The sequence below is a fragment of the Prionailurus bengalensis genome, chromosome B4, assembly GCF_016509475.1.
Source record: "Prionailurus bengalensis isolate Pbe53 chromosome B4, Fcat_Pben_1.1_paternal_pri, whole genome shotgun sequence".
Classification (NCBI taxonomy): Eukaryota; Metazoa; Chordata; class Mammalia; order Carnivora; family Felidae; genus Prionailurus; species Prionailurus bengalensis.
The window spans coordinates 90,851,699-91,140,056 of record NC_057358.1 but is presented as its reverse complement, the minus strand read 5'-3'; the positions used below and the strand labels follow the sequence as shown (position 1 = coordinate 91,140,056).

General features: G+C 42.3%; 1 protein-coding gene and 3 pseudogenes across 2 annotated transcripts; 3 read left to right on the top strand and 1 right to left on the bottom strand.

Moving 5' to 3' along the window:
- The first annotated feature begins 48,501 nt into the window (after positions 1-48,501).
- Positions 48,502-52,245, top strand: LOC122473658 (annotated as a pseudogene).
- Positions 52,246-52,489: 244 nt separating this feature from the next.
- Positions 52,490-53,046, top strand: LOC122472946 (annotated as a pseudogene).
- Positions 53,047-97,036: 43,990 nt separating this feature from the next.
- On the bottom strand, positions 97,037-238,093 carry HMGA2 (high mobility group AT-hook 2). 2 transcript variants are annotated; one of them, XM_043562961.1, is made up of 5 exons: positions 236,934-238,093; positions 234,204-234,290; positions 223,989-224,039; positions 109,028-109,060; positions 97,037-97,190 (listed from the first exon to the last, which is right to left on the bottom strand). In XM_043562961.1, exons 1-5 carry the CDS (start codon positions 237,042-237,044, stop codon positions 97,143-97,145), a joined length of 330 nt encoding a protein of 109 aa, XP_043418896.1. In that variant the 5' UTR covers positions 237,045-238,093; the 3' UTR covers positions 97,037-97,142. The 2 variants fall into 2 exon arrangements, with proteins under 2 accessions (XP_043418896.1, XP_043418897.1); XM_043562962.1 differs by lacking the exon at positions 223,989-224,039 and having other exon boundaries at positions 236,934-237,194.
- A 30,250-nt stretch (positions 238,094-268,343) lies between these two features.
- On the top strand, positions 268,344-270,996 carry LOC122473657 (annotated as a pseudogene).
- Positions 270,997-288,358: the final 17,362 nt, after the last annotated feature.

The following is a 288,358-nucleotide window of genomic DNA, read 5'->3' as shown; positions in this document are numbered from 1 at the left end:
GTAATTTGCTAGCTATTTGGGCAATTATTTGTTTCACATTAGGCTTCGATGCTGGACTATGAGATCCTGGGAGCAAGACTGTGTCTGGCTCACCACCGTATCCCCAGAGCCCGCCCTGTGATAGATGCTCCATGCTTATTTGTAGAATGAATGAACCAGCAGGTGAAGGTTGCTGCTCACTGCTGCTGCTGGAGGAGGGGAGGCAGTTGCTACCATTTATCGGAGACCAATAAACTATTAGCTCCAAACAAAACAGCAGCAATAATGATCGTAGTTATTCAGAACAGTTATGGGGCGCCTGGGTGGCGCAGTCGGTTAAGCGTCCGACTTCAGCCAGGTCACGATCTCGCGGTCCGGGAGTTTGAGACCCGCGTCAGGCTCTGGGCTGATGGCTCAGAGCCTGGAGCCTGTTTCCGATTCTGTGTCTCCCTCTCTCTCTGCCCCTCCCCCGTTCATGCTCTGTCTCTCTCTGTCCCAAAAATAAATAAACGTTGAAAAAAAAAATTAAAAAAAAGAACAGTTAAAAGTCAGTTTCAGCATATTCACGGGAAATCTGATTTCAAACAAAGATAACGAGGAGGAGGGTGTGTGGTGATCGCTGTATTTCTCTGCAGTATGCAGTAATGCTTCTTCCCAATTGCGTTAGGCAATCTTCGTAATTTTCCAAGTTTCTCACCCATTGTCTTGGTGTCCTTTCCCTTCAGTCCTGGTAATATGTGCACGTTTAGTGAATTTGCATGCTGGGAAAGTAGACTCCTACTTTGAAATGCTTTCACTTCACTTTTTTCCTTCAAGCACGTATTGGGTCTTGATTACGGAAGTCACAAGTTGCCAGCAGGTGACATCGGGTAAAATGCTTCACCTCTGTGCCTCAGGTCGCTTAAATGTAGCAGAGGGCTCTTGGGATTAAATGAGATGATACTTGTAGGAAAGCGTTGAGCACAGTGCCTGGCATACAGTGAGTTTTTGATTGATGTTAGCGATTATCACTAACAATGTTAGTGACTGTCATTATTTTTCTATGTCAGGAACCGTGTGACACAGGTCGTCCGAGCTTAAAAAGAGGTGATTTTCTCTCTCGTGAGTTCATGGCTTGTGAATAACTGGCACAGACATGCTTGAGAGTGTATTTCCCTTTCTACAACCGGCCAAGTTGACAAAATGGCCGTCAATGAGAGTTTCTCCCTGCACTCACTGGGCGTGATGGCCCACAGCTCTTCAAGTGTTCTGGCAAAGCTGAAGAATGTTAACGGTGCCCCACTTCCGGGGGCATTCCCACACCCTGCACCCTCCAGACCACCCCCCCCCCTCAGTCCCCCGCCACGCAATGGGCTAGTGTCACGTGGAGTCCACAGAGTCCTCTACTCCATACCCCCGGGGCATTTGAAGGGCAGGGCATGGTGGTAGTGTGTTGGCCATCGGCTGTCGTGCTTGGATTATATTGAGCCTGGGTGCTGCTGGATACGTGGTTGAAGGTTCAGAGAAAATTGTTCACAATCCGTGAAGCATGTGAATTATATTCCTGTGACATTTAAAAAATTCTTGGCAGAGGGAGAAGTGTTGAGTGAAAGGTAATAATCCACTGTTACCTTCCCCTTTATTTGACTGCTGTAATAGCTGTTGGAAAGGCCTTTGAGAAATCTGTTGAAGGAGACTCGTCATTGTGCTTCCCATTCGTTAGATAAGCCTCCTTATTCTTCGTACCGTTTCCCACTGGTGGTGTGCAATTAAAAATACCTTTTACATCGACATGCGATTGATGTTCAGTCCCCAAGAGATTCACTTCTTAACACGATGGGTTCTAAGTGGAATTGAGGACAAGCTTTGGCCATTACTTTTATAGGTGAAAATGTTTCACAAGTGACTGCTGTTTCTTTAAAAATGCTATCTCAGCCTTGTGGGAAACTGGCGTTTGTTTTTGGCAAAGTTTGGATGATAATATAGAAGTCTCCAGTCCTATTTCCTGGAGATTTTCGCCCGGATGTAAGAGAAAAGAAAATTCCAAAACTGCGTAACTTAGCACCATGAGTGCATTTGCGTATGATTTCTAATTTTTCTGAAACAATGTTTACAATACAGTTTGGCAGTTGTTCTTTTGTTTTCTTTTAAGATTTTATTTTTAAGTTATCTCTATACCTAATGTGGGGCTAGAACTCACAATCCTGAGATCAAGAGCCACATACTCCACCTACTGAGCCAACCAGGCACCCTAATTTTTCTTCCTTGTTGATTTCTCTCTCATTCGTAGCTTCACACTGACTGTATTTGTGAATATAGTTAATACGGACAATTTACTCTGTACTGAGTATTGCTCTAAGCACTTTACATGGATTAGCTTTATATATGCCTCACAACAATCTTGGGATAGAGTAGCAGTATTGTGCTCCTCTAGAGGGAAGGACACAGAAGCAGAAAAGAACTAAAAGAAGTCAGCTAAGGTAAGCTAGTAAGTAGGGGAGCTGGGATTTGAACCCAAGCAGTCTGGCCAGGGTGATGCTCCATTGCCATTTAAGTCTTAGTCTGTGCAAAGTGAACCACGGGGAGGGCCTATATAGCTCAAACCCAATGACCGTGGAAGTTATGGAAGAAACTTGCAACCAGTAGCCTCTGGGTCTCGATGCTGGAGAACAATGTGCACGTGGGCCCTTCACTGGAGGACGTTCACTACTTTCCTTCTTAAAGTATGGAACCCCTAAGGATCAATTCAATCTTTATGACCAAAAGGTTGTTTACAGAATAAAACAATAAGAAAACTTTCTTTTCAGTGATGATCCCATTGAAGAAAATTATCCCTTGGTTGTATTTAAAACATATAGTCTCTTTTTGGGCTTACAGATATGGACCCTATAAATAACACCAGACAGTTGCATGCTTCTTTCTCCTTTGTTCTGCTTGGCATTATTTTAAAATATGATGTGTCTGAAACTTTGTTTTCAATATGAAATACTGCCTCTAAGAGGACACATAAGAATAAAGGCGATTTCTGTGATGAGTCCACTCAGGCTGAGCCTGGAATTAGCCAGTTCTATCCATTCGTCTTTCCCTGTTTGTTTGCCTTCTCATGTTTGTTTTAATGAATTCAATTTCGTATACTCCTCTTTGGTCCAGTGGGATCAAGTGTGAGACATAGACTGAGTTTATTGACTTCAACATCTGTTTTCAGAAATCTCAGCACTTCTCACCTTAAGTTGGAAGCTGCTGAGTTCTACCCCAAGAACGAGGTACACTTTGAGCAGTTAGGGTGAAGAGTTTACCAGGCCCTCTTAAACGTTCATACCTTTTATGCCTTCCTGAACAGAGCTCTGGGGATGGAGCAATGTGGTCTCGGCTATTAAAGATAGTGGCCAGGAACACCTGGTCACAATAAATATAGGCTCCTTCTTTCAGCCTTCTCTGTGGTCCTAAAATGAATCTACAAATTTTAAAATTTGTCATTTCCAGGATTATGATAATCCTAGGTAATGAGACATTTTCACAAGTCCCACATTGTAAATCTGATGCTTGCCTATTTAAAAGGCCATATCCAAAGGAGATGGAATTTTGTTAATTGTAGTTTCCTGGATTCGGCTCGTACCAACACCAGATAGACTTAAAAATCAAGAATATTCACAAGATATCTAATTATAAAATCATTAAAGCAAACGAATTCATTGAGCGCTATTTTAAGAAATTGTCCGCCACACCGAAAGTCGTTGAGCAAATTCCTGTAGTGTAGAAATAAATTTGGGCAAAGCCTAAATATTTGCGGGCTTCAGTGAGTCTAAAATCTTTTTTCAAATAATAACATTTATTGGTATGTTTCTAATTATAAAAGTTATTCATGCTCCTTTTAGAAAACTTGAAGGGAAAAAAGAAGAAACAAAACCATCTTCCATCTCACTCATGCCTGAAATCTTGACATCCAAGAAAAAAACAATTGTATCTTCCACTGAGGATCCTTTTTCAAAGCAACTATATTTTGATTTTAATATGCACTTGAATTGAAAATACAAACAAGAAGATATCTGGTAACAGCGCCAATTACAATGGCTCTGTACCCTGTTTTCTAATGGTAAGGCACCCCAATTTAAGATACACTTTTCCTCACTCTGTTTCTTAGTTACTTCATTCAATGATGAAAGTAACAATTATGGGGAATTTGGAGGGCATAAAAAAAAAATCACTCTCAATTAGCCCTACTTCTTCTCTAGATACGCACTGATATTGATATATTTTCACTCAGTCCTAAAGCTTTTCTTTCTCAGCTCAGCAGGTGCTTTCTTAGGGATGGATTGGCTATAGGTTTGCTTAGAAAGGCAGGCAAATTTGACAATGTCAGGCCACGAACCAGGGTCAAGAACTGTGTAAGGGAGGAGTTTCCGATAACTGTGCTCTCCGGGTAGAAATTTGTGGGTCGGGTGTCTAGGAAGGGAAATGAAAATGATCTGTTCCATAAAAGCAAATTCAAATGTATTGGGTGCCGAATGATCTGTCAATCCACAGCTCAGATTTGCTAACAGCGATTCTTTGATAGGGAAAAGTGGAGCCAGGTCCTTATTCCAACGTGTGCTCCACCACGATGTGGTTATTTCCCGATCAACTTGGGAGAATAACCAACCCAGCAAATAGAATTGAGCACGTAGTAGGTCCTGGATAAATGCTTATTGAGCACAACTGAAGAGATAAAACTTACCGTCTGGAATGCAACCTCACTTAAGAATACCAAATTGTTTTTGTGAACGACCTATACCTGAACTTAGTAAAAGGATGTATCTTGTAAGTGAATGTGGACATAACTTAATATGCACTGAGTGGAAGGCGATAACAGTTGAAAAAGAGGACATATGAAGACCGGGAAGAATTATTCATTCAACAAACCATTATTCTTATCTCAGTAAATATCTGTAAATATATATCTCTAAGGGCATAGGTACAAATAAAATTTTCTACAAAAATGTCATGGGCTGTGGTGCTGATGGTCCTATTTTTGGAAAAAAATAAGAGGAGTGGAAAATGTGAAAAATAGACAATGTCAGAGACCAAGAAATATGCACAAGAAATAGAAAAACAGCGGCGCCTGGGTGGTTCAGTGGGTTAAGCATCTGACTTCGGCTCAGGTCACGATCTCGTGGTTTGTGGATTTAAGCCCTGTGTCAGGCTCTGTGCTGACAGCTCAGAGCCTGGAGCCTGCTTAAGATTCTTTGTCTTCCTTCTCTCTCTGCCCCTCCCTTGCTTGTGCTCTGTCTCTCTCTGTCCCTCAAGAGTAAATAAATGTTAAAAACAAAAAAGAAATCGAAAACCATAATGAGAAAAATGTTACATTTGTACATTAGCAGGAATCTTATTTTTGCTTTCACGAATTTACAGTTGCATTGATTTGACTCAACCAATTTCATTAGCATCTCATTTTGGCTTAGGACTTTAAACGATATGCAAATAACCTATCTAAAATAAGGGCCAGTAACCCACATGTTTGGAGAATTTTTTTTTTTATTCCTTGGAAAATTCCTTTAGTGTTTGGAAAGTGTCAGTTGTGGATAGTGTCTACTCAGCAGAGAAAATAGAATCAGTGAACGTTCCTCTCCTGTCACAGATGCTCATCACAATCTCTGAGGTTCCGAGACTCAGAGGGTCCGTATTTCTGGAAGGGTGGCCCATACACCACCTCTGGCAGAATCACCTAGGGGATGATTAACATGCGGATTCCTGGGTCCCAATCCCGATCTCGTGGAAGAGAATATTTACGTATGGGGCCCCAGAAATCCAGGTGACATTTATGTACACCAGAGTTTGGAAACCTGGTGTAGGGTAAATGGTTGGAGGTTTTTGTTTCAAGATGTAGGTCAGTCCAGAAGAGAAGGGACGAACTTCGTCGGTTCTCTCACCAATAGGGGTCACTCACTCTTTAGTCTTACACTTGGTTCTAACTGGCTAAGAGACAGATAACAAAATCCACATGGGTAGGGTGAACTGGTATTTGACAGAGGAGCAAACTAGAGGTCTCTTCTCCAATGGAGAAATCAATTTTTTGGGCATCACAGTAATGATAAATGCCATCTTTTGATTACTTCTTTCTGGTTCAGCACTTTTCACGTGCAGCTGTAAGGGCTCCCATTCCATCGGTCCCAGTAACTTCGTGAGATTGACACATCTTTGTTTTGTTGATGAGGTCTCTGAGGCTCAGAGGTTACATTTCCTGGACCGGGCCTTCTTTCTAGTAAGTTATGGAGATTTCTGATTCAGAAACTGGGGCTTAGCCTCCCAAACCACAGTATTTCCACAACTTTCATGAGCCTCAGCTTTGAGGGCAACTCCCACAGAAAGCTTTAATGGAAGCAGTTTCCCCCTCTTTTATGCCTTCCTTGGATCCAGCTTGAGCAGTTGGGGTCACACATGCCATGTTGGGACCCATAGCCCTGTCAAAAGCTACAAGCAGAGAGAACTCAACACAATTATCATTCCCTATTGCTTTCCAGATTCGGAGGTTTGCTATTCTTGCTCAAATCATGACATGGAGTGAGATCTAAATGCCCACCGTGGGTGAAGATACATTGCTAAGTTAAAAATTTGTAGGGGCGCCTGGGTGGTTCAGTCAGTTAAGCGTCCGACTTCGGCTCCAGTCATGATCTTGATGCTCGTGGGTTTGGGCCCCACGTCGGGCTCTGTGCTGACAGTTCAGAGCTTAGAGTCGGCTTCGGATTCTGTGTCTCCCTCTCTCTCTGCCCCACCTCTGCTCATGCTCTGTCTCTGGCTCTCTCCGAATAAATAAACAAATATATATATATTTTTTAATTGTTTTTTTCAACGTTTATTTATTTTTGGGACAGAGAGAGACAGAGCATGAACGGGGGAGGGGCAGAGAGAGAGGGAGACACAGAATCGGAAACAGGCTCCAGGCTCTGAGCCATCAGCCCAGAGCCTGACGCGGGGCTCGAACTCACGGACCGTGAGATCGTGACCTGGCTGAAGTCGGACGCTTAACCGACTGCGCCACCCAGGCGCCCCAATAAATATTTTTTAAAAAAGAAAAAAACTTTGTTAAGAGTGCTAAGAATTTTCTGCTTCTTGATCTGGGCACTTGTTCAATGATTAAATCCAACCGGTGAAAATTCAGCAAACTGCACACTCATGAACTACGCCCTTTCCTATTTGTACATTACACATCGTTAACAAAAAATAAAGCTGTAGTCTTACTTTGAATTATGTAACTTACCTGCTGAAACTCACCTCCTCTCTGCCATCTTCCCTTGGTCCCTACTCCCCCTTTCACTTCCAAGTCAACACGCAGTTTCTGGTGAGAAAATGGTAAGGCAATTGCTCCGACAACTGCATGTAGAATTATTTGTCAGCCCAAAGATTCAGAGTAGGAGTTAACCCTGGTGGAGGAAATGGTCTGTTTCCTTGTTGAATCCTTTTCATCTCTCGGTTGCAGTAATCTTAAAAGTTTAGCACATTTCCCTATTATGTTAACACATTGTGTACTGATCAGGCAGACCCAAAGCATCTTGAATGTGCTTTAAAATTTTTGCTTAAGTAACCTCGCAAGACTCCCACATTCTTCACTTCTGCCTGTATTGAGAATCAGCAGTTACTTTTAAGTTTTAATAAGTTTCATATGTCTTGTAGTGAAACTGTGTTTGGTTAATTCCAGCCTTTAATTAGTAGCCTCTGGATTGGTGTATACCAGACACGGGGATGTTATTAGCGTGAACTGAAAGCTATGTGTGTTACTCTATAACAGATCAAAACAAACCTTGTGTGCTCTGACAGCATTAAACCCCACTGAGGCCTGACCAGGATATGGTTTTCAGTTGTAAAAGAAAATTGTAATTCACAAGTCCTTGCCAGATGTCGTACCCCAATACCTTAGCTTCATTACATCTACCCAGAGTAGGTGGTCATAGGAGGTTCAGCCAAAGGGACTTGGTTTTTTAATCACTTAAAAGTTAGATTTAGTCAAAATAGTTAAATAGGCATATTGGTGCATCTTGGGGTTTTTATTTTTGAGCTTTTTAGTTTTAAAAAAACATTGGGATGTAAATAATACTTTCCAATTTAGGGGGCAGCTCCTAAACCCTCACATGTAACAGAAGTCCTGGCTCTTGACAACGTTCAATCAAGAAGAAAACTTTCCTGTGTGAAATGTAAATGAAGCAAAACAAGACAAACAAACAAGCAAAAAACCGCTATTTTAAGATAAAATAACTGGAAATGAGCACACCCGGACGAAAACACAGATTTAGGAGCTGGTGTCTGTTTTAAGGAGGAAACAAATGAGTTCTAAGATATTCCTTATCACAAAGCCTTCCAGCACTGTAGATGTCACCAAGGGCAAAACCACAAAAAAAAACTTTCAAGTAGGTTGACCGAGAGAAAAAGAAAAAAAGAGCCAGTGTATTTTTGAAAACTAGTTTGATTGGCAGTGGCCTCTGAAGTGTCGAAAGGTATTAGATAAAGTTCCAACGCTAATGCAAGGGTGTATTTTCAAGTGACTCACGTGGTGATGCCAGGACAGAGATTTTTCTCATGTCACAGTCCAACACAGGACTCTGAACTCCTGGACTTCTGGGCAATTTGCACACTCTTTTCCTAACCATTGTGTTATAGGACTTTAGCAAAATACACATTTTGTAACTTACATTTCTCATATCCTTTTTTAAACTGTTAGATTTGTGAGTGTTTTCTTTGGGTAGATAATTGGTCTTATTCTAACTTGTTTCAATATAACTTCAATATAATTTCACAGTAATATCTAATGCAGATGGTAGGGTATAGCAGTAGCTTTCACCTTACAAGCAAATCATATTTTATCTGGCTGTAACTATAAAAAATTATTCTTGAGGGAATGTTGCAGCAAGATTTTTTTTCCAAATGAGATTTTACTGTAGTAAAGGTCACTGCTAAGTTCCAATGGTTTAAAAAGTAAATTATTTTATATATATATGTATATATATATACACACACACATATATACATACATATATGTATATACACACACACACATATATATACACACACACATATACATATATATGTATATATGTATATATATATACACACACATATATACATATATATGTATATATATATATATATAATTTTTTTTTCCTATAAAGGAATAACTATAGAAAGTAACTCCAAGGTATTCTGGTTATATACATAATTTGACACTAAGTTCCCTGTTGACTAATTTGAAAGATACCATTATGTTTCTTTGCTTTTAGAAGCCCCTGATTGCCTATCATTGACGAAGGAGCAACATTTTAAAACGCGGTAGAAGGAAGCTCTTTTAAAGAAATCCCCCTCTCTCTTTTCACACATCTTGAACTTGTGAGGGATCAAATAATCACATTTTTGAGAAAGAGTGTTTTCTTTCATCAACACCAGGAGCAAAAGATTTTTTTTTTTTTTTAAGCTGGCTTTTAGGATCTCCAGTGCTAATTTGTGTGTGCGAACTAAGCAATAAAACCACACAGGCAAACCTGAACTAGGCTCTGAGGTTGGAGAATAAATTTGAACCTTCTTTGGAATTTTTCCTTTTTGGCTTGTTTTCCTCTCCAGATACAAACCACAGAAGCGGAATCTGTTGCTCTTCATGCTGTGTATAAATTGTTGTTGGCACCGGCTTTTTGAATGATATTATCCTCTAAGCATCCTTCGGAGGGCTAAAGTTTTACTCTTTTCTCTCCATTTTCAATGTAAAAATTTCAAGAACCAACAAGAGCCAAAGGTATTTTAAATCATCATCTTTTCAGAATTTTCATTAACAATTCATTTTGGAAAAATTTTCCCTTTTTTCATGTTAAAACAGGTAGATAGTGAGTTAGTTCTCTCTCTCTCTTTCTCTCTTTTGCCTACAGTGAAAAGGACTTAAAATCATTGTCTATGATTAAAAATTTTTTTAATTGTTTATTTTTTTAAATGTTTATTTATTTTTGAGAGAGAGAGCGTGTGAGAGAGCGTGCACGGACACACACACATTAGTGGGGAAGGGGCAGAGAGAGAGGGAGACAGAGAATCCAAAGCAGGCTCCATGTGCAAAGTGCTATGTGGGGCTTGAACCCACGAACTGTGAGATCATGACCTGATCCAAAGTCGGCCGCTCAACCAACTGAGCCACCCAGGGGCCCCTTTATTGTTTATTTTTTGATAGAGAGAGAGAGAGAGAGAGAAAATGCAAACAGGGGAGGGGCAGAGAGAGAGGGAGACGTAGAATCCAAAGCAGGCTCCAGGCTCTGAGCTGTCAGCGCAGAATCCAACGTGGGGCTTGAACTCACAAACCGGGAGATCATGACCTGAGCTGAAGTCAGATGTTCAACCGCCTGAGTCATCCAGGCACCTCTTATTGTCTATAATTGTAGTAGGTCTCCATCTTTGAAAGGTTATTAATTAAACAATCTAAGAAAAAGTAAAATATTTTATAATTAGTAAAATCTTATTTCATAAGGATTAAAAAATACCTGATTCTCGACCTTTATTATTAGGATTGTTAGAAGTTTTTTTTTTTTTTAATTTTTTTTTCAACGTTTTTATTTATTTTTGGGACAGAGAGAGACAGAGCATGAACGGGGGAGGGGCAGAGAGAGAGGGAGACACAGAATCGGAAACAGGCTCCAGGCTCTGAGGCATCAGCCCAGAGCCTGACACGGGGCTCGAACTCACAGACCGCGAGATCGTGACCTGGCTGAAGTCGGACGCTTAACCGACTGCGCCACCCAGGCGCCCCTGTTAGAAGTTTTAATTGCCACTAAGTTTTTGTAAAAAAATAAAAATTGATGTGTTGTATTTTGAATTATCATTTTATTCATACATAAAGATATAGGAATGCCTCCTAATTTATTGAGTGTGTGTGTATATATGTGTAGAACAAAGTTTCTATTACTTCACTTTCTACCTATTTGGAATAAAAATGGCAATAATAATTATAGCAGAGGGTTTAAAGTGGAAAGACCTGTTTTCAGTCTTCATTCTGCCTCATGACTTTAGGTAAGTTCTTTAATTTCTTTGAGCCTCATGTACTCAGCTCTAAAAAGGAGGAATTAATAATACCAACCTCAAAGATTATTGTTAGAGAATATTACCATAGATAAGTATCTCTATAAGTTGCTCTCCTAAGACAATGGTGGTAAAGCAAATTGCCTAAAACGATGAAGAGATAGTGGTTAAGAGACAAATCTTTGGAATTAGTTTCAGAGTTCAAAACCTAGCTCTGTGTGTTATTATTAGCTTTGACAAACTTTGACCAATGTCTTTATCTTTCTGATTCAGATTCCTCACCTATAAAAAAGGGGATAACAAACTTACCTCAAGGGGTCACCAACAGGATTAAACGAGGTAATATATACCTTGAGTGCTTAGCATAGTCCCCTGTACTTAGTAATCACTCAATTGCAGAGTAATGTAATATGATTACGTTTTTGTCTCTGCCAATGGTAATCACTGTCGGTTCTTCTTGGGTAATCATAATCATGACTTCTTTTAATGATGGCATGTCAAGCATTTATATCTGAAAGCCTCTACACAAATGAAGTAACTCAGTTGAGTGGATATACATAACCTTCGCCAATACAGAATTTTAAAAGCGTACTTCGTATTACTAGCAAATGCTCGGTCTTTCAAAAATATTTTCATAGGACAGTTATCAATCAAGGCCTATCTACATAAGCTTCCAATTATTATGTCACCGTGAAACTTCAAACAAAGATACCTGTAACTGTTCTTTGTTCAAGGACTTGAGCTTAAGATGCTTTGGCCACAACATAATTATCTTTCTACAGTGTTTTCCCTTGCTATTGATGTCAAAACCCAATGCTTGCTGTAGGGACTTCTCTTAGGACTCCAGAAATTCAGCAGGAGTCCAGCTGTCCGTCAACTTCAGAGACCAGCTAAAAATGTTGTTCGCTGAAAAACACTGTGAAAGAACATTTTGACAGTCATGCTAATTTTCCGCACACACGCGCACGCACGCGGCACACCCACACACAATCTCCATGTTCTGGGGAATAGATCGAACTGGAAAACAGTCCCCGAATCATTCCCCGAATCTAATCGCCCTGGTCTGTTTTCTTTTGTCGCCACAAGAAGTAACAGTAGCTGAGAATAGACTTCACTGCAACCAATTGTGTGCATTAAGTGTCAACAGTGAGATCGCCCAAGGGTAAACAACAGAAGGAAGAGGTCTTGGAGACGCGGCTCATGCTATGCCTCGGAATTTTCACTATAGGATACAGTTGGAGAGAGCTCTTGCATGAGCCTGACAAAGACGAGGACAGCACCACCCAAGGCCCATTGCAGCTTCTCCGGGATGCTCACTGGTGGAGCTCGAGGTCTTTTTTCACGTGCTTGAGAAGTCAGATTTGGACCCTACCTTTGTGCGACAAAAGAAGGGGAGCTGGGAGAGCAGTTAGGGGTGCCTCAGAGACGGCGGGTGCGGGGGGGGGGGGGGAGCAGACGCTGGCGGCAGATTTCATCAGCGGAAGCGGTCTGGTGCCTGACTCAGCTCGCCGTGCAAAGCCCCCTGCCGACGCCGCCCCACCTCTCAACCTTCCCAGGAGGTGTTCTTTTGATCGGGAGACCCCCAGAGACTCCCAAATCATGCCATTTTGCCTTTGCACATGCTTCTCCTTTGGCCTGGAAAAGTCCTCATCCTCCTCTTGGGGGACCTGCTGTTTCAGAATTGCTCGAACATCACTTCCTCCATAAAGCAAGCCTGCCTCCGTTCGCCCCCCGCCCCCCGCCCCCCTGCACCGCACGTGGGCCGCTCTCTGCTCGCCGTTCCTCGTACATCGTACATCGCAGCTAAGTCAACCCGCCCTCACCTTGCTGGACTGCAGTCACCGCTTTATGTCTCTCTCCCATTGTACCCCTGAGTCAGGCTCCTGTTGGATTCCTTTCTGCTCAGCGCACAGCGCAGCACCTGGCAGGAGGGCGTCCCCCTCCTCCGTTTAACCTGAAATAAGGGAATGTAAACGTGACTGAAGCAACCTTTGTTTGCATTTCAGTTCGGTGATTGCTTTTACAAGGGAGCTTAAATGCGACGACCTCTTAGGAAGTTTTTCATCCTGAATATTGATTGGGAGGCGAATACATTAATTTTCAGGTGTGAAGAACTGATTATAGTGGTATCACTGGGTGCTTTTTGGAAGAAAAAAAAGTTTTTCAGGCTTCACCAAGTTAAAGAAATGGGGGATTCAGCCAAATTTAGAATAACATACGTAAAATTCCAGGTTTCATCAGAACCTAGCATATTGCGTTTTGTTGCCTTGCCTACATTTTAAATTCCTTAGGGGAGGAGGGAATGTGTTGATTCTGTTTCCCAACAAGTAAGCACAATGCTTGCTAGGTAGTTAATGCTCAGTAAATGCCTAGTTGACACGACCCACACGCGCAGTCCACATCTTGAAAACCAGTGGAAAGCCCGGTACGGTGTTTGGTTAAGACACATGTAAAAAAGACATCAGCTTTTCACGGAATGCCCTAAGATACATGGTTAATTCATGAATACTAGAATAGGTGGTGTAATCCGTGCATGACATGGGGTCCTCCCAAATCCCTGGTCGCCCAGGGACGACAACGAAAGAAACGCAGCCTCAAGGGCGTTTTTCCAATGTGGAGCTTACTTACATTTATGTGTATTGTGTATTTTAGAAATTCTGTATCCGCTACTGTACCCAAAAGCTGGCGTGATGTGAATGTGCCTCTAGTTGCACGAAAGATTCCAGCCGTGAGAACTTCCCCGGACAACCTGTTTTCTCTATTTGCGTGAGGGAGAGAGAGCAAATACGAGAATTTCTCCCGTGCGGTACTGACTTCCTTTGAGGCCCCAGAGAAGCCATTTGAACACTCTTCCTTAGTTCCTCCAGCTGTAAAATGGAACTAATAGTGACTAATAATGTATTTCACAAGGTTTAACTGTGCGCATGAAGTAGTCAGTGTCTCGTGGTGATACACCCTGAGTATGAAATATTTCTAGGATGTGAAATTCTGGCGACCCTGTATTTTTCCTGCCTGAACGTTAATGTTTTCCATCGCCTTGGTTTTGCAAATCCCCAAAGTTCATTTAAATACCCAAATCCGGGGCGCCTGGGTGGCTTGGTCGGTTAAGCGTCGGACTTTGGCTCAGGTCATGATCTCGCGGTCCATGAGTTCGAGCCCCGCATCGGGCTTTGTGCTGACAGCTCAGAGCCTGGAGCCTGTTTCATATTCTGTGTCTCCCTCTCTCTCTGCCCCTCCCCTGTTCATGCTCTGTCTCTCTCTGTCTCAAAAATAAATAAAGGTTAAAAAAATTTTTTTTAAATACCCAAATCCAGTAACTTGCAAGAGAGAGGGTTTAGTTCTATATTAAGAACTCCATTTCGGGGCAGAGGCCTTTCTAGAGAACAATGGCACTTACCATTGAGGTAAACAATGTGAATTCCTCGCCCAGCTGTATTGCAAGCGTGGGCAGGTCCCTAAATGTATTGGCTCCTCTGCTTTCTTTCAGGTCCTAAAGCAAAGCATCTGGGCCCCCCCTTACAGGATTGCCAGAGGAAAGGGGTGACACACGGGCGAGGTATTTTCAGCTCTGTGGTACAGGTGCCAGAGAGCGCTATGTCACAGATGCAAACGCTGAGTCTCCAGAGAAGCAAACAGGCTTGCCTTACATCATGTGACAAGTGTCGGCAGGAATAATACTCCATGCATGCCCTGGATCGCAACCGGGCATTTTGGCCTTATCGCTCTCGGAGGAATCAAGCGCCTACAGAGGGAGGGTTTTCTCTCCGAGAAACCATCCTTCCCACTTTGACGGGAGTCGACTTTCTTTCACCTGTTAAGCTAGTTTTAGCCTCCTGCTAAAAACGAAGCACATTTCTTTTGCCGGTCGTCTCTCTTCCGCCGCAGGAGAGGAGAGGAGGCGAGGCTGCTAGAGCTGGAGGCTGAGGAAAAGAGCCTCGTTAGAACATCCCGTTGAAGACTTACTGGCTGCAGACAACACTGTTACGTGGCTGGTAGAAATCAAATAAAGTCTGGAGAGGAGGCCAGAAAGTCAAAGAAATGCTGTTAAGTCTCTAGTCCTGTAACGACGCAGAATAAGTAAAGGGAAAATATAGGGTGTAAATTGAGTTGTAATTCCAACTAAGTCAATGCAGTCAGTTGTGATGGCCAAACAACAGAGGCATAAGGGCTTAAGGACCCCAAATGCTACAGACTCTGGCTGCGACCCAAACACCCTTGCAGCTGAAATAAAAGAGTCCTGTATTCTTGCAGAGACAAAGCTTTAAAGACAAAGCAGCAGACCCTCTTGACTAAAAGGGTTTGCAATGGATATATTGCTAGGAATCTTACACCCGCTCGGCAGAGACTGGGCAGGCTGGGGAAGCAAACAGGTTTTGTAGAACGGCGGGTTTTGTGTAATGCCTACCGTGTTCTTGGCACCCAGTGGCCTCATTGTTATTCCTGTGCGTATTGGTTTGTAGAACAACAGTATACGGACACAGGACTTCCTGGGTGGGGAAGAAAGGGACCTAGCATGATTTCTTCAAGGCGTCTCTGCGAGTTCTGTTTCTTTGGGTCTGGGCTGAAAAGCGAAGGAGAGAGAGACGAAAAAGAACAGCTGGCATTTCCGATTGCCTTTAATCCCCCAGGCCCCGTGCCAAGTATACGTACCGTATCTCATTTAACTAACACGCTAAATCCATGAGGTTTGTAACCTACGTCTGGTAAGTAAAGAGGACCAGGGCCGGTCTAGGTGAGTGATGGTGTAGTCATTAGAAGCTGGGGCTCTGGAGCCAGACCAGCTGGATTTGAACCCCAGGTCCTCCACTTCCGAGCTGCGTGACTTTGGACAAGTGAGCTCACCGCTGTCTCGTTTACAAAGTGGTGTGAGAATAGTGCCCCCCACGACTGTGATGATTCGCCAAGTTAATAGACACAAGGCTTTAAGAAGAGTACCTGGCATGTGATAAGTACTCGACCAATGTGACTCGTTCTTATTACTGCCCAAGCTCATAAGCCCCCCCCATTAACCGGGGTCGTGGCAGAGCCACGCCCAGAACTCAGGGCTTTCTGAAGCTTGAGGTGACTTTTCTCCTAACCCTATCACTCCACCGCCTACGTAAGAAGAGAGGATGTGGCCAGAGAAGGCAGAAGCAATGTCCTGAAGCAGTTTCTAGCTGCTTCTACACCCCGCCCCCAGCCACTCTCACCACCACGGACTGTATTTTATTTTATTTTTATTATTTCCGATTGCTGCCACTGACGGCCAACAATAAGAGGAGTACGGCAGCTCGTGTTTACTTTTGTGGTGTCTCACTGATGTCGTCTTCTAGTAGTGTGTCCGCTGTGCTGACTCCTGCCTGTCCTTGGCATGCAATGCTTCTTGCAAACAAGAGAAAAGAGAGATGGTTTTCCTGGTGTTCCTTGTGAACTCAGAACAAATAGCTTCGGGGGGGAAAAATCATCAATTCTATTCCGTGTTTAAAAGGCACGGGTGTTTAGATGTTGAAAGGGCACTGTCTGATGTGATTTCCTTGACATAACCCTTTGGACTTGGCTTCAGTTTTGACGAAACACACAGGAAAGCTCTCATCATCGGCTTGGACACTTACCGCTCCCCTCAGAGCCCTGCAAAGCTGTCTGCACAGGGAGGGGAGGACGGATTGCATTCTCTTATGCTAGCAGCTGGCGGTCTTGCTCTAGTGGCCGCACAGTCCAAGGCTTTCTCTGCAGGGTCTAGTTAGATCTCAAGTAGGATCTGGAGGTCTTGACTGTGACCCAAATGAGGTGTACAACTCATGCTACCGGTTTAGAAGAAGACAGCAGGGGTCAGGTTTTTTTTTTTTTAATTTTTTTTTTAATGTTTATTTATTTTTGAGACAGAGAGGGACAGAGTGCAAATGGGGGAGGGGCAGAGAGAGAGGGAGACACAGAATCTGAAACAGGCTCCAGGCTCTCAACGGTCAGCACAGAGCCCGACGCGGGGCTCGAACCCACGGACCGAGAGATCACGACCTGAGCCGAAGTCGGACGCTTTACCGACCGAGCCACCCAGGCGCCCCAAGGTTTTTTTTTTAATTTTAATAATGATTTTAATTTTTCAAAACTTAGAACTAGACGAAGATGTCCACATGACTGTATTCAGAGGGGGTTTGCACGTCGTAATCTGGAAAATTTGAATCAGTTTGGTCCTGCTGGCAGGCCTTTCTGATTCTCCAATAGGTGAGAAACAGCGTGGTGGCAGACCGGCTGTTAAAATGGTGCAGGACGGCAGGGACCTGTCAGCAGCCGATGGGGACATCTTCCCCGGGGTCTATGGCGTCACTGTGTTCTACTGTAGGTGGCCATCGCTTTGCCACGGACTCCATACATTAGAGTCCCAGCAAAGATCTACCCCCTCGTTGGGTGGGACACCAGGATTCAAAGATTTGAGTTATGTATTGAAGGCATTGCTGCCCCAGTGGAGCCCAGGAACTTGGCCTTTGCCAGCAGACCCAGCACTAAGAGACGCTGCAGCAGTCTCTGGGGGTATTTAGACCCCTTTGCCCACCTGCCCCCCTGGCTGCGAGTATTTACTGGAACGCACCAAGGACTGCGCACTGTTTTCACTTCAGAAGGAACGAGCCCACCTCCGGCTGTCCCGGGAAACCCTTGTTGAAGAATTGCAGCGGCTCTAGCTCAGGGTAGGCTCGCCTCTGTTCTTGGACGGATGTGTTCATCTGCAGATTGAGGATGTGCTAGCCAACACCCAGAATCCTTTAGTCTGAACTCGGCTCAACGGAGAAATATCCCTTCTGCAACACTGACACTGAATATGCCCTCGGGTAGAGCACTCACCACTTTCAGGGTTCGATACAACAGATAGTGTTCACACTGGGTCAGAAAGTCTTCAGCAAAAGATGTTAGAGATGTCAGGTTGATCTGCTCTTAATTCTGGGCGAATTGCCCCCTTGGTGTGGTGTTGGGTCCGGCTTCTCTTTCTGCTGGTCCTATTATCTCCTCCACCTTGGAGCTGGGAGTATGTGTGGAATGATAGGTTAATTTTCGTGTTTTGTAGGAACGGCGATCAAGGAGTTGTGCTTGATTGTTCGAGAGAAATCGCAACTCAGCCTTAAGGGAAACAATGGAGACACCTCTGCTTTTTTCTTATGCACACTGGCCTCACTGCCAGTCTTGCTGGGGAAGGGGTGGATATCTATGGTTGGAGGTGACTAGGAAAGCAACTTCTCCTCTCATCTCTTTTTTCCGAGAAGGGTGAAGAGTCACTTCATATGGGGGGCAAAATGCCTATCTGTCCCCTGGACAAGTTCACCAAAGCCCGTTCCCTGCTGGAGAATCGGGACTTGTCCCAGGTAAAACTGTCTGTAAAACATGTTGCTTCCTATCAGAGACCTCCATAAAGGGACACACTTGAGCTCAGGGACTTCTTACCTCCCCAGACCTTTGAAGAACTCATCTCTGAGTTAGATGTTGCTGATTCCCGTACCGAAAGGAAATGTTTTGAACTTGTTTTGCTTATCAAGGGGGTGATACATCACGCAGCCCCTTTAGCCGTGGAAACAATGCGGTTAGTCACAGTTTCGCTTCGTTCCAGGTTTTTCACGTTAACGTGGTCTGCGTAGTAAAAGCCTTGCCAGTGAAGGGAGAGCCAGATTTGTGGCACGGCCCATAACACACGTGCATTACTGAGACCACACACAGATTAAAAAGATAAAGGAATGCATTGCTTTTGAGCAATGACCCGCGTGCCAAAAATGAAGTTTCACCCACAATAGACCAGAAGAATGCAAGAGTTTGGTCTCAGGATATCCAGAGTTTCCTTTTCTGTTGTAGTCTACCTTTTAAAAGGGTGGCAGGGACAACATTTTACAATTCTTTTGATTATGCTAGTCTCACAGTTTATGGCTGAAAAGGCAGTAAAGACCACCTCCCTTCCACCGGCAACCATTGCAAGGACGCGGCAAGACAAGTCAGGGTTCAGACCTTTGGCTCTGGAACTCGACTGCCTGGCCCCCTTTCTGGATGACCCACTGTGCAACTTTGGGCCTCAGTTTCCTGTAAAACAGAAATAATCACTGTACTGTTGTGTGAATTAACTGAGGTAATACAGGTAGGGTGCTCAGCTAGACCCCAGTAAGGTTTCGCTTGTCTGCTGTGAGTACAGTAAAATCTTGCCCTAAGTCCAACGATGTGCTCCCAAAATCAAGTTGCATAAAATATGGACCAATTTACTCCAACATTGTTAATATATCTTTGGTCGATCTGTACTGTTGCAAAAAGCACAGAGGAGACAAGGTAGTACAACTGACCATTCACCAAACCAAGAAGGTTGTTGAAGAGGACCCTTCTTGAATGCATCCTCTTCCAGAAAATGAAAGTTTTCTTCTATCCTTCTATCTCTCAGTCCTTTATAGAGCTGGGGTACAGTATAGTATAATCACAATATGTCTGAATTGGTGTAATGGGGCAGGGGAAACATAGAAAGTGTTGCTTATTATTAGCTAGGTGTCTCGGACCTGTTTTTAGCCTTTTTAACTGACGGCTGTTGGTCCTGGAAGCACATTAGAATCACCCAAGGACCTTTAAGGACTTATTGATTCCTGGTCCCAGGACAGAAGCAGCAAAACGTAGTCACCAAGACTTCAGATCCTGTCTCCATCATTTTTAGCCTATAGGACTTTTAACAAGCTATTAGCTTCTCTTTTTCCTCATCTGTGAGATGGGACTGTTGTAAGGATTCAAGATAATGCATTTAAAACTCTGAGCCTATATCTCGGCATGTAGTAAGTGATCAATAAATACTATTTGTTAATAACCTATTTTCTCTAAAAAAATCCCAGGCTGCATTGTCCTCTACCTCTACTGAGCTCAATTATAGAAATTTTGCCTTCAAATATGGTCTTGGGTAAGAACTGGTGAAGGTCTCTTGTTTTACAAATGAGAAACTAAAGCACAAAAAATTGCTCAAGGCTACACAGCCCATTATTAGCGGTGTAAAACTCAAACCAAGTCTCCTCTTTGTCTGTTGCTTTTCTTCTTATTCTACAGTTCTGAATCACATGACCTCTGACGTCCCAAATTCTGGCATTGGACACCAACTCCCGATTCACATTGTCCTGGTCCCTTCTTGCCTTTACTTTATGGTGCAGAAACACCAAATTGTTACTTCCTGATACTCGTGATCGCTGTTTCTCACCTAATTCCTTTGGCTCATGTGATCATTCTTGCTCAAAATGCTCTTACTGTCTTCATTTTCTACTGACTACACTAACTCCTGCTTCTGCTCATGAATGATTATTACAGCAATTGCCATCTCACTGTAAACAATAATCCAGTAAAGAAATGGGCAGAAGACATGATAGACACTTTTCCAAAGAAGACATCCACATGGCTGATACATGAAAAGATGCTCAACATCACTCATCATCAGAGGAATACAAATCAAAACCACAATGAGGTACCAGCTCACACCTGTCAGAATGGCTAAGCTTAACAACACAGGAAACAGCAGATTTGGTAAGGATGTGAAGAAAGGGGAACCCTTTTGCACTGTTGGTGGAATGCAAAATGGTGCAGCCACTATGGAGGTTCCTCAAGAAATTGAAAATAGAACTACCCTATGAACAGCAATTGTACTACTAAGTATTTATCCAGAGGATACAAAAATGCTGATTTGAAGGGGCACATGCAGCCCAATGTTTATAGCAGCACTGTCAACAATAGCCAAATCGTGGAAAGAACCCAAATGTTCATCCGTTGATGAATGGATAAAGAAGACATGGTATACATACAAAGGAATATTATTCAGCAATCAAAAAGAATGAAATCTTGCCATTTGCAACAATGCGTATGAAACTAGAGTGTATTATGCTAAGCAAAATAAGTCCATCAGAGAAAGAAATATCATGTGATTTCACTCATATGTGGAATTAAGAAACACGACAGGTGAACATAGGGAAAGGAAAGGAAAAATAAGATAAAAACAGAGAGGGAGGCAAACCGTAGGAGACTCTTAAATACAGAGAACAAACTGAGGGTGCTAGAGGGGTGGTGGGTGGGAGGAGTGGCTAAATGGATGATGGGCATTAAGGAGGGCACTGGTTGGGATGAGCACTGGGTGTTATACGTAAGTGATGAATCACTGGGTTCTACTCCTGAAACCATTACTGCATTGTATGTTAACTAACTTGGATTTAAAATAAAAAAATAAAGGAAGACAATAAAATCTAGCACCCAATGAAATAAAATTCACAATATGTCAAATTCCAAAAGTAATTGCTAGAAATGCCAAGAAGTGTGAAAATGTGATGCATAACAAGAGAAATATTTATCAATAGAAACAGATTCAGAAATGATAGAGATAGTAGACAAGGACCTTACAAATACCATTATAAAGCTTATTCTTATGCATGAAGATATAAACAAAAACACACATATGATGAAAGAAGAATAAAAGATACAAAAGAGACCTAAATGTAACTTGTAGGGATGAAAATTTATGGGCAAAAAAAATAGAATGGTTAAGATTACCAGCATATTGTATCATGCAAAAGAAAAGATCATCATGCCTGAAGACACAGTAACAGAAACTATCCAAAATGAAGCATAGAAAAATACAAAGACTAAAAATAAAACCAGAACAAATGCACACACACAAACAGAGCCTCAGTGAACTCTGGGATTATATTAAGCCATGTAATATATGTGTGATTGGAGTTCTAGAAATGTATTTCAGGGAAATGAAAACACTGTTTGAAGAAAGCAATGCCTGAAAATTATTCAAATTTTATGAAAAATATAAACCCACAGAGCCAAGAATCTCAACAAACTACAAATAGAAGTAACATAACGAAAACCACACCAAGACACATCATAATTAAATTTTAAAACTAATGCCAAGCACAAAATTTAAATAGCAACTGGAGGAAAAAAAACATTATGTACAGAGGAAGGAAGATAATCTCAGCAGACTTCTCATCATAAACCATGCAGGTCTAAAGACAATAGAATGCTATCTTTCAAGTGCTGAAAGAAAAACCTGCAAACTTAGAATTCTATACCCAGCAAAGATACTTTTCAAAAAATGTAGGCAATGTAGGGGGGGCAAATAAAATTTTTTAAAAAAGGGTTTTTTTTGCGTAATTTTTTCCATCTCTTTTACCTATATCCATTTCCCTAAGGAAGAAATTCTATACTTCTTTATCATCCTTCATTGAGCCAAACTCAACACCTTATATAGTTTAGGCAGATAAGGTAAATGAATGAAACCTGTTTACAATTAGGTCAATAGTGAAGACAGTGGTAAACTAGACCATGAATATCTCATCCAAAAGGAACATCCTTTACTAGCTTCAACTGATTGTTTCTGGAAAGAAATTGAGTACAACTCTTCCTTTATTTTAATGTTGTCAACTAGACTCAACCCAAAACAAAAGTCCCTATATATATTTTATACCTATGGGCTATATTTGGCCTTTGGATCATCAGGATACAGCTACTGTTTTAGATATTCTTCACTTGTACTCTCATAATACTCAGTTGGTATCTCTGTTATATTTACTAAAATGTATTATATATTTTTTTGTTGATATGTATGTCTCCCCAACTAGATTAATGCTGGTTATGGGAAAGAAAGAACAATGTCTTATTTATTTTTATATTCTAAGTGATTAGTATATAGCATGGCGTGGGAAGTGCTTAACATATATTTGTTTTTTTATGTTTAAAAAAATTTTAAGTTTATTTGTTTTTTGAGAGATGGAGCATGAGCAGGGGAGGGGCAGAGAGAGAGAGGGAGTCACAGAATCCAAAGCAGGCTCCAGGCTCTGAGCTGGCAGCACAGAGCCTGATGTGGGGCTCGGACTCGTGAACTCCAAGATCATGACCTGAGCCGAAGTCAGACGCTTAACTGACTGAGCCACCCAGACATCCCTATTTTTTTTAATGTTTATCTTTATTTTTGAGACAGAGAGAAACATAGCATGAGTGGGGAGGGGCAGAGACAGAGGGAGACACAGAGTCCAAAGCAGGCTCCAGGCTCTGAGCTGTCAGCACAGAGCCCAATGTGGGGCTCAAACTTGTCAACTTCGAGATCATGACCTGAGCTGAAGTTGGATGCTCAACCGACTGAGCCACCCAGGTGCCCCAGACACCCCTATTTTTAAGAAAGACAGAGAGAGAGAGAAAGAGAGAGGGAGCAGGGGAGGGGTGGAGATAGAGGGAGACACAGAAACCAAAGCAGGCTCCAGACTCCAAACTGTCAGCACAGAATCCAACACAGGCCTCGAACTCACGAACTGCAAGATCATGACCTGAGCTGAAGTTGGACACTTAACTGACTGAGCCACCTAGGTGCCCCAACACATGCTTGTTAAATAGGAAGTCATTGTAATATATTATTTACACAAATGAGCTCATCCTATTTGCAGCTCAAACCACAGGGAAAAGGTTAAGGAGTTAAGTACTTGACTAAAATTTCAGTAAAGTGCTCTGGGAATGCATCACAGTAATTTAGTTTACTTGTTTTATTCGGTTGATAAGTCCGTGCTATCCCTATGGTGGAAATGTTTGTGAGAATCACAAGTATGAGAGTTAAAGGATATGGTATTTTGGTAGCTGCAGTCTGACTTCAATGCCTTTACTTTTTTTGGGGGTGGGGAAGAAACCACAAAGCTTGTCCTTTATCTTCTTCTAATACCTACTCATACTTTTCCTAATGTAATGTCACAGAGATGCATTTGTCACTGGGCTAGTGTCTATCTAAGCATGAATGAGAGTATAGGTGGGATCTCTCCTTTTATTCATTCCCAGGTTTTCTTTTTAGCCCACCTTCTGGACCCACCCAGCCCACCCTTTGACACACATACATTTCACCTTATTATGCACACTTTGGTCTCACTATTAAAAAACCAAGTTGACAATGGGCATCAGTTTTTGGAAGCTGCTCCAATGCTCCGAGCGGTAAAAATAAACTGTTGATGGCAGTCAGCGCATCGAGTTCTTACCATGTACCATGTAGATGAAAGCACGCCATTTAATGCTCACAGTAATCCTACATGATAGTACTTGATGTCTCTTTCACAGGTAAGAAGACTGAAGCCCAAGGTTTCACAGCTCATATATTCAGAAATTAGATTTCGTGTTCTTACTTTCTATATTTTCGTTCCTCCAAGCATCAGCACGTTAATGTCTGTTACAAAGGTCGTACTTCAGGTACCACTCTAGACCATTCTAAGTCAGAATTTGTGTTTTAGCACTATCCCGGGTGATTCATATGCCTATTAGTGTTTGCGAAACGCAGGTCTACATGATACCATTTTGTGTTGGGTACACACTTCCTGAGAGTGCCCATACTCTCTGTGGCTGGAAGCCCCAACACACGTCCCAATGTGTGCAACCGTTCCTTCAGGAGTGACTTCAGCAGCAAAACTTTTGCTAATAGAATTCCGTGCCATGCATACTCACCCCAATATCTCTCTCCTGTCTTCTCATCCATCGTGTTTCACTTTCCACTTTTGGACACAGCTCAAAGATGTGAACAAGGAGAGAGGGGAGGTTTGCAGAGAAATGTATGAAACATGGGGCTGGCTTGTGACACTGGTACCCTAAACAACGTTTGGTCCTAACTTCTGATTGACTCTGGGGGGCCACCTGAGTCATAATTTCTCCCGATGGCTGCTTCTGTCACTGTGCAGTCAATTGGGAAGACCTACAGATGGGAGGGCAGAGGAGCCTTCACAGGAAAACACCCATCAAGCAAGAGCCTTGGCAGAAGCGGAGGCATGGAAGTGGTTATGGGTACAGAGCTACATGGATGCTAATAACTTTATTAAAGCTTATTTTTACATTGATACCTTTCACAAGCAAAAGTCTAACCACTGCATACACATTTCATGGGGCCCAAGAGACTGTAGAACTGATTTATTATAGAAGTGGGCTCTCAAAATATTTCATGAGGTCAAAGTTGCTGGGTTGCCAATGAAAAATAATTTTTCTAGTTAAAGTATCTCATACACATTTGCTTTGGTATGGTACTGATGACAAAGGATGCTTTTTATGACATTCTTCTAAGGTCCATTGTGATGTTAATAAATAAATTATTTATTTCCTTCTTTTCAAGAGCTAGGGTGTCTCAAGCTTTTTGTTTGCCAGTTCTGTCTTTGGAAATCTTTTGTCTTCATCACCACCCGTCTGTGGGGGTCTGGGTTGAGCAGAATGGGCTGCTGGGGAGTGATAGGAGGAATTCTTCCCCCCCACCCCTTAGACAAGTGGTTGGGGCAGAACACTGGGACAGAGGCCAAGTTTTCTACCAACAGTGTATAGCTTGAAACTGTAGTATACTCATTCATGTTGTGGTAGCTTTGTTTTCCACACGAAACGAACAGAAACATCTCATAGAAATAAGGCTGTTTTACAGAGGTAGCATGGCATAGCAGACCAGAGCTCCGTCACTGGGCACTCATCTGTCTGGGTAGCGAAGGGACATTGTTCACAGGGTTCCTGCATTCACAGGATTAGAAAGTTATGGGAATAACTCTATCATAGAATCAAAGTGCTAAAAGGAGGTGTTGTGAGATCATTTCATATATTTTCTTTTTCAAAGAAAGGCAGATAGCCAAATTTTTAGAGATGAGAGGCAGTGAGATATAATGAAAAGAACAAGGGTGTAGGTTGAGGCAAATGTTGGAGGTAATCTCAATTCTGTTATTTATTAACATGACTTTGAGGGAATTGTTCAACTCTGATTTTTATTTTTCTCATTAAAAAATGAGGAAATAGGCACTTTTGTACTTTTGATCCTTAAGACATGGCCCCAAGTTGATTGTAAGAGAGTGAAACAATGGAATCAGTGGGGAGAGATCCGGTTTTTGTGTAAGTTCTGCTTTTTAGACACACTATTTGAATGATCGAAACTTTAGAATCTCACCGGTGTTCTTTAATTTTATTTTTCTTTGCAATTGAACTTACAGTCAACTTGTTTAAGTGAGACTCTGACTGAAGTTAAAAATTTATGCACAAATATTGAACTTCGTTTGGGTTGCTGTATCTATTGAAGTTATTTATTGGGGTAGCTACTGTTAGCTGTTGTTACAGAGACTCTCCAAAACTCAGGAGCTTGGTTTATTTCTTTGCTCACACAGAATCCAAAGGGGCTGATCTTGCCTGGGTAACTCTTTTCCAAGATGGGACTCAGGAGTTCTGGCATCTTCCCTGGCATCTTTGCCATCCACTAGGATGGCCCTTCCCAGGAGGCCCCCGCCGAATCCACTAAATTCAACTAGCTGATGAGCAGAGACAAAGGATGAGGAGAATCTCATGGGTCTTTTTAAGGGCCAGGCCTGTAGGTATGTACATTACATCTGCTCACATTCCACTCGCCATAAATTGGTACAAGATCCCATCTAGATGCAAGAAAACGGAGAGATGTGGTTTTCCTGTTTGCCCAGGAGAGAAACCACATGGTTTTGTGAACCTATCACATTATCTTTGGCTGACAGCATTGCTCTCCACACTAAATTATAGCTGTCAGGCAACTACCAGGGGTCTCTCAGAAAGTTTGCTCATCAACTGATGTACAGAAGGGTGGTTTGGGGGTATAGGAAGCAGTTTATAGCTGTCCACACATGATATATGAAAGTTAAATGTATGAAAGTTGAGGAATATCTGTTTGTCTCTCTCTCAGAATTGCACGGACTTCAGAGTTGTTACAAAGAGTCAGTGAGATAGTTATGTGACCATGCCTAGCAGAGAGTTAGTATTGACCAGTGGTTCTCAGAGTGTGGCAACGGGACGAACATCAGTGACCTCACCTTGGAACTTGTCAGAAATACAAATTCTAGGGTTTTACCCTAGACCTACCGAACCAGAAACTCTAGGGGTGGGGCCAACAATCTGTGTTTTAAAAACACGGGTAACATAACATGATGCAACACATTGGGTTGTAATGGGGGTTGAGAGCTGCCAGCATAGATCTTGATTTTCTTCTTTTCCTTCAAGGAAGGGGAATATTCTTTTCTTTTTTTTTTAAATTATTATTAAAAATTTTTAAATCTTTATTTATTAAAAAAAGTTGTTTTACATTTATTTATTTTTGAGAGACAGAGAGACAGAGTACAAGTGGGGAGGGGCAGAGAGAGAGAAGGAGACAGAATCCGAAGCAGTCTCCAGGCTCCAAGCTGTCAGCACAGAGCCCCATGCGGGGCTCGAACCCATGAACTGTGAGATCATGACCTGAGCTGAAGTCGGATGCTTAACCGACTGAGCCACCCAAGCACCCCAAGGAAGGGGAATATTCTTTTCAAATAGAATACATTCTTCCACCGTTTCCTTTAGTAAGCTTTTGCAGTGGTGAATGGGTTCCAGCTAGTCTGAAATTTCTTATATGTTGCCAAGTTTGATTCTTCTGCAGTTTAATCATATTAATTTTGGATTATCCTCATTGAAACAGTAAAACATCGGATCATCACTCTTCCCATGTTTCCCTATCAATGTCAAGACCATTCGGCCATCTGTAAGTCTTTTTTTCTTTTGGCTTACTTGGAAGTTTTTTTGATATGTCTACCAGTTTTTACACATGACTTAAAACATATCAACTGCTATTTTCCTGTGGCATTTTGTATGTGAAAAATGGAGCATTATAATCATTTCATACCTGAGAAAGTTTCCATTGACTTTTATTTCCTATTCAAAAATGGAGGTTCATTTATCCAATGCTTTTTGTCGGGTAAGCATTGTGTATTATGTGAGAATACCTCAAGAAAATAAAGATTTTTCTTACAAAATTCAGAATATTAATTGATTCCAGTGACCTACTATATCTGAAAATTATCAGCCATACCATCACAACCATTATTTTCTACAAAAACATATGAGAAATACTTGCTCTTATGATCATTCTTTACATCAGTAAATTTTAAAAAGAAGTAAATCCCAATGGGTTTAATAACTTGAAAGGTATTGGACTTGAATGTAAAATAGTGAGTCATACAATGGGCTACAATTATTTAACCAGCTCAAAGATGAGTAGCTTTTCTTCTAGACTGATAGTGAGATCTTCTTTCCTTTCTGCATCTGGTGGAGAGAAAAGGAAGAGAGAATGCTTTCAAGAGTGCATTTATAGAAGGCACTTAAAAAAGAGTAGAATAGAAATATAACCACAAAAAAGATGGCTTGGAACACTGGTTTGGGTGTAGGGCAGACACTCTGGGAAAATCCTGCCAAGACGTTTCTCTTATCCTTTCCTTCAATTTTGTCTGCATCTCCTAAGCAGAACTTTCCAAAACCTACCATCTTCTGAGAACAAGTCAGAATTTGTCCTGGGCCTGCCTTCTTGATGTGTCTGTGGGATTCAGAACATCGTGAATGTTCAGCCACCACATAATGCGGGCACTCAAGAATGGAACAGGAACCACGTTCTCCCTGGTCTGATTTGAATTTAGAAGTACTGACTTGCCCAGTGGTGTAAGTGTGGCGACTTAGAGACCCGGGGCCATGTTTCCCTGCTTCCTTACCAATCCACTTATAAGTTTACTGCCAGACTGACTTCTTTTGCTTAGTAGGTGACTGGTTATTTTCACTTATTAATGTTAAGAATGCCTTTCAGATGAATTACTCATTTACACATTCAAATTAGGGCCTTCATTTGCCAATTTTTGTCACAGCTGGCATAATGAAGGATGTCAAGTTTTTAAAACTATATTGTGACAACATTTAAACTTGTTCTGCTTTTGCCTGTGGATGTAATTAAGACAGTGTGTTTGGTATCAGTTTATTCTTAAAAAGCAAAGTAAAAGCAGATGAGGTGTATTTATAGACTCATCAGCCAATGAATGGATGAAAGAGAAAAAGAAATTAATGGGGAAACGTCAGCCAGAATGGAGGAGGGACCCACTGCGAAGTTCATTTCCAGACCAACTATTTAGAATTTATTCCAAAGACAGCTGTCTCTTGAATTACAGTAGGGGGAAAAAAAATGACGTTGTAAGACTATCGGGCCTCAAGTTACGAAGCAGGCAAAAAGAGTAACATACTTCAAATAAACCTCTGCAGTTGGGGTGGGGGCCCAGGCACAAAACTTACAGTCAGAGCCCCACCTTGAGTCATGCCCTCCTACAAAGACTGGGGCTTAGGAAAATCTGGGAAAGAAGGAAAATCTCTAGGAAACGTAGGAGCTTTGGAACTTGGTCTTGGCCACTTGAAAGCTGTTTTGATTTGGAGCCAAAGACCCCATGGGGGAGGGGTGGAGCAGAGAAAAGGGCAGAAGACAAAATTGTAGCATAAAACTCCAACCCAGGGAGTTCAGTTTTCAGGACGAAGAAGAAAAATGAATTGCAAAGCTTAAGGGATATAGATTAATTTCTCTGTTTTCTCCCGAGCCTGGGCAGTACATTTCCTTGACTGTGAAATGAACCACAAAAGTTGTCAGAGATTCTTGGGCATGTGTCTAACATTAGACACAGGTGAGGCAGAACAAATCCGCATTGTCTTGAGTACATATAAAGAGGTAGCGTAGTGGGAAGAAATATGGCTATTTCGGCATCCTATTTTTAACCATCCATATTTCAGAGATAGAAGAAATGACTCGGACCCCATCAAAGTCCTGTGGTCTGGTGATGTCGAGCTGGGGTTGAAGGAGCAAGCAGCAGGGGGAATGGCGTCACCAATTCTCTTCCCAAAAGAGTCTAAAGGAATGTTCATTAATGACTTAGAAGAAATTTCTTTGGATTTTCATGGGTAAACAACCAAGAAAAGTTCTTCTTCAGATTAAAAAATGACTTTTCTAGACAATTAAAACGTTACTAAAGAGTGACTTCATTTAGGAATCCCCTGGGGGATTCACGAAGGAATGCTTCTTTTGTTTGTTGTGGATGCTTTTCTCTAGATCCTACTGCAACTGCATTTCCCATCCAGAGTTTTGTGTCTCCATATATCCCTATGTTCCTTTTTCTCCTTCCCCCACCTCAGTGAATTTTATTGATGTATTTTATTGACATGTGTGACAGGGCTTCACATATTTTTATTAAAAGTTTTTCATGTTTATTTTTGAGAGAGAGAGAGAGAGCATGAGCAGGGGAGGGGCAGACAGAGAGGGAGACACAGAATCCAAGGCAGGCTCCAGACTCTGAGCTGTCAGGACAGAACCCAACAGGCTTGAACTCACGAACCCAAGGGCTTGAACTCACGAACTGCAAGATTATGACCTGAGTGGGTTGCTCAACCAACTGAGCCACCCAAGCGCCCCTTGGTTTCATGTTTTAAAGAGAGGGAAGAAGATGATGCTATCATTACATAGAAAAGAAAGAAGGGAAGGAGGGAGGGAGGGAAGAAAGAAGAAAAAGGATCAAGGCATAACAAGTCCAATTGTTTCAATCATGTAATTAAAGCATTTCTATTTCTGAACAATCTCTTCAGCCGTGGCACATCTGGGGAGACTGAAGAATGAATGCACAGAGCTTCAACCTTTGTTTTTGCAGAGTTAACTGTTCTGTTTTGTAGATAAAGCCTGCATGTGTATTTATAAAAATTAAAATTTCTAAAAATATAAAATTATAATTATATATTATAATAATATATAATATATAATATGTAATATATATATTATCAAATATATATGATGCTGTACATTTAATTCAAAAGACAGTTACCTGACTATCCAGATGACTTTGTAGTTTATACCAATGCTTCTCAAACTACTGGTGGCAAAGGCCCAGTTTTAAAAGTTCCAATTGGACATGGCTGATGTTTTGTAAAATGTAACAAAAACGAATCACAAGAAAAATTAAAAGATACCCCAAGTCATGCAGAAGGCAAGCCTCAAATATTTAATATTAGACTTAACAGGCAAAAATTACCTGTCGAATTGCCATAAACAGTTTCTAAATGCGTATTCTCAATTTCTGTACTTAACTCATTGCTGTGGGTGACTGTCGGTCCAGAGGCAAGCAGCACTGTTGTTCAAATACCGTTTGAGTAGTGCTAGTTTAGATGGGTCTCTGTGCTGAGGAACGAAAGGAAAAGGATGATAGATTAAGTTCAGAGCCATTAAAGCACTTTTGAAGTATAGAGAGAGAAATTCTGGTAGTTTTCATTCTTTTTTTTTTTTCAACATTTATTTATTTTTGGGACAGAGAGAGACAGAGCATGAACGGGGGAGGGGCAGAGAGAGAGGGAGACACAGAATCGGAAACAGGCTCCAGGCTCTGAGCCATCAGCCCAGAGCCTGACGCGGGGCTCCAACTCCCGGACCGCGAGATCGTGACCTGGCTGAAGTCGGACGCTTAACCGACTGCGCCACCCAGGCGCCCCTGGTAGTTTTCAAATAATGTGATTTTATTATATAATTATGTATTATTTCCTTTTGAAAGAAAATATATAATTGCCTGGGCACTGTTGATTTCTAGAAATCACTGAAGTGTTTGCTTAAGTAAAATAAACTATAAATGGAGTATCTCCGGTATCACATGGACCCAGCTTGTACTCAAACACTGGAAGAATGAATCTATGTTTCGTTCTGAAGTTGTCTTTAGAAACATAAAGCGATTTCTAAAATGTAAATAAGGGTACGGTGTTCTGAGATACATATACAGCTAACTGACATGATATACACATTCATGGACGCCATGTTATTTTTTTCAATTGATCTTTCTTTACCCAAATATAATGAATGAGTGTAGACCATCGCCTAATCCGCTGCTGACTGAAGTAGTATTACATTGGATTGAGATGGCCAGGAAGATGGTGGAGGGCTAAAAAGATTCTAAGGTGAACTGTATGTTTTCCTTTTAAACCGGGAGGCATTTACCAATTCCCACTGGTCCCAGGTTGCCAGGTCGCCCTCACAAACTTTCCACATGTAGGCTCATAGAATTTACGTCTAGAAAGGCAGTAAGTTAAAGAAGCGGAGGCTTGAGTCACAAAGACATTCTCTTGCTATAAATTTATTATTTGCGAGGAAGAATTTCCTATTTAACAAAAAATGCAGAGCAGAACTATTGCTTATCATCCCCACATGAAACAGGTGCTGAAAGAGCTTTGGTGTCGTAGAAGTCGTATTTATTGTTAGCGTATGTTTTCCTTAGCTGTGGCTATCAGAGAGAAGCTTTCGGGGAGGGTATCGCTTACAGTGCCCTATTGTTTAACGTCCAACTTTATGATTCTGTTTCAATAATAGTTTATCACCATCACATCTTTTTTTTTTTTTTTCCTTCATCGATTTAACTGTAGCGAAATATCTCACCCGAGTAAGGAGATTTTAAGAATGACTCAGTATTCCAGGGGCACCTGGGCGGCTCAGCGGGTTGAGCGACCGACTTCGGCTCAGGTCAGGATCTCACAGTTGGTGAGTTCGAGCCCTGCCTCAGGCTGTGTGCTGACAGTTTATTTGGAGCCTGGAGCCTGTTTCCGATTCTGTGCCTCCCTCTCTCTCTGCCCCTCCCCCACTCGCACTCTATCTCTCTCTCTCAAAAAAAAAAAAAAAAAAGTTAAAAAAAGAAAGAAAGAAATCATCTCCCTGTTTGTTTGAGCAGAAGTTGAGCTCAGACTTAAAAAAAAAAAAAAAAAAAAGAATTACTCAGTCTGAGAACCATGTGAATTCAATGGTTTATAAGCTTGGAATCCTAAAAAAATTGCTAAGTAAATTTTGGGTGATGGGCATGAGAAGAGTTCATATAAATATGTAACTTAAAAGTGGAACTAAGGGCGCCTGGGTGGCTCATTCGGTGAAGTGTCTCACTTGGACTCAGATGATGATCTCGCAGTCCAGGAGTTCGAGCCCCGTGTGGGGCTCTGTGCTGACAGCTCAGAGCCTGGAGCCTGCTTCAGACTCTGTCTCCCTCTCTCTTTGCCCCGAACCCCTGCTCACGCTCTGTCTCTCTCTCCTTCAAAAATAAATAAGCATAAAAATAAAATAAAATAATAAAAAATAAAAACAAAAGTGGAACTAAAATTCAGTAAGTGGCAGCAAACCTACATGAATTGACTTCGCTGTGGCTGAGAGGAAGGAGCTGGCTCTTTTAAGGTTGAATTAGAGGCAGGACAGAGTGGCAGAGCTTGGGTGGGAGTTTTTGTGGGTCCAGGTACACTAAGGTGTAGGTGTGACTTCTGATTGCACTTTGGTTGCCTCAGGCTGCTAAAACCTCTTTCTGGTTTTGGGGCTTTTTTTCCCCCTATTTAAATTGTTTGCCTCCCGTATGGGGCCCTTCCAGTGTTCCTGGGTGGCAGGAACCATCCACAAATCTGAGGCATTCTGTGTTCTGAGAGGGGATGCTTCCTGGACAAGACCATCATTCTCTCTGTCCCTCGGTTGGATCCATTTTTGACCCCAGGGCATGATTTGTCATCCTTTTGTCTGTTCTGGGTCTCTGTCTTCTGTTTCTGCTCCCGCCCCTGTACTTGTAAATATACAGCCCTAGCTGGTTGCTCTCTTAGTGTCGTTCAGGAGCCCCATTTCCACAGGATGATGTTGGCTGATTTGGTTTTAGGAACTGTCGGAAATAGCCACTAACCAAGAGAAAGAGAGTTAGGACCAGTGTCTCGAGTTAGGACCAGTATCCAATTACCCGAGTAATTGGTAAACGATACTGGTGTTGTTGGCTTTGTTTTTCTTTGCCTCCCGGAAAACGCAGATCTACAAAGTGAATCCTGTGAGCAGGTCGGCATAGCAGAGTCTAGAAGGACGGTTGTGAATTTTGTTGCTTCACCTTCTCTCTCTTCAGACCCAACATTAGCATTTTTTTAGGAGACTTGGGATCAGGTCATGTATGTACTCTGAGTCCGGTCTGTTCTACAAGTGGAAAAACAAGGGGAGAAGGGGTCCCATTATATGTGTTCATACTTTCTTATAAGGTATTAAGGAACTTCGTTTTGGACCACTTTGAAGACGATGAAAAAAAATCCATTTTTCAAGGCCAGCAGGGCTGGTTGCTTATGAGCAGGCCTACATCGGCACGTAAGACCTTGCTCTGCTTCTCCTGTGAAGCTTCCACATGAAACCTTTCCCATAATCAGAAGGTAGTTGCTGAGGAAAGAAGGGTCACTAGATGAAGGACATGATGGTTATGGCAACAATGACCCATCTGTTCATAAAGTACTTCTAGAACCTCTCCTTTGTGACAAGTCCTCCGCCTGGTGGTGGCGAGTAGAACCTCTTTGTTGCATTCTGAACTCTTGAAGCTCTTTGTTGTTGTTTTATTACATTTTATGACTATTTATAAGTCAAAATGTAAGGAACTTGTTTAAAGAACTCAATAAATCTCGATCTAACGATTCACTTCCGGGGTGTGTCTGCCTGTCTTTGTCTTCTCTCTTTCTTTCTTTCTTTTTTTATTTTATTTTTATTTTTTTTTCAACGTTTATTTATTTTTGGGACAGAGAGAGACAGAGCATGAACGGGGGAGGGGCAGAGAGAGAGAGGGAGACACAGAATCGGAAACAGGCTCCAGGCTCTGAGCCATCAGCCCAGAGCCCGACGCGGGGCTCGAACTCCCGGACCGCGAGATCGTGACCTGGCTGAAGTCGGACGCTTAACCGACTGCGCCACCCAGGCTCCCTGTCTTCTCTCTTTCACACCACCCACCCACTCCTCATCCTAAATATTTATTGAGGTCGCAGTGAGGGAGACGATATTATGGCTACCCTGTTCCTTGAATGAATTTTAAATTATTATTTGCAAGGCCTCTTCCAGTCGTGTCCAGACAACTAGAGGTGTTTCCATCCAGACTTGAAGAAGTATTTCAAGGTGGGAAATATTGGTTGTTCATTTCAGAGGGAGTAATAAGTAGCACACTGTGTTTTCTTGCTGAGGTGTGTAAAGGGTAAAATTAACGAAATCCAAAGAAGGAAATATCTTTACAGGAAGCTCTCCATGGAAACCTATCAAGCCACGAATTTGCAGAGCGCTAAGCGGCTTCTGGCAAAGCCACATCGTCGGAAAGGTTTATCAGTGAACAACGTTAGCACACGGAACGCTATAATTCTAGGGTAACTGCAGCCAGCAACTCCTAACTTTCCTGGACAACTACACAAATGTTTTCTTTTAGTGGGATCTTTAAGGTATTCTGTCTTAATTCGGAAGGTTTTCCTCATGCCTCCACATCTGAAACAATTCAATGCTGTCTTGATTTGAAGTCCCTCCTGGTTAGTGAGCAGGCTGTTGGTGATGTATCACATACAGTGGTTTCTATGATGTGGTTTGCTGATCATGGCAAGATGAATGAAGATCACAGTCACATTAAGTTGAGGACTATGGTCAGACTTAAGCCATTATCCTCGAGGTGTATGCCTGTTGATGTATCAATGTCCTCATGTTTAAGAATGGAATCTTCTCAAGGTTGTCATACACTCTGTGGATGCATGTCAAACGAAGTAAAATATTGTATTCTCTCATAACTTCATAAATAAGAATGTCTTGCGTTGAGGATGGAATAAAATGACAAGCTCCATTTGGCATCTAAATAATAAAAAGGTCATGAAGAGATTGATGATTCTTGGCAGCTGGTCAAATTTCTTTGATGTCCACTATTTTTTTTTTTTAACTAGAATACTGCATTTGTCACTCCCTGAACAAGTTGCCCACACATTTATGTACATAAATTATGGTGCCTTTATTACATCACTTCCAACCTATCTGGATAAAAGCATGGTGGAATTTTTTTTCCCTGTGTGCAATTTCCATTTTGGTGGCCTTTCTGCTTCCTAATAAATTCCAGACAAAATATATACTCGAAGCCTGTTTTTTATGTATTTCAGCTTTCTGTGTTCAGCCACACTTTGTTTGGGAGATGTCCTGCAGGAATTCACTTAGATTTATGAATATTTGGAGAGTAATCTGCAGAAATGGGGTCTGGAGATTCATATAATCCCATCGTATGTGGTATCTTTTCTTTTTTTTTAACTCTATATTTCAATTTTTGGTCATTTGGATGTGATACTTAATGTATCGGCTTAATTTACTTGTAGTTTCTCTCTCTAAAATATTATCTGAAAGATGTAAAAAAAATTCCAACCTCCTGGATTCATATGGTTTTCTGTCGCCAAAGACAGGCTAACTTTTTAACTTGCGCCATTTCACTAGCATGAGATAGAAAGATGCCCAAATGCCCTCAAGTGGTCTCAACCTACACTCGTTCCTGCTGCTCCTTTTCCTCACTTCTGTGCACTCTAGATGTAGACGTTGACTTTTTCTGTTACTTAAAACCAAAATTTATTTAAAAAAATTTTTTTTAATGTTTTTATTTATTTTTGAGACAGAGAGAGACAGAGTATGAGCAGGGGAGGGGCAGAGAGAGAGGGAGACACAGAACCCGAGGCAGGCTCCAGGCTCTGAGCTGTCAGCACAGAGCCCGATGCGGAGCTTGAACCCACGGACTGTGAGATCATGACCTGAGCTGAAGTTGGACGCTTAACCGACTGAGCCACCCAGGTGCCCCTTATTTTGGTTTTCTAATGTTTTAATATTGGCACTACTGAATAAATGTTTACGGGGGGGGGGGGGATTCAAACACCAAATTGATAAGATCGGTTTACTGATTTTTTCTTAAACAACACATAGAAAAAGAAACACCTTAAAGTCTAAACCTGCAATCTGTCAAGATAAAGAACACAAACTTGTTATATTCTTCATGTTGAAGAATTAGTAATACAACTCTATTAGGTTTACTGAGAAATCACTCTATCTTTTGCAAAGACGTACGTAAGCATATGGCTCAGTTATCCAGCTCAGTGGGTTAGGGCCCCAGGTTCATGGGAATCTACAGAAAAATATGAGAATGTGGTATTTCTGATAGTAGTGTTGACTGCCAACACCATGTACTCTTTGCTCGCCTGGAATTGGGTTGACTGGTTGCATTGCTTTATGGTGGAGACGCTTAGGAGTAGAGTCAGAGGCTAGCAGTGGATAGGGTTTAGAGATAGGATAAGGGTACAAAAAGCCCTTAAACGAACAGGCAATTATCTGGAAACTGACTATGAAGTAGGCAACAAAGTCTATTCTAATATTTAACTTTGTACTTTAAGAAAAATCACTTGACATATCATCTCATACCTGTTAGAAAGGCTAGTATCAAAAAGAGAAGGGATTGCAAGTGTTGGTAAGGATGTGGAGAACAGGCATCCCTTATGCACTGTTGGTGGGAATATAAATTGGTATGACCACCGTCGAAAACAGTATGGAGGGTCCTCAAAAAAATCAAAATAAAACTACCATAGGAGCCCGTGATTCCACTCCTGGGTATGTATCTGAAGGAAATGAAATCACTAACTCAAAAAGATACCTTCACCCCCACATTCATTGCAGCATCGTTACAGAAAACAAGATGTGGAAACGGCATAAGTGTCCATCAACGGATGAATGGGTAAACAAAATGTGGCATATGTATTCAATGGTATATTATTCAGCCATAAAATATAAGGAAATCCCGATATTTGTGACAACATGGATGGATCTTGAGGGCAGTGTGCTTAGTGAAATAAGTCAGACAGGAAAAGACAGATGCTGTGTGGTATTTTTAAAAATGTGGAATCTAAAAAATCCCCCCAAACTCATAGATACAGAAAAACAGATTGGTGGTTGCCAGAGGTGGGGGAGGGAAGGTGGGCAAAATGGCTGAGGTGGCCAAAAAATACAATCTTCCAGTTATAAGATAAATAACCCCCCGGGGATGTAATATGTAACAAGACGACTGTATTAACAATACTGTATTTTATATTTGAAAGTTGCTCAGAGAGTAGGTCTTTAAAGTTCTCATCACACACACAAATTTGTAACTCTAGTAGGGCGATGGCTATTAACTAAGCTTGTTGAAGTGACCATTTGGCGATAAATATATCAAATAATTATGTTGTACGCCTAAAACGAATACATCATATGCCAATTTTAACTCAATTAAAAGAAAGAGAAAATCACTTACCTAAAATAGCAGCAACAACAAAATAAGCCAACAACAATAACAAAAAGGAAATGTTTCCCCAATCCTCAGGATTAAGTAGGGGATGATTATTTGCATATAGGTTTTTTTTTTTTTTTTTTTTTTTACACAAACTCTTTCCCATTCTTCTTGTGGCTATTTAACTCAGTAACCTCGATTGCATTAGAAAATAGTTTCGCTTTCCAAAATATATAAAGAACTTACACAACTCAATACCGAAAAGCCCCAAATACTCCAGTTAAAAAATGGACAGAAGACGTGAACAGACATTTCTCCAAAGAAGACATGCAGATGGCCAACAAACACATGAAAAGATGCTCAACATTACTCACCACCAGGAAAATGCAAATGAAAACTATACTGAGATATCACCTTACGCTTGTCGGAAGGCTGAAATCAAAAACACAAGAAACAGCAAGTATTGGCGAAGATGTGAAAAAAAAAAGGAACCTTGTGCACTGTTGGTAGGAATGCAAACTGATAGAGTCACTGTGGAAAACAGTATGGAGGTTCCTGAAAAAATTAAAAATAGAATTACCATATGATCCCGTAATTCCACTACTGAGTATTTACCCAAAGAATATGAAAACATTAAGTTGAAAAAATATACGTACCATTCTGGTTACTGCAGATTATTTACAATAGCTCAAGTATGGAAGCAGCCCAAATGTCCATCAAGGGATGAATGGATAAAGAAGATGTGGTATGTTTATACAATGGAAGACTACTTAGCCACAAAAAAGAATGAAATCTTGCCATTTGCAACAACATGGGATGTGGTATACATACCACATCTTCTTTATCCATTCATCCATTGATGGACATTTGGGCTGCTGGAAGTCCAAGATCAAGGTGTCGTCACGGGATGGCGCTAGAGAGTATTGGGCTAAGTGAAATGAGTCAGTCAGAGAAAGATAAATGCCGTATGATTTCATTCATATGTGGAATTTAAGAAACAAAACAAATGAACAAAGAAAAAGGGAGACAAACCAAAAACTGGACACTTAACTATAGAGAACTAATGGTTACCAGAGGGGAGGTGGGTGGGGGGTGGGCGAAATAGGTGAAGGGGATTGAGAATACACTTATCTTGATGAGCACTGAGCTACGTATAGAACTGCTGAATCACTATATTGTATACCAGAAACGAATATACCACTGTATGTTGACTGTACTGGAATTAGAAAGTTTAAGACTAGCTCACCACATAAAGCTGGGGGCAAAAAAGAAAATCCAAAAAATAAAATTAAATGAAAAATCTCAAAAAAAAAGTTCACTTAAAAAGTTAAGTTTTAGGGGTGCCTGAGTGGCTCAGTTAAGTGTCTGACTCTTGATCTCAGCTCAGGTCTTGATCCCAGAGGTGGGAGTTCAAGCCCCACTTTGGGCTACAGGCTGGGTGTGGAAGCCTACTTTAAAAAAAAAAAAAAGTTAAGTTTTAGAACAAAGTTGTGGCGAACATACTTTCTGTGTCTTGCACAATTTGTGAAATGATGCTATTAAACGCTGTTAGTGCCTGTTGTGGCAACATTTTCCCTTCCTACCAAGGAAGAAACTCTGAGTTTTCTTAGTCCCAGAGAGAAAAACATAGTATCTTTGGCATGTGGGCTGGTTTGAACACTGTGGTTGGAGCCAAGCAGAATAAGGAAAGGTCAGTCACCGAAAGGAATTGTAAGATACTTTACAATGGGCTACGCAGAAGAGGTTTAGATTTTCCGCTGTTAGAATTCGGTCAATCACCGCCACGAATATTTACTGAGCGTCCACTACAAGTCAGGCGTTATTCTAGCCAACGGAAGCACGTAAGTTTCAGATGAGGAAAACCTTTTCCATAATCAGACAATAGCCATTGCGGGGGGGGGGGGGGGTCACTAGATTACAGAGATGATGGTCATGGTAACAATAGCTATTCAGTTCAAAAAGTAATCGCTGAAGATCTGTTTTGTACGAGGCTGTCTGCCGGGCACTGGGCAGTAAGTAGTTGTGCCCAGTCTTCATTGCATTTTGAACTCTTTAAATTATGTTTTGTTATTTTATTTTATTAGTGTGTGTAAGTCAATATCTAGGGAGCTTGGTCAAAGAACTCAATAGAATTTCCCCAAGAAGCACAATCTTGATCCGACTGATGATCCTCTCTCTCTCTCTGCCCCTTTCTGTCTCTTTCTCTTTCCTCTCTCTCAGGCCCCCACACTCCCCATTCTATCCCCATCTGGCAGCATACAAAACAGCTAGCCATCCCTACCCTCATGGAGCTTACCCATCAATGTGAAGAAAGAGGCAATACACCATTATAAATATGTCCGTTATCTATCATATTGGCAAGTGATGAGTCTCTGAGGGTAAGTGAGGCAGGGAAATGCAATGAACCATGAGGGAAGGGTAATTTTTTAAGTTTAAATGAAGGTGGTCAGAGAAGGTCTCATTGTGAAGAGACATTTGAGCAAAGCCCTAAAGGAGGAGGGGGAGAAAGCCATGTGGATGTTTGGCAGGGCGGGGGGGAGGTTTCATGTACAAGGAACAAGGAGGATACGCACATGGCCGGGATGAAATGGGAGAAGGGAGGTCTACAGGAGATGAGGAGGGAAGTGAGGTGAGCAGATGATGAATATCCATGCCGCAGTGAGCTTGGGCTGCCATAACACGACCGCAGAGGCTGGTGGCTGAAACAACAGAAATTTTCTCACAGAAAATTTCTCACATTATCGCAAATGGCAAGATTTCATTCTTTTTTGTGGCTAAGTAGTCTTCCATTGTATATACATACCACATCTTCTTTATCCATTCATCCATTGATGGACATTTGGGCTGCTGGAAGTCCAAGATCAAGGTGTCGTCACGGTTGGTTTCTGGTGAGACCTCTCTTCCTGGGTGTTCAGGGATGGCCTCATTATAACTTCACATAGCTTTTCCTCTGTGAATGCTTAGGGTGTTGGGAGGGGGCAGAGAGAGGCAGAAGGGAGAGAGAGAGAGAGAGAGAGAGAGAGAGAGATCTGGTTTCTGTCTCTCTTTTTTTTTTTAACTTTTAAAAAATGTTTTATTTCTTATTTTAAGAGATAGGGAGTGAGCGGGAATGGGACAGAGAGAGAGGGAGATACAGAATCTGAAGCAGTCTCCGGGCTCCAAGCTGTCAGCACAGAGCCCGATGTGGGGCTCAAACTCGGGAAAGGTGAGATCATGACATCAGCCAAAGTCAGATGCGTAACCGACTGAGCTGCCCAGGCCCCCCTGATTTCTGTCTCTTCTTCTAAGGACACTAGTCCTATTGGATCCGGGTCCCACCTTTCTGACCTCATTTAACTTTAATTATCTCCTTGAAGACCCTATCTTCTAATACAGTCTCATTGGGAGTTAGAGCTTCAAAATGAGAGTTTGGGGGCAGCATGATTCAGTCCATGACCATCTACAGTTGCAGACAGTTGTAAGTCAGACGCAGGTAAGCCATGGAGAGACATGCTCAGACTTTGTTTCTGAAAAAAATCACCTTGGTTGCTGAGAAGCTGGGAGACCAGCTAGGAGGGTCCTACAATAAAATGGGAAGAGATGGTGACAACGGTAAACCATAGACAGTAGGATGTGCTGTGCAAATGAATTTGAGGATAATCTGGATGTGACATTTGTCATGCCATTGAGCTCTTCTAGGAACCTTCCAATTTCTTTGTATATGAACCTCTCTGATATAAGACACTGCTGTGTCTTAATCTGTTGTGAAATGTGTAAGGAATTCCATATGGATGCAAATCAATATTAATAATAGTCAAAGTATCAAAACTAATTCAGAATATTTTGCCTTTTTCTTAGTAGGATGACACTTTCACTCCCTTGCAATTTGAAAAGTTATCTTGGGTGGAAAAAAGAAACCAGGTTAAAGAAAGCATCACTGGGGAAGTCTATAGGCGTAGGTTTGGGTAGAGAAATCTGCTTTCCTCCAATCTTCACTTGGCTGGCTTTTCTTGGCATACAGGCTTCACCTCAAAAGCCTTCCCGCCTAAGAGACCTTCTCCGACTGCTCCATCAAAGGTGTTTCCTGCAGGCACTTTCTATGTTATCACGCTGCTTTATTTCCCATGGCCCTTGTATGCTTTGGTATTTTCCTATTTGGGTGTTCGTTGTTCACGGTTGGTCTGCCCCTCCTAGAATCTGCACTCCAGGAGAACAAGGTCTTTGTCTTGTTCCCCAAACATTCCCAGCGTCTAGAACAGAGCCTGGCGTGTAGTGAGCACTCAATAAATATTTGTCAAGTGGATGCAAGGATAAAAAAAGAAAGCACGGAGACCCAGCTCACCAAGACTCGCAAAGTGCGTAAGGGGAAAGAAATCCCTTCTGTGTAGTGCAATGTTGAGGTTGACAGGGGACCACACAGTAGACAAAGGGCTGGGCACATTTCAGGGCTAGAGGCTTTGTATTTTTGAAGGTTTATGTGCAGATCTGGGAGTCAAGAGATTGGGGGTTCACATCTGCTCTATCTCCAACTCACTGTGTGACTACGGTACAAATCATTAACTTCCGCAAGCATTAGTTTCTCCATCTGGGTGGTGTTACGGGCTAGTTTAAACATTTAGAAACCTTCATTGGCATATATGACTCTATTTATGCTGTTTCTTTCAGGAGATTGAGTGCTTTGTGGAATCGAGCCCTGTTTTTCCCTTTGGTTTCTGAACTGCATTTCCTTGGCAGGCGAGGTGATTAATTGCCTTGAATTCCTCTTCTCCTGCTCCATTTCCCAGCTTTTCCCAGAGAGTGTCCTCATTCAGACTGCATGACTTTGATGGGAAGGACAAGGCCTTGATCATCTGAAGATATGCCTTGGGTTGTCATTCCCCACCTTTATTCCTTTCTTTGCTGACTCTAGCTAGGTGAATCCCCCAGCTTTCCACCACCCAGATATGCAGGCCTGGCCCAGCACGAGAGGGACACATATAGCTGTTAGTCATCTCCCAGTAGACAGAGTACAGAAATTAAGACTTGGGCTCAGATCCAGAAGGCCATCCATGCCTCTCTCCTTTATTCTCCCTTGCCAGCTAGACGTTCTCTGCTAGGAGGAGGCCTCGGTCCTGTAAACAGCTGTTGGGTGACTTCCTTCTTCACTTCACCGCATTCTCACCTCCAAAGAATCCAGCTTCTCTTTAGGTCTGCCTCGGGCTTCTATCCTCTGGCCCCACCTAATCGTGAAGCAAGGGAGATACTGGCATGGCAGTGAATGGCATACGCTTGGGATTCGGCCAGACGTGGGTTAAAATCTAGCAATACAGCTAACTCCGTGAGCTTGGGCAAGTTACTAAATCTCTCTGGGCCTCAATTTCTCCGGTAAAATGAAGACGAGGAGGGATGGTCAGAATGAAACGAAATGGCGTAGCGCCTGGAATGCATCCAAGTGTGGTAGTTGCTACCATCAATTCCTGGTGCCCTCATCACCAAGCCTAGGGAACTCACCTGATGACATTATGCTCACTCTTTTTCCTTAGTTTCAAGGGTTGTTGCTGAAGGTTTAAAACTTTTGGTTTGAAAAGTTAATCTCCACCTTTTTGAGACCTCTAATTTGTACAAGGAGATGATCAAATGCTCTTCGCCATGGGTATTATCTACTCATCAGCTTGGCTCTGATGACTAGGGTTTCTGGTACTCAGAAACATCTCATTTAATCCTTTAAATAATTATCCTGCAAAAAAAGAAAGTCGCTATGTCGACACAACGCTACGTCGACACAGACAAAATCAGACAGAAGTTCACAGAGTTTCCCAGAGAAGAGGAACCTAGACATAGCCCATCTAGGTGATTCCAACTGGATACGAATATGTTGATATCTTATGGACTACTTAACTCTTCTTCAGATGTTTGGTGTTAGCAATAGTTTTTTAAAAAAATAGTTGTAGGGGCGCCTGGGTGGCGCAGTCGGTTAAGCGTCCGACTTCAGCCAGGTCACCATCTCGCGGTCCGTGAGTTCAAGTCCCGCATCAGGCTCTGGGCTGATGGCTCGGAGCCTGGAGCCTGTTTCTGATTCTGTGTCTCCCTCTCTCTCTGTCCCTCCCCCGTTCATGCTCTGTCTCTCTCTGTCCCAAAAATAAATAAACGTTGAAAAAAAAATTTAAAAAAAATAAAAAAAAAAATTAAAAAATAGTTGTATTCTGAAGCCAACCTAATCTTTTCCATGCAGTGGATGGTGCACTGGCTTCCTAGATAGCCCGGACTGATGAAGTATTTGCTTAGTGCCATGGATGGAATTTGTTTTCTCTAAAAAAGGAAATATCTCAACGGGGCATTTAGTATACATGTGCCAACTTCTCAAGTGGCACAGTAGGCTTTCTTGAGGGGCATGTAATGTTTTCTGGTTTTAAGTTCTAACTTATCCTATAGGTTACAGCAATGAAGTGGAGCAGAATCTGTTGGTGTTATGAAGTCTCAGTGCTAGAAGAAAGAAAAAGAAAGAAAAGGAGAGAGAGAGAGAGAGAGAAACAACAAACAATGGAAGCATTGTAAGAAATATTTATAAGTCAAATGTTATGGAGAAAAACTCCAAACCAAAACCTATTTCAAAAAATGTTGGAGGAAATGGTATATCTTTTATGTGCTTAAGAAAACAGTTAAAAAGAACTTCACAGCATTGGGTCTATTAAGTACATTTATTCCAGTGATTTCCCAGATATTTCCAAGTTCCATTTAAAACAGAAGTCTCCTATCAAGAAATCCTTTGAAATTATTTACTCTTTTATGGTTGTAAAGTATGGAAACATAATACTTTTAATGGAAACTCTAATAAACGGCACATGCTATGAAGTGTCTACTGATGTGCTTTATAGGTTAGGGCTCTTACGTCACACGAACTTGCCAGTCAACGCTTCTGATCCCCGTAAATGCCCCAGTGATGTGGAAGAGGACAACTGGAAGGGCAAGGCCATGCAAGAATGGCCTGGATCATTCATCCTCAGCAGAAAGATACGGCAGCCCGAGTCCTTCTGACAGGAAGCAAATTTGGCCAGCAGGCGGAAACAGAATTATTTGGATTAAGGACTTTGTTGTGCTTGAGGGATGGTGACTTGGTGGTCACCATAACTTGAAAAAAGGTTTTTCTTATATTCAATATAAAGGAATGTTTTGTATAAGCCTCGTTGTGAATCCCCAGAATAAAATAGTATGTAACATTTTTAGCACGTATTTAATTGGCAACAGAAAAATGAAAACCACTTGACTTATAATGTTGAAATGGTATTCTGGTTAAAATCAACTCCCATACAAGAAAATTTAATGTGCTTCACCAAATGCATATTTTCATGCAAAATAAATGTATTTTAAAGTTATATATCCTTAATTTTATGCTGAAATGGTACTTGCAGTCCACAGATGCATTCCCCTCCCCCACCCCAGCAAATTAATTTTCAGTGAAATGTTTTCAAAGCATTTTCACTTGTATATGCTTCAAATTAACAATTTGAAGCAAATAGTAATTGATTTATTGACATCTGATGGATTCATGCTTGTGTTCCTTGGTTTGCAAATCTTGTTAAAATGTTGCTAATAATCTATGGATATACACTTTAAACAACTGTCATTAAATTTAGAATAACTGTCATTAAATAAGGAGAAGTAAATTTAATAGTGTAGTTGCCATGTATTTAAATACCAGTGGATGATTAGAAGCAGATTTATTGAGGGTTTAATCAAGGCTGGATAGATTCATGCCTTTTCAGCAACTATATTCATTTCATATTCTTTTGTTTCATTTTTCTATTTTAAAATGAATGGTTTGTAGGTATGTGAACTAGTCTCATATCAAAAGCTGAAGCATCAATTAATTAGTATCAAAATATATAGGATGCGCTATACTGCTCAAGATAATTCAAGACTGTATATTAATCCTTGGTGAACCTGGTCGAGTCTTTCCCGAAAGACCCAGAGAAGCCCAGAGAGGAATGGCCGTTAGGAAGAGAGAAGAAATTCACCTGATTTTGTTCATATTTGCCACTTGGTAAAACAGTTGTCTAACCTCTTTTAAAATGCCTTTGATTCTATGGCTAAAATATCAAAGACTGATACTTTTAACAACATGGTTCAGAAATGTCAGTTTGATACACTTGGACTATCCTGTTTTAGTTTCGTTTTATTTTGAAAGAACAAGACATATCTTCCAAACTATCTGGAGAGGTTGGTTTCTTTTCGCCAGGCTTCAGCCCACCCTATCCCGAGTTTGAAGCATTTTGTTAGATGCCTTTGATCTTCTGTTTGACTTCTGCTTCATGGAAAAATGCTCATAAACCTTCAGAGAATGGCTTTCTTTACTTTCAGCTTTATTCAAGTATTATAAACAGTGGACAGATCTATAGCAAAACGATTTTAAGAGCACTTAGGACCCACATGCTAATTTATTTGCTCACCACCAAAAAGGCTTGCTTGGTAAAAAGAAGTTTAAAAAGTTCAACTTGGCTTCGTGGAAAAAAAAAAAAAAAAACCTCCACTTTTAAGTGGCTAAAAGGATTGCGTTTCGGATTTTTTTTTTCTTTTTTGAAATATTAAGATCTCTAAAGCAACAATCTTTTTAAAGATGTTATGCACAAGGATTGGCATGACGTTTGAAATGGCTTCAAGAGTTCCTGTTACTCTTGACATGCTGGCAAACACTTCACAGATGTGCTTTCTCACTGCAGCCCCGTCAAGAGAGAATACAAAATCCGCGACTACAAACAAGTCCCCGCATGTCTTAATGCTAGGGCAAGAGTAGGCTGGAAGATGTCAGGGTGAGATGTCCTCTAATCCATCATTACTCCAGCCTAATTGTTGCTTCTCCACAAATGATGGGATCTATCAGTTGAGCTCCACGTTGTTGGATGTTGGATAACAATTGTGGTTTCAGATAAAACAAACAAACAAACAAAATTAGAAATCTTTGCCATTTGGCATTTTGCAATTCTGAAGACGTCTTTCAGTATAAAATGTGGGAAAGGTTTAGAGATCGTTTGTGCTATAGCTTTTTATTTTTTTTATTTTTTAAATTATTTTCAATTTTTTTCTAGCATTTATTCATCTTTGAGAGACAGAGTGTGAGTGGGGGAGGGGCAGAGAGAGAGAGAGAGGGAGGGAGACACAGAGTCTGAAGCCGGCTCCAGGCTCTGAGCTGTCAGCACAGAGCCGGCGCGGGCCTCGAACTCACGGACCGTGAGATCGTGACCTGAGCCGAAGTCAGACGCTTCACCGACTAAGCCACCCAGGTGCCCCTATGCTATAACTTTTTAAAAATGGAGTCTTCTAGAGCTCTATAGGAGTTGCAAACTGATGTGTCCTATGCTGAATCAGTACTGATGAGGGACTTTATTTGGACAACCGCTTAATTTCATGTTAAGATTCAGATTTCAGCTTCAGCTCTAGCAACACTGGCATTTTCTCCAGCAACACCAACTGGAAATAGTAGCAGCTGCACATTTCGTAGGGACTGTTTAATTTTTTAAAGCGTTTTCTCCACTTTTAACCATGACACTGGGCTTCTTGGCTCATTTACCCATGGTCTTCAGGTGGCATTTATGTCTGTGACTCCTGTGGCGTAATATCACTCTGAAATACTAATGATGTTACTGCTGTGTCTGTATGAGGGAGTCTGAAAAATTTAAGTTCTGTTCTCAGGAGATACCCATTATGCGAAACTGATCCTTGTTCTTTAGCAGGACATTATGTTGATGCAGAAGTTGCTTGGGAAATCTACAAACCATTCTCTCAATGGATCTGAATCAGTGGCCTTAGTCATTGATGGTGGAGCTTCAGGGTGGTAAGGAGTTCTACTCTGGGCTCAGTGGGAGAACCATCTCTCACCATGTGGGTGGCATATAATATGCAAACCCCCCAAAGAATGCCAGTTCCGGGAGGACGACTCCTTGTCAAATTCTGTGTACCTGGAAAAGTGTTTGGCATGCCCGCGAATATTCTGGAATGAACTAGATGGATTATTTATGGAACGTTCAAACTTAACTTGAACAGGAAATATTTAAAAAATGGCCATTATTATTATTACTGATCACTGAATGCCTTCTATGTGTTAGGTAGCTTACAAGCACCATTTGATTTATTTCTCACCGCAATTCCACAGGAGAGGCGTTGTTCACCTGTTACACATGGGAACACAGAATCAGATTTTTAATGTCTGGTCATATGCCTAGAAACACCAGTGGTAAAGGCAGAGGCGCGGGCAGCTGCAGGTGGCGCTCTGGCTCCTTAGAGCCAAGCCCGCTGGGCTTCCGCCTGGTACCTCGGTGAGGCCAGGGCCCCTAGATCTTGCCTCTCCTCCGGCGTGGCGTGTTGGGGACAGGTTAGGCGACAGCACCCGCTCCTCTGAGGAGACACGAAGGTGGTTCCCCAGTGCTCAAATTTCTGGACCACCTTTGCTTTCTCCTCTCCGACGTTGGGCAGTCCTGTCCCCATTCTCTTTAACCCCCCTAGAACTTCTCGCCCTAAATCTCCCCCACACGGGTGCTCCCCACCTTCATGAACCAGCTCTTCCCCCACTCCCCTCATTTTCTTCATCCTCTTCGCGCTCCTGGGATCACACTTTGAGGGCAGCCTTTGAAAAACGGAATAGTGGACCAGAGCGGGGTGGGGGTGGGGTGGGGTGGGGAGTTAAAAGTCCGGGGGGCGTGCCAGGGAGGGAGATACGATGGCTTCCTCATCTGGCAATGAGGATGCTCTCACGATACCTAGAGCTGCTATCAAGAAGGTGATCAAAGAGACTCTCCCCAAGTCTGGTGGCCAACGATGCCCGGGAGCTGGTGGGGAGCTACTGCACTGAATTCTTTCACCTCGTATCTTCTGAAGCCAATGAGATTTGCAACAAATCTGAAAAGAAGACCATCTTACCTGAGCACGTCATACAAGCACTAGAAAGTTTGGGCTCTGGCTCTTGTATCAGTCAAGTAAAAGAAGTCTTACAAGAATGCAAGACTGTAGCATTGAAAAGAAGAAAGACCAGCTCTTGTTTGGAAAACCTTGGCACTCCTGAAGAAGAGTTATTGAGACAGCAGACAAGAATTATTTGCAAAAGCCAGACAGCAACAAGCAGCATTGGCCCAGCAGGAATGGCTTCAAGTCTGCTTGACTCCAAAATATATGTTCTTTCTTGGGGTGCCAGGGTGGCTCAGTTGGGTGAGCATCTGACCCTTGATTGCAGCTCAGGTCATGGGATCGAGCCCCGGGTCAGGCTGAATATGGAGCCTGCTCAAGATTCTCTCTCTCTTTCCCTCTGCCTCTCCCCTGCTCACTTTCTCTCTCAAAACAAAACAAAATGTGTGTTATTTCTGCTGTTCTTTGTTTCCTTTTAAATAGAAGATCATATTTGGAAACATGAAGTGAAGTGATGATGGAAAGGTTCTGTCTAAAAGACACCAAAACATCTGACAAATTGCTGACATCCTCAATTTAGTCAATTGGCTTGGCTATTTATTCCACAAAATCAGCAGTTTGTGAGTTTACTGATCAGTTGTCGACCTTGTAGGGGAGCTGGGAGAATGGAGCACGCAAGAGTTAATCTGTGAAGTGGGATCAGAAAGGTTACAAGACTGCCCACATTGAATTGGTTATTCAGCCTTAGACCCTCTCCTCTCACCTGGCAAGTGGCTTTCCTGACCCCATCCTTTTTCATCCAGAGCCTAAAGGGTTGAATTTTCTCAGGGTGTCCCTTTACCTCTGATTTGTCCCACTATGGCTTAAAAAGGTGGCCAAACTCCCAAAGCTTTTGGCCTTCCTTGCTTCATGTTGACCTGTCTACTTTATCTCAGATCTCCATCTTGGTACATCTACCTCTGGCCTGGTAATCTTGCTCCAACCTTTGATTTCTCCCCTAGCCTGGAAGTTTGGTGTTATATATTTTTGACCTTGAACAGTAGCCAGATCCAGTTAATCCAACGATAGGGGTGTAGCACACAAGACTCAAGGCAACTGACTTTAGTTGGACTGATCTGAACTGGTCAATGTAGCATGAGCCTTGGAAAGTTGTTTAACTTCTGTGGCTCATGATTACATTTTCCTCTCTTCTTCATAGAGTTGTGGGAACAGCTTTAATGGTGCTTATAAAGTTGTTAATTGAAAACGCTCATGGGGGCACCTGGGTGGCTCAATCAGTTAAATGTCCAACTTCAGCTCAGGTCATGATCTCATGGTTTGTGTGTTTGAGCCTCAAATCTGGCTCTGTGCTGACAGAGTGGAGCCTGCTTGGGATTTTTTGTCTCTCTCTCTGCCACTTGCACTTTCTCTTTCTCTCAAAATAAACTTTAAAAAAAATTACAAATTAAAAAAAAAGAAAATGTTCATGAATTCAAGGTAGTATGTTAGTAACATTTTAAACCAAGTTTCTATTAATTTATATCTAAAAATAATTACATAGGTATAATACAAAAACAGTTTTCACATACAAAAATCAAATAATTATGAAATCCAAAACAGAGAATCAAAACTGAAGCAATGTATAAAATGATAACCATTAAGGGAAAATAATGAACAACTTATTTGACTTTTTTAGATAAAATTTTCTTAGATAACATTTTTATCTGTATCTCTTACCATAGTTTTTTCATTAAAAAATAGTATAGTTTAGGTATAGTAAAATTCACCCTGTTTAGTAGAAAGTTCTATGAGTTATGTCAAATGCATAGTCACATAACTACCACCATATTAAAAATATACAATAGTTCCATCACACCAAAATATTTTCTGTGCCTCTTGGTAGTCAGATTCTACCCTCAACCCCAGTCCCTTATAATCAGTGACAGCCAATATACAATATTTGGATTCCCTAACCATTTGCAGATATCATCTGGCTCTTTCACACTGCCCTGTGGGAATTGGGGTTAGAGTATCAGCACAAGAAAATACTGATATTCTGGTGATTGCTATCACTATAAGTAATGAAATACTTTTCTATGATGCAAGAATCTTGTGCCCTCTGCCAGCATCCATGAAAACAGGGCAGGTTAACTTGTTTATTTGCAAGTATGGTAAAATTTGAGGCCATTTATATGATTCTCAACTAGCTTATTTATTCCTTTCCAATATATATGTCTTATTTTTTTTTCTTGCCTTGTTGCATTGGCTAAAAATTCTAGTATGATGTTGAAAGGAATTGTAGGAGGGACACCTTTGAATTGTTCCCAATCTCGAGGAAGGTGGGACATCCAGTTTCTCACTCTTAAGTATGACACAAGGTGTTGGTTTTGGTAGATGCCTTGTGTCAGTTTTAGATGTTCCCTTTTATTCCTTGTTTGCTCAGTTTTTGCTGAGGATTTTTTTCATCTTTGTTCAAGATGGATATTGGTTTGTACTTTTATTATAGCATCTTTTTTTGATTTTGGCATCAGAATAATACTGGCATAATTAAATAAATTGAGAATTGTTCCCACCTTTTCTATATACAAACTCTGGAAGAGTTTGTACAAAGTGGTGATTATTTCTTTCTCAAACATTTGGTAGAACTTACAATGAAGTCATCTGGGCCTGGAATTTTCTTTTCTGAAAGGCTTTAAATTAGAAATTCAACATCTTTAAAAGATACAGGACCAGTCAAGCTATTTATTTCTTCTTGAAGGATCTTTTTTTAGGATGCTTAAGATCACTGGTTGATAGTTCCAACATCTCTGTCATGTTTAAGCGTGATTCTGTTGATTGCTTTGTCTCTTAGAAGTGTGTGATTTTTATTTGCTGCTTTGTATGTCTTGCAATTGTTGATTGAAAGCTGTACATCTTATGTAGAACAGTACAGACTGAGGTTGATAATGGGCATGCCTTTTATTTTGCTAGGCCTTTAATGTGTGGGAAATCGTTCAAGACAGTAGGGGTGGGTTTGGGTTATTTTCCTGCTATGTTTACGGTCACTACCACAAGCTTCAACTTCTAGCATTACCTTGTGTTTAGGGTAAGGAGTGGTTTGCCAGAAGGTTTTTCTTAATATCTCCTTCACTCTCAGATTTAAGTCTTCCCATTATGCCGTGCCTCACAAAGGGCTCTCTCCATACTTTTGAGGACTGGTTACCTGTTTCTTGAGTTTGCTAGCCTGGTGTTGGGAATGGACTGGAGGTGTGTTTTATTGTTCTGTTTCAGTCCCAGTCTTAGATGGGTGCTCCATTCTGTGTCTTAGAGGTGGGACCTTCGCAGTGATTCTTCTCACCCAGAAGTTGGCAATCTCTAATGATCTGAGCCTAGATGTATTCCTCCCTGTCCCCAGAGGGTTTTGTCTGCTCCTTTTCTCACCTGCAATGTGTCTTCATCTGTACCTTGAGGGTAACAGGGTTTAATGCCCTTCCTCCAATGGGATAAGGCTTTTATTCTGTAGGAGACATATGAGAGGATATGGGAAGATCTTCATGCCTTCATCTCAGTGGATGCTCTTTCTTTCTCCAAGGATGTACCATAAGAGATGCTTCTTCAGATTTTCATCCTATGCCCAGTTTTTCAGGCACACTCAGTGAGGTCTGTGAGAGGGCCCTGTGGGGGTGTGTGTGTGTGTGTGAATTTCTCTATCTCTGTGGCTCTTGGCAGTTCTGTGCTTTCACTCTAAACTTTATACCATATACTCTCACACTTGACCTTTAAATGTTCGTTAACAATTTCAGCAAAATTTTTAATTTTCCCAAACTGGCAGAGCAGGAGGTGTCAGTATGGAAGTTGACATTTGCCACAACAAAGACTGAAAGGTTTGGTGCAAAGAGCCCAAGGACCAGGGCATCTACCTGAGACCGTTGGTCAGGTTGTATGGGTTTCTGGCCAGATGAACCGACTCTACCATTAGCCAAGTTGTGTTGAAGAAGTTGTTCAAGAATTGCACCAACCGGCCACCTCTGTCCCTCTCCTGGAGGATCCGTAAGGTGAAGCTGCCTGGCAAGGAAGACAAAACAGCTGTGGCTGTAGGGACTAGAACTGATGTGTGTGTCAGGAGGTGCCCAAACTGAAGGTGGACGTGCTGCAAGTGAGCAGCCATGCCCAGAGCTGCATCCTCAAAGCTGGGGGCGAGATCCTTGCCTTTGACCTGTTGGCCCCAGACTTCCCCAAGGACTGTGGCACCATCTTGCTCTCTAGTCCATGCAAGAGCTGAGAGGTATACAGGTATTTCAGCAAGGTCCCAGGAACCCTGCACAGCCACACCAAATCCTGCATGTAATTCAAGGGCCAGAAGTTAGAGTGGCCCAGAGGCTTCAGGGCGAGCCTTGGCCACTAAAATGAACCTCACATCCTGCCTTGTTATTGAAAAGATTTTGGATGCTAAAAAAACCCCCCAACTTTAGCCAAATTTTTCTTACCAGCTTGTATAGCCTCTGGTGTTTGCTGCAGCTAAGTAGGTGCTCTTCCTGGAGGCATCTTCGTTTGCATTTCTTAAATTAACTATTTGCCCTCGGACCACAGCTCTGTGATAGATTCAATAAAAGTTGGATTTTTGTAAATTATCTAGTCTTTTTTTTTTTTATCGTAAGTATGACATGATGTCCTTTCCTGTTTCCTACATCCCATAGTGAAGCCAGAAACCCTATTTCTTGACCTATAAGAAAATTTATTTCTAGGTTTTCAAACCATCTATGAGTAAATCGTATTTTACAGACCAAATGTCAGTTAGGTCATTTTGGACCTCAAGTAAAGAAAATCCAATCCAAAATACATAAACCAAAAGTTTGTATTATCTCAATGGGAGAGGTTTAGTTAAGTCGAGTCAACAATTTTGTTAGGGTTCTAGGTTCTTTCTCTTTTCCACTGTGCTAGTTTCAGGACTTTGTGTCCTTTAGAGTAACTTCCTCCAGTGTCCCAAGTGGGCTACCAAAGTTCTGGACATCACGTCACAGAGGTAAAAACAAACAAGCCACATATAAAAATATAAATAGGGGCGCCTGGGTGGCGCAGTCGGTTAAGCGTCCGACTTCAGCCAGGTCACCATCTCGCTGTCCGTGAGTTCAAGCCCCGCATCAGGCTCTGGGCTGATGGCTCAGAGCCTGGAGCCTGTTTCCGATTCTGTGTCTCCCTCTCTCTCTGCCCCTCCCCCGTTCATGCTCTGTCTCTCTCTGTCCCAAAAATAAATAAACGTTGAAAAAAAAATTTAAAAAAATATATAAATAAAATCAATGGCCAATTGATATCTTTTTTTAAAAGTAGTCTTCATGCCCAGCATGGAGCCCAATGCAAAGCTTGAACACACGACCCTGAGATGAAGACCTGAGCTGAGATCAAGAGTCAGACACTCAACTGACTGAGCCATCCAGTGCCCCTACATCATTATTTTTTAAGGGAAAGGAAAATATCGCACGAGGCTTCCTATCAAATTTGCCAAATGTCTTATTGGACACATGCCCATTGCTCAATTGTTGCTAGAATGGGAATGGAGCTACCCTATTTGATTTAACATCAAGATTTGCCTCTGGGCTAGAAAGGGAGCAAATTCCGCTGAAGCGCATGGCCACCTGATAGCCGAGAAAAATCAAGATTCTATGAGCAAAGAGGAATATGGGGGAATGGCTGTGACTAGTGGTTCATGACTGTTAGAGTTCATAAGGCATAAAGAGGACAAGCTTTGCAGTCAGGTTTATCTAGGTTCAAATCCTAGATTTGTACCTTGGAAAGTACAAAGGGGATAATATTTTGTAAATACTAAATAGTTAACTATTTCTCTCTTCCATGAGATCATGTTCCTTGGCATTCATTTTGATCTTATAGCTCAGGAAGGGGCCATGGATAATGCCACCTCATGAAAGTAGAGGAGATGATTTTAAATATGGTAAATTCAGAATATAGTAGCTATATTATAGCTACAACAATATTATAAATTGTTATAATATATTTAGCTGATAGCTTTTTCTAATTAAAGGCTCTTTATTACGGCTGCGTGTTCTACTTTGAGAGAAGATAGAGAAGTATTTTCTAGCTCAAATGCAGAGTGAGAGGCCTTTGGTTGATCTCCCCTTCTGTGATAACAAGGGACAGGGTCATATGGCCAAAATGGCAATTTAAGGCTTTTCCATTATGGAGGAGGGGCCTGTATTCTTTTTTTTTTTTTTTAATTAAAAAATTTTTTTTTAATGTTTTTTATTTATTTTTGAGAGAGAGACAGAGTATGAGCTGGTCAGGGGCAGAGAGAGAGAGGGAGACAGAATCCACAAAGCAGACTCCAGGCTCTGAGCTGTCAGCACAGAGCCTGACACGGGGCTCGAACCCATGAACCACGGGATCATGACCTGAGCCGAAGTTGGACGCCCAACCATAGCTGTGAAGTATATAGGGCCAAAGAGGTACAATGGAAGAAAGAGAGAGCTTGAGGAAACAGTGTTTGTCTTTTTGTTCACAGCTATGGGACTCTGCAATGAAAAAGAAAAGAACTCTCGACAGGTAAAAAATAGTTTTGACAAGTTTAGAAAGACTGTTATTTACCTTTTACCATAACAGAAAGATAAGACACTGTTCAGGTTAAAGTGCAGTACATCTGGAAGAGAATCAAAAAACAAAATGAGCCTTTTTTTGTATATCCCTCATCAAAGAAGTTATTTTGCTTTGTTTTTTTAAAAAATTTATGCCTGGCCTTCTTAATCTCTCAGCATATTTATTTCCCTAAGGCCCTTGATCATATTAGTTCCTGGAGTAGTCTTTCCAAATTGAAAGTGTTATATCCACGCTGTAAGAATAGGATGGGCCTCCACCCATAATTTGATTTCAGTGTAAGAGACATCCCAAGAGCATATGAAAATACAGGGTTAGTTTCCCGAGAGCCTCTGGTCACAACATTTTTATCAACCTATCAACACATAATTTTGTTTTATGTGTGTGTCTGTTTAAAAACATCTTATTTAATATATATTGTTGATTCACTAACAATGAACGCACAGAAACATCACTATAACTCATGCTCTAACACATGCTCTGTCAGACTTCTTAAGTGTTGCCAAAAAACTTCACACAGATTGCTGTCTCACTTTTGTTTCATTTTTATTTTCTTAATTACCAGGGAAGGGGGAAATCTTTCTGTGTGGCTATTTGCCATTTGGTTTCCTTTTGCCGTGAGTTGCCTGTTCAGATCATTTACCTGCTTTTCTTTTTGATGGCCCCTTTCCCATTAATTTATAGATTTTTAAAATGTACATTTTGTATGCTAATATTTTCTTGAATGTATGTTCTACATTGTCTTCTAATAGTGTCTTTACATTTCGTGTAGATGGCCTTTGTCATACAGAAAATTTTAATTGCTTGCATGAGGTAAATTTTGTGTTTTCTTTAAGAAATTCTTCTATATCATAAGGTCATAAAGATATTTCCTCTATATTGATACTCTCCACATTGTCTTCTCATAACTTTAAAGTTTTGCATTTCGCAGACCTTTAATCAACACAGAATTCATTTTTATATATAAGGTCTGTAGGGACTTGTTTTTAAACTATAAGGATATAGTCAGTTTTCTCTACCTCACTTACTAGATAGATCTTTCTTTCTCCACTATTTATTCTGTCACTGTCATGCACCGCCCCCCCCACCCCCCCATCCCAGCCCTCCCTCCCAAGCACTGGAAGTACGTATACCAAGTTCTCTGTATGTGTATGTCTGGCTGGGGTCTTCTATCCTGTTCCATTAGTTCATCTAGTTATCCTCAAACTAATATCACATTGTTTATTTTATTAAAAAAAACATTTTTTTAATGTTTATTTGTTATCGACAGAGAGACACAGAGAGGGAGCAGGAGAGGGGCAGAGAGAGGAGGAGACACAGAATCCGAAACAGGCTCCAGGCTCTGAGCCATCAGTACAGAGCCCGACGCGGGGCTCGAACTCACAAACTGCAAGATCATGACCTGAACCAAAGTCTGTCACCCAACCAAGTGAGCCACCCAGGTGCCCCTATATCACATTGGCTAAAGACCAAAAACTTCATAATCAATCTTGATACTTGGGAGGGCAAGATGCTCCCCTCTTTATTCTTATTTTTTGAAATTATCTTGATTGCTCTTGATCCTTTATTCTTCCATATGAATATTAGGATCAGTTTGTCAAATTCAGTCAAAAGCCCTGTTCAACTTTGAATTAGAGTGGCAATAAATTCATAGACTACTTTGAGAAAAATTGTCATTCTTACAACACTGAGTGTTTTCATCTGTTAACATTCTGTACATTTTCATGTCCTAAAACACTTTTTTTTTTTTTTTTTAAGTAGACTCCATGCCCAGCATGGAGTCCAACACGGGGCTTGAACTCACAACCCTTAAATCAAGGTCTGAGCTGAGATCAAGTGTTGAGCGCTCAATTTTCAATTTTATATGTAGAAAATCACATTGGTTAATACTGACCATACCGTTTTGCTCATTCTTTGAGTTCTTCTGTCTTTGTTTCTGTTTCTGGACTTCTATCCTGAATCTAAGCAGGAAAAGTGAGCATTTTTGCCTTCTCCCTGACTTTGAACGTAAAACTAATATAATGCTATGTGTCAATTATATCTCAACTAAAAAATAATGCTTCTAATGTTTCATGTTTATTTATTTATTTTTTTAATTTTTGTTAACGTTTATTTATTTTTGAGACAGAGAGAGACAGAGCATGAATGGGGGAGGGTCAGAGAGAGGGAAACACAGAATCTGAAACAGGCTCCAGGCTCTGAGCTGTCAGCACAGAGCCCGACACGGGGCTCGAACTCATGGACCGTGAGATCATGACCTGAGCCGAAGTCGGCTGCTTAACCGACTGAGCCACCCAGGCGCCCCATAATGTTTCATGTTTAGAATGACATTTGCTTTAGGTTGTTGGTGGTACCTACATCAGGTTAAGAAAATTTCTTTTTGTTCCAAATTTACTACATCTTTCTATCTTCCTTTTTTCTTCCTCCCTTCCTCTCTTTTCTCTTTCTCTTCCTCACTTCCTTTTGTAAAAGGTTAATAAATATTAAATTTTACTAAAAGTTTGTGCATCTATGTTTAGAACTATGTTTAACATATAATTTTTCTCCTAGTATATTGTCCTTGTGGAAGTTTATTTTTATTTATTTGTGTGTACTTTGTGGAATTTTCTTTTACATAAATCTTTTTTTTAAAGGTTTATTCGTTTTTGAGAGAGGGAGAGAGAGACAGAGTGCTAGCAGGGGAGGAGCAGAGAGAGGGGGACACAGAATCCGAAGCAGGCTCCAGGCTCTGAGCTGTCAGCAGAGAGCCTGATGCGGGGATTGAACCCATGAATCATGAGATCATGACCTAAGCCAAAGTCAGGTGCTTAACCGACTGAGTCACCCAGGCCACCCGCCTTGTGGAATTTTAATAGCAATGTTTCGCTAGCTTCATAAAAGAAACTGGGGGACTACTCCTGTTTTTTAGTCTCAAGAACTCTTGTGTAATGTAGGAATTATATGTTCTTTGAAGGCTGGGTGGTATCCGATCTAATACCTTTTTTATATATTAGGTCGAATGTGCATCTAATAACTCTAATATTAATGATCATTAAATTACTATTTGTAATTATATTAATAAGTCATGTTAATATAAAATAATATTTAATTCAATTATTAAATTAATACATTAATAATATAACTTAATATATAAATTAAGTTAATACATTTCATATGTTACATGAATATAATTTAATATTTAATATTTTCTTCTCACCTCACAGTTGAGGCAGCAGCTGTATTCCAGCTACTCCAATAATACCCTGGTTTTCTTTTTTGGAACCTTTTGAGCGTATCCTCTTTCTCTGGGAATTGAAAAAACTCCTGGGTGATCTGACTGTGTTGAGAAACACAGGCCTAGCCTTCTGACGGATTCTCAGAGGAACTTTCTCCTTGGCTTCTCCTGTCTCTCCAATGCTCACTGAGGTGACCTGCAAATTGCCTGACTGTGGTGTTAGGATCTTATTTCAAACACTGAGAGGAATGAGGCTGTATGTGAAAACAAGCTTTTATACCTCTCCAGTTGACTCCAACCCATTCCTAGAGTGGTCTCTTAAAAAACCTTATGCATATCTCAAATTCAAGGGAAGTTAGTTCTGGTTTTAATAAAGCACTGTCAAGCAATATTATGAGGCATTAATCCATTCTAAAATAAGAAAGTGGAGGAGATATCACAAGATCAGTCATATACCATTTGAGGGCTCCTTGCAGATGTTTAGGCCACCATAGGCTTTCAACAGAACAGGCCACATGGTCAAGGCCAGTTCTTCCCTTCCCTTTGTGAGATCTGGAACGAACCATGACATCTCTGACCTTCTTAGCTGCCCTTTCTTCCAGCTGGGGACCTGAGTACTCCTTTTATGTTCTAGATATGAAGCCAACCTGGACAGCACAACCTCAAAATCCCAACACTGGGTCTTCTTTCTATCGATTTGGCCATTGAAAAGGAAAGGCCATTGAAAAGGAAAGGCACTTGATCCTTCGTTTTCATTTCTGAGCTTTATTTTCCCTTCACTTTCACCTTTATTCCCTGAAATCAGTATTGCCTAGAAATTCTTCCTACCACAATTATGTTGCTTTCCCAGAAACTCTGGAGCCTTCCCAGCCCACACCCAGGCCCCTGCATGCCACCATTCTTACTCACAGCTCCTGCGGGTTTTTCCAAGACAGAGAAGATTCAAAACACACTCTTTGAGGCAAAATGGCCCCAGGAGGAGATTCACGCTAACATAACAGAGTCTGACAAGGAGTGTAGCTTATTCCGACCCCTCTCCCATATCAGGATACATATTTGAGAAGAATTGCCAAGTATTAAATAAAAAAAAAGCACACAACTTCATTCTTGTGGTTTTCGTACCCCATTTCAGACAGGCTTGGACAAATTCTACTAATTCTATTGTAAGTGATGGCTCTGAAAACATTTCCAACAACTTGAAGGAGAAAAGAGACAAGCAGGGAGGAAGGGTGGGTAAGATAAGCCTGATCGGCTCCAGAGGGGCCACCCAATCTGCTGTGGGGAGCGGCTGCCACTCACCTTTCAAACTTTTTGAAAATTTGCTCCTATGGAGGAATAGATTGGTGGGGGCGAGGGGACACACAAGTGAAGAAGAAAGAAGGTGTATGCCCTCCTGAAAAGGGAGGCTCGCTTGGTTCTGCAGTCCTGTATAGAAACGAGCAATGACCACCTGCTGGCTGAACCAGAAGAAAGGACCTGGCCTGCGTGGTTGTCCAGGTACCGGGATTGATCAAAACAGACCTAAGATTGTACGTGTGGGGTGTTCAAAGCAAAGTCTGGGGCTGGAAACATGAATGGATTTAAAACATTAAGCCCAAAGCAGATCACAAGGAGTAAAACCAAGAGCTGGAGGAAGAGTGAGCAACGGGGCCCAGAACAGGTGTAGGAGGTGAGGCCTAGAAAAAGCCTTCAGAGAATGCCTGTGAAGGAGGCATCACAATAACCTCATAGTGCAGAGAAAGCTGTACCGGGCCCAGCCCGATCAGAGAAGTGAATCACAAAGTTTCAAACTCAAGAATGGACCTACTGGAAGAGGAGATGGCCACAAAAACAGGTAAATGTACACTGTATCATAGCTGTCATCATGTCTGTAATCTCTGTAATGCTAAAGTTAAAAATAGAGGAGCCGTAGTGGGTCTGTTGTGGGGTCAATGCTATGGGAAGTTTTGCAGAAGAGGCCATGATTAAGCAGGAGCGATGCTGGCAGATAAAGAGAACAGCATATGCGCGAAGATACAGAGACATAACACAACATGGTGTGGAAGGAGCCATAGCAGCGAGATCATTCTGGAGGGGAGGGAGGAGGGGTAAGCGTGAGCGTCAAGACCGGAAAAGAGGATCTACGGGCTGGCATAATGACGGAGGGCCTCAAATTCCATGCTAAGGAGTTGGGTCTGTTTAGTTTTCATTCGGGAGTATGGAGCCACTGATATCACCTGGGCTGTGTGACTTCATCAGTTTTGAGTTTCTGAAGGATGCATTCCTGGAGGGAGTGGCTATAGCACAGAATACTCATCTGGGCTACAAAAACAAAAGGACTTGACCAGTTAGAAATCTATTGCCATGATTCACGTCAAGGCTAAAAAGAGGAACCAAAGCAGTGGCAGGGGGGCTGGGCTGGGGCTTGGGAAACAGATTCCAGATATAATTAAGACTTGATCATGAATTAGAGATAAGAGGTGAGGTAAAGGTAAGAGTCAAAGATGACCAGCTCAAATGCCACTCACCCTTCTCTTATATCTCTAACTTTCCATTGCACTTGATTTTTACATATAATACATGTCGATCACAAAAGCCCTCCTCCTCTTGCAATCCCCCACTAACCTTTCCAAATTTACTTCTTACCACTCTCCTCTTGCTCATTGTGCTTCAGCCCCATTGGCCACATCAAACACTCCAAATATGCTCCTTTCCCAGGACCTTTGCACTTGCCTGTTCCATCTGCCTGTGATGCTCTTTGCCCAGATGCCTTCATGGGCGCCATTCTGATTTCTTTCGGGTCTCTGACCAAATATCAATTTATCAGAGAGGACGTCAAAACCCACTCTGTCTGAAATAGAATCTGCTTCCTCCCGTATCATTTTTTTTTATACGCTTAATCATGCTCGACTTACCCCCAGGACACTTAGCCACCCCTTCTTTTCAGAGAAGTTTTGGCTATTCTGTCGTAACTGAGAGTCTCCAAATGTTAGCGGCTAAACCCAGCAAAATGTGTCTTGCTCATGCAACGTGTCCACTGCAGGCCAGCAGGAGGCTCTACTTGTGGTCATCACTTAGGGTCTCAAAGGGACAAGGCCTCATTTAACATGTTGCTTCCACAGTTACTGCAGCGATGGTAAGGGAGGATGGAAGTTTGCACATTGGCTCTTAAAGGTTCTGCGGGCAGGTGACACAAGTAATTTCCGCTTCTGTGTCATTGGCCACAACAAGTCACGTGACCGCGCCTAGCTTTCAAAGGGTCAGAGCGAAGTGATGTTACATGTGCACAGCAGCCAGCCAGCCAGCAGTCTTTGTGGAACAGCACTAAATAGGTACTGTGATGGAAGACACATTATATAGTCATTCGTTGTCAATCTCCATTCTCCACAATATAAGCCCAATAGCAACGCCTCTGCTTCCTCCCTGTTGTTTAGAATGTGGTTCTCATACAATAAGCACTTAACGAATATTTGTTGAATGACTGAACACATATCTAAGGTCTTCCTCTAGACAGAAATTCCTTCAGGGCACACGTTTATCTTCGTATCTCCTTTGTTTATGGACGACTAAACGTTTATTGAACATATTCCCAGTGGGAAAAAAACAACAACCATGCCTATTTTTTCAGAACTCAACAATAATTTTCTTTTTCTTTTTTAGCTAAGAGAATCCTGGAAACCAAATGGGGTAATGAAGGGAGAGAAAAAGAAAGAAGAGCGGGGCAAAAGCTTTCAGGGTAGGTATAGTCTGCTAGGTCCTGTGTTAGGCGATTCCAGAACCCCCAGAGATCATGGGGATTAACTGAGTAGATTAGTTAAAATAAATGATACTTGTTACCTGCCTTTTATTCTGACCCACTTTCTTCCTCCGCAAAAGACTTCAGCACAGAGTTTAACTCTTCTTTCTAATTTTTAGCTGGAAAATTACAAAACTTAGAAAGTTGCATGATTCTCCGAGACTAGATCTGATCAGCAGACAGTGACCCATTTTTTAAATTGCTGTTTTCTTTGTCACTCGGATTGAAGTTTATCAATTAGTCGAAGATTTCCTTATAGTGGAAAATTACAGCTGTGGCATTCCAGGCACAAGCCTTAGTGGGAAAGTGAACCAAATGAATCACCACGAGGCATGTGAGGTTGTGGTTGAGAGACAAATGCTATTTGCGATACAGGCAATTGACTCAGGTTATGACTTGTTGGTCCCCGGATAGCTGGTGTCAACCCCTCTGAAACGCAGAATGAGTAGACGAAGCCTGGCTCAGAAGAGGAGCACTTAGATGAACACATTTGTCCTAGATTTCTAATTTATGAATACAAACATTGTAAACATACCCACAAAGAGACATGTCTGGACCAGGACATCAAGATCTTTGAGGCCTTTTCAAAAATGAAAACTATGAGCATTCCCTCCTACTTTTGCCTGTCCAAGAAAAAGCTGGATACAGACATAGCAGTGAGTATTGTGGCTGCAGAAGAGCTGGGTTTGTTTGTTTGGTGTTAGTCCCCCGAAAGAGGAAAAGAACAGTATGTTTGTGGTACAAGAACAGTGCTGATGGAAACACATAGCCTAGCAGGGAGCCCCAAAGGGGCTGAAGAGACGAGATGTGCATCTTGGCCCTGAGGACCTTGTCATCTGGGTGCCTGTGCTCCAGTGTGGCACGGGGAGGTGGCACCAGCCACGCGAGAACGGTTCCTTAGTGCTAGCAGGCTTCTTGGAAACAAAAGCGGGATTTCTGCAAAGTGAAAATGATGCTCAAAGCCAAGGTCCTTTGCAAGGTCTCTTTCCCTGGCTAGAGGCTACAGCTTGATCCTGGCATGAAGCTTCAGCTTGTGCTTTGGAAGCTGAGAATACTTACCTGCTTCAGAAATGCTTAATCGTCAGAATAACACCGTGAGGTCGCAAACATTTATTATTGTTGTCGTTGTTATTGTTAGTATTATTTTATTTGAGAGAGACAAAGAGGACAAGCGAGCAGCGGAGAGGGGTTGAGGGAGAGCGAGACACTGGCCTGACATAGGTCTCGACCCCACGACTCTGGGATCACGACCTGAGTCGAAATCAGAAGTCAGATGCTCAACAGACTGAGCCACCCATATGTCCTTCATTATTATTATTATTTTATATTTGAGTATAGTGGACACACGGTGTTACCTTAGTTTCAGGTGTCCAACATAGTGATTCGCTAAGTTTATACATTATGCTATGTTCACAAATGTAGCTACCACCGCCTGTCCCCCTATATTGCCATTCAGTGCCCTTGACTGTGTTTCCCGTGCTGCATTTTTTTATTCCAGTGACTTACTCATTCCGTTATTGGAAGCCTGTGTCTCCCACTCTTCTTCACCCTTTTTGCCCATTCCCCCACACCCTCCCCTCTGCCAACCATCAGTTTGTTTTCTGTATTTGTAAGTCTGATTCTGCTTTTCGTTTGATAAATTCACTTTTATATGAAAGAAGTGATGACAGAACTTGCCCAAGGAAGCAGAGCTCGTACGTGGAGGGGAGGGTATTTAAATCTTTTCTGACTCCCTCTACAACAGCTCTGTCCAAGATAAGTATCATGCAGGCCACATATGTTATTTTATTACTTTATTTTATTTTGGGGGTAAAATTGGTATATAACATTATATTAGTTCCAGGTGTACAGCATTATAATTTGATATTTGCATACACCTCAAAGTGATCACCGTAATAAGTCTAGTTACCATCCTCACCATAAAATTGACGCTTTTCGGGGCGCCTGGGTGGCTCGGTCGGTTGAGCGTCCGACTTCGGCTCAGGTCACGATCTCACGGTTCGTGAGTTTGAGCCCCACGTCCGGCTCTGGGCTGATGGCTCAGAGCCTGGAGCCTGCTTCCGATTCTGTCTCTCCCTCTCTCTCTGCCCCCTCCCCTGTTCATGCTCTGTCTCTGTCTCAAAAATAAATAAACATTAAAAAAAAAATTAAAAAAAAAATTGACCCTTCTCACCCTTTTGGCCCATCCCCGAAAACTCTTCCCCTCTGATAACCACGAATCTGCTCCCATTACCTATTAGTTTTGTTTTATTTGGTTTGGCTTGTTCATTTGTTTTGTTTTTTAGATTTTACATAGAAGTGAAATCATACGGTATTTGGCTTTCTCTGTTTGGCTGATTTCCGTTAGCACAATACCCTCTATCTGGTTCCGTCCGTGTTGTCACAAATGGCAAGATTTCCTTCTTTTTTATGGCTAAGTAGTATTCCATTCGTTGTATATGTATATATACATCTACAGATGTATATATATATATCACATCTTTATCCGTTCAGCCATTGATAGACACTTAGATTGTTCCCACATCTTAGCTATTGTCAATAAGGCTACAATGAACACAAAGGTGCAGATATCTTTCATACTTAGTGTTTTTGTATTCTTCAGATAAAATACCCAGTAGTGGAATTGCTGGATCACGTGGTAGTTCCTGTAGTGGCCACCCCAATTTACGCTCCCGGCGACAGTGTACGAGGGTTCTCTTTTCCCCACAGCATTTCTAACACTTGTTATTTCTTATCTTTTTGATTGTATCCATTCTAATGGGCATAAGGTGATATCTCATTGTGGTTTTGATTTGCACTTCCCTGATGATTCGTGATGTTGAGCATTTTTTCATGTGCCTATTGGCCATTTGTATATTGTCTTTTAAAAAGGTCTATTCAGGGGCGCCTGGGTGGCTCAGTCGGTTGAGAGTCTGACTTCAGCTCAGGTCACGATCTCGCGGTCCGTGAGTTCGAGCCCTGCGTCAGGCTCTGGGCTGATGGCTCAGAGCCTGGAGCCTGCTTCCAATTCTGTGTCTCCCTCTCTCTCTGCCCCTCCCCCATTCATGCTCTGTCTCTCTCTGTCCCCAAAATAAATAAACATTAAAAAAAATTTAAAAAAAAGGTCTATTCAGATGTTCTTCCCACTTTTAAACGAATTGTTTGATTTTTTTCATTATACATTTTGATATTAGCCCTTCATCAGATATATCATTTGCAAAAATTTTCTCCCATTTAGAAGGTTGCCTTTTTATTTTGTTAATAGTTTCCTTCAATGTGAGGTAACCTTTTAGCTTGATGTAGTGGTGATGAACTCCTTTAGCTTTTGCTTATCTGGAAAACTTTTTCTCTCTCCTTCAATTCTGAATTTTAGCCTTTTTGGGTAGAGTATTCTTGGTTGGAAGTTCTTTCCTTTCAGCACTTTGACTATATTACTCCATTCCCTTCTGATCTACAGAGTTCCTGGTGAAAAGTCATCTGAAAGCCTTATGGGGGTTTTGTCATACATAACAAGTTGTTTTTCTTACGTGCAGCTTTTAAGATGCTTTATTTTTAACTTTTGACATTTTAATTATAATGTGTTTTGGTGTGAATCTCTTTGGGTTCATTTGCTTTGCTTCTTGGACCTGGGCATCTGTTTCCCAGGTTAGGGAAGTTTTCAGCCATTATCCCTTTAAGTAATTTTTCCGTTCTTTCTCTCTCTCTTCTCCTTCAGGGACCCTTATAATGTGAATTTTATTCTCCTTGATGTTGTCCCATAAGCCTCTTAAGCTATCTTCACTTTTAAAAATTCATTTTTCCTTTCACTGTTCTGAGTGGGTGAGTTCTACTGTCCTGTCTTCAAGTCACTGATCCATTTTTCTGCTTCGTTTAAGTTTGCTAGTGGTCCCCTTCTAGTTTTGAGTGCAGGTAGTGTATTTTTCAGCCCTGAGACTTTCTTGTATTTTCTATCTCTTTCAAAAATTCATATTGTGTTCATTTATTCTTCTCTCAAGTTTGGTGAACATTTTTATGACCGTTACTTTGAACTCTTTATTAGATAGATCATTTATCTCTGTTTCATTAAGGTCTTTTTCTGAGGTTTTTCTTGTTCTTGCTTTTGGAACATATTCCTCTGTTTTCTCATTTTGCTTGACTCTCTGTGTTTGTTTGACTCTCTATGCATTTGGTGAAACACCTATTTTTCCCAGTCTTGGAACAGTGGCCTTGTGTAGGTGATGGTCCTTCTTGTTCAACCTTGCCCTAGCTCTTGGTTGTCTCTCAAACCTTTGCATGGCTCTATATAGCCTGATTTATTCTTTTTTTTTTTCCTTTTTAATCTGGTATAGTTAACATACAGTGTTAAATTAGTTTCAGGTGTACAATATAGTGATTCAACAATTCTGTACATTCCTCAGTACTCAAGATAAGTGTACTCCTCTTCACTTATTTCACCCATCCCCTTACTCACCTCCAGTCTGATAACCATAGTTTGTTCTCTATAGTTAGGAATCTGTTTTTTGTTTTGTCTCTCTCTTTGTTTCCTTTTTCTTTTTGTTTTGTTTGGTTTCTTAAATTCCATACATATGGTATTTGTTTTTCTCTGACTGACATATTTTGCTTAGCATTATACTTTCTAGATCCAACCATGTTGTTGCAAATGGCAAGATTTCATTCTCTTTTATGGCTGAGTAATATTTCATTGTGTATACATATATACCTATATACCACATCTTCTTCTCCTTCTTCTTCTTCTAGAGGAAGAGAGAAAGCATGAGTGGGGGAGGAGGGCAGAGAGAGAGGAGAGAGAGAGAACTTCAAGCAAGCTCTATGCTCAGTGCAGAGCTCAATACGGGGTTTGATCCCATAATGCTGGGGCCATGACCTGAGCCGAAATTAAGAGTTGGACACTCAACTGACTGAGCCACCCAGGTGTCCCAGTATACCACATCTTCTTTATCCATTCATTTATTGATGGACATTTGGGCTTCTTCCATATTTTTAGTTTGATTGATTCTTTTTAAAAAGTGTTGATGTATTTTGAGAAAGAGAGAGAGAAAGAGTGCGTGCATGAGCACGGGAGGGGCAGAGAGAGAGGGAGAGAGAGAACCATCCGTGCAGAGCCCACTATAAGGCTCAATCCCACAAACCGCAAGATCATGACCTGAGACAAAAATCAAGAGTCGGCTGCTTAACTGACTGAGTCACGTGGGTGCCCCAGCTTGATTTATTCTTGATAGGTCCCAGTGGTTGAGGGGGTGCCAGGACCTGTCAGTGACCCAAAGGGAGAGATGTCAGTCAGCACCCAGATTCAGGCTGATTGCCTGATCCTCAGGCAGCAGCTTTTAAGGTCTCCAAATATACACAGTCCTGTGGGGCTGCAGTTTTAGACCATGCTGACCTTCAGACTAAGAGATCTGAAGGTGTCCCTTGGGTGGCCATCGCAAGAACTGAGGCTTCAGATGAGTGTATGAGATCCTTTCTGGGAAGTAGGAGCAAGCCGTGGCAAGGAGAGCACATAGATGTTGTCTCTCTGCCTATGTTTCCCAAGAGCCCCTCTGTAGCCTTTATACGTGCGGCAAACTCAAAGCTCATCCCTCAGGCTCCAGGACCATTAAATGCGCCTTTTTCACATGCAGACTGGGGGTGTATGTCAGTCTGCTGTCTGTGCAGTGCCCTGGGTGTGGTGTTCTGCCCAGAACCGTCTTTCTTATTGTTCCAGTCCCATGGGGCCCAGGAACCCAAGACCCTCTGGCCCGCAGAGATGGGCAATCAAGAAGCATTCCCTGTGTGGACTGCAGGTGTCCCCCAGCTTAACTGCTGGAGAGTGGTGGGGGGGACTGTGGTTTTGACAAGGCCAGGAGCAAGCACCAGGGGCTGGGCAGGCCCATGGTTTTGTGAGGTTGGAGAAGTGCATTGGGAGTGGGGTAGGCCTTCAGGCTGAGCTAGTTGTGTCCATAGGCGCCTGCCTGTTCTAGCAGGGTTGTGAGAGAGTGCAAACGTTGGCACTCTTCAGCACCTCCATTCCTGAGGAAAATCCCAACTAATTCCTGCCCCTCCAGCAGACACTTTAAGATTAGCAAATGAATCACCTTCACATATAATCCTGTTACCTCTGAAACTGCTGCCTTTGTGCTCTTCCCAGGATGAGCTTCCCAGGATGTGCTCTTCCCACATGCAAGCCTCTCCCAGTCCCCTGGATCCTCTGGATGTAAGGATCCTCTGTTGGTTTCCAAAGACAGACGTGTGGGGGGCCTTGTCTCTTTGGCACAGGCCCTAAGGGTTGGGGTGACCGGTGTGGACCAGAAACCCTTCGAAACTCAGGGAAAGGCTCTGGGCCTGTGAGATCCCTCCCTTTTGTGGGTTGCTGTGCCAGGGGTGGGGTTTTGGGTAAGGTCACATTTTTGCCTCCCCTGTCCATCTCAGTGTGGCCCTTTTGTCCCTCGTGGAGGAAGCTGTCCAGCTTTCTGTTCTTTTCCAGTGGGAATTATTCCATATGTAGTTACAGACTTGATGTGTCCATGGAAGGAGGTGAGGTGGGGTCTTCCTATGTCACTGTCTAGGACCACTCGCCCACCCCAAATATGGAATTAAAATTGTTTTAAGTTTATTTCTTTTGAAAGAGAAAGACTGTGTGTGTATGAACAGGAGAGGTGCAGAGAGAGAGAGAGAGAGAGGGAGAGAGAGAATCCTAAGCAGGCTCTGTGCTGTCAGCACGGAGCCCGATGTGGGGCTTGACCCCGGAACTGAGCCGGGAGTTGGAGTGGTAGCAGCCCAGAGCTGGAACCTACTACTCCATATAGTCTCTCCAATGCTCCAAAGTGTGTGAGGGATTTGGAAGAGTGGGGCTGAATACCTGGTGTCACCGCTAACACCTTTAAAATGGAAGGAAGCTACAGACGCAAATTCGAACCCAATTGTCCTTCGGGGCAGATACGGCCTGCACCACTGTGCTTGATTTGGCAAGCAGAGCGTTGGCTGAATTTGAGTCTCACTCGCCTCCTCTGACAGGAGCCCTTGTGCGGTGAGCAACGTCCACAGCCACACGAGATGGCCCAGCTCCTCGTCTTTCTTCGGCAAACTCTCCCATCATCTTCTGGCCCTTAGTGACTAAGATTCAGCTGTGGAGACATCTCTTCATCAAGCTCTTGTATGCTGAGAAGTACTTCTTCCCCTTCTCTTAATATTTACATTCTTCTAAACATTTTTGATGGAAGCAAATGCTTCTAATTAAAAAACAACAACAACAACTGTGTCTGTCAATTGATTCCTTGATGAGGCAATAGATTCTCACTAACAGGACTTGGAATCCTGCAAAAGAAACCCTTGTCTCTCAGCTCCATCGGTTGAGTAACTGTGTTTCCATATTGGCTGGAGAACCCTTTCACTCACCACAGAAACCCCAGGACCAATCCACTGAGATGAGCATGTTTTAGAGATGCGCCAGATGGAAACAGTCCACACTCCATCTGTTTATCATATAGATGTGGCCATTGTCCAAATCTTATAAAATCGCCAGGAGAGAAAAAAAGCCACAAGGCGGTGCATTTTGAGGGTGATCACAGCTCTTTGGACTATTTTAAAAGCACTGTCTGTTCCATATATATGCATGTGTGTGTGAGTGTGTGTGTGTGTGTGTGTGTGTTAAGGGACACTGCAGATACAGTCAGATTGGGTTTGAACTTCTGGTCTGTCGCTTGTTGGTTGTATCAGGGCAGGTTAATTCATTTTGCTGCCCCCCAGTATCTTCATCTGTGTTGTAGAGTTGGTCTAAGAATGAAAAGGCCATAGAGATCATTCATAGAGAGCACTTAACACAAAGATCAGCGAATAGTAAGTGACTGATAAATGGCAGCTCTTATTATTGGTCATAATGATTTGTTATTATTTTAACATTTACAATATTTTGTTGTTTGTAAGTCTTCAACTCTCTCACAGCATTTCTCATTAGCTAATGGATTCCAGACATCCCTCAAACCTGAGACCTTGGGAAATAATTCACAAATGTGTTTCCTGCAATGTAGCATAAAGAATAAATTCAAATATAAATATTAAATATCTTTTTAAAAGAATACATCCAAATATCCCAGCAGTGATCTCTTTTTTTCCCTTCAATTCAGCAAATATTTCACGGAGAGTAAATCATCGGGTTTCAGATCCTAGGCTGGGTAGAATTGCAAAGATCCTACACCAGGATCCCTCACTCAAGGTGCTTCCTGAGATGCAAAGCTTTCTGCGTGCACAGTGACTTTCATAACACATTCCCCCACTGGACTCCCTCTCCCTAACTCCTGGAGAGCAAAAACAATGCCTGGGTGGGAGTTGTGGTGCATAACAAGTTCTCAAAAAGATATTTCTGCACGAATAAAAGCCATAGATGGTGAGTAACCACAAGAGGTATGTGTATCAGTTCTGGATGTCTTTCTCGGAGTCCCGTCTCTACCTCTGTGTCCATGCATTCCCTTGTCCTCACACAGCTTTATGTCCGGCCACGTCAGGTTGACTGCGTTTCACAGTGCTTGACTACTCAGCTTTGCACATGCTGTTCCCACTCTCTGGATGCCCTTCTTCCTTTGCCCATTGAGCTCCCAACTATCCGTCATGTACATTCAGCAGCACCTTCCCTGACCTCCCAGAATTAACCACACTCTTCGGGTGTTCTGTTGGTATTTTGAACAAGGCTGCCCCTGACATTTAGAGGGCCCAGGCAAGCGCGTGAATGGAGGCCTGCATACCACATGGCAAAATGTTGAAGGAATTTTAAATCAAGCTAATCAATAAAATAAAATATATTCTATCCTCCTCCCTTGTCAAATATACCATAACCTATATATAAAAATATAAGAAAATATTATTTTTGTACGGCTGAAAGTTGGCAAAATACTGAAGATGGCTGAATTTCATTTAACAATGATTATTAAGCATTCTTTAATTTATAGGCTGGAAACATTTGGATGAGTAATAGAAAAGATATACATAATGTGCACATTATTACATATTACTATGTGTATTTTCACATAGTTTTTCTACAAAATAGATTTTTCTTGACTTCAGGAAAATCATTTATTATGTTATAATAAATATTTTTATTTCATTTGTGCTGTGTTGGCAGTTATGATCTACCGGATTAAAACAACAAAACATAGTATTCAGTGGATTCAAAATTGACTCTCTTAAGTTTATATATCACAATTCAACACAAAAATTATTTTTATTTTCAAGGAAGTTATTTCTTTCAAGTGTTTTAAATTGCTGACAAACTTAGAAGGTAAAAGATAGAAGATAATTAATGCATATCAAAAATTTTAAGTCAAAATTATTCAAATAAAACTGGTCCATATCCAAAAAATGTTCATACCAATGCATTGGTGCTGAGATACCCACCATGGGTTGACCATGGAAAAGGCAATAAGGCCGATCACTTTACAGAGCAAAGTTCAAGTCTTGCCCTTGCAGGGCTCTGCTCTGCCTTCATCTTCTAACGTGCATCTATTTAAATTTATTAGTTTGAAAAGTTCATTAGATCTTCTTAAATGTTTTTATAAAAGTATTTGCAAATCTAGACTTTGATATGCGTCTAATTACCCGTGTAAATAGCATTACATTTCTTGCATTAGCTACATCTAGGTCTTCGTGTATAAATATAAGAGTATTTTGAATTGTTTCAATGTTGCAAATTGTTTTCTTCAGAAGCCATGCACCACAGCTTTGAATAATGAGCAATTAAAGAATATCTCCCAGGCCACAAATTGGAATATCAAGAGAAGCAGGAAAATTGATACTCGGTACTGCTGGGAAATGATGCTATTTATGCAAGAGGAAAGATGTGGCAACTTCATTTCTCTTTCTCTCTTACCTAAGTCCTTGACCGGCTCAAGTCCCCTTCTCGGTGTTTCACAGATGAAAGCAGTGTGTCATCTCCAGCACTGGCAATGGCACAATCTGGATACCTTCAGGACAGCCATGTGCTTACAGTTCAAGGATATGAGGCGAGAGAGCAAGAGAGCGAGAGAGCGAGAGAGGGAGAGAGCGAGAGAGAGAGAAGTGTTTCCCCAGGGGCCTGAATGATGTTAGTCTTGAGAGCAATGTTTAGGATTACCAGACATATGCAGGCACTGAGTGCCAGATCCTAAGTAACAGAGTTCATGGGCTCTTTAATAAAATGTGTGTGGGGGGCGCCTGGGTGGCGCAGTCGGTTAAGCGTCCGACTTCAGCCAGGTCACGATCTCGCGGTCTGGGAGCTCGAGCCCCGCGTCAGGCTCTGTGCTGATGGCTCAGAGCCTGGAGCCTGTTTCCGATTCTGTGTCTCCCTCTCTCTCTGCCCCTCCCCCGTTCATGCTCTGTCTCTCTCTGTCCCAAAAATAAATAAACGTTGAAAAAAAAATTAAAAAAAAAGTGTGTGTACGTGTGAATGTGTGTGGTGACATGCAGCCATTATTTTTTACATACTGTATCTAAATGGGACCCTTAGTTTCTCTAGCACGAAGCCTTGAAATCATCCTGGACTGGTGTCTTTCGCTCTCATCCTCTCTCCAATCCGTCTTCTACCCTATCGGCATTAACTTCGCAGATGATTCTTGAATCTGACCACGAATCCAACTTCCGCCACCACCGTTGCAGGGCAGGTGCCGTTACCTTTCATCTCTTGTCGGTGCCCCACGCCTCGTAACTCTTCTGTTTCCTCTCTCGGCCTCCCCGGATGCCTCCTAACGTCTATAACAGCAGGCAGCCTTCTTCCTAGAACACAAGCAACCTCATGTCAATCTTGTGCTCAAATTGCGTCATTACCTTCCTGTCGTGTTTAGAATAAAATCTACCTTTGCTGTGGTCTACAAGGCTGTTCCTAATTCACATCCTGTGTCCCTCTTTCTTCATCTCCTACCAACTCTTGCTTTCTGTACTCCAGCCACGTGGGCCCGACGCTGGCTGTCAGATACTCTCAGCACAAGCCACCCTCAGAGTCTTTGCATTTGTCATTTCCCATATCCAAATACTCTCCACCAGCTCCTAACACTCATTCCCTGCTGACATTTTCTAAAAACAAACAAACCAACCAACAAACACCAAACCAAAACAAGCCCCCCCCCAAAAAAAAACATAAAACAAAAAACCACCGCCTGTCCTCCTCTCCCTTTACTTGGTTATATTTTTATTCAGAAGATTTGTCAATACTTGATATAATATTACACATCTATTGTTTTAATGCTATGTGCCTGTCATCCAGATTTGTCATTTCAGATTTGGTCCATGTGTTTCAAGGAATTGACTTAGCCTCCTGGATGTAGAGACGGACGTTTTACCCAGGTTTGGACTTGCCCGGCCATGGTGATTGCTCTGGGGTTAGACAAGCAAAGCAAGTAAGTATCTGCCTAGTACTGTCACCGAAACATTTTGGAAACAAGTTCTGATTTTGTTGGGGTTGCTCAATTAGAGCCTCGCGTGGCCATTCCACCGGTGTATGGGAGAGCCTGCTTAAAAATAAAGACAACATGGAGAAAAATAGCAGTAGAACAAAAAAAAAGAGTTCCTTGAGTATATAGTTTGAGCACTTGGATTTTCAGTTCAATGATCCAATGAATTCATTTTTTCACTTAAGCCAATGCAATTGTTAGCAATTGAGAGATTCTGATGAATGTTGTTATTCTGTATTACTTCTATAGTTGCCTCAACATTCCCATACATGGATGTATACCGATAAGTCAGATTTTACTAAAGGTTTGGTGCATCTAAAGAGAATTACCGCATGGAGGGTTGTAGTAGTAATACGATACGATATACTGACAATATTATTTTTTAACTTTTTTGGATGTTTACTTATTTTTGAGAGGCAGAGACGCAAAGTGTGAGAAGGGGAAGACAGAGAGAGAGGGAGACACAGAATCCGAAGCAGGCTCCAGGCTCTGAGCTGGCGGCACAGAGCCCCACGAGGGGCTCGAACTCACAAACCGCGAGACCATGACCTGAGCCGAAGTTGGATGCTTAACCGACTGAGCCACCCAGGAGCCCCAGACATGTGCCTCTCTTAAAAAGTGCCTCTTCTTTCTAAATTCTCCTGGGAGAAATTCTACCTGCCCCCCTTTTGGGAAATGCTACTGAGGGTGAAAGTGAAGTGAGGGAGAGTGGTGTGGAGAGGCAGCCCCAACGGGTCCATCTGAGGTGACCTCTGGCATTGCAAGTGCCTCATTAAGCAACCCAAGGTGAACATGCATATTCAAAATCCAGGATGTTTTTTTTTTAAGGTCTTCCCTCTAGTGTGAGTTACAGACACGCCATCCAACAAGTGTTTCCCCTTGTCCAGCAGTCAGTTGTAGGATCACGCACATATAAGCACTAACGATTTTCAAAGACCATGGCAGGTAAGCTCATATGATAGAAATGTTTCCTAAACGTACTCCCAGAGTCTTGCAGAGTATTATTAGTCCTTTCCCTTGACCCTAACCTTAACTTTTGTCATGAAATATCTTCTCTTAGACATGATGTAAATATGAGAAGATCTTCGTAGTGCATCATAATGCAGTTGCTGATTAAATTTATTTATTTATTTATTTATTTTTTAATTTTTTTTTCAACATTTATTTATTTTTTGGGACAGAGAGAGACAGAGCATGAACGGGGGAGGGGCAGAGAGAGAGGGAGACACAGAATCGGAAACAGGCTCCAGGCTCTGAGCCATCAGCCCAGAGCCCGACGCAGGGCTCGAACTCACAGACCGAGAGATCGTGACCTGGCTGAAGTCGGACGCTTAACCGACTGCGCCACCCAGGCACCCCGCTGATTAAATTTATAGCCCAGGGATCATTCTCCTTCCCAGGGACTTGGACGAGGGGAGTTGAGATGGGGAGTTGTCTATAGAGGAGAGAGTTTCATTCTTTTAGTTACAATATCTTTCTCTGGGTCTGGGGCTTCTTGAAAAATCTTAGGTCTCTCAACCAAAGTTGTCGATAAATAGGTGTTGAATTAACAAGTGAAGCTCGTCATGGTTATATTTATGGATTCATCACTCACGAGTTGGGTAATTGACCTGATTTATATGCATTACTACATAGAAATGGATTGGGAGACTTTATTTGGGGCCAAGCTCTTTGTTTTCCAGAAGTTGTTGATTAAGATAAAGATTGGGGAAAGAAAATAAATTAGTCCTTAAGGACCCATTAAAATAGAACTGGTTCTCATATTGGCCAGAAGAGGGCAGGATCCCTGTGGGAATGTGACAGGATAGTATTTCGATGTTGCAGAAAGGTTTCAGAGCATGTGGCCCCGCCTAGGGAAGGTAGGAGTAAATGGTAAAGACAGTCTGAAGGGAGTAGGATAAGAGATCTTTAAAATTTTTACTTTATCCAAACTCATCATTAACTTATTAATTTATTCCTTCATCAAACACTACCACGTGCTGGGCACTGTGCATGAGACTAATATAGACATGGACACAGCAGACATGATCTCAGGCGCAGGCTGCTTACCGACTAGTAAAGATTACAGAAATTAACAGATAAGTACATGGATAATTACAGATTTGGATAAGAATGTTGTAAGAAAACAACAGGACGTTATGAGAACTACTTTAAGTTGAGGAGATCTCTGATAAGATGGACCCTGAGAGATGAAAAGTCACAAAAAAACTTAGGAGAAATATGCTCCAGGCAGAAGGAATAGGATGTCTGAAGACCCTGAGGTCGGAAGGAGGTTGGAATGTTCAAGTAAGTATAAGAAGGTCAACGTAGCCACACAGTTTTCCAGAAAACAGTGAAGGAGTAGTTTCATGAGATAGATTTGAAAAAATGCAGGAGGATCATGCAGGGCTTTTTAAGTCATCTCAAGGGTCTTGATTTTCTTGTGTGACCAAGGGGAACCATTAACGGGTTTTAAGCAGAGGAGCGAGATTATCTCATTCATGTTTGAGAAGATCACTTTGGCTGCTACGTGGAGAATGAGCTGGAGGGGCCCTGAGGGGAGCGAGACAGGAGGAGGTTGTCAATGTAGTCTAGGGAAGAGATGATGTCATCTTGGACTAGGCGGAGCCGAGAGGTGGAGAGAATTGGGTTCGAGTTGTCTTTGAAAGAGAGACTTGGCGAGACTTGGTGATTGGAGGTTGAGGAAAGTTGTCACGTTTTCTGTCTAGTTTCTGCCATGAGCAATCGGGGAAGTCTACAGAAAGGCAGGCTGGCGAGGTGAGCATGGAAAGTAGGAAGTAGAAAAATCAAGAGTTCAGTGTTGGACACTTCAAGTTTGAGACATCCAAATGGAGATATTCCGGAGTGGAGCCCTGAAGGAAGGGTACGTGGAGATGCAAACTCGTGAATCATCCACATATACAAATAGCATCCAAAGCCAGCAGTGCGGATGATGATACAGAGGCAGGGAGGAGAGAAGAGTGAGAAGATGTCCCAGGACTAAGTCCTAAGAAGCTGTGACAAAGGCAGGAATCACAATCATTTAATACTGAGGCTTTCATGGGTTGATGGAAAGACTTTCAGAAATTAATCTAGTTGATGGCCATGCAGTTTTTCCTCTTGTAGGTTCGTCTTATGTATCAGTTTCCAATGGCACTGTAACAAATTGCCACAAGCTCAGTGCCTTAAAGCAACACAAATTTATTTTCTTCAGTTTCTGAAGGTCAGAAGTCCAAATGGGTCCCACTGGGCTAACATCAAGGCTGCATTCCTTCTGAGGCTTAAGGGAGAACCTGTTTTCTTGCACTTTTCTGGCTTCTAGAGGCTGCCCACATTCCTTGACTTGTGCTCTCTTTCCATCTTCAAAGCCAGCAAATGACAGGTCAAGTACTTCTCATGCTGCCTCACTCTGACACTGACTCTCCTCTCTCTCTCTTTTATTTTTAAAGACCCCTCATGATTCCACTGGGCGCACCTGCGTAATTGAGAATCCTCTCCCTATCTCAAGGTCGACTGAGTAGCAACCTTAATTCCAACTGCAACACTAATTCTGCCTTAGTGGGGAATACAACATAGTCACAGATTTAGTAGATTAGGCTATCTCCATATCTGTGGGAGTCATTATTCTGCCTACTAGGCCTTATAAATCTTGCTTATTCCCCTTTGGAAAAGTATAAAAGAGTACACACCACACCTCCAGTCCTAGAAAGAAGTCCTCTCTGAGGGCCCCAAAGGGTGGCACTTGACAAAAGTGATGAGGTTTATTTATGTGTCTGTTGATGCACTCATCCCTGTATTTGAGCAATACACCTTGTTGGACAAGGGAGAACAACAACCGGCAAAGTCATTGGTTAGAGACTTGTTTACACTTCCCTTGTCAACTAGAATAGCTGTTTATTTGAACGGGGATCCTCAGGTTGTTATCATAGCTAACGTGTCTGTCTTGGTCCGTTTGTTCTGCTGTAGCACGATACTATAGACCGGGTAGCTTATAAACAACAGACATGTATTTCTTACCATTGTGAAGGTGGGGAAGTTTGCAAGATCAAGGTGCTGGTAGATTCGGGGTGTGTGATGAGAACCCACTTCTTGGTTTATGGATGCCTGTCTTCTTGCCATGAACTCACACGGTGCAGGAGGTGAAGGATCTCTTTGAGGTCTCTTTTATTTTATTTTATTTTATTTTATTTTATTTTTTTTAACGTTTATTTATTTTTGAGACAGAGAGAGACAGAGAATGAATGGGGGGAGGGTCAGAGAGAGAGGGAGACACAGAATGGGAAGCAGGCTCCAGGCTCCGAGCTGTCAGCACAGAGCCCGACGTGGGGCTCGAACTCGTGAACCACGGGATCATGACCTGAGCCGAAGTCGGACGCTTAACCGACTGAGCCACCCAGGCGCCCCTGAGGTCTCTTTTATAAGAGCACTCATCCATTCATGAGGACACCACCTGCATGACCTAATTATCTCCAAAGACCTCAACTCCAGATATCATCGCCTTGGGGGGTTAGTAGTTCAACATATGAACCGGGGGCGGGGGGAACACCAACATTCAATCTATAGCAGTCTCTAAGAAATAGAATATCACTCAACGCCTACCCCAACAATACCAAGTGCTTGCAAGATTTAGAGCAACTGGAACTCTCATGCATTGCTGGTGGGAAGGCAAATGGTGCAGCCACTGTGGAAAGGGGTCTGACAGCAACTCAGAAGGCTACCCATAGTGCAATCCTACTTCAACATATTTGAGAAATGAAGACCCACGTTCACAAAGAAACCTGCATGCGAATGTTACATTGGTTTTATTTGTTATCATCAAATCTTGTAACCAATCCAAATATCCCTTCCCTGGGGAATGGATAAACAAAGGGTACTTTCATACAGTGGGATTCTACTCAGGAATTAAAAAAGAATGGAGTACTAGGGGCATCTGGGTGGCTCAGTTGGTTAAGCATCCGACTCTTGGTTTCAACGGCTCAGGTCATGATCTCACGGTTCATGAGTTCAAGCCTCACATCAGCCTCCATGCTGTCAGAGCCTGCTTGGGATTCTCTCTCTTTCTCTGGCCTTCTCCTGCTTGTATTCTCCCTCTCTCTCAAAATAAATAAATAAACTTAAAAAAAAAAACAGGCGTCTTTAAAAACAAACAAACAGGGGCGCCTGGGTGGCTCAGTCGGTTTAGCGGCTGACTTCGGCTCGGGTCATCATGAGCTTCCTAGGACTCCGCTGCCCTATCTGTAAAATGGGAATAAGGTCTGATCAAAACTCCCTAAGGGAGGGTTATGAATATCAAATGCCAAATGACCTTCATTTTATTAGCGTAAGGAGGACACAGGCTCACTTTATGTACACTGAGGTGCTTATCGAGATGAAACATTCTCTTCCACTGTGAAGTATTACTATTCTCTTTTCTAATTTTTTAAATTAAATTTTATTTTTTTAACGTAATCTCTACACCCAGCGTGGGGCTCAAACTCACAGCCCCAAGATCAAGAGTTGCATGCTCTACTGACTGAGCCAATCAGGTGCCCCTCTTTTCTAATTCTCACAATTTACTATTTGTGAGGAGTTTTATTGCTGGGCAACAAAGGACGCACTAGGTGTGTAGTAACTTGTAATCATCACAACAATTTTTTTTTTTGCGGCTGGGACCCGCGTTCCAGCAACTGTCACTCACAGAAAAGGGGACTGAAGTGCTCAGTGGTTGCACACGGGTGCTGAAGTCACCCAGCCAACGTAAGGTGAAGTGGAAACGGAATTCAGTGCCGTCTGACCAGAGGCCATGGTCTTTTTCATCCCTTCATCTTGCTTCTCTCAGAGCTGGTTTCTATTTAGAGGCAAAACGTCCAAGTTAGACTCTGATATATGCACACAGAAAATCATGTTGCATATACGTGAAGCTACTGCACATACATAATTTATACGAGGTCAGACTATGAACTCACTGAAATTTCTGATCAATACAGACATAAAAAAGACAAAGAGTGTGTAGTGAAGAAAATCATCAGTTAAAAAAAATGTTTTTTAATGTGTATTTTATGTTTGAGAGAAAGAGAGCACGAGCAGGGTAGGGGCAGAGACAGAGGGAGACACAGAATCCGAAGCAGGCTCCACGCTCTGAGCTGTCAGCACAGAATCCGACACGGGGTTCGAACTCACAAGCCGTGAGATGATGACCTGAGCTGAAGTCGGAGGCTTAGCCGACTGAGCCACCCAGGCGCCCCTAAAATCACCATTTTTATTAGTTGGCTAATAAAAACTTTACTTGGAACTAATAGGCGTTTGTTTATTGACCTAATGATCCCATTTTTTTATTGTGGTAAAACATGCCCAAATGATTTTTGTATAAAAAATGGATGAGGCCTTACTTTGATGTCTAACTTTCTTTGAATTATTTAATACTTTCTTGAAGTAAATGCTTATTCACTTCGCTACCCTTTTAAAGAAGTATTTGAGGCAGTAAATTTATATCTAAGAATCATTTTAACTGTACCCCATAATTCTGATACATAGTACTTTTACGCTTGCTCAAGTCTAAATATTTTGTAATTTTCATTGTCATTTCCTCTTTAGTTCATGAACTCTTTGGAGCTACATTTCATCAAAATGTGCTGTTCCTCTCTTTCTATAGTGTTGTTGATGATATCTTCCTTAGCGATCATGTGGCTGAAGTAACGCAATCCCTGTGACGTCCAATTTTGGAAAAGTTTTGAGTCGTCCTTGGCGACCTAGCACGTGGTCAGTTGTGATAAGCGTTTTATGTGCGCTTGAATCGAACGTGTATCTTCGATTTGGGGAGCACAGAGTTTCATGTGTCTGTAATCCGTGCACTGAATCCATGATGCGTGGACTGCAACAAAAATGCAATTTTAAATTTACTCGGCGGGCATCAGCTTCCTCTGCCTCTGGATGTAAATGCTGGGAAAGGTGAGGTCTTTTCTGTGAACCCTCAAATGATCATCCCGTTCTCACTTTGGTCCCGAATCCCCACATCTGGTTAGGGGTCCTGCAGCGGAAGTCAAACAGTGCTTCCCTCTGTGTTCAGATGAGATCGCCTCTCCCTCCATGCTAAGATCTGCAGTTGGCTGTGTCTTACTTTGGTGGGTGTCACTGGCTTCTGGATCCTTGTTTCTTCTCTTTCCATTCAGCAGTTCCTTCTTCACCTGCTTCTCCTTCTTGGCACTAGCCTGCCAAGTTCTGTCCCAGAACCGGGAATTATCCCGGACTCCTCTTCCTATGTCCACCCCGATTTCTAACAAACATCAAGACTCATCAGTTCTACTTCCCAAATATCTCTCACATTGGTCCACTCGCCAATCTCGGCTGCCGCTGTCTCTGTTCAGGCCACCATTATCTTTTGCTTGCATTGCTGTGATAGCCTCGGATTGATCCTTATGTATTTTACCCCCTACTGACTTCTTTCCGCTCTAGTCAGTGATTTTTCTAAAATAGACGTCTGATTACATCATTCTCTGTTCAACTCATTCAGTGCTTCTCTGCAGATCATAAAACAAACTTCAGTCTTCCTAACCTTACTTACATGACCCTTCAGGATCTAAACTCATTTTTTTAAGGTTTCTCTGCAGTGTCTTCTGTGATTATTTCTCTCTTCCCAAAATGAAGCTATCTATTCTTCCAGTTTTTAAAATAGGCTAAGCCCCCTCATCTTGAGACATAATGTGCAGAACTTTATGTCTTTGAGATTGATGATATTTCTTGAGTTTACATATCTTAACTCCAAAAGAGTGGGATGATGGAAAAAAGATTATACACTCACACACACACACACACACACTCATATATTTACACAAATACTTATATACTCACACATATACACTCACATATACACTCATATATACTCACACACATACATACACTACATATATATATACTCACATATATGCATATATAATAAATGAGATAAATATATGGAAAATGTACATATATACATATATATATGATGGAAAGTATAACAATCAATAAATGCTTTTAAAAATTGTGCATGGATGTTCAGTTATAGATGGTAGGTTAACCAACATACTAATTTCCTTGTCTTCTCTAGGTTCCATTAGAATCTTAGTAAAATCATATAAAAGGTAGAGATCCATGAGGACAAAAGAATGGAATTGGAGTCAGTAGCAGATAAGAGATTTCTACACATTTCTGGAATACAGATTTAGCAAACTTAGCAGAGCAAGGAAAGCTACCTTTTTGACTATACACAGAGAGAAACAGAAAAGAAATCAGATTTCTGCAGAGGAATCCTAGAAGGACTAAGCATTCTGGAATGTCAGGCAGGGTAGAGAGTGGTATGTGGCTTGGGGTTGAAACAGAGAGATATTTTTGGTCAGTTGACTGCCATCCATTTCTTTGGACTTAAATATCAATAGCCTTGGTTCTGTACTGAGCCGAAAAGTCAGAGGTAGCTTCCCAGGAGACCTTAAGAATCTCAGAAAAGAATAACTTTCACATACCTGATGTATAAAGCATTAAAAAAGTAAAAATCAAGAAAATTTCCTATACAACAGAACAAAATGGTAAAGACAGAAAAAATATATATATAAGAAAACCCTACCAGGGGCGCCTGGGTGGCTCAGTCGGTTCAGCGTCCGACTTCGGCCCAGGTCATGATCTCACAGTTCGTGAGTTCGAGCCCCGTGTCGGGCTCTGTGCTGACAGCTCGGAGCCTGGAGCCTGCTTCGGATTCTGTGTCTCCCTCTCTCTCTACCCCTCCCCAGCTCATGCTCGCACTCTGTGTCTGTCAAAAATAAATAAACTTAAAAAAAAAATTTAAAAAAAAAAACAAGAAAAAAAGAAAACCCTACCAGTGTAAAGGATTAAACCAGCAGGATCAACGTCTGACCAGTGGGGTGCCCCAAAAGATAGAAGAGAGAACATGAAGGTGAAGAGAGTATCAAGGAAAAGATACGAAAATCTCCCAAGGTCAGAGTCTGTTCAAATAATGAACTTCTCAGCGAGGCATTCCCTGGTCCACCTGTTGGAACCGCAGCCCCTCCATCCAACGCTCTGCGTTCTCCTTCCCTATTCAATTCTTCTCCATCGAACTTGTAACCACCTGACATACTATATCTTGCACTTGTTTATCTAACTTCTCTCTTCCTCACCAGAATGCCAAATCTCCAAGGCAAGAGCTCTGTCAGTTTTATCCACAGTGGCATCCTCAGCCCCTCGCTAATGCTCGGCACAAGAGGTGTTCAGTAATTATTTGCTGCGTGAAGAGAGAAGTCAACGATGCATGAGATCTAGACCCTCACCCGCCATGGAAAGAAGTCAATGGATCATGCCCCAAATTGGTTCATCAATAAGAGATACAAAGCCTATAATTGGGAAATATGAGGCAACCACCTGCAGACACAACCAATGGGGTTCAAGGCACTGAGCCGCATCTGAGGGATGGACGGACGAGCAGGAGTGGGGGCAGGCAAAGTCGCTGTTGTTTTCCACTTAGTAACCTAAACTCAGTTGAATATATTCTGCTTATCAATCCTCATAACCAAGATATAAATTTGATAGGCCTCCTCACGTCCTTAAAATGCAAGAAAAAAAAAAAAGCATCACACAAATCGCTTTCAAATAAAGTTTTCATTTGCTAGGAAACCCTTGTAGAGCCACACACACGCCTGCCAACGGGATCTGTTGCAACAGGAACTGGAGACAGTGAAGGGAAAATCGTGTGTCAAACTCCTTCCCAGCTCTCGGTCTTCAACTTAGACGTGCCCTCCCTGCAGGAGCCTTTCTCGAGCACGACACAACCCAAATGGGAACATCCTTCACCTCCGGAAGCTTCTGGAACGTCCCTCTGACATTGCACTTCGTATACAGCATTGTCGCTGCCGTTTGTTTTTCAACTCCTCTGCTGGCCCTGTCGCTCCCTGGGTGCAGAAGCTGAACTGTTTGCCTTGTTGGCTCTAGGACATGGAACAGGCATGGGACCCTGATACAGAGTAGGGGTTCAGCAAACACTCGTGGCATGAATGAATAGTCGAACGAATGAATGCACAAATGAATAAATGAAAGCAAGTATATAGTCACTGTATACAGTTTCACCGTAGTCTGCATATTCTGAGTACTTGTCAAAAATAACAACCAAAACAACTAACTGCACAGCTGTGCTTAGCAATTGCTAAGCCAAAGGCTAATGAGTTAAAAATATTGGCTTAGATCCCAAAGTCAAAGGAAAAAGAGATAAAGAGAAGGCTGTGCCTATTTCCGGTGCTTGGTAGGACAAGAATATTTCCCAAACTCTTTTTCTCTGGCAATTTCTTAAGTAAATTGAGGATGCATCACGGCATTTATAGTCCTGTGAAAGAAGGAAGTAAAATACTTTCAAAATGGTTTGCTCCTCATGCTATCTAGCCTCTTCTTTCTGGCTTGACAAACAGGTGAGGAAAAGTTCTATTTTTCTGTTTCTTCAGAGCCTTTGAATAATAGTTAGCAAAGACCACTTTGAAAACTGAACTTGCCTCATCACTCGTGAGGTCAGGTTCTGGATTACGTGAAGGGAAATGTTTTCAAGGCAGCCCCCTCCCCTCGCCCATTCCCCACCCACTCAGCTGGGTCATGAGGTACCCTAGAAGCATCGTTGTGACTTCATGCTTTTTCTATTGCTCTTCATCAGACCAGAGCTAATGTGCACTGAATGCCCTCACAAATGATACCAAAAAGTTAAAAGAGAACTTTGAGGGTGGTTTAAAAAACTTGAAGCTAAGACTAGTTGAAAGATGATTGTTGAAGGAGGTGTGGTTCATTCTGTGATTAGTGCCAAGTCGGGCAAGATTTCACTTTTTAGTGCAAGTTATGGGGTAGGCTAAGGAATAACAAATGAAAGGGTAAAATTTTTTGGAAGCGCCTTCTGAACACGCAAACGAACAGCAGGAAGAAAGAAAATGATTCGACTTGGCTTATGTGCTTTATGTGTGATGGTAGATTTTCAATATATGTGACTCCAAAAGCAAATGGACAAGTCAGGATGCTATTAACAATAATTGTGGGAAATTTTTCATTGAGATGTAAGAGTAGACTCTGCCTTAATGTCTGTTTGTATTTTATTTTATTATTTTTTTATTCTGATTTTTTGATTTTTGATTTTTTTAATTTTGATTTTTTTTATTTTTTAAAATTTACATCCAAATTAGTTAGTATATAGTGAAACAATGATTTCAGTAGATTCCTTAATGCCCCTTACCCATTTAGCCCATCCCCCCTCCCACAACCCCTCCAGCAACCCTCAGTTTGTTCTCCATCTTTTTTTTTTAATTTTTTTTTTAATGTTATATTTTATTTTTGAGGCAGAGAGAGACAGAGCATGAACAGGGGAGGGGCAGAGAGAGAGGGAGACACAGAATCTGAAACAGGCTCCAGGCTCTGAGCTGTCAGCACAGAGCCCAACGCGGCGCTCGAACTCACAGACGGTGAGATCGTGACCTGAGCCGAAGTCGGAAGCTCAACTGACTGAGCCACCCAGGGGCCCCTGTTCTCCATCTTAATGTCTGTTTTTAAATGGCGGTTGTTTCTTCTGTAAGAAAGGTACTTCTTTTAGACAGAATGTAATTTGATTAGAATGGTGGTCCAGAGACACATAGAGTTAGAAGTTGAGACAGGGTTGGCCACAGACCTTTTTTTTAATTAAAAAAAAAAATTTTTTTTTTAACGTTTATTTATTTTTGAGACAGAGAGAGACAGAGCATGAACGGGGGAGGGGCAGAGAGAGAGGGAGACACAGAATCGGAAGCAGGCTCCAGCCTCTGAGCCATCAGCCCAGAGCCCGACGCAGGGCTCAAACTCACGGACCGCGAGATCGTGACCTGAGCTGAAGTCAGACGCTTAACCGACTGAGTCAGACGCTTAACCCAGGCGCCCCTTGCCACAGACCTTTATCATGTTATCCATCATGACCAGAACAACAGCCACCTTATCTTTCATTTAACCAAGTGTGATAATACATTGTATTTCATTCACTTAAATTTTTTTAGTGTGTATTTATTTTTAAGAGAGAGAGAGAGAGAGAGAGAGAGAGACAGAGAATATGAGGGGGGAGGGGCAGAGAGAGAGGGAGAGAGAGAATCCCAAGCAGCTTCTGCACTATCAGCACAGAGCCTGACTCGGGGCTTGATCTCACGAACTGTGAAATCATGACCTGAGCTGAAATCAGGGCCACCCAGGCATCCCTTCTTTTGCTTTCTTTACTAACTCTTCTTTGCATACTAGTCTTTGGCTAGAATTATAATCGTTATTATAATAATGATTATTATTTGTGCTTAATTCTGACTGATTGCATTTTTATATTATCTGAAATTTAAGAAAAATCATGGCTCCCAGGTATATTCAATTTAAAGTAATATATATATATATATATATATGCATGTATATATCATCTCCAGCAACTGTGAAGCAGACAGTCACTCTCATGAAACTCTACGGACTCTGGGATTGTGATTGTTTTACGTTTATTTATTTTGAGGGAGAGAGAGAGTGAGAGAGACAGCGTGCACAAGCGGGGGAAGGGCAGAGAGAGAGAGAGAGAGTGAGAGAGAGAGAGGAAGAGAGAATCTCAAGCAGGCTCTGTGCTGTCAGCGCAGAGCCCGATGCAGGGCTCAAACTCATGAACTGTGAGATCGTGACCTGAGCCAAAACCAAGAGTCAGACACTCAACCGATTGAGCCACCCAGGATCCCCTGGGATTGCTATTTTGCTGTTTGCTGGCTTCAATCTCCAGTAGGTTCTTTTATGAGTCCAGAAAGTGCCTTGTTTCTCTCACCTGGAAAAATAACAGGAAGTGGTGCACACCTGAGATGTGGGAGAGCCAGGAAGGCTTCCCCCAATCCAGGACTATTTCCCGGGTGGATTCTTATTCCACATTCTGTTCACTTGGAACTAATTCCTTTGTGTTAGCCTTTGTGGACATCTCGGTATCACAGAACCCTAGAATTTTAAACCTAGAAGGAATATTAAAGATTGATCCAACCACTCCACTCAGTCTGTGCGTTAGGAAACTGAAACTCAGAGCTTCGCCCAAGGTCTCTCTCTGGGACCTTATAGAACCAAGACTGGAATAAGGCCTTCAGAGGTCAGTTCTGCCTTCGCTATGTTCATTCATCTCTTCATACTCTATGGCGTGGTCACGATTCTTCCGGGTGCAAGTGAGAAAAACCCAGCTCTGACACACTTCAAGAAAAGAAGAAACTTTGTGAGCCTTCAGGCACGATCCAGTGGGGCAAATACTGTCTTCAACACTTGGTCTGTCTCCAGAGCTTGTCTCCACTTTCCTCCATGCTGGCTTCGTGGATGGATGGTAATGCCTTCCTCCTTACCACTCTTCCCTCAGAAGTTACAGGCATGCATCCTACGGGCTTTAGTCCTGCCAGAGTGGGAAAGGTCCACTTTCCTAGTTGGTTCCAGAAAAGTGCTAACATCAAATCTCACGGATGTACGTTGGGCCGTGTGCCTGTACCTAAACCAAATGGAAGGTCTGGTGCACTGCTGGCAAAGGAAAGGAAAATTGATGTTGAGCAATTTGAAGCAACCGCTCTTTGCTTCAGGTGCCTCCTGTATCTGCGACACTGCACTGGATGTTTGTGTAGCATCTGTGGTTAGTTTGTTTTTGTTTTTGTTTTTTTATCAGTTGGTTTTTCAAAACGGGCATGCGCGCAGAAAGTTGAATCTACGGAAATGGAGCAGAGGAAAGGTTCTATTGGGTGTGTTGAGGGAGTGATGGCGAGGCAGCAGGGAAAGGTTCGGGGTGCAGCGCCCTGGGTCGGGGGGACGAGGGAGGCCTGAGTGAAGGTCAGTGGGGTGCCAGGGGACTGGGGAGGTCTGGGGAAAAAAGGCCATGTGAAGAGCTGTCAGGGAGAATCGATCTGCTCAGCCCAGTGGTTCCTGAGCATGGCTTATCCATTCAAGCACTTTTGGGGGGGCTACTGCGGTCAGCTACTGCGCCAGGTGCGGGGGACACAAAGGTGGCAAGGCAGTCCTCACGTCGAACCAGCTGTGTATTACACAAAGATCAACGCAGTCATTGCTGGAAGGGAGAAGCCTGGAGTGTTCCAAGAGAATATACACTGGAGGCCCTGGCTGTGTGGAGGTGAGAATACAGGCAGTGAGGCAGGGAGAGAAGGTATCCTAGAAAAACATTTCAAACGGAGACTGGAAGAACGAGGAGGAAGGAGCTTTGCTGGGGCGGGGGGTGGGGGGAAGGACAAGGGAAAGCACTCTAGGCAGAGGGTGCTAGAGCCTGTGAGAAAGTGCCAGCAAGGAGCGAGGAAGGTTGGTAAGAGCTCAGGTTGGAGAAGGAAGCAGGAGCCAGACCAAGCTCCCCTATTCCAGCCTTCGAAGAGATTTTGAATTTTCTCCGATAGCACTACATTTGTGTTTTCAGAAAGACCTCACTTGCTGTGGATAGAGAAAGAATTCAATGGGGTGAGATTACCCGGCCGGAGCACCCGAGGGTGGTGGTGGCTTGGCTTGCAGCAGTGACGATGGAAACGGAGAGAGAACAGCCACATTCAAGAGGCATTTGGAAATCTTGGTTTTGTAAAGATGACGTCCGTCATCATTGCACAGGCAGTACAATATAACTGCGGATTTGTGAAAGTTTCACATTTTCATTAGCTGGTTGAATCGTAGGTTTTATTTTCCATGACAGTACTAAATTGGCTGGGGATTAGGCTGAACATAATTGTTTTATGGCTAAAGGTATCCCATTGTAATAAATAATGGCCATATATCAGCCTGCCGCGTGCCTGATTTAAGAGCACAAGGCCACAGGGAACTTGGTTGAGCCTACAGACTTGGTGACTAAACTAAAGATAAAGGAATGGGACTCCAGACTCTGGAGGCCCCGAAGAATGTTCTGGGTCCTACAGGCAGCTTGCTTGCCGCAATTTGAATAATCCCTTAAATCTGTTCGCGCTCATATTCTCCCAAAGCAGATTCTTGGATTGATAAACGGGGACATTAGCGGGGTTCAGATGCTCTGCAATGCGACGGAAGGACCCTGGTTGATGGGGATGGAGACTTGGAGACTGAGCGCGCTGTAATGACGGTGATCCCCTGGAAAGCCAACTTTGCTAAATCACATGGCAGTCTGGGAAGCTAGAATTAAGTAGGTTCGGGATGTGCCCCCAAGAGAAGGTTTATACTGAGCAGCGAAAGGACATTACAGGGATATGCTAATACCTGGTATATCACCCAGCATGGTGATGAAAAAAAAAAAAAAAAGAAATTTGTAAAAGTGTTTTGTTAAGTGAAAAATGAGGCTCTGCAAAGAGAATTGTCGTCCTTGTTTCAGTCACGATGGGCTAAATTGTGCGCTGGTGAAAACCAACAACAGCTCGGTGTCTTAAAACAGGGTTGCTTTCTTGTCCCATGAAGTCCCCCGCCAGGTCGGCACCTCTCGGGGGACTGGACTTCCATTCACGTCGATGATAAAGTATGAGACTCCGTGGGGCTTTGTTCACACTGATCTCACCTCCCTTTCGCGCTTATTCAGTGCGCCCTGCTGCGTGGACCTTCGTAGCAGGCTGCCATTGTGTCCTTCCTTCCCATTTTCCCGTCTGGAAGTGCACTTGGATTTTTCTTTGGGGCACAGCCCATTTCGTGTTTCCCGCAGGGTGGGCTTCCCTCCCCCTGTCATCCACCTTACAGGGGTCCCCCTTCTGGACTGGCTACGGGGGCAGATATGTGACCCACATCTGGCCGACGGGCGTTTTCTTTCCCCTGGTGACACTGATCAGCCTATGATCCAAGTCACCCCCAAAGTATTCAGCCCCAAGGTTTTTCTGGAAATACTGGGAAAACAAAACCAAACGCTACTGTCTTTCTGTAGAGGTTGTTGGGCCAACGGGATGTGGGTCTGCCATTTTCAGCAGCTTTTTTGCCAGCGCTAGAGGAGAGCCTACCTGACAAGGTACGAATGAAAGAAAAGCCGAACTGAGGACCACACAACATCAGACTCCTGGCCGCCTTCTTCGGGTCCCTGGATCAAATCACACCAAAGATCCAGTATCCCGGACTTCTTGGTTACATTGGCTATTATTTTGTTTTTGGCTTAAGCTGTTTTGAACTTGGGTTATATTCCTTCCAGCCGAAGGAGTCCCGGCTAACACAGCCATTCATCTCCAATGCAGGAGCTTCCAGGAGATGGCGGGTGCAGGTGGATATGGGCATGAGCCCCCTCCGCCCATCCCAGTTCTGATTGGTCATCAGAGGAAATCTACAACAGGAACACTCTGCCTCCTTGTTTACTCTCCTTTTCTCTTCCAGTACTCCAGAAAGTAACGTTATTCCCGGGCCAAAGAGGCCAGCCAGTCTCTTTAGATTTAGCTTAGGGAGATCTAAGGAGCTGCACAGTTCAGGGGAAGAGGACAGGGCAGAAGAAGCCAATGAGGCAGCTTAAAGAATGCTAGCGGGAACGCGAGGTGCAAAGCCTGGCTGCAGAGGTGCATCTAGGTCAGCTCTTTGAGGTGGGCACAGCTAGCAGCTGGAATCTGAAGGAGTAACAGGAGCTGGATGCTATGCACCAGGAGGAGGGAGACCACCGAGAAGATCAGTACCCCAACACTGTGATACTTTGAACCAAGACCGAAGACAAGAACCTGGAGCACCCAGGGCTGAGAGCTTGGCTGAAATGGATGCAGAAAGTGAGCATCCCCTCAGACAACTGAAGCTGTGGGGCCTCAGGGTCCCCTAAGACCGTCACTGTAATGGATGCAACTTACATTTTGCTGATTTGGGGGGAGGGGATGGCTCTTTGGTTAGCGATTCCACTGACATCAAACAGAGTGCAAACCACAATGGGAAAAAGGAGTCTGCATGTAGATTAATGATTTCCCAACAACCAAAATGGGGTTTGAAAACCCTGATATGTTTTTGCCCACGATCTGTAGGATAGCCTCGTGTGCCAAAGATCAAATAAGGGGAAAAAATGATAGCTTTAAGCCCACCCTACCAAAATAATAGCCAAAATGATAGCCAACACTGTGTAGCATCTCCTATATGCCAAGTGCTTTTAATCATTTCATATGCACTGACTTATTTAATCCTCTCAACAACGCTTTTAGATAGAGGTTATTATTTTTACTTAAAAATGAAAATGGGTTGCCCGGGCAGCTCAGTTGGTTAAGCGTCCGACTTTTGATTTCAGTTCAGGTCACGGTTTGTATGATCGAGCCCTGCATCAGGCTCGTGCTGACAGCACGGAGCCTGCTTTGGATTTTCTGTCTCTCTCTCTCTCTCTCTGCCCGCCCCCCCGCCACCCCTCTCTCTCTCAAAGTAAATAATAAAATTAAAATAAACACTTAAAAAAATGAAAAAACGGATCCCAGCATGGTTATGTGATTTGTGCAAGGTCCCCAGCTAGTTAGTGGCAGAGCCAGGATTCAAACCTAGGCGGTCTAGTTCCAGAGCTCACACCTTTTGCGTCTACAGTGCAGTGGGATACCTTGTCCAGTGTCCCTGGACATCAGTCATCAGACACTTTTGAAAGGCGACTGAATGACCTGAGTCTCAATATTAACTGAAATTAACTGCCTGTCCTGGAGTGTCACGGCTTAAATGGCAACTCCTCTTCCTAAGATTCCTCTAAGACGTGCCTGACATGCCCAGCAGAAGCAAGAACCAATTGGTAACATGGCTTGAGAGGACACTGAAGCTTCTGAGATCTCGAGTATTCAGGGGAAAGTTGTGGCCGTGCCTTCCAGTGCTCCTCTTTCCTGCTGTTTCTCTAGGGCAGCAGATGACGGGGTGAGACCTGCATCCGCCATTCCTCCGCACCCCCACCCCACCCCAGCAAGTCTCTCCCAAAGCAGGCACCCACCATCTAGGTTCTGGCAAAGGAGCATTTTCAAATGTTATCCTACATTTCTGAGAATGTATGCTTAAACTAGGATCAGGGCAGCCACAAACCAGGTGAAGTCCAAAAGCGAGAAAGTAGGTAATCAGATGAGAGGAGAGGAGGGCATGGGACGAGCAGGTCACAAGGGGTCAGCCCCAGTGTTGAGCGATGTACAGACAAAGGATGAGGGCCTTGGGAGGGCTGCGGGGAGGAAGGCAAGGGCCTAGCCCTGCATGAATGGGGTGGGGGTGTGTTCTTAAGGTTGTGAATCAGGCTCAGGGGCAGAAGAGAAGAACCCAACTATTGTAAACTGGATACACCGGGGGGGGGGGGGGGGGCTACTGACCTGAAGCATTTTCCCATTGGCTGTACCCGGGGCCTTGGTATGAGAGTAGGGCACACCCCTCCCATGGCTGGCTTGGCAGGGGTGGCCCCCTGAATGAAAAGTCTGAGGATAGAGGAGCAGAGAGCCAGGCAGAGGGTCACATCCACAGCCATTTCCCACCTACTTCAGGCTGAGCACAGGCCGCCAAGTTTCACAGATGGCTAAACTCAAGACTACGGGTGTAGACCTCTGTTGCTACCTTTTGACTCTCTGGACGTTACCCAGCTGCATTCCATATTTCACAAGTGATTTTGGTTCTTTTCAACTTCTCTTCCCCCTGTAGGCCAGATTTCCTAGATCTGAGGAGTAACTGCTCAAGGAGGACCCTACCTGACTCTAAGAACTAGTCTTGTTCAATAAAAAGTCATCTTATGGAAATAAAGCTTGATGAGAAGCAAGCCCATTTTGCCCTCTTCTCCACTCTTGAGCTTCCTATTGTTTCACTTTTCTGAAGTTTCATTCACTAATCTGTAGTATGGGTCTGCATTCTGCCACACTGACGGCACTGTCATTCATTCTCCAGTTGTTATTTTTTTAAGTTTATTTTTTTGAGAGAGAGAGAGCGTGCGCGCGTGCACGCAAGTGGGGGAGGGGCAGAGAGAGAGAGAGGGTGAGAGAGAATCCCATACTTGAGGCTTGAACTCATACACCATGAGATTGTGACCTGAGCCAAAATCGAGTCACTTGACTGAGCCACTCAGGCGCCCCTTATTTGTTTTTATTACTTCCCATACTTCTAAACCACTTACCATTCCTGAATGCATCCAAGAGTCGAGTACCTAACCCTGCTGAACAACACCTCCCCTCCCCACACACATATGGAATGCTACCCTGGCTGAGACTCATTGTCGGTATCGCACAGGATCCCTCTCTGTTGTTGATGCAACAGCCCTCTTGTGAGACGGCCAGCAATTCATCCCTGTTACTGGCAGGGGGTTCAGGATGCCTCCAACCACCTGTAGGGTAACTCGGGAACATTCTAGTTACACAGCTCCCCATTGGGTCCAAGTCCCTCATGAAAAGTTGTGGCTCTTGACGGGCAAGGATGAAATGTCCTCTACCTTTATTATCCCAAACAATATCTAGCACATACTAGGGACTCCACTGTTATTTGAATGCATTGGCTGATTTTTTTTGGACACCCTCCTTGAACTTAGGTTTAAACCTAAAATGTTTCTTCACATAATAGTTTTCGTAAGTGTAATGCTTATTGCGTGTAAGCAATAGTTTAATTTTTCTAAAACGAAAAGGGAAACCTGATTCAGAGATCGTTTAGTGAGTTTCGACTCTACAATACGGTAAAAAGTTTATCCTATTCATCTCCTTATTCCATTCTGGACATAACATGCCTCGTCTTGTTCTTTCTTTTTCAAGCCAAAGATTCTCTGTTGGTTTATTTGTTTTCATTTTCCAGAAGTAATTTCTTCTTACGTGATTTTGTATGTTAATAAAAATGAAGAGACTAAATATGGGTTATATTAAATACATTTGGTCTATTAATAGGCTGAACTAATGATCCACTCTAGCGGGGAAATGGCTTTGCCTCCTCCGAATTCTGGCCATTTGTTGCCTAAGCAATGTGTTTGGTTCTTTTCATATGCTGCCTGTATTTCTCTACCTGCATAGTTTTCTCTAAGGAAGATGATCTTTTGAAGGTCTCTTGGTCTGGGGCTTAGCACAAAGTAGGCACTCGGAGAATATTGGCTGTGAAAATAATTGAAAGAAGGAGTCTAGTCATAAATTCAACAATAAATTCCCCAACAGGAGATGTTTAAGGGTAAGTCCTTCCAAAGAATCTAAAGGAAGGGTTTTAGTGACAGTGGTGACAGCATAAACCAGAAGATTTTAGCCTTGGAACGCTCCTGGATGTATTCATAATCAGTAATTGAGATGTAAAGGGGATCTTGAACTTGGTGGAATAATTCTGACCCTGCTTCTGGTTCTTATAAAGTAAGAGACTCCTATCCAGAGACACTCGGTGTCTTTTCACGTCTTACTCTCTTCACCCAACAACTTTTGGCACGCTCTGCAACCGTCACTTGAAAGATACCGAGGATATCATCACCCACTTCCCTTACCAACATCATAGATGCCAGCCTTCAGGAGAGATTCTCCAGTTTGAACCTACAGCCCAATCTTCCTTTACATTAATTCTAAGGTCATCTTTGTAGGATTAAATGCCAGACCGTGAAAGGCGAATCTAGGGCAGTTGATTTAAGCAGCACAGTACTTCAAAACGTTAGGTCAGGGTACGTAGAGGCGTGGGCCCACAATATGCAGGGGGTGCGACAAAATGACTTGTGAATGTCTCTCTCCATGACCTGTTTTGACCAAACTTTATTACTCATTTAATGGAGTTATGACAAAGCGTAGGAATCAAAACACATGGGGATCACAGAGGCTGTTATGTTTATTGTGTAGAACAGACAGTGATAATCCACTAGAGAAATATTTTCAACAAGCAAGCGATTCAAAGTACAATCATAGACAGCAACTCTACATGAAGAACAAAGAATCAAGTTAGAAGACGCTCAGAGGAACAGGGAGAAAGTCAACTGCAGTTAAACGTCTTGATACTTTTCTCCTGCAAACATACCTAACTTGCAGAAATGGTAGAAAAGTTAAATGTCCAGTCTTACTTAGCCGAGACCAACAACAGCAAAGAACAGTCCTATAAAATTTATCTCCCACAAAAATAAACTATATATATAAAAATTTTATGATGTTCTTACTGTTCCATTGGCCACAAGCTTTTTTTTTTTTTTTTTCAGTATGAAAAATGAGGTATACTGGGGCTTAAGAGGTAGTCGTGTGTTTTGATTGTACAACGTATAGGAAACAAAAGAGTAACTTCATCAGAGATGGAAATCGCTCGGTGCTCCGAGTTTGGCCAACATGAGCAACTTGCTTCAGTTTTACGAGCTGGCCAATGAGGTTTCGAAAGGCCCAACCAAAGATACGGGTTGGGACTTTTATTTTTAGGAGCCACTGCTTATTTGCTTATTTAATGCACAGTTAACAGTAAGGTTGAGTTTTAATTCTCTCCGTAGCTCCTTTGGTGATTCACAACAGTGAGCCATCTGCCAGTCTCCGAGAGGTGTGTGGCCTCTGAAACGACCTCCCCGAAGTGGCTGTAAGAGAGATGGTTTTGAGTTTCATTTGGCTTCAGTACTAAAAGCCAGACTGACACAAGCCATCATGAGAAACTACCTCCTGGCCCAGTTGATAATACCATGTTAAAAAGTCAGCACACTCACGAGGAGAGAAAGCAATAAAAAACTCTACATAAGAAGCGTTTAAAATAAATCTGGGGGAGACATATTACAAAAATCGCACTTGTGTAAAATACATGAAAATATCTGTCAAGCATTTTCTCATATTCAACCAATCTGAAAAAAACATAGATTTTTTTGATTGCATCATGCAAAAGCTGGGCTTGTCGCATAACACCTACAAAGCTTCAAGTTTCTTTGAAGGTTGGCTTTATTTTCTTTCTTTCTTTGCCAAAAGTATGCAAAAATGTGTTCCTTTCTATCAAACGTCTTTTACAAAAATAGTTTGGACTCGGGATCGCTGCGGTTTGAACAACATCAAACCCTGACACACACGGATGCTGCAAGTCACAAGTTCCTTCCTTTTGAAGTCTGGAGGTAGGTCTTTGCAAGTCAATTAGTCCATTTCCTTAAACAATTCATTTGAGGTACAAACGTGGAGGGTAAGAGTCAAATGTTACAGTCAAATTTTGTGTGGCGTGTAGTGTGATTGAGGAAACTGATCCTTAAGAACCTAGGAGCGACTTGGTTAAAAAAAAAAAAAAATTCAAGTTCATGTAGAAATCTAGCAGAGAAGCTGAAACAAGTATTTGTAAAATTTTAATTAACAAAAAAATAGAAAAATACATAGCCATGCTGAAAACACAGTAAGGAGACTGCTTCTTTAACTGTAATGAAGTGTACAAAAGGAACCACAGATGATTAGCATCACCTACCCATTAGGTTATTTTTTCTTCTTGCATTGCTTGTGTATAGCAGCATGTAATAAGTACTAGACTGTAAATTAATTGTAACATTCAGAGGTAGTATTGAGTAGTGGGGATATATTATTGCATCTCTGGCTAAAAGTGCAGTTTGAATGAAGAGACGGTGGGCTGAAGCCGAAGTAAAGCACCTCAGTCAACCATCCTATGTCAAAACGTATTACTTGACGTAATACGTACGCTTAATTTGAGGTAAGTGGTATTTAGGTCTTTCACGGAAACGGATACATAATGGAGAGAGACAGAGAGACAGAGAGACAGAGAGGGACTGCTTGTTTTGTTTTTTTCAACTGTCCTATAACTACAGCAAAAGAAATTTAGATCTCGCTCCTCCCACCCCATCGGCATTCGGGCGGGTTCATCGGATGTTACTCTGTTGTACCTTTGCAGTAAATTACAAAGAGGATAATTTGACTTGTCTAGGTTCCTTAAATGCTTTGAAGCTAACAAGTGTGATTTATTGCTCAGTGGCATTTGGCTCTGTAGGAAGTAGGTTCTATACGGATGGGCGTTTTCCTGAAAGCGAGCGCCGTGGGTAAATGTATCACTCCCGCTGATATGTGTGAGATCCATAAATAGAGGCGTTGGCAATATCTGTTTGCTGACTTCCCTTTTTGAGACAGGAACATAACCTTTTTTTTTCTGGTTTGTTAGCTGGATGAAAGGATACATCAGCGTTTCGTCTCGTTTGGAACTACAAGTTAAAATACCATCAAGTAAGTGTCTACAAGATTATACGAAAAAGAGAGAAGTAGTATCTAGTCCTATCTTTGGTGTTCTAAACAGAAGCTTCACTACGGCGAGCGGGTCGGGCGGTGGCCGAGCGGTACACAGTGTTGAACACTGCGCCTTTCCCGGGGTGGGGAGCGCCCCACGGCAGGAGCGTGACGCTCTCTGGTCTGTGGGCAGTGCATGCTCGACTAAACCCGATTCGGAGTTTTTCTCACCCACCCGCTCCTGCTTATCAGTTCAACAAACTATTAGTAGGTTAAGAAAAAAAGAAAACAGTAATTAAAAGTTGCATTGTTAAACTGTGTCCCCTGTGTTTACAGCAGTTTTTCACTAAACCTGGGACTGTGAAGGTGATTAATATAGTCCTTTTGAAGGTTATGTGATTTCTCCCCGCCCGCCCCCCACCCTGCTCCCGCCCCACCCCCTTCCCCCCACCCCCCCACCCCCCCCAGATGAAAGTGGAAAGACCATGGGAATAGAGAAAGTGGTCACTGCAGTGTCTTCTCCCTTCAAAAGATCCAACTGCTGCTGAGGTAGAAATCGAATGTTGGCGCCCCCTAATCCTCTTCTGCAGACTCTTGTGAGGATGTCTCTTCAGTCTCCTCCTGGAACACACAAAGGGCACAACCATTAGTGTGGGCTCTTCTTTGCCAACGGTTCAGAGACGACCTGTCTCCACAGCACGTTCTGCTGGCTGCAAAAGAGGATGCGGACGCTTGGCAAGCCCTCATTCCCAGGGCTTCTTAAACTGTAATTGAGGAATCAAGGTGTTGTTTTTTCCCAGAGCAGAGTCATTTAGCCCCTGTTGACTTAAGGCTTGACATCATGGCGGCTGGTCAGCAAATTCAATTGTGTGCAGTCCAGAGAATGTCAGGCCAATGTAAGCTCACTCACCAATCAGAGTAAAAAAGAAATGGATAAATTTTTCCCGACAGCGTGCCGGTCACCAGTTTTACAAACCCGGCGCACAAGTAAGAAAAGAACCCAAGTCAAGGGAAATCCTTTCTTAAGACTCAAATGAACCTGTCCTTCAGATACTGGCAGTAATAGCCCATACGTCCACGAGGCTTACTAGAGGCTCTTGGGGATTGTTTGTTATTGTCCCCGTTTTTTTTTTCAACGTTTATTTATTTTTTGGGGGACAGAGAGAGACAGAGCATGAACGGGGGAGGGGGCAGAGAGAGAGGGAGACACAGAATCGGAAGCAGGCTCCAGGCTCTGAGCCATCAGCCCAGAGCCCGACGCGGGGCTCGAACTCACGGACCGCGAGATCGTGACCTGAGCCGAAGTCGGACGCTTAACCGACTGCGCCACCCAGGCGCCCCTGTCCCCGTTTTATAGACGAAAAAGTCAAGGCATGGAAAGCGATGTACCCAAAGCTACGGAGGGAGTAGGGCCGGGAATTGGGCGGGGCAGACGGGCGCCAGAACCTGTGCGTGACCAGGACGCCACCGCCACGGGGCAGAGGCAGTGTGAGCACAGAAACGAGCTTGGAGAAGGGTTGCAAGAGCTGACTACTAACTGCCTCTCCAAATCGAGTTCCTCATTCTTGTATTTATTAAAGCACATTTTGAGACAATGACCAAAGTTTGGCATGGCTGCTGAATGTCAATACTAAGTCCACATCAACCGAACACTTAATGGTGGGCCGGCCAAGCAGAGAAAATCTAATATGTGTGTTTTTGCAGGACCTCCTCTCCATATAAATCTAATTCTTCCTCCTCCTTTCTTTTTTTCTGATTCCCCATGGCTCTGGAATTTGTTGGGAGTTTCTGCAAGCTGGCTTAAGCCGCACACGGTTCTCTTTCCCTTTGCTTATTGAACAAACGTGCAAGTACCTTTCGGGACATGGGTGGTAAAGCGGAGACAATAAACATTTCTGATAAAAGCGTCGTTAGGGAGAGGATGATTTTTTATCAAATACTGCACACTGTCTCCTCAGACGGCATGTGAAAAGGATCTGGGAGAAGAGATAAACATTTACTCCGGCAGCAAACAGAGCCCCTTTAAGAATGGCCAGCTTAGAACAGCTTATAACAGCCTTCATACTTTAATAGATTTGATTTTCCACATGGCTTCATTTTGTCTGGGTGGCTAACTGACACAATTTATACCCCTCTTCCTTTCCCAGGTCACTACAGTGCACCATTCAGTAAAGCGTGCCTTAAAGCTCGTCTGCGTTATATGACCAAACTTCCATTCATTAGTGTTTGAAACACTTCAGCTGTGAAGGAGCTCCTAAATGCTACCAGGTGTGACGCTTTTGCGTAAGAGCAGCAAACGGGAGGAAAAAAAGCCCACACCAACGGGCACTCACACACTCACATGAATGCATGTGTGCGTGCACGTGTTCTCTCTCTCTCTGTCTCTCGCTCTCTCTCTGTCTCTCCATCCTGGGCTTTAATCACAGATCACTGCTCACTGCAAACCCTTTGCGAAAGGTTTCAAACATTCTCTTCCCCCAAAGACCGAGAAAGCTGTAAATCCTGGGAATAAACACACCTACAAATGAATGGATTACAGCTTAAAAAATATAACCGCAGCAGCATCAAGTCATGAGATTTCACACCGGTTTTGTTTAGTCTGCTTCGGGTTATGTGGGAAATGTGGAGCGTATGAAGCTACCTCCCCTGCTCCCAACTCCCAGACTGAGGGCTTCACATATTTAAGCGGCAGGTTTATACCTCTTGATAGGCAACAGGCCATGACCCTGAGATTCTCTACGGAGCCCTGGCCACAAAGGAGGATGTAGCGTGATCAAAGCCACGGACAGCCGAAAGAGAGACAAGCCAAGGTTCGGCTGCCCTATGACCTTGTCTTTTCACTTAATATTTAAATTCCAGAAAGTCACTAAGTTGTTAGGCAGATACACTCTTCATCCGTCCCCAAATGACTCACTTCTCATGATGACATGAGGTGTGAACTTAAGAGTACCGCTCTGAAACAGACCACAGCATAAAAGCTGGCAGGTAGATTTTATTCCCTCTTCTTCTGGTTAACAAATTACTAGAACTCCGTCAAGCTGGAAAACCTCCTGGATTTAGCTGTAATTATTCCATTTCTAACTGCTTGGTTTTTCTATATCATCTGGAACCCACAGTACTGTCAGATCCGGAAGGAAATAGAATTTTCAGGCCATGAACTTACAAAGACCTTGTAGTAGATGGAATGTGATCAGCTTTTCAAAACATTCCCAGAAACTTTGCTTGATTTGAGCTCTTGAAGCTCCCGATATGTGAGTGGTTTATTTAAATCCCTGAGACACAACTCAGCTGAAAATGATGGTCCCTCATATTGTTTCCTTTACTTAACCATTCCTAACACAACACGGAGAGTCGTATTATTCATGTGTCTTTCCGCTGACCTTGAAATTCTTCTACTGGTGGCTGTCAGTTAGTACTGGGTATATAACTAGAGGGTCAGAGAGTGGGAGACTCACTCCGCGAACTTCTGGAAGTGATGTGGCTCTCACATGCTCCGCATGATGGTTTTCTCACATGTCTAGTAGGTGGAGAGTTCTCTCTTCTTGGCATGGCCCTGACTGGCCACCCTCCAAGGTGGTGACATGGCCACCTTTGCAGTGATTTGACTTTTCGCTACATGTGTGGTTCGCCGTGGCAAAAAGTACGGGTGTAATTAGGAGAAGAAAAATCTTCCCTGCCCGGAAAAAAAAGATGAACGTGGAACACCCACCCTCTGCTGCCCCAAGTGTCGCAGCTGACTAGACTTCACACGGGCCCTTCTGTGGTGCCAAATGCGGACCGAAACGGGTGATGGAGGGAAGCGGCAGCTGGCTCTGACGTCCCCAAAGACTCTTATTTCCATGGGAGAGTAGTTGGTGGGGACCCCTGAGATTCAACCTTCTCGGGTGGCTTAGAAGACACCGCCACTTAGGACAGACAATAGCTTGCACCTCGAGACACTTATTTAAATTACTTCATGCTTGCAACACATGGCCAAAGGACCTTTGAGCTGGTGTAGGCCCCCCCCAAGAGCAGCTTTGAGGCAATAGGCAGACTGAAATCCGAGAGCCGAGAGTTCCGCGCGTCTCGTTAGGCCAGTCCACAAGGTGGGAAGGCAAACCAGCAGCCGTCTGGTCAAGGAGGCTAACTGTCGGAAGGGGGCTGGGGGAAGGCAGGATAAGAGGACTTTTCAAAGTGGAAGTGCACGGTGACATTTTTACGAGCACCGGCCACTAAGACCTCTGAACACTGAACAGCTCCCAGCCACTCACGCGGCCGCTTTAACAGAGACAACGGAGGCGGCACCACACCGGGGCGAAACACGCGAGTCTTTTGGGCAGAAAACTGAAGAGAGGGAAAGGAAAGTGGGCAGAGTTGGAGGACTGTATTTTTCTTATGACTCCTGGAAAAATCCAGCCTTATCCTCTAATGCTTGATGGAATTTTAAACGTCTTAAGAGTCTAATCATAGATCTTAGCACACAGACGCGGGTGAGGGCGTGTGCTGGAGGAACGTTTAGTATTTAATGGGAGAGCCGAAGCTCTGGGTTTAATTTTCAGATGCAGACTAAACAGCAGGTCTGCAGTGGAAGAGGGGCCGGTGAATTCTAAATGGAATCGGGAAACAGAAATGGTCTCCTTACAAATTGTAGGAGTTGGGTCCCCATGATCCCCCTCTTTGTGTGGAGTAAGGAGTCCAAAATCCCAGAAGTCCATGTCGGCTTTAATAAATCCTTATTTCTTCTCCTTGATTGCAAAGAATTCTGCAACTCTGTTATTATAAAAATGCTGCGGGCTAAAAATACATCTGCAATTTAAGCTATCTTGCCAATAAACCTACAAATACCTGGTTGTCTAGAAAGAGTCGCTATGGTTTAGTGACAAATTCTTATTGTCATCTTAACGTGTCCAACTCGTTAAGGACTCAGAATGACAGACACATTTGAGAGTTTTTCACGTTGCCGAGTATCTCCAGCCAGTCCCACCCGAAAAGAAATAACGGGCTCTCTGCCTCAGCAGCAATGACCAGAAACCAATTTTTCAAGTTCCAGCTGCAGCTAAGTGACCCGCAAGACCACAAAATGGAGTTTTTCTATTTTTCTGTCAGATATTTTAACTTAAAATGGATTTAATAAACATTAAAAAAAAAAGAGGGGGGTGCCTGGGTGGCTCAGGCGGTTGAGCGTCTGACTTTGGCTCAGGTCATGATCTCGAGGTTTATGGGTTCGAGCTCCGCGTCGGGCTCTGTGCTGACAGCTCAGAGCCTGGAGCCTGCTTCGGATTCTGTGTCTCCCTCTCTCTCTGCCCCTCCCCTGCTGGCGCTCTGTCTCTGTCTCTCAAAACTAAATAAACATTAAAAAAATAAAAAAATGGATTGAGGCTGTTTAACTTAATGGAAAGTGATTATTTCCTCCAACTAGGAAAACTTTACATCAGATTTTTAAAAATACGTTAAATGGAACATATAGAAACCGGATAATCTGGCAAGTGGAAGGTATTCTGGTGGAAATGTTAGGAGGGGAATATACTTTTTGAAAAAGGAGACTTAAGAAGTTGGGATAGGCATGGCATTTGTACCTAGTGCTTTCTTTATTTTAGCTTTATGTCTATAGAAATATACGAGCATCAGGACTATCCTGCATGTGTGACCATCAACTTGATAAAGTCAGTGTTAAGGTCTTTATTGAGGGATGTTTAAAGTAATGAAGACTGGTTGATCCTAGAGGTCGTTGACCACAGACATCAGCCCTGGCATTGATGGGTTGTGTAACTCACGTCTGTTCTCACTGTGTCAGACCAGTAATGACCATACCCACCTAACTGCCCAGCAGGGTGTGAGGGGAAAATGTGACAATCAAATGGGAACATTTTTGAAAAAAAAAAAGAGAAAAAAAATCCTATAAGATAACAGTGTGGAATAATGATTAATTGCAGTTACTCATTCTCTGTGTGTTTCTTTACCTGTGATTCAATGATAGATTGGTGAGAAACAAACACACGATTTTTAAATAAAGCCTTGAGGGGCGCCTGGGTGGCGCAGTCGGTTAAGCGTCCGACTTCAGCCAGGTCACGATCTCACGGTCCGTGAGTTCGAGCCCGGAGTCAGGCTCTGGGCTGATGGCTCAGAGCCTGGAGCCTGTTTCCGATTCTGTGTCTCCCTCTCTCTCTGCCCCTCCCCCGTTCATGCTCTGTCTGTTTCTGTCCCAAAAATAAATAAACGTTGAAAAAAAAATTTTAAATAAAGCCTTGAAAAAGAAAACAAAACAAGATGTTTTTGATTTCTCAAATGCACTCCTGTTTCTCTCGTCTGTGTCCTTGATCAGGGTTCTGTCACTGAGAGTATTGTAAACAGAGGTCACTGTTCATCCCCGGGATATGCAGATTTGTTTCCTGGGGTGAAGGGATATTTACCACTGATTTCAGAAGGGAGTCACACTTTGCAGATAGGGAAATCATTTCACGGATAAACTGACTGCAAGTTTCATGATCCTGTAAGTCGCCCTTTCTGAGGATGGTGAGCTGTATGGATTTGCCATGCCCGTTCTAATGCTTCCTAAAGGAGCCTCAGGTTTGAAAAATACTAAAGATGTAGCGAAAGGATTTTTGCACGAAGGAAGCATTCAGGAGAAGGAAGTTTATTTCAACATCTCCAAAAATGGTTGAGGAATGTTCTTGTTTTCATGCAAAGCAGTTTTTGAAAATGGCTAGGCTAAAGGGTATTTAATGGTTCCATTCCAGATGTGTTTATCGGTGGCACAGACCAGGAGAAACCTTTTCTCTTTGTTTTCTATGTGTATAAATTTTGCATATTGTTGTATTTGCCGCCAGGGAAGAGAACATTGCTGGATTTTGGTCAAACATTTTTCACCGAATGTTTTTCATTGTCCTGGGTTAGGACTTTTGAATAAGATTGTGAAAATATCAGTAACAGCAGTAAGTCAACAGGTAATTACTCAATACACATTTGAGTGTTCAGCAAACACTTCCTGAACGTAAAGGAAGTGTGTTGGACAAAGCATTAGATTTCTATTCAAACATTACAGATTTTCTTAGAAAGACCAGGTTTTAAAACCAGTTACTATTTATTTATCCATATTAATTTGGGTCAGCATGTTTGGATAACGAGAAGAAAGTTTACCTATTGAATAAATAATTGGTGTTTATTCAACTCACATCACCACGCACAGGAAAAGCAGGCAGACATTGCCATTTTCATTTTTAGCCTGATCCATGGGCTTCACATGGTTAAAAACAATCATACTTAAAAAAAAAAAAAAACAACTCATATAGGAAATCTGGCAAACCCAGAAACACTAAATTTTTGCCTTTTGGAGGTTTTTACATTGAGTGATGTGTTTTCACTTCTGTTAGAAGTTTATGTCATCTCTATGAGACATTCTCTGCCAAAACACAGCTGACTTCACCTCGCTCATATTCCCTTATTACAAGTGTTGGCTAAGCTAATTACTTCATATGTTTATGGTTAATAATAATTTTGATATGTCTCTTTGCCCCACCTGTGCTGTTACGTCCTTGAGGGATTTTACTGTAAGGGTTAAACGTTGATTTCTGCTGTGCTCTCTCCTTTTCCCTTGACCTTTGCAATGTCAGAGGTCAGAGGTTAAATCAAAAAGTATTTCCTCTACAACAAAACAGTGCCGCTCAGGCTGGGCTTTGATAGAATTCTCCGTGTTTTGCCGGTTGGTACCAAACAATTACTGGCCCACAAAATGTTTTGCCAGCTTGAAAGGGCCTAAGTAGGAAAATAAATAAATCAGTGCTCTTTATGACTTGGGCAGCATAAATCACGGTGCAATGGGAGAGTGACCATTTGCAAATCGGATTTATTAGGAATTATTTACTGCATTGGCCAAGGTACCATTTAAAAGACGAGTGTTGGACTGAGAATACCCTCCCTCTCCCCCCCCTCCTCCTTTCTCCTTTGTGTGTCTAGACCGAGAGCCCCCAGTCAAAATGCCTTCTTTAAGAACAAGATGCTGACTGCAATTCATCAACGTGCTTGTCCCAAAACGAAATCTCTCCTTTTGCTCCAAACAATGTTTAGGTTGTCTGAAATATAAACATCCTTAAAACAGCCCTTGAAGTCCCTGTAAAAACATTCAACCTTTTTTTTTTTTTTTTAAGAGGGGAAAAGTCCCATGATAACCAGGCTTACTGAGAGTTCTTTGCCCTGGTACCCGCCCCCCCCCCCCCCCAGAAGATGTTACTCGCAGGTAAAGATTCTACCTCAAAACACAAAGCTCTGTTTCTGCTCTTTTAGAAACGGGGAACTTTCCAAGCCTCTCGTTGGGAAATTGAAAAGGAGCAGGTTTATACCTGTCTTAGTTGCTAGAGGTGGCGCTTGCCAGGGCAGAACAACCATGAGGTAACTGGGTTGAAAGTGACGAGAACCGTTAGGATTTTTAAAGCCGATTTTCCCATTTGGGTAGACTCAGGTGAGAAAAGACTGTCTGAATTATCTAGCAGGAGTCACTTTGGATCTCTGTTCAAAGCCTTCAGAGAAGGAACCCAAGAAACAAGAAGATATCTGACGGACCAGCCAAACCCTTTTAGAGGTCTGAGAGGGCGTGAGATTTATTCTCATCAAAGTGACAAGCCGAGGAACAGCATTCCCTCTATCGATAATAATAATCGGATACTTGCATGGGGTTAACTTTTATAAAAGCAACGCCGACAACAAATCCCACCACTGTTTCCTACCAAAGAATGCGTTCCATGTGGCCGAGAAGTCAACTGCATCACACTGCTAAAACACGAAGACATGAGCTCATTTCTATTTATTGCTTAATTTGCCATTTTAAATAAAAATAGAGTGCCCTAGTAATCTTTGTTCTCACCGTTTCTGTAATTAAACAAATTAATGTGAATATTGCAGATCTTTCTCTTTAGATTTTTAAGAGACCATTAACTTCCCCCTTAGGATGTGGGACACACTTAACGTCTGCAGCTGATGGCACCTGGTGGACTTTATAAACACAAACCCTGGCAGCAGGGTTTCCCTTAAATTTTTATTCTTCTCTGGACACATGTATTTACATACATAAACACATATCTCAATTTGGGGACTTACTGTAATTCTACACTTGTCTCCTCAGAATGAATTTTGTTGCTTTGTATACCAGTTTCCAGGAGTGGCACTCTTGAAGCTCTGGAATTCTCAAATTTCAGAATTTGATGGCATTGGGATATTTCACAATAGAGTCTTTGTAATTGCGACATACCGCCAAGAAAAGTGGTTCTGACTGCTTCCATCCTAATGAGAGGATGTGGCAATCACTGTAACATTTCCCCCTTAAAGATTGAACAGTCTTTATTTTTGAAACGTGCAGGGAAAACGCCTGAGGTCAAAAAGACACTTTTGGACGAATTAGGATTCTAGACTTTTTGAGAGTATAAATCTCCGGAAATTAGAAATCCAGCCTCCCCAAATAAGTCAGAACATAGTAATGCTCCCTGGAATTTATAGAATTATGGATCTCTCAAAGTTTTCTTGGGAGTAAGGGAGATGTGTTGTTATGATCCCAGTCCACAGATGGATAAATGAGGCACAGAGAGATTAATTTGTCCAGTGATGGGGCCAGAAAGCCAAACCTAGGTCTCCTTACACGCTGCCGAGCTCTTTTCTTTAGATGTGAAATACTTCATTGTATTAAAATTTTCACCACCTCAAAACAGGATCTGAATATAGTACTGTTGATGAAGAAAGGATATGAGCCTGAGTTAATCCAGACTGCCACATGGAAAAGCCATCTGGGAGGGTATTTTGAAATAAACAGATGGAAAAGGAAGAGATCCTTTTGAATGTAGTGTTAAATTTACATTATCCTCCATGAACTTCCTTGTAGCCCCCATGTTTATATAATTCATCACTATGTCCTTAGACAATATAGATTAGGAAGCCCAATGAGCTCACATTCTTTTTTTGTTTTTTATTTTTTTAACTCTGAACTCTCCTTTCAAGGGCAACTTCTGGAGCAGGGTCTGTAACACAACCACACGGATCAGCGAAGACCAGCCCAGTCTATCTGTGCCTTCTTTGCCATTCCTGAGTTTCTTGGGAAAACATTTATTATTTCTTGGTGTATTACTGACCAATCCGCAATCAGTTTCAGACACACTGATAATCTCCACCTGTAATTTATTTGTTTCTGCCCCTCTACTTTTGAATATGCCACTCATCTCATTCATAGCATCTCTGTTTCCCTAATTTATATCTCCATTTTCCCCTCTGCAACTAGACGGCAACACAAAATAAAAAGTCTTCCAGGAATTATCCCCTTAAGTAACACACGGTATTCCACTCATCCGACTGTATCCCCTATGTGCCTCACATCCATTGGCACTCTGTGGTCATTTGTTCAACAAATGTTCACACGTCCTCTCGTGCGTGTTCACCAAGTATCTTCACCTCTGGCTGCACATTAGAATCGCTTGGGGAGTTCATAAAAAATACCGATGCGTGGGTCTTCAGACCCCAAAAAATCAGAATCAGTGAAGGGTAGGGCCGGTGGCGTAGGCAAACTTGCTCTTCAGGAAAAACAACGTCCTGATCGGTAGCAGCTGTCAAATTCCACGGTGTAAATATTTACATCAGAGTCGATTTCAAGCTACCTACTGGACGTCACCTGACACAGAATTTGAAAGAGGTGCTCACGATTGGCTCACAAGGGCTGGCTCTGCATATACTACTGGGCAGGGTTCAGGCATATACACAGTTCAGGTACATGGTGATATATGTATGTCCTATATAATCTCTAGGTGATTCTACCATGCAGCTAAGGCTAAGAAACTCTGAACCAGATGACACATTTCTTGGATGCGGTAACTATTTCATGTGCCTCATCTTCCCTACAACACCAAGAATAGATACTGAGTCAATGTTGTTAACAGACCACAGAAGGTTATTAATCGAATGTTCATGGCCAGTGATGCAACAGTGAACACGGCATCACTTGGCTCAAGTGAACGGACTTTTAAATTTACTTTGTCTTGATTTTCTTACTGATGAAAGATGAGAGGCTAAATATATTCGCAATGTCCTACTTAAAATGTCAAGCTTTTGTTTATATTTTGTTTTGTTTGATATTGTTTACAAACACTCAAACACTGGTATTTATTTTTAGTTCCCCCCCTACCACTGTTGGCTTTTAGGAATGGGGGCAGCCCTGAGAAATTTTTTTCATGTTAACTCTCTTTTATGCTACTTAACACATACATGTAATTACGCTGACACATTTTCCCTGCATGCTTACATGTGTTTGGAAGCTTCAGTTCTCTTTCAAGCAGCAATTGTAAAGAATAGTAGACACATAAGATTGCTCGGATGGTCTTTCCCAGTCCAAGCAACATTGTCCCAAGACAACAGGGTGCAAAGTACCTTTTTAGAGACCTCCAGAGAAAAGATCACATGGATATTTTCAATTATGTGAAAGAGATCTACAAAGAACTTGATAACCCACAACACCGGGTAACAAGTTACTTCAGCAGTTTCTGTGTGAGAAGGCCAGATCTCCTGGGTATCTCTTTAAACTTGGAAGGGGAGAACTGTGGGACATATTTATACTTTAAGAATGGTTAAGTTGACTCTTGGTTAAATTTACTCGTGGCTAATTTAATCTTCAGGTTTTGTCTTCCTTCAAGATCTACTTCCTCAATAGATACAATTCTTATGTTTCCATGTATAGATTATATTTAGGACAAAAACACCAAGCACAAAGAGTAAGAAAAGTAAACCTGGCTCCTCATTTTGATGTTGCCAACACCTCAGAAACTGTGATGCAGCCAAGAAGGCAGGACCTGAGGGTTCATCAATCTGCAAAATCGGTATGACTTAATTTCCCAGTTTCTCAGCCCTCGTTGAGGATGTTTTGGCTTATCCAAGGTTATGGAATAATTCAATGAACAGATACGTTCCCTGTCATGAATCACGATCTATTTTTCAGCTAATAAGTCCTGTATCAAGTCAATGGAATATGGGTAGATAGAAGGAAAGGACAAAATTTGATGTTTAAGATTGGCAAAACACATGGTAAGATCATTAAGTATTTCGTATGAGGCACTGAAATAAAGATTTTGCTTTTTAAAGTATTTCTATTTGCTTTGTACACTTCAGGCCTTGATCTTCTAGGGTTTTCTTTTCTTTTTTCTTTTCAGATTTTATTTGTAATTAATTTCTACACCCAACGTGAGGCTCAGTCTTAAAACACCTTAAGATCAAAAGTCCCAAAAGCTCCATCAACTGAGCTCACCAGGCGCCCCCTATGGTTTTTGGTGACACAACTCAGACTATGTATTCCTGGCTTTGTCTGCAGGACACAACGAATTTTCATGAATCCTGGGATGCTGACATAATCAAAACTAGAAAAGGACACATTTGAGGTTTAATTTTGGGTTATATCTTTTCACTTTACTCTTTATCTTAATTGGAAGGAAAAGAAAATCATGATGCCCATCTCTTACCTGAGCAGGCTTCTTCTGAACGACTTGTTGTGGCTAAGGAAGAAACAAACAAAAAACCTGTTACGTCTTAGAAGGAAACATACTTCATGACAGTAATTAAGTATACCTGTTTCAGATATACACATTTGTCTGCAAAAATTTGGTTGTAAAATTAGATTCACGGGAGGTGTGAAAGGGCCTAATTTGCTAACATTTTGCTTTAAAAACACTCCGCTCTCTTGGGATACACTTTACATACGATACAACTCACCAATAATGTGTATAATTCAGTTTCTTTAGTACATCCGGAGAGTTTGTAGTGTCCTCATCATCACAACCTAATTTCAGAACATTTCACCTCCTCTAGAAAACGCCATACCTGTTATTATTGACTACCCCCCACTCCCTGCTGCCTGCGGAGTCACCCTGCCATCCCTAACCAACCACTCATCTCTCCGTCCCTGTAAATCTGCCTACTCCAGACATTTCAGATAAATGGAATCATACAATATATGGTCTTTTGTGCCTGGCTTCTTTTACTTAGCGTAACGTGTTCCAGGGTCATCTGGGTCATATCATCGATACCTCATTCCTCTTTATGACTCCATAACATCCCATTGTACGGCCACACCACATTTTGCCGATGGACATTTGGGTTGTTTCTGCCATTTGGCTATCATGAATAATGCTATGAGCATTCGTATGCAAGTTTTAGTGGAGACATGTTTTCATTTCTCTTGGATAGTTTGGAGTGGAATTTCTGGGTCATACAGGTGACTCTAGGATAAACTTTTTGAGGAGCTGTCAGTATTTCAAAGCAGCTGCACCATTTTACATTTCCACCAGCAATGCATGAGGGTCCCAATTTCTCCACATACTTGTCAACACTTGCTGTTGTCTGTCTTTTTCGTTATAAATATCCCACTGGGTGTGAAGTTCGTCACTGGGGTTTTGATCTGATTTTTCCCTAATGACAATTGAGGCTGAAAATCTTTTCATGGGCTTATGGGCAATTTATTATTTATCTTCTTTTTTTTTTTAATGTTTATTTATTTTTGAGAGACAGAGAGAGAGAGAGAGGGAGTGGAGGAGGGGCAGATAGAGAGGGAGACACAGAATCCGAAGCAGGCTCCAGGCTCCGAGCTATTAGCACAGAGCCCGATGCGGGTCTTGAACTCACGAACCGCGACATCATGACCTGAGCCGAAGTCGGACACTTAACCGACTTACCCACCCAGGTGCCCGAATTTATGTATCTTCTTTAGAGAAGTATCTTCCAGATCTCTTGCCCATTTTCAAATGTGTCTTTTCATTATTGAGTTAAGAGTTCTTTATATGTTCTGGATATGAGTACCATCAGAATATGATCTGCAAATGTTTTCTACCATCCTGTGGGTTTGTTTGCTTTCTTGATGGTTTCATTTGCAGAATATTGTATTCTATCTATATCTGTATCTAATTACGTATATAGAACAGAATTCTCTTTTTTGAGTGAAACACCTAAGGGAAGTTTTTTCTACCCAGCTTAAATGAATTTTCCAATAATTAGAATATTAGAAAGATATTTAAACCATTCTTTGGTATTGTAAAGTTGGGATTTGAAGCACGAGCTTTTTGATGGATGACTTCAAACAAAGTGACTTCAAAGTACTCACTTTCACATCTGAATATGAGCCTTACTTCTTCTATGTACCTCTCACTAGGGTTCGCAAGTCCAACCGAGCCACTCTGATGTGGCCAGTGACGCACTTTCGTGGCACAGATGAAAAAAAATAAAATTTCTACAGTTCTCCCAAATGACAGAAGTTAGGGTAAATTCACTATATCGTGGGGGCATACAGCTCCTATTCATTTTCCTTCCTCTTGGAATTTCTGTGATGATGCGATTGTCCCATGGCTGACATATTAAACATGTTACATAAAGATCATCAGAGCTTTTTTTTTTTTTTTTTTTGGATGGACGAGATAAACAGTTTTATTTTTTATTTAAAAAAAAATTTTTTTTTCAACGTTTATTTATTTTTGGGACAGAGAGAGACAGAGCATGAACGGGGGAGGGGCAGAGAGAGAGGGAGACACAGAATCGGAAACAGGCTCCAGGCTCCGAGCCATCAGCCCAGAGCCCGCCGACGCGGGGCTCGAACTCACGGACCGCGAGATCGTGACCTGGCTGAAGTCGGACGCTTAACCGACTGCGCCACCCAGGCGCCCCGAGCTAAACAGTTTTAAAAATGGCAAGATACTTTTTGTTCACTGAAAAGAAAAAAAATTCTGCCCTTTGACTTGAAAACCACAGGAGAGATGACATCATGAAAAGCCAGGTATGGAGACGATGTCTTCTCCAAGTGGAACTGAACCAAACGTGATTAGGACTGCTTGCCTCTGAGGGTCCAAAAGTGTGTGCTAAGAGAGTATTCATTTCAGAAGAGCCATGTGTCAGGACAGACCCTTTCTTCCTTCTCTTTCTTCCCGCCGATTACACCTGTACACATGTTTACTCCCAAACCGCTTCAAATCCCCACGCATTCTTGCAGGCTGACTGGTTTCTACTGCCCAGAAGTTCCCCTCCTCTTTTGGCTGAAGATCCCGCATTCATGTGGCTTCTGCGCACTGCGGGGCTCAATGAAATCCTCTGAAAGGGCTGCCAACTCACCCAATTTTCCATGAATTAGGTCCTGACACTTCAATGAGGGGGAAGACAATGTCTGAAACTCTGCCAGCGCTGGCTCCCGGCCTAGCCCGTGTCACAGAACCTCTCCCAGCTGCCCGTGCACACAGCACTTCATACTTTTCCGACCACCAAACAAACAGACCCTTGAATGCTCTCAGTGCCAGTTGGGGTTACGGCTGCCAGCATGTTTTCCCAGCCTCTGGCACCCAATGGCTCCAGACCGTGCCGAGAACGTTTTTTGTTGTTGTTATTTTGTTTGGTTGTTATTTTTTTTTTTTTTTATGAATGGCTTGGATAGAAAATGCAGACGGAAGCATAATACTACAGCCATTCATAAAAAGGGAAAGGAAACAAACCGCAGTCTGGCAATCTTCGGAGACACCAAACAAACTGCAAGTCTCTTATCTTCCTTGAAGTATCTCCTAGCTTAGGACTAAGTGTTGATACCTAGAAAACAGTTGCCCCTTAGGATTCCTGTCATCAGAAACATGGTCGGCCGTATATCTCTCTAAGACTTGAATAATGTCAACTACGCATATCAATCTTTAGTGTGACCGGCAGGATACTTTCCTGCACCTCAATACATGGGTAATATTTTGCACATGCTTTTCCCACATAAAAAACCAAAATCCTTTCTATTTTTAACAGCTGCCCCTTTGTGACCAGGAGGTCCCAAGCCTTATTATTTCCATTCCCCCCCCCCCCCCCCCCCCGCAGGGAAACTAAGGTAACTGAAGTAACTGAGGTAAATAGGGAATTTAAGTAACCTCCCGGAGATCATTTTCTCAAGCTAAAACAACCTGGGTCTTCTAGTTCTTTTAATACCCTGTAAAACGCTCCGAGGAAACCCATTTTCGTCCTTAACCAAAAATAAATAAATAAATAAATTCAAATCCACGTCCAATCCAGGAGGAGAATGGCCTTGATTTCCAACTCCAGATTCACCTTCTTCTTTGGGATCTCTCAGGATTCCCCACTGCCACCGGGGCCAGAGGAAGGCCATGGCTTCCCCAGCAGGGCCCAGGTCTGGTTCCACAGGCGACTCCAGGCGACTCCAGTCCTGAAGACTCCAGGCGACTACCAGAGGACGAGAGTTAGGTCCCAAAGCTCCAGCTGATTCTCTCTCCCCCACTGGAAAGTCTGCCTTTATTATCAAGTGTGGAGGGTCTAAGAAGTCCCTTTTAAAGGCATGGATTTCATAATGACTGTTCTAGTACACAAATTAGCAAAGTCCTCTATAGTGGCTCATTTGGATGATTCTGCTGATAGTTTTTAATAAGTCCGTGCCCATGAGTTCCTACAGCTTGGGCACCTTGTCGACTTGGTGTGCTAACCCCCTCGTGCCCTGAAATCTGAGGTACTTTAAGTTATTAAGAGACAGTTACACCTTTCAAAAAGTTTGTAATGCAAATCTCTCGTTCGGCCGTTGTATTTAAACATCTAAAATACAGTAGGTAAAAGACAGCTTTCCAGCCAGAATGAAATGACATCATCAGCGACTACAAAGGACTTCGAAGGAATGCTGTGGGTTAATACAACGTTAAAATCAAACCGTGAGAACTAAAAAGACCCCATCAATAGAACAGATCACGTAAAGATGAAGAAAGGCCCTCTTCTCACCACATGGGCTCCAAAGTATGGTTCTCTGCAGGCTCATCCTTCCATTGCACTAATTCAGCCAAATTCAAAGTACCGTCTTTACACAAACAAATATTATTGTTAAAGTCTGTACGTAGCGTAGGGTACAGCATGCTAAGAAATCACAAAGGATACTAAATGAAAAGCACATACTTTTAGATTTCGGAGATCATAGGGCAAACCAGTATTTCTCCAAATGAAAGGAAAACAGTTATTGATTTTTTAATGTCCACCGAGTATTTTGGTTTTTGAGATTTTACAGAAAGACACTTGTAAAGGACATGGCCTGCCACCCCATCTATTTCAGAATAATTAAGGGGTTCCCTAGCCCTTCTGAGAATCCAGCCTATGGTTCCAGGGAGTCTAGATATTTAAAGCTGATACTTAGACAGCTAAGCCACCTTTCTAGTAGGCATTGAAAGAAAATCCTTCATAACAAAGGACCTAGACATTAGTAGCTCATTTTTAGTACTAATCTAAACAGTAAATGAAATGAGGCTGGAATTGGGCTTACCAACTTAACTTTTTAGAAAATCAGGTTCAGTGTGCAGTCAAGTGAGGATACCCTTATGAAAAAAGTCTCAAGTTAGCCTCTGAAAGAAAATAGCCCTTCATTTGGATCTTTGTACAGATGGGTCTTTTGGTTTCATGTAAGCAGCAGATTTTTAATCTAATTCTATCTTTTGTTTTTGCCAGCCAGTGGGAGGAGGTTTTGTCCACTTTGCTTGAAAATCATAAGACCGTTGTTCAATCAAGAGGTACTTCTGTTCCCTAGCACAATCTCTCTTCATGTAAATTGTTTTTCATTCTCACGACAGTTTAGAGTAAGACAGATCCCCTAGCTGTTTACTAAAAGAGAATTTTAAAACCCTCATTTCTTCTGTGAGACATTTAAGGGGACTTTAACTTCTCCCCAAATAACATCTCACAGGTAAGTTTAGCTTTAAAAATTTTTAAATTAAATATGGGATACTAAAACGTTTGCTAAATAGATATTTGTTTTTAGACCTCCAGAGAGTCCTTTAAAAAAAAAAAAAGTTACTTATTTTTGAGAAAGAGAGAGCGAGGGGGAGAGAGAGACAGAGTGCGAGCAGGGGAGGGGCAGAGAGAGACGGAGACACAGAATCTGAAGCAGGCTCCAGGCTCCAAGCTGTCAGCACAGAGCCTGATGCAGGGCTCGAACTCATTAACCGTGAGATCATGACCTGAGCCGAAGTAGGACACTCAACTGACTGAGCCACCCAGGCACCCCTAGGCTTCCAGAGAGTCCTTTATGCCTAAGTCAGCACGTTGAAAGGGTGGGGCTTATGACTGCAATTGTAACCACACAAGTACAACTGCCTTCATATTTTGCCCAAACTGATGAATGCGTCCCTACCGTTTGGAGAAAATTTCATTAAGTAAGATTGAATTCATTCATTAAATTGGCCTACTGCTCAATGACCTCATCTGCCTTCTGGACTAAATTAATTGGTTATGTGTAGTAAAAAGTATCAAACAAATTCAATAAGTAGACACAGCCCAGATTCGACACAGGCAATTGTCCAGTTTCTCCATAAACACTCCACATACGACCATGAGCCATGAGGGGCAGCAGGAGCTGCAAGTCATGTGGTGTACATGCCTATGGGAGTGCTTTTTGACTTGTATTTTGAACAACACCCTTTTCCACCCTTGTCCCCAATAGTTTAAAGGCAAAAAGATGACCATTCTTTCTGTCTCTAACCAAGATTCATTTCCATTTCTGTGCTGAGAAATATGCTTTTCACCCTCTGAAATTTCACAATGCCATTTTGGATGTATTTTCTTTGACCATGATATTAACCCAACTGAAGGGAGACCACTATCATCAAGAATGAAAATTCTTTCCTGCTTTTCATGAAATGATGTATCAACACATTTGCTCACGATCTTCTGGATTCATAGTTTTGAAACGTCAGTACTCTAGAATGTCAAGATTTGTATTTGGGTTCCTTTAACAAAATGAACATGCTCTACAGGTTTTGAACCCCCCCTTTTATATATATATATATATATATATATATATATATATATTTTCCAACGTTTATTTATTTTTGGGACAGAGAGAGACAGAGCATGAACGGGGTAGGGGCAGAGAGAGAGGGAGACACAGAATCGGAAACAGGCTCCAGGCTCTGAGCCATCAGCCCAGAGCCTGACGCGGGGCTCGAACTCGCGGACCGCGAGATTGTGACCTGGCTGAAGTCGGACGCTTAACCGACTACGCCACCCAGGCGCCCCGAACCCCCCTTTTTTTTAAGACATGAAAACCTCTCCCCCTCCTTTTACAAATCAGATCGTAAGTGGAATCCCCCAACAGAAAGCAGACAAAATGAAAATGGTCCTTCTGACAGGAGTATCAGTGCCTCATTCACATGACTTCCACTCCAACCCATTCCTGGCCCTCTAAGATGCCCCTGGAGTCCCTCAATGGAACACCAGAGCTCCAGGGAAGGTCAAATAAAGGTCCCCGATCTTCAGATGCAAATCCTCCATCAGACCTGTATCACCAAGATAGGCAGAGGCAGAGCAATCCCGTTCACTCAGCATGATTTAGACTGTTGTTAGGTTGAACCGCATGAACTTGCATTTGTGTTTGCCAAAAACAGTGAAACGGCAACAATTTCACATAGTTTGGCCCAACAGACTCAAGGTGAGGTGACCATTCTCCTTGTAATTTTTGTGATTTGTCATTAGGCTCTGGTAGCCTGTAAGTACTGTGGATTTTTACATTTTCTGTGCACCTAGATCCTGCACTCAGTTTCCCAAGCTGCTCCACCCTGGCTCCTGATCCTGATGCTTATTTTGCCAAAGTCCTGCCAGACTCTGTGGTCTGGTGAAAGGGGGGATTTGCCTATCCTAAGGATGGGGCTCCAGTTTTCTCGTTTATTCTGCAGCTGTTCTCCCAGTCTACCATGGCGGCCTTTGTGACCACCTAGCTAACCTCTTCTCATACCCACACAAGCCCTTCTGAATTCTACTTCTTCACTGAAACTGAACGGCTGGAATACTCTGTATATAACAATTCCTAGTGGCTATCCAGGAAAGCTCTAAAAGGAAACAACATGTAACTTCTCATTTAATTTCGAACGGTCAACTTCAGCTGTTGCCACTAGTATAAAGAAGTTGAGGGGCGCCTGGGTGGCGCAGTCGGTTAAGCCTCCGACTTCAGCCAGGTCACGATCTCGCGGTCCGTGAGTTCGAGCCCCGCATCGGGCTCTGGGCTGATGGCTCAGAGCCTGGAGCCTGTTTCCGATTCTGTGTCTCCCTCTCTCTCTGCCCCTCCCCCGTTCATGCTCTGTCTCTCTCTGTCCCAAAAATAAATAAACGTTGAAAAAAAAATTAAAAAAAAATAAAAATAAAAAAAGAAGAGGTTGAGTTCAGAGTATTCTCTAACGCCAAGCGATCCCGTATTATTTACCTAAGATTTTTTTTTTTTTTTTTTGGTAATTAGATAGGAACCTGGGGTGTCTAAAGTTTGAAGAATTTATTTCAGATCAAATGTTGGTGTGACAGTGTGAGGATGCGACTCAGCTACAGCTATACAAATCCCATCTCCGTTGCACATACCACTTTTCTTGGGCGGGAAGTCTTGTTTTCATGGCTTCCTCAGTTGAGAATGATTGTGCCCCCTTGTGGTGGGAGGCCTCAGTACACAGAAACCACCGACCACGACTAGCTGGTGACAATTTTCCGCCAGCTTAGAAAAAGCTTGAGTCAGGTCATAACTTCGATTTCTTGTGCCTCCTGTGTGCAGTTAGAGATGACTATGCAACGTGTGTACACATGTAGCCCCGGATGGTTACAATTTGACAGCAACATCTGGCTCTTATAGTGCAAAGGAGATTTTGTAGTTCTCTGTACAAAGTCTCCTAAGAAGTGATAAATCTATGGGGAGTTTTGGCAAAATCTCTGGAATTTCTGCTTGGTATTGGGGGGAAGGGGAGGTGTTCTTTATTTTATACTCTACTTGGCTTCACTCTTAGACTTTAATGCGAAAGACAAAAGTAAGCATCATTTTAAAAGTATTTATTGGATTACTGTAGCAAAGCGTCCTCACTGCGGCTGGGCTCATTTCATCTATTCAAGAATGAGAATGGGCGCAATCGGCTCTAGCTAGCGTTTATTAACATCAGCCTGGGTGTGTATGGCAACGCCACAGCAGTTCTCATGAAAAAAGATTTGGGGGCCAATGCTTCGGAGTCTTAGCCGACCTTCTGGTGCCTTTCAGACACCTCCAGAACGGAGGGCAAAAATCAACAGGGGACCCTTTAAAAATTTCAGTGTCCTCATTAGCTTCAAAAGCCAACCATCTATAACCTGATGAAGGTATTTACTGGCTTATCAAATCCTAATTGATATTTGAGAAACTATACATCAGATGGGGACTGGGTGCACAAAATGAATAATAAACGTTTCCTGGCCTCAAGAAGCCTAGAGTCTAAGGGGGGAGACAAAGACATAGATGTTAGAATACAATATGTGATTTTAGATGATTTTTAGATTTTTAGATTTAGATATTAGAATACAATATGCGATTTTAGATGATTTTTAGATTATTTTTCTATGTTCAACGCAATCTCTTATGTTCAATGGAATTTTAAGTGTAGAGGGGCATGGTCATGATGACTTTCCTTCTAACAGGGAAAATGAGAAAGTAGAGATAGAAGGGAAAAAGGATGTAGGAAGCAATTTGACAATTTGATATAGGAGAAGAGTATCACTTCTTTCCTAAGCTTAAAAATCAAATCAAAACAAAAAAAGATGTAGTATGGGGGTAATGTCAAAATTGCGGTTAGTCTTAAAATGATACTGTGATGTGCTCCTGAGTTATAGCATTTCACAGGCATTTTTATTTTATAGAAGATGACCATGCTTTGGGGATATAAGGCATTCTAAAGTGAACAGCCACACACAGGTGGGGCAAAAGAATACACGGTCTCGTGAGTTGACTTTTCATTTCCACGCTTGCCAATTCTCCAAGATTTGGGGAGGAAACTCACCCGTAGGCGAAAATTTCACCTGAGTGAAAATGGTGAGATTAACATTACGTCACAGAAAAAGAATCCATCTGTTTCAGTCCTATTTCCTTATCCTATAAGTTTTTAAGCGCAAACACTACTTATTGTTTAAAGGCTCAAATTCTTTCTTTCTTTCTTTAGACATTTCTTTTTCCCTGCGTATGACCATTCATATAGCTAGTGCACTTTGCATATGCACACATGGTTAATAGCACCAAAGTAAAATGAATAATTGTTTGAAACCCCATGATGCTGGGTTTCAGCAAATCGAACACATATGCACAGACGCTGAGGGCTGAGTTCGAACATGAGCTAATGTCAACTTTAGCCAGGTAGAAAGACTAATTAATGTTCAATACTGGATGAAAATAGACACCTACGACATAATGGAAATTAAATGATATATTATTGAAGATGAACAATAATTAATACTCCAGGTTGGTTGGTGGCATACCTGAAAGTCCATTTAAGACATAATGTCTTCTTAACGTTTGACTGATTATTCAGATAGTCATCATATGAAACTGGATTGGGACTTTTTTTACATAACCAATTTTATATAATATTTATGCCTTTTCCTGGGTGGTTGGCCATTTGCTTCTGATAGACACAATGTGATTTTTTTTTTTAATTTTTTTTTTCAACGTTTATTTATTTTTGGGACAGAGAGAGACAGAGCATGAACGGGGGAGGGGCAGAGAGAGAGGGAGACACAGAATCGGAAACAGGCTCCAGGCTCCGAGCCATCAGCCCAGAGCCCGATGCGGGGCTCGAACTCCCGGACCGCGAGATCATGACCTGAGCTGAAGTCGGACGCTTAACCGACTGTGCCACCCAGGCGCCCCCACACAATGTGATTTTTAAAGTAGTTCTAATTACTTTTATTTGGATGAAAGAGATTTAGAATCATTACCTAGAACATTTCTTTGGGACATCGGCATCATGGTGGGGTGAGTCATTCCTTTTTTCTGTCCTCTCTGATTTACAACTACTCAGACATCCAAAACAGGAAAAAAAAAAGTTGCCCTTGCACAGCACATCAGGACACCTGAGAGATCCACTGGACTGCAGAGGAGGTGGCAGAGTGAGGGAAAGGGCAGTGGAGCCCACAGCAGCCAACGTAGTGATGGCAGAGAGAGGGTGGCAGCTGACCAGCAGTAAGCCAGCAGAACGTTTCCAGCAAAGGAGGTGGAGGGTAAACGTGGCAAGTGAAGGTCTGCTTGGTCATGTCCTACAGCTGGAGGGACCCCTTGCTCTCTCTGAGAAAAGATGGCAGTGACTGGGGTGGGGAAGGAAAGGAAAAGGAAGTAGGCAGACAAAGAACTGAAGGAAATCTCTCCTGCTATCCGCCCCAGGAGTCAAGAGGATTGCCCATGGACCACTGGGATCCTTCCACCTTGAGAATATCCCTACCGGGCAGTGGGCATACCTAATGCCCAAGTGCTCAGTACACATATCTCCTCCTTTGCTGCCACCTTTTCCTTCCCCGCCCCCCTCCTTTTAATATTTGCTGCCAACATTAGTGGGGAGTCAGCTCTGGGTAAAAGAAACCAAAAACATGTGCTATAGCGCCACCTTCTGGAAAACAAAAGGAAGGTTCTAAACTACCGCCTATTGAACTGCTAGAATCAAAGTAAACAAAACCATGCCTAAAAAAGAAAGGTATTCCCTATTTCTGATGTAGAGGCAGAGGCACATCTCGTCAAACACCATGAAAAACCATGGTAAAACAGTACCACGAAAAGTGACAATTTTCCACCAACTGAGCCTAAAGACATGGAATACTGCAACCTAACTGATAAAGAACTGAGAAGAGCTGTTATAAAGAAATTCCACAAGCTACAAGAAAATTCAAAAGTTAACACAACGATCTTAGGGATAAACAGGAGTATTTTACCAAAGAGATTAATATTAAAAAAGTATCAAACAGAAATTCTAAAGCTGAAGACCTCAATAAATGTGATGAAGAATGCATTAGAATGCATTGGATATAAAGCAATCATATGAAAAAGAGAACTAGTGAGCTTGAGGATAGAAATATAGAAATTATTCAAGTGGAAGAGGGGACAGAACAAGATTTTAAAAAGTAAAGAAACCCTCTGAGAACTATTTGACTCCACTGGAGGAGCCAACATAAGAATAATGTGTATCCCAGAAGAAGTGAGGGAGAAGGGAGCAGAGAGCATATTTAAAGAAATAATAGCTGAGAAGTTCCCAAACCTGGGAAAGGAACTGGACATACAAGTCCATGAAGCTAATAAAATACCTTGCTATCTCAATGCAAAAAAAAATCCCGTCTTCAAGACACATTATATTAGAAATATAAAAAGTCAATGATAAAGAAATAGTTTTAAAGGCAGCCAGGAGAAAAAAGGTAGTAACTTACAAAGGTATTCCCATTAGGCCACTGCAGATTTCTCAGCAGAAACTCTCTGGGCCAGAAAAGAATGGAATGACATATTCAAAATACTGAAAGATAAAAACTTTCAGTCAAGAATACGCTACCTGGCAAAATTATCTTTCAGATATAAAGCAGAAATAAAGGCTTTCCCGGACAAACACAAGCTGAAGCAGTTCACTACCACTAGACCTGTCTTATAAGAAATGTTGCAAGGAGTTGTTCAAGCTGAAAAGGCAAAGGTATACAAAACTCTGATAAGGTGAAAAACAGAATTAGAACTGTAACTCTTTTTTTGAATCTTATGTTAAACGCAACTATAGCATAAAGGTTATAAAAAAAAGGATTAAAAATAACCATCACTCCTACAATTTGGTAACATACTCACAGCATAAAAAGATAATTTGTGACATCGAAAATATAAAAGGGGAAGAGTAAACGGATGGAAACTTTATAGGTAAAAGAAGATAAATTTCTATCAGCAGAAAAAGGACTATTTTATCAATGAGATGTTTTATGTAAACCTCTTGGTAATCACAAAGCAAAAATCCAGAGTAGAGACATGAAACATAAAAAATGGGGAGAAAGAGCAAATCAACATGGAAAACCACAAATTTACAAAGGTAAACAGAAACAGAAGGAAAAAGAAACAATGGAGAAACAAAATAACCAGAAGACAAAAGATAAAATGGCAGTAGTAAATCCTTACATATCAACAATTACCTTAAGTGTAAATGGATTGATCTCACCCATCAAAAGGCACAGAGTGGCTGGATGCACAAAAAAACCAAGACCCAATTATATGCTGCCTATAGGAGACTGATTTTAGCTCTAAAGAAACACACATGCTCAAAATAAAAGGATGGAAGGTGATACTCCAAACAAATGGAAATCTTTAAAAAAAAGGTGAGCGTGGCCATAGTTATATCTGGCAAAATAGACTTCAAACCAAAACGTGTAACAACAGACAAAAAAGGCAATATATAATGATAAAGGGGTCAATGTCAAGAAAATACAGCAATCTGGGGCACCTGGGTGGCTCAGTCAGTTAAGTAAGTGTCTGACTCTTGAATTTGGTCATGATCTCATGGTTTGTGGGTTTAAGCCCTGCGTTGGTCTCTGTGCTGAGCGACGCTTAACCAACTGAGCTAGCTGCCCAGGTGCCCCTATGAAATATATTAAGGAATTAATAACATGTCTTAAAGGAGAAATAGACAACAATACAATGATTGTAGGGGACTTCAATACCATTGTCAGCAATGGATAGATTGTCCAGATAGAAAACAAGGAAATGTTGGAACTGAATCACACTTTAGAACAAATGAACTTAATAGACATATACAGAACATACTATCCAAGAGCAGCAAAATACACATTCTTCTCAAGTGCACATGAACATTCTCCAGGACCTATCATATGATAGGCCACAAAACAAATCTTAGCAAATTTAAGAAGACTGAAATCATACCAACTATCTTCCCTGACCACAATACTATGAAACTAGAAATCAACAAGAAGAAAGTGAGATGCTCTACAAATATGTGGAAACCAAACAACAAACTTCTGAACAACCTTTGGGTCAAAAAAGAAATAAAAAACAATTTGAAACAAATAAAAATGAAAACACAACACATTGAATATTACAGGAAGCAGCAAAAGTGGTTTTCAGAGGAAAGTTTATAGCAATAAATGTGTATATTAAGAAATTAGAAGGCTCTCAAATAAACAACCTAACTTTATACCTTAAAGAACTAGAAAAAGAAGAACTAATTAAGCCCAAAGTCAGAAGAAGGAAGGAAATAATGAAGCTCAGAATGGAAATAAATGAAGTAGAAATGAGAAAAGCAATAGAAAAAAAAATCAGTAAGCCTAAGAGCTGGCTCTCTGAGAAAATAAACAAAATTGACAAAACTTTGGCTAGACTAAGAGAAAAAGAAAACTCAAATAAAAAATTAGAAATGAAATAGGAGACATTACAACTGATACTACAGATATACATAGAGTCATAAGAGACTACTAAGAACAATTACGTGCCAACAAATTACATAACCTAGAAGAAATGGATGTGTTTCTAGAAACACATTACCTACCCAAACTGAATCGGGAATAAAGAGAAAATCCGAACAGACCAATAACTAGTAGTGACTGACTCAATAATCAAAAAGCTCTCACCAAAGAAAACTCTAGGACCAGATGGCTTCCAGAGAATTCTACCAAACATTTAGAAAAGAATTAACACCAATCCTCCTCAAACTCTTCCAAAATATTGAGAAGGAAGGAACACTTCCAAACTCATTCTACAAGGCCAGCATTACTTTGATACCAAAGCCAGATGAAGAAACCACAAGAAAATAAAATCACAGACCAATATCCCTGACGAATATAGATGCAAAAATTCTCAACAAAATATTAATAAACCAATTTGAAGAATATATTAAAAGGATTATACATCATGACCAAATGGGATTTACCCCTGGGATACAAGGATGATTTGACATACAAATCAATAAATGTAATACCTCACATGATCATTTCAACAGACATAGGAAAGCATCTGACAAACTACAACCTCCTTTCATGATAAAGACCCTTAACAGAATGGGCAGAGAAGGAACATACTTCAAAGGCATATATGACAAACCCACAGCTAACATTATACTCAATGGAGAGAAATGGAACATTGCACTTACGATCAGAAACAAAGCATGGATAGCCACTCTCACTACTCCTATTTAACATAGTACTGGAAGTCCTAGCTAGAGCAATCAGGCAAGACAAAGAGGCAAAAAGCATTCAAATTGGAAAGGAAGAAGTAAAACTTGTTATTCGCTGATTATACAATCCTATATATATAGAAGATCACAAAGAATCAGTCAAAAACCTGTTAGAATTAGTCAACAGTTTCAATAAAGTGGCAAGACATAAAATTGACATACAGAAATCAGTTGTAGTCCTTTACACTAATGATGAAGCATCTGAAAAAGAAGGAAAGAAACCATCCTATTCATAATTTAAAAAAACCAATCAAATACCTAGGAATAAATTTAACCAAGGCAATGAAAGATCTATAAAATGAAAACTACAAAACTTTGCTGAAATAAATTGAAAAAGACAAACAAATGGAAACGCATCCCATATTCATGGATCAGAAGAATTAATATTGTTAAAACGGCCATACTACCCAGAGCCATTTATAGATTCAATGCAATCCGTGTCAAAATACCAAAAGCATTCTTTATAGAAATAGAAGAAACAATCCTAAAATTTGCATGGAACCACAAAAGACTCCAAATAACCAGAATTGTCCTGAGAACAAAGCTGGAGGTACCATGTTCCGAATTTCAAACTACACTACAAAGCCATAGTAATAAATATAGTATGGTACTGGCACAAAAAATAGACACATAAACCAATGGAACAGAAGAGAGAGTCCATAATTAAACCCCAGTATATAGGGTCAGTTAACATTCAGCAAGAGAGCCAAAAATACCCAATGGGGAAAAGATAGTCTCTTCAACAAATGGTGCTGGGAAAATTGGAGAAACATTCAGAACAATGAAATGAATGAAACTGGATCCCTATCTGACACCACTCACAAAAATTAACTCAAAGTGAATCAAAGACTTAAACATAAGACCTGATGCCATAAAACTCCTGGAAGAAAATATAAGTAAGAACCTCATTGATATTGGTCTTGACAATACTTTGGGGGGGGGGGTCTGACGCCAAAAGCGCAAACAACAAAAGAAGCAAATCAATTAGTGGGACTACATCAGACTCAAAAGCTTCTGCACAGCAGAAGGAAGAGGTAACAAAGTGAAAAGACAACCTACAGAATGGGAGAAAATTTTTGCAAACCATGTATTAGATAAGATCTGAATATATAAAGAACTCAGTCTACTCAATAGCAACAATAACAAAACAATCTGATTAAAAAATGGGCAGAAGAACTAAATAGACATTTCTCCAGAAAGGACATCAACATGGCCAACAGACACATGAAAAGATGCCCAATATCACTCACCATCAAGGAAATGCAAACGAAAACCACAGTAAGATATCACCTCATACCTGCTAGAATGGCTGTCATCAGGCTTTCAAGAGACAAGAGGTGCTGGCAACAAAGTGGTGAAAAGGCAACCCTTACCCACCGTTGGTGGGAATGTAAATTGGTCCAATCACTATGGAAAGCAATATGCAATAGGAAGGTTTCTCAAAATATTAAAAATAGATCTACCAAATGATCCGCTTCTGGGTATATACCTAAAGGAAATGAAACCAGGATTTTGAGAAGATATATGCACTCTTAGAGCATTATCGGTAATAGTCAAAACATGGAAACAATCCAAATGCCCATCAACAAATGAATGAATAAAAAAATGTGGTACCTATACACAGTGGAATATCATTCAGCCATGAGAAAGGAAGCTCTCCGTCCATTTATGACAACATGGATGGACCTTGAGCACAGTATGCTAAGTGAGATAAGTCAGACAGAGAAAGACAAGTACTGTATAATATCACTTGTACATGAATCTAAGAAAGTGAAACCTGTAACAAAAACAAAACAGTAAAATGGTGGCTACCAGGGAGGGGGTGATGGAGGAATAAGAGACGGGGGGGTTTAAGGGTACAAACTTGTAATGAGCAGTAAATAAGCCATAGAGATCAATGCGCAGGACAATGAATAGAGATAGTAAGACTGTACTACGCTTAGGTAAGTAACTACGTAACGCTAAATGTTGCTACGTCAGCAATCATCTTATAATATATACATATATCAAAGTCACACACTACACCTTAAACTTATAAGATGTTACCTGTTAAATTTATTCAATTAAAAAGTATTTGGTTCTAAGTACATCCATCTAGTTCTTAGACTAAAGCACTTAAAAATAGTTTTACAAAATGATGTTTGAGTATTGAGTATTTCCCAGCAGCCATAATAGTTACACATGGAAATTGAATTTAAAAAGCTGAATCATGATTTTAGGCATTTCCTTTCCTTAAGGAAGGAGTCAGTAAATTTATTTGTAATCTCTTACGTTCTCAAGGACTACAAAGGGATAGTTTATGGGTTGTGAGCTCTACGATACTTAACTGAGTCATATCTCTCCTAGAACCCTAATTTAGCAGTATTTTCTTGGCACTGTGTAGGGCCGACTTTAGCAGTTGAGTTGTTTTCCTTGGAGGAAGTTTAATATTCAATCCGAGAAATGTTAACTATTCCCGAACATTAGCTTATACCCTTTAATTTTTTAAACAGTTGTAGAATGGAGTTCTTTCTTCCACATTCTCACACTTCCAGAGTGCACCCAGCACCCCGGTCTTTCCAGAAAATACCTTCTCCCTGGACCCACCCTCAAGGTTTTCTCTGGATTAATGTCCCTTTCTTCAGACTCCGTAAGTTAAAATGCCTCCTTCCTTCTTCAGAAAACCAAACATTTCATTCAGCTTGTCTCCAAAATCGCTACTTCAAACTCAAGTGGAACTTCAGGCAACCCCTGGACTACCTAACTCAGGTCAACTGCTCTAAAATTGATAATTCTGGAATCGATACACTGTCAGTTGGAAAACGACGTATCTTTGCTTATACTATCCCAGAAACATCTCTCTGAGCTGCACTTTCTGATCACCTCCATCGAATCAAACATTTCTAAATTACAACGCAGGATGAGATCACATGACTTCATTGTAGGTCAATCGCATGACAATAACACAGCAATGTAGAGTTTACAATGTGACTTAGCGCGTACCTCACAAACGACCATCTGAAAGAAGTGATGCTGTTCAGATTTAGACCCAAAGAAGTGGGATTCTAAAGCAGCGACTGACTTACAAATGGTGACAAGGCCGTATATAACGAAGCTGCCGTATATAACGAAGCTGCCGTATATAACGAAGCTGCTGTATATAACGAAGCTGCCACTTCGTTGTAGAGCTTCACGTCTCTCGTTCTTCCCACCATACCACACTGCTCCAGCAAGGAGCTTATTGTACGCTTGTGTTTTTTTAATGGAAATCCAGCGCTATATGAAAACATCTTCTCTCATCCATAAAAGTAGCCTGTTTTTTTTTGAAAGAATACAAATCTAGCTTTCCAGGACTACAACTTCACTAAGAAGAAAAATTACCAACTAATAAGAAAAACTGCATTTGAATGAAACAATTTTAAAGATCTTAGTTCAAAAGAATGTTTCTAATATACGTGGAGGACCAATCAGTATTAGAACACTATTTTCACAATAGCAGCTTTGCTCTCAAAAAAGTGTTTTCTCATCAAAAAGTTCAAGATGGGACGGGGCGCCTGGGTGGCTCAGTTGGATAGGCGTCCGACTTCGGCTCAGGTCATGATCTCCTGGTTCTTGGGTTCAAGCCCCGCATTGGGCTCTGTGCTGACAGCTCGGAGCCTGGAGCCTGTTTCCTATTCTGTGTCTCCCTCTCTCTCTGCCCCTTCCCCGCTAGCACTCTGTCTCTGTCTCTCTCAAAAATGAATAAATGTTAAAAAAAATTTTAAAGAATAGTTCACGATGCCTCAGAAATATAAATAGCATCTTGTTTCTCACTAGATTTCTATAAAAGCGTCCCATCCTGCTATTCTTATCTTTATCTTTATATATATATATATATACACTATATATATATATATATATACACTCATACATACGTACTTTCCTTCATCTTTTTCCTTTATTCCCTTCGAAATGTCTGTGGGAAAAAAATGCAGGCAAGACTGTGGAGGCTAAAATTTCTGAGATAATTGCTAATGAACTTTTTTTTTTTAATTTTTTTTTCAACGTTTATTTATTTTTGGGACAGAGAGAGACAGAGCATGAACGGGGGAGGGGCAGAGAGAGAGGGAGACACAGAATCAGAAACAGGCTCCAGGCTCTGAGACATCAGCCCAGAGCCTGACTCGGGGCTCGAACTCACGGACCGCGAGATCGTGACCTGGCTGAAGTCAGACGCTTAACCGACTGCGCCACCCAGGCGCCCCAACTAATGAACTTTTTTGGTGTGTTTCTTTCCCTCCTGTTTATCAGCTGTTCTAACACGTGATCATATTTACAATTTTAGCTGTAAATTCCATGGTGTCTATGACATAGGAAATTAATGATCACAGTTCCTGTATCTATGGTGTTTATAATCTTATGTATTATATATTATTGTCTGTGACCAACACCAAGGAAGAATAAAGATGCCTGCTTCCCACACAGACGCCACACAGGTTCTTCCTCCTTAGGCCCTTCACCTACAGCATCGGACATCTCCCCTCCTCCTTTCCTGTGGCTTTCAACTCAAGAAATCTGTGAGTCTCCTGCCTTTAATCCCTTGTTCTGTATGGTCACTCCATTCACTGGCTGGTGCTTTTGTACATGCGTTCATTTCTTTGGAATGTGACCACCCATGACACTTATTTTTTACCCATGATATATATAAATACACACTGCCATATAGAGGGAGTCATTTAAAACACTCCATTTAAAGCCAGCATATATGTGTATAATATTTATATATATTTACATTAAGGCACAATTACTAGTCAAAGCTATGGACGCTGACCACTTCATGCTCCAACCTCAGAGAAGCTGTGCAGACCACAACAACAATGGAAAATTCCCAGAGATTCTTCACAAACAGGGTAATTGCCCACCCACCTGGCTCAGCGGCTAACACACTTCATCTCTTCTGCATGGAGTAAAAATTAAAAAAAAAAAAAAAGGTTTCTGGGTTCTAAACCCAAACTTGCCTGGAGGAAGTCCTTCTCTTCTAAAGTGGTAGTGATACCTTTCATAGACCTCATAAAAGGTGCTGGGTAGAAATGAGGATTCCTGACTACACCCCCAGATTCAGGAGGAACCCCGGAATCCGCTTTTAAAATAAGCAACTGGGGCACCTGGGTGGCTCAGTCGGTTGAGCGTCCAACTTTGCCTCAGGTCATGATCTTCTGCTTTGTGGGCTGGAGCCCCGCATCAGGTTCTCTGCTGTCAGTGCGGAGTCCGCTTTGGATCCTCTGTAACCCCTCCCCCTCGGCCCCTCCCCCACTCACGCTGTCTCTCTTAAAACTAAATAAACATTTAAATTTTTTTTTTCAACGTTTATTTATTTTTGGGACAGAGAGAGACAGAGCATGAACGGGGGAGGGGCAGAGAGAGAGGGAGACACAGAATCAGAAACAGGCTCCAGGCTCTGAGACATCAGCCCAGAGCCTGACTCGGGGCTCAAACTCACGGACCGCGAGATCGTGACCTGGCTGAAGTCGGACGCTTAACCGACTGCGCCACCCAGGCGCCCCAAAACTAAATAAACATTTAAAAATAAAGAAGTAAAATAAGCAACTGTTCCTATGGGTGGTGCTCTGAGAAACACGGTCATGGGAAAACAACACTGACACAGCTACAATTCTTCCTTCCGATGAGGCTGTCATTGACAGGAAAGAGCTACCTTAATGCAGAACCAAAAGTGGGAGAGGAAGATGGGTATATTTTTAAAACATGGGAAGACATGTTAAATATGACTCTATCTCCCTATATTTCTTGCAGAGCAGTATGTCTTGGGGAAGAGTAAACTTGGGGGAATTAAACTAATATTTAAAACTGTGGACAATAAATTCTGATGAATCTCAAGTATCCCACCAAAGAAAATTTCTCTTGTATGCTTTTGGGTACAACAGGGAACCCAAACTCAAACTGATTTGATAAGGCGATTATTTATCTAATGTGGCAAAGAGCTTGGGGATACTGCACCTCCAGAATTGGTTAGGGCAGCAGCTTAAATTCACTTGGTTAAGTCTCCGGGGCTTCAGATTCTTTCTATCCTTCTGTTCTGTCATCTTAGATCTGTTCTTGGTCTACCTCCCTCAGAGTCACAAAATGGGTCTGGCCGTTCCTGGTGGCGCTTCTAGGAATCTCAGCGTCCAGTAGAAGAGACTGTCTCTTCTTATGGTCCCAAGCAGACTGCCCCGCAAGGGGCAATGGGACCACATGACCGGCTCTGACAAACCAGTGTTACCCCTGGACTAGAGAAAGGGTCCCGCTCTGTGAACAAAGGAAGATGGGGCAACCAGGTTGGCTCTGTGCACCGTACTATTCCCTGTCTTCGAGGGCTGGTAAGAAGTGCCCTCTTGATTCTGAAATGAGCTTCGCAAGGGTTTTCTTTGCATCGTTTGTCCTGTGCTTGGGCACAAAACCTTTTGTCTCCGTCAAGCGTTTCAGAAGAGGTAGAGGCACAGGCCTCTTTGCAGAAGGCACACATTTCAGTTTTACAGTTGTTATGGAGATGGTGTCTGTGGTTTTTGCTTTCCTAGTCTGTTTGGAATTTTCCTCTGGTAAATCCAGATTTGAGTTCATTTCGTTGTGGACCGGAGGGTGTAGCTGTTCCTGACAGCTAGTTAATGACTGTGCCACGCTGCCTAAAACCCAGCTGTAACTCATCGGTCATGTCCAAAAGGAATGCCAGAGATGGGTAGTAAATAACTAACAGGAGCTCCTGTCCACATTCTGGACGTCGACTACACGTCTACTGACTTTTAGTGGGAGGCGACTGCAGTTGTGCTTGGTTAAACTGAAGCAAAGTAGAACCTAAGGGTGAGCTGGGGGCCCTTGGCCAGCGGCTAATAACTACTTTCTTTGTTTTATGCTGCTCTTCTGACTCCCTGTCACTTCCAGGGGAGTGTCCTTACTCTGTGAATGAGTTGCCTATTGAAATGAGATGCTTGTCTCTCCGTAGACACGGTGGGAGTCAAGTCCTGGCTCTAGATAATACATGTTTTGGTATGTCTGGGCTTATTGCCAGATATGTGTAGGTATCTCCAATCTTAGGAGGGACTGTTGGTGGTGGAAGGTTTTTTGTTTTGCCTTTCTTTCTTCTTTCTTTCTTTCTTTCTTTCTTTCTTTCTTTCTTTCTTTTTCTTCCTCCCTTTCTTTCTTTCTTTCTTTCTCCATCTCTTTCTTTCTTTCTTTCTTTCTTTCTTTCTTTCTTTCTTTTCTTTCTTTCTTTCTCTTTCTTTCTTTCTTTCTTTCTTTCTTCCTTTCTTTCTTTCTATAAAGGAAGGATGTGTGTAAGGTGCTATCTTTGATTGTAGTTGCTGTTTCCAGGATATGGAAGCTGCTTTAGAGTAACTATAAAAGCAGCTTTTTGGCCTTGGGAAGATGCTCCCTCAAGGAACTCAATTTACTTTCCAAGGGCTTGGAGGGGACATCTTGGTACCTCCAGAGTTCCAGACAGGGAAAGGATGCTTCAGATGGTGGTAAAGAACACACCTTTGGAGCCAAAAAGGCCACAGAAATCCGGTCTGGACCAACTATGCATAAGCTCTGTGACTTGGTAGCAATGTAACCTTTGACTTACTGATGTGTATAATGTGGATAACTCATTGGTTTGTTGGGGTGATTCAAAATGGTTAACGTCTTGAGGCCCTCAGGTGGCTCAGTCAGTTAAGCCGTCTGACTTCGGCTCAGGTCATGATCTTGCGGTTTGTTGAGTTTGAGCCCCGTGTCAGATTCTGGGCTGACCGCTCAGAGCCTGAACCCTGCTTGGGATTCTGTGTTTTCCTCTCTCTCTCGCTGCCCCTCCCCAGCTTGCTCTTTGCCTCTTTCTCTCAAAAACAAACACACATTAAAAAAAAATGATTAATGTCTTTTAAATACATGGCATAACCGCTGGCTGTAAGAATTTAATAAACATTATTTAACAGCACCAGGGACGGTGGTGGTGCTGGTATAGTAGTAATAGTAGTCGTAGTAATAGTAATTCTAGTAGTCGTGGTCATAGCAAAAGTAATACCAGGAGTAATAGAAGCCGTGGCAGGCATTCCTCATTGTTTATGACTGCTTGATATCAAAGAACTTAGTATCCCTCTGGTGAACGATTACTAGATTCCCTGCCTCATAAATTTCAAATCCACACTCTCTCATTTGCCAATATGTCACGTAAGCCTTGCCATTTCTGTGGCCTTCAAGATTCCAGTTTTGGTTGCACGGGAACATGCATGGCAACCCGAATGGGGTGTTTTTGTGTGCTTTGTTCACCTAACTTGCACAGGACGATGGCAATTTCCTTTGTATTGTGTGATGCACCGTTCATAGGCATGCATTTTACAAAGATGCTATCTAGCCCGATTTCCTTCATTCAGCTCTAGGGCGGCTATTTAAAGCCCTTGATTTGCGGAGAGGGATGTCCTCTCCCACATTCTTGTAAGGCCAGAAAGAAAGAAAAAAAAAAAAGAACGGAACAAAAGATTTACAGAGAGAGCAAAGAACACACGCATTCATAATATTAACAAGGAACCATTACTTAATGGTAAAAATAAAACAACTTAATAATGGTGGCTTGCAAAATGCATCTGACCCACAGATCCCATTTGTTGAATGGATCCAGCCATATGAACATTAAAGCTCTGTATGTGTTAGGCATGTTTGAGAATTCCCCGTAGCTTTGTTTTTTCATAATATTACTGTAATATGATGCTTCATCAAGAATGCAGTGCCCAAAGCACTTAACTGCAGCCCTGCAAGACTTTACAGCTTAAAGTACTTCCCTTGTTCTCCCATCTTCAAAACACCCTGGGCTGCTGGGAAAGAGAGCCTGGCTTTAAAATCCACTATTGTCAGGGATTTCTTTCGAAAGGAGCCCACATTTTATTAAATATAAGAAAGGGTCGCCAATTCGATTGCGAGATTAAAACAAAACCAAAACCAAAACTCTTCATTTTCTTCAAAAACGACCTCTCCCCCCCACCTAACTTTCAGCAAGTTCCACAATTAGAATTTCAATAAAAGCAAACTTAATTTTCCTTCGTCAAAGTTGCGTGTTGCTGGCAAACTAGCTCTAGAATGCTTAGGCTGTTAAAAGAATCACGAGATACACTTTTTACAAGGATCACAGCAGCAAATCTTCACACAGTGTCTGCAAGTGTGTTACACAGACAGGAAAAAAAAAAGCCCCAACTCAAACAGATGCCTTTAGGCTATAACGAGCATGTATAACACACTGCAATTATGCAGATATTTCTGTCAAAAACATTTCATGTATTCAACAAATTTTCGAGTAGCTCCTTTGTGTTAAAATGACTACCAGACTATTCTCAAACAACTGTTAAGCAGCCTCTAATAGATGACATTTCGCTGTAAGTTTGCTTACTTAGCCACACTTCTAATGCTTCTAAAAATTGATAACAGTCCCTGTAAAAATACAACCCTAAACTTAAGCTACATTTCCAACCTATGGCTGGATACCGAACGGAATGCAGAGCTAATGTGAAAGAGCTCGGCTACTCCAACAATCTGATTTTCCTGATGCTTACCTCCAAAGACTCAAGCAAATATAGTTATTGTCAGGATGCTAAGCCACACACGCTTTCAAAGTTCCCTTCTACTTGGGAGGGATTAAAGCCACTACACTTCCGGCCGTGGTGACAGGGGTAGAAGAACCAAGGAAAGAAGAGACTGTGTGGCTGCCCTTCAGTTCAGAAGCCATCTTTCCGTCACTGCTGGAACCTGTGACTTGCCCCTCTGCTTTCTCTGCTCTGGCCACCGGCATGAAAATCCGCTCCTTCCTTCTCTTGCTCTCAAGATCCCTTCAGGTTCTGCAGGGGAACACCTGCTTGGCTGCCAAAAAAGTGGCTAGGTCAGAGTCTCCTAGCGCCTCCATGGATGCTATGCCACTCATTCAAGGTCTTCAGGGCGAAGACAAGGAAACCGAGAGACAACAGTTTGAAGAACGCCGGCATTGGAGCCGAGGGCTTACATTTCCAGTTCCCCAGCCTACTTGTAGACCGAGCTCAACTTGTGAGCCTCCATTCATGCCAACAAACGTAAGCAAAAGACCAAAAGGCTCATCAGTTCTGCTCGTCGCTAAGAGATGGCTTTTGTGGGTGCTCCGAAAACTTGTGGGACTGACAGAGAAAATGGAGGCCTGCTGAACCTGACTTGGTGTAGAGGGCAAGTCTCTTATGAAGGCAAACACTGCATCCTTCATTTATAGCCATGACACGTTAGGTAGCAAAATCACGGGTGTGTAAACGCACGAGGGGCCGACAGTTTACGAGGAACCCCATCATGAATTCCGGCATTCTTTTCGCGTAACACAAAAAGACTGAAGCATAAAAAGATGGCGCCTCTTATTCAAGAATATGGCCGTTGCTTCCAAGCGGAAAAAGTGAGCACCGGCAAATGCCACTGGATCCCGGCAATACTGATTTACCTGCCTGTATTTTACCAAGGTCAGGAAGTGCCACTTTCCATCCAGTGAAAATCTGTGTAAATTCTCAGTTCTCCAAACTGTGTGGAGTAATATTTCACAATGTGCCCTTTAAGTGTGAATTCGAGCTGCGACACCATATTTCTCTTCAGGTGGCTCTTCTGAAGCAGATGGAAGAACTCCCTTATCTCTGAGGGCTACTGTCGTGTGACTACACAAACAAATGTAAACGTTTTCTCATGAATTCAGACAGCTGACAGAGACTGACATATCCTCCAAAACAGAGACAATGCTGTGGCAAAGCGAGGCGGAAAAGGAGATAAGGTAGGGCTGATGGAGGTATTTACAAAAGATTTCTGTAGCTGCTTCTGAGAACTCATTTCCGCACGGGGTCTAGTCCCAGAACGGTCTTACGATGCTGACAGAGTGGGTCCGTGCTGGCATTACTTTCCACACTCTATGCTGATGTTAGTGAACCCTGTCCCCATGGGTTTATGCAAATGAAGCACAGGCTGCCTCTTCTTAGAGATGGTAAGTAAAAATTTGGTGATCAGAAAATAGCTTTGGGGCCCCTGGGTGGCTAAGTCGGTTGAGTGTCCAACTCAGGCTCAGGTCATGACCTTGGGGGTTCATGAGTTCAAGTCCTGTGTCGGGCTCTGTGCTCACAGCTCAGAGCCTGGAGCCTGCTTTGGATTCTGTGTGTGTCTCTCTCTCACTGCCCCTCCCCTGCTCGCACTCTGTCTCTGTCCCTCAAAAAAAAAAAAAAAAAAAAAAAAGCTTCACTTGTGTAATGCTTACAGAAAGCAAGTTAATGTTAAAAAAGGTAGATATTTTTGGTGGACAGTCCCCACCATGTTTTAGATTTATTCTTTCAGTGAAGACCCAATTTGGAACAATAGACTTACCTATGGAAAACTGCTTGAGGAAGCAGGGTATGATTTTGTGAATATTCTTTTGGGTGTGATCTTTTCATCCCTTAGCATTAATTACCTCTGATTCACTGTATGGATCCTTCAATATATGAAATGTTAATAACAAAACGGATTTCGTGAGAAATTCAGTCTACTTTTTCAGACTCTACGGAGATCGTTTAGATGGGATAAGTGAAGAAAAGGGCATCTTGCAGTCTTGTTTTTGCATAGCGGGCAATTATTAAGGGAAGTTAAAAAAAAAACTTCGAGTTGCTCCTATGTCTGGTCTGATAAAGGTAGCAGTAATAAAAAAGTAACCAGCTTTCATGGAGCTCTGCAAAGGTCTTTCCTATATATATCTCCATGTTTATGAAGACAGATGAGTGGACTGAAACTCCCAAGGCTCCCCAAGCAGCTGATAAGCAGCTCATGATGGATGAAGTAGACATTCAAACCTATATTTGTCCATCTCCAAAGGCCACACTTTCCCTCCGCATTATGCCGAATAGGAGTGTAATGATGATGAGGTCTTTGTATGAATGCGATCCATCCCCCAGAGTATCATGGCCCCAAATCTCAAAGTGGTGAGTAACGCTGCTCTGTTCAGCCCAAGAACAAACTTAGTGTAGATGGGGCAGAGGCATAAAACCTGCAAGTTGGTGTCTGTGATGTGTGTCAAGGAAAGTTCCGTCGACTGATGTTACGATACGTATGTTTTAGGAAGTATGGAGACCCTTTGAAGAACTGGTTGCTTTCAGTTTTGACTTGTACATACCTTTGGCAGACGGCAGCCTTGTGGCAATGCCCAGAGAGTCCTGCAGCTGCCTAAGTTTCTTCTAATTTCATGAGAAAGTGGTCAATGATAAGGTACTCTCATGTTTGGAGTACTTTTCAAGGAGGGACAAGGTACCACTGGCCTAGGGGTGAATACATTTATTCCTGCAGTCCACATAATTTGTGACCCTACTGCTCGGTCTACAGTCTCATCTAATATTGAGCCTGGTACTACACCCAAAACAAAGTTTGTTGAACTGAATCCACCCTTATAACTACCCACTGAACTTATTTATTCCTTAATTCCTTCATTTCTTCAACATACACTCACACTGAGTGCCTTCTACTTAAGGACCAGGGCGGACATCAGAGTTCCTTTCGTATGGTGAGCATTCAAGAAATGAGAAAGAAAGAAAGAAAGAATGAAAGAATACGGTCTTCGCCCCTTGACAAGTCTAGCGATGCGGATGCTAATGACAAAGCATCATCAAGAAATGTACAAAATTATATTCAGCGCATTAGTAAATGTAGTCAGAGACACACGTACCATATACGTTAGCCAGATTTTCATATACGACAACATTACCAAAATTTAACGTTAAAAATGAGAGATGTTAACATTCAATTATCTGGGAAATTAGTATTTTCGGGGAGTCCAAAATTAGCTGAATATGTTTTTTTTTTTTTTAATTTTTTTTTCTTCAACGTTTTTTATTTATTTTTGGGACAGAGAGAGACAGAGCATGAACGGGGGAGGGGCAGAGAGAGAGGGAGACACAGAATCGGAAACAGGCTCCAGGCTCTGAGCCATCAGCCCAGAGCCCGACGCGGGGCTCGAACTCACGGACCGCGAGATCGCGACCTGGCTGAAGTCGGACGCTTAACCGACTGCGCCACCCAGGCACCCCAGCTGAATCTGGTTTTGACCCCAGCTCTTACTTCTCCTTCCTTTTGGGACGGAGGCGGGCAATGACAATGAAGGTAAACTTTAAGGGAAACGTAAGCATCTGATTTATACTTCTCAGGATGAAAATGTAGATTTCTTGCACTTGACAATTTGGGATCTTGAAGCCAAGTTGTGCCACAGAACAATTAAAGAACGAAGAGACCTATTTAAATTAGCCACATTTAATAGTTTACACTTGAATATAGCTCATTTTCTTGCTGTTGGTACATTTTTTAGCCCTCTATTGGTCGTGGCAATTTGGTCCCTGGCAACTAATAGGTCCGCACACTCAGAACTTTTGGAGAAAAAAGAATAGATATGTAATCAGCAATCTGTATGCTAAAAACGCTGTGTATATCTGGACACATCAAACTTTGGATATATATCAATACACACACGCGAGCACACACGCATACATCCATAAACTTTGTTAGCTCCTGGGCTCCGTTCTTATTGCCCTCGATAAACAGAGGAGTTATAATCATGTAAAGGATATTTATAGTTGTGAGAATCTCTTAAGTCTTTCAACATTGGATTGCTTTACGTGGTTGTGAGATGATGGTTTTGGGAGGAGTAAAGAAGGAAATTCCAAAATGTGAATGGTATTTAAACCTCTTAAATTTTTTCTTCAAAGGAAAAGAAAAAGAATAAAATTATGTTTTCCTTATTCAACAAGATGGCACGCAGAAGGGCTGTTGGGCAGTAAAGTAACTCAAACGAATATAATGATCCAGTGACTTGAGTCCCTTTCAAGAAATATGCGAGTTTAAAAAATCCAATAACCATAAAACAACTTTTTCTTTGATGCCGAACAAAAAACAAGCTTGAAATTTAGTGCTGCTGAGCAAATGAATGAAAAATACAGATGTTTTTACCTCCAGCTCAACTCAGATTTGCCATGTGAACAGTCCCATGCTTAACTCTTTGTGCGACTGACTAAATGCACGTAAGCATTAGTTAACAGCAAAGGTTTAATGTGAAACTGAAAAATACATATTTTCTTCAAAAAAAAAAATCTCTTAGCCAACTGGGAAATTCAGTTGTGCCACATCCCTTTTCTTATCCTCCATGAATTATTAACTTTAAAATAGCACATAAAAACAAAATATGCGGTATCTTTTCCTGGTACAGTACTCCAGTTTAACTTTTTCTAACGAACTAGGTTTTTGATTGTTGTATTGAAAATGTAGGACGTTGACGCTATTTTAATTTTCCAAAGTCAGCTCATAATACCGATTTTCCTAAAGGTTAAAAACAATATATTAAGGAAATACCACCTGCTACTTGGAGCTTCCACAGGAAATTCGCCTTTCCACTTTGTAATGTATTATTTGGGGGAGGAAATGACAACCTACTTCATTATCCAAAGCATAGTATCCCAATAGCTGCAAAGCAGCAGACAAAAGGAAAGAAGGCCAGCGTCCACTTTCCTACCGACGTTTCATGGAAATTAAAAATTCAGCAGGAGAAAGCAAAAAAGCAAGTGTTGAAAGATGCCAAGCTCACCCAAACTCTCTCTCTTCCATTTCCATGAAAGCTAGGTCTGCCTGCCAGCCCGCTTGAGTCACGCTAGTTCCACAGAGAGGCAGGTATGGGCCCTGGAAACATTTTTCAAGCCTTCGTAAACAATCGCTGAAGGCCCAAGGTGGTGGTCATGGCCATGCCCTTTAACTGGCCTCCAAGAGTGAGAGATAACACATGGAGACTGGCTTTCCAAAGTTCAACAGACCTTTTCTACAGCGTTATCTACAAACTAAACAAGGTTGAAGATAGATTACTTCCTACTGTCCAGCTCTTGGAAAGAAGCATTTTGTTCAGGGAGAGTATACACATTAGGCAACACAGGAGTTGCTGAAGGCATCTCTTAAAAGCGTTCAGCTACATGGGGGTTTACAACGCATTTTATTCTGAAAACGGTCGCTGTTAATTTCCGCTTTCCTTGGGTGTATCATCTCTCTCTTTCTCCCTCTCATCTGTTTCTGTCTTTCCTGGTTTCCCTCTTTCCACAGTTCTTATCACCATGTAAAAACAACATGCTATTCCCTGCTGTGCCCTGCACTTAACATGTATAATAATTAGAGCAACCTATATTGTGACATGTTAGAAAAATCTGTTTAATAATCAATCAGTGATTTTATCCAGGTAAGGGCAAACAACTAGTTTAATCAACTATTTTTCCCCACTGAGTTGACCAGCTATCCTCTTTAAACTAGTGATTTCTGGGGTGCCTGGGCGGCTCAGTCGGTTAAGCATCTGACTTTGGCTGAGGTCATGATCTTGTGGTCCGTGAGATCGATGCCTGCATCAGGCTCTGTGCTGACGGCTCAGAGCCTGCTTCTGATTCTGTGTCTCCCTCCCTTTTTGCCCCTCCCCCACTCTCAAAAATAAATAAACATTAAAAAAAATTAAGTAGTGATTTTCAGTTGGATTTAGCTTAAAACTGAGTGGAAGTGGGTATTCATCGAAGTACTTAGTGTAAGGTGCTTGAAGAACTGATGTAAGGCTTATTCTCTGTGAACTAGCTGCTTAAATAAATATGCATGTCTTCAGGAAAGATCAAATTGGTTTTTTTTTTTTTAACTAAAAAAAGGGTGAGTTAGAACAGGTATTTAAACTTAGCAATAGCTTCCTTTCATCTTCAGAGATGAAAATTAATGTAAATTTGTGGTCATGATGCACTACAGCTAGCAAAACAAAACCCTGCTTAAAAAAATGAAATGTGTTTGGGTGGCTCAGTCGGTTAAGTTTTCTACTCTTCATCTCAGTTCAGGAGCTCATCAGGTCTTGATCTCAGAGTCGTGAGTTCAAGCCCCACACTGGGGTCTGTGCTGGACGTGAAGCCTACTTAAAAAATAAATCGAGGTGCCTGGCTAGCTCAGTCAGTTAAGCCACCGACTCTTGATTCTGGCTCAGGTCATGATCTCATGGTTTGTGGGTTTGAGCCCACGAAGCTCTGTCAGCCCAGAGCCTGCTTGAGATTCTCTCTCTCCCTCTCCCTGCCCCTCCCCTGCTCGCTCTCTCTGTCTCAAAATAAATAACCATTAAAAAAAACCCAAATGTGTTAAAGATATGACACTGAAATACAAGAATGGAAAACGTGAGGTAGGTAGTTTTGCTCTTGAGAGAAATGGTTCAACAAACTGGCCAAAGAACACGCAGTCTCTATCTGGGCAGCAGTTTTGAGAACAGGGAAATGTAGGACTTGTCTACACAGTATCCAAATACCTATACAAAAACTTGGTTAATTTCCCGAATATTTTGGTTCAGATTCTAAAAGGCTACTGTGCACATCAAAATGGTGGAAAAATTAGAAAATGGAAATCTCGAAGTTAATGGAAAAGAATTGGATTGTTTGGTTTGAAAAAGATGAGAATGCCAGTGACTTCAGAGCTGTCTTAAGGATAAATACATAAAACAGAGACGAACAACAAGCCCTTACCTTCCGTGAGGGCAATGCAGGGAGCATTTGTATTAACTCAGAAAAGGCAGACGGGCGGCCAAAAGCACAGTGAACCAACCAGCTGCGAGATCTTGGGCAAGTCTCGTGAACTCTCTAGGTTTCCATATCTCCGTCTCAGACGGAGATCACGGTCAAATTTTGCCATTCTATAAAACATAATGAACTGTTTGCCCTTGCCTTCTCCACCACTGGAACAATTACCCATTTCGTCTAGAACCTGGCCACTTAAAAAGGGAAGGATTGTCTTTTCCAGCGTGGTTTAAACACTTGACGGCAAAAATGAACACCCAACGGAGGTAAAATAAGAAGGCAAAAGGCAAACAGTCTGTGGTAAAGTAGCAGTTCATCTCCAGAAAGCTGTGAGCCTTTCCTAGAACCTGGTGTGACGGACTGTAGCTCACGGAATTAAATTTCAGAAAACACTCTCGGTTTTCCTACCATGAAGGGAATAAATTCAGTTCCTACAAGTAAAGCAATTAATAGGCACCTGCGACTATCCTGGTCTGAGGAAGAAAGGGGCCATTTTGTGAAAACAATCCAGGGCTGGAACTCAGGCCGGTCTGAAAATGGTGTTAAGTTGTACTTTTAAAATGAGTGATAAAACTCCCATGTGTTGAAAGAAGGCCATAAAACACTGCAACTCCTCCTCCCTCTACAAAAAAAAAAAAAAAAAAAAAAAAAAGGACGTTCCAGGCCTAGGAGTTGGCCAGGATGTACCCTCCAACAGGTTACATTTCCGCAGTGGAAGGACCCCCGGCTTACTTTTGCAGATAACGTTGATGAACGTGGCTACGCAGAAGATGAAATGCAAGAACCCTTTTCTCCCCCCCACCCCCCTTCCTTGAACGGACACAGGGCCCTGCTGGAATTAAAAGTTGCATTTTTCTCACCGCATACCTCCCTCAGAGCTGAGTGTGCATTTGCAAGACAGCTGAAGGAGCGTCTTGCTGAATGTTTCATGTGACAATGGGGGCGTTTCAGGGCTTCCTGCTGCTGCTGGTGATCCTGCTAACCTTTCCTTTGTGATCTTAGCAGTTAACGAGACTGTAAACCAGCATCGAAGCTGATTGAATGCAGGTTTAAAGGGCAAAAGAAAACGGTGGTTGTTTAACGATTAAACAACGTTTTTTTATTGCTAAACACTGAAGCTGTTTTATTTTAATGTGTAAATCAATGTACATGCAGGATGCAAACTGCATTCAGGTTGAAACAGAGTTCCGCTGCACTGTTGGGCTGAGGGGGGAAATTGCTGCTATTACTTTAAAAACTCAAATTTGTAAACCAGCCTTTGAAAGCCTGGCCTCCACCCCTCCCCTCTCCCCTCTCCCCTCCCAGGAATTAATTCTATAGAGACAAAGTTAAACACATAATTTGTAAAACTATTGAGAAGTAAACTTCTTGTTCCACAGTAACCAGGGTAGTTGCCAAAAGCAGATAAATCTTCACCCGGGGTAGGAAGCCCCACACTGTTTTGCAAACAATTCGCAGGCTTTGCCACCGTGCAAAAGGATCGAATGCGCAGACCAGAGGCACCACTGTTCTCGCTCTCGCTTACTGCTTTCCGGGGCAAAGTTAACACTTTTCAAAAATCAGCAGCCTCCCTAAAAGTCCCAGTGATTTACTGGAGATTTTGATTGTTTGGGGTTGGTGTCGCCGAGAATGGAGGCTTCATGTCGCTGGCTCTGTGCAGGTGTGCGATGAGCAGAGCTCTGTGTTGATAAGAGATCCCTGGGAGTTGGTAGCATATTGTCTTCTGTAAGTTCTTCCCCCAACAGACCTCACGGGAAGAGGATGCATGATACAGCCCTCTTCAAAGGAAGCATGCCGCAATACAACAGAAGCAGTCCTTCTAAAAACAGCTTTGTGGCTCTTTAGCCAAGAGCTCTATGTTCTCCCCTTTCCACTTCCTTCCTTCTACTATGGAAGCACGTATGTAGGGACACACACCGACATCTCAGTACACACGACTGAAAATGACCCCCCCATCTGCATCCTTGCTCTCACTCAAACTTTATAGCCATTACCTGATGCCATTTAACCTGAGTACTTTATGATACTTCTCATTTGATTGCATTCGGACTCTACGTCGGATGGTGAAGAACCATTCATCAGCCGTGGGTTAAATTCAGCGCAGGGAGCGATTACGAAGTGCGCTCCCGTGAAACCCCGTATCAGACACAGAGACGAAGAGAAGCTGTGTTCGGGGGACAGGATGGGCCGCAAGCGGAACACTTCCCTAAAGACAAAGGTGGCTTCAGGACCAGAATCAGAAGTCTCACATCCCGATGGCTGATTATCATTCCTCATCACACCCCTAAACTGCAAGTCAGATTCCTTTCCAAGGGTCTTAGAAAGGAAATTTCCTTGCTATACCTATGATGTTTTCCTTTGCGATGTTTCATAAATTAGACCATTTCCTCCCGCTCAGGGTCCACCAAACCCTTGTTAGCAGAGAAGCAGTCCAAGAGTTGAGTTGGGTGTCATACGTTTTCAAAGCTGGAAGGTGTTTTCCCTTGAGTGATCAAAGGTAAAAGGGTGGTTAGGGTCTCAGGTGGGGTGACAAAAGCCTACAACCTAAAATGTAGCACTTCTGCAATAGAAATTCTAGAAAAAAAAACAACTTTTGAGCTACTTATAATTAATTAAGAAGGTTAAACAAAAGTTTGCAAGAAATATCTTTAAAATTCATCTTGGAATTTGACATTTGAGGAATACCAGGGTTTAATAAAAGACAGTGAATGGAAACTTTTAAGAAGGGTCTGAATGGGAGCTTCTGGGCATTTTCAAGGGCTGGAGATTAATGGCATTCTTTCTTTATTCTATTAAATTTTACCTCGAAACATATGGCTTCTCTCTTCTCTGATACGTGTATTGCCGGGGCCACTCTAGCAATGTGACAAAATGGTGGAAGACGCATGGACGAAAATGGGAAGACAGGTTCTGAAGAGCTCGAAAGAGTTGTTAGAGTGAAGGAAAGAGAAAGGAAATCGGATGTTTGTATGAATATGGGTGAGACCATTATCTTGAGAAAATATAAAGGCGGGAAGAATCTCTGGGTCTTATCACAGCACTTCATCTAGTCCATAGCACAGTAACTGCCATCCAGAATGACTTCTGACATGTGGGGAGGGAAGGGGGGGCTGACGCAAGATGGAGGGCAAGTGCGATTTGTGACCCCGAGGCATTTACAAAATTTGAGTGCCTGCCCTGTATCCAACTTACAGTCTAGAAATCAACATGCTGGAGAAGTTGGAGATTATCCTCAGATACAGCAAAAAGAACGATGGGATTAGAAGCAAGTCAGATAAAGATACGTTCAAATAATTTTATGCTTTAATTCGAAGTGCGTTCATTTATTTATTTATTTTTTTTAATTAATTTTTTTTTAACGTTTATTTATTTTTGAGACAGAGCATGAACGGGGGAGGGGCAGAGAGAGAGGAAGACACAGAATCGGAAGCAGGCTCCAGGCTCTGAGCCATCAGCCCAGAGCCCGACGCGGGGCTCGAACTCACGGACCGTGAGATCGTGACCTGAGCCGAAGTGGGACGCTTAACCGACTGAGCCACCCAGGCGCCCCGAAGTGCGTTCATTTAAAAACTAGCTTTCACAACATGAGGGAGAGTAGGAAGCAGGTAAAGCTTCCACTGCCCAGAGTAACCCAAGACAAAACAGACCTTAATTACAGCAGGAGGTATTTAAGTTGGCATTAAGTAATATCCTTCCCAAGGCAGGCTGGGGTAGGAGTTTGGGAAAGCTGTCTCAGGGATGTCAAAGTCTGGCACATCTCATCCGACAAACTCTAGAGCTCCCGTTTGAAGCCATAAAATGGCACTTACGCTGAACGCACTATTCCCGGTTCTCACTGGGTTACAGGAACCTACAGGCACTAAAGGTATTTGCTGAGCGAGTCAGGGAATTGCTTGATCCTCAGCACCACTAATACATTCTGTGTGACTGGGCCGCTGCCGAAGCTGGCAAGGGGAGCCCACCACCCTACCTGCTTCATCCTTAAAAACCTGCGAACTGACAGTGACCTGTGTGTAATACAGCGAGAGCCTACAGTGCATGAGGAGTGTTCCCGCATCAAAGAATTCTCCTGCCCGCCCCCCCTTCCTCCCACACGCACGGTCTTTAGGACATCAACGTATAAAAACAGAACTGTTCTGGTTTAGGAAAGGACCCAGAACTCTTGGTCCTTCAGGAGCCTTCTTAGAAGCACAGCCATAGGGATCTTTCGCTGCCCTTTTACTTGACTGATTTACCAAATTCACAAGTTTAAATTAGAGGAGCTAGCTACTTTTCTTTGGGGCACGCCAGTTAGTGGGGAGGCACAGTTTCACCTCGTTTCCAAGTTTGGGACACCAAAGAAACGGTCAGACCTTTCCCAAGGCCAAGTGGTTAGCAGTAGGAGAACTGGATCTCAAATACACATTTTAAACAAATCATTTACATTTTCCTTGTCCTTTTTCCTTTCCCTATAATTTCCTATTGTGTTTTAGTAGACCGTCGTTTTTTCAGGAATTGATAATGCTCCCAAAGAGATGTGGCCGTGAAACACATTCACAGTCTGTAAATTTGGGAACCCAAGGCATATTTTGCCCAGGTTTGGAGATTTCTCTTGAAACTGTATTACGATCTCTAGGCAAGAATTTCCCGTGCATGTCCTCATATCAAAGTTGGCTCCCTCTCCGACTTCTACCAAGGATTCATCTCTCACTTGGCTATTTTCACACACACACACACACACACACACACACACACGCACACAATTTAGTCTCTTAAAGGAAGTTCCTATGCCCACTCAAATTAGGAAAAAACCAGGTCTCTTCGGGATGTGACTGTTGGCTATGTGTTGGCTCACTTCATCCACACATTGAATGATTTTCTCTCAAACCTCAGCTTCTAGGAGCCAGGATTCAACTTCGTGCCTGACTAAATGACATGGACGTCACAGTCCATCTTTGGTCACTGAAAATTCAGGTTGCTTGAGGTCCGCCGTGATCTTTTTCGGCAGCCTTGAATCCTTTACGGATTGAGGTAAAGTAGAATAATACTCAACGAGGCCAGAAATAAACACAGAACAGATCTGAACACTACCTGGTGAGATTTTCTTGCTGTATTTTGTCACCCATATACATATTCTGCCACCTATTTGATTCCATGACATGCCTTTCAGTGATGCTGACGGGTTCTCTGGCTTTTTAATTCTCATCAATTTAATGGCAAGTAATAGAACACGCCACACCTTTCCACATTGTTCTCTCTCTTTCCAGAGACGGGAAAATAGAAGATTTACGTAAATCTTTGATGACAGTAGCATTAGCCTTTGAAACAATGCTTAGCTTCTCTTTCTCAGATTCTATTTCACCCACGAAGATCTCCACTGGAAACACCTGCCCTTGCTAACTAAAGCATCACTGAGGTTGCTAGCTTATTCACTCTTGCTTCCAACATTGGGAAGTAACTGATGGGAGGTACCTGTCTTCGGCAATCATGCTTATGACTCTGTCACCCATTCTTATGAAAGTCAGGCAAAAGCGGAAGTAGAAAAGTAGCTTTAGTTTTTTATTGGTATCACTACCATCTTTTTATTAGCTATCTTGCCTAATTCACTTTAGCTTTCTTTTGAGCCAAGAACTCACGGGCTACTGCTGTATTTTCTTCAATGTGACTGTCTTACGTATTATTTAGCAAACACACTCAAATGCCTAATGTATGCGGCGGTGTAAATAATGAAGCCTTCCTATTGTCTCTCCTAGGGCGCCAGTCTCTATATTTGTCGTGCTTTCCCTCTTCCACGTTTGGGATTTAGCAAGTCTATATTGCATAATGTTCCCAAAGAGATGTGGCCGTGAAATCTGTGAGGAGTGATACATGTTCTTTATCTGATGTTCGTCCATTTTCTGTGGGAAAGTTCTATCAGATGAAACAAGACTGTCTAGACCTCTGTTTTCCTTTTCGTCCCACTGTTTATCAGATCAATGCCCCTTCCCTCCTGCAGAAACGTGTTTTTACATCTAGAAGGGCTTTGAAAGTCACTGGTATCTCTTGCTCTACTGTGTCACTGACGTCGCTCCTAAAAACGGGGATTGTTACCGGGAACTGCATGCCACAACCCTTATATATTTAATAAAAATAAGTAACTTTGTTGCCTCTTCACTGCCCTTAGGGGGGGCATTTGTGGTAGAACATCATAAAGTTACATACACTTGTCATGGACTATTTTCAGTCTCCAGCCTCCTGATGTTTGTCAACACGTCTGTCTTGACCTTCCCCAAAAGGTGAATTTTCCCTTTCCTTAAAAGCTTGGGGAAAATGTGCGCAGGTGCTTTTAAATTAGAAAACGGTGAAAATTACACTTTTGATGGTTTCAAAGTCATTTTTCTTACTTGGATCATGACCACATACAAATGGGTGGAAAATAAAACAGCTGAAGTTTTCCAGGTGTCCGGAATTCTTCAAAGGAGATCCACATTTCCCAGGTTCAAAATTAATTAACTGTCTCCACCCAATTCTCCCACCAGACCTGCTTAGCTCTCCCATGTGTACCTTCCACATTACTACACAAGCCTGACCTTTCTTTTTTAAAAAAATTTTTTTTTTCCAACGTTTTATTTATTTTTGGGACAGAGAGAGACAGAGCATGAACAGGGGAGGGGTAGAGAGAGAGGGAGACACAGAATCGGAAACAGGCTCCAGGCTCTGAGCCATTAGCCCAGAGCCTGACGCGGGGCTCGAACTCACGGACCGCGAGATCGTGACCTGGCTGAAGTCGGACGCTTAACCGACTGCGCCACCCAGGCGCCCCAAGCCTGACCTTCCTTTACGAGTCCTTCTATCACAAACTTAAAGGGACATCTGATTGCCCTCCAGAACGGTACTGCCTTTAATTCATCTGCAAATACTTACAGGTATTCTTATGACAATGGAACAAAAAATGGAGTAAGGGAAGGGAAAGAAGCATATTTCAAACCTTCTAGGCACATTGCTTCCCGTTGCTCAAATTGGGAAGGATGTTTGCATAGCCGTCTCCGAGGGACATTTCACAATCAACGTACCTAGACACTCTTTCAGAGGTAGGGTTTTGTGTAAATTATTTAGAAAATCAAAGTTAAAAGCCTCCTCTAAGTGGAGAAGGGATTATTTTAGTTTGATTGATCAAAACTGGATGTTTTCCACCACTAAATTTCCAGATAATTATATACTTCTAGAAGTTACTGAAAACTTGCCTTTCTTTCTCTCGATCTGTCGGTAAGTGGAGAGTAAATGCTCCTATTAGGTACTAAACAGATACACAAAAGTAGTTCTTGTCTTTGCCAAGAAGCTTGAAGTTCTATCACAGAGGCAAGACGAACGTTTGGGAAACAGCTGGAGACATATACAAATTAAAGTCCAAACTCACAAACCTGGGTTGTTTACCCCTGTGACTTCACACTCCAGGAAACGCTTGGACTTCTGCACTCACTACCCCCTTTCCTCCCATCTACCCCATCTATGACTTCTTTTCTCAACTCCATTCCTCCCCTCTGCCTGTTTCATGTGTTAGGTCTAAAGCAACATTTATAGACACTGCTTCCTACTATACTATTATCCTTGCTCATTTTTGGAAAAAAAAAAAACCCCGATGACCTAGAACTGCTTATCTGACTGATTCATTCGCTCATTCACTCATGCATTCGTTCGTTAAACAAAAGCTGGCTTACCAAGCTCTGTGCTGGACGACGTGGAGCGAGTAAGGTTCTGCCCCAGCTTTGCACCTGTCTCTGCAGTCCTAGTTTGTGTTTGTTGCTTCTGCGAGAGCCATCAAATAGCAGGCTCTTCACTGAACTTCTCAGCAGCTCCCCAGCTCCAGGGAGCTCCCCAGTTCCAGCCACCTTCCACACTGTGACGAGGTTCCCAACATCATGGCCTCATTGGCATGGGACTTAGGCTATGGAGCTTCTCAAATCTCCCTGCCTGCTTTCTCCTTGCCTTCCCCCACCTCCTCTTGGTGTTCCCTGGCCTCCCCTTAGGGGTCCTTGCCTACCTTTTCCTTCTCTACTCACTCCCTTGGTGCACCCACTTGGACTCAATTAGCACCTACATTCAGGTGAGCCCCGATCCCCATCTCCAGACTGACCTTTATACCCTCTCTTCAGTCCCGTATTTCTCAAGGTCTACAAAATATGTCACGTAGATAGTTCACCACCATCTAAAACAAACATGCCAAAACCAGATTGTATGATCTCTCCTCGCAAGGCCGCCTCTGCTGGCTGCCCCCCATACGCGGCAGAAGCACTGGTGTCCCCAATTTCCAGGTCCATCTTCCACCAGGCTCCTTTTCCCACCCACTGTCCCCTTTGCCTTGCACCCTCCCCTCCAGTCTTCCATAAACCCTACTCATTCTTTTTCTGTATTGTTTCCTCAGACCCAACCTTTCACCATGATCTCCCCAGCCAAAGAACTATTCCAGATATTAACTATCCCAAAGTAAACACACACACACGTACGAATACACTCAAAGAAGTAATAAACAGGAAAACTTTCTTGGGGCATCCTGCACATGCTCAGACAGATCAGGAACGGTTCCTGTCACGTGTTTTCTAGTGATTTATAGAGCATAAAAGAAATGCTTCAAGCTGGAGATATATGAATATTTATTAGGTTTTTCTATTTACTTAACTCAATAGTTGTTTAATTGTTATGCTCCCAGGGAGGCAATGGCCTAACAGGCACATCAGAAATGGATGGAACAGAATGGAGATTTAATAATGGCATTCCAAGCATACACAACAGAAGACTTACCCGAAGCCAGTACATCATGCTGTCAGGAAATTCTGCCTCTCGTTTATCTTCAAGTTTCTCATTTCTTAATTTTCATCCCTTTTTACTTTTTTTTTTGCATTAAGTTACTCTCCTACCCCCTTGAGAAGAATTTAAGAATAGCTCTCAGTTACTGGGCAGGAGAACAAGCTGACTGAGACTTGTCACTTCCCCGAGCTCCAGAACTGCCTTGGCTGAGCTTTGGAAAACTTCATTGTTCACGGCACTCCCTTATTGTTCTATGTGGGACTTGTCCATGGTTGTGGGCTTAGCATAAAAGGCCCTTCTTTCCTGTTAAGGAAGAGAGCATGACATTCCTCTCAGAACCGCGGGACTCTCACTTCCTGGGAAAGTTCTCAGTGTGTGGCTTATCTAAGTCTCTTGGCAACCCCTCTCCCTTTCTCCCCCATTACCTCAGTTTAGGCCATTTAGACGCTCATTAAATCGTCTCCAGAGGAAGAGGAGAGAAGATGGAAAGCAACGCTGAAATAAATCAGCTATATGGATTTTGCCTACTTGCTTCTAATAAGAATCTGTTAATAGAATATTGAAGTTTTCAGGAAAATCTGTTTGGCTTCACCCCAAATTGTCCAAAGTTTAAACATAAATAGTAACTCCACACACACACACACACACACACACACACACACGTAAGTCAAGGCAGACATTCCAAAGTGCATATAAAGAAACCGCTAGCACTGGTAAAAACGAGAATACACGTGAAGCGGGGCGTGAATGTCATGTACAAACTGTAGAGGGGTAACAGACACAGACAAAGGAGAAGGCCAGTGGAAGGAGACGGGAAGGTTCGCCTTAGATGATACGGAAGAGGCAAAGGCGGTGAGTACTTTTTGAGCTTCTGTTTTGTGAAATTCCACCACATCAGAGCCAACGTCGCGGTTTCTACGAAAAGGTGAATCCTGTGTGAGGGGGGCCTGACGTTCAGCCCGCCCTCTCCTCCCCCATAGCATTGTGCCGGCTGAGGGTAGGGGACTTTTTCTACTTTCCAGGGAGCAGCAGTGAGGCTGCAGCCAGGGGTTCATCTAGATCCGAGGTGGACACCTATACATGAGCAACTCGGGGTGCTGCAGTGATCTGAAGGACAGCTGGCATTTCCCTATGTCGGAGACAGCCACAGACAAGCTGCATGGCAGTCACCGGAGAAGCCCCTCAAGGTGAAAATGAGGTCAAGAGCTATCCTGGACTCCTCCAGTGCCTCCTTTCGATATTGTTTCCTCTCTTCTTAGAGCTGGCTCTTGGAAGTAGCTTGTCCCTGAGGACATAACATCCGAGTGCGCTCTGATGTGCCACTGCCATGGCATGAACACCTCAAAAGGGACCTAGTGACAGGAAAGTGTAATGGGGGAGGAGAAAGCGTGTTTTTGAGGAATGGGTGAGCAGAATTACTTCAAATTCTTAACACTGCGTTCCATCCTCTGCTCTATAACTAGAAGGCAACAGCGACCTGCTATAGAGAAGCACAAAGAGAAGGAGAGGGGAAGGGAACTTACATTTATCAGAGCGCTGGTTGATTACATGCTAGGAATGTTCCATACATCATCGATTCTGGCAAGGACCCTGTGCGATGGGTCCCATTAACCCCACCTCCCAGATGAGGAAACCATAGTTCAGAGAAGTCAGGTGCTCTGGCTGGGGTCAAACAGCTAGTGAGTCACATGGCCCAGATTTAAACCCAGGTCTAACTACAAAGCCCATATTCTTTCAATTACACCACGCTGCTTATTAAAAGGCTGAACAGTACGCCTGAGGAGTAAAAGTTAAAGGAAGTTCTATAACTCACGCTTGACAAAAAAGACTGAAAAGTGATATAATGTTTTTGAAGTGATGTCTAGGAAGGACGAGCCTAGAAGGATGGTAACCAGCTGTTTTAAACCTTATTCTGAAGAAGGAAGGATAGGAAATGGGCTTCAACTGCAACATGAAGGAAAGCTTCCTTACCAGAAGGGTCGCATGTAGCGGAGTTAGAGGCTACGGAACACCGAGGAAACTTCTTCCTCGGTAGAAGCCAAGATGACTAACCTCGATGAGGAGATGAAAGGTGGACCGCGTGTAAAAAAAGGGGAAACCGCTGAAGGAGTTCACGAGGGAGAAAGAAGAGAAGGAAAACAGCACAAAATGGCAGAAGGAACGGAAAAACAGAAGACATGTTGGCTGGGGAGATGACGGAAAACAAGAAATGACGGAAAACAAAAGAATCCCACGGTTATAAACAACGACAGCATTTTTGTTTTAATAATGTCTAGTGTGATTCCGTTCGTGGAGCAGAGTCCTACGGCATTTCTTTCTCTGAAGGTATTTTTCAAGCAATATAGCCTGTAATCTGAAAGGAAGAATTTAAGTGTGGGCCTGCCTCAGACAGAGCAGAACTACATAAGTGCTAAACGACCACTTTAGGGGATTTTGTAATCCTCAAAGCAGCTTATTCTTTAACTTTATATTTATATAGATTGAATCGTGATCTCATTTTTTAAAATCTCATGCCCCATTTGTTTCTCATATTTCCCTATATATTAGGCATTATCATCCTGTGACAATTTACATTTCAGACTTAGGAAAACCGTGGCCCAGAGAGGCTAAGAGACTCACCTAGTTAATAACGGACAGAGCAACGACTTGATGTTAAGTCCTTGAACGGACCCCCAAATCCAGGACTCTTTCCAGAAACGTAACCTGCGTTTTCAAACACATCCTGAGGGTTGGCTAACTGTCAACCATACCACCTCATGCTGTTTCCTTCACTTCATTTGTAAACGCTAGAGATTGCCTGCGAGGGCCGAAGAACTGTGAAAGAAAACTGACATGCGGAGTAACAGGACTATAAAAAGGACCCATGTATATAGGACACCCATGGCCTTCACAGACATGTGGATGAGATCAGTTTCATAATGGCTGTAGACAGTGGGAAGCAATGTCTAAAAGCTTTTGGCCCGTATGTTGCTGAAGCCCGCTCTGAAGGCCTCACCCACCGAACACGCTTTCCTTCGTTTGTTTATTCTTTCGTTTATTCGAATTCGAAACAGATGAGAGGTCACAATTTTTTAATCTCCTTTTGCGGTACGGAAAAATTTTAAAGCAGTGTATCCTACGGAGAGATAAATGACAAAATGTGAAACACACATCAAGCTCACCTTAACATTTTGAAAAGCTTGAATTGCCTTGCCTGCCAAAATAATACACAGAAATTGAAAGAAATTTGAAAACATTTATCATTTACCTTAAGAATCATTCTGGGAAATGTGGTAAGGATTGCAACTGTGGAGTGTTTGGGGGTTGTAAAGAGAACATAAACAGAAAACTAATGGGAAGAAAGCATAGTTACAGATGATGAATTTTAAGGAACCTTCAGTGTCTAAATTGGGAAAAATTCCATGTAATATATTATCTAGAAGCACAGATATGCCCAGATCCACAGACAGCAGAATTTAGTATAGAAATGCCATCATAATAATCTTATTCGTGTCGGGCCATGCTTGTAAAACCATTTCAAGCACGGGCTTTTGGGTGTATATACAGCTGAATGTGGTGAATCCTAAGTCTTGGATATTCAGCCACACGGAAACTTCACCATGGTATGATATTATTTCCACGCAGATGCCCTAATCTCTAAGGGACGGGGGAGGCCACAGTGTAAGGTGTCTCATCACTACGAGTATGCCACAGAAAGAGAATTGAAATGGTTTGATATGGTGGAAATTCAAACACCCAAGTGCTCATTTGGAAGCGTGGCTTTAGGGATAAGCCATGTTAGTGGAATCGACTATGCTAAGGGAATAGGAGAAGCAGACAACTTAGAGCATATGACCCAGCCCCACCGCCTGCGTCGCAATCTGTCATCACACAGCTTTCCCGGGAGCTCGGCCAAGCAGTGTGCCCGCAGAGAAGCTGCTCCATTGAGCAGAGGATGTGGACCCTAACTATCCTGTCACCTGCTTCCGGGCAAGGCTAAAAGCGTATTCAGGTTTTCAGAGGGTTGATCTTTCCAACAACCAGCTCAGCTCCATTTTTAAGCTATCCTTTTATCTAAAACTAACTGTAAAGTCAAGTGATAGAATGTGTCTGCTCTGCCCACCTCGGATTATTTGTTTTTCTAACAATAGAACCCATTTCTTTCCCGGACCCAACACCTGAGCACAGTGGCATCTTCTAAACTTGCTTGTGCCTTGAGCTTGCTAATGTAAGGTATCCAAGTAGCCCAAGTGATCTGGATATGCAAAGTCCTGTTCTGAAGCAAAGAGTTGAGGTTTATCAGATACGCATCATGTTCAGGATCAGAAAATGTCCATCGTACTTCTGAAGCCTTAGCACCTAATGCTATTATTCACGAGGGTCTTGATCGTTGGGGCAGAGTCTGTGGGGGCTCCAATGCTGAAAAGAACAGACTTAATGGGGGATGGGGGCGGGGGAAGGTTAAAAACCTTCTACTGACATTCAGTGACAACTAATTGCTAGGACTCAGTCTGTACAGTTTCAAAACCCGAGTTGAATCTGGGTCTTTGAACTCAGCCAACCCTTGGACAAAAGGTACTTAGCCTTTTGTGAGTTAAAGGAAGCGTGTAAGAAACCAAAAGAAAACCAGGGAGGTGTGCATTTCAGTTCAAGTTGGACGGTGCTACAAGAACTAATAAGGAGCTATTTAAAAATGGAAAAAAAAAAAAAAAGGAGGAAACTATAAGTCGTGGCCAGGATCCAGCATCCAAAGCTCCTATCTGAAGATATCCATGATAACTCAGAGACCACAGAAGGGGGACAGACAGATGCAGGAGCGAAGGGAAAGCGGCAAGGTCCTGTGTGGAATTACCAGTGGTATGTGTTTATATTCATGGCTAAAGCTATATAACATCTTCCTCAATGATCTCTAAATTCGAAATGGTAATGTCAATTTTACAGAAGCGAGGATTGAGTAAGACGTCAAGACTTTTAAGGAAGAGGTGGGAGCTTTAACACGGTGCTTCCGTAAATGGTAACTACTGTTCGTCGTCGCACTGTCCGTCTTCCAGAGAATATGTGAATTACTGGACCCCTCCCCCCCCCCCCCCCAATAAATAAATAAGTAAAAAGCCTTGGAGAAAGTACTCACTCCTGGTGAGGAGGACCTGTATGAGAATGGTAAGACAATGACTGGATTAAAAAAAGATCACGTAGAGGCCCCTTCCTCCAGCTGGGAACAGGAAAGAAGTCCTTTTATCAGCTATGGTATCCCCTGGGTAAGTGTTCAAGGCCAGGCTGTAGCCTGTGAACGACTGAATGTAAGAATCACCTGAAGCACATAGAAGGAGTGGGTAGAAGGTTACTTATATTGCTTGGGTCTTAGCTCTTTAGTCCCCTTCCCTCCCTCTCTCTTTCTGTTTGTCGCCGTCTCTCTCTTTCCTCCCTAGCTTTTTACTATTAACTTTGTCTACCTCTTTTTTTTGTCCTACTGCAAATGTTTATTCTACACATGCAACACCTGAGGTCATATGTAGGCAGCCATCTCATAGCTGAGGATCACCATGCACCAGAGGGGTTGTCCATAGGGCATCAGGGCACCGGTGACCTGAGTCACAGGGGGCGCGCCTGACTGTGGAAGACGGGGCCCTCCATCCAAGTATCTGGGTTCGCATGTGTTTCTCCTTCACGAAAGTCTAATACCTTCCTCTTATAAGCAGGGTATAAAATTGTGTTCAATGGATTTATGAACATGAGGTTTATGTCTCCATGTGCCTGCTGCCCATGGATGCTCTACTCCCACATTCATGTCCATCTAGGCCAAACAGATGCATGACATCAGGCTTGAATCATAATGATTTGGCTAAATCAGGTTAAAGGCCCCTATTTTCTTCATCATTTTGTTTGTTGGTTTGTTTGTTGGTCTGTTTCTAAATAGACTTACTCAGTAATGGCATCTCTGTCCCTCCTTACCCTAGTTAGTTAATACCGCTAGCTTTAGATAGTTTTCATGGTCAAGTTAGACTAAGAGAGTAACAGGACTTTTGAACTTGTCTTCCATACGAATGCAAAATTCAAAATATGCCTGTAAAAAGATTAAACAGAAATTAGGGATGCTAAATATCCCATATTACAGCAACAAACCAGAGTTAAAAGGAAAAAAAAAAAAAAGCAATCCATAGTTTAAATTTCCTGCCTGCGGGGCATGCTACACCTTACATCCTCTTAAATTCCACAGGTAATATAATTTATATTAAATGGGACAGGTCCCAGCAGAAATTTGTACTGGCGCCAGGCAAAACAATTACTTTGATGTGCTCTTTTGAAAGTACTGCGGCTCCCAGATATGGGTTTACATGCAGACAAATGTCGAAGATTTAGATGCACTGTCTGCTATTAAAATTATTAAACTGCTAACGTGTAATCAGTGAGTGTAAGGCACAAACAAAGCTAATCTACTTACTTGGTTTTGTAAAAAATTAATCAACTGTTTAAAAGTAAGAAAAATTAAAGTCAGACAGCCTAATAGTTTGCTAAGCTACAGTTTCCTAGAAAAGAAAGCAAAACAAATCCTCTGCCAGCGGATGTGTTCCGAACGAAACCTTTTTAAGATGATGGCAGGATATATATTGTAAAGGCAATTACAGTGGAATTCAGGTGGGGCCAAAGTACATCAAGATTACAGTTCTGCAACAAAAAGCCTTTTGCTGCATTTTGACCACGTTTCAGGAAGTCTTCAACCTACACTGGAGCTGAGCTCCAAAAGTCTGTTTGTAAATTGACTACCTGGAAAGCAGAGTAAACTTTCGTAGTGAAATTATGACGGTTAGAAGCAAGAGCATTTATTAAATACTCATTAGATCTCAGGTAAGTTGTTAAAGATGAAGGCCCTTTCAAGGCAGGGACAAATGCATAATCAAATAATTACAACACACACAGTGACCCTGTGTTATAAGGCAGATGCTAAAGGTGAGCGGAGAGCCCATACAACTCTGTGTCCCAAAAACCCCGGGAGCCAGGGTGAGCTCACACTGAGAGTGGAAAGAAGAAAGAGAAAGACAAAGGAAAGAAAAGAAGAAAATGATGTGGAGAAGGGAAAAGATGGTGAAGACAAGTGAATCAGATTTTACTGAGATGGGGAAGAGTCCATAGAAGACTCTGGAATGTGTGAGTAGGAAATTGCACCGAAGAGGAGAACAAACTGAAGAAGAGAACTACAATGTGCGTGCAAGGTCTCCCCAAGTTGAGGGGAACAGCCCATGGCTCATGCCAACAGCTCCCTGAGGGGGAGGAGGAAGCCCAGGCCATATATAAGCTGCCATCTGTATGTAACAGAGGTTTCAAAGTCAGACATGGGTAATACAGAGTATCTTTTATACCATACCCTGTGAGAGATAAGGTAGGCTCCTACAAATTTATACCACATCTCAGGCAAATTCTTGGCCCACTTAATTGTCTAACTTGGCTTTTTTGGTCCTCCACAAGTAGAGAAATTAGTTCCCTTTAATGCTTAATTGTCAGACTCCACAGATATTGGCTTTGGTCTGAATGCATCTTGCCCAAAGTCGTATGTTGAAATCCTAGCCCCAAGAGTGATGGTATTCACAGATGGAACCTCTGGGGTGATTGGGTCATGAATGCGATTAGCGCCTTTATAGAAGAGTTTCCAGAGAGCTCGCTTTCCCCTTCTGCCACGCAAAGATACGAGAAATCTGCAACCCAGAAGAGGGACCTCACCAGACTGTGCCAGCACCCTGACCTTGGACCTTCCAGCCTCTAAAACCGTTGAGGAACAAATTTCTGTTGCTTAGAAGCTTCCCCGTCTGTAAAACTGTATTATAGCAAACTGCCAAAGACAGGTAGGGTATTCATTCTATTTAAAGGAGTAAAACTTGAGTAACGTAGTGCAAGGAGACAGTCAAGCTACATTTGTAAAGACTGGAAAGCAGCAGTAGAAGTTGTAATGGACTGCTGAGAGAGAACTTAGGTCACAGTAGTCCTAGTTGGTACCACCCAGAAGCAGTAGGACTGGAAATTATGTTGGAAGTACCAATTACATCACTACTATCCAATGCAGCTGCTTAATCCCATGTCTACCACATCCCAGAGCCACTCAGCCACAACAGGATTGTTACCTAGAAACATCCTCACTGGAAAAATTAAACGCTGGTCCGATAATTTCCCGTTAGTGACCGATTTCCCTAAATGTTGGCTTGCGTGCCTCCTAAGTGTCCACTCCATCTTTCTGCTCCCTATCCCTAAATCACCGTCATTGACGAAGCGCTCCCCAAAGAATAGGCCTTCCAGATGCTTCCAAAGAGGGGCATGGGCTCTTTTTGAAATTTCTCCATCATTTCTTCCTCACTCTCATTTTATTTTTTTTAAGTTTATTTATTCGAGAGAGAGATGACAGCGTGAGTGGGGGAGGGGAAGAATGCGAGAGAGAGAGAGAGAGAGAGAGAGAGAAAGAGAGAGAATCCCAAGCAGGCTCCATACTCTCAGCGCAGAGCCAGACACGGGGCTCAAACTCATGAAACCGTGAGATCATGAGAAGAGCCAAAACCAAGAGTTGGATTCTTAACTGACTGAGCCACCCGGGTGTCCTCCCTCCCCACTGCCGACTCTCATTTTAATCGTGAGTGATCTCCTAACTTTCAGACAAATACTGTGAGGCCTAGGACTCTCAGCACGGGACTCCACCAAAGTCCTCGTCCCTTTTTATTGAAGCTGACAGTTCACGTGTTTGGTTCCCACTCATCTTCAGCTACAGAGATTGCCCCTTCACCTTTGGAACAAGGCCCCAACCTTACATCGGTCCTGGCCCGCTGTAGATGAGGAGTAATTGTGAATGAAACCCAGTTTAACAAGGCATCGGTTTTTAACGTTTGCAGCAATTATGACCCTACCTTTGATGCCGAGCCATTGGAACGACTATTAAGACTCTTACCAGCCAGCTTCTCAACCTGTAATACCTTATCAGCATGGTGTTCTGCCCTCAAAGAACTTACAATCTAAACAAGGAATAAGAAAAGAAAACTCAAAATTCTTACTCTATAGAACTTCACGTTCAGCATGATTTGTTATTTTTAACCTCTTCCATTTTGATCCTCTTTTCCAACTTCTTTTTGTCTTCCACCCCTCTAAACAGGACTGCCAAAAAGCATTCTGTGAGCTGCACCAACTCACAACCCAGATTCTAAGTACTGGTCGTGGGGAAGACAGTGGAGTTGCCTTCTTGTTCAAGTATGGATGCGAAACCACACATCACCGAGACTTCCGCTTAGATTTTCCCTTCTTAAGCCGCAGAGCCCGCTAATAAACACAAAGATGTATATAAACGCTTATTAATGAACGTCGCTGGGCTACCGCGGACCCACTTCTGTAGGAATCAAGGCTTCAAGGGCTCATGTAAAATAGCAACAAATCTGCATGCCTGTAAGACGCTATCACCAGAGGCACTGACCCACCCCCCCACCCCCAAGTGACCCCCGCACAGTCCCGCTCACCTCTCTGACAAGACTTCCAGAAGAACTCCCCTCCGGCCATTGTTACAAGTGACCTCATGGCAACTTCCCGACATGAGTTGAGCTGCAGGCTGATGTCTAAAAGTTCAGGCACTATAAAAACTGGTTTATTGGATGCAAAAGAGAATTAGGACTTCAAAGACTCTTACTCTGTCAAATTAAATTAACATATGGAACAGCAACTAAGCTATGATTGGTATTCATAGCATCAGCTCTTTGGTAAGAGGCTCTGGCTGGTTTTTAATGCAGCTTGTTCACTGTTTTAAGTGAACTATTGCGATCTATTTTGGTTACTTAGAATATTTAACGATGTGGGAAAGGCTCATAATATACTGTAAAGTGTAAAAAAGCCAAATACAAATTCTATGTAAAGTATGATCCAGACTTTCTAAATAAGTTAGGCTCTATTTTATACTTAGTTCTTTAAAAAAAAAAAAAAATCTTTACTTTATATAAGAAAGAGTTATACCAAAATACTAATGCAGGCTTTTCTTTGGATAGTAAGATTAAGGGACCAATTTTACTTTACTTCTTGTATGTTTCATGAACTACTCACATTTTTTAAAGAAGAGTGTATTACTTTGAAAATCAGAAAAAAGAATATACGTTTTTAAAGAAAATACAGTTTTAAAGACAAATATGCCTTATGTAAGAAGAAATGTGCCAGCACATAGTATGTAAAACAGAGACAAGCAATTACGTGCACGTTCTCGGCCTCGTGCGGCTAGTTTCAGAACAAGTGTTCTCGAGTGCTTATGCGCCTGTGTGATACAGGCAAGTGTCCACCCGCAGGACACGTTTTGCCATGAAGTATTTGATTTGCCTTTTTGTTTATTAGTCTTTCTATTCCTCAACCTGGAAAACTGTCATAAGGAACAAAGGAACACGAGGGTGGTATGATTTCTCTATTTTTTATTTTTCTGTGGAAGGGCAATCCATTTTAAAATACAGTGGAATGCCACTGAAGAAGCTTGAAAAAGATTTAAAGAAAATCAGGGGGGCTGAAGCCTAAGAAATGAACAGTATTCAATCGATTCGCCTTACGAAAACAGCAATTTCATTTGGTTTAACTGAATATAACATTACCACTAAGGATATATAATAAATATCCATTTTAGTATATATCCTTATTTCCCTATCATATACGTACACATGTATTTACATGTAAAGTCATTTTACAATAACCTATACCCCCTAAAATCAGAAAGCCAAACTTATAAGAGAAAGACTTTAAGACATGTATTTCAAAGTCTGATATAAATGATTTCCTATGTTATCTTCAAGTTTTTGATTTTTTTAAAAATGCTGTTTCACTCCACAATTCACCTAAACGAAAGCTAATTTGGCTGTAGAGTTATACATATACAAGATGTTTAAAAGTTTTAAAATAAACCGTCAAATTAGCAGGCAATTTTATCCCCAAAATAATCGTTTGAATCCATTTATAGCATCATTCAGAATCATCAGACCAACCAATCAGAGCTATGTGTACCTTGCTCTCTTTATTTATAAAATCGCAATATTTTACCTGTTACAACTGCAAAAAAACAAAACAAAACAAAACAAAAAAAGAAGATTAAAGAACAATTGCTAAGGAATTGGAGGACAGGGGTGGCCTGCACTGTTATCTTGATTCTGGACGCTTTCCACTGTAGAAAAACAGGATATGCCACAATCATATGTTGAAAGAGATTAACTGATAATTGTACAGTGCTTGATATTAGAAGTAATTTAAAATGAATTGCTGTGCAACTTGCGATTGTTACAGGAGTTTATAATCTAGAAGCAGATACACTGACTGCAATGCTTTGATCACTCAGCAGACTGCTTGAGCCAAAAGACAGCATTGGGCGGAAGCCGTAAATCCAGACTCTAGGCTCAGCCTCTCAACCCATGAGTTCTATGACCTTGGAAAATTCTCCCGAACCCCCCCAGCTTGGGGTCCTCTGGACAACAAAGCTCATGATTTATCTGTCACATGAAATGGTGCTTGGCAACTTACTCTACCAATTAAACGTACAATAATTACTACTCATGATAATCACTTTGTGATGCGCTCGGTTTTGTTATTTACTATTACTGGCAAACAGAGCTCCACCTCCCCCAAATGAAACATTTCCTTTTCGTTTCCACTAGGAAATCAAGCTGTTCTAGGCAGTTACCATGAATGTAAATTTGTCAGTGTTGAGCCTCGTTTCATTCCGGCAACAAAGATGAACGTTATCTGTTATCTGCTAATTATCCACCGAAGCCCGTATCTCACCAATCAAGAAGTCAGAAGACGTGACGTAGATCCAGGGACAGATATTCTGTGATTTAGTCCATATTCATTTTCAAGATGAAGGAATACCGCCCTTGGAACACAAACAGCCCTCTAGGCCCACTGATGCAGTGTTTGACATGGCTGCCAGAAACATTTTGCTAACATTTGACCTAAATAAATATTCACGGTGACACCTCGAACCTTTTATATTCGATCCTTTTCACAGTGTCTCCCTTTAGCCAGGGACCCTTGGTCTGCCCCGACCGCCACACAACGTCTCAGTCTGCCTGGCCTGCTCTCGTGACTACGGTCTTTCCAGCTTTCCCCAGAAGGTATTTTTCCCTCTTCAGATCATTTTACTGTGTGCTCCAGCATTTTTCCAAAATTTCCTTAATCGATTGCAATTTATATCGCTTCAAACTGTTGACTTAAAATAAACCAATTAATAAAAGAAAAAAGAAAGAAAGAAAGAAAGAAAGAAAGAAAGAGAAAGAAAGAAAGAAAGAAAGGGAAAGAAAGAAAGAAAGGAGAAAGAAAGAAAGGAGAAAGAAAGAAAAAGAAAGAAAGAAAGACCTATGTTTCTCTTCATTTCTAGTGTATATTGACCTGTATATATTTAACATCACAGCATGGTTTTTCAGGCACTACTTTAGAGAAGTGTCCCAAGTTTCAGGGCTTTTTTAGCAGCAAAGCCACTAGTTTCAAACTGTGTGTTTTATGGAAGACATATAAATAAATAAGTCCTAAATCAATATACAACAAAATATAAAGCAATTAAATGGAGGTACAATTTCCCATGACATCTCAGGTCCGGGCTCTAATTTTGTTGTTGTTTTTGTTCTTTGAAATAGACATATATCCTTGGACTAATACTTATAAACAATGTATTATCTCTTCTTTCATAGCACACTTCAGATTGCTTTATTTTGTTTCTAATCACACTACCTGGTTTATACAACCGTCTCATTCTACCCGATTGAGATACAAAATCTTGAACTAGGGTGGTTAAGAAGCACATCGCCATTTTCCATGGGACAAAACAATAGTGAGGAAGTTAGAATTCCAACAGGCCATATTGTGAGTTTAATAATTAAATCCCGTGGTATGAATGGGCCAAAAATTTGATTATATCGGAGATGACCAACAAAATCAGAATTTGATTCTCTACTTTCCTCTGAATGGAAGACATATCAGACACTCAGTATTTGGATCCGTCCCCTCATTTCTGGGTGGCTATTTTCTCACATGGTGCTACCTGCTACTGAAAACAGACCTGGTCATCCACAAGTCATTTAGTTTTGTTCTTACACTTGCTGAAAAGCATTTCTCCAGGCAGGTGATCAATAATGGTATAAAAAAGAAGAGGCTCCTGAGTGGCTCTGTCGGTCAAGTGTCCAACTTCGGCTCAGGTCATGATCTCACAGTTCATGAGTTCGAGCCCTGCGTCGGGCTCTGGGCTGACAGCTGGGAGCCTGGAGCCTGCTTCGGATTCTGTGTTTCCCTCTGTCTGCCCCTCCGCTTGCTTGCACTCTGTCTCTCGCATTGACTCAAAAATAAATAAACGTTAAAAAAATTTTTCTTTAAATGATATAAAAAAGAATGTAAATTTGTTTTTTTAGGGGCTTTTGGAGTTAAAAATCTTTTCAGGAAAGACAGAATTTTTGAATCAGAAAGAGCTGATCTCAAATCCCATTTCCGTCATTTATTAATAGTATCATCTTTAATGCTGTGTAAAGTGTCTTGTTTTTGTGTCAAATGAAGATATTAGAACTTAGTTCACAGGGTTCTTTAAAAGATTAGTTTTTAAAAAATGTTTATTTAGTTTTGAGAAAGAGAGAGACAGAGCATGTGCGGGGGAGGGGCAGAGAGAGAGGGAGACACAGAATCTGAAACAGGCTCCAGGCTCTGAGCTGTCAGCACAGAGCCCGATGCGGGGCTCGGACTCACGAGATCATGACTTGAGCCAAAGTCGGACGCTTAACTGACTGAGCCACCCAGGCGCCCCTAAAAGATTAGTTTTGAGGAATGTGCCTCGTACAGATTATAGCATATAACAGATGTTCAATATTGTTGGTTTCCATTCCATGGAAAACAGATTATCATCGGTCTTAGCAAATTCATACCAATTCTCCTTAAGAAACTGAGATTGGCCCTTTAATTTTACTATTTACTTGGAATGGACCAAACATCTTTAAAATGGGATGATCCATATTGTGAACAAACGTTTGACCTGACTTCGAGAACAGAAACCAAATCTTATCTCTGTGTGAAGCCACAAATGTTCGCACATGGCTGGTTCTCAAAAAATAAACTAAGATTTTTTTAAGTAAGTTAATCAATGCAATTCTGTGGGCCTAACATAAAAGACTTAGTTTGCTGATCTACTTCTGTGAATTTCAAATATTAAGTACTTTGATTAGATTTTCAAAGGCAAGGTAGGTTAGTAGTGGTGGCTTTTCTTTCTTAGGTGTGTTTCTAGTGTGTGTGTGTGTGTGTGTGTGTGTGTGTGTGTGCCCGCGTGTCACTTTTCACTCTGTTTGAAAAGTTCTGCTGGTGTCCTTGGAATAACAAGGGCCTAAAAATAGGACTCAACAGGAATTGGTGAAGAATTTATGAATTCAGGTCATAAGTTTTCCATTGTCTTCTGTTATACGGTAAATGATTAACACCTGGCTCTCCAGGAGGAAAGAAAAATATGTGCATATATACACTTACATAAGTTTATTATAACTTTTGTGATACAAAGAATGTATGTTGAGCAACCTCAAATAATAATAAAATATACAATACTCTATTTGTACATTCCAAACACCTGTAACTTCAGTTTGAATTGCTATTTATTGCAAAATTCACTCTCAGTTTTTATAATTCTATCATCAAATATAGTGTCTTAGGATCAGAGTATAAATCAATCTTTGATTACTATTCTGTCCAGCAAAGAAATATCCATGCCATTAACAAATAAGTGCGTTGCCAACATAAACATGGGTTGATATTTTTGTTTACATCAATAAGTAAAACCAAAGTGAAACAAGTCAGAACTTTACTCATTCACCATTAATGTGACTGACTTCTTTGTTGAATTGCATAATAGTTTCAGGATACTCCAGGAATGTTTCCTCAATATATATATATATATATATATATATATATATGTATGTATATATATATGTGTGTGTGTATATATATATAGAGAGAGAGAGAGAGAGAGAGGAATATATATATATTTGTGCTCGTCACAATGTAAAGGCTATGGGCACAACACTCTTTTAAGTTTAACCTGCATTATTAAAATGTTCTCAATAACTTTTTTAAGTCTAGACAATCATCAAAACAATACGTCAAGCTTTATTTGTACCATTTGCCAATTTCTGTGGCAAAAATAAATGCCCCCACCACGGTCGATTTCAGGCTACCAAAGTGTCATCATTTGAACACAGACTTGGAAGATGATGCATAGTGGCCCACATTATATATTACTATTTTCTCCATACAGATAAAAGAGGCATAAATAACCTTAAAAACATCAACAGTAGTAAAAGTTAGTAAAATAATTGGAAATTATGAGTATTATTTGTGTATTACTTTTGTTTTAACGTAATTTATTTAAGTTTATATATTTGCCTTTTTAACAACTGCCAGGTTTAATAACCGGTTCACAAAATTCCAGCCTGGAATCCTGAACACCACAAAATCTCCCTTAATAACTCTGGCTAGTTTGGGTCTATCTAGCTTTATCGGTAAACAGGTGAATTTAGGGAATCTTCAGAAACGACCAGAACTTCTACGGCACAAGTTGGGCTAATTTTGTTTAGTTGTCCTTTTGAGAACAGGAAACCGTAAAATTGTTACTGTGGTCTCTGTACCCGGCTCTATGCATTTATTACAGTTCACAGAGTTGGTCAGTTTTCTTGATACACTTGGTCCTTGACCAGCCACTAATGTGAGCCTGCTGTGGGTACTTAGAGGAAAAGTTAATGCCACTTGTCTGATTCCTACCTGATTCGTGCACAAGATTTCAGCCTGATAAGCTCTGATCTCTGGCACTCAGCTGTGCTCTGAACTAAGAACAGATTCTACCTAGCTTGATAACACCCTGGAAAAGAATCCTGGGGAGAACAGCCTGACCATACCCTGGGGAGCGGGAGCAAAATGAGTTCTTGGAAGAGTAGTGTGGGAAATGCTAAGTTATTCAGTAACATAAGATCTGATACTTTTGTAACCAAGTCTCATCACACGCAAATTTTAGAGTGCAGTAAGCCTTGACTAGAGAATGTAGAAACTGGTCATTACTGTCCTTTCTGAGGGGGAGCAATGACTGAAATAATCCAAGAGGATCTCAATTCAAACAAATCGTTTTCACTGTCAATAGGGTAAACGTGCCCTAATTTGCTACTAATAATTGGCAAAATAACTTAAACTGCATATACAAAACAGTTTAAAATAATGAAGCAATTATCCTTTAAGTCAGGGTTTCGGAAAACAAAATACTCAGATGACTGAGACAAAAGGTTTCCTTCCCTTTGTTGGAATTTATTATTTATTTATTATTTTATTAAAGTCCCCACACAGTTGCCTCAACGTCTGATTTTATGAGAAGTGGAAAAACCCTAGTTTCAAGAAAGTAGTTACTTAGGTGGCAAATGTGTCGACAGGGATAATGTTCATAATGGAACTAGTTATGTCCATGCTCCTAAGATGTAGCAGGATATTTGTAAATTAAAATGAAAACAATCTGGAGATTAAAAGTCTTTAAATCACATCATAAAAATAATGCAACCTGGAAAATAATCACTTTCTCCCTTAAATATAAAAATTAAAGGGTACAGAGCATGGTAAAAATGTCTAGAATGTAGAGAATATTCTAGACAGAGGTAGGCTTTTCTTCAATAAGCTTTCGGAAACTTGGCCAGAACATTTCCATTAAATTCCCCGGAACAGAATTCTTCTTACCCAGAGATAAACTTGACTCAAGCCCTCATCTTCCTCTAGTCAAACCTTCTGCATTTCAGAAAATATCTTGTGATTATCATAAGGCAGATCTGAAAGTGTGTGTGTCCGACGAAGATAAGGAAGAAAGCCTAATGGGAGTGAATCCTGAAGCAGGGGAATGTAGGATCTCAAGCCACTTGGGAGTGTGGGGGAGTTAAATGTGGGTACCATAGAGAATAAATGAACACTGAAAAGGACTTGCTTCTAAACCTGTCATAAACTACAAGCTATGAAATATAAGGATATTTGCAAACATTTGGATATTTGACTAAACCCGTAAGTTTTCATCTGTTTGGAACCATTAATTAAGCTTGGACAAGGGCAGGATAGGAAGAACACAGCCGCTGCAGTTTGCCAGATGAAAGTTGGAATCTGGCTCCCTTCCCCTCTAACACTACAATCTCCCTGGACCCCAGTTTTCTCACCTGTAAAATGGGAATGATCATAACATGACCCTCCTCGGGTTGCTAGAAGGATTAAGGATAATGTGAATCAAATGCTTGACATAGTTGGTGCTCAATATACAGTTGCTATCGTCGGGATCATAGTAGATACAAATGAAATTTAAGCCCTTCAAGGAAGTCAAATATATTCAATAGCCATGTATGAAACAGCAGAATATTAAATGACATAGATATTTAAAAACTCATGAGGCTTCCTTAATGGAAAAAAAAAAAAAAATGATGCCTTAGTTAGCACGTTTTCGGGACTGGTCCGACACCAGGAAACACCAGCCACTGCAGTTTTCTGCTGGGACCGGGAAGCTCCACTTTGCTAGAGTTTGCAAAAGTCACGGAAAAAGATCTGAACGCTGGCTCACGATTTACAGTAGAGTACACTGAACTGAGTCTAACAAATAGCATTAATCACAAAACAAAACCTGAGAGAAAAAGAATAAAACACTGCTCTACCAAAGAGAATGATTTTCTACCCCAGTTGTGTTAGCTGTCAAACTTTCTCCCCACCTGACCTGCGGCGTCTGTGTGTTAAAAAACTGATGGAGGGATCCTTGGGGGCCATTCTGCGCATCTTAGCCAGAAAGCAGCCTGGTATCATGTTTGTTACCCAGGGGGACTAAAGCTCATCCTTGAGCACCCACATTTTACCAGGTCACGCCAGAATTAAAATGAAGAATTCGCATCAAAGGCTTGTGGAAATGAAACCATTGTGTTATCCTTCCCCCTGCGGATTAATCATTTATCTTTCTGGTTTCTCTGGGAGACACGGTTAACATCGTTCCTTACTGGCCATTGCTCCCCACTAACGTTGCGTTTGAATTTAAAAACACTGATCTGCACTTTTCCTCGTTTTGGGTTCTCCCTGACCAATCCATTCTTGCCCTTTCTCCTGGGCCCCTGTATTAAGACAGACCACACGAAAACACATTGAAGGTTAAGTAAAACATCTCTATTAGCGTGCTTAAAAGTCTACTTGCTCCCAAGTAAAGATTTCCATTTAAAATAAGAATTTGTTTTTTCTTTAATCTTCCCGGGTACATAAAATGAGATAGACAACACGACTGCGTGTTTTCTAATTCACGATGTCAGTTTCTTTTCATCAATAACTGGTGTTATGTCGCCTAAGAGAACGCTGAACCGTCTTTTTTTTTTTTTTTTTTTTTTTACCTCTCTGCCATCACGGGGGTCAAGTTTTGCCTAACCAACTCTATGTTCTTCTTAGAAGCAAGCAGGAAACAATAACAACAGTGGCTCAAAGCTGCGCTGTGAAGTCTGACACTGACAACACAGCTCAAGATGGACCAGGCAGGGCAGCTACACGAAGTCAGATTCTTCTGGTAAGTGTCTGTTCCCACGGACTCAGTCATCACAACTACCAGATATTTTCAGTAATTAAATGCCAGCATGTAAGAAAGATCTCTAAATCAGATTCTTCATGCAGCGTTCCTCCAATGTTTAATGAATTAGAAAAACACAGACCTCCCCGAGCTACTGTAGATCCGTGTATAGAATCATCTTACGTCCAACAAAGGCCTGCAACTGGCCACTGACTTAGGAGCAGCAGCAAAGGTCAGAAGATCTGCTCCTAGAAATGGCCGTGCTCCACGCACACAGAAATGTACATTCATGAAAAGAAAGGAGAGGAAAAGACCAAGAGGAAAGAGGAAAAAAAAAAAGAAGAAGAAGAAGGAGAGAGAGAAAGAGAGAGTGCACCACACCTCCGACAACAGCAGCTTTGTGACCCCTCTGGTAACGTTACCCAGTTTTGTTTATCATGAAAAGATCCCATTAATGCCTCAGCCCATCCAACAGCAGACCCAGTCCATGAATGGCACCTATCAGAGCCCAGGGTAAATCCAATGATTAGAGGGAATTCGCCAAAGGGCCTTTGTAGCTGAGAAAAATGCCTACTCCAGAGAGGAATGCAGAAAATTCCTGGCAGCACAGGCCCTCCTTTGTTGGCAGTCTGGCGGTATTTTGGAGCAAATAAAGGGACAAAAATGGGATCTTAGATGCAATGAACATTTGAAGCAAATGTTTTTCAAAGACTTCCTTGAAACATTCCTTTTTAAAAAAAACCAAAAACCTATTACTCTGATAAAGATGAACTGCAGAATTTTGACCCAAACCACCATTTTATAGCACTGCGCAACCCTGGAGATTCTCAACAGGGATATAGTTTCAGTGCGCTCTCCTTTGTCCTGCTGAGTTTCCTGGTTAAACAGTAAGCCAAAGTTAAAACTTTCCAGATAAGAAAATAACACACATACACACACATTCACTCACTCCCCGCAAATTTACAGACAGAATAAGCTGAGATTTAGCAAAACACAAGGAAACAGGATAGCATATAGGACCGAATTGAGTGTGCGACCCCAACTCGGACCAGAACAAAAGCATAAAGAAACTGCTGAGCTATCACCATTATCAAAACATGCATACGACCAACCAGAAAGAAAATCTGCCAGGCAGACTAAAATAGGAGGAAGAAGGGAAGTTAAGGCAGAAGGACCCTAGATATGGGTACGTTTCGCTTTCTTTTATTCCATACACGAGCGCAGTATTTGGTTGCTAGAATCCCCTGGCCCAAGTGTGGCAAAAAGAGCGTGCCTTGCGTTGTTTTCACCATCCCGTGGCCTCCCCTACTACAGCAGGCCAAAGAAATGTCAGGCCAACTATACTCCTTTTAGTACAGTCTTCCCGGGCAAACAGAATCTCACAGTTTTGTCTGGTGAGAAGAAGCTGACACAACAGAAAAATGCATCCGAACTTTAAGGTACAGTGGGTGTGTTAAACCTTAAGCCTTAGGTAGTCGTCAGGAAGGCATTTGGGACATCTGAATTTCTCATTTTTCTAAAAAGGTACCACCCCCTTCCTAAGGCCCAAACAATTTTAATGACTTTTCTGCACAATGTGCCCCTAAGTGTAATACCTTTCCTCATAAATCTTGTTATAGACTTATTTTATGTTCCATTTTAATGTTTGCTGGGTTGAGGGAGGAGCAAGGTAATAATCATGTAATTCTACTTGAAGGGTTTCCTCCCCTTTCTCCTGGACTGAAATCTAATAAAATATTATTTATTTGCATCTTTGGAGAGCTATTCACTAACATTTTCAAAACTGCAGTAAAGTGGTTGCAAAGGTGGTGTCTTTATTGCTTTGCAAATGTTGTTCATTTTATTATTTGTTTTAAATGCCATTTTACTGGTACCTGTAGATTTACATTATAAAGCTGTAGGAGGATGCCAGTTGGTCTATATACAACAAATGCAAACCTTTGGTTTGTGCTTCTCCATAGTCACTCCTGTTTGCCCATGTAACCAAATAAAACCATATAAGTCTCCCAGACTTCCCTTCCAAATAATTGAGCATACATACTTGTGGGGTTATTGCATCACTGTTTATGACCAACCTTGCCCTTTCTAAGAGTTCCTCCAATAAGTCTGTACCTTGGGGTGTACTCCCATAAAGTTTATACATCTGTGCACCAAAAGGGAGAGGTCAATTTTACTTTTGCATCATTAAATATACAGTTTTGCAAGCACTAATGAATACAATACTTTCTCAACATACCCGATGGCTTGAAAAACAATTGGCATACTTTCCTGATGCATTTTGCAAATTTCCTCCTATGTCTGGACTGAAAAAGCTTTATTACTCGAGTTCTTATGAATAAAGTGCTTAGTTTTGCCAATGTAAAAAAAATATCCATTTGAAAGAAATGTCCAGAGCAGAAATAAATTTAAGCACAGAACAAAATAAATGCTCTCAATGACCCTGATGCAGGATTCCCTATAAATGGAGTGTACCTCTCCACCACTATAGAGTTCTCTGAAATCTGGCCAAATGCATAAATCCTGGAAATATCTTCTAGAAGATAAAAATGAGCTTGGAAAATAGATCATCAAGGAAATATGCAGTGTCTATAAAATAAACCACACACACACATACATACACACAATTTTCATTTACCAGATACTCTTTCACTAATCTAGCAGATGGTAAAAGTTTTAAAACTAAGTTTTTCAAACTGCCATCTGATTTTCTTTTTAAACTAGAATTCTTAGCATAAGTGTGTGTGTGTGTGTGTGTGTGTGTGTGTGTGTGTGTATACATATATGATATAATACAATCCAGGGTCACATAACCATGCTCATGTTAGGTTGGCCATGGAAGAGAAGAAAAATTAAGGATTGTGAATTCAAAAACGGAACACTAATTGCTAGGTATATACATTTTCATCCCTATCACTTCCTTATAGTAGTGCAATCTTTATTTATTTACTTATTTATTGTTTTTTTTTAAAAAGCGAATTTAAAAATACCATACAAGCATTCTAATTCAGCTAGTGACATTTTTGGGTCATCTGAGCAAAAACAAGCACAATGATAAGCAAGAGCTATCCTGTGTAGACCGGAGTCCAAACACAGCCAGAGAGTCAGATCTAAGTCTAGCTTTTTCTCCTCTTAGAAGACTCAAGCCATCCAAATATCTTCCCCTTTTAATCCCCATCCCTCAAAACTAGAATGATTAGACTTTTTGTCACTTTGTTGCTTAACTCTTGGAAGGACAGCTCTGACATAGCTAAACCATGGAGGTGAAGGTCAAATACAAGAAGCCATCGCTCGGGAACCTTACAATGTTCACTACAGAGGAACGTCTGGAATAAGGAGGTGGTTTCTGGAACGAGTTCTGTTCTGCATCCACTTACGGATACTAATAATATCTCTAAGTGGACTCCATGCTATCCCCCCCACCCCCCAACACGCACACTTTTTTATTTTTTTCCCCAACATTTTAAATTCTAGGTCTCTGGAAGAAAAAGACCTCACGTCGAAAATATAAAAACTGTAACAAAAGGGGTTGTTTGTTCTTTTCAGATCTGTTTGGCCTGTACGCATACAACCTTGAATTCTGGAGTGCCCGCTCATGGCGGCTCTTGTTGTGAGGCTCAGTGCCTGGGATCTCAGCTGTAACCTCACCGCCGTGGAGAGACGGTAGATGCTGCTATGAACAAAATAGGTCTTGCTGCGGCCCTTAAAGGTCCTCCTGTACTAACAGCAATTAGAGAGCCGAGCTGTAACCTCACCCCTCCTTCATGTAGGACCTTGCCTCCCCCTTCTACAGGAAATGGGGGCCGAGTCAGTGGGGCATGACTATAATAGGAATCTGTGACTGTGCCGTGGTGTAGCCATCAGTATAAATCTGTCATGGACACACTCGCAGAGGAAGAGGGACTTCCATACACTGCAGCCTTTACACTTTTTGATGCAGATACAGATTTATGGCACACGGGAAGCAGAGCGCCTTTGAGCCAAAGGGGCCCTGTGAATCAAGGCCATTTTGTAGGTTTCCGCCGCTCGAAAAGAGCTACACATTTATAATTGTGCTTGAAGTCAGCCCCCCTCCAGCCCCAGGAGGCAGCACCATTTGGTTGAAATAAAACTGAGGACTTTTCCCAACAGCTGGCCAGCTCTAGTTTAAGTTTTAACAACAGGATGAATGGATTGAGGGCTGCTGAAGGGATCAAAAAGCATTATGCCAGACTTGGAGAGACCCTTTCCCCAGCTACCCTGTTTCCATGTATCAGATTCATTCAGAGAAGATGAACTCGGCTTTGAAGAGTTCCCTTGCATTGTTCACCCAACACAGATGACTCTTTCACCAAGATACTTAAAAATGATCCAACTGAGACCTTGAGGAAACGTCTTAAAAAAAGTTTCAGACGAGAAAAGAGAAAAGGAGTCAGCTAGGAGTAAATTAAAAACCAGCCCAGAGTTGGTGTTAATTAATTAAAAACACAATTTCAAAGCATCCTTAATAGAAGACTTCCTCCATGCAGCCAGTATCTGATTCAGGGAGTGACTCAAGCAATAAAATCACAGTTGGGACGACTCTTGCGGTGCTGGCAGGCCAAGTTCAATATTTTCCCTATGAGGCATGCCTGTACTATAAAAAGAATGTGATGTTTGAAAATGAGTGTCTCTGCTCTCTGTGTGCTGGCATTAAAAGCCTTTCCTAGCCCTCCTGCCACATTTCGAGAGTACAGTATGAATCACAATCATGTGGCGAGCACCTCCTTGCCAAATTCTTTCACGCTGCTACCACGGTGCATTCCCTCTTAGGCTGCTGCCAGCAGCCTCTGTCCCCCGGCCAAGACCATCAGCGCGAGCATCGCTGGAGAGGCAGGCGCTCCGCTCCACGTTCACCAACGGGGAGACACGGAGGCACATGATCCTACAAACCGTAATCACTGAAGTGACTGAGGGGGCAGGAGGGGCAGAAGTCAGCTGACAGAGGAAGCAAAGAAGCTGGAGAGAGAGAACGAGACACACAAAAGAGTGACTGACGGTGCCAGAGTGTAGCCTCTGTGCCGGGCATGGGATCGGCTTCTCTAAATTCACGCTCTCACGTAACTACTCCTGAGAAGTGATCACTGATACTGTGGGTGAGGAACCCGAGACCCGCAGGCATTAGAGAAGTCACTTGCCGGGCTACGCAGCAAAGGGCAGCCAGGCTTAGGCTGGAACCCGAGCTAGTGTCCGGGTGCCTTCTTCTCTCTATCCTGCCACCTCCGATTCAGAAACTCAAACCCGGAAACGCCACAAACTGCTCTTCTGCCGTCTTGATCTTTTTTAACGTTTAAGCCACTCTCTTAACTGCCACTGTCCCCTAAGTGCACATAATGCCACTGTCAACAATACATGTTTATTAAAATATTTGTCAGCCAGATTAACATCCACAGACCCCAGCTTCCACAGCCATGACCACAGAACCCACCCCAAACCTAACAGTTATCCCCCAGTGCCGCTCCAGGGTCATAAAGGGAGCTGGGAGGGTGTATGGAGGGAAATATTATTGTAGTTCAACATCATGAATCACTACTGATGGAAAGACTCAAAGTTTATCCCCTCCTTACATCTGCATTTCCTTTGTGTTCATTTATTGCTGTGGTTAACTACAGATTAATTGACTTGCCAGTTTTCTGGCTGGGTCTCCTCTTAAGCCGAGCGTTGTCTGGCCCTACGAGGCAGAAATGGATCATGAAACCAGGAAGCCCCCTGGAGTTCCAATGCTTGTGTATCCCAGTCTTCTAAGTGGCCTGTTAGGTATAAGGGTTTGGAATCAAAAACAGTGTTGGAGCGGCGAAGTTTCTATGCTTCACATTGAAAAGACAACTTGTTCCAATGGCTGGGAAGAGGAAGACACGGAAAGGGAGGTGAAGGAAGGGATGGAAGTGTTAATTCACATGCAAGAGTGTACAGAAGCAGCAGGAAAGTGGTCCTCTTAATCTCAGCCTAACCCAGGAAGAGTTAGCCCTTCATGGAGTTCTGGTCTACCTGAAAGGCAGGGTGGGGATGGGGTGGGGGGTGTTGGTTTTCGTGGCACATGTAGCTAGCTTAAGTCAGTAGTATAATATGGGTGCAAAAGAAAGAAAGAAAGAAAGAAAGAAAGAAAGAAAGAAAGACAGAAAGAAAGAAAAAGATTTACATCTTGCACAACATTACGGAAATATATTATTTAGAATAATACTAGGGGATGATCTTGTTCTTCTTTGCCTTGATCAAATCCCAAGAATCTGCTAATTAAAGATTAAGTAGTTTGAAAGGTCTCAAAACTAAGACCTATTACTATATTCAGTCCATCATTCATTTAACGATTATAAACTATGCAGTTATTATGCCTTGGACACTGTGCTAAGGGCTGGACATACAAAGATATATAACACATGGTCTCTGTCCTATTGGAGTTGAACACGGCGAGCTGATACAGTATTCCAAGTGCTACGCTCTCAGAGTGGCCTGTACTAGGGAACCACTGACTTTGCAGCACAGTAATTTTTGAGAGCTGGGCAACTCATCTTGCTTAGTGTTTTTGCGGAAAAAATTAGCCCAGAGGAATTTGTCAGATTCTCTGCCTGCTAAGTACTCCGTGAGTTGATGATGTTCTCGGTGTCCAGATCCGGATTTGTAGCAATCATGAAAAAAAAATAAAGCAGGTCAGGATTAGCGAGAAGACAATCTGGATATTCTCTCGTGCAGGAGGCAGAAGAATTTTTCAAAATGGTTCACCACATGAATGGGGTCCGGGTGTAGAAAGAAATAGGTAGTCAAATATGACAGGTGGCTGGCTCTACTGCTTATTCATCAACTGCTGAATTCTCTCGCAAATTACTTCACCCATCTGTGCCTTGGTTTCTTCATCACTAAAATGGGGATGATACTGGTACTGCTTCATCGAGTATTGTGAGAAAGAAATGAGATAATCTTTACAATGACCCTGACATGTGTACTTTCCTATGGACTAAACCACTGCAAAACCAAGACTTGTCAACAACTATCCACCTGCCTCTTTAAAGTCACACGATTCATTCGCCATTCTGCAAAACTAGGATATTCTGTCCTGCACCTTGCTGGCCTTGTATACGGAATTCACAGTTAGCATTCTTGGAATGGAAACCCTCTACAGTAGTCACCTGTTTTTATCTGTGTGTATATATAGTCATTTATTATATATGTATTTATATGTTTACAATAACAGGTCGTCTGGACATCTACAGCGTATCTCTGAGCACCCTTGATCCAGTGCTAAGATAATTCTGTTGGGAAAGAGAAGGAACATCAATACCAGATAACACCGTCAATTCACAGTGCACTGAGGATTGTTTGAATTATAGAAAAAAAGCCTTTTTCTGGGGTGCCTGGGTGGGCCAGTCAGTTAAGTGTCCGACTTTGCCTCAGGTCATAATCTCGTGGTTCATGGGTTCAAGCCCTGCGTCAAGCTCTGTGCTGTCCGCTGGAGCCTGGAGCCTGCTTCGGATTCTGTGTCTCCCCCTCTCATTCTGTCCCCCGCACCCCACTCACGGTGTGTGTGTGTGTGTGTGTGTGTGTGTGTGTGTCTCAAAAATAAACATTAACATTTTTTTAATAGTAATACATTAAAAAATAAAAGATGTTTAACACGTTGGTTATTTGGAATAGATTGGAGTAGGGTGAAGGTAAAAACAAAAGTATAATAAAACAAGATATCAAGCCTGTAGTCTTTTTTGCTAGTATACACATGGAGGACAGCTCACTGCTGGTAGAAAGAATACCGGATCGGAAGCCAAAGGAGCTGAACAGGAGCACATCTCTAAAACGTGATGCTGGTCCCTGGGCTCCTGACTCATCTGTGTTACAAGAGTTACATGAGCTAATCTGATCAAAATGCCTAGCACACTGTAGGCACACTATACATATTGATGAATGAATCAGTGAATCAAAATATAAACCAAGTTTTACTCCAAGTTCTCTTCTTAAGAAAATCTGTGCCTCCCTAACTTGCAAACTACATCCTATGCCCCTAAAGTACAGTAGAAAAGGGCATTAATAACCTCATCGAAACAAACCGCTGTTTCTGATAGTCTTTGTGAAGATGTGTGTATGCTTCTCTGTAAGTGAGACAGGTCAAGGCAGAAACTCTAAAACCTAATGGGTGATCCAACAGACACATAATACCTTGGGATCAAAGGCAAGGAAGGCATGATTAGAATAATCCACCCTAGGGGCCACCTGGGTGGCGCAGTCGGTTAAGCGTCCGACTTCAGCCAGGTCACAATCTCGCGGTCCGTGAGTTCGAGCCCCGCGTCGGGCTCTGGGCTGATGGCTCTGGGCTGATGGCTCGGAGCCTGGAGCCTGTTTCCGATTCCGTGTCTCCCTCTCTCTCTGCCCCTCCCCCGTTCATGCTCTGTCTCTCTCTGTCCCAAAAATAAACGTTGAAAAAAAAATTAAAAAAAAAAAAGAATAATCCACCCAAAAGTTGTTTTGTTATTTTGTAAAGCTTATCTATAACAGGCTATACTGACCTCTGCGTAGATCTTACTATCAAGGATCTAGTGATCAAAATCCAGAGACTCTTTACTGTTTCATTATTTTTTTTCCAATATATGAAGTTTATTGTCAAATTGGTTTCCATACAACACCCAGGGCTCATCCCAACAGGTGCCCTCCTCAATACCCATCACCCACCCTCCCCTCCCTCCCACCCCCCATCAACCCTCAGTCTGTTCTCAGTTTTTAAGAGTCTCTTATGCTTTCATTATTTTAAATATAAAAGTTATGATCTACCATTCTCTAAGATTTTTAGAGGTTCACAGAATCTAAGTATAAAACACTTTTCATAATGTTCTTCCACGTGATGATTCACTGGAATGCTAACTTTAAAAAGAATAGTCAAGATAAGATTTTCATCGCTTTCACCGAATAAGCCTTAAGAACAAGTCATGAAACTTCCGTCTTTGAAATTCCCCACTAAAATAACACTGATTGTACAGGGGGCCAGTTGTGTAATGAGTTCTTTATAGAAAAGGCATCACTTAAATTGCCAAATAAATAGAGTGAGGTAACTGGCCTTCTACAATTCTGGCCATGGAGAACACATTGCTTTCTAAATGGGCTCAAAGTCATTAAAAATCCCAAGAATCTCAAAATCCAACCTATCGTTTGAGAGAGTCTTGCTTACTTATTAAGGGGCGCTGGAGGAAGGTAATGAATAAAACAGGAAATGAGGAATTCAATAGACTGTGCCTTCAACTAGCAAGAGTGTGTTCAAGATAAGGCAGAGAGCAAAAGTGACCGCTGCCAGTTGGCTCTCGGCTGGGAAATCCAGGAGCTCTGTCTGGAAATTTCTCTTGAATTCAATGGTATGCCCTGGGTGGATTTCTCCCTCCCCCCACAGACACCACTGTGTTGTCTTTTCCTCAAAGTCCTTCTCAGTAATTCCCTGCAAGAATGATGGATCAAAAGAAGCCCCTCACCAGGAGGAGGAAACAGGACTACGGGTGCTAGAGAATCTTTAACCTTAAGTGAACTGTCAGCTTGAAGCAGTCTGAGAACAGTCCAGTTTAAATTCCACCCAGAAACCTAACCTCTTAAAACTGTGCACTCTTTATGTAGTCAATGAACATTTTTAAAGAATGATGACAACAGGGGAACACAGATACATATGTAAGCCAAGTTTCAGAAGTCTGATCTTCTTACGTAGTAATTTCCTTTTTTTTTTTTTTTTTGAAGACATTTCCATGTCACAGATATTCGATATTACCAAATCAAATTTGAAAATAATTTTGAGGGGCGCCTGCGTGGCTCAGTCGGTTAAGCGTCTGACTCCTGATCTCGGCAGGCGTCATGATCTCGAGGGTCATGGGTTGCGGCCACGTGTCGGGCTCTGCACTGACAGCGTAGAGCCCGCTTGGGATTCTCCCTCTCTGCCCCTCCCTGCTCACGCGCACACGCGTGCTCTCAGTCTTTCTCTCTCCAAACAAATAGACTTAAAAAAATAATTTTGAAAATGTGGCTCTCAAATGATACTTACAAAAATCTTTTTTATACCATTGCTGTGATTATTATCATGGGGACCAAGAAGTATGGGCAACGTGGTCTGCCTTGAAATTTTTTTCTTTTTTTTTTTTGAAACGGAAACCGGTTTGAAAGAGTAGAGTGTGCTGTAAGGTGCATGAATGATACTGCTGCCTCAAAGCAAACTACTTTCCAGCATGTTATTTATTCCCAGGGATTGCACACATTCCAGATGACATCACCAGAGCTGCTTAGTGCACAAGAAAATAAGCAAATGAGACACACATTGGCTCATGTGGCAAATCGCTGGATTTGCCAAATGGAAAAGAACAAAAACGGGGAGGGAAAACATTTTGTTTTCAATCTACAAGTATATTAATAAAACTCAAACCCAGCATTCTGTGGCTACATTTCCCAGGAAGAGGAGTCTCTTCTGGCCAAAAGAACATAACAACAAACTTTTGTATCTAGAAATATGTATCTCGTGATGTCATTTAAAAACCCACTATTTATCATAACTGGGGCTGGAAACATGTTTCTCTGAAACTTGGACACCAAGAAAAAAGTTGAGGGTAAATTTTACCTAAAATAATCTGCAGTTCAGAGCAAATCAATGCGTGGAAGGTCATTTGACCCATTATATGTCATAGCTTAAAATCAAAAGCTTCTCTACATAAAATTCCAAAGAAACAATAAATAGCAAGTCACTACTGGTTACAGTGCTAAAGACAGGATGAAGCAAGAGAATATAAAAATGTCTTTAAAAAGGGAAGACTTCCTGTGCAAATATAATTTACAGACACCAGAGAGAGATGAAAAAAGCAAACTGCATGTTGCTGATTGCCAAGTAAAAAGAGAATCAGGTGTAAGGCTTATTACGATTTAAAACTTGTTGGGTTGGAAATCATCAGTGATTGATAATATGAATTAACACTCATATAGCACTTTTTTTTTAATTTTACTTTTTAGAGAAAGAGAGAGAGAGAGAGAGTGAGCACGAGCAGTAGAAGAAGAGAGAACCTTAAGCAGGAGCCATGCCCAGCTCAGAGCCCAACGCGGGGTTTGATCTCACCACCAGGATATCGTGACCTGTGCCGAAATCAACAGTCAGACGCTTAACCGGCTGAGCCACCCAGGAGCCCCTGGAAACATTTAGAATTTTGAAAGAAGTAGCCTCAGCAATAATGTGGTCAAGCCTTTTATTTCCAGGGGAGAAAACTACTAGCCAAGGAGACGAAAGTCAGTTTAGGATTAACCTTAAGAGGGAAGCAGGAAGGACAGCCCGGTGGCTGAGAGCAGGGGAGCACTTAGCTGAGGGGCCTGGCAAGTGGGTTTAGCTTTCTAAACCTCGCTGTTCTCATCACACAAGGGGGAATGACTTTGTGGGGCTGTTGTGGAAATGAAGTGAGATAGCAAACACAGAGCACTTTGTACGACGCCTGACCGCCAGCAAGGGCTCAATAAATGGTCACTGTCGCCGTCTCATTGTCTTTCCTCAGTGATTCGTGACCCCTTAGTGTCCGAACTAGGTGGAAAGCACTTTGGGCATAAGTGTTTTCAGAAGCTGGTTCCTTATCCCTTCCATATAACCTGGGCCTGAAGAGGGGAAGATCCTATATCCATTAGTGTTCCCCCCCCACCCCTTCTCTTCTTTTTCCCTACACAACCCTTCAGCCCTTCCGGAAGTGTTTCCCGCCGGAATGTAATCTCGAAGTTGAACATTTTAAACTCTGGGTCAGGAAGGCTCAGAAGGCGCTTTCACAAAGGGGATAAACATAGATTCAGGAAGTCTGAACAGCAAAGATTCCATGGCTCCTATTACCCGCTTCCTCATGATTCCGGTCGGTCTCTTCCTGGAAGGGGGAGGCGAGTCTGCCATTGATTAAACATTCAATAACATCAGAACTCAACAAAATCATATCCTCAGCCTGATCTTCATTCGAGTGCGCTCGCCCCTTCTTGTGGAAAGCGGCCCCGTGTTAAAAAACACTTGGACGCCACATCAGGTATTTACGAACAATCTTTCCTGCTCCACTTGCCCCTCAAATCCTCCTTCCAACAAGGCGAGCCAACCTTTACCCAGGGTTTCCTAAGTGGCAGGCACCGTGCCAAACGCTTTGTTTACATTTCTCACCGAGTTCTCACAAGACCTTTCGAGGGAGGGAGGGATTAGCCGCATTCCCATTTTACAGACGAGGTAACTGAGGCCAAGGAGAGTTAAGTACCTTGTCCAGGGTTGCATCATTAGCCTCAGAGCTGCTAGAGTCAAACAGCAGTGCGGGCGGGCCCTCAGGAGACCTGACTTGGCCACTGCCCAGATAGGTCACATCCTCTCTGGGCCTCAGTTTCCCGTCTTTGAGGGGATGCAGTCACTCCTGAAGTTCCCTTCCTGTCTGACATTCCCGGGCCTGCTGCTGCCGCTGCTGCTGCGGAGGGCGGGCTTCTTTGTTTCCACGCTCAGCTGCTCTGGCCGGGCTTCCCCGGGCTCTGCCCTGTTTTGTTTTTGCTGCTGGACCTACTACAGACGGGCTCCTGGCAGCGCAGCCCAGAGCACAGCCGAAGCTTCCTCTTTCGCTCAGTTCCTGGCCGCTTCAGTATGAAAAGAAAAGGTGGGCAGGGGCCAACTGGCAGAAGTCACAGAAATAGCAGCGCATGATTCTCATACGAGCGGCAGAAAGGTCGGCACGCAGGACCCCGCCGTCTGCCGAGCTCTTTCATTGACTAAGGTTGCTTTTGGCACGCACAGGCACCAGGGGTTTCCATGCTCATTTCCCTCCAGTCGGAGCCGACAGCTTTGGGAGGTAATGCTCCACAGTCCCATGCCAGCAACTGACCGTCCAGGGACAGGAGATGGAGACATTCAACTGAAAAAGCCACACGGGAACCCACAATCGGATTCTCTCACCGCGTTGCGCAGCCTGCAACCTCTTCCGGGACCTGCGGAGGGCTCGGGCCGCCTCTGAGCGCAGGGGAGAAGGTGTGCGGGTCCAGGACGTGTAAGCAGCGGTGGGTCGGCCGTCCCGACACGTGCGTGGAAGGCGCCCCCCGTCCCCCTCCCCTCCCCCAACCAGCAGCCCGGCAGTGCTGCTCTGCTGAGCCTCCGCGGGAGGGAATGTGTGCGGCACTGTCTGCAGGGAGCCCAGCCTGTCCTTCAGCCCAGTCCTCCTCCCCTCCCTGTGATTCTCTCTCTCTCCCTGGGTCTAGGACGGTACTCAGGCCAGGCCAGTTCCAGTCGTAACTGGATCTTTCCACTGCTTAGTAGCACACAGGAGGATTTGTTGGAGTGCTTTTCTGTTTTGTTTTGTTTTGCTACTATTAAGCAAGATTGCTTCCTAATCCTTTAAGTGTTTTTTAGCCAAGTTTTATTTACATATCCGGGCCAGCAAGCACGTGATTCACCCAAGGATGTCACGGAGGGAAGGCAGATGCTACAGCTGAAAAAATTTTTCAAAAAAAAAAAAAAAAACAAAACCTGATGCTGTGTCACCGAGGACACACAAACAGCTGGGCTGTCACAAGGACAGTTGTCTCTCGGGCCAACACGACACAAAACGCTCAGACTCTGGACACCCTCCCAGACAAGAAGAAGGAACTGCTGAGGTAGGGGACCCCGATGCGGATGGTCCTGCTTCTCTCTCTCTTTCCCTCTCCCCACTCCAGAGGCAAAGCTTTGAGAGAGCCAGATGCCCACGGGGTCTATACAGGTGGATGGTGGTAAACTGTTCGTTCTCTGCACCACAACAATGCGCTTCCGAGGCTGGCCTTCCTGCAATTTAGACACCATCGGGCAGGCAAGCAGGGACATTGGAAGCGTTTCTCTACAGGCACTCTCGCCCTCAGTATTTACCGAGTGCTTTTTATGCGATAGAACCATGCTAGACATATCAAGGAGATTTTCATGGATTGCACCTCATGATAAGGATACATTGAGCCTGTTACAATTATTCCCGCTTCTTAAGAGTGTATCCAAAGACCCACCAGAAGGTTAAAGGGATCCTGACTTAACGGTGAATTTTTTTTAAAAAGTACAAGAAACCTATACCCCAAGACCTAGACTCCTGGTATCAGGATCTCTTCACCAATGAGAAAGCCTTAAACATGAAACTAAATATTTGCCAGGAGGTATCAATGAGGTTCTGACTCTGTACAGTCTGATTCTCAGGCAAAACAGACTGCAGCACAAACAGTGACCTATTTCCAGGTCTTATCCCGCCACCCTGCCTCGCTATGCAAGTCGAAGCACGTCATTTATCTCTAAGTATATATTTTATTCTCTTAATATGAAGGCACTGTGTTAAGGATTTCAAATTTCCCATCTAGTTCTAAAATGAAACATTTGTTTCATGAAAGAACCTCTTCTCGACGGCGGTTTTTTTAGTTGAATCCTTAAATACAAAGGGCAATGCAGGCTGCCTAGCACAAAAATGTCTCATCGCCATAACCTCGGAAAGAATATTGTTAAGAATTTCTTCTGCTCTTCTTGAAAAAAAAAAAAAAAGAAATACCATGTCATCAGGCTCTATGAGTGAGGAGATGCCAGTGATACAGGATGGGGGTGAAGGGTTTATTTATTTGCTTTGAGCTGCAATGTTTTGAAAGTGCTAGGATTTTTTTCCCCCATGGAAAATGCTTTCGCCTCTAACATGATCTCCGGCGATCGAGAGTTAGTGTCAAAGGTTTGTGAATGGATTTCAGAATGTGCTAGTGGTACCTCCCATCGTTAGCTGTCTACATTTTTTTATAACCACTTGCATACTTTTGGTCAACCGCTGTAAAATAAACAGCCCTTCCCAAATGTTTTTGTTTTCTTTGACAGCATAGCAATAATTCACTTGGAATGCTGTAGAATAGAATAGCACTTTAATGCTGTCGTAAGGCTAGCTTTTGATCATTTCTATACATCAAGTGGTTTTTAAGCTGGAAGATGCCACACTGAAAAGAACGTAAGATGATTTGGAAGATGCGTGATGCTTCGCTCTTCTTTTCCTATCCCTTCAAAATGCATATTCATAAATGCATAACTGCACAAGCATAAACCTATGTGTATATGCAACCTCTATGCGTAAATTAAAAACGATGCTCACCGGAAGTGTTTGCTGTGTTTGTGCTTGTACTTTTGTTTCATACTTGAGAAGTATAGCATCTAAATTAAGACGCAGTTTAGTGCTTGCGCAAACGATGATGCAAATTCAAATTTATTCCTGCCTAGGAAGTTTTAGAAAAATAGGTCCTAATGCACTCTCTGCTTACTTAGTTAAAATACTCTTTCTTGATCCCTTTTCTCCAGTCATGCACACACTAAAGAAGAAGTTTAGAAAAAAATGTATAAAAGTTGGTCGAAAGAGCTTTCTTTTCTTTCCCACTGGGGGTGGGGGTTATCGTTTCAGATGCATAGAACAGAATAAATCTATCCGGAAGGACAGAAGTTGACTTGGGGAACAGCACAGTCTCTGTGAATCACTACTCGGCTATCTTTCTAGAGGAAAACATTGGAAGTAAGAAACTGGAGTTTGGCCAGGGCTCCATTTTCATGTCAACCATCCTCCTCTCTGAGAAACCCGTCTCTAGTCTGCACAACATGGCCTTCAGCTGCGCTCTACAGCGATCAGGAATCCGTCCTGTCGACACGAGGGTTTCATTTCAGAGGCCGGGGGTCTATCAGCTGAGCCACCTCACCTGCATTCCTTGCAAGTGGTTGGAGCCCTAAAAGCCTGGCTTCGCTTTGGGCTTCTCCAGCAGAGAGCAGTGAAACACTGTCAATAAACTTAATTCTGGAAACCAGAGTAGCTTCCAAGCTACGCAAAAGGCAAAGGCAGACCTGGCAGACTCATCAGTGTTGCAGACAAACTGGGGAAACTGGGCTTGTAGATTTTAAAAACTGGTAGGCGCTGCAAGCGTGATGCCCATATCGGCAGGGCGCCTATATTGAGATATTTAAATGTTAGTCACAGCAGCAAGATGGATGACACGAAAGAAAACCCGTCTGGCTTTCCAACACTCGTTTCTCATTTTGATATAATTACCGTATTCTTAGATTTTTATTGCGTCACTTTCACTTGCGTTCAGCATTATCACAATGTCAACTCTTGAATCGCAGTCTCGGGGCACCTACCTTGGCACTTCTTCAAGCATCCCTTATTTGCAGCATCGGAAACGCTCGGTCAATCGAGTGCAAGAGAGAGCCATTTGGAGAAACTTGCAGAGAGCAGGTTTGGAGAAATGGTTGCAGAGAGCCATTTGGAGAAACTTGACAACAGCCTTCTCTGGCTCCAGTTCAGCCTTCTATGGCTCCAGCCTTCTATGGTTTCTAGGGTTCCTAGTGGGGAAGTGAATGGTGCTTCCAGGTGAAGTGACATTCCCCATGAACTTGGTAAGGGTACGACACAAAAATGCAGAACCTCCCCGAGGCCTGCCCTTGGCCGGGGTGCGAATGGGTTCTTCCCCTTCCAATCCACAAAAACTGATGACAGAGAATACCAGGATGGGATGTGTTTGTGCCAAGCTGCTCTCAAAGAAAACGCGTATTTTCACAAAGGAAGTATGAGCATTTACAAATCACGGCGTGGTATATATGATCTGACCTGTTATTTTTCTTGCACGAAAAGGAGTATACCCCATTACTGTTTTGTTTTTTTTTTAAAGCAAAGATATCAGATTATTCTGAAGAGATCTAAACCAAAACCAACCCAAAACAGGCAGAGTGTTCACTGGCCTCGTCGCGGGGGGAGGGAATACACCATGTATATACATCAAACAAACTTTTTACTGGCGCCTCGATGAGTTCCCATTTGGAAACTCTTTACTGTCTTCAAGTGCGGGGCTCGGATGCCAGCTTCTATGCGCAGGCTGCCAAAATACTAAGCGAGGCATGGGGCACTACACATCAAAGGGGAGAGGGCAGCGTGGCACTGTGCCCAAAAAGCACGCCGCACAAAGGATGAACTTCGAAGAGACTGGCTCACATCAAAAGCTACCGCGTGTTTTACATTCCCCCGGGTGACCAGGCTCATTTTACCTTCCACTGGAATCTCCTTCCAGCCACTCTATCTCCCCCCGCCCCCCATCATCTTGAAGGAAAACCCTCTCCTCCTTCCCTCCTCAAAGCCCCTCCCCACCACGCCATCCCCGCAAAAGGAAGCACCTGGCAACCAGAAATCGACTTCCTTCCACTGGGCCAACGTAGCTCCTGCCGCACACCTAATGGCAAGGCTTCCCTGCGACAGTGGAATGTGCTAGACACCGAGGCTGCATGGCTTGCGAAAGTGCAGTCCTGCTGTTCCACGTCAACATTCCACCCCCTCGGCCTTTCCCAAGGTCTCAGTGAGAAAACTTTTTTTTTTTTGCCTTTCTTTCTTTCTTTCTTCTTTCTTTCTTCTTCTTCTTTTTTTTTTTTTGTTCTTATCAGTTCAAACAAGAACAATGAATTCCTCAAGCCCACAAGAATGTGACAAGGTGTCAACAAAGCCAACCAGGAAGGTGATGTATGGCCCGTAGGCTGCAGCTCCCATAAATCACTTCGCAAACCAGAGCTGCAAAGAATGAGCCCTGCAACCCAGAGCCCAGCGTGCCAGTTCCTTGCCCCCTCAAATGTGCACCCCTCACACACACACACACACGCACACACACATCCTCCTCCAGCACCCCTGCCAGAGAGTACCTGCCCAAGGGTTAAGTTCTTTTCTTTCCGTGGCAAACACTGCTTATACGTGGTGGAGCCCTGTATAATTTAATGTGCTTTAGGGCCTGGTGTTGACATGGCTTTGTTGAAGGCTGCCTGGAAGCATCTACCTAAAACTCTAATTTCAAAGGTTTATAAAATGGCAAAAGTATTTATTCTTTGATCAAAATTTGATCTAGGAGGTTTGGGTTTCAGTGGTGAAACGATGTTATAGTTTTCAAAAATCAGATGCCAGAAATTGCTTGCCTGCATTATAAATGTTACGAAGAGAAACTGAGAATGACTAATCTAGAATCCCTTTCTGCGTTCCTAGCATGCGGCTTTCTTCAAAGAAACATGTATCGTTGTGTGCATCCTAACATTGGGAGGGGGGCGGGGGTATTAAACACTGCCTTAAGCAAAGTGCTTTACTGACGAGGACAGGATTACCAAATAAGATCTTCTCTATCACTGTTTTAATGTATCTGATTTATACTTTACACCATGATTTGGGGGTGAGTATTCAGTGTCAGCTGCGAATGCACAATCTCCTGAAAACATTTAAACGCAAACAATTCACTAATTTTGCAGTAACTTAGAATCCGTGCTGTGAAAAACAGAATACAGAACTACTTTTATTGAAAAAGTGTCTTAAATACACATTTAACTAACAGACCTGATCAGCTAAGCAAATCATTGGTAAATATGTATTCGTATGACAGACTGATCTAGAACTTCTACAGTCTTATATACAAGTTTAAGAGAAAAAGGACTTCCAAAGAAATGGGTTTTCTGACGCAACAACAGAAGAGAAGAAACTCACCAGTGCCCATGCTAATGGAGACCAGGGTCAGCGTAGCTGAATGTAAGTTGATTTCTTCCCTCCCACCACTTTTTTTTTAATCAAAGATTCTAAAAATAGTTGGAGCAGCAGGGACAAACTTATTCTCTACTGACTAACCTTGCTCTATAATGATCGTAAAATTAATTCAAAGAAAAAGCAAATTATTAAAAAGAAAGTGACATCCGCCACATTGGTAGTTCAAAATTGACTTACAATTGACCGAAGCCTTGGTACTAAAGAACAACTAAATATACAAAAATCAGAATAAGGGATTCTTTGCAGTCCACTATAATCTTTGAAATAATATACTCAGGTTATTATAAATGACAAGTTCTTCTAGTGCATGTGAAAAGGTCCATGTTGAATAATATCATTGCTTGAATAATAGTGTTTACTCATTCAAGAACACAGCTATTCAATTAAATGAAGTACATTTGGAATTAACCACCAATAAGATGACCAAAGAAAAGTATGTACTGAGCCACTGTCGTTTTATCTTCTAAGATGAGAATGGAGAAGTGAACTTTCAATTTGGGACTACTTTGGAAGAATCACCTGTTCCATTAGCTCTCTTTAAACATGAACATTTTCTTTTTACACACGTACTATTTTGAAAAACAACAAAACAAAACTCACCATGGTCATAGCCTCAAGCTATATGGTAATTCTACAATAGTGTTACTAGAGGAACACAAACTTTCTGGTTGAATAAAGAAAGAAGAGAAGATAGGATAAGTATGTGCAGACCTGTGAGATTCCAATTTTCTTGCACTGGAATAACTTGCAGAAAGTGCTATAGCTGCTTCAAAATGGGACTCTATTTTCATGACACGGACCTCCAAATTGGAAAAGGCAAAGAAGAGGACATTGGGGCTGACAATTTAAAATCTTACAACATTTTAAAGCATACTTGTGAAAATGTTAACCTTCATATAGAGACACGGAGAAACAGATGAATTAAGACCATGAACATCCACTCTTGTTAAAAAGAAAAACAGCTCTCCTCAACCTTTAGGTGTTTCCGTGGGTAAATTCGGGCAGCCCACTGCAAGTTATGAATTGGCCCAAAGAACAAGTGTGCCCAGGTCACCTGTGTTCCACTCCAACAAAGCCCGCGAGGCACCTGGAATCAACCAATGTGTCCTTCTGGAAAAATTTCTAAAGAAACTTCTAGAAGGAATCGCATCTTCAGATGGCATCCTTCCCACTGAAAACGTAGGCTTTGTTGTATGAGAGCTTGCTCCCATTGCAGAGAAGATGGTTAAAATTCCCTGAGTATTTGCCCACATCGTTAAAGACTTTTCCACACATTGGTACCCAATGTTTGTCTCAGCAAAACCGACAAAGCCTTCGATGAAGTAGCAGACCTTACATAGCTCCAACAAAATGGAATCTCTCTTATAATCTGTCATTAGCTGGCATACCTCCAACTGCCTTATATTGTTACATATATTGCCTATCTTTGTGTGATTTTGAATTCCAGAAAGCAGGAATTATACATATGTTAAACCTCATGGGTGTACTGTTCAGCCCTCTGTGTTTACTATTGGATTTTTAATAATTTTCTGATGATAAATATAATAAAATATAACTCAGATTAACGTGATAACGGTTATATGTATGTGTATACATACAAAAATATATACTTCATATTACTTATATACACGGTCTTCATATGACTAATAAGACACTAACTTTCTACAAAGCTGTCTTAGTATTACGGGAAATTAAACTTTATCTCTAATATATGTGACTCACTGATAGTGACACCAGAAGTCTCTCCTCTTCCATTCTATTCTATTACAACGAATACTATTCCTCACTTTGTGACTGACTATATATAGCTACAAACACTCAGCCTTGATTCAGTACAAATAAAACAGCAAGAGAAGGAAATAAACTTCTGCTGCAGGCTGCCCGTTGGGTTTTCCCAGCACCATTCATTTCTGACATGCCTGGTAACAGAATCTAGAGGGATCATGATGTAGGTAGACATACAGCTTGGACACACCCATTCCTTGGCTCTGTTTTATGAGACAGACACTGTGCTGTGCCCTGAAAAAACAAGGAGAAAGGAGACATAGTCTGCCGAGCGAGACCTGAAAGCAAACAAGCAGACTGCACGGTGAACGCGCTCTCTTCAAGGTGCGTTCAAGCTCCCATGATGGCAAAGAGGAGAGGGTGATTAATTTCAGGAGGGAAACACGATATGTGAACTGGGGCTTGGGAAACGTGTTGAGATTCGCCCAGATGGAGAGCAAGATAAAGAACACGACAATCAGAGCAGAGGTGGGAGGTAACCAGTGTAGGCTTCAGAGAAAACGGTCCTTCTGTGCTAATGAAGTGAAAGGTACAACCGGCCGATGGCGAGAGGCAGAATGAGAAACTAGACCTCATGCTATAATCACCATAAGAAATTTGGGCATTGTTCCTCGAGTGAATGGTAGCCACAGAAGACTTTTAGCACAGTCCTGAGCTTCCTGTCTTGAAGACAGCGCTTGCAGCAATATAAGTGGGTAGTCTGGAGGAGAAGACGAGAGACAGGACAGAAGCTAGCAAGAGCCCAGTGCTAAATGTTCAGGTGAGGGATGGTAAGGGCCCGTTCAGAGAAAATAGCAGTGGGAATGGAGGAAAAGAAAACTCAAAACGCACGGAGCCATAAATGGCAGGAGTGTTGAAAATGGAGAGAGAAGGGAGCTCAGGATAACCGGGTGAATGACAGTGCCCTCAAGTAAGCTGAGAATACAGTCAGTGAAAGGCAGGTCATAACTGAAACACAGATGTCACTGAGCGGACTCAGAACGGACCCAAGGAATGACAAATAAAGAGGGGCTCAGTTACAACCCTGGAGATGAGCAACATGTACAGGGCAGGTAGAAAGGGAAAAGCCTACCAGATACAAGGAGTTTTCAGAAAAGAGAAGAAACATCGGGACAAAGTTTCATTCTGGGATCCAAAGAGGGAGAATCTGAAATAGAGAAACGTGGCCATTGTGTCAAGTAGTTCAGAACAGCCATGGGGATGAGGACGGGGGAGTGTCCCGTTGATTTAGCAGTGAGTAGGTTATCGGCGACCTACTTAGAATACTTGCCATGGGATGAAGAGGGTGGAAGCCAGACCACATCCCGCTGCTTCCCTGCCATTTCAGAATGTCTTCAGCCTACAAAAGACAGGTTGTAGCCCCTCCTTTTGCCATGTCCGAAGACCTTTAAACCCAAGAATGCTATAATGTGCAAAGCGCTCGCAGAGCTGCAAGAGCACAGAAGGCAACTGTAGGTCAGGGTGACATTAACGCATCGAATAGGGAAGTTAAATACATTGTTCACAGTCAAAGGTTATTCCACTATTCCTGAGCCTTTCTGAGGAAAACTACCTGGAGGAGACACGGGCAGAAACCAACCCGGAAGAGATTTTTAAGAGATCCTAAGACACGCATTTGGCGTCATCCTGTGGACCTGACAGCCTGAGTGTGAACTAAAAATGGAGTGTCTACAAAAGGAATGTAGCTCCCCAGCCTAAAGGGAAAACCATACTTTCAGGATCCCTATAGTAAAGGGATATGGTAATGGATAAAACATATTCTACCGCATTATTCTTTAGCTCTGAGAATCTAGATACAGAACAGTCAAGATCCTCAAGAGAAGGAAAAAATAACATCTGGAGGCAAAGCTAAAGCTTTCTTCCTTCTATTAATGAACTCACATTCATTTTCCATTTGCACGCTAAAGGAAGAAACTCATATAACTGGATTAAGAGGGCCAGAAAAACACACTCAAGCAGTGGTCAGTGAACTTTTTCCGTAAAGAGCCAGGTAGGAAAAATTTTAGGCTCTGTGGGCCAGGTACTCTCTGTGGCAACTACTCTACTCGGCCACTGTAGCGGGAAAGCAGCCAGACGTGAAACAAATAAGCGCGGCTGTGTCCCAGAAAAAAAATTTATTTATGGACGCTGGAATTTACACCTCACGTAATTTTCACATGTCACAAAATATTGCTATTCTTTCTGGGGTTGTTTCAACCATTCAAAAATATGTAAGCCATTCCTAGATTGTAGAGTCATACAGAAGCAGGTGATGGCTGGATGTGGCCTGTGGTCCGGTTCGCTGACTCCTATATGCTAGAAGAACCTCATCCAGTTCAGCCTCCTCCATCAGCCCAGAGTTGGCGAATTGGAACTGCTGTGGGTGGAACCCACTGATCTGCAGAGGCCACGGAATCTATATACTTGGCAATGCAGAGACAACTGGTTCCTCAGAAGGGTCAAGGTCTTTCTCACTCGGTCTCTGGGCTAATCACTCACCCTGATGCTGAGAATGAAAATTATAATTGATCTAGGGGCTACCCATTCAATTCTTCCTTCATTCACCAAACATTCAATGAGTGACAATGGCTTCTCCAGTGCTACGGGAAATATTAAAGAAAGCAAAAGCGGGCTCCATATCTTCCAAAAGTCTACATCTCTTTGAAATAATAGACTCATGCACTGAAATAACGGTACAACAATTTCAGTGCAAGTTCATAAAATTCAAGGGAAAGCTCTCTGGCTGCTAATATTTAGACCAGATTGCTAGAAGGATGTAAATCTTTTTCCTTTCAAGTTCATCAAAGCATGTGTTGATTACCAGCTCCTGGCATTAGAAAAGTATAAAAATCCTCTCATAAAGTGTCAACCACCTGTATTATAAATACTTATTTTAAAACTGATGTTTTGCGGGGCGCTTGGGTGGCTCAGTCAGTTGAGCGTCCGACTCCAGCTTGGGTCATGATCTCGCGGTTCATGAATTTGAACCCCGCATCAGGCTCTGGGCTGACAGTGTGGAACCTGGAGCCTGCTTCAGATTCTGTCTCCATCTCTCTGCCCCCTCCCCTACTCAGGCTCTGTCTCGGAAATGTAAAATAAAACAAACAGAAAAAAAATTGAAGAAAAAACTAATGTTTTGGGGTGCCTAGGGTGCCCAGTTGGTCAAGTGTCTGATTCTCGATTTGGGTTCAGATAATGATCCCAGGGTCAGAGCCCCAAAGTCAGGCTCCACACTGAACATGAAGCCTGCTTAAGATTTTCTCTCTCCCTCCCTCTGCCCTTCTCCTCTGCTCCCATGCTCTCTCTTTAAAATAAAAAATAAAGATAAAATCAATCAATCAATAAATATCAAAACTGATGTTTTGAAGAAGAAAAATATTGTAACAAATGATTCTAATCATTGGTTGTGATAGACAGAGGCTTCTGACTCAGTTTACCTTTTATTCAATCAAATCACATCTGATCAGTCTTTCTCTTACTCATAAATGTTTAGTAGCTTCTCATTTTTTTTAATGTTTTACTTAGTTTTGAGAGAGAGAGACAGAGTACAAGCAGGGGAGGAGCAGAGAGAGAGGGGGACACAGAATCCGAAGCGGGCTCCAGGCTCTGGCAATCAGCACAGAGCCCGATGTGGGGCTCGAACTCGTGAACCACAAGATCATGACCGGAGCCGAGACTGAACGCTTAACCGACTGAGCCACCCAGGTGCCCCAGTAGCTTCTCATTTTTTAGGACACCTGATCTCCTCGGGTTATGACCTGTTATCACTAACTACGTAGATACAGCTGCCTCTGACCCATGCTATGGCCCTAATCTGCACTATCCAAACCGAACTAGCTGCTCTTACCTGAACACACCCTATGCCTTCCTGCCTCCATTAATTTGTTCCTACTTTTCAAACAGCTACCTGGCAGGGTCTCTCCAGAAACTTGTCTTCCACCTGTTCTATTAAAATCCTATTCATTCTTTCAGGCTCCACTAAAATGCCATTCATCTTCTTCTTCCTTATTTCACCTAGTGGGAATGAAGGCCTCATAGATCTTTGTTTACGGTTTACATTTGGCAAAAATATTTGTAAGACACCTACTTTATAAGGCTCTTTATAAGGATTAAATAATACGGCAAGATAAAGTTTATAATGCACCTAGCATAACTCCTAACCCATAACTGGAGTTCAAAATAAATAGAAGTTTCACATGTATGCATATCTACCCTTAGACTGTAAGTTCTTAAAGCTAAGGGCCATATTTGACTTACTTACACACAAACCTCTACCAGGCTAAGTGCCCAATATTTACTAAATATACTTAGAATATGAAGCACAGTTTTACAAGGCGTAACTAGGGCTTTTAATTCTAAAGCTAAGTGTGAGAGGGACTGAAAAACTGTATGGTTTCTGTAATCTTTCTAATTGGGTTGACCACATGTTGCAGAGAAATCATGGCTTTTGGAGTATGACAAACCTAGGTTTCAGACTCAGTTTTATTACTAACCGTGTATCTGTGTAAGTGACTTGAATTTACTGAGACCTATAAAATTACGTTAATCGCATGTGCTTTCAAGGTTTATTCTGAGGTCTCTAGAACAATGCCTGGTGTTTGGTGGGCATTTAGTAAGTATTGATTATGAATGTTAAACAGGCCCGTGTGTAGATGCCCCATTGATATGACCCCCATTGTGAAATAAAGCTCAAAATAGCATATACCAGCATGAAATGTGAATTGTATTCTTTCACCATTGTTTCCTAAATATGTAAACAGAGGGGCAATCTCTAGTCCTTTTCGTATGGAAGAGCTGGTGCAATGGAAGATAGTTTACTAGGAGTTTGCTCTCATCTCTGAGGAGTTACCCTATCGATAGCACCCTCTTCAACTTCTCCCCAGTGACCTTGGCAGACAGCAAGAGGGGAGTGTAGAACGTGCTGCCAGGTTAGACTTGAGGATCCATCAGCCTATCCGGTAGAACTCTGAGGGCTGGAATCTTACCATCTGCTGGGCAGGGTCCCTGAACTACAACCACTGGGTTTCATTTCCTAGTCATTGCTGCCATCTTTCTGAGCTGCTCTGTGGGCCACCATATCCCTTCTTCGGCACTGCTTTGAATTATGTATTGTACATGACGATGGCGGTAGTGGAAGCCTATTTCAACTGATGTATATCCAAACGCAACTGGCCTGGGGAGCTCAGACGAGAATGAATCAAAGTCTCTTTGGTATTGGGCTGCGTGAGTACGATCCTTAGAAAACAGCTCCTAGACTCGACCTAGCGAACCATTCCGCTGACTGAATGTTTGGCAAAGGTTTGCGCATCTTCGACCAAGGAAGTAGGGCAACGTACTAATGCCAGTCTCTTAAAATACGATACAGGAAATCAGCGATGATCTGTTAGACTCACTTGTACGTGATGTGTTGGTGATATCAGGCAGCGTTTAGTACTTTTAATAGGACAGTGTGTAATCGGGGTTTTCACACAGTTCTTTTTTTTTTAAGTTTATATATTTATTTGGAGAGGGAGTGTGGGTGCAGGTGAGCAGGGGAGGGGGAGAGAGACTCCCAAGCAGGCTGTACCCTGTCAGCACAGAGCCGGATGCAGGGCTCCATCTCAGGAACTGTGAGATCATGACCTGAGCCAAAATCAAGAGTCAGATGTTTAACTGACTGAGCCACCCAGGCACCCCTTGGCGCAAATGCTTTTTTTTTTTTTTTTTTTAACTTTTTAAGTGTTTTGAGAGAGAGAGAGAGAGAGAGAGAGAACATGAGCAGGGGAGGGGCAGAGAGAGTGGGAGCCACAGAATATGAAGCAGGCTCCAGACTCCCAGATGTCAGCACAGAGCCTGACGCAGGGCTCCAACCCAGGAACAGTGAGATCATGACCTGAGCCAAAGTCAGACACGTAACTCACCAAGCCACCCAGGCGCTGCCCCTTGGCACAAATTCTTAATTTACTTTTCAATCTCAAAATGCCAGGATTGCATTGTTCTCTCAAGAATTACCAGTACAAACCACTAATCATCTAGTTGATAACTTGTTAAAATCGACACTAGCAGGGGCGGCTGGGTGGCTCAGTCGGTTAAGCGTCTGACTTCGGCTCAGGTCATGATCTCATAGTTCACAAGTTCGAGCCCCACATCGGGCTCTGTGCTGACAGCTTAGGGCCTGGAGCCCGCTTCAGATGCTGTGTCCCCCTCTCTCTCTGCCCCTCCCCAGCTCACGCTCTGTCTCTCTCTCAAAAATAAATAAACCTTAAAAAATAAAAATTGATACTAGCATTTCCATAGGTTCTAATGAGGATTTAGATTAAAAAGTTAAGTGAGAACAAGCAAGGCTAGAACCAGCTGCGTTTTTCTTTCATATCTCACCATTCCATAAACCACCATTTAAGATGTACTGAATTGGACAAGACCCATGGAGAAAATAGCAAAGAAACCCTTCAATTTTTCTCCACATTCAAGGTAAATGGTGTCTTGGGCCCAAATGAAGTGACTCATTGCCTCAGTTCTCTCTTTCCTGTTTCATGTTCAAATGCAGCCAAGACTGGAAAGTAATCCGACTCCTCCCTGATCATAGTGGACTGCTTCCAGGATGACATTTAGTTTTCATTCTCCGTGTGCTCTGTAAAACCACCCACTGCTCAGAGAAGCTCTTTGACATATTCTAAACTCTAAGAACAAATGAAAATGGCTTCTTGGGGAAGAAAATGAAGCCAGAACAAAGACATCAGAAACAGGATACCGCAAGATCAGGCACTTATCTGCACGTAAGTGAAAAAAGCTTCAGGCACAAAGAATTTAGCAATTTAACTACTAGTTTTCTCCTGAGATTTTACTGTCACAAGAGATCCTTACATTTGCAGTGGCATTCGACAGATTCTCCCTTTTCACTGAGGCCAGCTGCGGGAGGTTACTGGATATTTCTTCCCTCTCAGATGCAAGGATCCTTTTGTGAGCAACGTTTGAGGGAGAAGCAGCTCAAAAGGGAGAGGACATCACGAGACAAAGGGACAGGTCGACAGGTGCCTATGACATCTGTTTCCATTCTGTACCGTGGCTGGTGGCAGAGTGGAAAGCCAACCTTTCCTCAGTCCAGCAACATGGCGCCCAAGGCCCGTCATTCAGGCTCTTGGTAAATACCGCTAGGGGTCACGGGGACTTCAGGGAATGTGTCAGAAAGAGAAGCTATGTCCTTGCCCTCCAGCTGCTTTCAGTCTTGTTCAGACGACAAGGTTTATGTTTACGAATCCAAATCCTTCCTCACTTCTTTGAAAACTCCACCCAAAACTCTTCTCCCACAGGCAGCCTTACAGTCCTGACTAATTACACACGCCTCAACTCTGTGTGCCCCACCAGACTCACATCCTCCACTTTTACACAATTAGAACTTGGCAGAAGTGCTCTTTCGTTGATTCCTGTGTGCTCAGTCCAGCCGATTTGTCAGGATCCTGAGGAGAAGGTTTTGGTTTTCTCTTTCCTTTGTGTCCTTTCACAGTAATTAGTTCCGTAGCCTAAACATAATAAACACTCACTGAGGGAGAACTGGGCAGCCAATTCCGACGCCTCTTGCTCAGAGACCATTCCAAGTGTGCGGGTTCCTGGCTCTCCCCATAACAGATTAAGTTCCGACAGGTTCCCCTCCCTGCGAAGGTCTTCAGATTTTCATGCTGCCTTTGTGTCCAAAAGCAAAGATGGGCTCGACAGAGCAAAAGTTAGAAAAGAATTCCGTGTCTCAGGGGGTCACACTTCTGCTCGCTATAAAATCAGGACAAGTGGCTGCTCCCCATGGTTTGTGGTATTAACTCCCTTCAGGAGCACCGGTTAACAACAGCGTGTCCTCAACTCACAACGTCACCATGTTTAGTCTGACACGAGACAGTAATTTCACCCACAGCTAAGGACTCTCATGCGTCTACGTCTACCTCGTTCCTCAGAAATTCTCTGATTTATCCTCTACTATGTTCTGCAGTGTTTAGAAATCGGGAAACCAGAACTGATATCCCCTCCTCCATCCCTACCATTTCTATGGAGAAAGCCACAACAGAACAAACAATCTGACTCAGATGGGTCAGGGGGGCACAATGCCAAGCAGTGTCGGTACACGTCGTTGGCCCCATCTCAGCTATGTGATTCTCCCCCTAAGTTAGCACTGCTAAAAAGAAGAACTAGTTTCATCAATGACATCTTTGATCGCTTCTTGAAATCTGTGCTGAAGATTAAAAGGTGGGCTAAGGTGGGAGAAGTAACATTCATTTCACTCTGAAGCTCACAAATAGTCACCCAGGTATCACAAGAATAGATATCATGCACCTTCTCGCCTTTAACTTGCCTCTCATGACACTGGCAATGCATCCTTGGGTGTTCTGCCTACTCACGTTTTTCATAACCCAGGGGATAAAAATAAAGTCGAACGCTCAGTGAGCCTCTCCTAACTCCCTCCTCCCATCTGCTGCTAATGCTGGCCAACAGATCGACCAGCTGCAAAGCTGGCTCCTTCTTGTCATTCCGGACTCTAACTTCACACAGCAGCTCCTCTGTGATGCCTATCCAGACTGTCCGATCTAACGCAGCCTCCCCTACTCCAATATTCTCCATTGCGTTAACTTGGTTCACTTTTATTCAAAACTCTTACCACCGTTGGGAATTATCATCTTTATTTTTGAGTAACTAGAACATTGTTCATAATACCTCTCTAGAATGCAAGATCCGTGGGAGCAGGGACTTTGAACTGCTCACCAGTGTATATCAGTATCTAGCACAGCACCTACCTAGCATTAGTACAGACATGATAAGCGTTAGCCAGTGAGTGAATCTATATGTCTCCTCAGTTCCCATCCTTTCTCCTACGTTTGTAAACTTTTTTTTTTCTCTCCAATATAGAAGCCTATCTTCCTTGGACACAGAGTACTTATATATTTGGTGTGGTCCCTAGAGTTTTGATTCTCCATCATTTTAGTAACTATAGCTTAAATATTAGCAAAAAATAGACGAAGTCACAGAGGCTTGGAACAAATGTCTTCCCGTCTTGGCAACAGAGAAGTGGAAAAATGCCACTGTAGTGCACGCCATAATTAGACTTCACTCAAATGTGAAAACTCCAGGGGAACCTGGGTGGCTCAGTCAGTTGGGCATCTGACTTCGGCTCAGGTCATGATCTCATAGTTCACAAGTTCGAGCCCCACATCGGGCTCTGTGCTGACAGCTCAGAGCCTGGAGCCTGCTTTGGATGCTGTGTCTCCCTCTCTCTCTGGCCCTCCCCCGCTCATGCTCGCTTTCTCTCTCTCTCTCTCTCTCTCTCTCTCTCAGAAATAAACATTAAAAAAATGTGAAAACTCTAGAAGTCTGAAGATTAATTTAGGTTTAACTTTAATATACTAATTATTTTAAAACAACAAGTGTGATCTTTTTAAGGCATGTAGATTTAAATATTATAGAGTGTTTTCATATCTAGCTACAAACATGTAAGATAATAAGGTCACCCTTGTGAAATCAAACAAAAACATACTAACGTGCAAAAGAGCCAATGTGACTAAAACTGGATCACGATATTTCTAACTGCAGTTACGTAAACCAAGAAATAGAAGCCACTGACAATTTTACGCTGGTGTTCAAGTGACCATTAGACATGGAAGCTAAAGGAAAATCCGCTAGGTTTGTTCAGTGTGAACACTACAGAATCATTTGTAGTGTGTCCTAGGGAAAAAGAGGATATAATAATGTTACAATACTAACGTTACTGTCATTAGGTTAGGCCATTTTTCCAGTGTGCTAAATACTTCCCTGTATTAAAAACTCATGAACGTTAATAGCAAATCTAGCCATCTCTGCTGAAGGCAAGGTGAACGTGTGCTACCTACAACGTAGCCAACAATGGAGCCAGTAACAGAATAGAAGGTTTCAAAGAGGTGCACGAAAATGCTATTACTTTCCTAATGATCATAATTCCATTTCTGACCGTGCCATTTTGTCTTTGTAATACTGTTCAATTAAATTAACAGGTGAGTCAAACATGATCATCTCGGCTGCTATGTGGCAGGCATTCTTCAAATCTCTTAAAATGCTTAAGTTTGCTTTTCTGAAAAGCACTTACCCACCTCTCCAGGGTGTTATATGAATTAGGATTCCTGGAGCCCACAGAGTCGAAGCATGGCCAGAAGGTTGGAAGCTAGTAAGCACAATGGAAATGAGTCCTACTTAGTTACTATGGAGACCGTAGACATAAAGGATTCCTTGTTGTGGTACTCATCAGCAACTACTAACACAAAATCCCACATGCCACTCGGACCTAAATATGGTCATAAATGTTTACTGCACACACGTACAACACACACAACTGTTCTAAGGCTGCAGAGTCACAACACGGGAAACAATATGCTTCCTTCGGTGTTTTTGCGTATTCCATTTTCCATCTGGAGAAGTTGAAGTTTTGTTTTGCGATTACCTTTAGAGAATAGAGCACTTTGTTGTTGTTGGATTATTAAAACTGCTTGGCCCAAATCGGGCGCAAGTGCAAATCCTGTGCGGAGTCACCGGCTTACCCAGAAATGCTTCACCCTTGAAAAGGTCTGAAAAGCTCCCACTGCTTGATGCGAGAGTTGCAATTACTGTAGCCTGAAGACAAAGTCCTCCGGCAGGTCAGAGAGACTGAACTGGGCACAGAGCCTGGTGCTCCTGACTCCCTACCGTCCTATTCGTGTGAAAACCTTCCAGATCTTTTCTTGCGAATGAATCCCAAATTACAACTCAATTTCTCATCATCTGACCCATGCAAAGGATATCGTCTTGCTTTTTTCCTTTTGGTCTTTGAAATACAATAGTTCTTGATGGCAAGGCCATGCGTTTAAACACAGTGGGCTCATCGCGCTCTTCTTTACAAACGTGCACTTCCTGCCTCAGAAGGGAAGGTGCGGTCGATTGCTGGGACCAGGACTCGCACTTGCGCCCTATTTTGCTCAACAGTTTCGGGAAAGCATCAGAAATGCTCCCTTCTGCGAAGCGCATTGTACAATAAAATCTCAACTTTCCAGATGGAAAAAGGAGATGTCATAGATACGAGTTCCTGATCCGGCTGCCAAGGGCTTCTCCTCGGTTTCGTTCCCCTGTTTTCTTTAAGGTGTTGATAGCATCACCAGGATTTAGGGTTCACTGCTGTCCACAGTCTGCCTCCATGGTGAGCTTTTAGTCCAGTGAGCTAACGGGGAGCAACAAGCACGCTGGTTATCATGAGCTGAGCGTGGGTGAAGAGGGGCGAGGGAACCATACGAGGTTCTGTGTCTGGTGGGACGCCGGGGGAAGCGTGCCGGGATGCCCACTGGTCCACACGCCGTCACTCTTAGCTGAGGACCTGGGTTATCTCCTTTGCATGCAGTGGTCCCCAGATTCCCTTTCTTCTCCACTTGCTGCATCACTTTTCTTTTTCCACATTCTCTCGAGATCTTTATCCACAGCCACGGCTTCAATTACCACCACCAGGGGCCCCATATCGTTATCGGCAGCCGGGCTCCCTCTCCTGAGCCGCACACTTAGGCAACGAAGACGTGAGTCCTGCTTCTCCACTTGGGGCTCTCCACCCATTCCTCTTCTTGGGTTTTTCTCTCAGTGGGGGCATGCCTGCGGTCCTTGACACTTCCCGCTTGGTAAATGTTGGGAGGACAAGAGACTCTTAACAACTGGCTTCCGTTTCGTACAGCCGAGCAGATTAATTGTGCAAAAGCAGGATTTTAAATCTACTTTCAGAGATACTGAGTTTTTCCCCAATTCCTGCGTAATATAAAAATGTAAAAGTACTTACAATATTCCAGCCTATTAGTAGTCGTGGTGGGAAGCAGGGAGAGAAGGAGGTAGGAAAGGGTCATTTTCTGTTGTTTGAGGTTGTGGGGTGTGTGTGTGTGTGTGTGTGTGTGTGTGTGTGTGATAGGTTTGTTACAAGACTCTGAGAAAAATAAACATATCCAATGCTTATTCTTTTGCTACCGGCCTTTAGATGCTAAAGTCATACTGTGAAATTAGTAACATGTCCATGCATAAATCGATTTTTTTCAAAAATACATAGCATATAGTCTATTCAGAAAGTAGCTGCAATATTCCTTTACTGAATTTGCTCTTAAGAGTCTGTCATTTCGTTTACTACAGACATACACGGTGTTTAAATGAACATATGAAGCATCTAGGTTGTTACCAATTTAAGAAAAGTTGACATAACCTGAAAAGAGATGAAACCACCAATGCCAATATTTAGAAAAAGAAAACGAATTTATTTTCTGAACTCAGTCTTCCGCAGTGACCAACATATATTAAAAGATGACTAAAAAATAAGAAAATAACATTCACGTACAAGTTTTGCCACAAGGAACTCTGCTTTGTCCATCCCAATCAGCAAGGGCCGTTTCTCTAAATGATCTTTAAAAAAAAAGGGGCGCCTGGGTGGCGCAGTCGGTTAAGCGTCCGACTTCAGCCAGGTCACGATCTCACGGTTCGGGAGTTCGAGCCCCGCGTCAGGCTCTGGGCTGATGGCTCGGAGCCTGGAGCCTGTTTCCGATTCTGTGTCTCCCTCTCTCTCTGCCCCTCCCCCGTTCATGCTCTGTCTCTCTCTGTCCCAAAAATAAATAAAAAACGTTGAAAAAAAAATTAAAAAAAAAAATCAGTCACTCTTGGTGGGGGCTTTGATAACGGGGGAGGCTATGCATGTGTGAGGAAGGAAATACACGGGAAATCTCTGCACCTTCTTCTTAATTTTGCTGTGAAGCTGAAACTATTATTATAAAGTCTTTGTTTAAAAACTAAAAAAAAGAAATCAATCACTGACGCATTGTTTTTTGGTTTTTATTTGGAAGAAAATTCCCCAAAATAGACACCATTCTTTCCATTTGTGGAAAGAACGTGCTGCCATGTTATCAATACCAGCTTGGCAGCTTCCCCTTAGACTGTGTCCCGAAGTAATCCCTCCCCCCCCGACTTTTCTAAAAGATTTTATTTTTATTTTTAGGTAATCTCTACAGCCACCGTGCGGCTTGAACTTACAACCCCAAGATCAAGAGTCCTGTGCTGTACAGATTGAGCCAGCCAGGCACCCTGTCCCTGAAGTAATCCTAGCAAGACTTTCTACACTTGCTATCGTTGAAGTTATTTTTCCAACATCTACTTCTAAGTGCACTTTGTATTTTGTAATCTCGCTGAATGCAGTAGCAGAGCTCATGTCACTTATATTTATGTCTCCAAGTATTGGATCCAAGAGATTAGCAGCAACAGCATTTCTTCAGGGTACAGTAATTAATGACATAATACTGTGTAAATACTTTAAAAAAAAAAAAAGCTTGCAATTACTGCTTTAGGACATCATCTTGTGGGAATGACCTAAGTAACGTAACTACACCTTTTTTTCCCCCTTCATTCAACAAATGTATACTAAGCAGCTACTGTCTACTACTGTCCTCAGCTTTGAAGAATATGCTCAAAGAGTTTACAAAACTGATAAACAAAGATTAAAAAAAAAAATGGTCAAAAAACTATCAGTACGAGAGACAATGAATACTGCTATAAGCAAGGCGTTGATAACATGTGCTCACGTTCCAGGGGTGAGACAGCCTGCATCTGACTAAGGGAGTCGGGAGCTATTTCCAAACAAAACAAAACAAGACAAAACAAAACAAAACAAAACAAAAAACAAAACTGGTGTCAAAACTGGACTTTGAAGGTTAAAGAAGATTTTATGCATTGAACGCGGGAGAAAGAAATTCCAGGGAAAAGTCAAGGTGAGAAAATGTCCTATTGATGGAATAGGAAATTGACCTGCTTGGCTACATGTATGTGAAGAAAACGGTAAACAGAGAGCCTAACAGTCTTATCTATGGAACCTGGAAAATTTATAATTTCTTCAGTCACTAATGAGGAGCCCCTGACGGTTTATGAACAGAAGAATGATCTGATACAGAAATGACCTGAAAGAATAATCTGGAAGTGGCCAAGGAACACAAATTTAACAAGATTGGGGTAAGTACAAGGTGTGCATGTGGGAACTTAAGGCCGAATGTAGGGAAGGTGATCATAAGCATTCACCTTCCCCAAATGGGGCACTTTGGAAAGCAAAAGAGGACGCTATTGGTAATTACACTGAAACACAGGCATAAACTGGGACTGTCCTGAAAAAAACATGACATACGATCATCTTAATTATGGGGCACTAGTGTGGCATTTTAAGAGATAATAGTTTTATACTATATGAAGCACCTTATTTAGAAATGAATTGAGGGGCGCCTGGGTGGCGCGCAGTCGGTTAAGCGTCCGACTTCAGCCAGGTCACGATCTCACGGTTCGGGAGTTCGAGCCCCGCATCAGGCTCTGGGCTGATGGCTCAGAGACTGGAGCCTGTTTCCGATTCTGTGTCTCCCTCTCTCTCTGCCCCTCCCCCGTTCATGCTCTGTCTCTCTCTGTCCCAAAAATAAATAAACGTAGAAATGAATTGAAAAGTTGGGGTGCCTGGATCTCAGTTGGTTAAGCTCCGACTCTCGATTTCGTATCAGGTCATGATCCCAGGGTCATGAGATCTAGCCCCGAGTTGGGCTCCACGCTGAGGGTGGAGCCCACTTGGGATTCTCTCTCTGCCCCACCTCTCTCCCCCGTGGGTGTGCACGCACACGCTCACTCTCTTTCTCTCTCAGAAATAAACTTAAAAACAACGGTTTGAAAGTCAACCCCTCGAGAAATAAAATCAGATATGTTTTTGCAATACCTCCCATCTCAAAGACATAAACTCCGGAAAGTCCCCATAGGACTTAGTCAGGGCTATTGCTGAACCATGAATCCTCTGCTCACTATCACCCAGAAAACCCCGGTTCTTTCTATTCTGTAAGCTCTTTGAGGACAACGAATAGGTTTTCTTTCTCTCTGAACTTCCTCCAGGTCCAAGCATAGTGGCTTGCGTGTCATAGCTATTTGATTTTTGTACTACTAGGCAAGAGACCAAAGGCAGAATGTGGCAAAATTTGAGTTGAAGGGCATTAAGGTCTCCTCCAGGGGCAGGTGGGAATTAAAACGAAATCGAGAGAAAGTACTATAAAGGTAAAAAGGAGGGGCGCCTGGGTGGCTCAGTCAGTTAAGCGTCTGACTTCAGCTCAGGTCACGATCTCACGGTCCGTGAGTTCGAGCCCCACGTCGGGCTCTGGGCTGATGGCTCAGAGCCTGAAGCCTGCTTCCGATTCTGTGTCTCCTCTCTCTCTCCCCCTCCCCATTCATGCTCTGTTTCTCTCTGTCTCAAAAATAAATTTAAAAAAAAGTGTTAAAAAAAATTCTAAAGGTAAAAAGGATAGGCATGGAGGGAAGGCAGAGACATCATGGAACCAAAGGTGACTGCTATCCTATACAGTAGCCACTAGCCACAGTCAGCTATTCAAGTTCAAATTCATTCAGGTGAAATAAACCCAAACATTCAGTTCCTCACGCACCAGCCGCACTTCAAGTGTTCAAATAGCCGCACGTGGCTAGTGGCTACCTTACTGGACGCCATAAGTACAGAACATTTCCATCACCACAGGAAGTTCTACTGGACGGTTGTTCTAGAAGAAGTGGGAGAAGCCCAGCACCTTCAACAACAGGGAAAGAAAGCAGAGGGGTGGGCCTGAGAGGCAAAGCGGCATCTCAGCTTTTCATGGATGTCAAAAGCCGAGGAGAGGAAACGGAGAAGCAGGCTGGGGACACTTGAAGACCTTTGCAAAGCAGGCTCGAGAAATCTGGCTGCAAATGAGTTCACCAATGTGCACCCCTACCTGGAGGCTGTAGGTGAATATGATGAAGAAGGAAACAAGGGAGATTAAGAATTTGAGGGCCAGACAGGATGAGATTTCTTAGCTTGATTCCTTTAAGTACAGATCTGTGTCCTGTAACGTTTCAAATCCTCCGCCAACCATGGCCTCTACCTGCAGCTCGATAAACACGGAGTCACTAACTGGTATTATAGATACAAAAGGTCCACGGGCGCCGTGCCTGGGTGACACAGTCCACATGTCTCTCCACAAAGTCAAGCGTGGCGATATTCCAAGACTGTCAAGATTTCCCTTTTATGACTTCTAAGAATGTTTCTAGATTAACTTCGTTAGTAATTTAGATCAAAAATAGTGGAGCAGGCCGGTTGATTAAGATGGGAAGCCGAAATGCAAAAGGACTCTCTTTTTACAAGAATCGGAAAGGAGCATAATGGGCCACACTCTGATACTCTGGCTTCATTCCTGGGGGTTCTGTGTGCATGTGTGTTTTGTGTCAAAGGGTCTCCCATTATTGCAGCATTTAATACACATTTAAATGTAGCATTTATGTACTCCCCCAAAATGTTGAATGATTAAGCTGCGTAGTGCTCAATTGCTAATTGATGAACTGAATCATGGATTCAGCGTGGAAAAGCATAAACGTAAGGCTGCCTGTCAAACAAGTGACAGAGAAAAACCAAAGAAGCACAGAAAAAAATTATTACAGGGTTACAGGGCTGCAGCACCTTATTCTACCAGAAAAAGCAGTATCACAAACATGGAAAACAAATTCCTTTTTTTCACTTCCCAACACACATTAAACACGAATATTATTTGAGGTTGATAAAAGAAACTGGTGTTTCCGAATAGGTCACTGCATACAACACTTTCAAGCCTTGGACCAAGCTAAGAATTACTTGAGTCAGATGCTCTTTCTTTCTTCCATTTTTCTCTGTGGTAAAGGTAGAGAGCTATAAAGTCAGTCACAAAACATATGGAACACTGAGGGATGATTCCAACAATCTGACTTGCTATTGCGTGGACACACATTTATTTTCTCGAATTAGTACATACCATTGGAAACGGCATCAACCCATAAAAACAACTCATACGCCTATTATGTTTTTCCATCTTAAGCTCGTAACAGCAATAACGACCTTAGCAAAAGACATTTCCTTGGAATTAATGGCTGGCTGGGAGGCAGAGCCAAGGGCCACCGGTTCCTCCCAGCTGGTCATTAATCCTCAGGAAATACCTGCACCTCCATCGTTATTGCGAAAGCACCATTACAGAAAATTCTCACAGTTCCAATATATGGAAATTTGAGGCTATTTTGTAAGACTACGGTATTCATGTTAGTTAATAGGCCACCACTGAGCACAGAGGACGTCATTATCAAAACGGCAGAAGGGAAAATATTGTTCTCCTAGGTCTGTAAGATTATAGGAAATGGGGACCAGCCTTATGGGAAGAAGTATATTTGAAGCTAAAAGATATTACTTTAAAGGGATATTTGGAATCACATGCATAAAAGTTAATAAAGGCCCCGGCATCCATTCCCTGTACTTGGTTGAAAAATATTTTTAAGAAAGGTATAAATTAAAGTTATATGGGCATTTCCTCCCAAGCTGATCAAAAGAAATGAGGTCAAGAAGCTTGTTTATGAATGCAAATTATTACATCCAACTGGGAGATTTAGGGGAATGCATACAGTTGAGAATAGGATTTCTTTCCTTCTGAGTTTCACTTAAAAACTGGACACATACCATTAAATATTATATAGCAAACATTGGTTCTAGACTTCATTACTACAACAATATTATTAAGTTCGGGTTTTGTGTTTTTTTTCTCATCTTGGCGGGACGCTTAGCACACAGACAAGCATCTAATAACTGAAGATCAAAATGATAAATATAGTGTTCGTGTTCTGTGATACAGTTTTCAATTCTCAAAAAAAAAAAATTACTGGTTTCCAAGCTAAGATGAAAATGAAAATTAGGTGTTTTCAGGTCTATTCATTCCCTCCTTTAAATAAACAGAGCCCAACAAATGGTTTCAAAGCAGAGAATTAGTCCAAAAATCACACCCAAAGCAGTCTATAAATCTTTTCAATGTGTTATTGTAACAAACTACCAATGTTGGATATGATGCCTTACATGTAATGAAATTCTTTGCAGGTTCTCATAGTGTGTTACAAATACCTGCCTGGTTCTAAAATTAGTTTTGGAGCTAAAGAGAGCTGCCATGGGGTAAATTGTGCCCCTTCCCCTCCCCCCCACCCCAAAATGTTGAAGTCCTAACTCCCTGTGTGTCTATGGCCTTATTTGGAAATAGGGTCTTTGCAGACGTAATCAAGTTAAGATGAGGTCATTAGGATAGGCCCTAATCAAATAGGACAGGAGTCCTTTTTAAAGAAAAGGAGACATACAGACACACAGGAAGATATCATCTGACAACAGAGGTAGAGACTGGAATGATGCATTCAAAGCCAAGGAACGTCGAGAAGCATCAAGCAACACCAGAAGCCAAGGGAAAGGCATGCAACAGATTCTCCTCTGAGCCTCCAGAGACCGCGTGTCCCTGCTAACACCTTGATCTCAGGCCCTTCAGTTTCCAGAACTGTTAGAGAATACATTTCTGTTGTGTTAAGGCACCCAGGTTCACGGTACTTTTTTACAGCAGCCCCAGGAAGCTCTTACAGGATCCAAAGGAAGAGGTTCATCAGAAGAACGGCCAATGTTACAAATGGAAAACCGAGAAAGACTGGTGGGGTGACAGGCACCTGCTCCCTAAAGTGGAAAAGCAATGGACTAGACATCAGGAAACCTGATTCTTGTCCTAGCTGATGAGGCTGTGTGACCTTGAACTGGACATTTCATTGCTCTCAACCTTCATTTTGTTACCTGCAGAATATGAGAGAATTCAACCACATAATCTCTAAACTAAGTCTTGGGCAGATCAAGCACCAAGCGGACCAACAGTTTCGTATCGACAAAAAAGAAATCGCTATTTTGGCATAGCTTAGACAAGGCCTCGGTGCCAGAAAACAGGACACAGGAAGCAGAACTGTAGGCTTCCATTTGCCACTTCCATGGCACACCAGCAGTCTGACCACGTTTATTTGGATCAAGTTAAGACCCAGAGAAGTATGTTATGGAAGTAAGAGCAACCTCTTCTGATACTCTTCCACATATTTTTCTTAATATACAGTTTTTTTCTAAACTTCCAAGATTCTCAAAATGTCTCCAGTTGATTTCAAAGCAAGCTTGGATTATTTAAATCATTTAAATAATTGTTACCAACAAAGAATGTCACTTGTAAATCATGAAGTTTTAAAGCATTGGTCCCAAGTAGCAGAAGTATTAGCCCAAAGAGGAAGAGAAGTGCTTTCTTTATATGCTACGGTATAATCGGGATTTAGGATTTGATAGAACAGTAGCAAATATACTAAACTTGTTCTCTACAAGGATCCATAGTGATTACACTTACAGCTTGTTGTTCACTGGTTGTTATGCCCAAACACCATCATCATCCTAAATGTGGTCATCTCATCAAACACTCGGATTCCAGGAGTGACTAGTCGAACGTGACAGATCTTTGTCGTCCTCAAATTGTAATAGTCACACGTTGAACTATTTGCAAATCTGGTTTTTTCTCAGGCTGGAGCACAAGACTGAGATACTTAGCTGGTGGGGCAGCTGGGCCATGTGCCAGTGTTTGCATTTCAGCACAACTTTGTGGGGTGTGTGTGTGTGTGTGTGTGTGTGTGTGCGTGTATGACAGCCATTTGCAATTTTTTTTTTTAATTGGGCGATCTAATGGTATTGTGGCATTCTCAAATGTGGATATCCTTACAGGTCTCAAGATAACAGGATTCTACGGCCGTTCATCCTGGAGACCAGGCCAGATAGCCAAAGTACAATTAACAGCACATTTCCCCAATGAATATCTGTTCTCCTGGACATTCAAAATCCGTGTGAAATGGATTTCTAGAGGGAGAAAAGTATGTATCCACAACTCGAGGACTCTGGAGACCTGTTTCAATATATCCCAGGAGGGCAAACACATACTCAAATCAGCCTGTTGTTGTACGTGGCCTTGGGAAAAGCAGGTGTGTTACACCACTAGGCCAACTCTTTGCTTCCTGGCCTCCGAAATTGGCAGAACTCTTAACATAATACAAAAGTATAAGTTACTCCAGGCAAATAGTTAGCTGTGTGCCAAGCCCACCTATGATTTTGGCTGGGCCAGCCGGCCTTTTCTAATGAGGGAATGTGAAAGAGTAACTGAAGAGCCACAGACAGGAACCATCGGCCAGATTTCCACTCCCCACCTTCCTACAGCCACACAGTTTTTGCGTACTTAGAAGAGAAGACACTTCATGTCTGTCATCACAGGATGTGCTGAAAACTCTCAAGCACCGTGCAATCTTAGAAGAGAATATCTCAGGCGGTCATGCATGAATCTCCACAGGTGGTAAAACTGTATAGAACTTAATACACACACATACACACACACACAAGTGAGGACACATAAAAAAAGGAATATGTGAACGCAACGGGTGGAATGTATTCATGCAAAATCCTCGCTGGGATTCTGTACTATAGTTTTACAAAACATCACCATGGGGGTGAAGGCGGAAATGGGCGAAGTATACAAGGGATTGTTCAGTACAATTTCTACTACCGCAAACGAATCTACGATGATCTGAATTCAAAAGAAAGGTTCATTTTCTGGAATTTGGAGTAGAGGAGAAAGGGAGAAAGGAAGGGAGTCTAGTTTTTTCTCTCTCCCAGAGAAAGGGCAAGAAAGAAGCTTTTTTATTAAAAAAAAATACAAATGTGTAAGGTTATCAAAAGGTCCCTTTCTAGTTTCACGTTTCTCCTATCTAGGAATTTGGAAACAACGTGGAGGGCCATCCTTCTGATCTTTCTTAGCAGGGAAGAAGAGAGGTCAATAAAATCCAAACAACGTTGGTGCAGAACACAAAGTATCTCTAAATATGTACCCCCATCAGCTATTTTTCATACTGAATACTTTCAAATGTCACAATATCACACATAGTTTATCAATTTTGCATTCGGTTCAAAGTCATTAATCCCGTAAGAGATTTTATTATGATTCGTGAGCATGGGAAGCCTCGCTGTAAAACCCAGTGTAATCGTCTTTTGTAGATTGACTGGAGTCTGAAAGTGCATTCCCACACATCTGCCTCTGCTTTCACTATGGGTTTTACTTGGGGAACCTAACACCATGGTGGTGTTCTCAAATTTGGATATTCCTCTCTGAGGTCCAGAGAGAGACAGGAAAAGCAACTAAATTTATTGAGCGCTCACTATGTGCCAAGCACTGTGTATTGAGCTGCCTAGACCAGGAAGGGTGGGGACCCATGTGCGGTGAGGGTACAGGCTCATGCCCCAGACATGACATCACACTACCACTCTGCCCACTCAGAATCATTGACTTAGGAGGCCAAAAACGATTACATGATTCAATGGCTAAGGTCACAGACAGCCATGGAGAAAAGGGCCCCAGGAAAGCAGCATCGACAAGTCCCAAATGGACAGCTGGGTCACTGCGGCTGGTTTTACCAGAATATAGAAATAAGTAACCTAATCAACAGGGATGTTTCACAAAAACCTACTCTCTACCACCCGAACTTGAGGACTTTCAGCACCATGATTAAACACAAAACGAAACCAAACTGAAATGAGGTCACAAAACGAAAAACTGGTATGATACAAATATGGGGGAAAGCTTCTTGCTTCTACAAAGGCTAACTGTATACTCAGTAGATTTTTTTTAAAAAGGCAATACAGGGGCGCCTGGGTGGCTCAGTCGGTTAAGCGTCCGACCTTGGCTCAGGTCGTGATCTCACACTCCATGAGTTCGAGCCCCGCGTCGGGCTCTGGGCTGACAGCTCGGAGCCTGGAGCCTGCTTCAGATTCTGGGTCTCCCTCTCTCTCTGCCCCTCTCCCCCGCTCACGCTCTGTCTCTCTCACTCTCAAAAATGAATAAATGTTAAAAAATTTAAAAAAAAAAAGACAATATGGGTAAATAGCTATTTAAATATTACTGTGTCCACTCTACTTTCTTACCCTCCAATTTGAGCACTCGGAGACAGTCCCCATGGCTCGGGCCCTCACAGCTGAGGCACTTGGCTTTCCTGCTGGTTTTCTCCAACACCACATCCTCGGCTCCCCACAGGTCAATCTGCCAGACCACCCCTCCTCCTTAGATTGTATCTCTGCAGAAATGGGTTGTGCTCTACCGCTTGGGATCACTGCAACGTCCCAAGTCACTTCCACTGGAAGTGATGGCCAGTGTCCCGAAGTTCCCTTCTCATTCAGGTATTTTTCGAGCACGCCATTCTTCTGTTTGAAACTCGGCAGTGACTATCTTAGGAGACACGGGTCTATAACCCTCTCCTCTAATGCCCATCATCTTGGACATCTTTCCAGCTCATCCACTTCTCCTGTGTCACTTCAGCCCTTCATTCACGCCTTTGATCACCTGGCCCCCTCTGAACCTCACCTGACACTCCTTATTGACTCACCCTCTCGACACACAAGCTCAATCGTTTCATGTTGGAACTCTTTTCATATGTGTCATCATACATCTTAGAGTTATCTGGTTTAGCCTTCCAACTGTAAGAGCAGATGAAAACAGAAATAGAACAAGAGCATAATTGCTACGTAGGACGAGGGTGAGGCTGAAGACGGTGACCTAAGTATGAGAAGTTTTATGAACAATAAGCAATTTCATTCAACCGATTGGAAAGTGTTAAATTTTAATTGCCGATTATATTTACCGCTATCACCTTATGCCTGTACGGTGCGTCGTGGCCCACAAATTACTTCCTTACATTATCCTCGCGACAACCCAGAGAGGAAGCCGAGGAAGATATAATTGTCATCCCCGGATTACCTATGAGCAAACCAGCTCAAGGATGTTAAGTGGCTTACCTAAGGACATAGAGCCACAAATCTATTAAGTCAGAAAGCAAGTCAGATAAGACCTTCGTTGCAAACCTAGTGTTGCATCTCCAACACCAACTGAAGTCTCCTTTCGAACTGAGATTAGTAGGTTAGAAAAACAGGACCAAGTTAGAAATATCTGGGAATGTTACCACGGAAAAGAAAAAGCTGACTTAATAAATTCTCACAGGTTCTAACACAGATGATACAAGGCACTGTATTTTGAGCATTTACTAGGAACTAGACATTGGAGCTAAAATGCAAGGGAGGGATTATCAGCTGTGTTTTACATGAGAAGCCGTTTAGACTCAGAGAGGCAACAGTGGCTGAAGGCTGGTCAGTGCTGAGGCTCAGACTCAAACCCGGATCTGCTAGGACCCAAAGTGTGTGTGCACTTCACACTGCCCCGAGTCGGAAGAATTATTTTGAAGAAGGACATGCCAGAGGTTCTCTGTCACCGCTAAGAACAACACAAGAGGAAATGGACTGAAAACCGTATAAGGAGAAATTTAGGTTGAATATAAGACCTTCTTGTCACAGGCAGGCATCGTGTCACCAAGAGTACTCATGAAATCTCTCTAGACAGCTTTTTCTCATGTATAAAGAGATTTTTCTACCAAAGGTACCTTTGAGATTGTAAGTAAACCACTAGAAACGTCTTCTCGGTCTCAAACATTTTATAAAAAGAAAAAAGCCTCAACGTAAGACACCTAAATTGTCACACAAATTTTAAAAGTTGCATTTGCCTTAAGGATAGAAAATGTCAGCTTCTCAAATGGGGGGGTGGGGAACTAAATTTTTTGTAATAGAATTACTTAAAAGAATAGGAAAGAGCAATGATGAATAGATACCGCATTATAATAATCCTGGGCAGAAAACTCTTTTTTTTTTTTACCAAAATAACAAAAACCAAATTCAGTCACAAGGGAATTCTTCACACTGAGATCAGGTGTGGCCAAGTGCCCGCAAACTCTACAATCTAGGTACAATGAACATCCCATTAATCCCATAATGTATGTAATGAACACAAAAGCCTCCCTTGCTTTACCATAGCAGGAAACGATGTGGTATTTAGTCCACATGGCACGAGTTAGTTTCCCTGTGAAGACTGAGAAACACCTAAGAGGTTTCCGCAATGCAGGTTAGACAATAGAGCCGTTTTGTTCTCATAGGTGCTGACATCTGAACAGGATCCCAGTTGACGTCCACTGAGATTAGTGATTTAACGGCCCAGCGGATTAAGACTATGTGTTAGACGAAAGTTACCATTTTATTGTGTAGAAAATGTCAAAGTTTAAATGGTTTCTGTGTACCCCATCAACTGTCCAAACAGGAGGTAAAGCAACACACAAAATCCTAAGCCTGACTGATTCATGGATACATTTTAGTATCACAAAAAAGGAGACCACTCCTGGGAGAAGAAAATTACTAATAGAAAGCCAGGACCCACCATCGCCTTGGTTTGACAGCCTGGAAATGAGCACACCATCCATGGCAAATCTACACAGAACATTGTTAAACTCTAGCCCATTGCTATGAAAGGAATTCCAAGAGGGTGAATTCGGGTTGGGAATGAGTTCATTTTTATCCAACACATATAGGAAATATACGGGTCAAAGACAGGAAAAGGGAATAAAGAATGTGAAGTCAAAGTTGACTGAGTCCTAAACAAGAAATTTACAATTTAATAAGAGCACAGGAGAATGAAAATGTCCCAGGATGGACAGTATTATCACACATTGTCTTTCCATTCTTTCCAATAAACTCCCAAGTCGCACACCCAGCGTCAAGAACAGTACTACCCATGGAATGTCGGTGTCCAGAGAACAGGCGGGGGGTGGGGGTGTGTGTGTGAGGGATGTGTGGAGGGGTGAGGGTGGGGGTGTTGGAGGGAGCACAGAGATGGTCAAGTTCATACCTTCCAACTCCATGCCGGATCTATCAGCTGATAGCGATGCTTCGTCAATTGCCATTAGGGAATTTAAAGAACACTGAAGTTGGGCCGTTCCAGAGAATAATGGCAGGAAAGAAAATGCAGGGACAGATTCTGTAATAAGGAAACTATACTCTAGGGTCAGCTTCTGACACACACTGGTCTATGTCTTCTCTGACATCAGAATCCTTTGGAACAGTGAGTGATAAAAGACTGCAAAACAAACGGTACTTTATAGGGCAGTATCAGCTATAATCTTACGATTCCCTGTTCCTCCACATAGGGTAATTCTCTCACCTCCCTGGGCTTTGGTGGTTCCCGTAATAGGGTGCTCCCTCAAGACCGAAAATATTTGGATCCTCTGGAAACTTGGCAGACCTGCACTTCCTTTATTGGTAATGTTAATGCTTAAACTTCTAAGTTATGTGACATTGCTACCTTTGTTATTCTGACTGTGAAGTCCTTACCCCTTTAGTGATGTAAAACCTAGGGTATTAGATTTCCACTCGCCACCCCCCCCCAGCCCCCCCCAATGAACCCTTAATTGTAAACCCCACTGCTTTGTGTGTCCTTTTAAGTGCTTCAGAATGCCCCTGAAAGAAGTCAAAGAGACAAATAGTTATTAACCGATTTCCCCCTTTTGTTTATTTCCATGTTAACACTAAAAATTGGGAGCAAAGGAAATGGGAAACAGGCAATTAAAAGAAGTTTCTGTAGAAAAAATTAGAAACTACCTGAGAAAATTATTCTGTGAGGTTTTGCCAACAAAGCTTTCTTCTGTTTTTCTGATGATCCAAAGCTGTGACGAAAATTCTTTGAAGGTACAGCACTAGAGTCTATTTTGGAAAGCACAACGCTATTTCCAGGAGTGAGGGAATGGAAACATTAATATAGGGCAAGGCATCCGGAGTCTGTATCGAGCCTGGGTGATAGCAGCTCACAGCTTACTTCTTCAGGGGAAGGGCATAAGCTGGAATTTGAAATTATTACAAACACTGCTTTTGATGCCGATGGTTTTTATTTTTAACCCCTTGGTAGCCTCTTTGAAAATACACATCATCAGATTAAAAGAAAAAAAAAAAAGCCACAGAATGCAATTCAAATCCACATTCCTACTGGAAATCAAAAATGCAAAGACTATGTTTCATGCACAGTAAGAAACACCGTCATTCTATTCAGCAAACATTTATGAAGTCCTGCCGCGGGCCTGCAACCGTACTAACGTCACAACAACTCGATGGGAACACCTGCCACAGACCGAATACAGTTTTTGGATGGCTTCTCGCGTAATTCTCACAAAATCATCCTACGAAATGGAAACTCTTACGACCCTTTATTTTACACACAAGAAGACTGAGCTGGTGCCAATGAGCCACTTGCCTTGATAAGCTGATAACTGAGCGCAGGCGCAGGCGGTCTGAGCTCTGAATCGCTTTGCGGAATTTCCTCCTAGGTCCTAGGTGCTAAGAGTAAAAGGATACACATAAGCTTTCTACTTTCAAGGGCTCATTTTCAAATACAAAGGGTAGCAGTACCCGGAAATCTTAGAGTATAAATTAATCGCTTCGACACCAAGCGACTTTAAAGTTATCTGGCAAACATAAATTACCAGCATGAACAAAGACAAAAAATCAGAGCAACGTATGCTGAAGCAGTGGCCCGACAGAACTATCTGATCCTTCTGTTCTTTCTTTCTGATTCCATTTCCCCTCCTTCCTGGAGCCTATATCTGACAATTCAGTACCTATCTTTTTAAACCTACGCTAATGAGATAAAAGGACTCACTACTTTGATTAATCAAATAGGTATGCATACCTTTGATGTAAGCCTGGATATCTGCCGTGGGTGATAAAGAGAAAATGTCACCCCAGGCCCCCTAGTACAATTAATTCATAGATTATATATATATATAGCTATATTCAAAGAATGCTATGGAGTGCTCTTGGGATCGGAAAGCAACACAATCATTTCTGTGGAAGGACTGTTGAATTCTAAAGAGCTCACAACACTTGAAAACTGGAATTTCATTTAGCCGCTCAGCACCCAAAGCCCAGGGTAGTAATCTAATGGGCCAGCATCAGATTTTCCTGTTTGGTTCCCCAGACTGTAAGTGCCCCAAAGGCAGCCCCCATCTGTGCTGCTGACCTCAGTAACCCCCCCCCCAGGACCTACCTACCACAGGGCTTGATCCACAGGACTGTCAGAAGACTCTAGCAAAACGCTTCGACAAATGGAAAATTACAAAAGCAAAGGGTCTTGCCATCGGAACCCTAGGGTTTATGGTCCAGCCAAACAAGAGAGAAGCAAACAAACAAGTGAAGAAAACAGTGTCCGAGCAGTTTCTTGCATGCCTGCGTTGTCCACTTTACACGCTCAGCCTTCTGCGTGATACCGGGTTCAGAGAGACACTCAAAGTGCGCTTTCTGAGTTAATGCGTTGAGGCCATCACAAGGCTTCCCTTGGCCATACATCTAGGCTTAGCTACACGATCTATTCACACCCAAACAGGACTCTTTAAGCATCATAAAGCCATCTCCCTCTACCTGAACTTGAAGAACTATTATTCCACAACCCGAGTCTAACGTAAGAGTAGATTTAATGCGTTTTTTGCTAGATTCGAATAGGGGGCAAAGGCCTGCCAACTCAAGCCTGCTTTGCAGCCGCTCATCAAGACTGAGGAAACAGAAAAAGAGAGACTTTTGCTTCCTACAGCATCCTTAAAAAGACATCTTATCTTACTTCTAAAGTCACATTTATTATAAAAATGAATAAACACTGAGTGAAAAAACAAATTTCACTGTAACTGCTGCATTGGATTACCCCTGAGGATAGAGTATGGGGTAGCCTGGATCCGTCAAATCAGAAAACCTTATGTCTGCCATGACTCCCCGCCTCTTTCCCACCAACTCTTTTACCAGAGTTGACCCCCTGTTCCTGGCCCTGCCCCCCATCTGGTGGAGGTGCTAATGAGTAGTGAAATGGCCGAAGGGCAGGCAGCAGGGGGAGCAGGGAAAACAAAGCAAAGAAGGGGACAGGAGGAGGCTGGATCATCTACAAACTCAAAAATCAGTCCCTGGGTAACTGAGCTGGCTGTCTCAATAAAGGTTCTTGTGTTTTACAACCCAAAATGCTTGAAAGCCATTAGTTACAGATAGAATGTTCCTGTGAGGTACTTAAACAAGAGAAAAAGCATGGGTAAATTAAGCAACCTGCCCAAAGGTATTCAGCTCCTTAAAACACAGAAGTCCTTATTTCCAATGTAGACAGAGTAGGCTTGATTAAGTCCCATCAGATTGAAATTTTGCCAAAAATGGTTAAATATTTGTGTCAGGTATTGAAGAGTTTGGAATAAGGAATTCCTGGATTAAAAAAAGAACCTTAAAGTAAAAACAGATTCCACCCTTAGAAACAGAACAAGGGCGTGTGGGTGGCTCAGTCGGTTAAGCGTCAGACTTCGGCTCAGGTCACGATCTCTCAGTTATGAGTTCAAGCCCCCTGTCAGGCTGTGTGCTGACAGCTCAGAGCCTGGAGCCTGCCTCAGATTCTGTGTCTCTCTCTCTCTCTGCCCCTCCCCCACTCACACTCTGTCTCTCTCGGTCTCTCAAAAATAAATAAAATGTTAAAACAATTCTTTTAAATAAAAAAAGAACAGAAATATTATCTTGAAATATGGAGTAGTTTTACTTATGTTGCCTAGTAAAAAGTGTGTGTGTGTGTTTGTGTGTGTGTGTGTATGGATAGAGGGATGTGGCATTTATTTATATACATTTATATACGTCATGAGAATGTATATAAACTTATTTATATACATCATGAGAACTTCTAATATTTTAGAAAAATTTACTCCCATCCATAAATACTCAATTTTGGGAAAGCACAGCTAACTATGTGCATGGCGGTATGGATAAGGTCTTAAATACCTTTACCGTCATATAATTTCATATCATCTTGAATTCCATAATACCTGACATTTAATTAGAGTAGAATTGTCTTAGACAGGGCTTCTTGAGCCGCTAATTTTGTGCAGGGAAATAGAACATTTATCTGAACTAGCTCCTGTCTATAATTTGCCACTCAATCACAAATGGGACAAAAATATGTCCTCCCTTGATGATAGTTTGATAAGGTCCCATGGTTATTGTGATATTGTGGCAGCAATACCTGGGTGGCAGACCCTGAGGTCAATGGTTGTGTAGTCCTGAACAGTCAGGATCTGGTAAGCAGTTGGCCATGCAGATGACAAAACAGGGCAGGTTATCAGCCTCGTTTTTAAGGACTCATTTAGCGGAACAATTAAGACCAGCATTTCAACATTCCGACAAGTAAGAAAGGAGTTTGATCTTGAATCAAGCTATGAATGAACAAATCTAATTCTTGCCTTCAGAGTATAATTTATTTCTTAGTATTTTCATATTTAACCTTGCAACTTTAAATAGTTATGTTAGTGAGTTTCACAGTCAGCTATAAAAAAACCAAATAAAGTTAAAAAAAATAATAAACTTAAGCCACTTCTCACGCCCCCCCCCCCAAGAGTTCCATGAGAGTTTGCAAAGTATTCCATGTTTATCAGAAAACATTGCAAAGGAGATCATTTCAGCAAACACTGCTTATTAATTTTAAACACATTATATGCATTGGAAGATTAATATTTAAATTACTGAACATATATCAAAGAACCATGTTTGGTTTAGAGGGAACATCTCCATTTTTTAACGCATGTTATAACAAAAAGTCTCTAAGGGAAAATGGTTTTGCCTTCACACACTCCATTAGCAGTTCTTGATGTTATATCAAAGTCATTTCTTTCCCTCTGACTCCCATAAAAAGTTACAATTATCTGCAATATGCATTATTGGATATTCCTTTCTAAACATCAAAGTTCTACTTCAGTTTAAACAAAGCAAGTGTTAAATTACAAATGGCTAAAAGCTAAAAAAAAAAAAAGTAACAAACATCTGGAGGGAAAAAGTAATGGAAATGAAAACCTAATGTTTGAACTTCAACATCAGATTTCCAGGTTCCTCAATGCATTAATGCTTGGGATCTTTAGAAGAAATCCGAAGAGTTTTAATCAGTCTAGTTTGTAACGGGCTTTATTCCGATTTAATTTCCTGTTCTGGATCTTCAAATAATCACTTAAGTTTCTAGATTTCTTCAGACTTGAAAGAACAAAAAACTCCGTTGCCTATCTCAAATCCCCACATTTACTGACAGCTGAAATGACATCACTTTCCTGGGCATCACAAGCTCTTTAACAAAAGACAACTGCCCCCTCAGAAGAGACAGAACAGAAATGCATATTCTTATTTTAGTTTATATATTTTTTTGCTTTAGGAAGAGAGTGTGCGTGAGCAGGGAAAGGGGCAGAGAGAGAGGGAGAGAGAATCTTAAGCAGGTTACACGCTCAAGGCAGAGCCTGACGAGGGGCTCAATCTCACAACCATGGGAGCATGACCTGAGGCCAAATTAAGAAAGAGTCCCACACTTAACCGAATGAGCCACCCAGGCGTCCCGGAAATGCATAGGTTTCAAACGTACTGCACACACCCTGTTACCAAATAAAGAGAACGAGCAACCCCCGAAACAGCTGGGGTTTGTTATTAACTGCCTAGCGACCATTCAAAATGAAGCTTCAGCAGCTAGTCCTCGGTTCAATTTTTAGGTCAATCTCAGTATCTCCAGAGGATTTTTTTCTCTTTACAAACCATTAATTCATATTGGGGGTATACTTCCCTTCTGTTATTAATTTCCTTTCTCATAAAGATATTCTGAAAACAAAACACCTCCAAGCGTCTTTGTTCCCAGTGCTTTATTCTTTATTATTTCATCCTTGCTTTTCTGTTCTTCTGGAAGTACTAGTTGCTTCTTTAAGCAACATCTGGATGGAGCCTTTCATCCACCAGGTTCACATCTTCTTGAGCTTTCAGTCCATCCTCTGAAATTTTTTCCAAGTATTTCCCATCACTAACTCTGCTATGTGATGAGTTCCCTTCATCGGCAAAAACTGAGAAAGGCAATTATTAAATGCCTAGTTTCAACTGGCATAAGGACTGACTAATGGAATTCTATGGAGGTTCCAAGAAACCAGCACATCTCTGCATGTGCGTATGGAGACAAACAGAAGGAATAATACTTTCAAACTGATGAACAACACATGACACCAAATCTCCACAATTGGAAGAAAGATTTATAAGCTGCTATATAAAATCTCCCCCTTAACTGGAAATAGATTTAAAATGTACTTTTATATGGGGGCGCCTGGGTGGCTCAGTTGGTTAAGCGTCCGACCTCAGCTCAGGTCACAATCTTCCAGTTTGAGAGTTCAAGCCCCACCTCAGGCTCTCTGCTGTCCACACGGAACCTGCTTCAGATCCTCTGTACCCCTCTCTCTCTGCCCCTCCCGACACTCGCTCGCTCTCTCTGTCTCTGTCTCGCCCTCAAAAAAAAAAAAACATTTTTTTAAAAATTACTTTTGGGGGGCGCCTGGGTGGCTCAGTCGGTTGAGCGGCCGACTTGGCTCAGGTCATGATCTTGCGGTCCGTGAGTTCGAGCCCCGCGTCAGGCTCTGTGCTGACAGCTCAGAGCCTGGAGCCTGTTTCAGATTCTGTGTCTCCCTCTCTCTGACCCTCCCCTGTTCACGCTCTGTCTCTCCCTGTCTCAAAAATAAATTAAAAAAACGTTTAAAAAAATTAAAAAAAAAATTACTTTTGGGGCGTCTGGGTGACTTAGTCCGTTAAGCTCAGGTCATGATCTCGTGGTTCATGAATTCAAGCCCCCTGTTGGGCTCTGTGCTGACAGCTCAGAGCCTGGAGACTGCTTCAGATTCTATGTCTCCCTCTCTCTCTGCCCCTCCCCTGCTCACTCTCTGTCTCTCTCTCTTCAAAAATAAACACTAAAATAAATAAATAATTTTAAAAAGCGCTTTAGTATTATTTGTAAGCAGTTCCTAAGCTTGATGATATTCAGCACAGATACATTAAAGACAGGATGATACCATCAAGGGTCCTTGGTTGGTTGGGTACGTGACTGCCACCTCACTCTATGTGTGTAACTATCGGTGGCTGTTAAGTAGGGTCTAGGCTGTCGGCGGTATCTATATGAAAATACACAGTGGAATTCATCACAGTGCCTAATATTTATTGAGCACTTGCACGTGCTATGCCTTTTATTAAGCCCTTTGCATGCATGATCGTATTTAATCCTTGCAACAACTCTACGTATGAGAAATATATGTATCTAACAACTCTGTGAGAAATGTGCTGCTCTCACCACCTTTCTAGAGATAAGGAAACTAGGTCTTTAAAAGGTCATGTAATTTGCTCCAGAATCCACAGTTAAGCAAGTGATGGGCCGAAATTGGAATCCAAGCCACCCGAATCCAGATCTTGAGCTCCCAACTATTAAAGACCAGGAGAAAATTTTGGTCCCACTTCTCTCCCCTTCCTTAACCTCTCACCTCCTCCATGTCAAAAAAAAAAAGAAAAGAAAAGAAAAGAAAAAGAAAAAGAAAAAAAAAAAGCGGAAGTCCAGATTAGCTCAGCAAAATAGCAGACCCGAAATCTAATTCAAACTCCGGGGATGGAGGGAACAAAGGAGAATAAAGGACATAATAGAAGTGCCCTTAATCAAAATTCAGCTAATATACTCACTGGATTAGCCAATGGTCCATCTCTCACCAAAACAAGACCGACACAAGTTTCTCCCCTCCATCTACTTTTGGTTAGTCGACTTTGGTTTAGCGTGCTTTTGGTTAGTCAACTCTTGAGCAACCTACGAGCTGCTGATTCCAATCGCATCAGATGAGAAAGTCACACCGTAGGTATTTTTTTCCAGGTCTCTCACATGACGCTGTCAGATTTATAAGATATCTTTTTAAAAGTGAAAGAACCTTAAAACAAAATTTAACAACTCAGAAGAATAAAAGGGTAGCAATTTGGCTTTTAGGCCACGTACCTAGTAAATGCAGTCAAAATTATGTCTCTAATACAAGGAAATTGGTAAACGACACTGTTGGAAAGAACTGAACTAACTATAAAGGACAAGCCCATTTCCTATGGAAAATGCAATAATTTATCTCTTCAGTACAAGCTTTCCAGCAAAGAATGGCACTGAAATTAATGCCTTGCTGTGACTGGCTGCATACTCCCCCCGCCCCCAACAGTATACAAGCAAAGAGGAAACACACTGTCTAGAAAAAATACACAATTTCCTTTTATTTCCTCTTCTAAGTAGAACAACTCTTCTCTGGGAACCAAATCAGGGACTAGTAACAATTCACCACAGGACATTTTTCATTCTCACAGCCAATGAAAAATTAGAAATCATGACAGTCAATGAGGATGCCCCAGAAAGCAGGGGTTTCTACGGTGGATGCCTCACATGGGGTTCTTACCCAACATAAAGATCAGATGGCTGGAATGCATATATCCCTCAAATAAGGAAGAATCCACTGAGAAAAGAAAAAAAAAAAAACCACGTAGGTCCTTGGCTGAACCACTGGCTGTGTAAAGATGAGTGGTGGGAAATAAAGCCATAAAAATAGGTGGGTATAAACTGGGGAGGGGGTAGGGCCTGAAAGTGCTAGGGCATTTTGTGATTAACTCAGTGGTCATCTGTGCAACTAGAGAAAGCTTCCGAGAAGAGCGGTGACGTGACTACAACCTACAGATGTTATTGGTGAACACTACAGGATACCCCAAAGGTAGAACAGATAAAAGGTAGGAAGACCATTTAAGAGGCAAGATATGGAAACAACCTAAGTGTCCATCTACAGATGAATGTTTAAGGAGATGTCGCGAGTGTATACACACACGTATACACACACACACACACACACACATACACACACACACACAGAATATATGGGACAGAATATTGTTCAACCCTGAGAAAGAAGGAAATGTTGCCATTTGCATGGATGGACCTTGAGGGCGTTAGGCTAAGCAAAGTAAGTCAGACAGAAACAGACAGATACTGAATGAGACCTCTTACATGTGGAATCTAAAAACCTAAACTTATAGGAATGAGAGTGGAATGGTTGTTGCCAGGAGTGGAGGACGGGGGAAAGGAGGAAACATTAGTCAAAGGATACAAACTTTCAGTGGCCAATTCTGGGGATCTAGCAAGTGATTATAGTCAACAACACGGTGTTATATGCTTGAAAGTTGTTAAGAGGGTGGATCTTAATTGCTCTTACCACAAAAACAAACGAAAAAAAAGGTAATTATGTGAGGGGGGTGGAGGACTTCACACATGTTACTACAGCAGTCATTCTATAATACGTAAGTAACAAATCATCACTTTGGTTCCCTGAAGTTAACATAATTTTATATGTCAATTATAGCTCAGGAAAGATGAGAGACCAAAAAGAAGTCACACTTGATGGAAGCTTTTGTGCTCATTAACTGTCATTGTAGTTGCTTACAACTTACTTCACTTTAGCGACCTTAATCTCCTGACTTTAAAGAACTTACGTTTTCTATTATGTTGCATTTTAGAAAGTTTGTATGGGTCTTTCTTATTGATTAGCTCAGGGGGATGCCGTCTCAAAGTTCTGATGCTTAGAAACTGGCAGACCTATATTCAATATGAATGCCAGTACCAACTTAGCCAACCGCGTGCTCACTGGCATGTAAATGGAAGCAACACTTCTTGACTTCTGAGACTAAGCAGCTTTCTCCTCATTTGTCTAGGAGCCATGAGTGTATGTCAGAAGGCTGAATATCTACCCTGAGGCCACCAAGCTGGAAAAGCCAGGTGTGTGGGTGCTCCTGATGCACCCAGACTTCAAGCCCATCTTGCAAAAGCAAGATGTGAGTAAAGTAGACTCCAGAATCTAGACTCCAAGTGCCTGAGTCAACCCCAGCGGTTTGAGTCTTCCCAGTTGAGGCCCCAGACATCCTAAAGCAGAGACAAGACTTTCTGCTGTGCCCTGCCCATATTCCTGACCCAAAGAATCCATGAGCATGATAAAATGGCTTTAAAAAAAAATTATTAAGTTGGGGGATGGTTGACTAATTAGTCAGTAACAGATAACTGGAACCACACGTACAGCAAGAAAGGTGATAAACCCACCGGTTGTGGAGCCCACACTTGGAACATGATACTTAGCTCTGGGTGACCTATTTCAAAAGGTTAATAAACATACTAAGAAGAGAAAAACAAGAATATTCCTTTATGGGGAAAAAAACCGAAAGGACTGAAGATATTCAGACTAGAAAAGACAACAAAGAATACGCATTAATCGTCTTCAAATACGTGAAGGACTATCATGAATAAAAGTGAAAACAATTACTAGATATCTATCCTTGGAAGGAGGACCAAGGACAGTGAGCGGAAGCTAGAGGGAGTCAGATAGAAGAATTTTCTAATGTTCAGAGCTTTCCAAGAAGGAAGGGGCAGGCTTAAGAGGTAGTGAGTTCCCTAATACCGAAGGTATCAAACAGCCCAGATGATTACCACCCGGTGGGTAGGTTTGGAGATCATTCATTTATTGACCAGAAGGTTGAATGCAATGCTTTACTTTAAGGTTATACTGCGACACTGAGATGTTTTTAATCTAACGATCATCCCCATTTCCTTGTGCTAAGAAATCTAATCCCAACACATGTTGAGCAGAGGAAAAAAAATACAAGACGAATAAATTAAATGAAAGGCAATACCACAGTATAAATAGAAAGTGATGTAGAACTCAAGAGGAGAAAGGAATGGCATACCACCAGGAAAATATACTCCGGCATAGAAGCGAAGACACTTTTTAAAACGATGAAGCATGAAGACTAAACCAGGGAAGGGAGAAAAAGAAAGTCAAAGATCCCATCACAGATGATTCCTCGTATGGGGGACGCCTTTATCTTTCTTGAGAAATGGTTTTACTCATGTTTAAGACTTTTCTCCGCTGTCAATGGGAAGACAGACCAGAAGAACATGGGTAGCGCAGCAGCAAAGGGAACAAGGTTTAAGTGGTAAAATTAGCGAAGCTCTTCAGCTATCACTGAACTTCTGGTCTCAAAAAGATACAGGATCGGTGTTCCTGCAGGATCAAGAGCTTGCACAGAGGCCACTGTCACAAATGTTAGTATGTAAGAAGGACCACTAAGGGAAGAAAAAAAAAAAACAATCTGGAAACTTAAACCTGGTTTCCTAAAACGCCAATGTAAAAAGGAAAACACAAACCACCTAGAAAATGAGATGTGTCCAGAGCAAAGCCATGGAGGAAATTTAAAAAAAGAAGAAGAAGAAAAAAAAAGAAAACGTTAAAAAGTTATCTCATACACATTTCATCTGAATTTTATCACCATTTGTAATCAACTTCCAAGGTTTCATAATACCCTTTAACCTTAGTTACTCAACCCACCAGAACAAGTCAACTCATTGTTTGTTACTCCCTTTGAAGGAAGAGTGGAGACTCTTTTCATGTTGATAAGAGATAGAAAGAGGAGTCACTCCCAGGAAAGAAAAGCGTTCTGAGTAAACTCCTGGAGCCTCATGGTAAAGAGCAGTGATAATTTGTCGCCTGCCTTAACCCTTTCAAAGATTCATCGAACCAGAAGTTAGAAATACATGTAATTGATAAAATAAAAGTAATTGTCACTTAAAAAAAATAAGTTTTCTTTACAAACACACACACACACACACACACACACACACACACACACACAGAAATTGTATCTTGTTACTCACCCATTTCCTGGGTCTGCCTCTTGGCCGTTTTTCTCCAGTGGCTTCTGCTTTCTGCAAAATGAAAAAGGAAGTCATATTGTTTCCTACCTGACATGATTTATAAGTGCTGCACCAAGGGACACATTCCAAGCGAGAATGTTCTGGTTTGTGATGAGGCATTGAGATTGTTTTAACAATCTCCCTCTGAATGAAGGCTCATCTTCTTGTCCATGTTTGAGTAGATTCTTCTTCTGGCTTTTCATTGCATGATGTAAAGAGATATCTATCTATGCAACTCTCACCCTAAAACATTCCCCTGGAGTGATGTCTTCTCTAATGCATGAAAATACTTCTAAAAAGCTATTTGGCTGTTATTTCCATCCACAACCACAACAAAAATACTCCCGCATATCCATAATTATGTAAAGGAGTATTTTAGAAAGCTAATGTTTCTTAAATGATTTTTTTCCATGTCACAAGTAAAGTTACAAAAATTAATATTGATATGTTGCATAACACTTTACAAAGCATTTCTACCTACATCTAAGCAAAAGCATTTCTACTGTACCAATCAAAAGTAAGTCCAAAGTAAGAATACATAGGCTTCTAATTCAAAACACCAAACGTCTGCTTACTTTTACATAATTTCCTATTCCTTGCCAAAAACAATCACTTGTCCATCGGTTCATTTAAAGCAAAGAAAGAAAAAAAAAAAAAAACCTGGCAGAAATCATCAATGTTTGTCTCTGAGATAGAAACTGGGAGTACCAGAAAGCTAAAAGGTTTTTTTTTTTTTAATTTCTTTTCTTTATAGAAGATTTTTCTGGTATCAGTGGTTTTCACCTTTTGAATCAGATTTCATCGTAATCTATAAAGTAATTTCCCTCTGTTTTTGACCTCTACTCCAATCCCCCAATACACCAAAAGATACATACAAATGCACCTGTGCACCCACACCCATAGGCAATTTACATCTTCTGTACAAACGTATATTTATACTTTTCAAGATAAAGAAAACGTAGTGCACCTTGTTCTATATATAAGAATCATCCCAAGGCTATACAAGCACAAAAATACAGGTAACCTAAGCCAGGATAACTTGTTTTGTATTCTACTTTTGTTACCTGAGTTAGCAGCCAGTAGCTAGCTACTTGGTACAATGACACTAAAATGCTCCGTTATAACTGTCTACACTGCCAAGTGAGATTCTCCTCTTTCTCTCTTCCATCTGCCTTGTAAAAATAGATGCAGATAGAGGATGGAAGGATAGACAGACAGACAGACAGGCAGGCAAAATACTCCACAAGATTTCTCACAAATGGTATCCCCCTAACCTGGCATTACTATCCAACAGGTCCTAGGCATTAACCCAAATTCTGCATGATTAGCATAATGTTAGTTCACATTTACTGAGCGTTTAAAATACCCTAGGCACTGGGCTAAGTCATTCACGTGTGTTATTTTAAGCTTTATAACAGTCTTATAAGGTAAGTATTATTATTTCCCTTATTTTACAGATGAGCAACTACGTCTTAGATAGTTGTGAAAGGTAACCCACAAAACTGATACATAGCACGCCTGGGATTTGAACCCAGTTCTGCTCATCTCTAAAGGCTGGGTTCTCCCCTCCTAAAACTATTACCTCTCCCCAGCATATAGGCATTCTATACCATACGGAGATATTTTCATCAACTAAAATTGTCACTGACTCAGCTAATTTCCCCGAACAGAAGGAAACTTAGTAGCTATAGGAGCTCAGTCTAACCATCAGGTTTGGGCACTGTGTATCAATCGTTTTACTACCTGTGAATGACTCCACAAAGGAATCATTTATTGTCAAAGGTTAGTGTCACTGTCCTACCTTTGGTCGTAAGGGCAATGAATTAACTTAAATGAAAGCCAGGAGTGCCCAGTGAATCACACCCTCTTTCTGAGTGTTGTCTTAGGGAGAGAGGGAGTTGTCTTAAGAGGAACACAGACGCTACTTGGGAAAGCTTAGATTCAAATCCCTGCTCTGCCATTTAGCTTTATGACTTTGGGCAGGTCCCTGAAAACCTTAATTCGGTTTCATGTGTGAAATGGAGATAATGCCTCCTGGGAGGAGTGAAGTGCCCACCATAAATGAGATGCTCAATAAATGCTCTTTCACGCCTAACAAGCTGGAACTCTTCAAGGGAAAGTTTTCCTTCAAGTTAGTCCAATCTCAAAGAAGGTTCAGTCAATGCAAATATTCCATTACACCCATCTGTCACCTTTAGAATGAAGCTTTTAAGAAACCCTTTGGCTAGTACATAGTGAGTTATACGAGTACAAAATTCCCTAATACAGAAGCAGTGTCTGATTTAATCTTTGGGATCAACTGTGAGACTGCACAGTTTACCCACTAGTCAATTACACAAATATGGAAGATAGAAATCCTTTTTCATGGGCATGGGGATGGTAGGTGGGGTTAAGAGGAGGAGGCTATTGACCTTAAAGGCTAACAGGGCTACACCAGGCTTTCTCGGTGCAGTTGTTACGTTTCAGGGGCCACGATGTGATCCGGGCGTATCTAAAATCTGCTGAAGAGAAGGTTGTTTTCACAAAGGGTTTCACTGCATTTCCAAGTCACAGAAAGCAAATCTCTCAAAGAGAGAGAGAGAAAGCCCTGCAAGTAAGAGGACTTTAAAATGAGCATCTCATTTACAAAAAGCCTATTCAAAAATAAAATTCGCACCATTAGCTAAAGGGCAAAATATCACAATTATCACTTGGACCTGTTATAAAAGCAGACTTGCTCCTTGGTCTTCAGGCCAGTGTTACATGTAAACTGAAACCCTCTTCTGAGTCTACATCTAGAAGAAACACATTAGCTGCGCTGTGTGGCGTCGATCTGGGAGGTTCCCATTGTTCTTTAAGACCCACACTATTTAATCATTCTGATCAACCTTCACAAAGGCTGCAAAACAAGTTAGGATTTTGGTCTGTAAACCAGCACAGATCCAGGATTTTCACATGTAGGAAAACACTGGCTTTAACTTTTCTCCTGTGTTGAATGCCCTTCGGAATATTATTTTTCAATAGAAGACCAACAAAACCTTCCAGGGGCTTGTTTTGTTTTTAACACGTCAGCCTGTCCAATACTGTGGGAGTATATATTTGGTTTCCCTTCACCAGGGTGGAATTTGGTTCTATGCTACAAACCCATGTATAATTGAGACAGTAACTTGTTCTAAGCATTTACAACTTGTGGGCGGGGGGGTGGGCTGGGGGTTGGGGAGACAGGCTGGGAATCCTGCATGTGTAAGAACAGAGATTTCAGACTACACGATCATACTAACATTTGCAACTACCACATCATAACTTGTTAAAAGTGTTACTTATTCCTTGCTTGTTTTCATATTTTCACTTAAAAAAAAAAAGCTTGGAGGCAGAACTGTATACTTAACTTTACATAATATGCTTAGAAGCAAGTTCATGAAGGTTGGAAGAATGTTATGTGGGAAACACAATTTTTTCTTTTCCTAAGAAGCCTGGTACTCCAGGCCCTAACATGGACTCCACATTAAAATCATCATCATTGTCATCAAAAAAGGAAATTCGCCTAACAAATAGAACTCTTAAACACGGAAAGAGTGCTTAGCATTAGTGCCTGGTGCACAAGATGTGCTCACTACGTATTTACTGAATGAAGAAGAACAAGGAAAGAAAACCTGGCGTTCCGATCACATGTGTGTCTTATTTCCCTCCTGCCATCAGAATTCTGCAGATTGGTCGGAACTTCAGAAGGCATTTCATCTAGCCCCTTCATTGAACAAAGAAGAAGAGTGGATGTGTTCTAATCTCCAAAGACACAGCCCTGTGGGTTTTGGGGGCCAGAAGTTTGGGGATATCAGCTGCGGTAGACACACGTTTCGAATCCCTTTATAAGCTTGTCTTATAAAGACAAAAGCTTGTCTCCAAAGAGAGAGCCTGTCTCCAAAGGGTTTCTTGAAACCTAGCTTCTAACCTGCATTTCAAGTTGCTGGAGATAACATGACCTACCCTATAGCAAATAGTTCCCAAAATATCTGACAGCACATAGTAGTGGAAAGATCATAAGCTTTCGAATGAGACTTGAATTCAGGCCCAGGTTCCACCGTTTTCTAGAACTGAACATTAGAACCAGAATAGAACATTACATCGTGGAATCAGAGCTTTCTCATTTGTGAAATGAAGGCCATAAGATCTACGTCAGAGGCTTAAGGAGCTAATATCTACGCAAAGTGCCTGACAACAGCTACAACATTTAGTAGGGACTCAAATGTAGTTTCTTCTCTCCCTCCATATTTTCAAGTGTTACCCTTAAAGAGAATTCCTCCCAAACTCTGTAAGTTTCCAGTGTGATTTTCTGAACATTACCTTACTCAAATAAGACAGCTATGACTTCCCCTGTTTCACAAAACGAAAGATTAAGCAAACCGCCCATGTTCAGAAGTAGTGGAACCGAGTGAGGCCCAATCTGATTTCAAGGCAATAAAAGGGCTGTTCTTCTGGGAGATACTTCATATAAAATAAAATCACCATGGGCAAAAAAAAAAAAAAAAAAAAAAAAAAAAAAAAAAAAAAAAACCCAAAAAACTCCTAGGGTGAAAACCAAATGAGTAATTAAAAGTAAAACATTTCCAAGTTTCCTATAAATACATAGACAAGAGTTGAGATGGGGAACCAAGAGAATTGTCCAATTCTGACTTCTCAGTCAAATTTAGATAGCTATTAATTTTGGTTACTTTAAATATTCTCATCACATTTTATACTTCTGTGGTAAGGCATGAAAGTCCAAACCCCCTCCCCCCAGATCAATCAGTGCCTCTGCACACAGATTTTAAAAAAAAAAAGGCCAGAAAAATATTTGGGCGTAAAATAAAATCAGAAGGGAAACAAAGAAAATATTTGGGCATAGTACCTTGTTTTGTTTTCACGGGTCTTTATATGTACACTTTTGAGACAAAGACCTGCAGATCAAGCACATATGGAACCAGCTATCCAATGTCTAGAAAGTCACATTATATTTCGTTCAGTTGTTCTTTGAAATTTATAAACAGTGCAGATCAATGTGCACTGGCATGAAAATCAACCGGACCAGTCAATCAGCCTAAGCATTGAGTAGTTCTCATTTTACTCTTCTGATAATCCAATTCTATGGGTTTCCAAATGTTAAATGCAACCATCTTTAGTCTTACAAAGATGCTACAAGTTTGCCTTCACTACATTTTTTACAGCAGGAAATATAAGTTCTGTCACCCATTGTAGTTCATGCTTTCATGCTCATTTTACTCAAGGAAGCCCTTATTGTCAACTCTCATGTCATTATTTACACATGCCTGTCTTCACCTGTACAAACACCAAATCAAAGCCAAGGCCAAAATGACAGGAAAAGCTATTTCCACAGGTTGAGTCTCCTCCTTTACACCATAGCTCTACTTCTTTTGTAATCGGAAAAATCAATAGTAATGATACAAGAGTTCGCAAGGGTTACCTTCTGAGCAAACTGCCCCCTACGTTAACTTGGGGAAAAGAAAATGATGCTGCTACGCCTCTCTAAGTCAATCAGAAGATGCCGAGCAAAATTGTTCAGTGTCTTAAAACAAGAGAGGACAAAGCAACAGTCCAAAATAAAATCAGTTTTCAGCCTTTTTCTCCTGATTAGAGGAACAAAAACTCATAACTGAAACTTCCAGAGTCCACGATCGTGAGGTTCATTGTCCCACCCTGGGGCCAAGCTATGCGGTTCCAAGGTGAGCTCTGAAAACTGCAGGTGGTGAGCTAACGAGACAAGATGGGCTTGAATGATTTACCTGACAGGCTCCATCTATTCTCAAGAAAGAACTGAAAACACAACAGAATACCAATCTGGTATGCTCTATCTTCTTAGCAGAATGATTTGTTAAGACTTTGAGATAAAAATGAGCCACGGTTGTGGGGCAGTCAAAGCAGTGGAGAGCTCTTGATGAAAAAGTTCAGAAAGAATGATAGCTTCCAGAAAATTAGAACCATGGGTCCCTTGAAATAAAGTTACTTCATAAGAGAATTCAAATGTATCTGAATCTCCCATATTTGGATCATAATCTATGACTCAAAGGCATTGCCAGATAGAATTTATTGACGCAAAGTGAAGTGGAAAAAAAAGTGAGTCGATTGTTTAGATAAATGAGCATATAATACCAAGAAAATGGAGACAACAATTAGGTTTTACTTGATTCCACCTGTCTGGATACATTTGTATACTCACAGAGGGCCCTGAATCTCCTGAATGGAAATTATCTGCCCATTCAAACACAGAGGAATCAAACTAAGGCATACTAGTAACACAGAAGCCATAGGCTGGAATTGTATGACAAGTTCTAGTACCCAACTTTCCCTGACTTACCTATAATGACGCCTTTGATTACTCTCTTCAGTTGGGCCTATTATATTGTGAAAAAAATTCTTGTCCTCACTCAGCATCTATGCTCTGACAGTCATCTGAAATGGTGAATAAAACCTACATTCTCTCATCACAAAACCTGTGCTTGGTGTTGGTAATCATTTATGAAAAATCAGCCACATTTCTAAGAATGCAATTTGAAAAAAGCACAGATCTTCCTTCACAGTATCCAATCCACTCCAGGCCTTTTTTGTACAAGCAAATGGAAGATACCAATTAAATGTTTACCTGAACACATTACTTTAAGTACACATACGTTACCTAGTTGAATGATATTTTCATTCTGCGCCTCATTCTTTAGCTCTGGGCATTATACCTAAAGTCAAAGGGAAGTTCAAGCTAATCTATGACACTATGCAGTGGGGCTGTCTCTCACCTGAGATCTTTTTATATGCAATTTCCTTCTATTAAAGTTTAATTCAATCTCAGAAAAAGAAAGTGTTTTCTTGAAAGTACCCAAATGAGAATTGCCTTGAGGCTTACAGATGAACTTGACTTATGACCTTAAACACTGGAAAATGAGTGACAGCCCCTCCAGTATTCTCTCATGATCACAAACCCACAGCAAAAACCCTAAACATACAGGAGATTATACCTTTCTCTTCTCTAAACATGCAAAATGTGAAAATACAAAGAAAGTATTTCCATCCAGCACAAACATGAGAGGAAAACGAAGCAAAAATTAAGAGACAACTGGCCACAGTTATATCTCACACTAAAACATAAATAAAAGGGTCAAGACAGACACGCGCGCGCGCACACACACATACACACACACACACACACACACACACACAAATTATTTATTCAGGAAAACATTAACTTCTGATTTCTTTTATTAAGATAACAATATGAAACTGGTTCCGGGACACATTTTAAGCACTCAGATTGGAGTTCTCAGCAACGATTACAATTGCTACATGATGGTCATCCATGGGAATTTGTCATAATGGAATAGAAGCAGATTGAAGAATCATTATTGTCTCTTCCACAAGTTCCAAGCACAACAAATTGTATCTTTATAAATGTTTGTTTTACATATTATACAGATCAATTTTATATTGACTATGGCCTGAAATTAAAGTGATGGCTAATTTAGGAGTTGTCCACTTGGGTCTTGCCACGTTCAGCGTGCATTGTCAAGTTTCACATTGCTAATTTCCCAACAAGCAGTTTTGTTTTCAAATGCCCCAAGGCCAGTTACTGAGTCCAAACACAAACTTTGTAAGTAAAGAAACCCAAGCAACAAGAAATTTTAAACACACAACATCATCAGGATTCCAGCGTCCACTGTATCCTCTCTAATTTTAGAGCTCTGTCCTCTTATATGCTTACCAGTTTTGTTTTTTCTTTTTCATTTGGATGAGTCTCAGTTTGCATGAGAATACCCAATTTATTAATCATAGGAGACTTCTTATATCTACTGTGGTCAGTCTAGCAGGATATGTTTATCTTACATGTTACGAACAATAGAACTTTTTCGAAAAAAGATTGCTTTTCAAAATCCTAATAAACATGTCTTCTCAGAATACATGTCTGATAAACAAATATACTTTGAAAATCATGCTTACATAGGGTAGTAGCAAACTCAATAAATACTGAGTTGAAAGTGAAAATACCTTAAGTTTACACATGCCATGAACAATTCATCAATGTCATTCATTATTTTGCCAAGTATTATCTTCTCCAAATGAAGCGTAATTTATAAAACTGAAGAAACAGAACAGTCATGTTATGGGCAAATATATTTACTCATTTTTACTAGAAGGGACTTTTACAACAGAACTGTGTGAAAAATAATTTTACCTGGATGAATGAAAGATTTCAGGGAAAGATTTCTCTGGGAAAAATAAAACCTACTTCTGTTTTAGAAGTTGTAACAATGTACACATATAATGTACACATATACATGAAGAAGCATCAGAAAGATCATCTGTAAACGCCTATTATTAAAAGGACTGAAAATCAATCAAATCTTACTTGGGAGGAGACCAAGTTTTTTGTTATTTTGCTTTAGGTAGTCAATTAGACCCAAGTCTCAGCTTTCCTTTTATCAATAAAGATTTTGCTAGTCAGTGGTAAACTTTTCAAGATGAAGGGAAGGAGACAGAAGTATCTCTTTACTCATTCAGAAAAAAAATGTAATAAGGTGAAATTGGAAAGATATGGCTCATTTTCCCTTTTTTTTTTCTGTCTTAAATTTCAAATAAATTATTTACGATGAGATATACAGATTTCTTCCTGGGAGATGCTGTAATGATGCATTTTTCAGAGCAATTATGTCAGACTTTCAATGTTTGTTCGCTACCTACCAAGATATTCCTTCGCCATTTCATTACAGTAAAATTCAGTTAGGTAAACCCCACACTTTACACAGCATTTAAAAAACTCCTTTGTCAAATTAGCCCATATTACCTAACTTAATAGACCAGGTAATAATGTAACAAATAGGAAATATTCCTGTTAGAAATATCAGATTATGTACTGTCAGTTCTAAATGACAAGGTAACTTAGAGCTACTTCAAAGTTTATTGACCAAATGTGAGTCACAATTAAGTTTTCCCTCTGTGAAGCAGTTATATTTAAATACATTAGATATCTGCTCCTTCACGTCAGCTCTGCTCAAGATTGTTAAAATGAAACAGACAAGAACGCATAGTTACTCCCTAAATAACTTTATATGTATCACTGGTTGCTATGGCAGTTTACAACACTGAAAACTATCACATATAATATGGTTAGTGCCCAGTCACAGAGAAAACCACACAAAACCTTAATCCCCAAAGATGATCATATAGTCGTTTTTAACAAATACTGTACATGATGCACTCAAATCTCCTAAAAAGATGTATCAAAATTTCCTTCTGAATTTTGAACCTTTGTTTTCAACTAATATACAAACCTACAAATAAAATACAGAAACCTTTTTTGATTTATTTGTAAAGCTAAAAAAAAAAAAAAAACCAAAACAAAACAAAGTGAGTTTCAGATTACCTTCACTTCTCTGTACATGCATTGACCCTGAGATATTTCCTCTTTGCTAGCTCAGATACAACCAATACGAAGTTATGTTAAACTGCAATTTAAAATTTATAAATAAAAACACTGTAAGTTATACTTCACTGGTTTCTATCCTGCCCCCAAAATATACAATGAATGATTCACATACTTGTATAAAAGAATTCTCATTGTCCCATTTAGAGCATTTCTATATCACCTGATGGAAAGGCATTTTGAGAGATTACGATCTATGCAACAAGCAGCATACTTGACCATCACATTTAAATATGTAAAACTCATGAAAATTTTTTTCCAGTATTCCACAATTGGATCTACTTCTAATTACCATTTGGCAAAGTACTTAACTTCATAGAAGGATTTGGTTTTGCAGTAATCATGTAAATGAGCACAAAGTAAACTCATCTTTATTATTTTTGAAGGAAATTGCAAACATCACCCCCAAGCAAATCCTATAGTTCTGATTTATTTTTAACTATTTCACAGCTGGTGCAAATCTTAACTGTCTTTCTCCACTCCCCCTCCGCACCCTCTCTCCCCTGTTTTGAGCTTCGTTATTCTTTGGTAATTGTTAAGAACAGCATCTTCATAAACTTTTTATGCTAAGCAATTGCTTAGAAATCAAACTCTGCTGAGAAATAGCACAGTTGGAAGATGAGTCTTGGGTTATCCAGTTGGGACATATCCTTAGGCTTGCATCTAGAATGGGAAAATTACAGGGAAGCTCATGTGGTCATGGAGAAGGTGGAGGGACTTGACTTGAGAAATCTCACCTTTTGAGCTGCTTTGGAGGGACTCTTGTTTTTGCTGCCTTTGGGTCTTCCCCTGGGTCTCTTAGGAGAGGGCTCACCGGCTGGCTCCTAAGTGTGGGGGGGGAAAAAATGCTGTTGTGGAAGAATGTCTGAAAGAAATTGACCCTGACTCTAGAGTTATATTTTCTGCACGTGCTGCTCAAAAGCACTGTTGGAACACATTCAGCAAGAGCATAAATGGAATGATGATGGTACTGAGTTTACAGAAAGAGGAAATAACTCTACTTTTAATCCAAGGGTTCAAAAAGGAAATTCTGTTTTGCCTGTGAAAAGTAGGGTCTGTTTCAACTCCAGAAGGTAACAAAGGCTGACAAGGTTGCAGGTTCTAGAGAGAAAGTTACACGTTTTTAAGGTGTAAAATTTGAATGGTCATGCATTTGGCAACTTACAAATATTTTACACGAATGCTACTATCCGTTGTGCTAGGATTTCAAACAACAGAAGTATGAAGCTAACAGCGTAAGTATTTCAAGGATCTTCCATATTGAAAAGATGGTTTTTAATCATCTCTGTATATCCACATTGCTGATCAATGGTGACTCAATCAACACATTGAGTGAAGTACTGGAACAATTATCCAAGATCTTCAACTCAAAATAGCTCCGTTCCCCCTAAAATTTCCAAATAATTATGGTAAATCTGTCGTGGGAGGTTTTGCTTGAATTATCTAGATAATTGCTTCAATTCTCCACTTCCTTTTGGAGTTGGAGGCATGGTCTCCAGTCTACATTTAAATATCTTTTGACAAAAATAAACATTTTCTCCAAAAGTTGCTTTGCAGAAAACTCTTATGGAAGGGGTGGACTGGAGAAAACTAAAAGAGGGGAAAAATGAGGAAGACTGGAAGTGTCTGGGAGGGAGAAATTGAAACTATCAATAGGTTTAGCAAAACTTTAAATGGCTTCTATGCCAAGTAGTAAATACTCAAGTGGTTAAGAGAATGCGGTGATTAATATTCCAGATCCTAAATATTTATCCAGTGAATCATCAATTTACATTTCATTCAGATTCGGTGATTAAATGGGACTAATTAACTTAAAACGCATGAAAGCCTTCAACGAAAATTCGCATCCTGTTTAGAGAATCTGGGGACGGTTCCCTGCAAGCTTCTGTGGGACCACTAACGCCAGTGGGCACATCCGGAGCAAACACACCGGAGACACATTTTTCTTTCTTTGTGAACTCTGCCTTAACTCAAAGGTAAAACCTCCAATCACCTCCAGAACCCACTGCAATTTCTTTTGGATTATTTTTTGGAGATGGGAGATAGAGTCAGAGGGAGGTGGGTGGCGGGTGGGAAACAAGGGGGGGGGGGAAGGGCAGAGACTTCCTGGGAGGTGTAAAACAGGATCCTCACGCGGTTTAAAGTGTCGCTTGGGCAAAGCGGGAAAACTCAGGGCTTCTAGATTGGCTTGTTTCCTTTGATGATTTCAAAAAGGTACAACCCTTTCAGTTTTTCTAAAATGCTCAGGCAAGCATACATTGTTCAATTTCCCCCCACCTTGCTCTCGGGCAGCTTTGGGACTCCAGGATTATTTTCTAATAGGCCTATTTGCCGTGAAGGAAGCGCTTTAAGGCTAAGGAACGCAGGAGAAGTTTTAAAGCCCGCGGAAGCCGAGTTTAAATGTTCTCAATAGACATGTCCCGCTCCAGCCCTGCCCGCCGAGGCTTGGAAATTGCAGCGAACAAAACCCCCCGCGCTGGGCGCTGCGCGCAGCTCTGCAAGCGCCGGCTGCACGCTTAATTGGTTGCATCCGCAGACAAAACCCTCCACTCCGCGGGGTCCCGGGCGCCCCTCGATCGTCCCCTCCCAACCCCCAGCCAGTCGCCCTGGAGAAGTACATTTAATGTCTGCAGCTCGGAAGCGCGGGATCCAGGGGCCAAAGGGAGACTGGGCGCCTGGCGAGGAAGTGACCTAGCTACCGTACACACTCTCGGACACTACTTTCCACCGCGCCCTTGGCCAAATGAGTTAATCCCGTCCGGTGAGGACCCGGGCTCTCCCGTAGCCCCTTCCCAGGGACACCTCCGTGGCGGCGGCGGCGGCCAGCAGAGCGGCCGCCGCGCCGCATTTAAAGAGCTCTAAGAGAACCGGGAGGGCCAAAGAGTTCTTTGTCGGGAGGGAGCGAGTCCCGGGCCACCGAGAACTTGGGGAGGGCGCTAAGGGGGCGGCTGCGGCGCGCCCGTCCCCGGCCCGCGAGCAAAGCCGGTTGGCGGGAGAACTAGCCTCCGGCCCCCGGGACTTCAGCCCCTCCGCCCCTGACCCTCCAGAGCACCCCTGCACCCCCACCCCCACCCCGCACCGCCCACCCGCCCCCACCCCGGCAACTGTAAAGCGGCTTGGAAAGTGCCCGGCGAGCCCTGGGCTGTGGGACCCCAGCCGCTTCGTCACCAGGAGACATCGCGCCACTCGGGGCCGTGCACAATAGCGAAAGTCCGAGGACGCGCTTGGCCCGACCCCACCTCCCGCCGCCTGCCGCGGTTCCCCACCTCCCCGCCCAGAGGAGCGCGGGCGCCCCGGGGCTCAGCGGCGCACTCGCGCGGAGGACGCCGCAGCCCGCCCCCACGGCCGGCCGGCAGCGTGCGGCGGCCGCCGCCACTGGGCTCCCGCGCTCGGGTCGCCGCGCGTCGCGGGGCCCTCGCCCAGGGAGCGGAGGTGGGCTCGTGCCCCCACCCCGCCCGCGTACTGACTTGCTGCTGCTTCCTGGGTCGGCCGCGTCCTCTCTTCTGAGGCGCCGGGGCGGCAGGTTGTCCCTGGGCTGAAGTGGACGGCTGCCCGGCGCCTTCTCCGCGTGCGCTCATCCTGCCTCCCGCCGCCGCCGCCGCCGCCGCCGCCGCTACCGCTGCCGCCGCCGCCGCTACCGCCGCCGCAGCCGCTTCGCCTCCGCCGCCCCAAATGTGCCCAGCACCTTTCGGGAGATCGGGTGATGGGACCGGAGAATGTGGCAGGGTGGGCGAGAGCTGGCGTGCTGCTCAGGCTGCTGCTGCTCAGGCTGCCGCCGCTGCCACCATCAACACCGGACGTCCAGCGGCTGCCAAAAAGAGAGAAGAGGGGCGGAGGAGGAGGAGAAGGAGGCGCTGCTGGTGGCGGCGGCAGCGGTGGGTGGGTGCCGGAGGTGGAGGTGGAGGTAGCGAGAGGAGGAGGAGAGCGGAGAAGGAAAAGAGGGTTCGAAGTCGGGAGGCTCCCCTCTTGGTTTGGGATCAGGCGTTGCGGTCACCGGTAGCACTTCGGAAGCGGCTTGGAAATGGAAGAGACTTGGAGTGGATTGTGTCCCTTGAAATGTTAGGCGGGGAAAGAATTCCTCCTCCTCTTCCCCCCCGCTCCGCGCTCACAGAGCAAGAAAGAGAAAGAGAGAGAGAGAAAACAAATAGCGCCTTGGGCAGTGGGAAAGCAAAAGGAGGATGGGGAGATTCTGCCGGGATCGGGCCGGGCACTGAGCGCGGGCAAAGGACGGAGCAGTGGGTGGCACCGCGCCTCCTCGGGTGGCGGGAGCAGGCGGCAGCGGCACCGGAGAGTCGGAGGGGGACGGGCTGCTCGCTCCTGCGTCCTGTACCAAGCGCGCGCTGCCCGGGCTGGAAGTTTTCTGAGTTCCTGCCCCAGGATTCTAGTGGGATGAGTGTGTGTGTGCTTGGGGAGGGGGCGGCGGGGTTCGGGGGGAGTGCCCACCTCTAATCGTGGGCGGATAAAGGGGAGGGGGCTGCGCAGGAGGAAAAGTATGAGGAGGAGGGAGGCCAGGCGGACCGCCGAGCCAAGGCGCCTGGCCGCTGGCCAGAGGCAGCGTTCGAAATACAACTGCTTCGGCGGCGGCGGCGCCCGGGTGCCACCCGAAGCCCCGCTCACGTGCTCCCGCCCGGCGGCGGGGTTAAAGGGACAGGCCGGGGATCCCGGGACGGCTCGCCGCCGGCTTCGTCCCGCCAGCCGCCCGAGGTCGCCCCTGGGCGGTTGTCCTAGTAAGGCACGGGAACGTGACCGCCCCGGAGCCGCGTTTAGGGGCTTGGCCTTTACCTGCACCTCCACGACGCGGAGCCAACACTCTGCAGGAAGCGTCTAGCTGCACGCGCGGCAGAGTTCTAGTTCCCTGTGAGTGGGAAGAAACCGAGGAGGAGTAGGGACGGGCCCCCCGCAGCCTTGCTCTGCCTGGGAATACCCTCATCACAGACTGCAGGAGCCGAAGCGCGCGCGCACACACGCACACACAGACATGCACACCGATCCACATATGCACACTCGAACGGGCACATCCATGCATGAGCACACACGTACACAAACACGCGCGGCTACATGCACGCAGATATGCGTGCGCATTCGCAGACTCATGCACACGTGCATACAATGTGCACACGGGCACACGGAGCGCGCCAGCCCCTACGCTGAACTTTTTTTCTCCGGAAAAGACTAGAGACCACGCGAAGTCTCCCCCGCCCTTGGGTCTGGCGCTACGCACCCGGGCTCCAATGCAGGGTAGAGGGGTTGCCCCATGCGGGAACCCCATAGCTTCCTAAACATCACAATCGAGCCAATTGTCCAACTCTCCCTTTAATTTACCTTGATTTAACCTTTTCCCTAGGAACTCCCTTTCTGCCAAGTCCTAATTTTATTGCTTGGGCTGTTTCTGAGTTATGTGAACACTGTAACGACCACAGTCCGTTTTAAAAAGGTGGAGTGCATTTAAAAATGTACCTCTTTTCATCCTTGAATAACAAAAAACTCTGAAAAAAAATTAGGTTCAGATTCTCACACATCACGCCCAAAATTATTTTGGGCCAATTCCAAAATAAAAACTTTCACCCGAGGAAGAAATTTTCTTCTTCCCAATACAGACCACCGTGAAATTAAAAAAAAAAAAAAAAAAAAGCCTACTTTCCAGCCTTAAGCAGGGAGTTAGACACAGCCAGGGTCCGCTGTGCCTGTGGAGGAGGCGCGTGTAAATGTCTGCTTCGGCGCGGCGGCGCTGATTGGTCAACGTTGCCATTTTAAATCCGTTTCCAGCTGCCCTTTGCAGAGCTGGGACACTTAGCCGCACGTTGAGTGCCCTGCAGAAACCCAGCGTTTCTCCTGGGTCTGGGAACGCTTAGCTGTGATGGAGAGGGAGAGCCTCCTTCCCTCCGGATGGAGCCCAGCAGTTGACTAGGGAGGGAGGGGTCTAACAGGAACCAAAGGTTTTCTGCCGGGGCTTCGCTGAAAGATGGTATCTTCATCAAAGGGATTGAAATTTCACGTACTAACGATTGCAGTGACATCTCCTAACTGCCAAGTGGGCACATTTTTTAATGTGATCACCCTTGCACTGTGGTGTGCGCCCTTTACTTACACGTACAAAACGGGCTTCTAGGTTTCTGTTGGCTTGCTTTTGCAAGGACTGGAGATGGAATTCTGAGGATGAAGGTAAAAGATATCACTGACGGTTTCAGCCAGCCAGTTTTATACTGGGTACGTTATATCCCCGGATTTTTCTTTCGTATGCACACAGCCGGCAAGAAGGAAATCCCAAAATTTTATTTTTGCATTAATCCTTGGCTCTAAGAAACGCACAAAAAAAAGGGGGGGGGGTGCGGTGAGAGAATGTCCGGCCACTTGTTTTCAGGCCACCATCACTTCACTATCAGACTATTTGACCCCTTTTGAATTTATAACAAGGCTACAAAACAAATGCTGCATCACATTTTATGTAACTCAGTTTTATATATTTTAATTCTTGGAAGCTATATTTAATTTTTTTCAAGTTTTTGTCTATTTTCTGTAGAAGAGACATTACAATTTGTTTTTGAGACCTTAAAAAATTGTGTCATATTTTTCTGAAGTTAAATGGATATATTTTAAAGAATAAATTTTTTTTTAACAATTACATTTAACACTCCACCCCAGTTTAAGTTGCTCAATTGTTTGCTTCCCTTTCTTTACCTCATCATATTTTACCCATCCGTTCAAGGTTAAAACTCTTATTTCTAATTTGAAAACTTTCCAGGTGGTTTCTGTTCACGTGAAACTATTTCTTTTCTTCTGCACCTACTATCAAACTGAGCAATTAGCACTTTGGTTGTATATGTTAACAAGGTTTCTAATTAACTGATACATGATTTAGTGTTTGGGTCAGGTCAGTTCCTCAGTGGGTGGTAAAATCAATCCAGTGGACCCAGTAGATACACAATACAATAGACCATATCACATGTAAAAGTTCTGTTTAAATTACATAGTACATGCGTGTGAAAGTTGTATTCAGATGTTTTCCCCACCTCCTAATATTTTGGAAATTGGTATATCTCTTAGAGGTCAGGGTCTCTTGGCCGTGTATTATCACATGCTAGCCAGGATCTTTTCTATTTTAGTTGTATATATGATACTGGTGACACCACAAATCAGTGAAATATATGTAGTAAAGTCGATTTCTTACTATTTCTTACCAGCTCTGCAGTCTTCAGGAAATCATTTCTCCTCTGTGTAGCTCAGTGTCCCCATTTCTAAAATGGAAGGTCAATATAATCTCTGAGGGTTCTTCCAGTTTTTAACAGACTTTAACACATGTATGATGTCTTGTTCTCTAGTTGTGTTTTGTTCATATGTAAATTATGTGTAGATGCCATGGGGACAGGTAGTATTTCTAACACTTCTTTTTAGCACCAGTCGTGTGTAGGTAGTCTTCAGTTTATGATAGACTTTTGGTACTTACCAATGTATTGCTATGACAGAGTTACTCTTAATAAGCTCCAAAATGAGACAAGCATTACATATATAAAAGTATCTTAGTAATTCTTTTCAGTAAAGGAAGATGCACCTGCAATGAAGACATTGCGTTTCTCACGTTGCCCTTTATCACATTATATTTATAGTTTAATATAGCCATAAATTAAGGAATAGTTTAAGGATTTTCTCAGATTACGACTGACTGAATTAATCATAGATGTATTTTATACGTAATTACACAGATTTATTATAACCAGATATTTTGAAAATCAATCTATTTGGGGTCACAGAAAAAATTATACCTAATATTTAGTGAACAGAATGCATACTATACACATGCACACATATACATACGCATATACATGTACATGTAAATGTACGTATACATGTATAATATATAGGAGCTCAGTATAATGCAAGGTAAGCACATATTTCTGAAAAATACTTCCAACGTTTTGACGGGGACTCATTGGCACTGCTTAAATGCATGATTTTAGAGATCGTGTCTTTTAAAATATGCTCAGTGTTTAATGAAATGTAGGAAGAATAATCTCTAAGAGTTTCCTACTTTATCACCAAGAAAAAATATATGCTGCCAAGCTAACATTTTGTTGGTTAACAATGTGGGAGTGGGGAGGTGGACGGGCTTTCTAGTCCCATAGACAGAGAATCATCCAACAAAATGAATTTGTCCACTCATTCGGTCACTCACTCAACAAATATATGTTGAGTTGGTTTTGCGCTAATCTCACTTCTTATTCTCTCAGGACTTGGGAAAGCAATTCATCTGCAACTAGAGAAAATCTCTTTTGAAACAGCTACGTGCTCATTTAAAATCTATTTACCTATTATGTTAAGCCTTTCATTTTACCCTTAACAAATGTTTATTCTCCTTTATCCAATCCATAGTTCATTCAATAAATACTTATTAAGTAACTAATATGTGCTAGGATTCACAGAACATCCTTTTTGGCAGAAATCATGGAAGTGGAACAGAAACAGAATAGTTTTAGCTTTATTTCCATCTTTTATCTATTGACAATATACTGTCATCTCCAAACAATCTTGGTCTAGATATACTATCAGGTAACTTTGGGTAGCAAGAAGAATAGGGGCTTTTAAAGTAGTCTTCTTTTTTTTTTTTAAGTTTATTTGTTTTGAGAGAAAGGGAGGGAGAGAGAGAACGAGGGGGGAGGGGCAGAGAAAGAAGGGAGAGAGAGAATCCCAAGCAAGCTCCTCTACAGTGCAGAGCCCCATGTGGGGCTCGAACTCAAGAACTATGAGATCATGACCAGAGCCAAAATCAAGAGTCGGACGTTCAACCAACTGAGCCACACAGGTGCCCCAAGAGTGTGTTTTTTTAAATCAGACTTAGGAATAGAAGGTGTGGCCTGCAGAATGTTAAAAATGGCTCCTAAAACTTCTTGCCCCCTTGGCGTACATGCTCTGCATAATCCCTGGGGCTATCATATGATGGATTTTATTCCCATGATTAAGTGATGTTAGATGGTACAGTTTACCTTAAGATAAGGAAATTATCCAGGTGAGCCTGACCTAAGGATATGTGTGCTTTATTTTTTTTTTTTTTTTTTTTTCAACGTTTATTTATTTTTGGGACAGAGAGAGACAGAGCGTGAATGGGGGAGGGGCAGAGAGAGAGGGAGACACAGAATCGGAAGCAGGCTCCAGGCTCTGAGCCATCAGCCCAGAGCCCGACGCGGGGCTCGAACTCACGGACCGCAAGATCGTGACCTGGCTGAAGTCGGACGCTTAACCGACTGCGCCACCCAGGCGCCCCTTTTAAATTTTTTTTTTTTTCAACGTTTATTTATTTTTGGGACAGAGAGAGACAGAGCATGAACGGGGGAGGGGCAGAGAGAGAGGGAGAGGATATGTGTGCTTTAAAAGCAGAGTGTTATTTCTACCTGATTTTAGGAGAGGAAGTTTAAGAATTGGAACTCAAGAAGGATTTGACTCGCCATTGTTGCTCTGACCATGGAGAGGACTCATGGCAAGGAATGTGGGTAGCCTCCAGGAACTGAGAACAATCCCGGCTACCAGCCAGCAAGGAAACAGGGACCTCTTTTGTAGAACCCCAAGGAACTGAATTCCACCGAAGAGAATGAGTTTGGAAGCGGGATCTTCCCCCAGAGCCTTCTGGTAAGGACTCTAGCCCAACACCTTGATTTCAGCCTTGTGATACCACCAAAGAGAATCCAGTCATGTTATGCCTGACTTCTGACCTACAAAACTATAACCTAATAAATGGGTATTTTAACGGTGTTTAAGTCATGAAGTCTGTGCAACAAAAGAAAATTGATACAAGAGGGATCTGGTCATATAAACTTTCCCTTCCTTTTCTATCCCGTGGGCTGTTTCCAAAACACAAGTACGCATAGTTTGTCTAGTGGTTATACCACACCTACCACGCCACCTGCTGTGTCTCTTTCGCTTTTAAGGAAGCAATGGCCAGCATGGAAACACATCATCTTGCATTGTTTCCATCCTTCACTCTCTCTCTTTTCCTCCCTCCCTCTCTTTCCCTCTTTCTCTCTCTTGTTCTCCTATTTCTCTGTCTCGGTACCTTAGACTTCCTAACGCCATCATACTGGAGGGACAAGGGGGGGAGGTTACATATTCAGACAATTCCAGGTTCCCCAACCCCTTCCATCTAAACCACCTCCAGCTGATATAAAATAGATCAGAGAGATCCCTGCTGAACCCTGCCCCAGTTGCAGATTTATCAGTAAAATAATTACTGTTTTTATTCTTAAGCCATAATTTTTGGGTGGTTTGTCACATAACCATAGAAACTGGCCCATCTTGTTTTCCCTAAAACTGGTCTGTTTTCGTTTATCTCATCCCGATTAATAATCTTAAACAAGTGATTTGCTTAGCTGGGAATCACTCTAACTCTTCTTTCTCTTTCCACTTCGAGTGATCATCAGGTCCCTCCAGTTCTGCCCTCTAAATATTTCTTGAATCTGTCAACTCTCCACCTCCAGGGTCACTGCCTTAGTGAGAGCTCTCTCCAATTTTCATTTGGATAACCCCAATGTCTTTCTCTCTGGGCTCTTAGCCTTCAGTCTTACATTTAAAAAAACCATTCTCTGTAATGCCTCTAGAAGAATCCATGTCTTTGTTATCAGTTCTTTTTATTTTCCTTTTTTCTTATCGCAAATGGAATAGTCCGTCTACACTTTAAATGATATAGGTTCATGCTGCACATTCTGTTTCATAGCCTATTTTATGCAAATAATATATCATGAATATGTTTATGTCAATGAATGTTCTTCTACATTTGGTTCTTCTACAAGTGGTTCTACAACACCACTTTTAATGGCTTTCTTTTATTCTACAGTAAATACATGTCTATATGTGTATATATATAAATATGTGTATGTATATGAATAAAACAGAACACCTAAAATTAAGTAAGCACTTGATAAAGTATTTTATGACATCCTTGTGAAAAAATGAAGAAATACGGGTCAAATGTTATGCATTCTTTTGTGCTGACATGAACTTCAAAGACAGTCTCTTTATCAGCATCCTGGAATAATTTTCAAATGTTCAGATATCCTAAAGGTAGAAGAGAGGCTCGCTATTGATGCCTAAATTAAGATTCAAAAAGATCTCAACAAACCATAATACAATTTAAGAAAATGAATATGAAGTATCAATTAATTTCAAAAAGAGGAAAAATATACCAGTACAGGTAGAAAAAGTGACTTAAAAGCAATTCCTAGGATTGCATATAAGATTAAAAAGCAGATATTACTGGGTTCCACCTCATATCCATTCTGCCTTTCTAGTTTTGTAAAAGAACACCTACAGTGCTGACTATAGCAAATTGCCCAACTGTAAAACCACATTTCACAATCTCCCTTCTAGATTGGGGTATTCAATGAAATATAAGCAGAAATCTTTGGTAAGTACTTCTAGGACAGCCCTTTAAATGGGACTGACTCAGCTGAAAGGCCTCCCTTTGCATGTGGATATCCAATTATTCCAGAACTATTTGTTTTAAAAAAAAACCAAAAAACTATCTTTGCCCCATATTTCCTTTTCTCCTCTGTCAAAAATCAGTTGACTATTTTTATGTGGGTCTATTTCTGTGTTCTCTATTCTGTTCCATTGATCTATCTATCTTTTCTTTTGTGATTAACACACTGTCTTGATTACTACAGCATTATAGCAAAACTTGAAGTTGAGTAGTGTCAGTTGTATTTCTTCAATTTTGAGTTGGCTATTCTGGGTCTTTTGCTTATGATATAAATTTTAAAATCAGCGATCAACCCACAGGGGGTTTGCTGGGCTTTTGATAAGGATTATGCTGAATCTATAGGTCAAAGTAGGAAGAACTGACATCTTGACTATATTGAGTCTTTCTATTCATAAACATGGAATATCACTCCATTTGTTTAGTTCTTCTTTGATATATTTCATCAGAGTTTTGTAGTTTTCCTTATATAGATATTGTACATTTTTTATTTGATTTATACCTAAGAATTTCATTTTGAGGGTTGCTAATGTGAATGGTAAAGTGGATTTCATTTCACATTCCACTTGCTCATTACTGATACACAGGAAAACAACTGATTTTTATGTATTAACTTTGTATCTACAACTTTGTTATAATCACTTATTAGTTACAGAATTTTTTTGTAAATTATTTTGAATTTTCTTTGTGAACAAAGATAATTTTATTTTTTCCTTCCCACCCTATATACATTTTATTTCCTTTTCTTGTCTTATTGCATTAGCAGTTAATCAATTACAGTTCAGTTTTCCTTACCCCAGTACTAGTTTTGCTGTTGTTTCTGCTCTGGAAGTTTGTGATTCTCTGTATTCATCTCTCTCTTCAATTTTTGAGACAGTGATGTACCCTGTGATCTCACTTCTCTTATGCAACTAAGAATTTTTTTTTTCCAGTTTGTTCAGCTTTTTATGTGTTAGGACAGAGTGGTAATTTATAAGCTCCTTATAACTCAGATTGGAACCCCAAGGTCCCTGCATCCGGCTTTTAAATAACTAGAGTAGAAAAGGAAATAATATCACTATACTTTTCCTTTGTCAGTGTACATCAGGAAAATCACTTTCAGTTCTAGGCATCATGCCTGAAGAAGGATTTTGACAAAAATCATGCAATATAAGTGGGTTTTCTAAACATGTCATAAGAAGATAATTTGAAGGAAATGGGTTTTTAGCTTAAAGAGAGACTTGTGTCAGTATGATCACCACATTAAAGTACTACTATTTTGGGGGCACCTGGGGGGCTCAGTTGGTTAAGCACCCAACTTTGGCTCAGGTCATAGATCTGGTGGTTTGTGAGTCCGAGCTCCGTGCCAGGCTGTGTGCTGACAGCTCGGAGCCTGGAGCCTGCTCCAGATTCTGTGTCTCCCTCTGTCTCTGTCCCTCCCCCACTCAAACTCTCTCTCTCTCTCCCCCCCTTTCAAAAAAAATAATAAATGTTTAAAAATTAAAATAAAAAGTACTGCCATTTTGATGAAGTAAATTTAGACGCATTCTTTATTGCTTCATGCAGAATGAGGGGTAGTCCTATTTCAACCAAATATAAGATAAAACTTTCTAAACTTAGGGTCATTTGAAAACATACTGTTTAATATTATTGCATAGCAAGTGAGTTCCCCAGTTAGTGATGATGGTTAGGCAGAAATTTAGTGACTAAATAGAAGAACACTGTGGGTAATGTGAGTAGCAGGAGGAGAGATTAGGCCAGAACCCTTTCTTTAAGTGAAAGCCATACTGAAGGCATCTCAATCTATCCCCACTCCCAGAAAGAATCTCTAGAACTTCCCAGAGCAGAGCTTTTTAAAAGACTGGATTACAAAGTAGGTTGAGAATTTCAATTCCAACTCAAAATGTTAGGTAGGGCTAGTTACAGACCAATATTTGCTCATACATGATATTTTTTCCATTTGATACCCAAGGAAAGTTTTGAGAGAAGATAAGGTTTATTGCCTAAAAACTTAAAAAAATTTTTTTTAATGTTTATTAATTTTAGAGAGAGACAGAGACAGAATACAAGTGGGTTAGGGGCAGAGAGAGAGGGAGACACAGAATCCGAAGGAGGCTCCAGGCTCTGAGCTGTCAGCACAGAGCCCGATGTGGGGCTGGAACCCACAAACTGTGAGATCATGACCTGAGCCAAAGTTGGATGCTCAATTGACTGAGCCACCCAGGCACCCCTCACCTAAAAACTTTTAAATAAAAATAAATGTAAATGCAAATTTAATAATTTACATGATTAAATAATTTAATTTAATAATGTAAAAAATAAATGTAAACGTAAAGTTAATAATTTACATAATTAAATAATTTAATTTACTAATGTAAATGTAAAATGTAAATTTTAAATGTAACAACTACATTATCACCAAAGGAAAATTTTAGTCCATGCCATCATTTTCAAAATTTTTGTAGTGCATATATTGTTATAAATTAGTAATTGGTACCTGTTATAATAGTAATACGAAGCAACAACAAATCATCATAAGAATGAATAGGGGCACCTGGGTGGCTCAGTGGGTTAAGCATCTCACAAATGGTGAGATCAAGCCTGAATCAGGCTCTTCACTGACAGTGCGGAGCCTGCTTGGGATTCTCTCTCTCTCCCTCTCTCTCTGCCCTTCCCCTGAGCTCTCTCTCTGTCTCTGTCTCTGTCTCAAAATAAATAAATAAACTTAAAAAAAAAAAGAATGAATGATAAAACACCCATTTGGTACCAAATCTTGTTTCAGTTACTTTCGGGGAAGGAGGCAAAGTTCAGGGAGAAACGTAAAGGAAAGAGAGAAAAACAAAAACAAATCAGACCTGGGTATGGGTTCAGACTTCAAAGAATCCAAAAAATGGCCAGAGTTACAAGTACATAAGTCGCTATAATTTAAAGCAGAAAAAGATAATCACTCTCAAGTGTGTGCTGAGTGAGTTCAAGGAAAGAAGAGATTTCTATGGTGTGGGAATTAAGGGGGTGGGGGGGAGGCTACTGGGGAGCACTGGTGCTTGAGAGGGCCTTGAAGGACAGCTAGACCTAGAGATGAGAAGAAAGGAATTGTGAGCAAAGGGAGGATTATGAGAAAAGTTGCTGAAATGCAAACCTGAAATGCGTATACCAAGAGAGGTTTTACTGCCTTAGTCAAATGCCAGCTGGAAGCAATTCACTACAGATGGTTTTTTTGAAGACACTTAACCGTAGAACCACATAGAGAGATTGGGCAGAGTTTTAAGTACAAACAAGGAAGGTTGAGGCACCCAGACACTAGCAATACTGGGAAACCATTACCACTCTAGAGCTAAAGTGGTCAGCAAAGGAAATAGTTCTCAAGACCCTAGTGAGAGTTGGAGCCCTGGAGGGGGCGCTATCTGCTAGGAGCTGAGGTCAAGGAGGCGTGTTACTGTTGCCAAAGAGCACAGAGTAGGTGGGAAGAAATGCCCTGACCTCTTTCTCCCTCTGCTCTGCTTCCTCGTGCCAAACTCAATAAGAAGCCAACAAGCAAGGAATCCTGAGTGATTTGGGCCACCAGGTAGGGCACAGAACAGGATAGAGAGGGACTAAGAATCGATGTAGGGTGGGTAGTTGGCTGAGGGAACAAAGAATAAGCAGGAGACGAAAGATTAGAAGCTTAGAGAAGATTCTGGAACATCTTAATTACCACTTTTAAAAGTTTCTAAATTATTCGATAGATAATGTGGAGACACTGATGCTTTATCAGCAAGAGGGTGATGTAACAAATATTCCAGAACAGGGCGGGCCAGGTGGACAGAACTCCATGATGTTATCAGTGTTCCCTATTCCTTCTTCCATTATGCACTCCAATTCTTAGCATGTGGATTTCGTCTGTATGGTCACCTCTATCTCTAGTCTCATATCCATATGTTAGACAACAAAAGAAAGAAAAAAAGACAAATAAACAAAACTTTTCCAGAAGTAGGTTTGCACCACAGGGTTTACCTCAGCTGGGAAAAGCATGTTGTTACTCTAAAGTCCATTGGTTTTTGTTTTTGTTTTTGTTTTAAGAAAAAAGTGGGGGAAATACTGGGCTGAAGCCAGAAGCATTTTATGTAAACCAGAAGAAAGCTTGATGGGAGAAGGGCTCTCTAATTCTTAATTATTTGAATGTCTAGTAATTCCGAATTTGGGTGGTGGCGTCCAGATGGAGAAGTTGGGAAAAGTTACTTGGGAAATGAATAGGGGGGGGGTCTGAGATTTGGGACATACTGAATATATATACACAGTCATATATAACCCATAATGGCTAAGTCATGTTATAAATCAGGAAAGTGGGTAGAACTGGAGATAGGAATTTCAATGGCAAACTAGATTGAGTTATTGTTTCCAACTCTTTATTTTCATACTTAATACAATCGTGCCCTTTGCCACTGCAGGCCAAGTTCACTTGCAGCTCCACTGAAGTTGAACTTAGCAACATGAATCTTTTTGTTAACAATGGTTTGAGAGAAGTATCACATCATTTTTACGCCATGGAATATTTCTGCTTGCGGCTTGAGATTCTAGGCTTCCATATGAGAAGAGCACTCCTAGGATAAGTATTCGTGAAACAGATCAGAATGAATGCCCAGCCAAGCCCAGCAGAGCCATACTCGACATGCAAACCCATAGATGCTTGTGGTTGGAGTCCCTGAAGTTTGAGATTGTTTTTCTTATGGAGTGCTAATTCCAGCAGAAGTCTAATTAATACAAGTGGTCATTCTCAAAGACACAAGAACATATGGAAACGACTTCACCCCCCACTAGGATGACTCTGATCAAAAAGACAGATAAAAGCAATTTGGGCAAGGATATGGAGAAATTGGGACACTCATACATGGCTGGTGGGAATGGAAAATGGGAGCGTCTCTTTGGAAAACAGTCTGGCCACTCCTCAAAATATTACAGGTAGAATTACCTCATGACCCAGCAATTCTATTCCTAGGGGTGTTACCAAGAGAAACGAAAACATAGGTCCACACCAAAACTTGTGCATGAATGTGGATAGCAGCATTAGTCACAATAGCCCAAACACGAGAGCAGCATGAATGTCCATCACCTGATGAATGGGTTAAGCAAAATGCGGTATAGACCTACAATGGAATATTACTCAGCAATAAAAAGAAATGGTGTACTGAATCATGCTGCAAAATTGGAGGACCCTTGGAAACATCATGTTCACCGAAAGAAGCCAGACCAAAAGGTCACGCATGGTATGATTCCATTTATACGAAATGCCCAGAATTGGTCAAGCTATAAAAACAGAAGATAGATAGGGGAGAGAGATGAAAAGGCTCAGATTTCTTTTGGAAGTGATGAAAATGTTCTAAAACTTGATTGTGGCGATGGTTTCACAACTCCGTGACCATACAAAAAACGAGTGAATTGTGTTCCTGTAAATGGAGGAATTGTATGGTATGGTTTAAAACAACGAACAAAGGACAAAGCCACAAACCTGCAAATAAGACATATGCCGCGAGCTGGGGGCAGTAAACCCGTCACACTCTCTCACCTGACCTGACTGTGACAAATGGCATATGTGCTTGTGAAAGCTGGCTGGAGTTCGTGGGTGCAATTGTTTGTCAGACAAACAGACGTTTTCTATATGTGGTACTAACTTGCCTACGTAGGAGAAAGGAAGATATGCATGGCTTCATTAGCACCATGATCTAACCCAGTGGTTTGCAAATTCTGTAAGAAATATTTCCTTTAACAATGTACACAGCCTATACTTGAATAAAATCTAATCGTGGAGTATTCCAACAATCCAGAACTATCTGGAGTAAACCATGAACGTACAAAAGTCCTTCTTTACCAGTCTACCAACTCCACATAGTCTCCTTCCAGAAGTAACCACTGGAAACCGTTGTAAAGCCTTCGAGTCCTTTATTCTAAGCATCTGCAGAAATACATAGGCAAATGCACCGCTTTTTACAGAAATTAGACCATAATATGCAGACTGTACTGAAGCTTGCTTTTATTGTTTTAATACATAAGTTTATTTATTTATTTTGAGAGAGGGAGAGAGAGTGAGCACCTGGTGAAGGGGCAGAGAGAGGGAATCCCAAGCAAGCTCCATGCTGCCAGCCCAGAGCCCCATGCAGGCTCCATCCCAGGAACCATGAGACATGACCTGAGCTGAAATTAAGAGCCCCCTGAGCCTTGCTTTTTTTTTTTTTAATTTTTTTTAACGTTTATTTATTTTTGAGACAGAGAGAGACAGAGCATGAACAGGGGAGGGTCAGAGAGAGGGAGACACAGAATCTGAAACAGGCTCAAGGCTCCGAGCTGTCAGCACAGAGCCCGATGCGGGGCTCGAACTCACGGACCGCGAGATCATGACCTGAGCCGAAGTCGGCCGCTTAACCAACTGAGCCACCAAGGCACCCTGAGCCTTGCTTTAAAAAACTTAACATGTCTTGGGGCACCGGGGTGGCTCAGTCGGTTGAGTGTCCAACTTTAGCTCAGGTCGTGATCTCGCAGTTCATGAGTTCGAGCCCTGTGTCAGGCCCTGTACTGACAGCTTGAAGCCTGGAACCTGCTTCAGATTCTGTCTGTCTGTCTGTCTGTCTGTCTCTCTCTCTGCCCCTCCCCTGCTTGTGCACTCTCAATCTCTCTCTCTCCTTTCTCTCCTCTCTCTCTCTCTCTCTCTCAAAAATAAACAAAGATTAAAAAAAAAGTCTTGAAGGTCTTTCCACTGAATAGTGTTTTCATAGTATCGTTATATCATAGTTTGATTTTTTATTCCTTTTTTGAAGACGATTAAATTGTTCTCCATTTACCCTTATTACAAAACAACGATAAAGGAATTCTTGATTTACACATCTTTAAGCATGTGTGCAAGTATTTCTGCAGGATAGTTTCTAAAAGTTACATTTCTGAGTTGAAGAGAATGCACATCTTAAATTTGGAGTCAATTAATTAATCTATTTTTTGGCCACACAAGATCAGCATCCTCTACCCGTGGTTTGGAAATTCCCACTTAATACTTAATGGGGCGCAGCTTGTTTCTCACTGTAAAAGCTAAAATGCCAGGTATTCTGAACCAGTCAAAACCCTTTTTTTTTTTAAGTTTACTTATTTGAGGGGTGGGGAGGGGCAGAAAGAGAGGGAGAGAGAGAGCCCCAAGTGGGATCCATGCTGTGGGACAGTCAAAACCCCGTTTAAAAAATACCCCTTTCAGGGGCCCCTGGGTGGCTCAGTTGGTTAAGCGTCCGACTTCAGCTCAGGTCATGATCTCATGGTTTGTGAGCTCGAGCTCCACATCAGGTTCACTGCTGTCAGTGGAGAGCCCACTTCAGATCCTCTGCCCCCACCCCCTCTGCCCCTCCCCTGCTCATGCTCTTTTTAAAAAATAAACATTAAGAAAATCTCCCTTCCTGCCCAAACTAGCCTAGGCTGGTTTCTCTTGCTTGCAATGCAGCATAGATACATGTGTGTATACACACATATGTACATATATACACATACATATGAAAATATGAGTGAACTTTTAACAGAAATTGAATCATAGCCATGTTTTCGATTCTGAATCTTTGCTTTTTTGATAGTCACTTATTTACTTGTATGTCCATTTTTATCATCTTCGGGGTCTACCGTTACAAAGATTTCCTTCCTGCCCCCTTCCTAATGGTTGCTTCAGTTTCTCATCAATCTAGTTTGGGTGAAATTGGGCTCACTCAGCTTCAGGAGTAATTTATAATTGTCTTTTAAAAATTCAGCAAATCCACATTTCTCAGAACTGGGATTTGTTCATAGGCTGACCACAAGACCAAACCTGGCACTTTTGTCTACACTGTTTCCCTCCACATTCTCTTGCCCCCAACCCCCAACTGAGCAGGAAATACATACTCAGCTCAAAGCTGTAGGCAGCCATTTTGAGACTAGGAGGGGGCAGGCTGCTAGGGCCTGGGGTCAACATAGTAGCAGTAGAGCAAAGAAATGGAGAGAAGAACACATTTTGTTGAGCCCTGGATAAAGCCTTGCCTGCAAGACTGTTCATTTGTATGACCCAACATATTTCCTATTTTGTTTGAGACAATTTAGGTCAGGTTTTCTGCGATGTGCATCCTACAGGTTTGGCATGAGGTGAAACTATTTAACATACGTAAAACGCTTAGAATTGCATTTACATGTGGCATTTACTAGATTATGGCAGCAGAAATAGTGGGCATAATTCAGCATACACGATACAGGAACCTTCCATTCGTCTCGTTTGTCTCTGGTTGCTCAAGCAGCCCTTACTCCATTCCTCCATTTCTTTGTGACTCTAACCACTCCTGAGTACCCGCACTACTGCCTCACCCCACTTTCCTCCCATGTCCCTGTCTTCCCCCCATGCATCTCCTCTTTGTCACCTTCTCTCCCTTCCCAAAGCTTGAAGTGGCTTGTGGATTCCGAGTTTGGAATCAGGGAGAGGAACCCTGGAAGGTGGTGGTGATAATGCTTTCATGCCCATTAAAGCTAGATCTCTGTCTTATACTAATGTGTCTCTTCCTTCTTGCTACTTGCAGGCAAAGTCCAAAGCCTTTGTTGTTAATAAACGAACGCTAACCAAAAGTTAAAATCACGTCTTACCACATTATTTGCAAAAGCGTACGGTTGGTCACAGACTCCCCGAATATACACCCAGTAAAAAGTCAAGTTACTCTTCTTTTTGATTCAATCGTTTGCCAAGGGTTCTACGCCGTTTTCAACTTTTTTTCAGTATTTTCATTTCCAAGAGAAATCTTTCCCTCAAATATTTATGTGTAAGTATCTTTTATGTTCAGATGAGCAGTCATGTAGCCCAAGGAAAAGATTCCATTGAGGAGTTTGGATGGCTTCACAGTATAGACAACTGAATTTTTGGTGGCTTGGCATCGGCATTTGAGGACAGAATTTCTTTTGTGGTGCAGTGTTAGCATTAAAATGCACATTTCTCTAAACCCTCATTACCAGGAAGCAGCATAAAAATTACATTAATATTGATACAATAAAAAAAAATATTGATACGATAAAATATTTTCTGAATACAATACAGCCTTGATTACTAATCTGACTTCCCTTGGAATATAAAATACTTAGTCGTTTTAAGCGGGGACACGCTAGTTTAAATTTTAATGCAGAGTAAAAAAAAAACAACGATTCAGAAGACAGTATTTTTTTCACGAAGCCCTAACTACACGTGACCACAATTTACTCTTCCCTACTTACGTCTTCCCAGATCCTGCCTTAAATTATTTAATGTTGATCTTCTGACTTTTCACCTACTCATTATTCATTTGCTCATATACGCAGTCAAGAAATAACTGTAGATTGTCTACTACGTGCAAAGTGAATTAAGTCCCTTTCCCTACGAAGCCTCCAGTTATGATTAGGTGCAAGATCCAACATACAAATAACTCTAAAAAAAAATCATGTAAAAATACTAAATACGGAGCAGGGAGAGAGAAGCACAGGTCACACAAGAAATGGTTAATCAAAAAGGGAAGTGGAAAACCCTGGGGCCTAAGTGTGACTTCAATTATTCCACCTAGAAGGGTGTATGAAAGGGAGCAGTGAGAAATCAGGGCAGAGAGGTAACGCTGGGCTGGACCATGGAGGGTCTTGAAGGCCAGTCTAAACACTTGATGGTTGACAAAAGCCGAAGGTTATTTGTAGGGACTCAACAGCCCAAATCTGGGTTTTAGGGATTTTAATCTGTCAGAATCGTACAGGATGGAATGCAAGTGGTTGCAAACTAGAGGCACTATAATTGATGATGCTGTGCCAAATATTTAATTTTCCTGAGATAGATAACAGTTTCGCCAACAATTGTATCATGAAATGACGTTTTTGCTGACATAAATATTGGGGTTGACGGAGAATGAAGAGGTGAAGCCTGAAGCCCAAGTCAATTGCTGAAAACCCAGTCCTTGTGTAGAAACCAAGAATTCTGACACATTTGCTGAGTTACAAGGGCCCTAGGACGGCAAGGTCTCCGCCACTCCTGGGACGTTCGTTGTGAATGGAGAGGGCAAATGAGACCCACCGTTCTTTTAATCCCATCAACTTGCACCGTATGTTTATAAATAGTGTTTTTGTCGTGACCCTAATCGAGAGAGATTTAGTGCTGTAACTGGCCTATTTCTGACTCACTATTGTCTAAGATCTTACGTTCTTTCAAAAGTTGAAACAGAAAACTAGAGTAAATTACACAGATCTGCTGCCTAAAGGATTTATATTTTCCTTTTGTTTGTTCTTAAGTACCATCATTCTACTCATCTGCTGACTGTTCAATTGCGGGACGCAGTGGCATAAAGCCAGATATCCTGTCCTGCGGTTCCCCTCCCCTCCCCATGAAATTAAGAGGGAAGGGGTGGGGGCGGCGTGGAGGGGAGAGAGGAAAAAGGCAGAGGAAGTTCTTCTGTTTTACAAAAGACCTCATCCAAAAATAAAAGCAAAATGTTAGTGTAAATACCACAACAAAGAAAACTTCTGATTAGCCAGAAGCTTTCAGTGTTGTAGCTGGCGCGGGTTCGCTTGCTCTACGCAATGAGAAATATAGACTGCATGAATTTCAACAGCACATTGAAGCTCTTTGTAATGGCACTAAATCTCAGCCTAATGTGCTGATGGAAGGGGCCCACCTGCCTTGTTACCCAGGGCTGGGTCTGAGTTAAAGTGTGTGACGACTTGCCACTGGCCTCCCTCACCAGTGCTGTCCCTGGGGCTCCTCTATCTTGCATTGGCCCGCTGTGCCCGCTCAAGACAGACAAGGTTTGATTTAATCATATATTCGAAGCAATCTGATTTTATTTTTTTATTTTTTTTTTTTATTTTTAATTATTTATTTATTTATTTTTCTGAAATTTATTGACAAATTGGTTTCCATACAACACCCAGTGCTTGCAATCTGATTTTAATACTTAATGTGGTATATTCCACAGTCCATCTATCAATGGCGCTCTTCCTTCCTTCCTTCTTCCCTCTCTCAGTTTTCCTTCTCTTTCTTCCATCACCCCTGCTTCCCTGGCTCTCTACCTCCCTCTCTTTACTTCTTCCATCTTCCTTTCCTCCCTTCCTTCCTTCTTTCCTTCCTTCCACCTATCCATCCATCTGTCCATCCATCCATCCATCCATCCATCCATCCTCTACCCATCCATCCATCCTTTATTCTTCTTTTCAAGGGGAAATAACTCATTCCATATTATGTACATTAAGAGAAATTAAAGGAGGAATTTTTGAGGTTCCTCTGAGTCTGTCTTAAGTCAGGTTTGTAGTTGGCACGGGCACTCTTGATCAAGGAAATCTGTATTTTGAAGGCATAGGAGAAATCATGCTGTTTATCTATGACTAATATATTTTTTTCATTTTTTATCATTTTTTTTAATGTTTATTTATTTTTGAGACAGAGACAGAGCATGAACGGGGGAGGAGCAGAGAGAGAGGGAGACACAGGATCCGAAGCAGGCTCCAGGCTCTGAGCCGTCAGCCCAGAGCCCGACGCGGGGCTCGAACTCACGGACCGCGAGATCGTGACCTGAGCTGAAGTCAGATGCTCAACCGACTGAGCCACCCAGGCGCCCCTATCTATGACTAATATTTTTAAACAAACCATAAGCTTTTATCCTGGCTATGTGTTTCCACCATCAATACCAACACATAGTTGTGTGAGTACCCATTTCTGTGATAAATCAGCCGGTGCTGAAGCATCGTTCTTTTGCCTTCTGTGCTGTGATTTTGTCATATTCTCACAGCATCCAGGACAAAAGAACTGTACCAAGAGCCATAGACTCATCACAAGTCACATTTATAGGTATCAGCATTTAGGACTTGGATGTACCTTTTTAGGGGACAGACTTCAACCCAGTTCAAACAAACAAACAAAATCAAAGATTAAAATCTCTAAAGCCACTACAAAACCAAATTGATGTTAAGCCAGGGGGGATGGAAATCTTAACTCCAGGATTGATCTGAGACTTGTCACTAAACCAAAGAGAAAACACACTCCTTTTGTCTACAAACTTTTTGTCTACAATGGCTTCTGTTGAGTTTTGTAAAGGGTGCTCTCCTCAAACACCGATGTCTTGTTTACAATCATTTCAGAAACCCGACAGAAGAAAACAACATTGCTGAGTTGTTGCAAATGGTTTACTTAAAAAATTAAGAATGACTCCAACCATGTGGATGGCTTCACTAAAGATTACCTTGGGGTTAAGTTCCATGCTCTATTAACCCAGGCTTGATCTCTCAGGAGACACAAGTCAGAGAAAAGTCAAAAGTAGTATTGATTAAATCAATTTAGCAGTTTTAATACATACAAGTCGAGTGGTCAGTTTGAAAGAAGAAATCTGTCAACATCATTCTTTTGACCTTAAACTAAAATCAAATGACAGCTTTCAGTTAATCATCAGAAAGCCTTTGATACACCATAAATTTCTCTTTCTTCTGATACTATGATCATGCAGCCCGCCCGGCTAGCTCAGTCGGTAGAGCATGGGACTCTTAATATTATGATCATGCCATACTCCTGCTTCAGAGTGGGACGAAGTATAAACCAGGAGCTGTAATAGATTAGCTTTCTCTGTGAGCAGACTGGCCGGCACACTTTTATGGTTGCTGACAATTCTGTCTTTGGGGACGCCTCTGTTTTGTCAACGCTTCTGTACATTCGCTCAAGGGAATGCATTTGATACTTTCAAGTGAAAACCCACATCTACTTCCCTATATATTTTTTGAGATCTCAAATATTGACTCTGTATGTAGAGAGGTCTTTTGAAAAGCAAATATGCAAGGAAGACGGTTCTTGTCCTCAGTCTGAAGGATGGAGACAGTGGGTAACTATCTCAAGACCCTGAGGGAAACAGTACTTGATGGGACCTTACCTTGAAATTTAATTCTTAGAATACACATTCAAATCTGACTCCAACAATGCCTGCCACTAATGTGATTTTCACAGTGTTTACCATTTGGGATGACCCATGCCTCTGGGTCACTCCTACAGTGTGGGTCAACAAGAGTTGACTTTACCTTTGCACTTACCTCCAGAAACAGCTCTACCTGCAACCATTAGCCAGAAAGTGGTTAAAATTGATGCCATAACGTTAACTTTCATGAAAAGGTGACTTTGAAGATGAAGCAGTGCTCAGATTTGGGACTGGAAAAACTGGGAGCAATGTGACAAGAACCTATAGCAGTTTGGCATTATGTTGACATGACTTCAACAAGAAAATCTTGTCAATTCTAAGCACTGGCTACGTAGACATTTGGAGTTACATATATGCACTATCAGAAACACAGAATGGGACCCTCTGTATGGCCATGCGACTCTTGGGTATATTTATGGATCAAGGCACTAACACCTGTAAAAATACATATGAAATATAAGCCTTAATTGAAATATGTTCATCATGCTTAATTGAAACACGCTCCCAGGAAAGCAGAGGGGGTTTTGCTTACGTAAAAAATTGCCAAACAGAGCCCAAAGGTAATACAATATTCTTCTATTAGTGAGGTTTTTTATTTAATAAAACTGTAAGACAAATATCTCATGTGCTTGGCTCATTAACAATACTTATTTTTTTATCAGAATTAATATTCTTCCATATTTTCTTTGGAAATAGCAATATTGATGTTTATATGAAATGCAAACAAATGATGCAATGTTTCACATTTTCCATGTGATATATTCATTCTCTAAAATTTCATGTTAGCACAACTGAAAACAAAGTGCTTCCACAGTTCATTCCAAGATAATATATTGCTCCATAATAGCAAATGCAGTGCAACTTGGGCTTCAGAACTGGAAACTAAAGCAACCTTTGTCTATGTGTTCATTACATCTTGAACAAGGCTCTTTTGGTAGGTTTCAGGCCATTGATAAGCTATTAAAAGACACAAGTTCCACGCAAATGGCAAAACTTTTCAAATCATAGCTGCAGATAAAAATACAGACACGGACAGGTTTGAGTGCACTGTTACGGTATCTTGAGAGGAACCTCCTTGGCAACAAAGAGAAAATGACAAACGTGGACTTCTGAAAAAATGAAGCACACTTTACAAGAGGCCGAAAAGTTGATTCTGACCCTTTATATTTCGGTGGTCAGCGAATGATAGATTTCACTCAGCAAAGTCACTAACCCTCCCTCTGTTTACTTTGGCACTGAGGCATATTAATACATGTTTTTATATGTAATTACCCATATGATGCTTCACAAATATGAGCAATTTTTAAAAAGGTAGGCTCAGTTTGAAAATTGCAAGTTAGCTTCTTTGAAACTGTTGGTAGAAAAGGCTGAGCAGAAGCATAAAATTATGAGTAGCTGTATTGAAACAGGAAACAGTGATCTATATTATGTCCTTAAATATTTTGTTGACCTCTCAGTATATGCCATGTATACACATATACACTACGAAACCTCATGAAAATCCTTAGAAACAGGCATCTTGCTGATTTCAAACCAACTAACCAACCAACCAACCAACCCTGAAATTCAAGAGGAGTTTGACTTTCCAACATCACGTCTTTAGTAAACGGTAAAATCTGCACTCGTAACCACAGCTTTTAACAGATGATGCATTGGGGTCGCCTGGGTGGCTCAGTCGGTTAAGCTTCTGACTCTCGGTTTCAGCTTAGGTCGTGATCTCACAGTTTGTGAGTTCAAGCCCCGCATCAGGCTCTGTGCTGATGGTGCAAAGCCTGCTTGGAATCGCTCTCTCCCTCTCTGTCCCGCCTTGGCTTGCTCTCTCTCTCTCTCTCTCAGTAAATAAATAAATAAATGAATAAACATTAAAAAGATACACAGATGATTCAAACTCATCATCACGTATTTCCTAAAGAAATCACCTGCATACTGCACACCCTATTTTCTGTGTTAGATTAAACAAAAACAATTTTCTCTCTTGTTTAAATAGAAAAATGCAGTGAAAAAAAAAAATGAGAATTTTAGGTTGTTAAAATATTTGAGCAACGTACGCTAAATCCAAGTACTGAATAGCAAGGATGACATTATACATATTTTCTTAGGAATAAGATCTTTCTGGAAGATCATAAATATTTAAGCACAAACATACCGTAGAGTGGCAACCTGGACAATTCTTGATTCAACGTGGAATGTTCTCAACCTTTAGGTTGCTAACTGCACAACCTGACTTTACTCATTAATTGCCAAATATCCACTTTGCTTTGGAATGTGCAGATCTAAGCTAGAACTTAACTTTCAAGATATTTCACCTCCTAGACCCCAAGAAGACCCTGTGAAAGTAATGCATGAAAGGAAATAGTCCACAGTCGTCAATTTTTATGTTCTTGCTTCATCCAATTCAAATATCTCAGTCTTTGCCAAGTCTCTCCTACTCATTTTCTTTTTTTTGCAGTCGCTATAACTTTACTATTTTGTTTTATTCATCAATCGCGAGTATGGCTTAAATGGTTAGTTTCATCGAAAATATCCATTTTTCCCTTCTTCATCAAAAAGAGAGGTCCTGAGTCTTAGCTGGATGGCTGGCTTTCCAGAATAAAGGCTACACTTCTTAGCTTCCTTGCAGCCAGGTGAGACCTTGTGAGTTCTAGCCCGTGGGATGTAAATGGAGTAAGGAGTCGTGCATACCACTTTTTTGTGTTTTCTTATAATGTCTGAAGCTTTGGCAGCCACCTTTGAACATTAAGTGGTCTTGGAACAGAGGCCTTACAAGGCCATCACCTAGAAGGAGATGGCCCCTGCCCCTGGGGAATGCCACTCCAAGCAAGATCAATTGCCCTCAGACTTTAAACATAAGAGAAGTATTTCCAGCTTGCTAATCCATGTTTTTGAAAATAATTTGCAGCCAACCAATTGAGCTAAAAGAACATATAATTTACTATCACATTTGATCTTTGTTGCTTATACAATGCAGAGCAAGGAGTAACACAGGTCAGTTTTAGCGTTCCGGTTAGCAGGCAGAAACAAACCGCCCGGGCGAAGAGAACGTTGTTGAGTTTCCATTGCTTGTGAACTTGCTGGCTGGTTTACCTTTTTCACGCACGTGGTACAAAGTGATTCTTCTCTGTTCTGACTAATATCTGACAATATCCAGTTCAACAGATTTTGCGGTGAAAGGCTCTTGGAAATAGTGAAACCTATGTGTATGCTTATCTTCCAAAGTTTTCTGAAATGGTACTTGGGTGAACAACTTGGGAATTAATTTGCATGCAAAAGTCTAGTTTCTGCATTCTCAGGAAAGGTAGGTGGAGCGGAGATGTTTACTTGGTCAATCATAGAGCCACCAGGAGATCTCGACATCTGAGGTGCTAAGCAGCTGCTGAGCTTACCTTAAGGAAAACCACTCAGTAGAGGCAAATCACTAAAGGCACAGAGGCAAATACTAAAGGGATAGTTTTGCCGGCTTTGCCACAGTCTCTAAGGGCATTTGAACAGAGGAGCCTGTGATGCTTTCTCTTGAGTCCATAACTGGTTATACAGATAAACCAGTGCAAATCAAACTCCACTCAAATGTTTAGGCAAGTTCCTCAGTCTCAAAATAAATAAACATTAAAAAAGTTTTTTAAAAAAGGGGCGCCTGAGTGGCTCAGTCGGTTAAGACTCCAACCTTGGCTCAGGTCACCATCTCACAGTTTGTGAGTTCGAGCCCCGGGTTGGGCTGTGTGCTGACAGCCCAGAGCCTGGAGCCTGCTTCCGATTCTGTGTCTCCCTCTCTTTCTCTCCCTATCCCCCTCGTGCTCTGTCTCTGTCTCTCACAAAATAAACACTTTAAAAAAATGTTTGGTCAAGTTCAATCCAACTGTAGCTCTATAAAACCAGTCTTGCTTTTAGGCCAGATTTGAATAGAGCAAACAACTTATTGAACTTTGTAAAATTCTAGATGAATTTTTCATCTAATTTCTCATATGATATAGCAAAAAGAATAATTGAGTGCTACCCGATTTTACATAAAATTTTAAGTACTTAAAAGTTTTGAGTTTTGAGGTATTTATACTTAAAAGCCTTTGAAAAAAGTGGTTGAATAACTATTTCCTTCTTGGATGGAGAAACAAATTTTCCTTTAACTTAAAAAAAAAATCACATTTGGGAGGCAGCCACCAGGGACAGTTTCACTTGGAAAGAGACTTTTTGAGAAAGTTCCAAGTGACTGAGAAAAGAGAATTATAATGGAATTTGCTCCACAACTTTGATTCTGACAGAGGGGCTATTCATCCTATGGAATTCTTGTAAAATCACTGACCTGAACAATATGCTTCTGAGAATGTTTTCCTGCTTAGCTTATAAAGATATTATTATGTATCTATGATATAATCACTAGAAAATGCTCCCTCTGGGGCATTTGTTGTTGCTCTAATTATCATAGTTGATTGTGGAACCGATATCTCTGGTGTGCTTAAAGGTATAACAGGAGAGCAGATACAATCTTTCACGCAAACTGCACTTTCTGTCTTCACATTAGCGTTATACACAAAAATTCTGTCCCGTAAAGGCCATCCTATAGACAGACTATCTTAACTGAAAGGGACAAAAATTATTGTAATGAGGTTACAATAATGATTGCTATAATTATTTGTGATTTTGATGTCAAGACAAATCTATTTCCAACTCTAAGCTCTGACAAAAGTTACTTCTCTGAGACTTAGTACCCTTTCTGTTCGGCAGACCTAGAAATATATATCGTCTCATAAGACTCTTTTAGGGATAAAGACAGATGATATATGGAAAGGGTCTAACACGGTGCTTAACTCACTGCTCTCTATTATTAGCATTATCTTCGAATCTGTGCAATTCGAAAGGCCAAAGTCACAAGTAATAGAAAGCCATGTTATTCTATACAGGTTTTCATTGTGAAACTGGAGAAAAGGAACTCAATAAAGTTAACCAGCTATGAAGAGATTGCACTCTTACTCTTTAACTGTCAGTTAGGTCTTCTCAATTATTGCAAGTATTCGGGGAGATCAGAGATTAGGTTAATGTGAAACAGCCATGAAACTAAAAATTCTTTACAATTGGCTTCGGAGTGTGTTTGGTTCTTACATTTGAAAATTGGTGTGTCCGGTGGTCTAGATACTCACTTCAGAGAAAAAGAAGGAGGCATACTGAGGAGCCTTGGTTCAGGCACAGAGAAAGATGCCTGCTGTCCTGATCCCATTTCTCCGTCCAGTTCTTCTCTCAACACGGGGACAGAAAATGTCTGCTTTCTCTTAACTGACAAAAAATCTTTGCTCTCGCAAAACCTCCTGAAAGTAGGGAGGTGGCTAAGAATTTGATCTTCAAAGGGCTTGTCTTCATGCAAACTAAGTAGAGGAAATTGAAATGTCTAAAAAGCTATAATTAAGCAGATTCCATACTAACTGCATTGAACTTGAAAGCAAGTTTATTATGGATAACCTAGAAGTCTGATAAACCACCCAAGGACAACACTAATTAACCTTAGTGTGCTTTGAATAATTATGAGGCATAGATCTGAATATGTCTTTTTTTTTTAACGTTTTATTATTTATTTTTGAGACAGAGAGAGACAGAGCATGAACGGGAGAGGGGCAGAGAGAGAGGGAGACACAGAATCGGAAGCAGGCTCCAGGCTCTGAGCCGTCAGCCCAGAGCCCGACGCGGGGCTCGAACTCACAGACCGCGAGATCGTGACCTGAGTTGAAGTCGGACGCTTAACCGACAGAGCCACCCAGGTGCCCCCTGAATATGTCTTTAAAACAAAACCTGCATCACTGATTTTATTATTTATTTAGAGGTATTAAGTTATTATTAAGTGAGCAGCTCAAAACCTGATTAAATTGGGAAAAATTTGAGAAAAAAATCACTTCTAGGAATTTCTCAAATTATTTTATTTTACATAAAATATTTAATACATGATTTGAACCTGACAGAAAATAAATAAGGCATTTAAAAATGCAATTCAATAATGAGGTACCTGGGTGGCTCAGTCGGTTGAGCGTCCAACGTCGGCTCAGGTCATGATTTCACGGTTTGTGAGTTCGAGCCCTGCATTGGGCTCTGTGTCTGACAGCTCGGAGCCTGGAGCTTGATTCAGATTCTGTGTCTCCCTCTCTCTCTGCCCCTCCCTCTCTCGTGCTCTGTCTCTCTCTGTCTCAAAAATAAATAAACATTAAAAAAAATGTAAATGCAATTCAGTAATAAAACAGCAAAGTATTTTTAAAGCCACACGTGAATCGATGGCTAATGGAAATGAAGTAAGCTATTCTTACAGGGAAGAGAAGGTAGGATTTAGCAAAGCAAAGATGTTAAATCTGATCTTTAGAAAATTCAGAGATTACGGTATGATGGTTGGTTTGTTTGTGTCATTTCTTTTTTTTTTTTTTAATTTTTTTTTTTTTATTTATTTTTGGGACAGAGAGAGACAGAGCATGAACGGGGGAGGGGCAGAGAGAGAGGGAGACACAGAATCGGAAACAGGCTCCAGGCTCTGAGCCATCAGCCCAGAGCCCGACGCGGGGCTCGAACTCACGGACCGCGAGATCGTGACCTGGCTGAAGTCGGACGCTTAACTGACTGCGCCACCCAGGCGCCCCAGTTTGTGTCATTTCTTAATTTGTTTTCCTTTTTGAGAGAATGTGTGTGAGTGGGGGAGGAGCAGAAAGGAGTGAGAGGGAGAGAGAGGATCCCAAGCAGGCTGCCCTTTGTGGGGCTCGAACCTGTGAGATCATGACCTGGGCCAAAATCAAGAGTTGGATGCTCAACCAAATGAGCCACTCAGGTGCCCCTGTTTGTTTTTAAGAATTAGTTGTAGATCACAAGTAGAATTTAGGAAACCAAGCAAATGATCAAAGGAAAAAAAAGAGAGAGAGAGAGAGAGAGAGAGACAAACCAAGAAACAGACTCCTAACTATAGAGAACAAACTGATGGTTACCAGAGGGAAGGTGGGGCGGGGGGTGGGGTGGGGGTGAACTAGGCAATGGGGTTTAAGGAGCGCACTTGTGATGGGCACCCGGTGATTATGGAAGTGTCGAATCACTATGTTGTACACCCAAGGCTCTTACAGCCTAACAGTATGGTAACTCTACTGGAATTAAAATTAAAAATGTAATTAAAAAAGGAATCAATTGTAGAGCAATTTAAAAGGAAAAAGGCTGTTTCTAAAAGATTTAAAACAGAGCTTTGGAGGAAAGAAACTTGATCATGTGTACTTGTACAGCGATTTTTAACATTCCAACAAGAGTTTGGGCTGGGTCAGACACTGGATTATATAAAGGTAAACACGTTTCACTCTGCTGTACATACATATACGTATATTGCTACATAGTAAACTGTTGCAAAAGTCAGCGGCTTCACTGGGTGATTCGGGGCTCCAAATCTTTCCTAGGCTGCAGTCAACATGCCGTCTAGGGCCGGAGTTGTCTGAAGGCTTGACGCGGGGCTGGAGGATCCGCATCCAAGAAGGCTGTTGGAGCGAGGCCTTAGTTCTTTGCTACTCGGGCTTCTTTGGCACATCGCAGCGGGCTTTTCCCGGAGGGAGTGATCCGAGACAGTGCAGGGAAGCCGTAGCATCTTTTGTGACCTAGTCTTAAGGCGAGGAAGGCACACACCGGTCCTATTCATTAGAAGCCAGTCACTAGCACGCGCGCAGCTAGAGGGGGAATCAACTGCAGTTCTTGAAGGGAGAAGTATCCACCAGTGTGTGATTATATTAACAGCGCTACACATCACTGTAGAACTTCGTAGAGCCTTTACTACTCTAAAGCGAATCCAAAAGCGCATGTACCGTTTCCCAAGCTTAGCTGACCACTGAACTCGTTTTTGTGGATTATTTTGTAGAACTGGTATTCCCCCGGAGACATTTCAGAAAACACTGGTGGTTTAACACTGCTATCACACACACACACACACACACACACACACACACACACACACCTATTCCTATAAGAAATATACAGTATTGTTAGCTTTCAGTGACGGCAATCCATTATTATCCTTGTGCTAGATAACAGATTTCTAAGCCTTAGAGAACCAACTTTAACTTATTTTGAATGTTTATTTACTTTTGAGAGAAAGACAGAGTGTGAGCGGGTGCGGGGGGCGGGGGGCGGTGGGGGCAGAGAGGTAGAGGGAGACACAGAATCAGAAGCAGGCTCCAGGCTCCGAGCTGTCGGCACAGAGTCCTGACGCGGGGCTTGAACTCCCAAACTGTGAGATCATGACCCAAGTGGAAGTCAGACGCTTAACTGACTGAGCTACCCAGGCGTCCCTAGAATCAACTTTAATCAGCAAGTGTTTATCGCTATCTTCTGTGCCAGCCACTGCGCTAGAGCTGGTTATTTAAGGGCGAATAAGAAACAGTCCTTGTCTCTGATGAGCCGCTAAAGGAGATGCAATTTAGAATACTTAGAGCAAAATAACAGCAAAGACATACAGCCTAAATTATGCTTGCACAATTCTAAGTGCTTTGTGCATATTAACTCACTGAATCCCCACAATAACGTTATGAGGCGGACCTCTCTTTTACAGATGAGAAAACTGAGACAGGAAGAGGTTGAATCACGTACTCAAGGTCACACAGCTACGAAATGTCAGAGCTAGGATTTAAATCAAGGTGAGTCTGGCTCCCAAGTTTAGCTGTTAGCATTACAAACATGGCCTCCAAGTATTCTCCTACCAAATACTTACAGGAAACAAAAGATTGCAAATAGCCCTGATCTAGGGGACTAGAGGAAAGTGTCACAGAGGAGGGGATATTAGAGCCAGGTCTTCGGGGCTAGCCAGGAGTGAGCCGGATAGAAAAGGGAGAAAGGCAATTTTGGCCTCAGGACCCAGTGTCCCCAAATGCACACGAGTGTGCGTGGACGGCACCATGAATGAACGATAGAGGGTCCTGGGAGCTGAAGCCGAAAAGCCAATAGCAATCACCTGGGAAGTAAAATCCAGAACTACAGTGTTATCTAGCTCACATCTGAAAATGTTTAATATTAATGTTCACCTTCGCAAAGAGAGATTCACAGAGCCAGGAATGTCTGTCTACGATAGCCTTGAATGTGGGGTGTGGTGGACACTGAAATGCACCACCCAGAACCCTTTCCAAGGATGAAAGACTTCCTCTCCCAGCTGCTGGGAGTGCTGCCAGCAGAGAGCCCTCAGCAGTCAGCCCCCTATGGGGACCGCATCCGCTGGAGAGAGCTGCCTCACGGAAGGCTATGACCCTTTCCTGGGACGCCGGCATCCAGCGACCGGTCAGTGTTGGGGTACGAAGGCCAGCCTCCCAGGCCAACTCGGGGCAGGATGCAGGGCCAGCCCAGCTTTGGACGCCCCTGTAGAGTCAGCTGCAGGTCTGGGTGAGGCTGCATCACAGCCTGACTTCTGCCTCTGCCCAACCCTGCCTCCTCTCTCCTCTTCCGTGGGGAGTGATGGCAAGGGACTCCATAATAAAACTCTTGAACTCTAACTCCATCTCGGAGTATGCCTCCTGGAGAACCCAACCAGTGCCAGTTAGTACCAGGAATGGTTGGGCAGGCAGATGTGGGGGTCCAGTTTTGGAGTTCTTGGCTGGCAATTTGAATTCCACCACTGGGTTAGGTGGTGCCCCGGGGTGACCCCTGGTACGAGCAGCAGTGAAACTGTGAACACCTTTGCCAGTGGTGAACTGCGGTGACAGAACGGTGACCAGTGGGATGGGAATCTCTAGCCGGTGCCGTGTAGTAGGAGTTTGCGAAATGTATGGGAAACGAACTAGGAGGATCGTGGGATTGGTTGGCGATACCTACGCTCAGTTGACACTCTGGAAAAAAAAAAAATGATTATGATGAAGAACTAAGGGTGACTGACGTTTAAAATTTAAGAGTGAAAGCCAGAGACGGCCTGCTTGGTAGCATAAAGAGCCTCTCATCTCCTGGAGGGAGGGCAGAGAAAGCTGAAGAACAGACCGGGACTTAATCATAACAGTAGCAGAGCTCAAAAGGTTAAGCTCCCAAACAAGGCAGATCTGTTATGCCAATTTCAGGGCCCTGGATGCAAGGGGGGGGGGGGGGCGGCGTGGGGGGAGAGTTCGACCCTGGCACATGGACAGGACATCTGGATTGATGTGCATGAGAATCATGAAATCCCAGATTCCCCTGAACCCACTGAGCCTGCACAAGGGGCCCACTCTTCCTGTTAAGGACTAGCATTTTCCCCGGCTTGCTATGAGGTCAATAGCTAGGATTCAGCCACAGTATAACCCAGCCAAGGACATACTGGGCCTGATAAGGGAGGCAGGGTCTAGACCCCAAAGAGCCGGTGAAAGGGCAGGAGCAGCGATGATCCATTCTGGTCTGGATGTAGTGAATGCTTGATGAAGGGTGGTAGACTCTGTAAGGCTGGATGAAGGTTAGTCTATCCAGGATAGAGGATTTAACACCCTGGCAAGGACCCCGGGAGACAGCACAAACACAGGACTGAGAGGCCTCCTAGAAAAAGAACGGAGCACACTTAGTGAGGTAATCGTGCCAGAATTGCCATGACAGACGGCGACAGAAGGTTTTCAGGCTCAGAGAAATGGGCACGTGGCAGCGGATATGCTACCCGAGGCCGGAAGACCAGCAGAGGCCCTCGTTGGGCAGAAACAGGGGAGGAGCACCATTTGCCAAGCAATCAGGGATTTGCTGGTAAGAGGGGCACCAGGATCCTAGGGTCAGTGGCAGCTGTTCTGTGTAAGCCATTCCCGGTAGCAATGGGGAGCGATAAGACCCCCTCAGGGAGACATAATTATGGTAATGAGAGGCAACGTCACAAAGGCAGACAGAGGGGGGTCTACGCTCTGAGTAACACGGCCCTTGTCAGTAGAACAGTGTCCTTAAGGGCAAAATAGATGGGCGGCCAGGGAGTGTACTACTTAATCCACTAAATCAAAAGAGATCAAGGTGGATAATCAGGAGGCTGCAGCCACTCATCCCAATAAAACGTTTCTGAACCTGAGCCAGTTTGGGGACCTGTAACGCAGTGGCTAAAGAAGAGGCTAGGTCCCCAGAAAGAAGGACCCTGCAATACCACAGCAAGCGAACACAGTAATGATTCCACCGCCCTTCTCGAAAGAAGCTTATGGGCCACTTACTAGGGAAAAGGCACGATGCCAACCAGAGGCTCAAAGCATTGCTTTGCCTCCCTATAAGCATGTGATCACATGGGAGTCAAATAATAAAATAAATGGACTTCTGGCTCGTGTCTGGTTCCCAATGAGTCCACTGGGATTGTGGACAAACCCAGTGGTCATTTCCCTGATCCCCAAATTGAAATAGATTTTGTAACTGAAATAGAGATACTTTGTAGCTGGCTGACCGCTCCATTGATCTCTGGGCCTAGGGGGGTCAGAGCTATCCCAGAGACCAGGAATAGTCAAATAGAAGTCTCTGAAACTGGCCCCTCCCTTCAACCCAAATAGGCAAAAACCATACTGCATGCCAGAGAAATGACCTAAGTTAGGGAGGGAAAGAATGTTTGGGCTCGCTCTATATTTCTTATCGAGATCAATATGCTTCCTAGCTGGGTCCCTTTAGGAACCGGACATCAAGTTTATTTCATCTCCAAGGCCTCCAAACTGAAAAAATAATTGCTAAGGATGATTTCATTACAGTCATTATAATCCACTTCTATTAGGATGAAACTACTTGAAAAATCCACAAAAACGTTTAAAATCGGATTGTGCCTTTCTACAGTCTCAGGTGCTCTTAAAAACACATTCAACTAGGGGCGCCTGGGTGGCGCAGTCGGTTAAGCGTCCGACTTCGGCCAGGTCACGATCTCGCGGTCCGTGAGTTCGAGCCCCGCGTCAGGCTCTGGGCTGACGGCTCAGAGCCTGGAGCCTGTTTCCGATTCTGTGTCTCCCTCTCTCTCTGCCCCTCCCCCGTTCATGCTCTGTCTCTCTCTGTCCCCAAAATAAATAAACGTTGAAAAAAAAAATTAAAAAAAAAAAAAAAACACATTCAACTAAAGAGTGCTAATACTGTTTGCTAGAAAAAGAGAGCTTTTCCTTAAAAAAAAAAAAAAAAAAAAAGAACAGAAAAGCAAAGAAAACAACAAACAAGCCAAAAAACAAGCTACATGTTTTCATCCGGGACAGAGTGGGGGTAAGATGGCAGCACCCAGGGAGCTGGTCAGGGGGCTACGGTGAGTGGATCTGGACGGCCTGGCTGGGCTGACCTATGCCAGATTTACCGGTGCCCCACTCAAGGTGCGGAAGGTCACCAACTCCTGGTGGAGCCCTTCAGGAACTCTGCCTGCCCTTCGGACTCGTCAGGGAGAGGCCGTCTTGAGACCACACAAGGTCACCACTCACCTTGGAAAATTGAAGCACAACGCCAATAAATGAGATCTCACCCTGGCAGGGAGCAGACCCCTTGGCCTTCATGTCTCCGCTGGAAGGGAAGCTGCGCCCCGCACGCTTGAGTAGACACCAAGAACTACGGGGACGTGCCCCGGAAGTGGTATGCAGCGGCCATGCCCTTTCCCCTCAACTTCTTCCTTCCTGGCTGCGGGCAGTGGCAGTTCACCGTGGCTGCGGCTGCTGCGGGGGGAGCTCAGGCTTGAGAACTGGGAAGAGCTGGAGCAGGAGCTGGAGCAAGAGACGCGGCGACGCCCGACCCTGCTGTCTCAGCACCTAGGCTCTCAGACATTCTTTTTTGGAGATGCCTCCACCGCCCTGGACACCTTGGTCTTTGGCTTCTTGACCTGCTGCTGCAGGCAAAGCTGCCCAGTGGGAAGGCGCAGGCTCACCTTCCTGACTGCGCGACCTCTGTGCCTACTGCACCCACATCCTCAACCTCTGCTTCCCCTGGGATGGAGCTGGGGTGCCACCTCCATGCCAGACGGTGACTGAGGAGGAACCACAGCCCACGGGTGCTGGCGGGACCGGCAGCCATGATGGTCTACGCCTCGCTCGTTAGCGTTGTTTCTATCCAGCAACGCCTGCTCCAACCCCAGGCACGCAGTCCCTGGGCACAGTTGAGGACGATGAAGAGGAACAATTAATTCGTCCTCTTGCGCCCAGGACTGATTTTTCTACTGGCATGCCTTCCAGAAGCCCCTGTGTTTCCCCGTTGTTGGTAGCCTGGAAATGGGGGGCCCACTCCCCGAGAAGAAAGCTGTCCACACTGAGAAGAGAAACCAAAAAGCTATTTTCATTAAGTGTGTGTATGTGTATAAGGTATGTGTCACCATTGGAGGAAGATTTTTGATATTTCGGTCAAGCGGCCTTCATAGATCGTTTCTAAAAGAGTGGGCTTAGGGCGCCTGGGTAGCTCCCCCGGTTAAGCCTTCGACTTTTGATGTCAGCTCAGGTCATGATTTCACGGTTGGTTAAGATAGAGCTCTAGGTCAGGCTCCGTGCTAACCGTGCAGAGCCTGCTTGGGATTCTCTCTCTCCCCCTCCCTCTCCCTCTGCCTCTCCCTCGCTCTTTCTGGCTCTCAAAATAAATACATGAACATTTAAAAGGGTAAACGTGGTTCCTTAGAGATTTCGCTTCGGTCAACAAGACGGCAAGAGTACACTGAAAGGATTCTCAGAAATTACAGATTGTATCTTTCTCATATCCCTGCATACTTCCCACAACTAATGCATTGTTTGGCAAGAGGCAATGAAAATCTCAGGGCTCCGGCAGCTCACAAATAGTTCTAATTTCCGAAGCATTTCCATAAATGTTCATGAGTTCTCCATATTCACCTTATCAGGGTAGACAAGGCCCTGCCCTGTTTGACCTCTTCTCCATTCTGGGTGCCTTCTCAAATGGTTAAAAATGTAACAGGACCCGAGAACATTTATTTAGAATTATTTGCACGTCAACCATTTTTTGCTCTTAAAACACAAAAACCGAAAGCCATGGAATTTACATTCGACCCTTTTTTGTGATTAATGTGGTGTTCTGTGTAAGTGTGAATGAAAACAGTTGATATGTGTGAATCACTTAATTCCAGGCAGTAGCAAAGACCTCTAAAATACTCTGAACAATCCTGAATTATCATTATTATCATCATTATTATTATCTAAGAGATTTCGACCGCATACTCCGGGTCATAGAGCACCTACGTTTTATTTTGGACAAGACAGTGATTTTGACTCCCACCTCCCCCCACCCCCCACCCCCGGCCCCGCCCCAGTGTTTTCAACTTTTAAAATTAGTTGGTAACATTGAAAAACTCAGGGCCTTACAAATCTCGGATGTTTTAGCTGCTGGATCCACCTTCTCCCGTGGCACGGTCATCAGGCACCGACTCGGGCTAGTCTCCAGTTCACCGCACTCCTCCCCACACCCTATAGTCCCTCACACTGAAACAGGGCACCGGTAGCCATTTATTGTACCATTTCCTGTAGTCTGTTTACATAACTGGTTTTTTTTTTTCTTTTTCTTTTTCTTCCTCAATGGTTCTAGTCCCCGTGGGCATTTCAGTTTCCATGCCTATCAAAGGGTGCAATGTTTGCAAATTGAAAGGGACCTCATAGTGCTGTTCTATCACTTTTCCCCCTTCTCCTTTTTGCTTCTGTCACTGCATGATCGCTACTACCAACCAGCCCGTGTCCCGTGAAGCCTTTACCTTGGTCACATATACCCTCCTGGGAAGAGAGAGTGTGGCCTCTGGGCCCAGCAACCTGACACAATTTTCTGGGCATAGTCATTGTTGCAAATATAACTTTGGATCCTAGTGAGTGGATCCAACACAAGGCTGTTTCATAGAACCTGGGAGCTTTTAACGCTTGTTCCCAGCCCATTCTCCCAAAATAACGCCCCCACTCTATAATTACATTTACACTCATGACACGGAGAAGGCAAAAGGTAAAAAATTCCTTGTAGCAAGAATTCTATGGCTGTGTACTAGGTACAGTTCCAAACAAAAAATAACTTAGGCAATCCGGAAGGAATCGATTGTTCAGTGTTCTGTAATTGAAAAGTTATAAAGTATTTTAACTTGCACTTTTTAACTCCTTACTGCGTTAGCATTTAGACAGCCTATGTTAACTTATATCCACTCTAACTTTTATAAGTCAGCTTGTCTTTTCAGGACTAAGAGTTACCAGTTAGAATTGAGGATCACAATCTTGGCATTCAAGTCTGTACGGAATCCTTCCATATTTAATTCCCAAAGTCACTCTAAGTTTTGGTTGTTGTTGTTTGTCCTCAGAAAGGCCTCGTACCAACAAATGTGACTTCATTCTGTTAAGTTGCAATTCGCTGGAATATTGCAGATCTGAATGTATTCAGAAAATCTTCAAAATATACATTTGTAATTGGCTGACTGACAGATTCTACGTCAACGGGTTATAAGGAGAAACCATACTTCTCGCTTTGTTCTTCCAGTGCTCTTCAAATTTGACTTCTGGATCCCTTCCCTCCTCCACCCTCCCCAAGATGAAATATCGCTTCGCTTTTCCATTGCTCTTGGATAGTAAACGAATAGTCCTTCATTCTGGCATTTAAAATGACCCAGTCTATACGCTCATGACTGCTAGTCCAGTGCACTGTAAAAACCATCGTAATCCAAATTAAAGCATTCTCTGTAGACTGGAGTTGGGCGTGGGCACTGCTGTTTTTACCCCCTTTTCCTCACTTACCTTCTTCCCTCTAGCTGCTGTTCCTGACCCTTGTACGGTAAGATTGGATCAAGGAGCAGAAAAGATTAAAGAGCTGTGACAAGGCATTAACCGGTCTGGGGAGGCAGATGCTCCCGACTGATTTCTTTCTCAGTCAAGGCTATTGTCAGCTCGTCAGTGAGGCTTCACCAGGGACCTCTGACTGCTACCACCTTGACATAGTGAGCTGTCTGATTAACACTGCCCCCTTGAAGGGCTTTTGGGCACTACTCTGTTAGGGTCACATCATCCCTCCAGGTAATCACTTGCTTACTGAGCAAGATCCCCTCTAAGGCAACCCCAGCCTGGCTCCCTTTTATATGGTCCACATCTGAACTCCAAGAAACATTCACCTTTCCCTACCATCAGTGGAAGTAAACTTTATTCTTTTTTTTTTAAATTTTTTAAAATGTTTATTTATTTTTGAGACAGAGAGAGACAGAGCATGAGCAGGGGAGGGGCAGAGAGTGAGGGAGACACAGAATCCGAAGCGGGCACCAGGCTCCGAGCTGTCCGCACAGAGCCCGACGCGGGGCTCGAACTCATGAACCGTGAGATCATGACCTGAGCCGAAGATGGACGCTCAACCGACTGAGCCACCCAGGCGCCCCTAAACTTTATTCTATTATAGTCTTCTTTACTCTGTAATCAGACACAGTGGTGTGGCAACAGCCATAGTCTTTATACTTCCTGTTCTTTGTGGACGTCAGATACCAGTCCTTATGATGTTTCCAAACTCCAAGAGGTGTGTATAAGTCCCCTGAGACATCCCCTTGAAGTCCCTGTTGTGTGTGTTGAGGTACACTCCAACAATTTTTTTTTCCAAGGAAATTCTCTCCCTGCCTCTTCCAGCCCAACTGGAAGGTGATGCTGGCCAACTTGGGTTCACCCCCTTTGCAAGTGCCACATGGGTGGTCTAGCACCTCATATTTTAACACAGGGTACTTGCAGCCAATTGCTTTATTCTTGGATTTTGGTGCCTCTGCCAAAACTGGAGCAGAATGACCCCAATTTTATCATTTAGTTACATAGTCAATCTTCTTGACTTCGGCTCAGTGGTGTGCTGGTGAACCGTGGCCATTATTAATATTTAAATGATGTAAATCTACAATTACATAGATTATATATACAGATATATTTTTTTAACATTTATTTTTATTTTTGAGACAGAGAGAGACAGAGCATGAACGGGGGAGGGTCAGAGAGAAGGAGACACAGAATCGGAAACAGGCTCCAGGCTCTGAGCCGTCAGCACAGAGCCCGACGCGGGGCTCGAACTCACGGACCGCGAGATCATGACCTGAGCCGAAGTCGGCCGCTTAACCCACTGCGCCACCCAGGCGCCCCAGATTATATATATATTTTTTAAAAAAGGTTGGGGCGCCTGGGTGGCGCAGTGGGTTAAGCGGCCGACTTCAGCCAGGTCACGATCTCGCAGTCCGGGCGTTCGAGCCCCGTGTCGGGCTCTGGGCTGACGGCTCAGAGCCTGGAGCCTGTTTCCGATTCTGTGTCTCCCTCTCTCTCTGCCCCTCCCCCGTTCATGCTCTGTCTCTCTCTGTCCCAAAAATAAAAACGTTGAAAAAAAAATTAAAAAAAAAAAAGGTAACAAGGACTCAAAGGCATCGCTTTCTAATTATTTCACTTCATTTTGTTGTTATCTCTGCTTTTGAGATTTTTGGTCTCTCGTCTCTGTATGGTAAAATTAACATATGATGGTGTATCACTTTACATTTCTTCCCAACTCAGCATTCCATGACTCATTGTGGCAGGTAGAAATTCGCTATGGAGAGAGTATTTACACCAAGGAAATCGGCAAATGTAACAAATCAGGTGCTCCCCCCCCCCCCATCTTGTGGTTAAACATTTGCCAATTCACCACTGCTTAGTACACACTCCTCAGAGATGCGGAAAAACTAGCAAGATAGCAGGTGCAGTCCACTCCCAGGCAGCTCATCTCAATATAAAAGGGCTACTTTGTAAGTGCTAACCTTTCCCAAGATCAATAGATTCAGCACGTCTCTCTCTCCCAGGCTTGCAGTTCTTGGGAGATCAAATTGGTTCCTCCTCACAGGTATCCACCCTTAATACATTTTCAAGTAAAAGTCTGAGATTAGACAAAGAAGCTCCCGCAGCTGCACATTCCTTGGCAGCCCACATCATAAATGCTTTTGCAAAAATGCCTCACCCAATTTTTTAAACTGTTCTGGGCTACAGTTAATAGATGATGAAAATAATGACTTTTAAATATGCCACTGCACAATTAGGCCACTAAAGCAACGGAGACACTTCGAGGAGCTCAAGCCTAGGCAATAAGACAAAGATACCTGCAGGAGGAGAGCAAAATATCTACAGGAAAAAGGTAGAGCTTGCAGGTCAAAATTTGCATCTACACAGTCAAATGGAATCAATGTGAATGACACTGTAAAAGAAACAACCTCTCACTTCTTACTCAGTAGTATACATTTGAGCATTAAAGAATCTTTTCATGTTGATTTGCTCCACACTTGGTGGGGGGGGGGGGGGGGAGAGCAAACGACACCATTGTTTCTCAGAGGTCGGGAGAGGGTAGGGAATGCTCATTCTCTAAAAGTGGAATCTTTTTCACAAATTTTAGAAGGAACTTGTTGACATGATAGTTATTCACTTTAAAGAAAATAATGTGAAAGCGAAGCAAAAGTATGAGGCATACAGAACGGGATTGTTGCTGAATGGGAGGACCTCTTTTTTTTTTTTAATTTTTTTTTTCAATGTTTATTTATTTTTGAGACAGAGAGAGACAGAGCATGAACGGGGGAGGGGCAGAGAGAGAGGGAGACACAGAATCGGAAACAGGCTCCAGGCTCCGAGCCATCAGCCCAGAGCCTGACGCGGGGCTCGAACTCACGGACCGCGAGATCGTGACCTGGCCGAAGTCGGACGCTTAACCGACTGCGCCACCCAGGCGCCCCTGGGAGGACCTCTTTTATGAACTCGACCCCCTGCTTGACTGTGTCCTGAGCTCTCACATGTTGATACGGAAAGCTAGAAATAACCTTGTCCATCTGCCTTATGAGGAATATTTCCCAGCGTGGACCAGTGTGACCATATTGCTTATGGCCACCCTCCCTCTGATTGGTGGCCCCCTTGCACTGAGCTGGGAGTAAAATATCACCTCTCAAAAATCACCTTTGGATAGCACTTTATTTTTTTTTTTAATTTTTTTTTAACGTTTATTTTTGAGACAGAGACAGAGCATGAACGGGGGAGGGTCAGAGAGAGAGGGAGACACAGAATCGGAAACAGGCTCCAGGCTCTGAGCAGTCAGCACAGAGCCCGACGCAGGGCTCGAACTCACATACTGCGAGATCGTGACCTGAGCCGAAGTCGGACGCTTAACCGACTGAGCCACCCAGGTGCCCCTGGATAGCACTTCATATCCTATAGAGGACATCCATGCACACCATTTCAGATAAGCTTCATAGCCACTCTGTCAAGTAGGAAAGACAAGTATTATTGGCCCTTCTTTAATTTAATTTAATTTAATTTAAATTTTATTTATTTCATTGTATTTTTTTCATCATGGTAAGTGTACTCTTTAATTTCCATCCCCCCCCCCCCCCCAGCCTGGTAACCATCAGTTTGCTGTCTATGGTTAAGGGTCTGTCTTTTGTTTTGTTTCTCTCTCTCTCTCTCTCTCTCTCTCTTGTTTTTTTTCTTTTGCTCATTTGTTTTGTTTCTTAAATTCCACATATGAGTGAGATCATGTGGTATTTGTCTTTCTCTGAGTTATTTCGCTTAGCATTATGCTCTCCAGCTCCCTCTATGTTGTCGCAAATAGCAAGGTTTCCTTCTTCTGATTTCTTCCAAGTCAGCGGGTGAATCTTCCTGACTTCTGCCAAATGGAGTCCTCAGTACCACAACGCGATTATGGGAACGACGACCCGATCCCATTCCCGTGTCCCCTTCACACTTGAGGAGGGGATTATACAGAATGTGAAACACCAGAGGAGTGGGAGTCTTGGGGGCCATCTTGGAATTCTGCCTCCCAGGGGGCCTGAACCTGACACACAGAGAGAACGTCGACTCCCAACTGCACCTGCTAGCTTCGGGACTTAACTTCTTCGAGCCTCACGTTCCTCCAAATTGGGGCAATCCTACTCAGAGAATTACTGGGAGAAAAAGAAGTGCTAGCATCTGGACAGTGTTAAACATATGAAACACGTTCAGTAAATACTTTCTCCTGCCCTTGCCTCTGCAAGCCAATGGCTTGTACTGTTGCATGCAGGTGCCCCAGGTTAGCTCAGTTGTTTTTTTTTTTTTTATGACTATATTAATAGTTACAAGGCAGCATGTTGCAAACTATATTTAACCTTGGGCACCGACAGTGGAACACAGAAAGTAAAAAAGGATACTAGTTCATCTTACTTATCCCATCCCGACAAGAATCTCCTGTATTAGATGCTTCTTGGGTCACCTCACTGAACCCTAATAACACTGTGCAGTAGGTATCCGTATCCCCATTTCACAGGCCAGGAGACTGAGTTCCAGTGCACAACATGAGTAAGTGGCAGAGTTCATGACTATGGATCCCGGCTTGCAGCAGGGTATCCCACGAAAGAGCCACTGAGAAACCAAGACTTTGACGCGCTGGCGTGTGTGTGTGTGTGTGTGTGTGTGTGTGTGTGCCTGATTCATCAGGAAGGAATGCGAAGAATTTCCCCTCCCCTCAGGGAGAAGGCTGGGCCCCTTTACCCTCAACAGAGAGTGCACAGATTTTAAAATGTTGCAAAGGGCCATCAATTTCTATTGTGAGAAAAGAGGAACTAAAAGAATATTTTGTGAGTAAGGACGCAAGAGAGAGGGACTGGTGAATTACTGATCCTGATCTGTTTCTGCCACTATTCAGCGCTAGTTTTAAGGCTCAAAATTATCCTTTCGTGGTTGTGGAGGCAAAGTCATTACTTCCATATCTTTTGAAACCTTGGAACATGAAACAAGATCGGTAACACAGTTATTTAACTCTACTAAAAGAAAGCAAGAAAACAAAACTTGCTGAACAAATTTTCCTACCCCAAGGATGATTATTTCTAATTGAAGAGAAGATATACTCATTTAGGAAGACTCCTCCAAAGCCCTCAAAAAGGACAGGAGACTTGATAACTGACAAGGCAAAATTTATGCTGCAAAAGAATTCTTACTTTAGTTTAAAGATCTTCGGAAAAAGGGAGAACACGAATATAGCAGTATTAACATGGATGCGGGGAACCCTCCAATGACATGGCCATTTATACTTTAGAAAATGACAGAAGGGGAACATGAACTAGAAACATTTTCTTTGAAATAAGAACTACATCTTTCTAGGAATGAAAGGTCTCTGTAGAAAGGAAAAGCAAAGCGTTCAAAAAGATGTCAAAGTTATGGAATAAGAGATGGAAATCTTTGAAGCTGAAGGCATCAAAGTATTTGGAGAGAGATGATTCCCATTTCTTCATCATTTCACCAACTGGTACAAAGTCAGAGAGAGCTTTTCAACAGCTGGCTCACTTAGATTTTATTTACAGAGGATTTAGCTCTGAGGAATAAGGAATACATTGGATCTAAAAAGATTTTCAAAAGATTTTTTAAAAAGATTTTCATGGGGCGCCTGGGTGGCGCAGTCGGTTAAGCGTCCGGCTTCAGCCAGGTCACGATCTCGCGGTCGGCGAGTTCGAGCCCCGCGTCGGGCTCTGGGCTGATGGCTCAGAGCCTGGAGCCTGTTTCCGATTCTGTGTCTCCCTCTCTCTCTGCCCCTCCCCCATTCATGCTCTGTCTCTCTCTGTCCCAAAAATAAAAAAATAAACGCTGAAAAATAAAAATTAAAAAAAAAAAAAAAGATTTTCATTGGCTGAAAATGAGCATTTTCTAATAAGATAAAGGTCACAGACCTTTGCTTGGGTACAAATATCTAACTGTAAGTAAGAGTTCAGACACTTGAATTAGCAATAATATGCTGTGGGCAGAGATTGTGTTGCCTACCCATTTCCATTTTCCCTTCTTTGTTTAATTAAAAAAAAAATTTACCGAGGCATGCCTGGGTGGCTCAGTCAGTTAAGCTTCTGACTTTGGCTTAGGTCATGATCTCATGATTTGTGGGTTCAAGCCCCACATCCAGCTCTGTGCTGACAGCTCAGAGCCTGGAGCCTGCTTCAAATTCTGTCTCCCTCTCTCTCTGCCCCTCCCCCGCTCACACTCTGTCTCTCTCTCTCTCAAAAACAAACGAAAATTTTTTTTATTTAATTTATCAGTGAACATACAATATTATATTAGTTTCACTTCCCTTCTTCCTTAATAAAATTTGGATTTTATTTGGAATAGCAATATGTCTAGCTGGGATTATATTTGCTAGCCTCCTGCAAAGAAAGGTTTGGCCAATGAGATATAAATAGAACTTTTTGCAAATAGTTTTTTAAGATATTTATTTAAAGGGTATCGATTCCTGTAGGATGGGTGTCTTTGTACATCTTGCCCTTCCCCTTCTCCTGCCTGGAACATAGACGTAATGGCTGGAGCTCTAGCCACCATGTTGTGTCATTAATGATGGACATGAGTAAGGGTAGCAGAGAAGAAAATCAAGGGAACACTGTATCCCGATGACATCATGGAGCCTTTATACCAGCTCTAACCTGTACTATCTCAGGACTTCTTTCATGTGAGAGAATAGACTCTTAATTGGTTATCCCTCTAGTCACGTATCTGTTACAAGCAGAGGAACTCAAATCCTGATACTGGCCAGCAATACAGTGTGATTATGAAAATGGTCCAAGTTATCTGAGACCGCATTCACAAACATTTTGTATCTGGGTAAGAGCACACAAAACAAGACAACACCAACCGAGCAACAGCAATGAAAATGGACTGATGCCAGAATTTTCTTCTACCACAAGCTCACACAAAGAGGCAAAAATTAATTTCCTCACGGGCCTGAGGGAGTATGATACTGGCCTGATGCAGACTTCGGAACATCAAAAGATATGCTTAAAGGGTAAAGGCAAAAATGGCTGGCCCTGGGGAGGGTAAGTTCTGCTAGCCTGAGAAGAGACTGGAGGAGACTTTGCAGCACTCCGGGGAGTTCACAGTCATAGAAAAAAATGGCCGCACAGTGCATTGAGGAAAGCTGGGCACCAGCCATCAGAGCTTTCGTTCTAGTTTTGGCAAAGACTAATGCCCAAGAGTGGCGTGAAAGGAAAAGAACCTCCTGTCTTTACAGGGACCGCGACGGTCTTGGATAATGAAACTCTCATGGGGGCCCATGATGGCCTGAAGATAAGAGGCACATTCGTCAATGTCCAGGACCCAAATAATACCTCCTCAACCTGAGCCCTACCCTTCTGTGACCCCACAGAGGCAATAATGAATAAAGGATAGTGAATTTTTCATCAGTGTAAAGAAGGAAGACTCAAAGTTTTCTGTTTGATTTAGAAAAGCACTTTCTTGCATCATATTTTTACGGCGTGTTATTAAAAAGGAAAAAAAAAAAAAGGCAGCGATGGTTCTGCTCAGCTTTGCCCACAGCACTTCATGAGTAACCAAAGAGAACAATGGGATAATGTACTAAATACAGCTGGTTGCCCCCGGCATTCATTGCTCCATCTTCTTTTCTTCTTCTTCTTCTTCTTAATATTATTTATTTTTGAAAGAGAGGGAGAGAGGGAGAGAAAGAGAGACAGAGCGTGAGCAGGGGAGGGGCAGAGAGAGAGAGGGAGACCGAATCCAAGCAGGCCCCAGGCTTTGAGCTGTCAGCACAGAGCCCGATGCCCCGGGTTCACACTCACGAACCGCGAGATCATGACCTGAGCCGAAGCCAGACACCTAACCAACTGAACCATCCAGGCGCCTCTTTTGGCCCGTCTTCTAAAGCAACAGCACCTCCAGCTTGTAGCAGGGCGTATGGCTCCCTAGAATCCTTGCTTTCCTCCATCTCGCTTCCCTACAGGTGCAGGCATGTAACTACGTTTGAGTCATGGGACAGGAGCAGAAGCGGCAGTTTCTGGGCACCTCTCCGAAGGGATGGCCCGCGTGCACAGCTAAGTCCTGCTGCTCAGAACTTGGTGTTGCCCTAAGGATCTGGACACGGAAGCCGTGGAGAGAGAGCAACAAGCTAGATGGGGCCCAGCTCTGTGGAGTTGTGGAAGGCCTTCCTTGCCGAAGACCAGGAAGACCGCTCTGCTGCAGCTTTAGACAGGGAAATCTACGAACGCCTTGTTTAAACCCGGTTTTCAGCCACATTGTAGCAAAACCTGTTACAGAGGCTTGGGGAGTCACAGGCACCTCGGTGTTGAAAGAGCTGGGTCTACCTACCCTGGAAGAGAGATCACTCAGAGAGACAAGGTGGCTGTCTTAAAAACCTGGAGCTTGGGGTGCCTGGGTGGCTCAGTCGGTTAAGCACCCGAGTTCGGCTCAGGTCGTGATCTCACAGTTTGTGGGTTCGAGCCCCACATCAGGCTCTGTGCTGACAGCTCGGAGCCTGGAGCCTGCTTCGGATTCTGTGTCTCCCTCTCCTTCTGCCCTTTCCCTGTTCACACTCTCCCTCTCTCTCTCTCAAAAATAAATAAACATTAAAAAAAATTTTTTTTAAACCTGAAATGTATTGCAGAAGAGAGATAAGCCTTCTTACATGTGATTCTAAGGAAGAAAATTCTAGAAAGACAAATATGGACAAAATGTAGGACAAACTGTGAGTATCACCTTTAATTGAAGTTAGTATATGACCTGGACAGGGTCACTGGCTCCGTGATCTGATGTGACTTATTAATTTAATCAAACTGTTCTTCAGGCTATAAGCTCGGTGAGGACAGGGACACCTCCCTCCCACCTTAGACAGTACTGGCCTCTAGCAGGTCCTGGATAAAAGTTTGGTATGTGGGTAAAAGGACAAAGCAGGGCTAGAATGGGGAGTGAGCGGCCTTTGCAGGTTCAGAGGAGTGAACTCTGAGGACAGTCCTGCCCCCAGTAGCAAGCAGAATTTCATTGCTTTTAAAATTCAGCCCCTTTTCTTGTTTGCTTAAGTCAAAGCACAATCTACTTTCAACAGTGAATGCTGGCAAAAGTGGCCATTATCACATAACAGAAGAATGTATGGGACAGTAATGATTCTAGGGAAGAGACAGGGAAATTCTCCATTCGCTTTCTCCAATGTGTGTGCGCATGTGTGGAAATGTTTAAGGAGGAATACACCGGGAAATACGGCATCGGACCTTCCTCACTGCTGCTTTCAGATATGTGGACCTTGACCGTATTTCTCTTATTCCCTTCAGCCACATTTCAAGCCATGCCATCTTGATCCCATTCAGAAAATTCGAACTTTCCAAGTAAAACTATATCAGATGTTTTGCTCGCAATTTTCTTTGTATTCCTTTCATCCCCCAAACTAATTCAGGTGTGCCCTGCTTTAAAAAGTCAAGTACAGTATACTAGAACCCAGACTTGCAACATCTAAATTAGAGGGTGAGAATTTACATTACAAGCAGAGTCTAAATGCATCTTCTTGGGAGAAAGACAAACACTGAAGCTAAACAACTTCATTAGAATGAAATCAAAACATCTCTGAAATGATGGAGCTAATCAGTAATAAATACTATTTTACAGACATAAAAATCACTTGAGACATCCTTGTGATTAGGGCATTCATTGCAAATAGAAGTGATTAGATATCTCTGGAGTCTGGCAATAAGCAAAAATCTATGGCAGACAGAACTATTGTACAAAGAGAGCTCACCCTACATTGTATCAGAGGGAAATTATTATTTTAAATAAAATGGACTTACAGAAAATAATCGCAGTAACAACACAGTGTTTTCCATCATGCTTTTTATGAAAGAGCCCTTTGAATCAGTCATTGGGTACTAGATCGCTCATTCATTCATTTTGTCAACATCACTTAAAAAAGCCCACTGCCCCTGCCCCTAGGCCAGCTGCTGATCAGGCATTCAAAGAGTAAGTCACGGAGGGACTTACAAGTTGTTCATGCAAAGGCAAGAAATCAGCATAGTTTATGGTGAGTGTAAAAAACTATTGCCAATCTGGAAATAGGCTTTCCAAAGAGCAGCTGTGGTTTAAGCCACCTCCTTTTCCTTGAGAATATAGTGACTTGATGCATGGTCCTCTCCATCACTTGTCACCAGGTTACCTCAGGGTGGGCAGATGGCTCTCAGAAGAACAATCACAGTCTCTAAGGGTTTTCATTGTATTCTACAGCCGCCATGTTAATTGTTGACTCTGGGAGAGTTTTGCCTTTAGATTATGTTTTGCTTCAGCAGAAGATCTGGAAAGGAATAAGAAAGAGCAGCTTTGCTTTTTTTTTTTTTTTTAACTTAAGATGCATGATTTCCATAGAAGAAAATGGTCTTATCTAAAAACTGGAAGGACCCATGGGGCGCCTGGGTGGCGCAGTCGGTTAAGCGTCCGACTTCAGCCAGGTCACGATCTCGCGGTTCGTGAGTTCGAGCCCCGCGTCAGGCTCTGGGCTGATGGCTCAGAGCCTGGAGCCTGTTTCCGATTCTGTGTCTCCCTCTCTCTCTGCCCCTGCCCCGTTCATGCTCTGTCTCTCTCTGTCCCAAAAATAAATAAACGTTGAAAAAAAAAATTAAAAAAAATAAAAACTGGAAGGACCTAAGGACCAAAAATGGCTACCATGGTTTCTCTGAGAGAAACTTTCCTTACTTTTCTTCTACTGGATTAGTGGTAGAAACCAATGTTTTTTGATTACCTCCTATGTGTTGGGTATTGTCCTGGGAAAACTTACAAAAAAGGTTCTGCAAGGTAGCCATGATATGAATAACACTGCATTCTTATAGATAAAGTAAATCTTCGCTTAACCCATGTGTCAAAGTCTCAGAATAAGAAAATGGCAGAACCAGATTGGGAACTCTGGTGTTCTCCTGAAACTGAAGATAAACTTTCTATGTCCCAAACTGTAGGAAAAGACTCCTTTCTTCTCCATAATTCTGGCAGTTGGAGCTGGCCGGAGGGACAGCACATGTCTTTTCATATGTTCCTAATCCAGGGAGTATTTCTCTAGAGGAAGATCTTCAGACTGAGACCCAAACGATACAAAGGATGTATAGATGAGCGGGTACAACCGAAGGAGATTAAACCTTTGTCCAGGGAAGAGTGGGAAAGAGACTTGGAGAGTCTGACACCCTAACAAAAGGCCGCTCTGAAGTGAGCTTCTTACAGAGAGCAGGAGCTGGGCATGTGGGGGGGGGGGTGTCTGGCCATGAAGTAGGGTAAGCCAGGGAGACCAACCTTAGTGGGTGGAGTACGAACAGGAAGTAGAGTGCCTCAGTCTGACTGATAAGTTTGGAAGGAGAAGCTGGGCATGCATTTACCAGCCTTTCCTCTTCCTTGTGTCTTTAGGATCTACCAGTCTGTGAGAAGATAGCATATTGCTTTTACACGTTACAAGGTTTACAGTTGCAAGTTCCCTCTTGAGGCCGGAGTTATGGTTGCCAGATGCCAACCATGACTGGGTTGGTAAATCTGTCTCATTCCGGAAGCCAGCTTGCTGATAGAGGAAACACTCACCAATACCTGCTTTATCGGTAAGAATATATTTTGTGTTCCTATCCGTCTTATCCTTTTGTCCAGAATTTCAGTGAGAGAAAGCAGGTATATTATAAACTGGGCCCCCCTTAAATTTCAACCAGGTAAATAGAAGGAGGAAGCAGGGCCCAGGGGATATAATGGCTTAGGTACCATGGGCAAGAGGAGTTTGGACCCACACAACTGAGCTGTGATGCTGGCAGGAGTCATTTCAGTAGGAGGAGCAGGGACGTATGCAGACCGTGGCATCTGAAACTTCTCTTTTGGAGAGATTGAGTCTGCGTATAAGATTCCTACCTCAGCCAAGTAGCAATGAGGCTCAGCCTAGACAGAAAGGAAGCGGGGGGTTTGGGGATTAGCCCAGTTTTGCTCCAAGCTTAAGGAGATAAGTTCTTTTCTTCTTAAATTAATTTCATTCTGCTACCAGAAGGCCAAGGAGAAGAAAATTATGGTTGGTTTTTTTTTTTTTTTTCCTATCATAGGTTTCTAGCTAGACAACCAGAATCTGTCTGGATCACTCAGGGACCAATATACCGAGGCAGGCCATTACAAAGGGATTTGAGATCACAGCACCAGCTCCTGACCAAATATTTGAAACTGTCTTTGCGTATAAAATGGGGTGACATGAAGGAGCGTGGCTGGTCCAGGAATTCAGGATCTTGTACTCTCTTCTTGGATAAGGGGACCGGGGAAGAAAGAAGAATTCCTGCCTCACGTTTAGAATAAACATTCTTTTTTCACAACCACCTTCAACTCTCTCTCTCTCTCTCTCTCTCCATATATATACATACACACACACATAAATACACATATTACGTTTTCAAATTATGTAAATAACATATGCTGATTATAGCAAAAGGGTAAGCTGAATGAAGAAAATGTTGTTGTAAATTGCCGAAGTATCTGTTAGAATCATGTTTGACTGCAGTAATGAGAAATCCAGACAAGGCATGATGAAGATAGTACAGCAGCTGCATGATCCTTTCAGGAATCGGGCTCTTTTCTATCTTTCCATTTCACCATACTTATCATGAAAGCCTTTGCCTCAAGGCTAGTTCCTCATGGTTGCAAGATGGCTGCTCTCGCACTCGGCCTCATATCTTCCTGAGGCGAGGCAGGACCTATATCAGAAAACTAAAAGCCTTTTTTTTTTTTTAAACAAACCCTCACTTTATTTTTTTTTATATGAAATTTATTGACAAATTGGTTTCCATACAACACCCAGTGCTCATCCCAAAAGGTGCCCTCCTCAATACCCATCACCCACCCTCCCCTCCCTCCCACCCCCCATCAACCCTCAGTTTGTTCTCAGTTTTTAACAGTCTCTTATGCTTTGGCTGTCTCCCACTCTAACCTCTTTTTTTTTTTTTTCCTTCCCCTCCCCCATGGGTTCCTGTTAAGTTTCTCAGGATCCACATAAGAGTGAAACCATATGGTATCTGTCTTTCTCTGTATGGCTTATTTCACTTAGCATCACACTCTCCAGTTCCATCCACGTTGCTACAAAAGGCCATATTTCATTTTTTCTCATTGCCACGTAGTACTCCATTGTGTATATAAACCATAATTTCTTTATCCATTCATCGGTTGATGGACATTTAGGCTCTTTCCATAATTTGGCTATTGTTGAGAGTGCTGCTATGAACATTGGGGTACAAGTGGCCCTATGCATCAGTACTCCTGTATCCCTTGGGTAAATTCCTAGCAGTGCTATTGCTGGGTCATAGGGTAGGTCTATTTTTAATTTTCTGAGGAACCTCCACACTGCTTTCCAGAGCGGCTGCACCAATTTGCATTCCCACCAACAGTGCAAGAGGGTTCCCGTTTCTCCACACCCTCTCCAGCATCTATAGTCTCCTGATTTGTTCATTTTGGCCACTCTGACTGGCGTGAGGTGATACCTGAGTGTGGTTTTGATTTGTATTTCCCTGATAAGGAGCGACGCTGAACATCTTTTCATGTGCCTGTTGGCCATCCGGATGTCTTCTTTAGAGAAGTGTCTATTCATGTTTTCTGCCCATTTCTTCACTGGGTTATTTGTTTTTCGGGTGTGGAGTTTGGTGAGCTCTTTATAGATTTTGGATACTAGCCCTTTGTCCGATATGTCATTTGCAAATATCTTTTCCCATTCCGTTGGTTGCCTTTTAGTTTTGTTGGTTGTTTCCTTTGCTGTGCAGAAGCTTTTTATTTTCATAAGGTCCCAGTAATTCACTTTTGCTTTTAATTCCCTTCCCTTTGGGGATGTGTCGAGTAAGAGATTGCTACGGCTGAGGTCAGAGAGGTCTTTTCCTGCTTTCTCCTCTAAGGTTTTGATGGTTTCCTGTCTCACATTCAGGTCCTTTAACCATTTTGAGTTTATTTTTGTGAATGGTGTGAGAAAGTGGTCTAGTTTCAACCTTCTGCATGTTGCTGTCCAGTTCTCCCAGCACCATTTGTTAAAGAGACTGTCTTTTTTCCATTGGATGTTCTTTCCTGCTTTGTCAAAGATGAGTTGGCCATACGTTTGTGGGTCTAGTTCTGGGGTTTCTATTCTATTCCATTGGTCTATGTGTCTGTTTTGGTGCCAATACCATGCTGTCTTGATGATGACAGCTTTGTAGTAGAGGCTAAAGTCTGGGATTGTGATGCCTCCTGCTTTGGTCTTCTTCTTCAAAATTCCTTTGGCTATCCAGGGCCTTTTGTGGTTCCATATGAATTTTAGGATTGCTTGTTCTAGTTTCGAGAAGAATGCTGGTGCAATTTTGATTGGGATTGCATTGAATGTGTAGATAGCTTTGGGTAGTATTGACATTTTGACAATATTTATTTTTCCAATCCATGAGCAGGGAATGTCTTTCCATTTCTTTAAATCTTCTTCAGTTACCTTCATAAGCTTTCTATAGTTTTCAGCATACAGATCCTTTACATCTTTGGTTAGATTTATTCCTAGGTATTTTATGCTTCTTGGTGCAATTGTGAATGGGATCAGTTTCTTTATTTGTCTTTCTGTTGCTTCATTGTTACTGTATAAGAATGCAACTGATTTCTGTACATTGATTTTGTATTCTGCAACTTTGCTGAATTCCTGTATCAGTTCTAGCAGACTTTTGCTGGAGTCTATCGGATTTTCCATGTATAATATCATGTCATCTGCAAAAAGCGAAAGCTTGACTTCATCTTTGCCAATTTTGAGGCCTTTGATTTCCTTTTGTTGTCTGATTGCTGATGCTAGAACTTCCAGCACTATGTTAAACAACAGCGGTGAGAGTGGGCATCCCTGTCGTGTTCCTGATCCCAGGGAAAAAGCTCTCAGTTTTTCCCCGTTGAGGATGATGTTAGCTGTGGGCTTTTCATAAATGGCTTTTATGATCTTTAAG

Bases quoted from the DNA above. Each gene is read 5' to 3' on its own strand.
- HMGA2 (XM_043562961.1), bottom strand. From the start codon at position 237,044: ATGAGCGCACGCGGAGAAGGCGCCGGGCAGCCGTCCACTTCAGCCCAG. The intron at 224,040-234,203 runs GTGAGATTTCTC...TTCATTTTGCAG, and splicing joins CCTCCAAAGCAGCTCAAAAG to AAAGCAGAAGCCACTGGAGA. The intron at 109,061-223,988 runs GTGAGTAACAAG...TTTCTTCCTTAG, and splicing joins GAGGCAGACCCAGGAAATGG to CCACAACAAGTCGTTCAGAA.